Source organism: Lepisma saccharinum, chromosome 25 (assembly GCF_977018435.1).
Source record: "Lepisma saccharinum chromosome 25, izLepSacc3.1, whole genome shotgun sequence".
NCBI classification, from domain to species: Eukaryota; Metazoa; Arthropoda; class Insecta; order Zygentoma; family Lepismatidae; genus Lepisma; species Lepisma saccharinum.
Window position 1 is genome coordinate 8,445,265 of NC_139253.1, and position 288,358 is coordinate 8,733,622.

The 288,358-nt window shown below is 38.3% G+C and overlaps 3 protein-coding genes across 7 annotated transcripts; 2 read left to right on the plus strand and 1 right to left on the minus strand.

Moving 5' to 3' along the window:
- Window positions 1–8,980: 8,980 nt before the first annotated feature.
- On the minus strand, window positions 8,981–83,131 carry Gcn5 (Gcn5 acetyltransferase). 3 transcript variants are annotated; one of them, XM_083111132.1, is made up of 16 exons: window positions 83,014–83,131; window positions 79,598–79,784; window positions 78,232–78,355; window positions 75,325–75,470; window positions 74,655–74,792; window positions 72,798–72,931; window positions 70,334–70,525; window positions 64,531–64,640; window positions 60,205–60,325; window positions 31,701–31,845; window positions 22,023–22,228; window positions 20,772–20,992; window positions 20,093–20,253; window positions 18,798–19,022; window positions 13,062–13,152; window positions 8,981–10,848 (listed from the first exon to the last, which is right to left on the minus strand). In XM_083111132.1, the coding sequence occupies exons 2-16, from the start codon at window positions 79,769–79,771 to the stop codon at window positions 10,655–10,657; spliced, it is 2,382 nt and encodes a 793-aa protein (XP_082967258.1). In that variant the 5' UTR covers window positions 79,772–79,784; window positions 83,014–83,131; the 3' UTR covers window positions 8,981–10,654. The 3 variants fall into 3 exon arrangements, with proteins under 3 accessions (XP_082967258.1, XP_082967260.1, XP_082967259.1); XM_083111134.1 differs by lacking the exon at window positions 83,014–83,131 and adding an exon at window positions 82,964–82,985; XM_083111133.1 differs by lacking the exon at window positions 83,014–83,131 and adding an exon at window positions 82,715–82,816.
- A 210-nt stretch (window positions 83,132–83,341) lies between these two features.
- On the plus strand, window positions 83,342–106,600 carry IntS11 (integrator complex subunit 11). Its single transcript, XM_083111981.1, has 13 exons — window positions 83,342–83,479; window positions 85,995–86,092; window positions 89,919–90,104; window positions 90,906–91,121; window positions 92,858–92,979; window positions 94,141–94,312; window positions 95,465–95,683; window positions 96,325–96,438; window positions 98,085–98,216; window positions 101,802–101,984; window positions 103,170–103,312; window positions 103,851–103,980; window positions 106,470–106,600. Exons 1-13 carry the CDS (start codon window positions 83,452–83,454, stop codon window positions 106,521–106,523), a joined length of 1,797 nt encoding a protein of 598 aa, XP_082968107.1. The 5' UTR covers window positions 83,342–83,451; the 3' UTR covers window positions 106,524–106,600.
- An 11,536-nt stretch (window positions 106,601–118,136) lies between these two features.
- On the plus strand, window positions 118,137–235,510 carry LOC145978603 (endothelin-converting enzyme homolog). 3 transcript variants are annotated; one of them, XM_083111321.1, is made up of 20 exons: window positions 118,137–118,189; window positions 141,933–142,021; window positions 144,913–145,019; window positions 154,599–154,676; window positions 166,784–166,945; window positions 169,895–169,978; window positions 171,079–171,281; window positions 172,798–173,034; window positions 173,624–173,734; window positions 175,342–175,486; window positions 181,039–181,156; window positions 183,586–183,682; window positions 184,300–184,476; window positions 191,344–191,447; window positions 192,291–192,352; window positions 195,852–195,900; window positions 197,991–198,058; window positions 213,615–213,739; window positions 217,053–217,217; window positions 234,974–235,510. In XM_083111321.1, the coding sequence occupies exons 2-20, from the start codon at window positions 141,960–141,962 to the stop codon at window positions 235,148–235,150; spliced, it is 2,331 nt and encodes a 776-aa protein (XP_082967447.1). In that variant the 5' UTR covers window positions 118,137–118,189; window positions 141,933–141,959; the 3' UTR covers window positions 235,151–235,510. The 3 variants fall into 3 exon arrangements, with proteins under 3 accessions (XP_082967447.1, XP_082967446.1, XP_082967448.1); XM_083111320.1 differs by lacking the exon at window positions 118,137–118,189 and adding an exon at window positions 126,861–127,105; XM_083111322.1 differs by lacking the exon at window positions 118,137–118,189 and adding an exon at window positions 133,079–133,118.
- Window positions 235,511–288,358: the final 52,848 nt, after the last annotated feature.

Sequence of the window (288,358 nt, forward strand, 5' to 3'; positions counted from 1 at the left end):
CTATGCTACTGGCGAGGCGAATAGGGACGGGTTTGTCGGTTCGGTATTTAGTTGGAAGTTAAGGGGCAAGTTTGGGGAAACAGGTAGGGGTTCCTTATCGCGTTGTAGAGTATTGGATAAACCCTCCACAGTTAGTTCGTCTCAATAAGATTATGAGACTCAGTGGCTGAGTGGCTACAGTTGTAACTTTACAAAAAAAAAAAAAAAAAAAAAAAAAAAAAAATTGAATTTTGATTTTTTTTATATATAATTTTCTTTGACTAGTAAAATGGGTACTGAGAAGGAACCAGTAACTCTTGAAGCCCTCTTTGCTCTAGTTATGCAGAGCAAGAAAGAGACTCAAGAGAACTTTGAAAAATCAAACGAATCGCTCAGGTCTGAGTTACAAGCGAGTCATGAAAAGACTACAGAGCTACTCAGATCTGACCTGGCTCAAATGCAAAGAGATACCGCGGATCATATTTCAAAGCTGAAATCTGTAACTGAAGAACTTCGGCGTTGCGTATCCCAGTATCGTGTGGAGTGTATGACCAGGGCAGAGGCGGTAGAGAAAAAATATGATGCATTATCTAGCAGACTAGATGATGAGGTACAGGGTGTTCATGAAGTTTTGGATCGAATGAAAGTAGGGCAGATGGAACAGTTTGAGGTCTTGAAGGGTCAGATAGATGAGAAGATCAGAGATAGAGTACAGGATAGTAAAGGGGAAATGGTACAGGTGGCACTGCGAACGCGGGAAGAGGTTGAAAGGCTAGTAGATCGCGTGAAGTCTGAGAAGGTTGAATCTTCTTCATCTCAATTGCTTGTTCAGGAAGCTGCAACCCAGTGTGGGGTGAAAAGTAATCTGGGTAGTGACATGGTGTCAACAGAAATACTTTCTACCCTCAAATCATTAGATATGTCGATGGGAAAATTCAATCACATGATCACTTGTTTAGAAGATAGACGTTCTTTGGGGACGAATCATGATACAGTGGTAAATGAAAAGTATCTTTTGAAAGGGGGTTTGATCTCCCGGAAACGTGGGGTTGATAAGGCAACTTCGACGGAGGATTCGGATGCTGAGGTTAACCATGTTATGTTCAAACTTGGCTCTCACCAAGCGAGGGGGGCAACAAGTAGAGATTCTTCGAGTAGTAACGTGGAAATAGGGGAAGGGGCTTCTTCTAGTAGTAAAAGGAGATCCATGAAATCCCGCTACAGAAAATCTTTGAAGCATAAGGATAAGGTAGACCTAGGAGAGGGTGGTGATCAGGATAATTCAGGTGTTCGAGAGGTTCGTCGTTCGTCACCCAGGAATGTAGTTCAGGTTAAACCGCAGGACTTACTGAAGTTTCCTAAATTCAATGGTATTATCACAGATGTCACTCCAACCGAGTTCTTAGAAAAGGTCGAGGAACTTTTGAGTTTGTACAATTTAGACGAAAATGAGTATCTTAATTATGTCCCAAAATTATTGCTAGATAGTGCTAAAGTATGGTACAATCGAAGAAAGGCTGACCTTCTTTCATACAAGCACTTTAAGGAGGAGTTTATTGGCCATTATGAAAGTTCGAGATGGCGTAGCTCTTGCCTAGCTAAGATCTTGAATTCCCCTTATGTTCGTTCTTCAGAGGAGAGTGTCTTGCAATTCTTCTCTAAGAACTATAAATTACTTAGATCAATTCAACCTAATGCAGAAGAGACACAAATCATTGCTCAGCTCAGTACGTTATTACCGTACAAATTGAGAGAACACTTTGTAATGGCTGACCTTTCTTCATTCTCTGATGCGATCCATGCAATCGAGAATTTCGAATCCTTAAAAGAGGTAATTTTGAAAAGGGAGCCGAATCCTTTCTCCAAGCCAAAGAGCAACAAGGTAGGGGTAAATAAGGTGTCTATAAATTCTCAGGATGCTGATGCTTCTCTTAAGTGTGAATCTCAAATTCAGAAAAGGTCACCGTTGGCGGTCAGGAAAGATGGGCGGACTAGTCCAAAGTCAAGAATGTTTCGATCTAGTACTACCTTCATTCCTGAGAACTCGTGGCAGGGAAACGAAGCAGATCTCACATCGTAGGGGGTGATGTGGGTGATCATAAAAGTAAACCTCCTGTAAATACCAGCTCGTCCGTAAATAGGGGTGCGAGGGGTTCTGGGATTGACTTGTCTGGACCCATGTTGGAAGACAAACAGTTCATTGGTGACAGCATGTTTGTCAGATTAGCACAAAAGTTTGGTGACCATCAAGTCAGTATTGATGAGGACGGTAACCATCGAATCGGTTTGTCAGTGAGTGGTCAAACTTCCGAACAATTAAAAGCACGTATAAGGTCCGCTCCTAGATTGGCTGATTCTGTTGTGGTCATGGTAGGCACAAATGATATTTTAAAATTTAGGCCTGGTGATGAAATTAAAAGAAATTTAAAGGAGATTGTTGATCTTTTAAAGGAAAGAGTTAAGGATATTACACTTCTTTGTCTTCCACCCATTCCGAAAGTTATGAAATCCAAAGATAGTATTGTCTGGCGGAAATGGCACGAAATTAACGAGTTCATTCGCTCTCTTAAGGAGGGTGATGTTGTCAAGGTACATGACCTGAGTCCGTTGTTTCTGATAGATAATGCTAATATTCGTGAGGAGCTGTTTGAAAGTTTCTTAGGTAATCCTTCTCATAGGAGAATAGATAAAGTGCACTGGAACCGATATGGCATGTTACAAGCGCTGGAGTATTTGAGACAAGTAGGGGTCTTACAGAATTTAGGTAGGAGTCAACCTAATCGTGAAGATCAACGCGTAGTGGAGTCAGGGGTCCAGCATGAGGGTGTGCAATCCCGGGAGTCAGTTGTTAGTAGAGGTTCGGAAAACATCAGGGGAACTTTCGTCCATGCGCAGGGGGCGGGAGTACAGTAACCATTCCTGCCATTCGATTTGTAAATATGTACAATAGTGATTCTGATTCAGATTTTTGTGATCAAATTAGTTCTAAAATACCGATTAATGTAGATTTTCATAATAAAGGTTCTGCCCTGATAAAAGTAAAAATTCTTGATAGGGAATTTAACGCGCTCTGTGATAGTGGGGCTGAACTGAGCTTGCTGTCCTATGATGCGTGGAAAGAATTGTCTTCCATTATTTCTAGGCCAAGATTGGAGCCTGCTTCACACATCAGGCTGTTTGATTATACTGGAACTAAATCAAAAGCAGTAGATGGAATCACTAAGTTAATGATTAGTTTAGGTGGGCATGACGTATTTGTTCAATTAGTGGTGGTAAGGAGTTTAAGTGTACCTTTGTTGTTGGGTTTAGATGTTATCTACAAAATTCACGGTGAGCTAAATTTTGATTTAAATGCATTTTTTTATAATACACCCAATGGTAAGGTTTTCCTGAGGTTTACTCCACTAGAACAGATCGATCCAAGTCCTCAAGATTTAAGTATAAGAGAAGTTTGTTGTTCACAAGACTCCTCGAGCAAATGTTTTTCTGAATTCGGCGACCAAATTAAACGATCCTTAGTTATAGACGAATCTCATTCTTCGCAATTAATAGCAATGTTACAAGAGTTTCAAGACATGTTTACCGAAGTACCGGGTTTATGCAAGGAAAATGTGCATAGGATGGAGCTAGACACGAACGAACCCATTGTACGAAAAAACTATCCCATTCCATATGCGTATCGTGCAAAGGTAAAGGAACAACTGAATCAGATGCTTGAATGGAACGTAATAGAACTTTCTGATTCAGAATACCATTCACCTTTGCTGGTTGTTCCAAAACCCGATGGTGCTATCAGGTTATGTGTTGATCTAAAAAAGATCAATCAGCATGTCAAACTCAAGCAACTTGCACCGCTGAAGATTAATGAGTTACTTACATCATTCCAGGGATGCAAATACTTCACATCCCTTGATTTGGGGAATGCCTATTGGCAAGTTCCTCTCGATCCAGACAGTAGAAAATTTACGGCCTTTTCGTTTGATGGGATATTATACCAGTTCAAGAGAGTGGTATTTGGGTCAGTTAATGGTACTTCAGTGTTTGTCGATGTGATGAACCGTGTTCTTGGATCCTTTAGCGACTTCACTGTTGTATATGTCGATGACATAATCATTAAATCCCAAGATTTCGAGTCCCATCTTGAACATGTAAGGTTAGTGCTGTCCAGATTGAAACGTGCAGGATTTACATTGAAAGTGGAAAAGTGCAAATTTGTGGTACAAGAGTTAAAGTTTCTTGGCCATGTCATATCCACTCAAGGCTATCATAAAGATCCAGCCTATGTTGTAAGCATAGAACAATTACCAAAGCCGGAGAACCTAAAACAATTACAGAGGGTTCTGGGTTGCTTCAATTGGTTGAGCAAGTATATTCGTAACTATTCAATGTTGGCACACCCCCTTTATGAACTTCTCAAACAGAAAAGTAAGTGGAAATGGAGTGTTGAAGCAGATGTTGCTTTTAAAGACTTAAAAGAGGTAGTCAAAAGGGAGGTTACTTTGTTTTATCCGGACTTTGAGAAAAAGTTTTACATTCAGACCGATGCGTCTTTGGTGGGCATAGGCGGTTTCTGCTATCAGATGGTAGATGAACATATCAGACCCCTGGGGTTTGTAAGCAGGTTGTTGAAATCGTACGAAAAATCTTATACTTCGACTGAGATAGAAGTTTTGGCCATACTCTTTACGATATCAAAATTCTCCTCCTTTCTCAAAGGAAGGCAGTTTATAGTAATCACTGACCACAAGGCACTTACCTGGCTCGAGACCGCTCATACCTGGAACGCCAGACTCACCCGATGGTTTATACAGATACAAGAATATTCTTTTGTGGTGCAGTACTGTAAGGGATCAGAAAACGTTGTGGCTGATACTCTTAGTCGTAGTTTTCCTGGTGTGACCCTCTCAGAGTTTAACGTTAATTGTTCAGGTGCTCAGTCCTTAGGTAGCTTAAACTTAACCAAGGAGGAATTGGTTTCGGCGCAAAGGGAAGATCCCTACCTGAAAGAAATTATCTGTCACGTATTGGGAGAGGTACAATCCAGTGTGTCTCGCTCAAGGTCTTGGGGCCAAACTTATGTTGTAGAGGACGAAATTTTATATATCAAGGATTTTCATGATCCGAGTAAATTGAGGATTTGTGTACCAATAAATTTGATCGGTAGGATTTTAATACATTGTCATGATAACTCGGGACATTTCGGCGTAGCTAAAACTCTCGCTCTGATTTTCAAAAGTTTTCATTGGAAGAACATGAAGAATGACATCAAAGATTTTGTCAGGGACTGTGATGTTTGCGAAAGAACGAAACCCAATAAGCATCCGTCAAAATTTGTTTCAAGGTCTCATATAATTGATAGACCAGGTGGAACTTTGTTTTTGGACTTACAAGGACCGTTCGCGTCGGGGCCTAAAAAGGAAAGATTCTTGTTCACGGTTTTGGATGCCGCATCCAGATACTTAGTTGCTTATCCAGTTGTAAATAGTAATGCTCAAACTGTCCTCGCGAAATTGATAAAAATTTATTTTGTTCATCTTAGCATACCTATGCAGGTGTTTACAGATAACGGACCACAATTTAGGTCAAAGTTGTTTCAGGAGGCGATGGAGAAGCGGGGAGTAAAGGTTGCATATACTCCAACATATCATCCTTCCTCAAATATGGTGGAACGTTACCATAGTGAACTAAATAGGCTTATGAGGGTCTTATGTTTCGATAATCATGCGAAATGGCCTGAGAGAATTGAGCAAGCTCTCTTCCTTTTGAATAATTCAGTATCGTCGCAAACAGGTTTCACTCCTGCTGAACTGAGACTGAATGTGAGTAGAAAACTTGTAGACTTTCATTCTATACTTAACGATGTTGGGAATGGCACTTGGGATTCAAAATTGCTGATGGCAAGTTGGTCGAGTTCTTCTAAAAGACGAAATAAGCTGAATCAAATCAATAAGAGAAGATTCAACAGACCAGCTATTATAATGGGGAATTTAGTCTTTGTTAAAAACCATCAACTTGGCAACTTGAGTGACAAGGTTATAAAAAAGTATTGTGAACTTTACTTAGGACCGTACTTATGTATAAAAAATACCAATGATTCTACGTTGAATTTGGTAGATTGCATAACTGGAGATATATTGGAAAATCATTCCATTGAAAATTGTAAAGTGTGGAGTTGCACTCAGGAGAAATTAAAATATTGGTTGCAGAAGGTTATGGCTATGGGATTGGATATTATTACAGATATTAAGCCTAATCTTTTAGACTTGTGCAAAACTGATCATTCTAATAAAGATGTAGTTCAGTTGTAAGGGTTAGGAGTAAAGGAACTTATATCCGTTACTTGGGCCAAGTATAGGTAAACCAGCGGCGGGCACTTTTGTCAAGTGGGTGCAACCTTACAGCGGGCTAGCTTGTAAATGGATGTCCTACTCCTGAGTCAGTATGCACAGAGTATGCATGGATGAAATGACCAGTGTGAACTGAGAATTCCCACTCTCTGAGAAGATCTCAAATGAATAGACTGTGCAGAATGAGTAATGTTGGTGTAAATAAGGTAACTTAATCATTATGTTTTGTATATGCCGTTGTTCTATATTAGAGTGCTCTGTTCATTTATATTGTGTGAGGTGTTTTGTATGGGTTCTGCCCTTGTTGGGCGCCATTTATAACGAATATGGTTATAAACACTATTTAAAATGCAGACTGTATTTATTATTTTAAAATTCATGTCAAAAGTGTAGGTAATTTTCATATGACTCGATGTGAATAGTTTACGTATTGCATGAATATTAAATTGAGTTAACTTTTATCTCGTCCAGCAAGGAAAATATTTCGAATTGAAGAGATTTCACGAACGTAGCTAGTAATTCATTATCGAGTTCGACAATTTCTCACGAGATGTCCTTCACATGATCTTGTGAGCAAAGAACCTCATTTATTTAGAAAAGCCGTATTGGTAGTAAAACTTACCTTTTTAACAGAAAAGAAACATTGTTATCTGTTTTTAGCATTGTCGTTGCGAAACAATAGTTGTTACATATGGTAATTAGTGAACAGCGACAATATCCAAATTTGTTAGTACGTATTTGCAGTTGGGATATTTCTGCCTAAATCTCGGTCATGGACGTGTTCATAAAACACATTCGTTTAATCTGGTAAGACGTCAGTGGGTTATTTACGTTTCATTTATTAATTGTTGCTTGGCATCAGTTCAAAGCAAGAAAAAGAGAAGTATACATAGTAGTAGTTCCTTAACACACCATTCATTGTTAAAGGTTTCAGTTTTTCTTATTGTGTGTTTGCGAGTGGACAATTCGGCGGAAGTGCCGAATGGTTGGACAAAGGAACAGGGGAGCAGGACCGGAAGGGAAACAATCGAGATGGAGGAATGTGTGGGATGATGGAACTCGAGGAAAAATGCATAAGGATTGTGCACGAACGATGTTATCGTGAGGAATAACATGAAGAATCTTTGCAATTAGCACAGATGTACGCTTCCGTACTATGCTATAAAGGATCACAAGACATCGAAGAGCAGTTGTTGGTAAAATTACCGGGAACTCAACGTCAGGTAATAATGATATGCTTGAAAAATGAACGGAACGACAGCATGTCTTTCCTTCCTCGCTTCAGGAGCTCGTAAGTAGAACGACATTCTTTAAAGTGACTTTTCGTATACCGGTATCTGAGCTTGTATCTAAGTGCGTATAAGGTAGATCTACCGTAGTGACACGTACTTCAAATGCTAGCATTTTGTACTCCGTGATGAAAGCTATTGTCGTTATGCATGTGCACGAGACCTCATGGTTTTAGGATTATGGCTAACGACGCCATTTGCTAAATAATTGCCAGTCTTATAGTCGGCTGATGCTATGTGTACTGAACCGGCATGGTTGTTTTCGAATAAGTGGCTTGATACCGAAAGTTTGTTTCTTTCTTTTGTTGTCTGTTAAGTGACAACTGGATGGTTGTTGAAGAAGCTTTGAAACATAACGTTTCAGTGATTGAAGCATGCATGCATTGTGTTATGGCCATTATATGTGAACTTCTTGAGTCACGAACCTAGGAAAATAACAAAGGATGTGGCTTCGTCATATTGAAAACAATTTGATTACGGGAATTTGCTGAACGATAATATTTGCAAGGGATATGAATATGGACCTATAATGAGAATAAAATTAACATTTCATATTTGTTAATTGTAAAAGTAAATTGTTATGATTGTCACTCCAGGTCATGTGACCTTTTCTAAAACATGAGTAACCTATAGTTGAAGTGTGGAATCTACCACCGCTGTTATCAGCTTTTATGTGTTAAACAAGCTGTTTGAAGACATGTTTTCATAAATTAGTTAAACTTGAAATCTATCCATTTTTTTTTTATTTTGTTTAATTTTCATATTGCAAAGGAAATCATATCTGAAAGTAATCATTATTTTTATTACTTGCTATGTTAATAAATATGCATTTCGAAACCGTGGTGTTACACATTCACCTAAATAATTTATCAGTGTAAAGAGATATAATAATTTGTGTGCTAATAACTGTCTTCTCTTCCAGGAGGGGGGGAATTCAGGTTCACACTGATCATAATTAATTATCCTCTTTAGAAATATACAGAAATCTTCATAGACTATCAATTTTAGAGTGATTTGCAAAAAATCGTTGGTATTGACAAGTTAATTAAAGAATAATTAAGGAATTGCACACGTGTGAGATATATATATAGGGTGTCCCAGATAGTAATGATAGATTAAAGTTAAGGTTCGGGTGGATTGGCAGGTTGTGTAAATTTCGCAATTAATACTTTAAATTTTGGAAAATATTCAGCGGTAGCTCACTTGTCATAGCTACCTATGCTACTGGCGAGGCGAATAGGGACGGGTTTGTCGGTTCGGTATTTAGTTGGAAGTTAAGGGGCAAGTTTGGGGAAACAGGTAGGGGTTCCTTATCGCGTTGTAGAGTATTGGATAAACCCTCCACAGTTAGTTCGTCTCAACATCTGCATCACACTCCCAGTAATGTTTTATTAGGTAAGACATTTATCGAACACACAACAGCTCGTGATTTTTTTACAGGGCAAATTATATGGATACCAAATGCAACCAATGAAAGCCTCTTTTTTGTGAATGCTCTGTTTGCAGTACTGATGCCAAAAAAATCTCAGGAAGGGGTTAGTGGGGGAGGGGGTTCTGAGTGGCAGGTTGAGATTACACAAAAATTCTCATAAGTTAATAAATATGTCTTTGCATATCAATAAGTTAAATGTTTTGTTTAAAGTTGGGGACTTTTCTGCCCCACCCTGGTGCCTCCTTATCATTGTCACTGTGTGCTTGAGGTGAAGTGTTCATAAAACAATATATATTGTGTGGTCCACATGATAAAAAAAAATCTTTGTTAAAACACACATGTACCTGACAGATTACATTTTCAATCTTTTTACAATCTGTCCATTGGCAGTTATGTGACAGACAACAAATACACCTCTTCCTGCATCCTTTTTAAAAATCTGTTCCATTTCTAGCCTGGTTTTTGATGAGCATGCAACTTCTTTTCCAAACTGGGTGGAGCAGGCAGGTAGGTAATTTCCAAAAAATTGACGATACATTTAGTGAGGCACATGTCTGTTTTATTGTGTGTTGTATGCTGAAATGTTGAAAAATAAATTTTGGTCGCTACAGCATGGTGGTTCCATTAATATTAATAGTGAATGTGTGAATTACTGACAACAGCAAAATAACATGTATTTTTTAAAATATTTAAAAAACACAAAAAGTTGGTACTTACGTTTTGTAAGTATGTTATTTACGAAACAATGTTTCGAGAATCTATTGTTCTCTTCTTCTCTCTTCTACCCGTAGCGAAATGACACGGGCCGGTTTTAACTGTTTTTAATTGTTCAATGTTGAAATATGTATTTTAGATTAAAAGGGTCTTTTAACTTCAGGGACTTTTAATATGTAACAGAATATTGAGGCAACATCAGTTTTAGGCATAGTTTCTAAATCCCAGTTTAACCCGTATCAAACCTACATCCTTATTCCTGGTTTATAAAATATCCTGACGTGGCTATGGAAAGTTTTTCGTAGTCGAAGTTTTAGGCCTGAAGAAGAGAACAGTAGATTCTCGAAACGTTGTTTTGTAAATAACATACTCACAAAACGTAAGTACCAACTTTTTTGTGTTTCTTAAATATTTTTAAAAATACATGTTACAATATTAATAGTTTTAATTCACAATTTGTATTTATGAAACTCGCAGAAGTATATTCTCATTCAAAGAAATACGGCAGAACTTTGATTTTATGTTTCGGGGGATCAATGTGAGAAAAACTTCAAATGGATGAACGTATAAAATACAGGAAAAGTTTATAGTTTTTGCACTATTGGAACCATAAATATATAATGCAGGTAAATGTAAACCCTGGAAACGCAAAATCAGAGTTCCACCGTAATGAGTATTTAGATGGGACCGGCTTTCTCAAACCCAATTCTCCTGCTTCTATTCTTCTTCCTCAATATCAACGTTCACATCACTAATCCCCTTCCCTCCCCCTTCTTTGCCTAGTTACCCTGTTTCTAGTTGCTTTCCAAGAGATCCACAACACTCAGGAGACTATCGGAGAGTTCGGTTCCTGATGAAGATGGCAGTGAGGTAGACTCAACGTTCCACAAAGATCACTTATCCCACAGACCCAGCTCCCTCATCCGCGACTGGAAATACTTCTCGAGGGCATTGGCACAGCGGTAGTACTCTGTATCGGGGCTATTGTACAGGCGGCAATTGGTGTAGATCCTCGTCATGTCGGCAATGAACAAGTGTTTGGTTATGTAGTAACGGCTTTTCAAGCGATCGCTCATTGTCTTGAGATCTGCAAAAAGTGACATAAAATACAGAAGGTAACTTCAGCTGTTAACCTATATCTGCCCACTGTCGACAAATGAAGACACGAAATTTGATGATTTTTTCCTTGTGTATCTTGAGGTATTAATTCACCATGATAATTTTGATGTGTGACTTGACAACTACTGCAGCGATCACCGCAACGTGACCTTGAGATTTGCTCCACATCGTTATTGTTCCCACTTCCTTGAATCATGTGCTATGGCTGCGGAGAAAAAGGTTGTATTTTCCTATTATTTATGGAACTTAATTATGCTATTTCCTTGTATGCTTACGTAACACATATTGGGTATACATACTGGGTGTATTGTTTTCTAGCATAGTCTGTAATGTCATTCATGTAAGCCTTCAAAATTCTGTGCCAACGTATGTCGACAGTGAGCATGACGGTGTTTTCATTCTCATCTGTGATACAATAGCTTTTTGCATACATTACTTGAGATTGACTGTAGAACAGGTTGCGACATATTGGAAGACACAGCCGACTTCCTGGATGCAATCATCTTTATTGAGCTGCCTGAGAATGTTGTTCTGAGTGAGGGTAACAGTGAAGATATAAACAAACTTCCGACAGGTGCTGCTTCAAATTATGGAAGATGGAATAGTTCAGTTGAGACAACATGGTGAACCAGATGATCCTAGAAGTGATGTTAGTGCTGTATCTATATCAGTTCCTGATGCAACTTAATTTGAAATTGGAATTTCTTAATGGAAACGACCGAAGCCCATATCAATAAGCTCAAATTCCAGAATGGGTATTGACAACAGTAACATAAACATTCAAAGCAAGACTGAAGTAAAAGTTACGCCACCAGGTCAAACAAAAAACTTCAAGTAATAGCAGAAGAATCTTGGATTCTTGTCTTAAGTCATGATGTGGCGAAAGCTTGAGTAAAAATAGCACATGCCAAAACTGGACCTGTATAATTCCTGCTACTCAGTGAAATGATGGCATCTCATTTAAGTTACACTTTATCTGCAAACACTTAATTTGTCAATGGAAAAAATGTGATTGAAAATAAGCTGATTTTCTTCAGCATGATTTTACACTAGTTTAATTATTTGAAATGTCTTTGGGTGATGAAGTCCTTGAATTTAAATTCAATCAACAATTCAGTATACTGTAGAAAAGAAACAAAAAATGTACTTACTGAAACTTTTATTTGAAACAATATTCCTTTCTGGATACACTGTACTTCCTAGAGCCAGAATGGTGAAGCTGAACAAGCTGAAGATATGCATCACCAAGGTGTTTCAAAAGCAATGTCAAGGAATGGCTAAGAAAAAATTATCCGAAACATACTGTGATAATTCAAAACTTGACAGCTTTGGAAGAATATGACCAGATTGGTCCGTGATAAATGAGCACTAGCTTCAGTTTTCTCCAGGTGATACATATATTTCGATTGATGAGTCAACTGTGCCATATCTTGGTAGACATAGTGCCAAGCATGGGAAACCCATTGGTTTTGGGTACAAATATGGGAATTATCAACGAATGCATCTGGGATATCTTGTTTAAGGAGAGCTTTATCAAGGTGCATTGACTGGAAATACAATGCCAGAACTGGGAGTAGAGGGCTATGTAGTCACCTTTCAGAAACTCCAAATACAAGCATCACAATGTTGTACTTTTACACTTCATGTCTCCGTTAACAAATCTACAGACATTTTTCTGGCATCTCAATGCCATATTCTATTGGCATTTTCTGGCATCTCAACATTTCTACACTCACAGCAACAAACCAATTTAACCAATGAAAGAACTTTCTCAGAAATACGGATCACTGCTCTTTCAACTAAGTTTTGTTGTTTTATTGTTATTTCTTACTGTACACGTTAAAGGAGTCGACGAAAAATATTAACCAGGAATATGATTATATATGATGAATACATATTTAAAGTATGCCATATTGAAATGACATATACACATGGACGTTATTATTTAGATTTAACATTCAATGGCTTCGGGGGCAAGCACAGTCAGTGGTTAATTCACAATCTCATCAGCAAAAGTTCTGGGTTTGTTGCCTCTTTGTCAATTTCACCTAATCATCATTCATCCTCATTGTTATGATTGGCCAAATGTGGCAGAAAGCAACATAAAATAACAAAAATACAAACCGAACTTAACATTCATATTAATGTGGATGAAAAGTGATATTTAATAGTTGTACTTACCCATTGGATACTTGATATGGTCATAGTAATCAGGCACTTCATTTTTATCCACTGGTTTTAAGAAAGGCCATGCTGCATTGTGAATCTTAACCTAAAACGAAAAGAACAAAACAGGGCCAGATTAAGGTGGGTGGTATTGATGCTGCAGCATTAGGCCCATTCCTGAAACAGGCCCAGATGAAAACAGACGACAATTTTCTGAAAGGTGAACAGTTTTCTTTTGCTACATTAACCTGAAAATAAATCGTAGAATGAAATTTGGAGCCCCAATTTCAGATGCCTAGACACAGCATTACTTATTATACAGTTACTATTATTCTTTGCGCTGTGACGTAACTATAACGTCGTTGTGTTTATTGTTCACCAAAGATTCCAAGTTAATGCTATCAATTTTACGTTAAACAGTTTACTTAGTAATTTAGCTGTGTTTTTTGCAATATCTTGGCGATTGTTGCCACTTCATTATTGTTCGGTAAGTGTAACGTAGTAAATTTTTCACCTTGAAAGTTAGTTGTACAGAAAAAATTGACGGTATTTCATTGTTAGGTTTTTACGTGACCTCACATTCTGATATTGGTCGTACTGTTTCGGGCATGCTCATTATGGCGTCTCAACTCAGTGGGTGGGATAAAGAGAAAAAGAAAAGGAAACAAGCAGCAGAACAAGAAAAGCTTTTGGCAAAAATTCCAAAATTGAGTTCATACTTCGGAGTACGAACATCTTCGTCTCGATCGACTGCGTCGGATGCAATTGCGAGTTCGAGTGCTCCTGAAGGCCAGGCCAAGCAAGATTGACCTGTTGAGGCAAGAGAGAATAAAGAGCGGGAAGGTTCAGGGGAGAGAGAAAAGGTGAAAGGAGATGCTATCGCTGAAGCACTAGCACCGACACTGGAGGATTTCACCAATGATTTGGGACCGTGGGATGAAATGAACAATGACACTCGAGAATATTGGGCCAAGAAAGGTCCAAAAGACTGCCAACACACTGAATCGAAGTTTGAAGAAAGTGCCAGACGATACCCAGGAGAGTCGTTCTAACGTCGATGCACAAAGACTTTCTTCGTGCGTACGCATCCACCCAATGGCTAAAAATCCTATAGACAATGGTTGTGATACTCGCCTTCGACAGGGAAGATGTTCTGTTTTGCATACAAATTGTTCGGCGGCAGTGCTGTTCAAGCGACCAAGTTGGTTTCTGGCAGTTTTGACAACTGGAGGGCAGGCGAATCCAGAATAAAAATGCATGAAAGCAGCGATTGTCATCGCGAGGCTATGTTGTCCTGTGACCCAACAGAGGGAAGCCGGTTGTGCTGACTACCTAGCCGCCAAACAGGTCGCGGAAGAGCGGTGTTACTGGCGCCAGATTGTGAAGTGGCTCATCGACACACTGATATTCCTAGCGGAGCATGGTCTTGCTATAAGGAGCATGGATGAGATCATAGGTTCCGCTCATAATGGTAACTACCTTGGCATCATTGAGCTGATGGCGAAGTATGATACTCTGCTGGCTAGCCATATTAGAAACTATGCCAACCACGGGAAAGGTCACGTTTCCTATTTGTCATCCACAATATGCGATGAATTGGTGAAGCTCATGGGACGAAAGGTGTAGGACACCATCCTGAAAGAAGCCAAGGAGGCGAAGAATTTCTCTGTCTCCATGGACTCGACACCTGACGTATCATACCTCGATCAGCTAACAATTGTTATCCGGTACGTTGTGCCCCATGGTCCAGTTGAACGGTTCTTGACATTCATGCCTATGATGAGACACATGGCGAAGCAGATGGCTAGCATACTTCTGAACTTTCTGAAGGAAAAAGGCTTGGATATTACTAACTGCAGAGGCCAGTCGTATGACAATGTGTCAAACATGTCAGGATGGTACAAAGGTGTACAGTCAATTGTGAAGCGAGATTGTAAATACACCGCTTTTATTCCATGCTTCAACCACAGCCTAAACCTGGTAGGATATCAGGCTGTTGAAAGCTGCAGTGGCTGTACCCAGTTTTTTTATTTTGTCAATGGACTATATGTTTTCCTGTCTGACTCAACATATCGCTGGCAGCAAGTAAAGAATCGCTGCAGGCTGACGCTCAAGGGTTTGCTTGGAACACGATGGTGTGAATGTGCAGATGCTGTCAAAGTGCTGATAGAAGCATTCAGGAAGTCCTGAAAGAGCTTTTACCAGATAAGGAGCAGAAGGCAGATACGAGACACAAGAGCGTGGGATTTTCAAGCAGGATGATCGAACTTGAGACAGCAGTTATGGCGACTGCCTGGAACGATATCCTTGGCCGTCTCAACAGTACGAGCATTAGCCTCCAAGATCCTACAGTCAGAATGAATACGGCAACTGGCTTGATGGCATCACTGGTCGACATGGTTCAGTTTGCACGGGATAGATTTGACGTGTATGAGCAGATGGCGACCGAGAAGGTTCAACACGGTAAATACAAAGATGAGCGGCGTCAAGGCCGTAAGCAAAAGCGAATGCCTGATGAAGGAGCTGCAAACGTAGCAGATCTCAGCCAAAGGGAAATGTTCAAAACTCAGACATATCTGGTCATGATCGACAGTCTGTTAGCTGAACTGGAAAAGTGGATGAAGGCATATGACAATATTTGTAAAACACTCGGATTTCTCTCGGAGCTAACGTCATTGAGCATTGAGCAGATCGAGGACAAAGCAAAGAATCTCGTTTCCTCGTATCCAGATGACTTGGAAGACACACTGGCGGCTGAGCTGGTACAGTTTGCTGCATTTATGCGCACTTAGAAACCGGTGACTGTGAATGAATCAGCAGAGCGTACCATGTACAGGCTTCTGTCATCGTTGATCTTTCTCAGACATTTCCAAACGTCGAGATTGCGTTGCACATCTATCTGTGCATGATGGTGTCCAATGCCTCTGGCGAACGGAGCTTCTCAAAGTTGGGAATAGTCAAAGGAGAGCTGCGGTTTTCAATGGGGCAGGAAAGGCTAAGCATGCTGGTGCTTATGAGCATTGAGCATGAGTTGCTGCACAGCCTTGACTTTACTGAAATGATCGAAAAACTTGCGCTTGCTAAGGCTTGAAAAACAGCAATATAAGTAAGCAGCACTAGCGCACCTCTCATTGTGAGGTGTGCTATTGTAATGTTGGCCTTTCAAAGTGAACGATGAACACACACTACAACTAAGGTCACCTTGGTACCAACATGAAATTAAAGTTATTCCTAACTTGCTTGGTACATGTCATTACTAGACTGAGCAACTCCAAGACAATGTGTGTTATATAAAGTTACCTCAAACCAGGGTGGATAAAAAAACTCAGTTTAACATGATTTGTATTTTGTATATTTTTATACACAAAATGTTTGCTATTGCCTATAAAAATTATTGAATTTTCAATGAACAGAAATGTAAGTGTGTTTACAGTGTACAGTACATATTACATTTCATTTTGTATGAGCTTCACACCATCACTACATATAGTTTGTTTGCTTTCCTTTTTTTTCCTTAGAGCCTAATAAACATCATTAATGTACATTCATCAAAAGTGATTCTGCTATCTACAAAACCCTTATTTACTGTACATTATTCTATAAAATTATTAATTTAAATAATTTAAATCAACCTGATTTAAATGAATCCACCTTGCCTCAAACTCATAAGCACAATTAGCTTACTGAAAAAAGTTTACCCTTTTGATTAGCTTACTCCAGTCAAGAACATTGAAACTTCAGAAAAATCTCAGGGCTTTCCGGATATAACTTTATTAACTCAACAGAGAAATATTTGTTTAATAATAATAATAACATATTATGCCACGCAGAGCATTATTACATTACTTTAGTATCATCTCATATACAAGTCCACTGCACACTGTTCACAGATTCTTATAAAGCACTATTCACTGAAATCCCTATATAAATCCAGTTTCATAACAACTTTTCTCTATAGTTTCTAGTTTCTAGTACATACGGTTATTTACATGTTAAAAATTTAATAAGAATTCAATGATCAGAATTGAATAAATGAATAATATTTAATAATATGACTATGTGTTTCTTAGACTGTAATGAATACTATAGACATAGTAAGGTAGATCTTTTTGTGCTTACCCTAGAACAGCCATGTCAAACTCAAATCGTACGAAGGGCCACATAATGATAATGTCAAAACTCTCCGGGCCACACATCTCGAACCCCAACCCCTGAAGTCCAAAACTACGATGTTCCAATGATTTCTCTTGCAGCATTGGTATACTGTATTATATGAATAAAATTCAGAGTCCTCCCTCTAAGTAATAAAAATGATGCAAAAACTAGAGAGAGGAATTCCCCTTCATTCCCCTTTACAGAACACCCTGTTTAGAATGAAATGATTACGAGATTTTATGTGTGTTGTGATGAAAAATAACTTAATTATAATCCTAAAAAGTTTTATTTTTATTGATATAAAATAAAACAAATATTTTTTCTTAGATAGTGGTACATTTGTTTCACATGTAAATTAGTTACAATTGTGCAAATGTTTTGGAAAAAAATCATTTATGTATAATTATACATTTTCTTTTCTCAGAGATGATTTTTTTAAATTTTATTTTTGGAACAAGCTTCGCAATGAACTCTTAATGCAGACAACAAATGCTTGTCAGTCATTCTTTGATCATTGGGCTGTTTTACTAATCTTCATACTGGAGAATAGTCGTTCGCTAAAATTCTAGCAGCAAAGTGGCTTATTCCAGGATACTGCAGTGAGAGATAAGTGGAAAATCTAGGAACAATCACCTCGTGATATTTTGCTTTCAATACTGAGTCGCATTGTAATCCAGTAAGTTATATTTGAAGGTTGGGACTTGCACACACACAGAATCAAAAGAAACGATAGCAATAAAAAAAAAAAAATATTGACCTTCACATTTTTCGTACTCGCACAGGGCTTAGGCAGCAAAAGGATTGTCTGAAAATTTCCCAGTCTTGTTCTTCAAGGTAAATTCTTCATCTATCAAGAAACTAACTCATTGGTGACAGAAAGTATGCACACTCCCCTCCCTCAGCTAGTAAGATATTTTTGTACCTCGGAACTAAGATGCCAATCAACTTGCTTACTCGACAACACACCTATCCTTAATGGAGTGCAAGTAGGGAAAATAAGTGAATCTGGTTAAGTTCCGGTGAGTCGAGGCTCTTTCACGAGAATAGAAAAAATGGAGAAAATTACACACGTATAACTCTTGCACTGCGATGAACACACTATACTGGTTATGTAGGTAATTTTGCAAAATACTGTATGGAATGGTAATTTTTTTAATGGTCAAAACATATATTTGACACCCCTCATACAAATAGGAACATCTTGATTAGTGAAGGACTTCTTCTTACAATGCCAAAAATGTTTTACATCAATTATTTATCATATTAAGTTTCATAGGAGTAATATTCTATGCTGAATATGAAAGAGTGACTCTCTACTTAATGCGAACTTTTGTCATCTTTTTCAACATCATTATTTGAAAAATTCATATATTTTAAATATTACGAATTTAATACTGAGTAGAAAAAAAATCCTTAATGACAGCTGTATGCAATCAATTGTTGACACTCATACCCTGAACCGAAGGGCCCGTGTTGGCTGTATCACCACCACTGGAAGCAAGTATATGTAATTGTTTACCACAAATTATATGTACTTTGTCTGAACACCTGTTGAATTCCACTGAAACAAAGGGGTAAAAAAAACTTGGGACTCACTTGGTTGAGAACTGTCTTGAGCATTCCATGCAGAACATCTGGGTCGGATGCCTCTTCAGTGTTCCTTGTTACTCGAGTGGTTCGAGCTGGAGGTCTCCATCCAGTCTCTCGAATTCCAGGTATGCTCTCTATTGGGATCACCCTCAGTCCTTCTCGGAAACACGTAAGACCTGCGTGGACTTTTTGGACCTCATTCTGCCTTTGCTCTATCAATTTCTTCAAGATCTATGAATATTCATACATACAAATTCAATTTTGTCCAATAAATAGAGAGAGAAACCCACTCATCCACATACAGGCTCAAAACATTGGGTAAGAGAATTCTAGTTTTTCTTTCTGCTAGCCTAGCACAAACAGAGTGGAACCCCAAAGTTATGTTTTTCAGGTTCCTGTGGCTCAAGAACTTAAAATGAAGGAAAATGTCAACTTCGGGAAAGAATTCCAACAGTTTATTGTATGAAAAAAAAGGTAAAAAGGTAAAGTGCTCCCCTGTGCTTAGCACCACGCCATGAAGGCGTATAGGGGGTGTGGGGGTAACGCCCCACACTTTCTTGATCCGGTCGTGAGTGGGGGTGATGTGATCAGCATCACGCCCCTGACCGCCTTTACCCCCCAGGGTTTCCCCCAGGTACCCATGTTATTCGACGCTGGGTGGGCGCCGGGGCCGCTTCCATCGTTAGAAAAGTTCCCGGATTTGAACCGGCCGGGGATCGAACCCGGGACCTTGAGCATGGTAGTCAGACGCGTTACCGACTGAGCCACCGCGGCCAACCACTGAGCCACACTGGAAAATTTAAGTGCAAAATAGGGGAAAATATAGAAGATACAGAAAAATAGGGTTTTACTGTACTCACAATGAACAAGCAGCAATGCAATGGAACTGCAATGATTATAAATATTTAGTAATTTGAACTGTTTTATAGGTTTCTGATTGTGTGACAATTTACAGTAACTATTTAACACAGTACTGCCTGAAGATGTTATACTTTATACTGTATCCAGTTCAAATTACTGACTGTACGAAACATGCTCATATCTGTAAACCTTGTTGTGGTTAGTCAAAAATGGCAGAAAAGCGATGCTAAATAACAAAAATCACATCAAAATCAAAAAAGTCAAAGTCATATCTGTAAACCACTACCCTACGTATATTTTTTCTTCTAATTTATGGTTGTGACAAGCAAGTTTTTTCTTTTTCTTTAATGTTATGAGCTTCACCAGATATTATTTGTAATTTGATCAATAGTGAGCAGCACTAATGCCAACTGTTTGAATGAATCGAAGATAATACCTACCTCCTTCTGCTTCCGCACCACTGCAGTGAACTCTGTGTACACAATGCGTGGGTTTAACTCACAATGCATTAGTGTTGCACCTTCATAGTCTTTGATGTAGCCAGAATACGCAGTCTTGGATAATTTAATATCTTTGCTAAAACCTTGCTTCTTGAAATATCCTGTAAAGAAGCGATGCATACATTAGGGATGGAACAGATTAATATCCTCTAGCAGTACGGATTCATGTAGACATATCGGTAGGAACTGAAGTTAAAGAAAGCAGGCTTGGCCAGGACTTGAACTCAGGGTTCCTGACATACCAGGTTTGAGTCCTAGTTGATGCTAGTTGAGCCGGAGCCCAAAGCATAACATCTTAATCCGCATGGCCACAGTGTGGAATCCTTTTTTTTAATTATAAACAATTCAAATTATTGAGTTTATAAATACATGAAAATTCTGAGTTTGCACATTTTTGTATATTTTTTATGAAAATCTCTGGATTTGCAGGTAAGTGGGAAACTTGTATTCTGTCACTTATGGATAAGTTCCATTAATTTGACACTACAATTGTGTGGTAAAATGTATTTAAAAATTCTCATTATTGCATTCATGGTGCTACATGTGACATGTACTCTTCAATCTAACTGCAAATGGTACGTGAAAAATTGATTTGAATACATTTCACAAATAAACTTACCTATCGCAAATTTATCAGCAAATGTTAGAAAGTGGAGTATATTGTGGCGTATGTGATAGTCTTTCAAGTGATTCATCAGGTGAGTTCCGTAGCCTTTCACTTGCTCGTTTGAAGTCACAGCACAGAATACAATTTCTGTAAATCCCTGAGTAAGAAACATCCGGAAGCAAATGCCACCTATTGGTTGTCCATCTTTAGTAAGAGCAAGCGTTTTATGTTTTCTGAAAACAGACAGAATAGCAGAATGGAAGTAACTAAAAAAAGGTTTCAATGCCATGATCCAAATAATACAAAGAATGCAATGTATTAATTAGTATTAATGCATAGTTCATATTAACAACCACAGATTTGAGCATGCAATGTTGACATTATCTATTGTCTAGTCTTTCTTTTACTTATACCTATTCTAATGTCACATTTCAGGAGAGCACCTCTTCTCCCATCTTCACATGAACAATTGGGTGGTGGTGATCAAATCTATGACATATCCTGTACACTAAGCAACTACTCCATGGTGCCACATAGGAATTTTATACTACCTTTAGCTCCATTTAAGTTACTATTTCCATTTTCCAAGGAGGGTGGACCCTATTCACTTGAATTCTACATTAGGATGTTATCAGGTGTCGGGCCATTGTTATGAAGGTTGCTGCTTTGATTTTCCACTTAGATGTTTGCCGACACCTGAATGCTAACATACAGGGACATTGGATTGAGCATACCGAAAACAACAATCTGAAAAATGCTGCTCTGGCCTCCACAATCACGAGATTTAACAATCTGCAACTTCTTTTCTTGGAGGTACATCAAGGATGAAGTGTATCTGCCCCATGCCGGTGCATTTGGACGAGCTGAAATAATTCATTTCCGAGGCTGTGAAGTCTATATTCGAGGATATGCTGGGATGCAGCTGGGCAAAAATGGACTACCGTTTGACATCTGCCACTTCTCCAATGGCATCCACATTGAACACTTGTAATGTACAGGTCAACTTGGATATTCAATGTGTCTTTTCTAGTAATTACAGTGGAGTTAGGTTTGGTCAGGCTTTACTTTTGCACCATCCATTTGTGAATCACCCTGTATTATTGCTGAAAAATTAAGCTGTGCAGTGTACTACAAGTTTTCCTTCCATGATGCAGTCTATCAAAAGTAAATTGTAGCCATTATAAATGAGTGGAAGAATTACAAAGCACAAAGTAAAACATTCTAAGACTTTTACTGTAAAACATATTAAAACACACAACTTACGGATCGAACACAAGACGTGTAATATACTCCTTTGGCATCCGAGGCAACTGATGGGAAAATACATTTTGAAGTTCAATAAGCCACAGCATTGTCTGCTTGCTTACAACCTGAGTTAAAGAATTTCCTACGACATGGAACTCAATCACGCCTCGGAGTTCTTCCTGCTTGGCAGCTTCATCTCTGGGTGCGTTTTCTGGGAAAATTGCCTGGAAGATACAAGAAAAAGCTAATCAAAAAGTGATACATGGAACAATATTTCTCATGAACCAAATTACAAAAATAAAATAATGAAGATTTTTGTTGCCACTGCATGTATTGTTTCTGCCCCCTTTAATTAATCAGGATAAAGATGAAATGGATGAAGGGACATTCACAGATATCACCAATGCCAGGACATAAACGTGGAATCTTTGGCGGGGAGAATAAAATCAACCACTTAACATGTTCAGGAACTAAGATCAACATTTAAGTTTCAGCCTTCAGTAAGAAAGAAATTAAACTGAATGAATGAATTAATTTTTTTTGGTGCATCACACATACAGTCATTTTGCACCCTTCAATGCATATATATATATATATATATATATATATATATATATATACCCTTATCTAAAATCCTTACCTAACAGTTAAAAAAGGGTTTAAAGGCCACTTGAGAAAGGTTAAAAGAGCAAGGCTGTAAAGGGACAAACACAACATATTAAAAAGGAAGGATACACTAAAAATTTCCTCAGACACAGTGGAAGAGACCCGCTCTTCTGAAAAAGCTAAACACATTGTTAAAACTGTCATCATCTACCAAAAGGGATGATAAACATTTGGGAATATTAAAAGTCTGACTGAGGAAAGTAAAATAGACACATTCAATAAGAATATGCTGAACTTTTAAAATGGCCTGAACAAAACATTGAGCAGTAACGCTGACATGAGGATTCCAAGTTCCAAACAAAAGATATTATATCCACACTTAACATTAAAAACCTGACAATTTCAATTAATCACTTCCAAAGGAAGTGATATAACCTTGAAAATAGCAGGGAACGGATTTATATGTAAATACATATTTATGTATGAAGCTGAAATCAGTTATATTTTGTGTGATCTTTGTGCATCATGGAATGTAGACTCGAAAAATTCAGTTTTTATTTTCTATATTTTAACACTTATTACGTTTTACATGTTTTACATATTTTAGTTATCTTTACACATTATTTCCATATTTCAGAACATTTCTCAACATGTACTCCATATTCGCGCAATAACTACATGTTCCTGTGTGACCGAAAGAGTTTCTTGCGAATAACTAACACACTTGAAATACTCCCTCATTATTTCTTCCGATATTGAACGCAGTTTCAGTCAATATAAATCCATCTTAAGAGACAACAGAAGGAATTTGATGTTCGAACAGATATAACAAAATGTTGTTACTCATTGTTTTTGGCCAGGGTAGCTCATGGAAAACCTGCATTTGAATGCTGGGCAGGTGATCTGAACCTGGATTTTTTCAGCCATGTTCCCTGTTTCTGCACAGCTCTGAGGTACACCCACCCACCCTCATGTCAATGGCTACCTTGGAGAAGGGAAGGGGGTTAAAGGTGGCCGGACATGATGCTGATCACATCATCCCAACTATGGCTGAAATCAAGAATATGTGGAGCTCTATCTCCACATCACCCCATATGCCTTCATGGCATATGTGTGTACCTTTACCTTTCTACCTATTGTCTTGGAAACAGAAAATGAAAAAACACATTTTGTGATGTTGTACAATTAATGTCAATGACTTACTTACTTGACTTAATTCCTTTTGCTCCATCAGGAGCATAGGGCTTCAGTGAAACGCCTCCATTTGGCTCTGTGACGTGCCAACTCCTTGACCTCTCTCCATGTTTTCCTTTCTCGGCTGCTTCTTCTTCTTCTGTTCTCTTCCATGTCTTCTTCGGACGTCCTATTTTCCGGGCTCCTTGGGGGTTCCAGTCTAAGGCTGCTTTCTCTATTGCTCCAGTTGGTTTTCGTAAGGTGTGTCCTAACCAACGACATTTTCTTCTTTTTATTTGAGTTGCAATTGGCTGTTGTTTAGTTTCTCTCCATAATTCTTCATTTGATATTATTTCTGGCCATTTTATATTGAGGATACGCCTGAGACAGCAATTAATAAAGGTTTGTATCCTTTTCGTGTTAGCTTGTGTGGTTTTCCATGTTTTGCAAGCATACAGTAAAACTGATTTTACATTTCTATTGTAATTCCTTATTTTTGTCTTTCTAGAAACATTGCAGATTTTCCAAATGGGATACAGTTGTATAAATGCCACATTGGCTTTCTTGATGCTATTTTGTATGTCTTCATCTGAACCACTTCCTTTTGTTATGACACTTCCTAAATACGTAAATGACTCTACTTGTTCAACCAGCTCATGACAAACATTCAATTCTTCTTTTCCTCTTGCATTGACTCTCATTTCTTTAGTCTTGTTTACATTAATAGTGAGTCCTGCTATCTTTGCTTCCTCCTGTAGTCTTTTTAGTTTCTCCTTCATGTCGCTAAGTCTTTGAGCTAATAAGCAGATATCATCCACAAAATCTAAATCTTCTAGTCTATCTTTGAGTCCCCATTGTATTCCTCTTTCCCTGCAACCCATCGATTTTTTCATAACTGCATCTAGTATTAGCAGAAATATTGTCGGAGATTAAATGCAGCCCTGTCTCACTCCATTTTTAACATCTATGTATTCTGTAAGCTGTCCTTCATGTATGATTTTGCACCTGAAACCTTCATACATATCTTTCATTAGGTTTAATCAGTGGCGTATGCTGGTTCTAACGAGTGGGCAATCTCCGACCCTTGATCCTCAAACTCCAAACATTTCCGTGCAATTTATGTCAGGATCCATATTGGATTTAGGAATATTGTGTCGGAATGTTTGTCTTATTGCTACGACCACAATCAATTAATTCTCGTTATTGCAGTTTAATATAAGTGTAGAATTTCAAATAATAAAACAAGACAGTATTATAAAGCTATAAAAAAACAACCTGTGAAATATAAAATGAAAGATGTGCACTAGTGAAATAAAAACCCGCAATATTAATTTAAGTGCAAAATTCAACTTACTCCAGGACCCGATTACTTGTGCTGTAGCACATCCATAGCACACTGTTTGTCCAGTTGCACGTCAATACGTGTCTGTGCGAAAGATTGCAGCTCAACAAAGGAAGTTATGTGACTTTTGGATTTTTCATGTTTGGCACAAGTGTTGCAAAGATTACAGTATCCGCCACGCGTCCATACATTCTTTTCAGCCCTGAAAAGTAAGCTGGGCCAACAAAAAAGCAAAGCTCATTAACACTTATACTTCCTGTCAACCATGGTGTTTTGTCATAATTTGCTTGCGGAAATGCCTCACATATTCCCGATTTTTGTCTTTGTGTGTAGAAATAAGTTCAAGCGATGACACTGGCCTACCTGTATTAACAATTTGCAACTTCTCCTGAAAAGATCTTGTTCCAAAAGGTTTCACCAGCAAATCTTGTATCACATCCATTACCCTTTAACACAGCACTATCACGACAAACACTAACACCTAAATAAATAATAAACACGAAGCACAGCACGAAGCCAAAGACTACACGCATTCAGTTTCACGTGCCAAACTTCTGTTGTTGTGTTCCTGGCTCAGAATGAAATTCCCTATGAATGATAAAAAAAAAAAATCCCTTTCCGAGCTCGAAATGACAGGTTTTAAAAGTTCGAATCATTGCAGGCCAGAGCCAGAATTTTATTTAGGGATGGGGATCATCCCTTATTAGCAGCTGCCACATAAAGTTGAAACAGTGGGGTTAGAAGGCCTGAAGATTAATCTCAGATTATTACAACGTATTATGCAAGGTGTTTAATCCTGCTAATGAAGTAAAATTAATTACCACTATACACTTTTTAAATTTGATATTTGTAGGATTTCGGGGAGGGTGGGTTTCAGCCCCCCCCCCCCCCCCGAGTCCTCCACCTGGCTACGTGCCTGATTGTTTTTTCGTTTTATGTTTAATTCGTTCATTTTCATCACTATTAATCTAAAGAGGCGGAATATATCAACTTAAATTAACTAATATATACATAATTTATTTTTGATATCTTTCCCTTTAAAAAATATTCAGTTCCTTAAAAGACGTACTCTCGCTGCTTTTGAAGATTAGAGAGAAGAAACAATCACTATTTTTGTAAATACAAGGATGGGGGGAGTCAGCATATAGGTGCTTTAATTGCTTAAGCTTTGAATTTTAATTTAGTTTGCTTCATCTTCAATATTTAAGCTTTTTCCTTTTGATAAATTTATGTTCAAGTAACAGAAATCAGCAAGACAGAAGCAAATGTAAAGTGAAAATTAGCGTAGAATTGGTTTGCCCATGTTATTCAATTTTCCTGTTCTTCACAGTCTACCAGGTATGTTTTCCCTAGTTCAACGGAGGGAACGGAAAAGGCTCTGAAGGTTGAGAGTGCGACCGGTGGACTCTCACAAGAAGGAGGTTCCCTGGGCATTGAATCACCACGCCTGAGAAGCAGTGTTTCCTTCCCCTCTTTCCTCCCTCCTCACCAAGGGTTGTAAGGGAAGCGGGAGGAATGACGTCAGGGTGAGATTCCCTGAAGTCATTCCACCGGCTGGAGAAAGGTTCCCGGACATTCAGCGGCAAACGGTTGGAAGCATTCGCGTGCTGGAAGCAAAGAAATGTATGCATCGAAATTGGTTTGGAAGAATATTGCGAAGAAATGTGTATATATATATTTTTTTTTAAAAAAAGAAATACAGCTGGGTCATCTGCGATTACCTAGATGACCCAGAGTATACGCCGCTGGGTTTAATATCTTCGTTGGAATACCATAGTCTACTAACATCTGCCACATGACTCTTCTATTTAGTGAGTCAAAAGCCTTTTCAAAATCGATGAATGTAAGATATAAGGTGGCTTGCCATTCACTGTTTTGTTCCAGAATTATTCTTAGAGTATTTATTAAATCGACACAACTACGTTGTCTGCGGAAACAAGCTTGTTCTTTCCTCAATCTTGATTCTATAACATCCTTCACTCTATTTAAGATTATTCTCAATAGTATCTTGCTTGGTATACTTAGCAAAGTAATTCCCCTCCAGTTTTTACAGTTAGTTGTATCTCCCTTTTTTGGCAGCTTTACTATTAAACCTTCTCTTCATTCTAATGGAACTTTTTCTTCATTCCATATTTTCTCTAACATCGGTTGTAATAGGTCAATGGAAGTTTCCACATTAGCTTTAATTAGTTCCGGATTGATGTTATCCATTCCAGGAGCCTTGTCATTCTTAATTTGCTTTATTGCTAGTCTAACTTCTGCTCTAGTTGGGGGCCCTAATCAGTGATCAGAACGCTACATTTTAAAAGTAGCTTCACTACAGCTACCGCTACTCATCTAAAAATGTAGCTTCGATACAGCTACAACTACATTTACCAAATAGTAGTTTGCTACGCTACTCATGTGCGCTACTCGCTACTTCGCTACTTTTACGCTACTTTTGCATATACAAAAAAAAAAATTAAAAATGAAACAACCACATGGATATTCAAAAGAAGCCCCTAGTATGATAGTTGTACTTACTGGAAAATAGATCATTATTTATTATATGAGCGTAATTTGTTAGATGTTTGCTCTAACTTTGCGGATAGCTGAGGGATGCTTTACATAAGTTTCCTGTTGGGACACACAGTGGAAATTTTGTCACCTTGTATTCAAATGGGCCCCAGGTTCGATACCTGGCGGTGGTGACACTACTGGTTCGGACCATACATACATACGTTTTACAATATTATAAAATATATTGAGGAAACTAATGCGTAAACTCGAGTGATCTGAACGTATTGCAATTTTAAAATTTCTGAACAAATATTATGACGAAAATAATTGTAATTCCAGAAAGTGTATGGGTATCATTCTTGTAACTATAATTTCTTGCTGGTGAGATCCTATAGGTATACTGACAATGATCAATGCTGAACTATTGATTGCTGGTGGCACTTTTGCTTTGTCATTGTAGTGGAGAATGGATCGCTCCTTTTTGCACTGCAAGATGTATTTTACACAGCAATTAATGACATTTACCTCTATCTTACACGTGGGGTGGCGCAAATGAGGCTTTTTTTTCCAGGGTGGCCGCAAACGAGGCATTTTCTCCCCAAAATAGCGATGCAGCTCAATAAATGTAGCTGTTAGCCAGAATATATTCATATATGTCAGTTCAGTTTAGTTTTCTGGATATTAGATTTATTCTATATTAATGAAATAAATTACGCAGATATCTATAATCTGTGATAACAAGATATTTATAATCTAGATTATCTGTATTTCCACGTAATAGACTGTCTATATGAACCTCCTGCAAAAGAGCGTTTTTGCCGATTTTTTTGACGCTGTGGTCACATTCAAAAATTTCCTCAAAATGAAGAGATGAAATGTAGCTGTAGCGAAGTTTTCGCTACACTACAGGAATTTTGTAGCTTCGGTACAGCTACAGCTACAATTTTCAAAATGTAGCGCCGCTACAACTACCTCTACAATTTTTGTAGCTAGCTACAGTAGCGACGCTACTTCCGACCACTGGCCCTAATTTAATTTTGGTATTTTTTTCTATTTCCTTCTGTTCTTATTCGGTTACACGTTTCTTCTTCTCTTTTCCCATCTCTATTCAATATGTCTGAAAAATATTCTCTCCATCTTTTCATTTGTTGTTCTTGGCTTAGCAATAGATTACCATTTCTATATCTCACCAGTTTACTCTTCCTGAATGTTTGCCTGGATAATTTCTTAGTTATGTCATATAACTGTTTTAAGTCACCTCTCTTCTCTGCCTCTTCTGCATTTTGTGCTAAGTCCTCTACCCATTTCCTCTTATCTCTCCTCACACATTTCTTCACCTTTTTATCTATTTCCGAGTACTCTGTTTGGGCTGCTGCTTTCTGTAATCTTGTTCTGCTTTGGTTTATTTTTTGTTTTTCTTGTTTCCTATTTCTTATTACTTCCCAAGTGTCTTCAGATATCCAGTCTTTTTGTAGTTGATTTCTAATTCCAAGTACCTTCTCTCCAGTTTCTAAGTAAATTCTCTTCACATTTTCCCAATTTGCTTCAATATCTGGCTCATGCTGTGTACTTTCCGAGAGAGCTTGGAATCTATTATTTATTTCTAATTTAAATTCCTTTTGTTTTTCTTTCTGTCAATCTTTGAACATTAATTTTCTTTTTTCTTCCTTCAAACATCTTGGATGTTGACATTATTTTTAGCTTAAATTTGGCTACCACAAGATGATGGTCGCTGGCTACATCTGCTCCTCTTTTATTTCTTACATTTATTAGCTATCTCCAAAACTTCCTGCTTATTGTTATATGGGCTATATGATTTTCTGTAATGCTATCTGGTGAAACCCAAGCTACTTTGTGACAGTTTTTATGAGGGAAGATTGTTCCAATTGTGACCAATTCGTGATATGCACATAGGTTTACCAATCTTTCTCCATTATCGTTTATGTCTCCCAAACCACGTTTCCCCATTATATGTTCCAATCCTTCATTTTGTGAGTCTACCTTGGCATTCATGCCACCCATGAGGAACAAAATATCTCTCTTCTTCACATTTTTTATTGCATCATTTAGTTGTTGGTAAAGTTCATCTTTCCTCTCAATGTCTGTCGTCTCTGTGGGAGCATAACATTGTATTATAGTTATATTTCTAAAGCGGGTTCTAAACCTAGCTGTAATAATTCTGTCGGAGATAGGTTTCCATTCTATTAGGCTCTTCTTTGCCAGTCTGTTTAGGAGTATCCCTACGCCATTCCTGTGTTCTGCATTATCTCCTATTTGTCCTGAGTACAAAATTGTATTTCCTTCTTGTGTTGTTATTTCACCAAAGTCTATCCATCTCACCTCACTCAACCCAAGAATTTCTAGTTTGTATGTTTTCATTTCTCTTTCCCCTTGTTTTAGTTTTGAACTTTCCTTCACGTAAAAAAGGTAAAGTGCTCCCCTGTGCATAGCACCATGCCATGAAGGCATATAGGGGTGTGGGGTAACGCCCCACACTTTCTTGATCCGGTCGTGAGTGGGGGTGATGTGATCAGCATCACACCCCTGACCGCCTTTACCCCCCAGGGTTTCCCCCAGGTACCCATGTTATTCGATGCTGGGTGGGTGCCGGGGCCGCTTTCCTTCAGAGTTCTGATATTCCAACATCCTATATTCGTTTTCCTTTTAACATCAAAGGTTGTCATCAAAGCATCCATCCGGTTTCGTTTCACTTCAGTTTCTTTAATAAAGCAATTTAAGGTGTGCAGGTTATTGGCCTACAGCACCCGAGCTTGGTGGTGGGGCTGCCACCTGAAGCATCCAAGCATGCTGTTTTCTGTCAGGGTTGTCTCCCTTAGCCTTCGAAGATCTCTCTTCGCCACAAGGCAGTGGTTCCCTTTTTATTCAACCCCAGAAGGAAGAGTTGCCTCTTTCGCCTTCTGCACCGTAACAAAGAACTCCTTCTCCGCAACATCAGCCGTTGAGGTCTTCGCCGTAACCCTGGCAAGGAGTCCTTACAAGGTGCTACCATCCGGAGCCAGATGGACCAAGGTTTCTTAGAGGTATTACTCCTCTTGGTTTTCTGCCTCCTCCGCCGTTGAGATGATCATTCATCTTCTTCCACCTTTGGAGCAGTTAGGTTGCTTCTTAGTCTGGCTCTTCCTTGCCAGCCTTCCCGGCATGGGTGACCGGTTTAGCCTGACAAAGCATTAGAGCATGCAAGCCCCACCACCAACTACAAGGTCATGCAACCACTAGTTGGGGAATGTCAATGTAAGCGTACCGAAATTTATGTAGCTCGTGTAGTGTCTTATTTATCAAAAAGATATTTTTTTTTCCAATTTTAAGTCCGTATTTAACTCCATATTTTGGTGAAAATAACTATATATATATTTACATATTCAGCACATATTTACTATTACTACATATAAATCCGTTCCCTGCTCATGACTAAGAGGCAGATTTATGGGTACTAAAATCTTGCAGGCAAATAAGCACCAAAAATGATTAAAACAGGCACCTAAAAAAGGCAGTGCATATGAACCTGCTGCTAATTTTATTCATCCGTTGTACACATATCGACTTAAGCTATTGTATTTTTCTAATTTTATTCACTTTTCTGTTACATCTGGCAATCGTAACAAAGGTAACGAATGTTGGTTAGACAAAATTGATGAAGAAGCACGACAAAACAAGGGATTACCTTCTACAGCATACTGTGGTGAGAACAAAGTACTGAATGAAAGCAGAAATCAGAAAAAAAAAACAGCCAAAAAAGGCATTTTAGGTAAGATTATGCAAAAATAGACATTTGTAGACAGAATAAAACTGCATTACCCAGTTCGAAACAATATGAAACTAATTTAAAACATTAAAAGCCCATATTTAATACTTATTCTAAAATTAATTTCTCCCACAGTACTCAAGTTATCTGAATTATTCGCTTGCACATACTCTTTCCATTGTTACTTACCAACTGCTGTTGTCAAGAAGCAAAAGTGATCTCTAACACTAGTATTTGATAGTATTCCTCCAACATATTACCCACGTCAACAATATGAAAAAATTACACTATTCATATGCCAGAAAGTACTTACTTCAGGCCCCGCCATATTCTGAGGATTGTTAATTGTAGCAATAATTTCAGCCACTGTGTCTTCTGCAACATCTTCCACCTCTTCAATTTTTCTACGTTTCGCATCAACAGAACGTGAAAGTAAATCACCAGATCTCTTATCGCCTCTGAAAATAACAATTGGTTTATCTTAATATTTCCATATATGAAGGTTTTATTATTATAAAATAACTCTGGTCTGTACAGGGGTTGGTAGGTAGGTCTTGTGAAGAAAAATATCAATTCTAAATATTTGTTGAGTATAAGTATTGCCATGTATTTCATCAATATAATAGTCTATTCTAAACAAAGCTTTAAAATAATCACATCATGAAAATTTTAGTAAATGTATAAAATTCTCAATTTAAAGTTTGTATTTGGTGTCAGATATTCATATATACATTTTATTGTATTGGAAAGATTTATGGAATAATTAAAATATGCAACAAAAATATTTTTGTAGTTGAAGTTTGATACTGGGGGTTCTGTCTAGACAGGAATGTAAACATGGGAGAGGCACACAAAATTACACATGACCAACAGTGTTTCCACCTCGGAACAAAATTATATTGTTTAAATAGGACATCTATAGTTTCATTACATTTCAACTATATATAAAACTGAGCAAACTGGTACCAGTGTTGTACACTTTACAAGTTGTGAAGATGTAAATTTTGTCACCAAATTACAAGTATCACCCAAAGAGCAATGTAGAGCAAGCAGACTTGCATAGGAGAACATATTGATGCAATAAATACTGTACTACCTACCATAATTAAATGTAGTCAGTAGAAATAGGTATTAAATGTGAGTATTGTAATTAATGTTAATAACAAATATTCCTTGCCTCCCATATCCTGTTAGTGTTTGAAATTTTGTACAAATAGGCTAATCGAGACTAGACGTACAGTTTAAAAGTGAGATTCAAAACACCATATGCCAACATTGGGTATCGAACCTGGAACCCCTTGATTACAAGGAGATGGCATTACAACAATACCTTTGGGAGTTCCCTCTCCTATCCAGTGTATTAGTTCACATAAAAAGATGCAATAAAATGAGCAACTTGCATTTCGCCTGTGCTCTGTTGTGTTTCAATCCGTAAGCTCCTATGTATACTAGGCTACACAAGGATTGAGGACTGGGCATGCTCATGCGGTGTATACTCAAGTTCTACCACTCAAGATTGAAGCACAAAAACTACTATGATTCCACAGAAGGGCCTCCGTAACACTGATAATTGCAATATGCAGATAACAACAATACACTTCCTTAGCGAGAGCCACAGTGGTCTATTCGGTAGGGTGTGTGACTGCCATGTGGAAGACCAGGCTTGATTATCAGGGTGATCTAAGGTCGGAATTTTTCCGGCCTTGTCCCCGCATAAAGTGGCTCTGGGGTTCACCCACCCTCAAATCAATGGGTGCCTGGGGGCAACCCTGGAGGGTAAAGTTGGCCGGAGCACGGTGCTATATGCATTGGGAACTTTATCTTTACCTTAGTGGCAGACTAATGTCTTAGTGCAATGGTTAGGTATGCTCTTGTGTGTGTGATCTCTGTTGGTCTTGTTCTTGGTATATCTCAATTTATAAACACTTTTCTTGAAATATGTAGTACAGAGTGTTTCAAAAGTTCTGCAATACTAAATTCTACCACTTTCAACATGAAACTGGAAGCAGTGGCATAGCAACATATCACGAGGCCCTGGGCGAGATCAGAATACAAGGCCCCCATCCATTCTTTAAATTTGAAATACTGACGAAAATGATACTTCATAATATGCGACTGAGAAATTTACACTTGGCAGAAGTATATTCTTGTAACACAATACTGGAATTTTCTTTAAGCAAAGTAGTTTAAAGATGTTCTTCAGGCAGTAAGACATAACTGAAATATTCTTAAATATGGGCAATTCCATAGTTACGGATGTAACAATTTGAAAGTTTGAGGTGGTGTATTTTCTAAACAAATCAAATAAAAGCTTTGATTTTTTCACAAATATTTAATATTGACACACAGTTTACACTGCCATATTTATGAAATTCAAGTTGTAATTATTCTTTGCACACAGATAAAAAACATACTGTTACTGACGTAACTCAGAAAATAATAGAAAGTACACCTTCATTTGTAATTGTAATATTTCTGTGAGATTAGAAATTGAATATAGAAACTTCTCACATACAAACAATGATTAAAGATTGAACTTTTATGAAGTTAATGGTAAAAGTACTCAATTGTTGTAAATTTGTTATTACAGTACCATTAAAATGTTTCGGACGTAACACTTATGTGTTACAGATGTAACTTTTCTGTTTATATCACAAAAATAGGAAAAAATAAACAAACATGAGTGAGTAAAATGGTTTTATACCAACACTTTTGGAATAATTAAAGTGTCCATCTAGACCTTGTTTATGTTTCAGTTCAGTTACAAATCCAAGTTGATTTGGTTGATTATGTACTGCATTGGAGTTGTTGTACTTCTCTAATCACTTTACAACAATATTTATGCGATAACATTAAAACACATAAAATCAACACTATGACTTTTCTCATGCAAAATATCATGTGGCCTAAAAAAGTATAGATATTAACCTACATTTTCATATGTGATGCGACTAACTTAGACACATTTGGAAATTTGACATATTGGTTTCAAGTTTCATGGAATTGCCCATAGCTAAACTTTTTCTTTTAATAAACTTTTTTCTTTAATCAGAAATGCAAGTAGAGTGAGAGAAGGGTGCGCTAAAAATGACCCTGCCAAAATATCTAGTTACGAGGCTGGTTCTTCGACACAATCAGTTTCAATATCAACAAATCTTAAATGTCTCGCACCTTGCTCTGTGGCAGTTATACGTGCTTTACTGTTAAAATATTAAAATTGGAAGTGCAAGATCAAGAAAAATAAGAAAAGAAAAGACAAGACAAAGCACTTTTCATTCAAGAAAAGAATAAATGGATAGATATGTCCAAGCACCTGCATGTTACGGCTCTGATTTGACGTATTCATTCAAATTATAACGTTAAAAAAAAAGAAAATTAATTAAAGTCCTCCCCTGTGCTTTGCCCCATGCCATGAAGGCGTATAGGGGGTGTGGACTTAGGGCCCCACACTTTCTTGATCACGGCCAAAGATGGGGGTGATATGATCAGCACCATGCCTCTGGCTGCCTTTACACCCCCCCCCCCCCGGTTTCCTCCAGGTACCCACTTTATACCACTCTGGGTGAGTGCTGGAGCCGCTTGAACAGGTGGACAAAATCCCGGTTCTCCGCCACCGGGGTCGAACCCAGGTCTCTCGCATGGTAGTCAGATGCCCTAATGTTAAACTACAATTTAAAGCCAAATATAAAAAGAGAATATTTTAATTTTATTGCCCACAAAAGTTAGCCTTTTCCATGTATTTTTCTCAATTCTGCTTATTACATGTTTCATATAAACCCCATGGGACACGAGGCTCCATCAGGCGTGAGGCACCGGGAGGTCGCCCACTTCGCCCACCCCTTGCTACGCCACTGAGTGGAAGGAATATTCACACCAGGTTTCTTGTATTATGAAGTTTTGTTGATAGAATTATTTTTTAATGTCTTCGATTAAAATACCTGATTATATTGAAATTATTATTATTGATACTGGGGTTAATCCAGGCACTAATACGCATAAATAGGTGCCTGGAGCATGGTGCTGATCACGTCACCTCCACAAATAGCCGAGATTATGAATGTAAGGGGCCCTATCTATGCCTTCACGATATGCTGCAATGCGCAAGAGATAGCTTTACCTTATACCACTGATACATAACAGCAGGCGCGGTTGGCCCTATAGCGCACAGGATCAGTGAACCCCCAGTAATATACGATAATCACCTCGAGAATGAACAATGTCTTTAAATTTTCACATTATTTCGCTAAAAATTCTACACAATAAGTCATGTATTTGTGCCCGTAACACGGCGAACTCTCTTGCTGAGAAGAAGAAACCGCGAATCGGCCGCCCTGATACAGACCCTCAGTTGAACCCCCACAGGACAGCTCGTGCCATTGTGAAAGCTTCGTGCCGGAGCAGAAGCGCGAGGAGGGTATAGGACAAAATACATGGGAGATGAGATTCCAGAACCTATGTCTCTACCCAACGGTCATGCGCAGTTCGTTCTCTCGCAGAAGCCGCGGGACAAGGCTCCTTTCTCGCTGCTTCCTCCCTTCCAGTGTTGCTGTGTGCGGTTCAAGTTTGAAGCGCACGCATTACATATTCAATCTTCTCTTGTATCATTTTTGCACCGAACTTCTTGGAATAAATGCAAGATTGTGTCAGAGATGGATGAGTGGAAACAAATAGAAGCTGGAATTAGATGCGATGAATTAAAATAAAGGAGATACATTACCAAAATACCTTGTGCATGCATTCAGAGGTTTTTCCTTAAAGGTGGAAACACTTCGGGTTCGCGAAAGAGAAAGAATGGCGCGAAGACGTGACTTGCTGTCGCTCGGTGTCAAAGTCTCAAGTTTTTTAGTTTTTGAAGTGCTTGGATACTTGTTGGAAAGTATTAAGTGATGCTGCGAGTGAAACGAGGGATGGACTTTACCTAGGTTATGTCATTTGATGCAGTGTAGGCGTTGCTGTCCGCGCAGGTAAGAAATGACCGATAGAAATGCACATAATTAACGTAAACAAACTTCCTTGTCCACTGAAAAAAAGCGTGTGCTGGTCGACCAGCCCCAAATTTGAACAAACCTGTCGCGTATAAATGAAAGGGTCTCAGGTTCGATTTCTAGTATGCGCATGCCATTAGTTGCCATTTCCCTTTAAAAAATGTAGGACCAGTTCTGATTAGTCAGCATGGACGTCCGGAAGGGGAAAAGGGGGCCGACCCCCCATGGAAATTGAATGTAAACCAAAAATTATATATTACATGCATATAATTTAATTTCAGTCACAGTAATTTTTGGTAATTATTATAAAAGCGTTGCAGTAACTTCAGACTGAAGGAGTGTTTTTTGCTCCTCGTGGGGAAAAAATATATTACTTGCCCCTACTTGAGGACGTCCATGATATTCCAACAAAACTCAACTTTTTTCATAAAGGCATAATTTATTGTAGTTTCAGCCCTAAATTTATTCGCACACCCCTACAACAAAACCTTATACTCCCAGATAAAAAGAATTCTTGACAAAGCTTTTAAACCCTCCCCCATCCTTTTGTTGGGCGAAGGAAGTATATTTTGCGGAAAGTGAATATATGTCACATCACTTCAGTGAACCCCCGGGTAAATAATGCACGAGCCGCGCCTGCATAACAGTGAGGCAATTTGCACAGTTCTCAGATCCTCTTAGACTTCTTTCATTTCCTCTTATATTAAATGAACACAGCGTGACTTTTGCGATTTACATAAAACTGAGCAAGATGACTTGCTGTTCCTGAACAACTACTTAACGATGTAGATGCAAGCATAATGGATAGTCATGTGCAACAGCTAGAGGCGAGTGTCAAATCAGTGGTTGCGATAACAACCACCCCACTGCCGACAGTGATGTAGAAGAAGAATTAAACTATGTCCTGACTTAGCGGTTGACTCTGTAATTAACCAAACTTAAAACAAAAAACTTCAAGTAATTGTTATTTGCTTGTTTGTTATCTTCTGCAAATAATTCCTAACATCAAAATTTCATAAGAAATGGTTGTGTTGTAGTATACTATTGAAACGAAAGGTGGTTTTATTTTGAAACATTGTTAAATGTAAATAAAAACAATTTTCTCTCTTCAAAAAGCGTAAATTTCTTTATTTTGCCTTTAGTACTAAAAAGCCAGATCGCCATTTTGAAATCCGTTTCTGGGAGGCTTTCCGTTGTCCGATTTTGGATATGTTATTTAGCAATAATTCCTGAGCTAGGAATTGTTTAAAAAGCTTCTGAAGCAATTTTGCCCAGGTCTAAATGCAAATAGACTGCACTACAACTAATAGTTTAAAACATTATGCAGATAGTACAGTCACCGTCGTAAGTGCTTCTAATACACGAGGTTGCAAACACTGCAAGGATATGGATTCCGATTAAGCATGCAATGTCGTTCTATTGTGTTCTTAACATTCTTTTTAAAGTTTTCTTAATAGGCTCTAATTATCACGAATTCCCCCACATCAGGCAATTTATCACTCCTAATAAAAATAAGGATTCTAAATTGTTTAGAATGTTATGATGCACTTTGCAGAGTAAATGGTTTTTAATCGTTGAGGCCCGGTTGGACCTTTGGCCGGCGCCAGCGAAGACTTTTCCGATTTTTCATCTCCGTTCGAAAAACCACTATAAAATCTGTAAAATTACATCTGCTTAGAATTTCATCTAGAGCATTCACGTGAATGTTTGTGTGGTTTGCTTTCGGTGTTGTCTCGATATTTGGAAGAGTTTAATAGACTTACGTAGCCACGGAAAATTGATACAAATTAGTTCCGATGGAAGACTACAACAAACAAATTGAGAGGGGAATCCAGAAGTGCATATACCATCAAGATGGTAAATTCCTTTTACTTCTTGTACGTTCAATGGATAACTGGGGGCAATTTCAGAGGGCAAAGGAGGCCGAAGCTTGGTGCTGATCACGTCACATACACTACGAATTTTATTACCGATACTTTTCCTTCAAATTATGCAAAATTCGAAGTTTCCATTTATTTTGCACCAATATTGCGTGCGATTAAACCCGTTCAGAAAAGATGACGAGTAAGCGAAGAAAAGCGTAGCACGCCTGATCGTGTAAGTTGGCTGTTTTGGCGCCATCGTCGGCTTAATAAGGTCTGTCAATCGTCAATATGTTTGGGCCCCCGAGTAGCCTAAAGGTTAGCGGTTTCGGGGTCGATTCCTGGTGGGAGCTTAAATCGTCTGTGTAGACCTAGCATCGGGAGGAAAACCCGTACTACTTGAAAAGAAGTAGCGGACTCGAGTCTGGACAAGGGATGTTGCTCCATCAGTTTAGTTTCAGTTTTCAGTATTATTAACGAATTACTTTCAAGAAGATACAGTAAAACCTCGTTGATCTGGACCCCGATAAGCCGGACAGGCCAAAAAAAAAAAAAAAACAGAATGCAAGGTTTTAAATGTGGCTAGAAGTCAACAAGAGAACTTCCCAAAGAAAAGGCAGTCAACCGCTGATGAAATTCTGTTTTCCGCAGACTTTGTACTGTACTGTAGCTATAGTGTATTTAGGCCTATGCCCTTTAAATACACCATAATGCACGTCTTTTGTTGCTATAAACGGAGTCCTGATGCACTTTCCTACTGTTCTTTCAGGTTTTTCAGTTAATCTAGACTTTAGTTAAACCGGTCAACGTATCTCCGCCATTAGTCCGCATTAACGTGGTTTTACTGTATGTTCAGATTTACCACTCGCCCTCTTTTCCTCGGGGATGTTCTCTTTCTATAGATAATAAAAAGGGCACCTGGACGGATTTTGTTTTCACAGAAAAAAATGTCCGTTTTTAAACAATAAATCCATAAATAAACAAACAAAACAAAAACGTTAAAATCAAGTAACAATATGCTCGCTAGATGTCACGTTAGTTCGAATGCGAAAGCGATCATCCCTAACATCGATACTCAAACACTGTCGATAGTGACCTGTAGGTAGATATCGTAAATCTACACCAGCTATCACTCACGTTCCATAATCTCGGGCTCTTAACTCGAATCCAGTGGCACCATTTGGTCTTGTATTTAAAAAAATCAAAGGCAGGAAAAAATATCGACAATAAGGGCTGATTACTAAAAAAAAAAAAGTATCCGTAGCCCCTCTCTTTCGGAAAATCCTTGGCACGCCACTGGTCGTTTCGTGATCGTGTAGGGTCCTGGCGACGATTGGGTTCCAAAACCGGGAAGGCAAGGTGCCAAAACTGGGGGGCAAAGACAGTATATTTCCCTTTGTAGATAAAGTTTAGCATAGTGCGGTGACAAAAGTGGCGAAAAGTGTATCGGGGGGGGGGGGGCAATTGCCCCACTCGCCGCCACTGGGTTTAGCGGATTTAGCTTGATTTGTTATGCTTTTACAGTTACAGAAGAAAATAGAAATGTCAAGACGAACTTGCAAGTTTAAAGACGACGTTTAAAAAAGTAATGCTGTATTTGGCTAAATATGATCGGGCGTAAAACTGAGTGATTAGGCAAAAAAAAAGGTAAAGTGTTCCCCTGTGCATAGCACCGCGCCATGAAGGCGTATAGGGGGTGTGGGGGTAACGCCCCACACTTTCTTGATCCGGTCGTGAGTGGGGTTGATGTGATCAGCATCACGCCCCTGACCGCCTTTACCCCCCAGGGTTTCCCCCAGGTACCCATGTTATTCGACGCTGGGTGGGCGCCGGGGCCGTTTCAATCGTTAGAAAAGTTCCCGGATTTGAACCGGCCGGGGATCGAACCCGGGACCTTTAGTATGGTAGTCAGACGCGTTACCGACTGAGCCACCGCGGCACTTGTCTTAAATTGGACACAATTTTAATATATCTTTTTTGTGAGAAGTTTCATTAAACTGTCAGAAGAAACTGTAAAGATAACCTATTTCAACGACGGAACAAAGCATAAACAAACATGCTGATGTAGATGTTAATTCATTTAATTTCTTGCTGAAAATTAAAAGATGCCCCTTTTTTTTACTTCACAAAATACGGTAACGTGAATGTGTACCAAATTTTATATCTTTAGAAATTTGCCCGCTACTTTGTCTAACACGCCCTTACTACAATAAAAGTAAAATGCAAGAAACTGGAGTTAAGCCCGCTGCAGACGAAAAGCATTTTCCATAACATTTACGCTATGATCGAATTGTGACGTGTAAAGTGAAAAAATGTTATAGAATTCTGATGCCATAGAATATTCCACTGACAGAATCGGCCCTAATTTCCTTAGCATTTCGCGTAGCATAACCAATCAGAAGTGTAATATATGTCACGAGTGCAGATGGAATGGCGACCGAGTGATATGTAAACAATGTGACCAAGTGATATGTAAACAATGCATCACTTCACATTTTTAAAGGCCGATAACCATTCGACCGATAGGAATAAAGTTTCTTACATGAAGGTTTTAGGTACAAATCAGTGGCGCTACTTAAATACATACTTTATAGCGCATACAGTATACGTATGTCAGAGTAAATTAGTTGTTTCAGTTGTACACACCGGGCACTGGCTTATGGACAGAAATATCTACGTAATAGGTATATAGGCAGTAGCGTACGCAGGATTTCATCAAGGGGGGTGTTATTTCTAAAACTTTTTTTCCAAATTCACATACCATTGTTTTATTATACTTTAATTAAATAATAATAATCACAATTAACTAATAATACTTATAATTAATTAATTAGCTGAATTAATACTAATAATATTACTAATACCACTACTAATACTATTAAGTAGTAGAGATCTACATAAATATGGTATTTATGAAAACAATAGAACGAAATTACTTTCTAGTCATTCGATTTTTATCAAATCCTTGGAGCATTTTTTTGTTTCTTTGTCTGGTCAACGAGGTGAGACATTTCAAGGGTGAAGAAGATCAATAAATACAAGAAAATATATTAAAATAAGTTGAAATAATCAAAGTATGGAACTCATCCAAGGAGCTGCGGTGATCTGGTCGGTAGAGCGTCTGACAAGTGAAAATCACGCGGGAGATCCGGATTTGATTCCCGAAATTGGTGGAATTTTCCCGGCTTTTTTCCCGCATAAATGTCCCCGATAATTCACATCCTGCGTACGCCAGTGTGTTGAACATTGTTACAACTGAGAAAAAAAAACTTTTTTCTCTTTTAAATCATAGTTACCCTAACCTAACCTCATAAACTCGTGTTTATTTTCAAGGCATCACTCTGAAAGACGCGTGTGTTTGGAGTGTTGTGCTTTTCTCCATGCTGCATGGAAACAATAATTCAAATTTTATTATTATTATTATTATTATTAGTAGTAGTAGTAGTAGAAATAGTAATAGTAATACTATTGTCCCAGATCTTTGACTGTGAAAAATTGCCCATTTAATTTTTTTCCACAAGCTCAAGGGGGGGGTTTAAACCCCGTAACACCCCCCTTGCGTACGCCACTGTATATAGGTGAGTTACTTAACGGTACAAATAAATGCGTAGAGTTTGTTTACACGATATCTTTTTAATTCCTCTTTTAAATTACATCCTTTCCTCTTTAAATTAATTAGTTATTAAATGAAAAACGTGTAACTCGTATGCTCTTTGTTATCTAACGTTCTCTGCACGTGCACGCTTCGCATCGAAATCGCAAATACTTCCCGGAATGATACGTGAAATGCTTCCGTGAAAAGCATTGATTGCTATAAACAATGCTACAAGCTTTCAGAAACGTTTATGCTAGAAAGGAAACGCTTCCGTTTAAATCATGGGCGATATTACAAACAACTACTTTTATAATCAAAACCCTAGCTGAACTAAAATTTTTACACGAAAACTAGGTTCCGCCTTGAAAACTCTCCATAACTGGTACTTCACAAGCTGCTTTTTTATTTCAGATGGCCAAGATTAGCTTCGTTGAAAATTCACACCCTCATATACAATCGTCTACACATATTCGCTCGCACTGCTCGTCCACACTACTTGTCCAAATACCCAACCGATACAAGCACACAATAAAGAGATTTATGCACAAAGTACCCTTAAAAACAACAATAAATAATAATAAAAGAGACACACCTTGCGAGTTCCAGCTTCTTGTAACGCTGCGCCATTCCTGCTCGATCACTCAACGACAATGCATCAGCGTCGGTTTTGTTAGTAAAACTAAGGCCATAACAACCATTCACTACCTCTTAATTCTCGATTGCAACGATCACGTGACATTGCAAGGGAAAAAAAAGAATGCATTCTTTCCATGCGAAGAATAAGCGATAAAGGTTTGGGATATGCGTCGACATTGATAACGCCGGTTTTATTTTGGTTTCCAATTGCCGTGGCATTCCCATACGATTTCCAAACACAGAACTTGCGAATAGGGACAATGCAATATCTCGTTCGAATGCAAGTGAAGAATAGGTGTGATGGACGTTAACGGTGATCTAACCAGGAACTTCCTGATAAATATTATAACTCTATCATTAGTTAATGACAGTCTTACCATTACGAGCTACGTTACAAAAAGGAATCCGCAAAATCCCAGGACATGTATAAGTTTAATTTCCTACGAAAAAGATAGGAATCCCGCAAATTCGCAGGACATGTACAAGTTCAACTTTCTACGAAAGAAGAGAGATATCCCACAAAACTCTAGAACATGTACCACCACTTCAATTTTAGAAAAAGAGAGAGAAACTAAAACCCTATGACATGCAGAAGATCAATTTTCTACGAAAAAGGGGAGAAATCCCGCAAAATCCAAGGATATGTGCAAGTTCAATTTTCTCCACTTTAATGCACATTATTCATTAAAAAATGCACTCCGTGACATAACTGAGAGCAAACTCCTGCCTTCTAACGTGTGATTAACATCCCCGATGTTAACTGGCTTTCGTTCTGTCCATTACAGTTATTGTGCGTCGTTTCTTCTCCCTAACGTAGAAGCAAATATTCTTCATGATGGATACGAATTAGCCATTCCATTAGAACTGATCGAAATTTATTACGGCACGCCCTTGGCAACATGCCAAATAACGAATGACCACATATTTGTAACAGTCAACGTTCCAAACAAAAGAAAAGGATTCACTTACAAATTATACGAGGTGGTTCCAGTATAAATCGCGACGATACGGATGAAATGGTAAGCTCCTGAGATTGAAGATGGGGCAAACACAGAGTTCGAACTTGAGACATGTAACTACAGAGCATTCCCTGACATTCGCTACGAGACTCGGCGGCAAGCGGTCCCGCATCAGCGCTTGTCTTTCCCGGTGAACGGATCCGCGACAGTCGTTAGTGTCGGCTATTAAAATTACAGTTTTCATATTGTGTACTTACCTTGACTACTGAAGGTGTTGTCCCTCTGCTGCAACACACTCCTGGCATCTCCGAAGGAAATTGACATTTACACGTGCAAGTTCGTCTACTGTAATTCTCCCGATTTCTCGTACAATACTCTCTTTTAACTCACGGGTGGTGTGCGGATTGTCTTTGTATACTTAATTTTTAGATTTCCCCATTTTTCTTTCCACTTTTATTCAGAACTGACCCCGTTACTCGAAACTTTTTTTTTTTACGAGGTTTAATATAGTGGTCCTATGTGGAACGAGAACACCATGAAATTTCGTTGCAAAACGTCGTCGCACTTCTCCACAATTCCTCTTTCCGAAGTAACACTCTACAAGATAAATCCTTTGTTGTAATGTAAACTTTTGTGGTGCCATATTAAGCCACAATCTTCAACACACGGACACGACACAACACAACACAACTTCCGAGGGAGGATTATACTGGCGTCAGTCTGCCACGTCAACAGAAAGGGAAAGAGAGCGAAGGCAGGGAGAGCGAAAAAAAAAAAACAGACTGTAGCGTGCGACTGTCGCGGACCCCGTTCACCGGGAAAGACAATCTCTGACGCCGGGCAGCTTGCCGCCGAATCTCGTAGCGAATGTCAGGGAATGCTAGATAACACAGGTGACTTCCTGCTTCGCCTATTTCAGTTTAAGGGGGAATATTTTTAAATGCAGGAAATTGAGGTAATTGTTACAACTTCTTTTTTTATATCAACATAATTGTTAAATTATTTTGATTGATTGACTGATCTTATTATTTACGTCGCTTTTCTGTAACTTGTGGCTAATCGCGACGATAAGAATGAGTGATGATGAAATTGATGAAGGAACACTCACAAAAAGAACACCTCCGCCACGTAGGTCGGCATTAAATGTATGTCTGCGACATATAGAAATGTATGAAGATCGCAAGTTTTATGGCAGTCAAATAGAACAATATTTTCCACCACGTACTCGCATTTACACACTTTTCTAGCAGTTTTTTAAAATAATGCAATTCATGTTACTAAGTTTCCTTATTGAAAAATAGCCGCGTAGGAGACAAATATGTCGTGTGTAGCAAATGTAACATTGTTTTGAAACACTGTGTGATTTTTATGTACTTGCGCGGTCATCTAAACAAAAATTGTGGATGGTATCGAGGAGAGACGAGACATGGCAGTAGTGACGGCGCTAGCCTGATATTAGTGGGGGCTACAGATTTCCATTTCAAATTCTTGGGGGGAGGGGCTAACATGGGCGTAACTTCGGACCTAACTTTGGTGGGGGGGGCACAATCACAAATTGCTCCATCCCATAAATATAGTAATCAGGACTATTTTGCTAATTACTGTTACATTTGAAAGATTAGATAGAACACTCAATAGGTAACACTTGATTTGCCGCAGACTAGAAAAATATTCTTTCACATCCAGCTGTTAATGGGGTATACACATTGCAATAACACAATGCTTATAAAGTTCGTGAAAGACAATATTTAACGTTTCAACCATTCCGAGCAGCTGCTGAAGGGTTCTTATTTTGTGTTTCTTTTATGTCCCATAGCGTGCCATAACTTTAGGCATCAGCTTTAATGCGGACTCTAAACTGTCTATATCACAACAATAGTGGACGGCGAAAGATTGTAGCTTTTCGTATTTAAGAAAATCGGCACTTTCTGAATCGAAACGGCTAACTCCAATTAACACATCACTGTCCTTAGTAGACCTTTCCTTTAATTTAGAAATTAGGTGATCAAGAACTGGAAAATAGATTCCAATTTTAATATACTCTTCAGTAGCTCTTTTGCTTTCACATACTATGACAGTACTGCAGAAATTATTTTCTAACGTCAGAAGTCATAATTAATTAATATGTACGCCTATGCCTACGAGCATTAAAATTGCCCAAGCGTGCTGATTTTTGTAGCGTATTGCAGTATTTAGTTGGTTGGATTCAAAGCCGTCCGCAGAATTTTTGTGAGGGATGGGGGCAGCAGTGCTTAAAATGGAGGAAATGTTGGCTGATGCTTTCTCCCCAGTTAAGATAATTCGCATAAAGCATCACGAGCACTAGGATAATTTGCATAGGCACATAATTTGATGTCTTTCATGGCACCCCTCGTCCATGTTTTCGAGCTACAATTCAAAATTGAATTAGCTATATGAAGTCTTTGTACATATATCAGGGGGGAGGTGTCACTCTTGCCCCCCCCCCGCTGCCGGCGCCCTTGGTTGGATTTGTATTAAAGTCCAACTATATTCACAGAGGCTAATCGGGACGAGACCCTACAGCTTATAGTGGAATTTGAACCACTTAATAAATGTACCTTTACCAGGGATGGAACCCGGGACCACTTGGTTACAAGGCAGCAGTCTTACAGCTAAACCACCGAGGTGGAGAGCTCAATTTTAATATTTCTAATTCTTATCATTTAAGAAATAGGTAGTTTGTCCACTCCTTGATTCCTTAACGTCGTATTTCTCCGTCTCGAATATTTTCAACGCGATAAGTATAATAATTATGACATGAATGTGAAAACATTGCTGCCTCCTTAAAAAAAACAACTATTTTTTGCACCTGTTTCTAGAAATTGTGATTCTTCGTTTAGTGGCGGTGATTAGGGAAGGCAGTTGCCCCCCCCCCCAACTTTTGCCCCCTCACTATGCTAAACCTTATCTAAAAAGGTACATATACTGTTTTTGCTCCCCCAGTTTTGACACCTTGCCCCCCCGGTTTTAGAACCCAATCGCCGACACTGTGTCCCTGTTTGAACCTCCAAACAATGAACAATCTCACAATCGCTGAATACATCCACCTACCAGGCGGACAGCAGAGTATCATGCCAATTTAGTAGGATGTTTTATAATGTAAAATATTCAGTAAGTTTTCTCATTTTCGTCTACCGTACTATCAAAATCTGGGGAGGGCTACATGGGAGGGGGGGGCCGGGATCAGTTTTGGGGGGCTCCAGCTCCCTATCCCCCCTGTAGCGCCGTCCCTGCATGGCAGTGTTTCGTCTCCTGTTGCAAATGCCTGTTTCGTTCATCGTCTCTCGTTTCGAAATATACAGCATATAATACAACATGTCAAAGCACAGACCTTCACAGCGTATAGAGTTCATACTGTACAAGCAAACAACTTTTCCGGATGAAGTAAGCCCTCCCCCCCTTTGACGCCTTCTGTATCCTGGAAATATATACAACCACGCAGCACAGGTTAACAAGGTTGGCTATGTAAGTAATTAAGTAAAGTAGTTCCCGTGCTTAGAGCATCGTGCCATGAAGGCACATTTAGGAGATGTTAGGGTAGGGCCAGGCGCGTGCCCAGGATTTTCGTAAGGGGGGGGGGGGTTATGAATCCAATACATTTTCCAGTTCACAGGTCAAATTTCTTGTAATAAATTAGATAATTAATATACTTGGATTTTACCCCAATGAATGCAATCAATGTATTTGCTATGGATGCTTCATGTTTTTATTGTATCATATAAAAGCACCTGCTTGAATATTTCCAAATTATTAATATTTTATATTTAATTGCTCAAATATAATTTTTAAACAAAAAATATGTACACTCAACATTGTAACAACATTAAAGAGATTAAGACTACTTGATGTCTTAAAGACAGTAATAAATAAGGTACCACAGTTCAACAATTTAAATTCTGAAATTTAGGCACCGAGATTTCTGTGCGAGTTCTGACAATATGTCGTCACAAGTAACTTTTATATCCAGGTGAATGTTCAGAGCAGCTAACCCATTTAATCTTTCTTCGCAAATGGTATGTCGAAGATAGGTCTTCAACCGCCTCAAAGTTGAGAATGATTTATCATTTGATGTTGTTGTTACCGGGATTGTACATAATATGCGCAAACGTGTGTTTACCCAGGGAAATATTACTTCACTGCACATATCAATTGCTTCAAGAGCATTTACTGGACGTCTTTGCATTGCTGCAAGATGACGATACCACAGTTTCATTTCAGTGTGAGCGTCGTCGCCTTGTAATCAAGGTGTTCCGGGTTCAATACCCGGTGGAGGCTAATAGTGGTTCGGATCTCACTTTAAACTTTAGGCCCAGTCCAGATTGGCCTTACTGTGGATTTAAAACATCAATTCAATCAACATTGTACTTGTTGTGGAGATGATTTTGCTAAATATTGTGTACATTTTTGGCATTGTATTATTATATTATTGGTGAAAACATTTGTTTGACAGTCGACAAACAAATACGAACCCCTTCAGTAATTAACATTTTCTACTACAGTGTCATTAATGTGTCATATTCATTTTCATATTAGGTCTATGGAGAGGAATTTTGTATAATGTTAACGTTATGGAACTGCGAAACCAACTGTTGAAGGGGCCAGTCCCCCCTTCCCCTCCGAAGCCCAGTACTGCACCACAGGATCTGTCACTGAGCCCGACAAAATCTTGCCACACAGTGCTCGAAATAGAAATTCGTAGCCGAAAAGGGAGGGGATATTTGATCGATTTTGGAGATACGAGGGGGTACATCCTTGTATGGATCAACATGGAGACAATACAGTAGGTGGAGGATGCTCAATATGAAAATTATTCTAATTGGGGGTATGATTTGTGAAACTTTCTTAACTGGAGGCAGCATCCCCTACTTCGACCACTGATGCCAGAAAAGATGCTTTCAGAAAATGCATTTATTACTGCACACGTATATTACTTATTGTATTTGTTGCGTTTGTACAAGAGAAATATTCAGAAGATTTGTAAGGAATATTTACAGTTAATAGGATGCCTATCTAGTCTATCCCGTGTCGTAATACAAATTTTATCCCTTTCCTACAAAATAATAAAACTGTCCATGGTAACCGTGATTTTATAATGTGGTTGCATACATATACACTGTATAGTAGCACCAAGCTTTCTGGGACCTCGGAAAATACGTGCCACTGCTCCGACGCCAGGGTTTCAAATGCCTTGGTGGATCTATAAGATAGGTAATATCGTTTTTCGAGGGTTCGTGAACAAAACAAAAAGTAAATGATTGTAAAGTCCATTTTATATTCAGATATGTTAATCGGGACTGGACTTAAAGTTTAAATCGGGATACGTACCACTGTGCAATGCACCTTCACAGGGGATTACACCACCATCGGTGAGGCCCCTGAAATCATTGAGGGAACTTGTTCATCTTCATGTTCTCTTGCCCTGCGAAAGTTTATTGGTGATATAGGGTGACATCCTACACACGTCTTCCAGACATACACACGCGGGCACCCCCCTCCCCTGCACACACACGATTGTATGCTTACATCACATGCTGTGCCCTCCCAGAAAAACAATTCTAAATCCGTCTATGAATATATCTGCTATCAAATAATGAACGTCACTTACCTCGACAGTTCCTTGACATAATGTTGCAACAAGGTTTGCAATATCTTCTGTTATGCCTTCTTGTTGAATATCAAGAGTCTGAAAGTTCGCACGTTTCACTCTCGCAATTCGGATGGAATTCCTCTGAACTTAAATCGACCATTTCTGACGTTCTATTTGTGGAAGGTGAAGCTTCAACTTCCATTTTTTGTTTCTTTTGGAAATAATCTAAAACGTATTTCTCCTCTTTTCTCTATCCATCTTTAGTTCCACGTCAAAAATCTATTACACACGCAGAAACGTAACACACAACACGACACTTCGACTTGCTACCTTGCAGACTGCAACTCGCTACAACCCCAGTGAACACCAGGACTTGGGACAAAGATACCGGGCGGTCGAATGTCTGAACCATGCATCCAGCTTGGTCCAGCTCAAATTACGTCACCAGTGTTGACAGCAACCAGTAGTGTCAGTGTCAGTAGTGTTGGCAACTGCTAAATTATTTACGCACAAATTCAAGTGAGATCTTTCACACATGTTACAAGAAAATTCAATAAACTGAAGGCTGGAAATTGGTTGAGAAAAAAATATCTAATTTGTAAAGAGCACAAGAGTAAAACGTATAATATTTTGGCATATTAATTGCTTTTATTTTGTTTATGAACTGACTGGGCCAGTTGGGCTATATAACGCATCCTTCACCCCTCCCTTCCTCCCGGCATGCTATTGTACAAAACATCGCTTGCCTCCTTCGTAAAACCATGCTTCGCTACTGCCTGCAACAATTATTATTATTATTATTATTATTATAATTATTGATATTTTGAAATAAATATGCATCCAGGTGCGAAATAAGATTTCGACTTACTTTGCCTACTAATTGTAGTGATTCAAATCTCACAGAACTTTGCTCTGCTGGCATAAATGGTATAAGAAGGGGAAAGAAAGAAAAGGGAAGTTAGCAGCACTGTCGTAACAGGAAAGGGAGGGTCATTCTCCTAAGAGGTTCATCGTGGGTGAAAGAAAGGGGAGGAGGGATTCCTTCAGTTCGCATTCCAAGGGTTACGGCTCTTTTCTTGACCATACTGAGAAGGAAATTCTCCTTCCTTTTCAGTGACTAAGGAATGAATGAATGCTTGTGCATTGCTGTAATTCAACTCCAATATTATCAAAAGTAATTGAAGAAGCAAATACATTTCTCATTGCCAAATGTAAACATTTTACAATATTGGCGATTTATGAAATAAAATGTATTTCTGTTTTGAATTTTTTTAAATGACGAAACCAATGGGGGGGTTTAACCCCCACCAACCCCCCCCTGGGCACGCCACTGGGTAGGGCCCCACACATTCGCAATCTCGGGCATTTTGGAGGTGATCAGCATCACGCTCCGGCCACCTTTATCCCCTACGTAATTACCATAAACAAAATAGATTAGTTAAATATTGATATTCAGCTAGATATATGTTTCACATGTCTGAAAAAGTCGGATAGTAAATTTCGATTAGGTATTTTTTTCAAGATCACACTAAAATCTCGAACGAGGCCGACTGGAGGCAATTGGGTGCCAAAACTGGAGGATGGGAGGCAAGGACAGTTTACTTAGTCTTGGTAGATAAACTTAGCATTAAGAGGCCATAGTGCGGGAGCAAAAACTAACAAAAAGTGTGGGGCAACTGCCACCCACGAACCCCTAATCACTGGAATGCCTTTATTTTTCATATAAGTAATTTTTGTTTGGATATGCTATCGAATGCCTGTTTAAAATCCACAAATAGCACATGTAGATCTCGCATACACTCATGGAATTTTTCCATTGCCTGTCGTATAACAAATATTTGGTCTGAAGTTCTAAATCCACTAAATTCATCTATTATTTCTTCAGCATAAACATTCAGTCTTGCAAGAAGAATATTAGACAATATTTTGTAGTCTGTAAAAGGATATTCCACGATAGTTGGCACAGGTTACTTTGTCTCCCCTTTTTATAGATAGGGCATATTATGCCTACCTTCCACTCTTCAGGTATTGCTTCTCTTTCCCACATCAGTTTAATTAATTTGTGTATCTCTTCATGTAATTTCTTTCCTCCACTTTTTATTAATTCACTGACTATTTCGTCCTTGCCAGGTGCTTTCTCATTCCTAAGTCTGCTTATAGCTTCCTTTACTTATTCAATTGTTGGTTCTTCGATCTATGGTTCTGCAATTATATAGGGTAGGTGTTCTTCATTTGTATCTTCTAGAATTTCATTATTTAGTAATTCTTCAAAATATTGTGTCCATCTTTCAACTATTTCATCTCCTATTATATTTCCAGTCTTGTTTCTACATCCATTGAGTCTTGGTTGATATGCCTTTCTAAACCATTCTATTTCTTTATAAAACTTCTTGACCTCATTTTGTGTATTTCTTGTCTCTATATTTTTAATCTTCTTTTTCATCATTTCTTTCTTTTTGTTGGTACACAGTTGTTTTTTTTACTTTCTCTTCTTAGTTGTTCATATCTTTCAGTTCTCTGTCTAGTTTGTCTTTGCATCATTTTCTTTCTAGCTTCATTCTTTATCTTAAAGCTTCTAGCTTCTAGACATTCTTCGTCAAACCAAATCTTCATTTATTTTTCAGTGGGACAATTATCTTATGTTACATTCTTTATTGTTGTCTTAATCTTTACCCATTTTCATTCAATATTCTTTCTTCTTTTCCTATTTCTAGTGTTCTCTATTTCATCTTGATACTGTTTAAGACATTCTTCATTCTATATCTTCTCTATATGTTTGATCATGGTTCTCACAAGAAAATGATCACTGTCGCAGTTTGGCCCCCAATATGCTCTTACATCAATGATCGATGATGAATATCTCGATGATATTAACACATGATCTATCTGGTTTACTGTAGTTTCCTGGTAGTTTCCATGTTCCTTTATGTATAGTTTTATGGTCGAATAAGGTACTTTTTATTATCGTTCTTTCTGAAGCTGCAAACTGTATGAGTAATTTCCCATTTTCATTTGTTTCATGATACAAAGAGTATTTTCTAGCTACTATTTTTACAAAATCTTCTTGTCCTATTTTTGCATTGAAGTCGCCTAATATGATTTTTAGATCAAAGTTTGGCACTTTCTCTAGGTGTCTTGAGAGTGTATCATAAAACTGTTCTTTTTCATTAACCTTCCTATCTTCAGTAGGTGCATGAATTGAAAAAAATGCCATATTCTTAAATTTACCTTTTAATCGTATTTTTCATATACGATCTGAAATTGGTTCAAAAGAGATAATGCTATTTCTTGTTTTCTTTGTGACAGTAAATCCTGTTCCTAGCTGCTCTGTTCTCTTATCTGGTCCACTATATAGTATGCTGTAGTCTTTTTTATCAATTCTGCCCTGGCCATTCCATCTAATTTCCTGTACAGCTACTATATCATAACCATACTTCAGTATATCACTAGATATTTCATTCATCTCATCAGGCTGTAACATAGTTCTCCCATTCCATGTTGCTGCTATTATATCCATTTTCCTAATCCTTTTTCTATTAACGTGCTTTTGTCTACTTCCAATTGATCCATCCTGCTTTCTATGTTCTTGGGGTTTCTGAACAATGCTTTTTTCCCAAGGTAGGGTCAGCAGCCCTATGCTCAACCTCTAACTGGAGGATGGGAACTCTTTCTGTCGGGGGTCCTGCCCCAGGAGAGTTGCCTTCACCTAGGCTAAAGAGTCCCTCCTACCCTTTCGCAGTGTCCGATCTAACTACACACATGGATGCTGCTGATGACCATAAGTGATATGGTTCTTCTGCCACCATTCCTTGATGAAAGTCCTGCTGCCAGCTTCATCATCTTGACAGACCTAATCTCAAGTTACCCTCGAGTAACTCTGCCAAGACCCAATTCTCTCGTCTGTTTGTCGACCCATTTCTCCGAAGGGATTGGTTACCACAACCTCAGAATGGGTTATTCGACTTAACAGGGCTCACGGCGTGTACGTGAGAGTGGAAACATGAGTCAGAAGTGGGACATATTTTCAATGTGCTTGATAACACTGAGCACCTTCTTTTGTTTGTTGTAGGTAGTATGGACTGTGCACTGACAGTAGAGTGAGGCAGTGTGATAGTAGACATTGTGCAGGTGTGGTGAGTGACCAGTATGCAAATTGTTGGTGCCCATCTCGCTGGATCATCTGTGAGCAAAACAGTGACGTTATGCGGTGTAACACAAGGCCTGGTCTCGAAAGTCATGACTGCATACACAGTGCACGGTAAAACAGGGACTGCTAAGCACAATAGTGGTCGAAAGACGAAGCTGCAGAAGAGGGACCACCGGGCCTTGAAGCATATTGTGATGTCGCATAAGAAAACAACGGCCGCCAAAGTGACTACAGAACTTAATCAGCACCTAAACACCCCATGCAAAACAGTTAGGCGGGCACTGCATCAAATGGGTATCCATGGGCATGTTGCTATTGCCAAGCCCCTAATAACTGACACGAATTCTCGAAGGCGATGTGCTGGTGAAATGAAATGACCACAAAACTTGGACGTTGGAGGACTGGAAATGTGTCACTTGGTCAGACGAGTCCACCTTTACCCTCTTCCCCACCAGTGGATGCATGTTTGTATGGCGAACACCCTCAGCAGCATACGATGTGGACTGTCTCCACCCGACTGTCAAACATGGTGGCGGCTCTAATATGGTCTGGGGTGCTATATCATGGTATCCGGCAGCCCCCTTTGTCACATTACACAGTCAGGTCACAGCAGCAGTGTATAGAGAACTCTTGGGTAACCAGGTCCACCCAATGGTGCAAACCTTATTTCCAGATGGGAATGCTATCTTCCAGAGTGGTTTCCAGAGCATGCTGATGAGGTCCAACATCTTCCCTGGCCGGCCCAGTCCCCAGACCTGAATATCATCGAGCCTCTGTGGGCTGTTTTGGAAACCAGGGTTCGGCTTCGATTTCCACCTCCTTCGTCTCTACCTTGGCTGGAGGCTGTGCTGCATGAAGAATAGCTTCAAATTTCACTCACCACCATTCAGGACTTGTATCGGTCTATTCCGCGCCGAATTCAAGCTATAACATGCTCCAAATGAATGCACCAACCCCCTCAAAACACCAAAGTCACTGCTTGCAGTGACAGCCCTCAGTTTCCACGGTTTAACGGATATTGTGGTAGTGACTGAACGTGCGGTGTTGCCATGTTCGACACATGTCTTTACTCCATTAAATAAAAATCTGTATAAAATCGGTTTCGCAATGTGAATTGACAATAGTAATGGGTTTTAAAAACAGCTGCAAAGAGCTTCAAAACAAGACCAAGATCGTATTTGTAGGACTATTGATAAGAGCCTTTCCTTGGTCAAATAAAAAAAATTGAAAATTAAGAATTGTGTTTAAAACCTTTCTACCTGCACTGTATTTAAATTTCATCACGATCAGACCACAGTTTTTTTATTTGTAGAATTTCAAAAATTATAGGCATACTTCAAAAAACCTCTGCTTAACGCAGAATTGAATAAGCTAAATTTTGATGTAACTCGTTTTTTATGTAGGTCTACTGCTTAACTTTTAATTAGACTACTGCTTATCTTTTAATTAGGGTCCAAACTCGGGTATCCATAAACCGAAGCGTGCAGAAAGAGTAAAAACTTGCAGCGAACCCTAGACCTACTATTTTATACTATTTCTTGTGCAAAAAATTTCGATGTTACGGCTCACGGGTTACGGCTCCACCATAATGCGACACTTAGTTCGGTAGCCCAAAACGTTTCTCACGCAAGAAATACCGATGCTGCAGATCGTGAGGATAAGTGTGCAGTCTATCTCTGCCGGAAACGCACCACTTTGCTTGAGTAGGACAGTCGCACACCGGATCAGAGTTATTCTTGTCATAAACCGTCTCAGCAGAGGTTGGGCGGGACAAACCTAGGGTCATCTTCTGAAACCCCCCCCCCAACCTCAAGAACATCTTGGTCCATAATACACCCACCGCTCCCATCCCACCACCACCAGCCCACAAGTGCAACAAACCCAGGTGCAAACCTGCCCCATACTCATCACCTCCCCTACCCTCCAGATCCCGACAGCAGCTGGTGAATTCACCCTTCACCCAAAGGGCACTTGCCACTCCTCCAACCTCATATACACCCTCATCTGTCAAATCTGTGGTTACTTCTACCTGGGTGAAACCTCTACCCGCCCCCTCCCTGAACCTCTGCATCAATAACCACAGAGCCTCTACCCAAAACTCAGACTTCACCATTGCCACCCACACCAACAGCCACAACAGCACCTTCAACAACTGTTTCCATAATACATCTATTACCCCCAGCACAGTGACACCTCCATTCGCAGGCGATGGGAAAGGGCCTATATCAGGCAACCTAGCCACCAAATAAGTATTTTTCCATTCCCTCCCAAACCGCAACCCACCCACCATCCACCTTGCAGTAAACACTGGTGAAAGGATCTGCTCGTAAAACCCGTGTTCTATCACTTGTTTCTAGCACCACTGTGTGGACGCTGGCGTCAGTATTCTGTGTTATGAATACAGAGCATGCAATTAGTGGACGTGAAGTATAACAACAACAACAGTCAGCAGGGCCCGAAGTTTATAACCCCCCTGTACACAAGTGACGTGATGGACGAGGAGTTGGAGCAGAGAGGAAACATGGAACATGATACTGAAAGCCTATGGTCACTAGGTATTATAAAGATGCTGTGTGTTTGAATGGCACAAGAGGTTTTAGTAGGAAATTGTTTCAGTGGAAGATGATCCATGATCAGGTCCGCTTTCAACAGCACATATCGCTGGAAGTGTGGAACATGACGGGAGGGACAGATGGAAAGCAGAACAATTGCAATTGAACTGTTGGAAAAGGCCAGAAATTATCCAACATTTGTGTTCAATATTATTACCAAGGATAAAAGTTGCTGCTTCAAAGTTGACCCTCCAACGAAGCAGCAAAGTACAGAATGGTAAAGTCATGGTTCACCAGCCCTCAAGAATGTGAAGCAGCAACAATCAAATACAAAGATAATGTTGACTTCGTTTATTGGCACAGGACGTATGGTGCACCATGAATTTCTGCCTCAAGGACAGATGATGAACTTTTACACTGAGGTACTGAAACATTTGTGCGAAGTAATTCAGCACTGCCGCTTGGCTTATGGGTATCTGGGCAATGGTTTCTCTTGCATGATAATGCAAGGTATCATCTATACTGCTGTACCAGTACTCCTGTACCAATATCTGGACAACCATAATATGCCTGCTCTTCAACATCCTCTATATTTGCCCAATTTGTCACCAAGTGATTTTTTTGATTTTCCACATGGACATGCCACTGAAAGGGAAGCAACATTCCAGTAATGCAGAAGGCTGTGACAGATGTGTTGAGGAGCATCCCAGAAGAGGCTTTCTCTGCTTGCTTCCGAGACCTCCAGCTACAAGGTGGTATCAAAAAGGTTCGAGACTAGCTCTGTTTACAAGAAAGTACTTTATTTATCTACATTTACACACGATCACCTTCAAAATAGTCACCTTGTACAGCAATACAGCGCTCCCAGCATCTTCTGCGATTCACGCTGGATCTCTGCAATGGTGTCAAAACGGCAACCTTTGAGCTGGATCTTGAGCTTCGGGAAGACTGCGAAGTCTGCAGGAGCCAAATCTGGCAAGTAGGGTGGGTGCAGAAGTGCGATCATCTTGTTTCTGGTGAGAAACTCACGTGTGAGGAGAGCACGGTGACAGGGTGAATTGTCGTCGTGCATCAGCCAGTTTTTCGCATGTCACAGATTCGGTCTCTTTTGCCGAATGTCCTCCCTCAGATGCCTTAAAACCTGGCAGTAGAACTCGCTATTGACGGTCTGGCCCGTGGGGACAAATTCGTATTGCACAATGCCGCGAATGTCGAAAAAGACTATGAGCATGCACTTGGTCGAGCTTAGGACCTGTCTCGCCTTTTTCAGTCGTGGAGATGATGGGCTCTTCCACTGTGAAGACTGTTGTTTTGTCTCAGGGTTGTACCCGTATACCCAAGTTTCGTCACCAGTAATGATCCTCGACATGAATGACGGGTCAACCACGGCATGCTGACGGAGTTCTTGGCAGACTTGGGCATGGTGTTCCTTCTGCTCCTAGGTCTGCAGCCTGGGGATGAACTTGCCAACAACACGGCATAAGTTCAAATCACACGTGAGGATTGCCTGCACTGTTCCGTATGACACACCGACAATGGCAGCAATGTTGTGGATTGTTCTCCGACGATCCTCATGCACAAGTTGCCGAATGGTTTCGACATTTTCGGGTGTTGTGCTCGTTGAAGGTCATCCTGATCTTTCATCATCTTCCAGTGATGTTCTTCCACTCTTGAAGCATGCGTGCCACTCAAAACACCTCGCACGACTCATTGCAGCATCGATGTACACTTGCAGAATTATGTCAAGCGTCTCTGTGGTGGATTTGCCCAGTTTCACACAGAATTTCACGTTCGCTCGTTGTTCTAACTTGCTGTCCATGATAAAATCGCAGACGTGGTAACGCATGTGGTCAGAAGAGCACCAGCTGCACAGCTCACGATGTACACAGGACGTTGTCTCTTAGCAAACTGACTTATGAAGGTTGGTGCTCTCTGTGCCTGTGCGTGCAGCCTTGCGCTGTCATGTGTTGGCATGTTACAGAACTAGTCTCGAAACTTTTTGATACCACCTCGTATGTATAGATAGTGGAGGGGACTACTGTGACAGGACCAAAGATCATTAGTTGGCAAGTTCAATATATTATTTTTTACATCAGTCCTGGAACTTCTCTGACAATGGATATATTATGTTGGTAGGTAGGTAAAGTTCCCCGATTATATTGAGGATGTTGGGGTAGTGCCCCGCGAATTCTCAATCTTAGCCATTTTGGAGGTGATGTGCTCAGCACAATGCTCTGGCTGCCTTTATCCCATATAACCATGACTCAGGATACACACTTTTGAGTTAGCGGCAGTAATATTTCTCTATTTTAAATTTTGTTCTTCCATCACTTCATCGACTGATCATATTTAGTGCTGGCCTCAAGATATTGCCACCAGTGGCCTCAGGTTTAAGTGCAGGTGTGTGGTATGGGTGTTCCTCTGTAAGTGGTGCATGCACAACCAACTTCATCTATTATCATTCATCTTTATATGCTCTTACATGGTATTTGAGCTCATGATCCCCGTTTTGAAATCATGCTATGGTCAGGGTGTCTACCAAAATAACAAATCGCAAATTCTTGACCTTTTTTTTCCCATTTTCTTAACATTTATGTAATAACCCACTACTTAGGTATAATTGGAAATTAAGAAAAAATATATATTTTTATTCAATGAAAGACCCCTACCACAAGGGGTTAAGATGAAAACTGAAGCTCTACTTAACAAGAGGTTTAGACTTGCTTTAATTATTAAAGCATGTAAAAATTAAAGCTTCAGACTTCATCCTGGATGGGGAATGACCACATTATTTAATATCTTTAGAAAAATTCACGCATGCAAGAATGTAATTCTAAAGAAACAAATGGAACAAATCTTAACCACAACTCAATACTGTTTTAGATTTCCAAATGTTCAATTTTATGAAATCCCAGTATACGTATATAACAATGTAAATTCACTATACTGGAAAAAATAGTAAAAATTATTGACCAGAAGCATAATTTGTTGACTTTTTCTTGATTTCTCCTGTTCTATCTGTTCATTTCTTGACATTCTTGACTGGTAGTCCTCCACCCTGTGCACAACTATAAAAAAATATCTTTGTAAGATGCCGCAAGGGTATAGCTGGTTGGATTTTACTTTTGTTATTTAGAATCATTTTTCTGCCCCTTTTGGCTGATTGCGATGAGGATAAGTGATGATATGATGAAATGGTGAAGGGACATTCACAAACACTATCCATACCCAGGCCAGGATTCAAACTTGGGGCACTTGGTATGGTATCATGCTGTGATAACCACTATGCAAGAGAGGTCGGCTGTTGCTGTTGTTGAAAATGGTCAAAATGACTTCTGAAGAAGATAAGGAGGCATGGTCGATTTTCCTTGTTAATGTCTTCAGAGGAATCCATATTTGATGTATAACGTCACACAGTCAATGTACCACAATACTAGGCATGAGCAAAGCATCACAGGCAGTAATTTTTTTGCCCTTCATATGCCGGAATGTCAAGAAAAGTGTAAAATATTGCTTAGAATCCTTGCAGAAAAGGGTACGGAATTCTTTCACTGGATATATCTCCATAACAGTGCAAGATATGAAAAAAAAACAAAAAAAACTGTAAGAATATTTTCGTTCATGGTATCCTGTAGCTCCACTTAATTTGTATCCTCCAGAACAACTGAGACCAAACTGAGATAAAGGAAGTCTGAAATCACTATAACTGAAACTCGCTCAATATAGAGATCTATTTAACCAAGGAAAACAAAGGACTGTAGAAAGAAGGCACACGTTTGCTCATTCATCTTGTCTAACTTCGGTCACTCTGTAGGGATGCTAGAGGTACTCAGTCCATGGATGCTAGAGGTACTCAGTCCATAAGTTGCTGTCCTGTACCAGAATCACACCTACTCGATGTTCAAAGCAATTGTTCATGTGCTTATATACCAGGAAGGTGCGGTGTGACTTCCTTGTTGAGCTGGATGTTGGATGTAGAACTTATGTGGGTGTTGGGCAAAGTCCACGTGCATTGCTTGCACCCTGCAGTCTACAACATACACAAAAGACCTCACATTCCTACACTCTCCATGTTGGTTACAAACAAGTCAAGATTTTCTTGGTACCAACAGAATCTATATGTAGCTCAAATATATTCTATCTCTATCACCAATACAGTGGAACCTTGATTTTACGTTTCTCCGGGGACCAAGCTGAAAAAACTTAAAATGTGGGAAAATGTAAAATCCGTGAACGTAAAATTGGGGTTCCACAGTTCTTCTTCTTCAGTTACCAGTTGCCACTGAAAATCTAACCAGATTTTGGGTGAAAAATAACTTTATAAAATTAACCATACGGAACAGAAATTCCAGTTGCTATAATGAAGTCATAACATAAATCAAGGTTATTCCTCTCTGATAAAATTTCTGAACGAATTCTGCCCTTTCTGGAATCCATAGCCTACTACAATGCAGAAAATAGTGTAACACTTACACAGATGGGTCCCCCTTAAGATGTTTCCTTCCAACTCCTGGAGTCAATGTAACTGTTGTGTAGCTATCCTTGTCATTAGGAGTGACATTTAACTTCTCAAATTCCCCTCTCCTTGGTGGCCCTGGAATTATAAAATACAAATGCAGATGTATCACACTGGAAGCTCCATAAAATGTACGAGGGTCAGAAAAAAAGGAAGTTTTGGTATAAAACACAAACAACAAATGATGTGTGCACAACATTTATAGTACAAAAACTACATACCTTACACTACTTTCCCACATATTTGCCATACACATTCAAGCACTTATCAGAGCGTGATACCAGTTTGTTTATACCATCATTGTACTCGGTTGCCACCAATGTATTCAACCATGTAGTGACAGTATCTTTGAGTTTTTTAACTGTGGTAAAGTGCTTTCTGAAAATTTCTTGATTGATGATATGATGAGTATGGTCATAATTTGTTAAATGTTTGTCAATTTTGAGAAAGTCATTATAAATTCGATTCAATGTTAGAATTTCACAATATATATTTACGGGTTGAAAGTGATTGGTTCATTTAATTGAAAGAATTCATGCTTGGTGGCTGGTAACTTCGGTTTGGTGCGATCTCCACCCTAAATACAAGAATGTCATTGCTAGCTGTTTCTTTAATTATGTTCCAAATTTCAGTTATATAATTTCTTCAATTACTAAATTTTAATCGACTTATTTGATTGTCTAACTCCATATTTACGTTTGTTAATAAGTGTGTTGTAAATCGTGTTATATATAGCCTTTTAGCATATTTATGATGCTTCTATTTAACGCACTGGTTCCAGACTAAGGGAGATTTCATTTCGCGTGGAGCGTGAGTTCAAGATTTCATATGAGAAAACACACAGTTTAGGAATGTTAAAATTTGATTAAATCTTTAATGAATAACTATGGATGTGGGGAGATCATGCTATAGACACCAAACATAGATATAAGATCCTTGTCACACCCTACATGTACGAGGGTCACTATTTATATTTTGAGCTTAACAATGAAAAAACAGGAATTTGGCATTGAAAACTGCTTTATTGTTTTTCAAAGTATTCTCCTTTATGGTCAATACACTTTTGCATTCGTTCGAACCATTTGTCAAAGCAGTTTTTCCAATCTTCTTGAGACACCTCCATAATATGGTTTTTGAACGCATCAACGGCATCTTCTGCCGACGAAAATCGTTGTCCATGCAATTTATTCTTGACATTCGGGAACAAGAAGAAGTCATTGGGTGTCAAATCAGGACTGTATGGCGGATGACCCATCAATTCGATTTTTTGACTGTTCATAAAGTCGGTTGTTAGACGAGATGTGTGACAGCTGGCATTGTCTTGATGAAGAATGATCCGACGGCGTTTGTTTGTTTTCCGTATTTGACCGAAGACCTCTGGCAAACAAATTGTTGTGTACCATTCAGAGTTGACCGTTCTACGTTCCTCTAAAGGCACAGTTGCCACATGACCAGTTTTCCCGAAAAAACAGGTGACCATTTGTTTCGATGTGCTTCGAGCACGAACAACTTTTGTTGGATTGGGTTCATCTTGAAACACCCATACAGTCGACTGCTGTTTACATTCCGGCTCATATGCATATATCCATGATTCATCACCTGTTACAATCTTATATACGTCTTTTGAAGCACCACGATTGTATTTATTGAGCATTTGTTTGCACCAATTGACGCGAGCATCTTTTTGAGTTTTTGTCAAATTATGTGGGATCCAACGAGAACATACCTTTCTCACAGCTAAATGATCATGTAATATTTTATATATGCTGGTGGAACTAATGCCTATGGTTGCCTCAATCTCACAGTATGTCACATGACGATCTTGCAGTATTAGGTTTTGCACAGCATCAATGTTTTCTTGAACAACAACTGATTTTGGACGACCTCGTATATCCAGAAAAAATAAGCATTCATAAGAAAAAAATAAATCTTCAAAACAATTGGCAGTACAGTTACTGGCCCTCTCCCATGGAGGTCACACAGGGATGGGAGGATTGCAAATTGTGTTTGCATATGAGCCAGTCTCCTGCAAAAAATTATGCTTCCAAAATAGGACTGAGGGCAAAAAATGATTTTAGATGTGTGGCAAAAAGATCACAGCTAGACCACGACAATCAGCAAAAAAAATTCATCATCAAACAAAGAATAAGAGTGCAGATGTACATGGCATGCTGATTTGTAGATGACACACAGTCAAAACAAAACCTCGTCTCTGCTGTTTCATTCTTCATCTACCATGCAGTTTTGCCGAAAGGAAGCTCAATGTGTGTTTGTGTTTCCGTCAAAACATAAATATGTATGACATTAATTTTGTCTGCAGCAAAATTACCATAAGATGATTCAAACTAATATATATATATATATATATATACAGGGTGTTTCTAAAGGTCGTTTACAACGCTTGGGAGGTGATTCCCCCCACGAAAACAAGCAAAAAGTGTGAGTTCCATTTTTACGACTGAGGCTTCGTTTCCGAGATAGGAGCCTCGCAAAAGGTGACAAAGTGAACGTCCCACCTAACTGGGACGAATACTATCACAGATAGAGAGGCGGTTCCAAGGGAATCATAAAGGAATCGTATGTGCTCAGTCCGGAAGTCACTATGAAAAGTTCACTGCACGCATGCGCAATGGAGTCCTCAAAGGAATTTTGGATTTCCAGCAAGAACAATGCATGGAAAGGGTATGTAACGCAGCAAGAGGGACCGTGACAATGAGAAATGCGTTAAAGACAACACATCCCGACCTCAAATATCAAAACATGAGCACGGAACACAAAATCCGAAAAGTTGAGCACGGTTGCATACCCCAGTTACACGCGAGGAATAAACGGATCATGTCATGTGGCATACGAGAGACACATTACTCCACCAGGAGGAGGGAAAGAAAAACACATTATCAGATGATTGTGACAACGTGTATTTTTACACGCGACAACTACGTAATATCCCCTCCCTGACGCTGTTTCACGCAGTCGACTGTCCACTACCTGAAAGAAGGCGTGAGACGGCAAACGTCTATGTGGAAAGCGTTCTCCATAAAGATGCCTTGCCTCACGGTTATTACCACGTGCCTCCCCATACATGAGATGTATGTCTGCTAGATGCTGGGTGGTATACGCAGCCATCTGTGTCATAAGGAGGTGGAACTGCAAAGTATCGTTCGTGTTTAACACTGGCACACTGCACAAATTGGCCGTATCACCGTACGAACACCACAGACCAATTGTTGCGATACTTGACTTGCCCACTCCACCATGTCAACTTCTTTCAATACAACATACTAGTACTCTTCAATGCGTATGACAACCTAGAGCGAACTGCTCATCATATCCCAGAACCTGCAACACGACTGGGATGACTGCCGGAGAGAACCAACCATTCGAGCTCCTCTCGCGGGTACAGCAGTCAAACGTAGACTACGAGAGCCAGACTTGCCTGCGCAGAGCTTCCAAAACTGGTCTCTTTTACGTCACAGTGATCGCGTGCTAACACTCTTGGTATTGCTCCCCACCCCCTTTGTGTGGTGAAAGTGACACCTTCAGTTGGTGTACAGTGACACGCACTGTCTGTGCGTAAGAGATTGTAGCATTTGTTGCTTGTTGTGTGGGGGAGGGGATATTGCGTAGTTGTCGCGTGTAAAAATACACGTTGTCGCAATCATCTGATATTGTGTTTTTCTTTCGTTAATCCTGGTGGAGTAATGTGTCTCTCGTATGCCACATGACATGATTCGTTTATTCCTCGCGTGTAACTGGGGTATGCAACCGTGCTCAACTTTTCGGATTTTGTGTTCCGTGCTCATGGTTTGATGTTTGAGGTCGGGATGTGTTGTCTTTAACGCATTTCTCATTGTCACGGTCCCTCTTGCTGCGTTACATACCCTTTCCATGCATTGTTCTTGCTGGAAATCCAAAATTCCTTTGAGGACTCCATTGCGCATGCGTGCAGTGAACTTTTCATAGTGACTTCCGGACTGAGCACATACGATTCCTTTATGATTCCCTTGGAACCGCCTCTCTATCTGTGATAGTATTCGTCCCAGTTAGGTGTGATGTTCACTTTGTCACCTTTTGCGAGGCTCCTATCTCGGAAACGAAGCCTCAGTCGTAAAAATGGAACTCACACTTTTTGCTTGTTTTCGTGAGGGGAATCACCTCCCAAGCGTTGTAAACGACCTTTAGAAACACCCTGTATATATATATATATATATATATATATATATATATATATATATATATATATATATATATATATATGACAGTAATTTATATATAAATCTTACCTTTGCCTTCCAGAGCATTTTGTAAATGGCTGGGAGGAACTTGCTTAAACTCAGGGTCCCATATGGGCGAGCTATTGCCATAGATTTCTTCCTCCAACAAACCCAAAAACCTAAAACAAAACAATGAACAAAATTAAATGGGTTGTACTTCAGGAAATATAAGTAATGAAGATTTATGTATGCTAAATTAGTTTGGCAATTTCATAAATTCTAATAATTAAAAACAAATTTCTGACATTCACCAACTAGCACAGAAAAACACTGCTTCCAAACAATGTTTCACAAACTTCTTGTGCATCCTCAGGGACTGAAGGAATCACATCAGGTGATCTAATCTATTTCACGGAAACTAATCATGAGATGAGATGAGATACATTTATATTACATAAATGTAATGGTCTTCATTCAAATATACACTGTGTCCCAAAAGATACTTTACAACTTTGATGTCATGCAGTAGAACTTGTACTTGACATAGAGGAATATACTTTGTTGTAGGTAATTCACCAATGCCTAAAGTTTTTTTTTGTCAGGTATTAAATAACATGGTGCACCACCAACCTGGGGCTTCGACGTGGGAGATGTCCTGGACAGAACATTTCCAGCACGTTGGATTGGAAGAGATGGCCAAATTGTCTGGCTTTCTAAAACCCCTATGTCAAACACAGTGTACAGTCATGGAGGAAGTATTTCTTACCATGACTGTACAGCACTCCTGTCATTGATCTTGATGATTTGAGGGCCAGAATAAGGCTACCATTACCACAGTTAGCAGGGATGTGCTAGAGAGGGCATAGACAGAGTTTGAATTTTGATTAGATGTTGTACGCGGCACTCGAGGTGCGCATGTTGAAGTGGACTAACACACAATAAAACTCCGTGTGTTGGTAAATCAAATGGGGCATGGTATGTTTCTTTACGCCAATTGCAAGTTGTGCTGCATGACATCAAAGTTTTAAAGTACCTTTAGGGACAACCTGCACTTTATAAATACGAATATATTTATATCCAATCAAGAAGCAGAAACTGTTTGCCCTCTGCAGTCTTGGTATTCAAGCTCTATTATTTGCAAACTGGGCATGACTTCAGTTTCAACTATGTGCACAATGAGTCAGCATCACTCAATGAAAAGCAGCTTAGAAGGGTTTGGCCTTCAAAATGGTCTTGAAACATGCAGTTGAACTAAAACACCAAGAAAGCTTTGCTGGTTTCTGATTATGTTGAAAAACATGCTTTCCCAACATTGCAAGTTCCAAGGTTAGACAGTTGTTGGTGGTCCAAATGAGTTATGAATATCTAGTCGATAAAGTCATCTTGAAAGAATATGGTAATTTGGATATACATTGTACAGAGAAAAGAATTAGCATGTTATTAATTGATGTGTCCCTACAGATATGTGTAGACTTCACGAGTGTTGAGATATTTCACTAAGTAGCAGATGTCCAGTTCAGGCACGTACTTATTTATTTTAGTTACTCAAGCTTTCGCCATGTTTCACCTTCAGGAGTTAAGACAACAATAGTCCAAGTTTAAAACATGTGAAGTTAAGTTGGGTTAAAAAAGTTAAAATAGAAGGTAAAAGACAGTGTCTTCTGTCATTGCTTCCTACTCCAGCATCATCATTCGTCAGCCTAACATGTAGCTGGAAGTAGTGGCAGGGCATTTTGCATTGCATTTTACCTTCTATTTTAACCTTTTTTCAGTTACAGTGCGAGCCTCGGCTACTGGACAGGTCACAGGTGGTGGATTATGAAACCTCCCTCAGATACGAGGGGAAGCTGCAAATAAAGGGAAACCCAAATAAGCAGTCCTGGACTGAGGCGGCAAGGATATTAGGGTGTGGAGGGTGTCCAGTGGCAAGGACATACTAAGCAAATACCACAGATACTCATCGATAACCTTGTGTCATGGCGAATCAACACCACCATAAGTGTTTGGCCCCACTGCCTTGTGGACCTGGAGGGATACAGAAAGGTAAGGGGTTGGAACCCCGACAGATAAACAAGGGTAAACCAGAGAACCCACAGGTGGCAGTCCCACCACCCAGGTGTAGGCTGTCACAGGCCCGGTTAGCCGACAGCCGAAAACATAAAAAATCGAGAAAAGAAAGAAGCAAGCCAGACTGGAAATTGGAGACAACACAGGCTATGAATAGGGACATTGAATATTGGAACACTGACAGGAAGGACTGAAGAAATTGTGGATCTAATGGAGAGAAGAGGGATCGACATCTTTGGAATGAGCGAAACTAAATGGAAAGGAAGAGGAGAAATGAAATTGAGGAAACTGTACTGGGCAGGGACTGAAGAGGGCAGGAGAAGTGGGGTTGAATTTGTAGTCAAAAGTGGAATAAGTGAGGAAGTAGAAAGAATAAATGACTGAATAATAAAACTAAAAATGAATGTAAGAGGGGAAAGTAATAGAAATAATTCAAGTGTATGCCCCACAAATATATGTACAAGGGAGGAGAAAGAAGAATTTGACGAAGACTTGGAAGAACGTGTAGGAAAGAAATAGTAAAATGCGATGGGTGATTTTATTGCACAAGTGGGAACAGACAGCAAAGGGTATACAGATATACTTGGAGCAGAGGAATGAAGAGGGAAGGAGGACACTGGACTTTTGTAAGAGAAACAGACTGTTAGTAGGTAATAGCTGGTTTAAGAAGAAATATGACAGCCATAAAGTTGCAAGATACAGTTGGAATAATGAACAAAAGTCTGGAATAGATTATATATTGGTAAACAAGGAAGTAAAGAAGATAATGAACAACATTAAAGTAATTCCCAGTGAGAACTTAAGACACTGGCTACAGGCCACTAGTAGGAGATGTGAGGAGATGGAAAATAAAAGATAGAAAGGAGGAACAAGAGAGAAGGATAAGAGTGTGGAAACTGAAGGATAAGATGATAAAAGAGAAATATCAAGAAACATTGTAAACTAAAGTGTCAAGAGATGAACCCAAAGGGGTGGAAACAGAATGGATAAGATTTAACACAGAATTAGTAGAGGCAGCCATAAAGGTATGTGGAAGGACAAGCAAGAAAAGAAAGAACAAAGAAATACCATGGTGGAATGAAAGAACTAGAGGCACAGTGAAAAACAAAAATGATGCATTTAGAAAATGGTGTAAATTTAAATTCAAATCACAAAATGCACGAAAAGAGTATGTGGAAAAGAAGAAAGAGGCAAGAACAGTAGTAAAGGAGGAAAGAAGAAAGTGGATGGAAGAATGGGCCAAAGTGCTAGAAGATGATGTAGATGGGAACAAGGAAGTATTGGATGGATTAGCGAAACAAAGGAGAAGAGAAAGAGGTGACAGCTGTATGCTAAGGGATGAAAGGAGGAATGTTGTAGAAGAGGATGAAGAAATAAGGAGAATGAGGAGAAATCATTTCGAGAAATTGCTGAACGTGAAAAAAGGAAATGAACATGAAAAAGTAAAGGAAAAAGAAAACAGGAAGGAAAAAGTGACTCTCACATGGAAAAAAGTGGAGGAAGCACTGAAGAGAAGTAGAGCACCTGGAGTAAATGAAGTGCTAGTGGAAATGATACTAGGAGCAGGAGTGATTGGTGTGCAGTGGATGTACAGAGTTTTGAAAACAGTGTGGCAAGAGATTGGACAAAGGGACTAATAGTTCCCCTATTCAAGAAGGGTGACAGAAATGAATGTAAAAACTACAGAGGAATAACACTTATGTGCCACTCAGCACAGGTGTATGAGAAAATATTAGAGAAAAGAATAAGGGTAGTAACAGAGCTGAACATGAGAGAGGGACAGTATGGATTTAGAAGAGGCAGATCAACAGTAGATCTGATATTCACCATAAGGCAATTACAAGAAAGGCACTACGAGTATGGAAATGCAGTAAAACCTCGTTAATCCGGACTTTCCTTAATCCAGACAGGTAAAAGGCAAAAAAAAAAAAAAAAAATCAGAATGCAAGGTTTTAATTTGATTTTGATTTGATTTGATTTAGTTTATTTTACTTCGCATTTTGTGCCTCTTGGCTCATTTGCGAAGATGGGGACGAGTGATGAAATTGATGAATGGACATTCACAAACAACCAAGCCTGACCAGGATTCGAACCTGGGACCCTTGACGTCGCAGCGCGATGTGCTAACCACTCGGCCACAGGGTAGGGCTGCAAGGTTTTAAATGTGGCTAGAAGTCAACAAGAGAACTTCCCAAAGAAAAGGCAGTCAACCACTGATGAAATTCTGTTTCCTGCAGACTTTGTACTGTACTGTATACAGGTCTATGACCTTTAAATACACCATAATAAAAGTGTTTTGTTGCTATAAACGAAGTTTTAATGCACTTTCTACTGTTCTTTTAGGTTATTTCAGTTAATCTGGACTTTTGTTAAACCGGTCAACTTATCCCCTCCTATTAGTCTGGATTAACGAGGTTTTACTGTGATTTGATTATGGTATTCCTAGATGTAGAAAAGGCATACGATAGCATGGACAGAACAAAGATTTGGAAGGCTCTAAGAGAGAAAGTGGTCGAGGAAGAGATAGTGTATAGAGTGCAGAGCACATACAAGGCCAACTAGAGCTGTGTGAAGACACCAGTGGGAAGAACAGAGTGGTTCAGTATATGTAATGGACTAAAACAGGGAAGTGCTCTTTCCCCACTATTCTTCATAATTACAATGGGAATTAATGAAGAGGTGGGGAAGAAGATAGGAGAGGAAGAGATGAAGGCCCTGTTGTTTGCTGATGACTTAGTAATTTGGGGAAACAGGGAAGAAGAAGTACAGGGACAGCTTGATAGTTGGAATGAGGAAATCAGAAGAGCAACAATGGAATTCAGTGCAGAAGAGAGCGAGGTGCTAATAACAACAAGAAACAGAGCCAGAAATGAACAAAGAATAAAGATGGACACGGAAAAGTTGAGGGTAGGGGAGAGCTTCAAATATCTATGAAGCATAATTGAGAGAAGTGGAAGAATAGATGAGGAGGTAAACAGTAGAGGACAAATGGGCGGTTGACTATATTAAAGCTTTCGAAGATTAATATGGAACAGGGATGTACCAATGAAATGCAAGAAGGTAATATATAACACATATTATGTGCCAATAATTACGTACGGAGCAGAGACTTGGGCAATGACAGAGAGAGACAAAAGAAAGATGCAGGCAGTGAAGATGAATTTTTTAAGGAGTATATTGAGGAAGACTAGAAGGGATAGAATAAGGAGTGAGGAGATCCGACAGACAGTGGGGGTGATGAAGATCCAGGACACATGAGGTGGTTTGGACACAAGAGGAGGATGGATGCAATTAAGACTACTAGTAAGAGCTTACAATGCACAAGGAGTGGGAACAAGACCAAGGGGGAGACCAAGATGTTTGCGGAAAGAGCAGAGAGTGTTAGGAGAAGAGAACATCGTGGAAAGAGAGGAGTGGTGGAAGACCAGGAAAAAATGGAGAGGTTTGACTTCTATGCCGACCCAGCCAGAGGCAGGAAATGGTGAAGGACGATGATGATTCAACCTTTTTTAACCCAACTTATATGTTCCAAACGTTGACTATTCTTGTCTTAACTCTTGAAGAAGCCACATGATGTGGTGAAAGCTTCCGTAACTAAAACAAGTAAGCATATGCTTAAACTGGACTTCAGCTACTTACTGAAATGATGGCATGTGGTGTAAGTTATGCCTTACATCGAGACATTTGTTTCAAATATCTTCAAGAGACAACTGCACTAAACTCTCATTTATCAAAATCTGAGGGGGGCTTTGTTGGATTTGTTAAACACAATTTCTGGTACTGAGTATTAATCTTTGATACTTACCGAGGAAAGTGCGTGAGTACTAGGATTCTCTTCTCTGGTGGCATCCTGTCTCTTTCGCTGTGGCATTTATCCATTAGTTGCCTACACACTGAACGGAATACTGCTTGCAGCAATTTTCGACCAAACACTAAGGTAGTTTCAAAATGAGGCAAAGAATCGCAGAAAGCTGGTACATGGCAGAATACCAACCACCTTGAAAAAAAAAACAATGATTTTTATCATTACACAAATATTATAAATAGTGAACGTAATGTTACATTTTAAACCAATTCAAAAAACAAGCTATAAGAAAACTGAAGGGAAAAAGAAAGGCGGACGAGGATGAAAATTCTGTTGAAAAGAAATTAGTTTGTATTTCATTCCACAAAGGATTCTCACATAAAATTGCAAAAATTTTTAGAAGATTTAATTTCAAAATTGTTTTTAGAACACCATGAAGTTTGGAATGTACATTTAATGAATACAAAATGAGAAAATCTGTACTGGATGTGGAAACCACAGGAATATACTGTATGATATAAGTTGTTCATGTTCAAAGTATTATGTAGGACAAACAGCAAGGAAAATGGCAATAAGATGGCACGATTTGGACATTATAAATCTAAACCCAAGAACAGGTTTGTCAGCTCACATCATCGACAAGAAGCATATGATTAAAAAGAGAAGTGTTTTAAAAAGAATGACGGGAAACATAGATTTGAATGTCTGGGAAGCTTTGTTCATTGCAGAAGAACACTGTAATATTTTAAATAATGAAAATGGTAACATAGAACCACTATGGAGTTTTCTTTTAGGTGTAGGCCACCATCTTTAAAATTTAATGTATCGGAAAACATCAAGAATCTCTGTAAAAGCAATGATGATTTTGAATTGCCTGATGATATTTGGGATTTACAATTTTTAAAGATTCTAAAATAATAATAAAACAGACTGCTTGTTTCACAGTTAAGTTGCTACATTACAACAATGTAACATTGAAAAGATCCATTGTATAACTGATTCTCTTTTGTTAAAATTTTTTAACCATTGTTATAACTGTATCTTTAATCATACTAAAAATAAATGTCTGATGAAGGAAGCATGTGTTCTCCTGAAACGTTACAACAAGAACTGTGTTTTTATGCTTGTAACAAGCATAGACTATAAGAGAAATAATATTATTACATCTAACATAATATTAACAAATATCATACAAATCTTGAACTCGATATTTAACTAAAGCTAGCCACCCGGGAACAATCAAAGCGGTGACACAGTACCATCTCCTCTCCAGACACCGTACCCTTAGTGAATGAAGGCAGAGGCTCTTCAAAATGAATAGGATTTAACCTTAAATTGTGCAACGTGGAAATACAAAGTTTCAAAATTTCACTTAAGTAATTTTAAACTGTGTTTACCGCATCCATCATGAATAAAGCTAGCTGGCTGTACACAATTCAACTGTCACTGAAACAATGTATTCAAGACCCAATGTTAATTAAAAGAAATAACATTTAATTCTACACATGGCATTTACTTCAGTGTTGGGAACCAAATATATGCTTAACATAAGTATAATATATGGACTAATGTCTTTCAAAATTGCTACTGAAGATTGAAAACAACATACCTGACTACCATGCTCAAGGTCCCGGGTTCGATCCCCGGCCGGTTCAAATCTGGGAACTTTTCTAACGGTTGGAAGCGGCCCCGGCGCCCACCCAGCGTCGAATAACATGGGTACCTGGGGGAAACCCTGGGGGGTAAAGGCGGTCAGGGGCGTGGTGCTGATCACATCACCCCTACTCACGACCGGATCAAGAAAGTGTGGGGCATTACCCCCACACCCCCTATACGCCTTCATGGCGTGGTGCTAAGCACAGGGGAACACTTTACCTTTACCTTTACCATGATGGTGTTGGTTGAGATACTGTATTTGCCGGCGTACAAGACAAACCTCCTGTTCTGTACACATTTTTGAGGAAAAAGCTTTATCACCGAATATTATAATTAATTTTTCCGTATTTCAAATAAAAAGTAATATGTAGATCTACTTTCAACAAATAACTTACTTATGCTAACTGGAAAAGAATACATTTTAATCTTGTTAGTTTAAAACCATACAGACATCTTTAGAGCTAAATGAAGAGTCACTTGAAACCTCTTCTAAATCAGAATCTGAGTCCTCATACAGACACAGCTGTGATATTCGTTAACACTGCTTGAGCATCCATGCATATGAACTCTACATGACTGGAATGCTCTCACCCACCACAAGGAAGCAAGAAAGAAATCGCCTAACTCAAAACAGAGAAAATTTCCAGAAATGATTGCAATCAAAAGCTGAGTATCAGCATACAAGACAAAAACACACCGTTCATCAGATCTATTTTTAAAGACAAAAAGTGTGTCTTATATGCCAACAAATACAGTATATGGTTAGCTGCTACATTCCCCATTCTGACGATATTCTCTGCCAACCTACCTTGTGTAATTTACTTTATAGGCCGACACATCCTCAGGTGAGACCGTCTGACGGCGTGCGCTGGGAGTTTCGAAATTCCAGTGGTTTAAGCAGTGCAGAAACATTTTGGCCAAGTCATACATGGTCTGCCATTCCTGTAACATGAATATACATTACAAGTGTAAGAAATTGGTGAAAATATTAAAGCTCAAAAATAGTCTGTGCTCTATTTGTAACAGCTGAAATAGGCATATTGCAGTACAAGTAAAATTACCAAAATATTTACTGATTTGATATTTCAATAAATAGTATTTAACGTAGTTGCATCAATTCTGAAACGTTCTTATAATTTAATGTGAACATAAAGGTAAAATTCATATACTATGGTTTTGTACAGTAAATGTCGAAATATCCAGTCCATCTTTCTAAGGCAAACCCCATTACAATCACATCAATTAAGGAGGTGAATAAACATTTGCAACCTTACATCAGATTAGTAGTCTCATCTCTAATACACGGGATGTCACTATACAATACCAACAAACCTTCAAAGCTCATAGAGTAAATTAATTGATTGATTTTGTTTATTTTACTTTGCTTTTCTGCCACTTTTGGCTAATCCCGAAGATGAGGATGAGTGATGATATGATGAAATTGATGAAAGTACTCACAAAGATCACCCTTGTCCATGCCAGAATTCAAGCCTGGGACCTCTGGGTAGAGTATACCAAGACAATCAACTTTTCTTTGTAATCTTTTGCTTGTTAAAACCTCATTTCGATGCTACAAACCTTTGAAAAACAGAATTTTCTATCCTGAATGTATTCAGCCATGCATTATACTTTTCAGTTAGAAAACAACATTTTTTTTTTAGTTCACTATCGACATGTTTTTTGACAAATCGAGGTACAACGTCTGGAGTATGAAGACATCAGACAAAATCTAGGAAGTCCTTCTTCAATGCAAAAGCAGAGATATGCAGGATATGGTATACGTATGGTGATACATGATTGATTTAAAACAAGAGAGGTTAAAACCAGAAAAATAACTGTCAGTGGCAACCATGAATTCTGTGCCATGTGGCTCCATACATACAGGGTAGAAAATGCAGTTTTTGTATATGTATGCTGCCTTTTTTAATATATGGATTTTCCCAATTTTCAGTTCTCGTTTGACTAAATTTCATGCCTGTAACACTGAACACATGGTTGAATTTTGAAGAAAAGCACTCACAAAAAATGCCCCTATGTCCAACATCTCAAGATACAATGAATATGCTGAAAGAATAACCCAGTAACATAAAGACAGTTACTTCGAAAAAGATCTATATTTTGGTTGATTGATTGATTTAGTTTATTTTACTTCGCGTTTTGTGCCTCTTGGCTAATTTGCGAAGATGGGGATGAGTGATGAAATTGATAAATGGACATTCACAAACAACCAAGCCCGACCGGGATTCGAACCCGGGACCCTTGCGATCTATATTTTGGCAATTCATATTTTCACATATTTCTTGCTAAGGCATCTTACATGCACAATACCTTAGAGCATCTTTCCCATCCTACCTCATGTCATTCACACAAGGACATTCACAGGGCGTCTCATCAATGACACAAAATTTCCAAATGTATAGAGAACATTTACATTAACTTTTCCTTACCCATACTTTTCGAGTTTTATTAAAATGAAAGTATATTTTTTGAAATTACATTTTTTACAATTAAGAGCCTTTCCACACTATTCAATTTGGTAAATGCAACCACTTGATGTGTAATTAAGCACTGGTGTGAAATGACATTCATTGGTCCTTATCCCAGGCAGTGCAGCTGGGAGATAAGCATAGAGAGACATACAGAAAAAGAATATAACAATTATTACCCTTTGTGCTAAGTGGCCAAATTTGTACACCACAAAATTCATAATTGCCTTCGCTATGCTTGGTCTTTCGAAAGGTGGCTGTCCAAGTGGTCCTTCAATCATCGGGCGAGTCATACTCAATATGCACTTTCTTAGTAACTGAAACAGTAAACAGACATGCAATTATGTACATTTTATTAGGTATAGACTGACAAAATAATTTTGTGGAGGCAGGCAGGGCTAGCCTCATGGCTGACCAATAAATATAAAATAATTTTGGTGCGGAACTATTATTAATGTTATAATATGTCGCCACACACATACATAAATATAACCCAATACATCCACTGTTCCGTTTTCATTTGATCCACCCTCATATTTTGTTATTAAATTCTACACTTCGTTCAAGAGAAAACTTTGGAAGTTAGCAGGAACTTTTAGTCATTACTTTCACATAATTTCTGGAATTTTGAAACCGATTGAACCATTATTATTTGGATACAAAAACATGGAGTTCTGACCTGGCTCTTGTATTTGGAGCTAAATTATTTGAGCTAAAACATTTTTTGTTTTGGATATTCTGCTAGAATGTTAATTAACTTAACTCATTTTTGTAATTGACTACCGACATAATAAGTTGATCTTTTGTAATTTAAAATTAATAATCAATTACCTCTAAAATTTATATTACCTTGAATAAGTAATAATACACTCGTTTGGTATCAGAATCATCTTCTCGATGCATACTCATGAAGATATTCTCAACATCCACAACCATTCCCAATAACCGATTTATTTCATCTTCAGAATGACTTTCCAAATGTCGGACATGTGATTCTGAAAAAAAGAACACATACATAAAACGAATCCATGCAAAGAAAGAAAGTGATATTTCACACCATGTGTTGTCAGCATATTGAAAACAACAGAGGGAAAGCTAAAACAAGTACAAATGTTAGTGTTCCTAATTTTTGGTGTGACCTTGATGCTTCTCCAGGGATGGAAGGAAAGCATAAGATGTGAAAATAGGTTAAAAAATAGTTAAAGATTAAAAGGTATAGAAACTTGATCCCATAATCATGTTGATGGAATGGCTTGGAAGGTCAACTGCTACAAGTTGTCATTTTCACAGTGTTTCAACTTTTACATTTGTGGCTTCATTTGTGCCAAATTTCAGATTTTTCATGAGAACCCACCTGAGATATTCAACTCCAAAAGAACTGTCAAAAATGAAATGTTTGGGTGAATCTTGAAAAAATGCAGTTACCGTATTTACTCATGTATAATGTGCACTTTTTCCAAAATTTTTGCACCCAAAACTGTGGTGCGTATTATGCATGGAATAATTTTTTCATGTTTACGGAACCCTATCATGTTATATATCGCTGTAATGTTTGAATTCTGGAGTTTCTAAATATGGCAACAGTATTACATTCAAGATGGTCACTAATGTGCAATGCAGTTGAAATAAGCTCATCACAAAACGAAGGAACGTTCTGATTTTTGTGGTACTTTGGATGAAAGAAAAGTTAGGGAGAAAGAAAATAATAATTAAAATGTATTACTGGCCAAATAATATGACATATGTATATGGAGTGTGTAAATGCCTTAATGAAAGAAATCTTCTTCTGCTAACTGCTAGTTTGAGGGTCCTGAATGGGCCTCTTATAAATGTTACATTAGTCATGGAAAAAGTACGAGGGATGATCGGAAAAAAAGGTTACAAAGCATATAACTTTTGTTTTATTCACTGTAACGTAACGAAAATTTATGTGTAAATTAATAACATGTTTGTATTGTTGCGGGTTTGAGGACTTCGGATTCTGACCATGTATACCCGAGAAGCGGACATTTAAAATGGTGACTCGTCTAGAAAATTGGTCAAGAGTAGAAGTGAGGGCAGTAGTGCGGTTCCTGTGGGCCAAAAACACTACACCTGCTGACATTCATAGGCAGATTGTGGAGGTGTATGGGGAGAGGCAATTTCAAGGCAACATGTAGCGAAGTACTGTCGTGCCTTCAAAGAATGACGGACCAGTATTGTTAATGACAACCCTGGACACAGCGGTAGACCCATTACCTCAACCACTGACGTAAACTGAGCTCTTGTGGATGAGTATTCGTGTGGACAGAAGAAGAACATTACGCTCAATATCAGCTGAGCTGGGACTACCATTTGGTTGGCTGGCCACCATTATCTGACATGTGATGATGTCAAAAGAGCTGCCTCACGGTGGCTATGAGAGCTTGACGCGGATATATGTGCAACCGGTATGGAAAACCTCATGTACCGTTGTGACAAGTGCTTGAACAAAAAAGGTGATTACATCGAGGACTAGTGTTGAGTGCCCTCCATCCTCAGGTGTGTTGATCTTCCAGCTATGTCTAACGCATACGCCATAATAGGCTTTGTAACCTTTTTTTTTTTTTTTTTTCGATCATCCCTCGTATATATTTTGAAGTGTTCTTTTTTTAGAAAGAGAAAATGAGCAAAACCATGCATAAAAGTTTAAAGGCCATTTTCCACGATTTTTCACTTTGTAATGTAATGTTGTTAAACACAAGAAAAGCAGTGCTGTTCTGACAGAATTCGAGCATCCACCTCCCATCACATGGGATGTGTATCAGCAGCATTTGTTGGGCGAGAAATAACAGAAAATAACTTCCTGAGCACTGCAAATTCATAATGTAATTTTGATCTCCCTTTCTACTATTACAGAATAAATATAATGGTTAAAGAGTGAAAGCTTTGGGATGCTAAACACGGTGGAGGGAGAGGGGGGAGGTGGCATGGGTTGGAGACATTGTTTACACAAAAGGATATTCTCCTCTTCGTCCACATAGCAACAGGTGACTCACTGAATAGGTATGATGTCAAAACTCTTGATTGGCATAGTAACAGCTTTACGACCTACAACTTAGAAAGCCTTCCTTGAACCTGGATTATACTGTGCATCACACATGAGATAAAATTTTAGTCACTTTCTCCATCAAAAATCAGGGTGTGCAATATACATGAGTAAATATTGTATCCAGCAGGCACATATTTTACAATATTTCTCTAAACCCCTTCATTAGAAAAATCTGGCTTAAAAATTCAATTTTTGACAATCATTACCCAATTTGGCACACAAATTTTAATAGTAAAGAAGTGTTTTTGAGAAAAAAATTCCTAAAGTATCTTTATAAGGTATACTACAATAGCTGCAAAATGAACTTTATTTCAGGTTTCTAGCTCTAATGGTTTTTATGATATTAGGTTTCTGTAAAGAGCTACATGAGCAAAAACTGCCATCCACCAAGTTGTAAAATGAGCATCACAGGAGAACTAAGTGCAGAAAAAAAATTAACATTGGTTCTGGTACCCAAAACCATGTATAAAGCTACGAACTATATTCAATTTTTTTTCTAAAATGACCTGAAACCAATTATTTTTTCAGGGTGTACTATGTGGAAATGAGGTTGACGCCACTGAATTAAAATACTTTAAAATTTGTAAATGGGAATTCATTGTATCAACATTTTCGCACAAAACTAAATCGTAGCAGAAAATAATGAAGCAATGAGAACTATCAGTAAAAAGTAAGGCACAACTTACCCAACAAATGAGAACAACTCCTGCAGGGATCTGTGAAACTTGCTAGTGGTTGTGTTATGTCTACCCGAGGAGGCTTTGAGGGTGGTGTAGGAGTTTTCCAGCCATTGCATTTACAATCATCATCCTAAAAAACAAAGACCACATATTGAATTTGAATTTAAAATTTTGGGTGTGTCAGCACTAAGGCTATTTTGCACCCATCATATTATACAGAGTCCAGCCCCTTATCGTTACACATAACGACTCTAATGTTTCATAACTAAAAATCATAAAACATTCTGACTTTCGTTAAAAGCTGAGGCTGTAAAGGAGCACTCAGCACAAATAAGGACAAAACACAGGACAACGCAAACAAATTTATACTGGCCATGGGGCCAGTCGCCAGAGCCTTGTTAGTCTGCAGTCCAGGGTGTACTATGTGGAAGTGAGGTTGACTATTGGGTGCACTATGTGGAAGGAGCACCCCTTACACCCTAAAGAAGACATATTGTAGCGAAACTGGGGTAAGAGGTGGGGAGTGAGATGAAAAATAGTACTTTCCATCACATATTTTATTACAAAAAGCTGGACAACAAAACACTGTGAGGGCAAAAATGAAAGATATGAACAAATCCATGCATCACATGAATGAAGTTTTACCTGCTCAACTTAGACAACCACCCTCCTCCATCCATTAACAAGGTCTACAAACTCGGATCCTGTGTTTGAGACTGGATGATGACAGTTAACATTTGACTCCTAACACATTAAACCTGGTCACCAATTTATACTTCAATTAAAAGGGAAAATAACAATATACGTAATTCATATTTTTTACTTTTCACTTTACTAGTGAAAAAAAATATAGTAAATAAAATTAATAGCATTTGCAGTTTATTACAAAAACCTTGCAGTTAGGTCACAAAAACTGTCTCAAATTTGAAGTTCTTAAAAATGAGCAACACAATGTATTTCTTTGACAAAAAAATGTGGATATATGTATATTTTAATCATAGTCACAACTATTTGTATTCATTCGGTGTTTTGCAAGTACAATTTGATGTTTAAAAATAGGTAAGATGCAAGTGGCAATTTCCAACAAATAATACCCCCAATGGAAGTGACATATTTCAGGCATTTTACCATACTTTTCTGCATACAAGTACTTATGTACACATTTTGACAGTAGAAAAATACTTAATTTTGCAACGTATACCAGTAGCAGGTAAACAAACAGAAATATGTGCATAGTAAACTACGAATAACGATGTCTCAATATATGAACCACATCATCTGCATAGTATCTTTCAAGGTTGCTGCATCATTGGGAGTTATCGTATTATACAACTTGAAAGGCCTAAAAAAACGTATGGAAATTCCATTGTACCTGGCATGCTGAGTATATTCCTAACTTAAGCAGTTTCTTATTCCGGGGCCAACTATAAACTTGTTGTTTTCTTTGTTGAATCCTTTGAAGGTTGTTCTGACGTGATGATTCTGGTGGACGTGATGCCTCATCTTGAACACTGCTACTCCCAGGTTGTGCCGACATTTCTACCATTTATATGCAAAATCTGAAATGTATGGAAGTGCAAATAGAATTATACAAATGGGTCTATTAATTTTCAAAGTTTGGAAAATGTTATATGAAGGAAATTAAGGCAAACATGGTAATTATTTTAATGAAACAAACAAAAATGTCAATATTCACACTCCCAGTAACCAAAAGTATGTTCCTGCAATTTCATAGTGCAGGGTGTATCTTCCGATGTCATAGTGGTAATGTTGTTGCCTTGTAATTAAGGAGTATCAGGTTTGGTAGCAGGTGGAGGCGCATTTTTAAACTGTCGGTACATTCCCAATTAGCCTTTCTGTACATAAAGTGTACTATAAAAATATGTTATGATGAACAATATAAAATTACTTATGATTGCATTCCATACAATTTTAAGGAAAACTGTTTCAAAGCAACATTCTAAATTTAGGTCATTATTTGACAATGGTGACCAATGGCAGACATACACCAAATTAATGTTCATTAACCCAAACCTTTCCTTTCCCAATATGCATCTTCATTACCACCTGAGTGCTCCTGAAAAATTCTTGAATGCATGAAATCCGAAGTTAACAAAGTGTGAAAGGAATGTGAGAAGAGGGTGCTACTTTGCATTTGCTAACAGAAGTCCTGAAACTTATATAAAAAGGTAAGATTTCGATCATGCATGAAATGTCTGATATTTTGAGATAATACTATTGGTGGGTTTGATTGAACTGCACTGTTTAATGGATCATGAATGTATAATTTACATTTTGCCAAACATTTGTTTGTCCAAGTTTGTTTCAAGCTCATCTATGCTGAGAATGACTAATAGGGACTGGACCTACCATTTAAAGTGAGATTCCCTACAATGTCCCTACACCAAGAATCACACCTGGTGCCTCTTGATTACTAGCAGGCAACTAACAACTACATCGGGGAGACTGCTTAAATTTTCTAGCCCTGCTGCCCATGAAGAACAGTAAACATTGTACTAGTCACACTGTTGCTGTTGAATTTTGGAGCGATTTGTGAAATTGCTTTCATTTCTTGCAGGAGAGTAGCTAAGGAAGTGTGGCAAAGTTACCTCATATGCAGCCACCCTGGATTTCTCAGCTAAATCCTGTTCATTGGTGGCAATATGGTCCCCACACACTGTGATGCAGGCATGAGAGAGGTAAATGTGGAAAAGTCAGAATTGTTACAAACATGTTACATGAATTTCATGTCCCTTTTGAAAAAAAATACACTGCACTCTTCATGTAGGCTTCTATTAGTACAGTGTGTCCGTAAAATAATGGTGGGGTTTTAAACAGTCATAGTTTTGGAACAAAGCATGGTAGAGAGATGCACGATATGTCAAAGCAAAGAGAAACTCTCCAAGTTTATGTATGCAAAAGCTTACGCGCTGTCCCTACAGGCACGAAGGGTAGCGCATACGAATTGTGTTTCAAGGACACGCAAACTGCACGAGCTCCTAAGTCAGAGTTATTTGCTGAGCAAACAATAACGGGAGCCACCGTCCTGGATATGTTACAAAGGTATGCATTGCCACAAATACTGGAGAATTTCATTTTCCAGTTAGATGGTGCTTCTCCACATTTTTCCACAATTGTGCAGGATTTTCTTAACGAAACATTTCCTCAGCGATGGGTCAAATGAAGAGAGTGGATTACCTGGCTCCCACGGTCTCCAGAACTTACACCCATGGATTTATATTTGTGGGGTTAAGTCAAAACACAAGTGTTTTCCTGTCAAGTTCGAAATCTGGACCATTTATAAGCAAGAATCACTGAAGCTGTTTCGTCTATCATGCCAGATGTTCTCTTCCGTGTATGGGAAGAGACTGAATATCGTCTTGACATCTGCAGGGCAATTAAGGGTTCACACATCGAAGTCTATTGAACAGGTAAGTGTAACAGTTTCATACATTGGAGACACATTTATTCAATTTTACACAAGAAACTACTTACGGAAATGAGTTTCTCCAAGGTTTACAACATTCGTTGAGTTATTTTCTTTCATCGTGGAATATATTTGACCGGGAAATCATGTATTTTTCAAGAGAAATATCCCACCGATGCACAATTGCCATTGCTTTCATTTGCTTGCCGTATGACAACCGGATGCTGCATACGTTTGATGACGTAAGCCCCTGTCAGTGTTTCAACCCCCCCTTTTTTTTACTATGCTTGCCTAACATAACCAAACCTAACCTAACCTTATCGGAAATGGTTCATGGGGCTATCCTTGTATGGTTCGTGGGGCTATCTGTCAGCTACCCGTGCATAATGTATAATTTGCACCGGTGACGAACACGATAGTAGGTATTTTTCAGTGAAAAAGGTTGAAACACTGCATACCCATAATGTGTCAAGATGTGCCCACCATAACGTGTGTTACGGAAGCAAAGAAAGGAATAAAAAAAGCACTCAGAATGTGAAAAATTGCATTTCTTTTCGTGTAAAAATCATAATGGCACCTTGAACTATGTTCCGCAATACACAATTGGTAAGTACAAACCATGCGAAACACAAAATATCCGATTTGAATGTGTCTCCGATCTATGAAACTGGTACCCAGGTAAGAACCTTGGAGAGTTTCTCTTTGCTTTGACGTATCGTTCATCTCTCTACCATGCTTTGTTCCAAAACTATGACTGTTTAAAACCCCACCATTATTTTACGGACGCACTGTATGTTGCTACATAGCAACTACCGACGATTGCATTCAGTTTCCTTAAAACTTCACTTCATTAAACAATAGTTAACAAGTACACAAAGATACACTAATCCTTGCACTTGAAGATATAATGCATAACATGTCAAGGAGTTACCCATCCGTTTGGCAGGTGTTCGTAGATGACAGTAAAACATTAATGATAAAACTTTGTAAGTGATTATGCACTGTAACATGAAACCAACACACTCAACAAGATAAGTGATTAAAGTAGCAGATGTATATTACAGAAAAAAACAGATCCTCCTGTCACTAGACACTAGTGTTGGGATATACCACTTTCAAAGAAAGCTACAAACGGTACATTCCCTATCCTTATTTCTGTTTCCATATTTCCTCGTCACGGTTAACCTTAAGCTACCAAATAAGCGACGTTAATTGTCAAACCAAAATAGCATATTAGATGGCTTGTTCGTATTTATTTTTACGAGTAAGATTAATCTAATATTTCTCCTACAGATTGTATTATATTCACACCTTGCGTGTTCATAACAAAAATTGGATAATATATTGTCAAAAATTATCACCTGTTGTGAAAACACAAGCCGACTTAACTACTAAAACGATAATATCGATACGGAGAGACGCATAAAAATTATAATATACATCGTGGTCGTTCTGATATTAGTTGCAGCAAAAGTGTTAGTGAAAATAATCTACAAGATACAATAATTCAATAAATAACTAATTCTAAGCTAATCGTTAAATTTAGTATGGAGTTCAATTTCATTTAGAATCGCAGTCTGGGTTCTAACATTGTATACAAATTCTGTTGTGCTGTATACAATAGCTTCTCAATGTTCGAGAATTGAATTGAAACGACACCGTAATCGATATTGAATTCGATATATACAAGAAGAAACGCCGGTAAACTGGTAAAGAGCTGAAGGCAAAAATAAATAAAAATATAGGTTAAAATAATATGTTAATTGTGAAAATACAAAAATACTGAGTGAAAAGCGAAAATGCCAGATATTAAAATAACTCCTTTGGGTAAGTGGCTGTATTTGTACTTAGGGTTTCAGTTAGGAAAGTCAAGAGATAAGTTTTGTAAAAATATAGGGTATATAGTTATTAGAAACAAGTAATAAAGATGTATATTTAAGATAAAATGCACATCAGATGCCTTGTGTCAGTTTCTGTATTAATTGCACGTTTCATTCTCTTCGACTTACTTTATCTTATATAAAGTACTAATTCCATTAATGTACGATACATGATTGTCCTCCCCTCTAATTTAACAAATTTTCTCCCCCTGTGCCGATTTGGTGGTTTTAACTCGACATTGAAGGTTAGTAGGGCACGGAAATACTTCTTTACACAACAACTTTGTTTAAATATGCGGTAATTATGCGATATCACCCGAACACCTCTCACTCATTTATTACATTAATTTTAACATTGATTACCTATTCTGCATTGCGGAAGATTCTTTAAGGTGAAGTTATGCCTTTTTCCATAAAATAGTGTCAACTTTTCATATTACGAGTCATTATTTGTCTTGCTTGTTATGCTTGGGTAACAGACAATGTGGCGTGCAGTTGTGCTTGTGTTTTGTCGATTTGGAGTGGGTATGCAGTGTTTCAACCTTCTTAACCGAAGAATACCTACTTTCGTGTTTATTATGTCATCATAAACCATTGACGGATAGCCCCCAAAACCATTGACGGATAGCCCCAAAAACCATTCACGATAGCCCCAAAAACCATTCACGATAGCCCCAGAAACCATTCACGATAGCCCCAAAACCATCCACGATAGCCCCAAAAACCATTCATGATAGCCCCACGGACCATTTCCGGCAAGGTTAGGTTAGATAAGCATAGTTAAAAAAAAAATAAAAAAATTCTCGTAAAAAAAAAAAGGCACGTTTGGAAACACTGCCGAGACCGCGTGACTTTCGACGCTCGCGCCATCTGAACATACATAATGGAAACAACAGCCTAATGTTACAGAAGATGCAAGTTCCCTACGTAAAAACTGATTATTTATTGTTCTGCAGCATTCTATGGTGAAGTTTTTAGTTTCCACGAAATGATACAGAAAGTGATTTCAGTAAGTAGTTTCTCCTGTAAATTTGAAGAAATCCGTTCGGGCGATATCAGACAGTTACCGAAGTTTTCAGTTTCCGCGAAAGAAAATACCTCGAAGAACTTCGACAATCCTACAGAAACTGATTTCAATAAGTAGTTTCTCCTGTAAATTTGAAGAAATCCATTCAGGCGATATCGCATATTTACCAAATATGCTCCATGGTGTAACAATTTCAGTGTTAGTCTTTGACCTTTGAAGATATTGGGCACGAGTCTCACATTATTAATTTGGAGCAATTTTACAATACCGGACCATTCCCCAATTTCGTTCATATTTTGCATACTTAATGATTTTGGGCTCCTAATCACGAATCTGCAGTTAATATTTGGGGGTCACGTGTAGAAATTCGAAAAAAAGGGGGTTCGGGATCGCAACCGACAATGCACGATTGCTCATTATTCACCGGAAGATTTATGTTTCCCATACCTAAGAAATGAAATTGCAACCCCAAATTTTAACTGTGTTTGCCTAACCTGAGCTAACCTAACAACCTTACCGCGAATGGTGTGTGTGGCCTGTGATCGCAACCGACAATGCACGGTTGTTCATTATTTACCGGAAGATTTCAACAAAGATGGTCAAATAACAAAATCAACACGTCACCCCCACATGCTAACCAAGGATACTTCATCGGGATTACATATTTTGTGAGTATAAGAAGTAGGATAGAAATTACAGCTGTGTCCGGTATTGTAAAATCTTACCATTTATTTATTTATTTATTTACCCTATGTCCATCTACTTTATGACTCCATGTATCACTCACGTGGCATGAACTCCAGGCCAGAAGGTTTGTCATTTCACCGTCCCAATGCTGAGTGATCTGTCTCCTGTAACCAATTCTTGTCAATGGTTCCTACTCAGACATGTAGTTTTCACAGATTTTCAAGTGAAATTTGAAGGGGGGATTCATGCTCGAGACCAGATATTACATGATCAGGTGTTGGGAACAATTTAGGACATTATTTTAATGCAAATAGCCCTAAACCTGACCCATCGATCTAGCTTAATAATGAATCCGTTTAAGGAATTAATACCCCTTCACACCTCGCATCACATGATGTAGCAGCAGCCATTCATATACGACATTCCAAAATGACAGTATACGAATGGCTGCTAGCAAGGAAATAATCACAGAATTATAAAGTAGTGAAAAACCATTCTCCTGAAAACACACAGTAAGTAATCACTAAATCTGAAGCATGTGTTAACAGACATAAATAAGAATCGAACCGTGTTAAAATTGTATGTGTTCCATGATTCATCTTGAATTGAGGAGTTATTTCCTTCCCACAGCATTATAAAAATGCATGAATTGTTTCTTTAGATATTTGTTAAGTTAAACCAGTTTTCTGTGAAACTCATTTGACTGGATATTTATTGGAATTTATTTTTTATGTATATATTTTTGTAGGTGCTGGACAGGATGTGGGTCGCAGCTGTATTCTTTTGTCCCTGGGTGGCAAGAATATCATGCTAGATTGTGGTATGCACATGGGATATAATGATGAGGTAATGCAACATTATAATATATTACACAATTACCAGTGTTAAAATTTCAGTAACAACTTTAAAACAGGTTTGTTTTATTGAGGTTTTTTATCCAATCATTTGATTACATTAGTTGTGATACAATGGGATACAAGAGTTGTGTTGTATCCAAGAACTCTTGAAGATTCTTCATTTTCTTTATATCAGAAAAGCACCGCAAGCAGAGAACACTATGCCATTTGAATGAAATAACTTAAAGTGACGTTACAAGCAAAACATTACTTGTTAAGTATCCCGTGCCAAAGCATCAGTAGGGGCATTCCAGTATTGCATGTGTTACATTTCACACATAAAATGGAAGGTTCTAGACATCACATTGAATTAAAATATTCATAATGAACTGATTTCATAGAATTATGAAGTATTTGGTGCTAACAAATGTAGAAAACTTGAGCATGATGACATGGCCTGAATGCATGAAAAGCATTAACAAAAAATGTGTTACATGTGTGATGCTTTAAAAATGCAGCAAAGTTTGACTTCATTTGTCTGTGAAGAATATAGGCTACAGATGTTAGTAGTTTTTGTTGGTGAAATATACAAATTACGTGCATTCACAAACATCTAAACCTTAATACAGTTAAAAACAATAATTTTCAGATTGATTCAGTTTGTTATTTACATGTATGCCCCAGTAGCAGAATATGATATTCTAGGCATTCAATCTCTTTTTGGACAGGTCTTGCAATAATGGTGCAAAATTATAAACATTTCAAATTTTGCATAATTTGCCAGGATAATTAGGCTCAGTGAAGGTACAAGGGTCACTGTTTATATTTTGAGCCTAACAATGATAAAACAGGAATTTGGCATTGAAAACTGCTTTATTGTTTTTCGAAGTATTCTCCTTTATGGTCAATACACTTTTGCATTCGTTCGAACCATTTGTCACAGCAGTTTTTCCAATCTTCTTGAGACACCTCCATAATATGGTTTTTGAACGCATCAAAATCGTTGTCCACGCAATTTATTCTTGACATTCGGGAACAAGAAGAAGTCATTGGGTGCCAAATCAGGACTGTACGGCAGATGACCCATCAATTCTATTTTTTGACTGTTCATAAAGTCGGTTGTTAGATGAGATGTGTGACAGCTGGCATTGTCTTGATGAAGAATGATCCGACGGCGTTTGTTTGTTTTCCGTATTTTACCGAAGACCTCTGGCAAACAAATTGTTGTGTACCATTCAGAGTTGACCGTTCTACGTTCCTCTAAAGGCACAGTTGCCACATGACCAGTTTTCCCGAAAAAACAGGTGACCATTTGTTTCGATGTGCTTCGAGCGCAAACAACTTTTGTTGGATTGGGTTCATCTTGAAACACCCATACAGTCGACTGCTGTTTACATTCCGGCTCATATGCATATATCCATGATTCGTCACCTGTTACAATCTTATATACGTCTTTTGAAGCACCACGATTGTATTTATTGAGCATTTGTTTGCACCAATTGACGCGAGCGTCTTTTTGAGTTTTTGTCAAATTATGTGGGATCCAACGAGAACATACCTTTCTCACAGCTAAATGATCATGTAATATTTTATATATGCTGGTGGAACTAATGCCTACGGTTGCCTCAATCTCACAGTATGTCACATGACGATCTTGCAGTATTAGGTTTTGCACAGCATCAATGTTTTCTTGAACAACAACTGATTTTGGACGACCTTCGCGAATCTCGTCGGTGAGCGAATGGCGGCCACGATTAAATTCGTTATACCAACGTTTCACAGTGGCAAAGAATGGGGCTTCATCGCCAAATGTGGGAGTAAGTTGATCGATGCACTCTTGTCTTGATAATCCATGTCGAAAATCGTAAAAAATCATCGCACGAAAATGTTCACGAGTTAATTCCATTTTATTGTTGTCGCGCAATCTCCAAGGCAACATAAACAACACAAATGAAGCTATTGACAAAACATTTGACGTACGTTATAAAGTAAAGTAAAGTGTTCCCCTGTGCTTAGCACCAAGCCATGAAGGCGTATAGTTTGAAGTACGTTATGGTCAATAATGCCAGACGATTCCGTGCAAACGTTAAATCGTGCCTAACTTCAATCAGTGTTGCCAAGGCTCAAAATATAAATAGTGGCCCTCGTAACTTTTTATGCACACCCTGCAAAATACCCAGACTTGGGGAAATTATCGACTGGCATCTGGGGTTAAATTTGAATCGGTGCTTTCTGATAATGATACCAACTCATCAGGATTGGGATCTTAGGGTTGTAAATTATAAAAAAAGTCAAGCTTGCATAAATTTATAGGACATTCTTTAATAATAGTCCTGCACCATGGCCATGCAGTCTAAGGTGTCATGCTTTGGGCTCCGGCTACAGGACACGCACAGGTTTGAGTCTCCTGGGGGAACAACTTTTCTTCTGAGATTTCGGCCTGTGTATGGGACTGGTAGCCAACCACCATCGTGAGGAAATTGGGGAGCTGCGAATGAGTATCATAACCCGGTCATGGGTACATACAACGACGACTGTGGGTTTGTCGTGCTGACCATACTTCACCCTGCAACTGGTTGGTTGATCCCTCACCTCTGGTGGGAGTGAGGTCGGCAGTTGGTAGGTTGGCCCTGACCCTCACGGGCTGTTGCACCACAGGTTGTTGTTGTTATTATTGTTTAACACATTCGGGTCTGGCCTCATAATACAGCATTGTTACCTCTGGTCTGCGGTTTTTGGTTGTTTTTCAAAAAATCATAAATAAAATATTTTTAATTTGTTTTTATTTACCACATATTTCTTAAATCTACAAAACTTCCTCTTTTCAATGAACAAAAATTTGTTAAATTTTCTTTTCATTTTCAGACATTTTTTAATATTTTTTTCAGCAATGTTTTGTGAAGAAAAAAGTACAACATTGTAACTAATGTTAATATAGAGATATTTTTAGTTCGTAATCTGGAAATTTCAATAATTAACTACATAAACTATCAATACAGCTTTTGAATCTAGCATAAGAATACTTCTTATGTGCACATAACAAAAAATAATTACAAATTACAAGTGATTATCTTTTGTATGAAAAAGTGTCTGCAGAACAGGACCAGACGATGCATCAGTAGGTTCTGCGTCATCTGTAAAAATTAAACAAATAAATAAATAAATAAAATAAATTTTCATTTGACATACACTATACAAAATAATAAATGGAAAAACTAAAAATACATCAGTGCATGTACTAGGAGAATCAAGTAAAAGGCAAGATGAATAGACCCCAAAAAATTACCTCTTCTCACTTCATTCATAAAATACTAGAGTTTGCAACACTGTTTATATTGTCGACAATAATTATTACGAATATAACCTACCTTCCAAATCTTCAAATTGATCTGCATCATCAAAATCGTCTCTAACTTCAAACTCTGAGGTGGAAACCTCTATGCAATCTGGATCTAATTACGCCATTCTAAACAATGCACAGTACATCAACGCGACAACAAACAGTCGCAGGTACGAGATAAAAATAGCACATGAGTCACCTAGGGGTCGGAATTTCAACAGAGGGGCTTGAATGAACATGCGCATGAGACGAAGTACGAGCATAGCCCGTCGTTCAATCAGCAAAGCGATTGCATACCGCAGGACGGGCTATGCCCATCGTTCGTCCACATTGACTTTAAGTGCACTGCGGGCTATGCCCGTTGTGAGACCCCAATGTGTTAATAATTGTTAGGTCATCAACTCTTCCAAACTCTAGTTATAACATCCTACATGTGACATAAGCTGTTTCACATATCTAGCTCAGTTGAATGTATTTATGTATTAATATTTTGCAGAGGAAATTTCCCGACTTCACTTTCATTGCACCAGAAGGACCTGTGACCAGCTACTTGGATTGTGTCATCATTTCCCACTTTCACTTGGATCACTGTGGGGCTTTGCCATTCCTTACTGAAATGTTTGGCTACGCAGGTCCAATTTACATGACACACCCAACAAAAGCAATAGTGCCAATTCTTCTTGTAAGTATTGATTTGTTTTGCACTATTTAATTTCTAAACAGGGCATTCATTGTTTATATAACAGTTAATGTTTCACAAACTTCTTGTTTGCATCATCAGGGCCATTGGAGTTGGAAAAACACTTGTATTGTGTTACTACATACTATGTTGAATCAGTTCCAAGATGGTTAATTGTGTGTTATTCACAGAACACAGCACAAGATCTCTAGTTGCCGATTTGTTTTTCTTTTCTTGTATGTACACATTACTTGCATTGTAGAATTATTTCTCTTGTAGTTTACGGTTCTTACAAACACGCAGAAACATCATTTTTTATTACGCGGCCATGTAAAGAAATGTAACTATTTTATCTGAATAATCAATATAATAAAGAAATGTAAAATAAAGCAATAGAATTATAAAAGTAAGAGTTGATTTAACTGATAATGAATATGGACAACTTTATTTCACATCAATAGTGGAAGTCACATAATATACAATCTAGACAGTAACATCTAGCAATAAATGTTGAAAGTACAACACAAAAACAAAGAAATTGCCACAAAAACACAATTTTTAATGTAAGATTTCAGGACAACACACACTCCCTTCATCAAACATTTATTCTTTAGTTTGAGTAATGCCAAACAACATTATGAAAGGCCATGTATTATAACGGAATTAAGCATCCAGACCACAATAGAAATTCACATGTACTGCATTTTTAATCTCCTTTTGATTATGCGTTTATCACGCTTTTATTACACACTTCCCTGTTTTTCCACATGTGAATGAAAAAAACAACATATTTTGTTCTTCCAGGAGGACATGAGGAAAATTATGGTGGAGAAGAAAGGTGAGAGTAATTTCTTCACTTCTCAAATGATCAAGGATTGCATGAAGAAGGTCATTGCAGTAACTCTTCACCAGACTGTCATGGTAGACAATGAGCTTGAAATCAAAGCTTACTATGCAGGGCATGTGTTGGGAGCTGCTATGTTTAGGATTTCCGTTGGTTCTCAGTCTGTTGTGTACACGGTAAGTGTGGTGACTATGGATCCTAAATTAGTGCTGAAATTTTTATTTTCAGTAATGGTCTGATGCCTGACGTCAATTATTATTATTATTATTATTTAATTTCGTACCTTAATTCTAGGTTTGTATTCGTAAGTGTAGTTCGGTGTTCCCACTGACTTGGGAGTCCTGAAAACCATGGAAAAGTTTGGGAAATTCATGAAAATTTTTGAAAACCTGGAAAAGTTAGAGAATATAAATAATATTAAGCATTTTGGTGAATCCTGTGGAAGTTCGATTTCATGTTTTTCAGGGACCCTTAAATAAAAAATATAAAGAAGGGAAAAGCATTGGGAAGTGATGGAACTGAAGTGCACAATTGGCTTTTTTTGGGTATATAATGTATTAAAAAGGAGTTAACAAAAGGAAAAAAGTAGTATTATACATTCCTAAGATAAAAGCAAGATATGCAGTGAAAATATATGTCAGATTAATAACCTTCTCTTCTGGTATGGATGGGAGATTTGAATTTAGACATCTGATTGGGTAGGGTATCCATTTACTATGTTAATTTGCACTATGTTGTTAGTTTTAGAAGTCTAAGTTGTAAAACTTCGATACGGTCCCAATGGATTTCTTCATTTTTACACAAGAAACTACTTACTGAAATGAGTTTCTGTAGGAATTAGAAGTTCGTGGGGGTATTTTCTTTCATCGTGGAATCTATTTCACCGGGAAATCATGTATTTTTGAACAGAAATATCTGCGATGCATAATTGTCATACCTTTCATTTCCTTGCACTACGTGAACCAAATGTTGCGAATGTTTGATGATGTAACTCCCTGTCAGTGTTTCCAACCATGCCATTTTTTTGCAAGAAGATGACAATTTTAACTATGTTTGCCTAACGTAACCTAACCTAACCTTGCCATGCATGGTTTGTGGGGCTAAGCGTGTATGGTTCGTGGGGATTTTTCGGTTTCTGGGGCTATTCGTGCATGATTTGTGGGGCTATTCATGAATTGGGGCTATCTGTGCATGGTTCATGGGGATTTTTCGGTTGACAAGGTTAGAAACCCGGCATACCCAATGATGATGTACCACGCTAGTCAAGCTGTCTCGCCATATTGTGTCTTACGAAAGCGAAATAAGGAACAGCAATAATTACTCCTCTTGTCACAAATTGAATTTATTTTCGTGAAAAAAGTAAAATACCACCTTGAAGAATTTTTCGTAATGCAGAATACGTAAGTATGAATGTTAAAAATGACGAAAGAAACAAGTGAGAGGCGTTGGGACCATACCGAAGTTTTACCATCTAAGGTAAGGAGGTGGTGTTTTATTGTTAGAGATCAAGGGACAAAGAGTTCTGGGTTCGTTTCATAGTGGAGACACACAAAGAATGGTTCAGATTCCACTTTAAACCTTGTATCTAGTCCCAATTAACCCACCAGAATAAAGTGTACTCAAATTAAACTTTATCAAAGTTGCATATATTTAGATATCAAAACCACTGTTTTCTCTTACTTTGTGTCAATTTATTGTTAAATTTACAAATCTTGGGAGGGGAAGGAACCATTGACACAAAATTACACATTGGAATTCATTAAAGAATATGTTTCACATCTCACAGGATACCCAGGTCCAGAATGGTATCTGTCAGAAGTGACTAAATGCAAATCTGTAGGATTAATCGTAAGTGAATTGTAATGAACATTTTTCATTGTCAGATATAATGAAAGAGATCTTTTCTTTGCAGGGAGATTACAACATGACTCCAGATCGCCACCTTGGTGCTGCCTGGGTGGATAAATGTAGGCCTGACTTACTAATTTCTGAATCTACGTATGCTACCACGATAAGAGATTCAAAGCGTTGCAGGTATGAAACAATCAGCATGTGTTTACTTGTAGTAACAAAGCATCTGTTCATGAAGGTAGCAGCTGTAGGTACACCCAGACCAGGATTGAAAAGTTTTGTAGATTTCAGGCAGATTAATAATTAAAAATCAGTATTTCTGAAGAAATTCATTTGGTGGATGTATGTGAAAATTATAACAATTCAAAGTAGTTCACAGTAATTTTAATTTCAATACATAAGTTTTCCATGTACCAGGGTTTTGCATTAAAATATTCATAATTTCACATAGATCATTTAATTACAAACTCCATATCTGCCCACAATTTTGTTGCAAAAGTAAAGAAAATTATGCATTTTATATAATTTCTAGGATATTTAGACATTTTTGCAGATTCTATGAGACACCCAGAAGCTGGAAAAGTATTGGCCAGTATCAGTGATGAAAAATTTCAACTGATCAGCTCAACTCTAACATACATATATATCAATGCATATGGCATGTAGAGTAGAATCTGATTATTTGGGTTTCAAGGGACTGTGTAAATAACTTATAATGTAGAAAATGCATAATATACAAAAAAAAATTATCTTATTGCTTCATTGGAATCAGAAAAGTAAAATGTATAGAATAGGAAAATGTAAAATCTAGATTCTATTATATATCTTCCAGATCTCACATAAAATCAATGCTTATTTATGCTGAACATGCATATTACTGGTTTTTCTTATTAGCAAGAAGTCATATTGGTGTACAGCTTCTTTTCAGTATATTATTCTAATTGTTTAACAGGTTTTTTTAGAAATATCACCTTTGTCTTTATCAATAAACATTTACTGTATGATGTTTCAAGTATATTATTACTGAATGCAACTTCAAGACTGAAATTTTACTTGTCTAAATTTTGACCAAAGTTGTGTTTGACAACAAGTAGATGCCTAGCTGAAGCATCATGAGAAATTTATTGAACTCTTGGGTACTTTTTCACCAATCTGTTGCGTCAGTGTATATCAAGTTATTGATAGAATTTTAACTTCTACTGAGTAGAATAATGCAAATTTCAAATGTATCTCACATTACAATAATTACATTTGTTAAATGAAACTTTGTTTCGGATAGCAACTTCTGTTCTTGTTAAGTAATATGCTTGAGGATTTTAAAATCATGTCCTCATTTTGTTTCAGAGAAAGGGACTTTTTGAAGAAAGTGCACGATTGCGTGGATCGTGGTGGAAAAGTCCTTATTCCTGTTTTTGCTCTTGGGAGAGCTCAAGAACTGTGCATTCTTCTGGAGACCTATTGGGAGAGGATGAATTTGAAAGTGCCCATATATTTTGCAGTGGGTCTTACAGAGAAGGTAAGTTATTTGGAACATTAACCACTCAAGGAGTTACCTGGGAAAGGCATTCCGATGCCAGCCTCTCTTCTATGCTGTACTCTCTGGAAACTGTGTTCTTTCACCCACAGCCAGTGCAATCAATCCTCTATGAGGTTGGGTGTTGCATCTTGTTCACATGTGTGCTGAATATCAGTCTCGGCTTTTATCATTGGCATAGCACGTTTAATTCTTAGGTGTGTGTTTTACTTTGTTTTTGATAAGTCAGCCAGTCAGTTTGTTGGTCTACATACCGGTACTTTATTAGAACAATACTGTAATAAATTACTGCTATCTTTGACCTTTCCAACAACTAATGGACGCTTTACTTGAAGTAAATTATTGGCCAGCTTCATGGTTTCCAAGTTCTTCAACACACAAAAATAACTTTATGTTTAAATGCTGCATCATATGATTGATGGTTCTGTTTCTCCATTTTTAATATCTGTTAATTGGCAACTTTACAAAAGTAGACTCACCGACCAACTCTTTACTGCAAATAACCCATTTTTCTTTGTTCCCCTTCATACTTCACTGCTAAAAATAAACTGACTTCTTGTGAAATGTGTGGTTCTTGTCAACGCAACAAATTTAAAGGGAAGAAAATTTCATTGTGGGTGATTTTTCTTACTGGTATTTCAATAAAACATCGAAAAAAAATGTTAATTATTGAAATTAGCAAATTCTCCCTTCTATATTACACTAATACCATGGTATATTTATACGTATATATACTCGGATCCAAGGTGCACCTAAATTTTCATCATCGAAAACAAGAAATAAGAGGTGCATCTTGGATTCAAAAGAATATAGTAATTAATGTTATATTCAGTGCATGTTAATATTGTTTGTCAGGCTGGTACTTTTAAACCAGATGAGGCAAGTATTGGAATTTGTAAGGTCTGCATTCCAAACCAACGAGAACACCCTGCCTTTGTAATATACTTTTCTTACATCAGCTTTCTAATTTTTACTAGTAATTCAACAATATAGCATTTTTTTTCTGCTCCTTTCTCATCATCTCCTTGATATCATTCATTTAGGGTTGCAGGTTTTTATTGTTATTATTATTATTTTGTTTATATGATGGTTGTTTGTAGGAAATTTATAAAGATCTTTCTAATTGTTTAACAGGCTAACAACTACTACAAAATGTTTATTACCTGGACAAATCAAAAGATAAGGAAAACATTTGTGCAAAGGAATATGTTTGATTTCAAGCACATCAAGCCATTTGACAAAGCATACATTGATAATCCTGGTGCCATGGTTGTCTTTGCTACACCAGGAATGCTTCATGCTGGTCTCTCTCTTCAAATCTTCAAGAAGTGGGCACCAAACGAGAATAACATGGTAAGCTTATATTCCTCTGTTGGGAATAACTCTTGGCGCACATAAAAATTACTGACTTAAAAGTTTAAATTGAAATTGAAGATTTCATTAATTCCATTCAGTAATAATACATTACGCTGAATTGTGATCACTGTGCTAAATTAATTTTGGTAGAGAATCTTGTTCTCCAGGCAACAACATATGAATGGATTAAAGTATGGAATTTTTTTGTATTATGTACAGTACTTAGTATTTGCATTATTGAACTTCTTGACGTCGAACTATGTTTTTTTTTAATATTATTTTTGTAGGGTTGCAACAGATTAAACAGTATTTCATTATTAATTTAGACATGTTGATGAATTGGTAAAATTACCTATAATGTTACTAATTTGGTATTTCTATGAATGGCCTACAATTGAATGGAAAATGTTATTTTTTAATGAACTTAAAAATGGATGGAATGTAACTATTGGATTTGCTAAATTTTATATTTTTACTGGATGAGTATCAGAAAAAAATTGTATTTGTTCATAGCTATTGTAAATTATCTAGAAATTTTGTACAGGTGTTATTCAATTATACCCAGTATGAGAATAGTAGAATGCTGAAGTTATCAGGAGACATGTGACAGGTAGAAAATGTGTACTTCTATTTTCCAGGTGATCATGCCTGGCTACTGTGTAGTTGGAACCGTAGGACACAAAATTCTGAATGGGGCCAAAGTGGTGGAAATGGAGAACAAGCAGATAGTTGATGTCAAGTTATCTGTACAGGTAGTTATTTTAATTCTTTATGGAAGTAACCATGTATTGTTAATGTTGGAGCATAATTGGAAAACCATAATTGGAAACTTAGAAGAAATGGGGGGGGGGGGGATGCTTCCTATCATAACAGGTTCCCCTGATTAGAGAAATGTAGCAACCCAGAAGCAATAACCTCCTTCGTCGGCCATTACTCTCTCAACATTCAAAGAATGCTAGGTCAGTATTAAATCAATCCTCCTGGTTGATTGGAATTATGTTGCTGATCAACTGGTATTAGGGAGCAATAACCAGGGGGTAAGAAAAAAGGATAAGTGACAGAGTAGCAGGCGACGTGGGGTCTTTTTGCTTTGGATCGAGGAACGAGAAACATCGGGGAGCTTGAGCGAGCCTACATAGTGCAATTCTAGGAGTCTTCTCCGAGGAACTATTCATCACCGAATAGACAGGTAACCTCCTTCTCTAACCATGTTGACCTAAACTACAGGGTGTCCCACGAACGGCGCAACTGGGAATTAAGAGTGGCGTTACTTTGTAACCGAAACCTGTACATACATAAGTCATACACCAAATGTTAGCCCTGTCCAAGTAGATATTTTTAAACATAGAAACAACAAACGGGGTGCAGTGTTGCCAAATGTAAGTGAAAGTGTAAATTTATTTTTCCACAAAGCATGGAAAATTTCATGTCAAACATTCGTACGGAAATTTGGACGTCAATTTCTACCTTGGTTAGGTGGACTATTTCACCATCTATAGTTCAGAGAAGAAAACCGATCGTTTTCGCGTATAGCCAATCCTGAAATTTCTCGTAAAGGTGTACCGGTCCAAATGGGAGTTTTAAAAAAATTATGAGGTACAGTGGCAACACTGTTGATGTTTGAAGGCAACAAAAGGTGTGTTTAGTGATGGTCTATGACATGGAAATACTGGAAACAGGAAAAAAAGAAAATTTTCATTTCTTTTTTTGCTGTTTCCAGTATTTCCATGTCATAGACCATCACTAAATTTCGCCACTCTTAATTCCCAGTTGCGCCGTTCGTGGGACACCCTGTAGAAGATATAAACCCAAGTTCTTAGTGTTGTGCCATTTCCATGTGTGAAAAGTAACCTCTCGCCCATTACCATCAAGTTATCTGCCAAGGGTGAGTGCTTACCAGTGAGGATGAATGAATGACAAAACTACATCACCCAAGCATAATGGTTAAGATTCTTGGTTTGATCCCACGAACCTCACAGTTCATTACGCTATGAGACTTTGAAATCAAGAGACCTATCAAATGAGCAAATACTTGATCTCTTTTACTATTTAAATTTTTTATGCACACCATACATATGGTCATACCACCTACTTTCAATAGACTACCTTTTCACTCTCCTTGGTGAATTTTCATGAAGTTTCATTATTAATTTAATTTTATTATGTTCTTAGCTTGCTACAAACTCATAGACTGACATTGTATAGCAGTAAATGCTGTTCAGATCTTCTATCCATTTTTAATCTGGAAAGAAACAATAATGTGAAGTAGCCGTACTTGTGGTAATTTGACCTTATATAGAACACTGATATTTAACTTATTAAATATCCCCCCTTGTAAATAATGATAGCAATTGCTACAGTAGAACATTGTGAAAGTACAATTATTAATTTGTTGCAGTACATGTCATTTTCTGCTCATGCTGATGCAAAAGGAATTATGCAGCTGATTCAGTACTGTGAACCAAAGAATGTGATGCTTGTTCATGGAGAAGGTGCAAAGATGGAATTCTTGAAAGAAAAAATCCAACAGGTGAGTGAATCCTCTTCCAGTTCTTCTTCAGGGTCAGCAAATAAATAAATAAAATAAAACAGAAACTCTATGGCTTTCCATTGGTTGACACATGGTTAATGTGCTGAATCCCATCACCGCTGTTGTGCGACTTTCAAGACTGGATCACACTACTACTGATTTTCAAGTAGCTATCCAGTGCCCTCATGAGGCTGGGACAGCACTGAAATTTTGGGTGCTCCCACCGGGAATCAAACCCAGGACTGTTTTGCACTAAATATGAGAGTGTCAAACATTTGGGTATGCAAGAACCCTAAAAGAAAATTAAAGCAGTATTGTGATGGTAAACATCTTATGACAGAATCTGTACACAAGTCCCAAGAATTGTGTGTTCACAACACCACTAGGGTCAGAGCATCAAGTCCCTCCTGATTGGCAAATCCTATGTACGAGGTGCATCCAGAAAGTAAGTTTCCCTATTTTTTTTAAAAAAAAACCAACACAGTTTCAGGAAACCATTTATTGGCAACAGGTACAGCAAAGGTTCAGCTATTTTTCAACATAGCAACCACCAGAATTGAGACACTTGTCGTATCGTGGTATCAACTTTTGGATCCCACTGTCGTAGAACTCTGCCGCGTGTGACAGACATCTTCAGCTCTTTGTCGTTGCCAAAACGCTCACCGAAGGACAGGAATTTCTTGAGGTGCAAGAAAACGTGAAAATCGCTGGGAGCTAGATCAGGACTGTAAGGTAGATGATCAAACAACTCCCAGCCAAATTCCGTCAAAACAGCTGCTGTGCGCCGAGCCGTATGTGGACGAGCATTGTCATGGAGGAGCACAACACCTGCAGTAATCATGCCACGCCTCTTGTTTTGAATGGCACGTCGCAATTTCCTTAGTGTTTCACAGTAATGGTCAGCGTTCACCGTTTCACCTCTGGGGAGGAAGTCAATGAGCAAAATGCCCTTCCTGTCCCAAAACACGGTGCACATCACTTTCTGTAGCGACAGCGTCTGTTTGAATTTCTTCTTGACCGGAGATCCACTATGCCGCCAATGCATTGACTGCTGCTTGGTTTCCGGGGTGAAGTGCGAAATCCACGTCTCATTGCCCGTGACGATCCTGTCAAGGAAATCATCGTTGTCATCATGGTACCGTTGCAGGAATGTCACTGCTGCTCCTGAACGTTTCATTTTGTGTTCGGGTGTCAGGTTTTTCGGCACCCACCTGGCCCACATTTTTTTGAACAGCAGGCGCTGCGTGACAATCTCATGCAACACAGATTGCGATATCTGCGGAAAAAGGCTACTCAACTCCGTAATCGTGAAGCGACGGTTCTCTACGATGCGCTGCCGCACCAGCTCAACCAGATCATCAGTGATGAGGGACGGACGCCCACTGCGCTCTTCATCATGGACACTTTGACGACCTTCCGAAAACTGCCGACACCAGCGACGCACCATCTGCTTACTCATAATGTTTGGCCCATAGACCTCACAGAGCTGACGATGAATGTCAATTGGCGCAATGCTTTGTGCATTCAGGAACTTTATCACCGACCGAACCTCGCATGCGGCGGGAGAAGGAATACGAGCTTCCATTTCGGACCACTGCTGCCTCGTTACTGGCATGCGGCGGGAGAAGGAATATGAGCTTCCACTTCGGACCACTGCTGCCGGGCGGGATCTGTCCGCCTGGCATATGATTGATACGTCTTAGCTCTGCTGCGCATGCACAATTTACACGGCTCATTATGTTTACTTTCACGGGAAAAAATAGGGGAACTTACTTTCTGGATGCGCGTCGTACATCAGGGACATGAAGAATGAACTGTGCTGAAACTTGACGACTGAAAGCAGTACATTCTTAAGATATTATAATGTGCATCATTCACATGGTTACACTGCATACACAAAATTAGTGCTTAATATTGTACACAAAGGCATACTTTTTTTTGGTCATACATGTCTCAACAAAATCAAGTAATATGTGTGTCACTCACACAAAGTAATCTCTCCCATCCTGTATTTTAAGATTATTATTTTATCTGCCTCACTCTTTGTACTTTTAACAATGTTAGTCAGTATAATTCAAACTCAGTATCAGCGCAATAGGTAGCTATGGTGCTATATTGAAAAGGAAATTTAAATTTACATATACTGATGAATAGTGTTTATGTTCAAACAATAATAAATACCTTTATAAGTATTAAATTGATAAAAAAAACTAGAAACAACAAAAATTACAAGAGCATCAAATTATGCATTTGTTTACAAGAACATTTATAACATATCAATGCTATACATAAGAAGAAAATATATCTTTGTTATCTCCTTCCAGGATAAAGCAAGTCTTTGTATCTACAATTCTGAGCTTCAGTTTTCAAAATTCATCATCTGACCAAACCACATCCAAACGTAGAACATATAAGTGTCACTCTATGCAACCTTCCTCCAAGCACTCATTTGAGGAACTGTACCATTTACAAGCCTGCCCATTAAGGAAGATGAAAACAGATACCTATTCACTGCTTCAAAATCAACATGGCATCTTTTATACATATCAGTGTCATTCCACAACTTTCGAATCTTTATCAGATTATATCATGATCAAAGTTCATTCAAGTCATAAAAGGCTTCTATATAACTTAAACATCCAAGTTATTATAACATTGCCAAGTTTAATGCTTTAAAAGCAACAATTATTGTAGAAATATATAACCATCCCATATTGCTCTATCTGTCCTTATCCTTGTTCCATCTTCAGCTGCTCTTTTTTTCTCAAGTCACAGACAACTAGTATCAGAGCAACTAGTTCAAGCCAAATTTTTTAGTATGTGCAATCTTCAATTGTTTTTGTTTTATATTTTTGTCCATAAGTGCTTAACAGCTTGAATGCTTGTGTAGTAAATATACATATTTGCTCTGTTACAGCTATTTTTCTATGTATATCACAATATACTTATCTAATGATTACAATTACCATTTTTTGAATGTTGATACAAAATACCAAGTATGACATCATATTATACATTGAACAATTTTAAAGAGTTGACCTTTGTATATAAACCTTGATGCCAATGCAAATGTACACAATTTCAATAAATTTAATTATAAATTTGAAAGTATCATATCTTTCTTGTCTGAAAGAACACATATGATTGAAGATATTTGATTTTCATATTGCCAGTCAAAAGTAACTGTTATGACTAAATTAATATAAATATTGCACAAATGTGGAACTTTGAACTTAGCCTAACCATTTTCAAATGTTGTTATGACAATGTATTATTTTTATTGTCATATACTGTATATTGTATTTGTGTATGCTCTGTTAACATGCCATTTATTTAGTGTATTTGGAATGGACATAAAACTTACACAGAGATAGAAGTTATTGAAATTATGAGGGTGTCAGTGTACTTCGTTGGCATGGAGTGATAATGTCCCAGGCTCAATCTCTGATCATTGACTTTTGAAGAAGTTTTTATATATCCGTACATTAAAAACTATTATAATAACTATTTCATTTACACTTGTTTTAATATTGTATGAGAGGATTATTTGATAAAGCATTACTAACCACAACAATTATATTTTAGGAATTTGGAATCTCCTGCTACATGCCAGCTAATGGTGAAACGTGTCTTATCTCTACCACCCCAGACATTCCACTGGATGTGTCCCTCCCTCTCTTGAAGAAAGAAGCAGCCGAATATGATGCTCTTCCTCCAGATCCCAAACGACCCCGGCTGATGCATGGGGTCTTGGTAATAAAAGACAATGTAAGTACTGAAGTTTGCAAGTTACAATGTTGACTCCGAGTGAAAAAGGTCATAATTTCTTAACTTTGCGTTCAGTGTTTGAAACTTAACTGACGTCACCAAATCTTGTTTCCAAACTTGATATGTAGTTTATTTTATGATTTCTTCCTGCCACTTTTGTCTGATCATGGTTGAGTAATTAAACTGAAAATGTAGTCACCAAAATATACTTCAGTTTGTAAAGACCATGAAACAATTTTTTTCACTAGCATCATTATCAGAAAGTATCAGTTAAATTTTATTTGAGAGGAGTGTCTAGAATATTTGGGGGCAGGGGGTTGTGGTGTATGGATAAATCACTGATCCCACTGGCCTGGAAATTCTGTAAAAGTCTAGAGTAATCCTATTAGTGAAAAGTCAGGGAATTCTGAAAATATATATCCAAAACCCTAAGAAAGATGTTAAAATTGTTTTTGGCACTTGTCAGGATTTGGGAGTGAAATGAAATTCCAGTTTTTCTGAATCAGCTTGTTGATGGGAAATATTCTGTGGTTTATTTTTATTCATTTATTTTGAACAGTGTTGAATAAATATTATTTCGTTGAATAGCAAGTACATTTTATCACTTAAAAACTTGTTTGCTAACATAAAGCACCACAAAATGGTCTAGAAAGTTATTTTAGAATTTGCTTGGAAAACGTGCACAATAGTTTTTCTTGTATGTACGCATTGCTTGCATTGTAGAATTATTTTCCTGTAGTTTACGGTTATTACAAGCATAAGAAAACAGTTTTTCGTTGTTACGTTTCAGGAGAACACACGCTCCCTTCATCAGACATTTATTTTCATTTTGACTAAAGATACAGTTATAACAATGGTTAGCAATTTTTTAAACAAAAATAATCCGTTACATAATGGATGTTGTGAATGTTACATTGTTGTAATATAGCAACTTAACTGAAAAGAAGCAGTCTGAAACGTTACAACGAAAAACTGTTTTCTTATGCTTGTAATAACCGTAAACTACAGCAAAATAAACCTGCACAAGTAAGGGATATTTATTTTTTGGTGGGGAAAGGGTTAAAATGAATGGGAGTACGTTCTTAACATATGACTTGTAATTACATTTAAATGTGGCATGATTTATTGTTGAAATGAAAACTCTCAGTTGAACTTGAAATAACATATATTAACATTTGTTTGCAGTCTATGTGCCTGATGGATGTTGACCAGGCATGCCAGGAAGCAGGCATCTCAAAGCATCAAGTACGTTACACATCCACTCTTGCAATGGTAGATCCTGGGCCACCTACTAAAACAGCTGAAAAACTGTTCCACCTTGTTAAAAGGTATGTGCTTCCATCACTTAATATTTTCACCAGAAACATGTGTGGAGAAATATAGTAAAATATAGAAATACCATGCAAACTGTGTTAATCCAATTTGAGATAATATGAAAAAAAAACATTAAGGCTTGGGTCAATTTCAGTGAAGCCATTTTCGAAATTTGCTCTCCTTTCGAAAATCCACTGTGATATTCCAAAATTGAAAAAATACTCATGCTTAGAATTTCTTTTAGAACATTCACATGTTTTCATGTAGCTTGTCACAGTAGTTTAATAGGGTTACGTAGCCATGAAAGTAAATACTAAATCATATTAAATAACGAAAATGATTTCATAAGGAAAGAAACAATTTTTGTCACAAGTTTGACTCTGTAACTCATCAAGTAGAAGACAGAGAGCTACAGTTTTTTTTACGAATTACATGTTTCTTTAGTGCCCACGTACTTGCTAAATTTCATGAAGGTGTCTAATTCATATTTTATTCTTCAAGTCTTATCAACTCGAACAACTATTAATAATGTACAATTTCTTCCTTATATAGCCGCATGAAAGATTGGAATATCCAACTAACAGATGGTAGCATCTCAATTGATTCCGTCTTGATTAAAGTTGAAGTTCCTGAAGGGGAAACAGGAGACCAGAAGGATATCTTCGTTTCTTGGACCAGTCAGGTAATCCTTCATGATTAAACAACTCCTCAAGTCACTTTTAGCCCAACTAGTGGAATCCTAAGTGCATTTCCATACGTAATAGCTAGAGGCATGCATATTTCGTTTTTGACGAAAACATGAAATGTGAAATAACACATTTTAATGTTAATTTTTCAGGTTTCTGAAAGGTGTGAGGTTCATTTTCCTACCCTATTTTGTCACGAAATGATGCGAAATGAACTGCAAAATACGAAATAGACTCTTAAACACGAAATTTACCATTTATGTACCGACGCGACACTTTCTGAAGTCTGAAGTATCCTGTGAGTTATGCAATTCACGGAAAATTCATTAATTTTGCTGTACATATTTGAGAAGCAAAAATGGACTCCTTTATACAAGAATAAACTTAATATTCTGGTAATGACTTAATGTGCTATTACAAGGGATATGTTTATTTTGTGTAATAGTGCAGTTTTTATATGAAATTTGGGATGATATTCACATTTTTTTAAAACCAAAATGTCATTTTATATGGTGCTTTTTCACTGCTATAACAGCGAAATTTCATTTTATTTACCGCTTTTGAACCCGAAATTCACTCTGTTTTTGTACCAAAATTTGCTTTCTTATTTACCAAAAATGTGTGCCTCTAGTAATAGCAAGACTGCAGGGTGTAAGACCCTTTTTGCAAACACCCAAATGTCAACCTCACTTCTGTGTAGTACACCCCGGACTGCATTTTGCAGACTAGGGGAGCTCTGGCATTTGGACTCACAGCCAGTATAATCCTCTGTAGGGGGTCTGTTTTGCGTGTTGTCCATCTTTCTTTGTGATTGTCCGTTCATCTACTTCATCTTTTCACTATTTCTCCACGTCTTCCCAATTAGCCAAAAGTGGCAGAAATGGCAAGTAAAGTAAATCATTCATGCAAAAACTGCATTTGTGCTTATTTTGTATTCAGATTCATCATTGATGTCAGCTGGTTTCCGTGAATTAACATTTATTGTTGAATGCGAGGGACATTAAATAAATAAATGAACGCACACAGAGAGAGAAAGAGATGTGTGTGCCTGTACTGTATTTTTGTTCTTTATATCACTTTTCTGCCACTTTTGGTTAATTATGATGATGAAGATGAGTGATGGTTTGATGAAATTGATTAAAGGACATTGACATTGAACACCCATACTCAGATTGGTACTCGAACTCAGAAATTTCAGTGGTGAGGTCGAAGGTCTACCCAGGGGCGTAGACTTGCCAAAATTATTGGGGGGGGCCTCTGATCACTGAAATAAATTAATGAATGACTCGCTCTCCCTTATTTAAGTTTTGGCTTCAGTGTTCGGAATCTCATAAAAGCCCATGAATTCCTAATAAATATCAAAATTTTTATTCACAGTTGGAATGCAGAATATTAATTGTCCACGGATGGATATGTCACAAGTTCCGTCAACCATAATAGCAAAATATTCCCTACTTTTAATATCTGCTACCACGGAGCGCAAAACAGATCTCCCTAATATATCAATGATCTCGTTCTGAATGTCATGTGAGAGCCATTTTTTGTAGCCCAAACTACCCTAGTTCATGGATATCGTGTTTTGAAATTCTTTTTAGTAAAAATTTTAACAATACTCATAATTACATACCTAGTATATAGTAATAAGTCATGTGTTTTGCTGTCTCTGGTCATAGCCCCCCCCCCCCCCCCAAGTTGATGGTCTATAACATTTCAAATGTGTATTTATAGTTAAGTTCATGTGGCACAATTCAGTAAACGTTACAAGAGAAGCAAAAGAATACATTTGATCATCTTAAGCAAAATTATTTGGAGGGCTCTGCCCCACACATCATTAACTTTGGGGGTCTCGAGCGCCCCCAAGCCCCATGGAGTCGGCGCCTATCGGTCTACCACATGTGTGCATGCATTCATTGAACTGACACTTTGCGATAACAATAATTTGGTATCATCATCAGATCATCCCTAATAATAGCCAAATAATTCTGCGTAATAGGTATTAAACTTCAATATTTTTCTAGCATGACTTGTTCTCTTTAATCCCATGGGGGAGTGGAGGACTACAACAAAGGATCTCCAGCTATTTATTGTGGTTTCAGTAATAATAAAGTTTAAGGTGGTAGGGCTGTCACATATGACATCAGACTGTCTGTCGCTTGTATATTTAGTGGAGACAAGAATTCCCCATGTAAGATGTTTCCACTTTTAAATTCATCATGCCACCATCTCTTGTTGAAGTTGCACTCACCTTTCGCCTAATTGTCCACAACTGCTTATTTCGTAGCCAAGCTGACTTATCTGCAGCTACCCTCCATATCTGATTGTGCTCCATCATCCATAAGCTGGTGGGTGTTCCTGTTAGCTGTCAACTTTTGGTTTTTAAGTTGTTGGAGATCATATTTATATTCTTGGTATAAACATTTAATTATTTAAATAATGTATGTAATTCTATTTACACGTGTGCATGCAATTTATTTATTTTTTGCAGGATGAAGGCATTGGTAGCCACATATTATCCATACTGCAAGCAAGTGGAACGTAAATGTTCACGATGTGATATTTTGATGTGAATGTACACATGTATATATTAATTTGCAATAAACGATACTTTTCATTACATGCCTTTATTTTTTTTCTCATGGATGAAATGTTACTACTCAGTAAGTTGGATGAAAGTTTCATGTATTCCTCAGGCTTAGAAAATAATGTTGAAAAACTTTTGGATGCATGAAAAACTAGTTTTGAATGTATTGGTGCACGCATAAAAATGCTAAATTTTATTAATTATTAATATAAACCTCCACGATCAGTATAGCCTAAATAAAATATTTAAGACAACCAACAACCTTGATTTCTTGCAAATGCTTACGTACCACAGTGAGTGATTCTTTTCTGCACTGGGGCACATTGCAATGTCTATGTTAATGTCTTTTGATTTGGTTCGTGTTCAATCATTTATTGGGATTGTGTAAATTAATCAGTGCATGTTAATATCTGCCAACATAGACATATTAATGCAGTACTTATTACTGATAATTTTGCCAATCTAATATTTGTGTAGGAAGCCTCTAATGTAGTGCAAAATTCCTATTTTGTTATTACTTTCATGAATAGACCATGGAATTTGTGAAAACCTTACAAAGATGAGTACTATTTACATAAAAATAACTTGTGTCCATATCTGCTGCCGTACAGAATTTCTGGGAAATATTTTAACCACATATGTTCACACGTAGTAAGACCAGAGGGCCTTTGGTGTAAGCAGTCCTAATTATGCTGATTTATTTTTTCGAAACCATGGTACAATTAGGACATTTGAAAATGTTGAACCCCACCTCCAAAATGGACTTATGATGACAGTGTTGCCTTGTGATTCATAACAGAAAATGCTTCCACTGCACATTGAATGTCTGCTGTCATGTCATACACACCGAAACAAAAGTAAATGAGCTCCTGTTAGGGAGAATTCACATCAAAGGAACATGCGACATGCTGCAAGAGACACTTGTCGCTTGAAAGCGAACACTTGGTAATCAATTGAACCTTTCGAACCGACGAAACACAGCAAGCTGCACATGTCACATGTTGCTTACGTGCCTCTCGGACTGTGCCATTTTCTCAATATCGTGCATCGTGTCGCCTCAGTTTGTTGTTCGCGAATGTGCAGCGAATACGTCACCCCCAACGAGCTATTTTCAGAGAGCCCAACTGGAGGCTTTTAACATATTTGAACCTCCAATTTGTTGATATAATAAAGTATCGATATGTACAATGTTTTAAGATTTAAACACAACATTCTTTTCGCTTTATCAAGTTTTTTGATGCAGTTATCGGCTGTAATTTGCCTTCAACATCGTGCAAAGAGGACGTGTTTTCGCCATTTAGGGCATGACTGCTTTTATTTTAAAAAGCCAACACATGGAGACACTTTAGTCCAAAATAGATCAGTCAACGTGGTAAAGTACTCTAGTGAATTATTTCTCAACTACCAGGCCATCGTATCAACTATACTGAGCTGCGAAAGGTTCTTATGAAATTGGTTGACAAATAACACAATCCTAATATCATATTTGAGTTGTGAGTCTTCTTTTTTTAAGACCATTTGATGCAGAAATAGACTAATCACGACTGGACCTACAGTCTAAAGTGCAACCCGCGCCACTATATGCCTCCACTGGGTATCGAACCTGGGATCACTTAATTACAAAGAGACGACGTTACCCGCTTCGTCATTCATATTTTTATATTTGTCAACAATCCTACACATAATCTAATTACGTATTATTAACTCTTTTTGATCATGCCAGAATTTATTTATCAATATTTAATATCATGGGTACATGTCAATTCATGCATAAAATCTTAAATACTGGAAATGTATTTACAAGGAAAATTCTTGGGCTAAGGGCATTGAATTAAAAAGATAAAATAAAAAGTTTAGGTCTTCGCTTTATCCAGGCTGGAAAGTATAGCGTATTCAGTTTGAGGTCAGTGCATATTATTTCTGTTTCTCATGCACAACATGCATCTCCCGAGTTTCAATAACTTGCACAAATTTTAAAATGCGATTTACATGTAACAATGTCTCTTGTTACATTTTTTCAGGTGACTAATAAACTGATTAATGCAATAAATTATATCAGTACCATCATGCGAATGGAGCAAAGAAACAAGTGTCGCGTGCACCTTGTCTCTTCAGTGTGAAACACTTGTGTCGCATGTCATGTGCCTCTTCGGTGTGAATTCTCCCGACAGTGAAAGTTCCACGACAAGTCAATGACATTAAGAAACACTAATTTTAAAAGCTATAGATTTGCGTACTCAGAATACTACTAACTTTTCATTTACAAAGGAACAAAACTGTCCATTGCGTCGCCACAGCTTCAAGAACCACTCAAAACAAGAAAGAGCACACAGATACAATAAACCACTCGACACCCAGACATGAACGTCTGCAGGATTTTTTCCAGGGAGGGTCAAGCAAGGTATTTTTTTCAGGGAGGGGGCAAGGGAATCATACTTTCCCCATATGTCAGTCTGAAATTATCATGTTTCATAAACGAATTTATAATAATTAACACAAATTACTGTGACTGTAATGAAATTATGTGTGAAATATATAATTTTTAGGTTGACATTAATTTTCCAGGGTGACCACCCCCCCCCCCCCTTTCCGGATGTCCATGCACGCAGATAAGACCAATGATGAACTTTTGCCTGGACATTCCCTGTCCCTTCACAGCACCTGTTTGCAGCAAGTGGCAATTAATAGTGGGCTGTTATTTATAGACCCCAAATCGCAGAAAGCACAATGAAGGAATAGGTTTTTGTAAGATAATCTTGATTGTATGAGGAATGTTAGAAAATGATAACTGTACATCCCTCACTAGGTGCATATTCATTTTTTCCTCTTCAAATATTAACGACTTTTTCTTATGACAAAAACACTGTTGTTTTGGGGGGAGGTGATCTCAAATGCAATAGTTTATTACACAAATAAATGGGAAGTGGACATATTGTATTCTGTTTAGCTTTATTTAAAATACACATTGTAATCTGCACATTAATAATGTGGTAATTTTAGAGGCAGTGCTAAACATTTTTAAAATATCCTAATTTGAAACAAGAAGACATTATATTCAAAGTCCTCCCTTCTGACACCAATCCAGCAAGAAATTTTACCTTGGTAAGAATTTTTCTTTCTCGTATGTGTGGTGCTGCTTGCCTTGTTATTTCATTGGATCTGTGGTCACCCTTATTGAAATATGGGCCGAAACTTGAAAATTTCTATTGTGAGCTTAGAATTTGAGTTGTTGTTTTAAGTCCACTTTATGCACATAGGCTAATCGGGATTGGACCTATAGTTTAAAGTGGGATCCGAACCACTTTTAAGCTTGGAGTTGGAGTTATTAAGGGATACCGCTCAGGGTGCATTTCACGAGCCTACGTTATGATTGTAAGTCCACTTTATGCACATACTGTAGGTTAATCGGAACTAGTACAGTTTAAAGTGAGATCTATGTGCCTCCACCGGGTGCAAGCATATGTTATTTTAGATTCTAAGGTATGTGTCTTGGGTTTGAATCCCAGCCTGGGCATAGGTGGTGTTTGTGAGTGTTCATACATCGATTTCATCATATTATCACTCATCCTCATCGCTGCGATTAGCCAAAAGTTGCAGAAAAAGTGACGCTGAATTTTTTAAAAAATGGAAGAGAGCCCCTTTACGCAGGGTGGTGGATTCACCAAGTAGGACAATGAAATAACATATACAGTGTGAAAACCTTTAATTGTTGTTTTAGTTTTATATATATATATATATAGGTAGGTTTGTATACCGTATCACATATTGGTACCGAATTGTTAGCGGTTTAAAATGTAAATATTATGTATGTTACCCGTGTCAAAAACATAGCCCCTTTTCTTGAGTTCAGTAAAAGTTCTTCATTCCAATATTTGAATAAATCCACACAACACAACACAATTATACTCTATCCCAGGAATCTGTGGAGCAAGACTGCACATAGCAGCAGACAAGGGGGGTGTAGTGGGCAGAGCGAAGCAGTACACGCTGCTGCGAAGGCTGGTAACTGTAGTCCCCCTCCATGCAATCCCGTTCCCTCTCGTTCATTGGTGGAGCCGTCTTGCATCACTACTTGCGCAGAGACTTGTTTTCTTTCGCTTCCTCCAAAAGCCGGGACAAGGTATACCGCTGGTGTACAATTTTCAAATCTTCAAAGCGAAAGTTGTTATGCAACCCACCAAGCTTTGGAGCTCTGCCAAATTGCATAACTGTCAGGTTGCTCGAGAAGAGAGAAATATTTATCTGCTTGCGATGTTCTCATGATTTGGATACATGTCGTCGCCCTTCTACCTCATGTAGCGTAATCGCAAGTAGAATCTATCGGACAATTAAATGTAGAGGTAAAAGGTAAAGTGCTCCCCTGTGGTTTGCACCACGCCATGAAGCTGTATAGGGGGTGTGGAGTTAGGCCTCACACTTCCTTGATCACGGCCGTAGGTGGGGGTGATGTGATCAGCACCACGCCCCTGGCCGCCTTTTCCCCCTGAGTTTCCTCCAGGTAACCACTTTATACGACGCTGGGTGGGCGATCCTCGCCGGAGATCGAACTCGGGTCTATCGCATGGTAGTCAGACGCCATAACGACTGAGCTGCCGCGGCTTCTTAAATGTAGAGGTTCTATATTTAGTAGTCTTAAATCCGAACATTGATTAGTTTCATAAAATTAGTTGTACGTACGTATTTACGAAGAAATTTTCTTGATCTTCATGGCTTAACCATTATCTTCTTCATATCGCTGAGTTAAAGTAGGGACTTGTTATCAAATATTAAGAAACAGGTTCAAGGGTAAGAACAGGGAGAGGGAGGAGAGAGGTACAACAGGAAACTACACAGCACCTCGTGAAAATGTTGCCACCCTATTCAATTAACATTGTTTTCGATGCGCAAAAAATAGATTTAGTACGAGGGGAAGTCAATATATAAGTCGCAAAATTAAATATCTTCGAATTGCTGCAATGTGAAATTGTTTTATGAATATCAGTCATTGCAATGATCCTTTCCACAAGTATCGGTGTAGGTGGCAGCACCACCGTGTTTATGCGGTGCTAGTAGTCACGTTGTTGTGTGGCGGTGAGTCATTCGAGTGTCAAGTGGGTAAGATGGCAGGTGTGTTAGCAGAGTGTACGCGTGGTGAGCAACGGGCAGTAATTCGATTTCTGTGGGCGCGGGGCAAATCTGCTGAGCAAGTGCACAAGGAAATGTTACCTGTTTACGAACAAATGTTTATCCAGGAAAGCCGTTTACAACTGGGTGGAACATTTCAATTGTGGTCGAACCAGCATCAGTGATACCATTCGTCCAGAGATGGAGTTCTTCGGTTGGGTGACAACAGTGCCAATACAACAGTGGCTCATATACGGTTCCTAGGTTGGGAACGACTGGAACATTCAGCCTACAGTCCGGATTTGGCACCATCCGAATTTCATCTCTTCGGCCCACTGAAGAATCACCTGGTTGGTCACCAGTTCCAGGATATGGAAGAGGTCCATCGGAAGGTTACCAGCTGGCTACGAAACCAACCAGAAACCTTCTTCGCTGCTGGCTTTGAGGGACTCGTGAAACGCTGGGACAAGTGCCCAAATGTTCATTGAGATAAGGTTGAAAAATAAACATTTTATCAGGTAACTAGTTCAACTTCTCTTTCTATTTCATTTTGCGACTTATATATTTACTTACCCTCGTATAACTTTTCTTTCTCCGCTGGCAGTACGAACTTAAGTAAAAGAGTGTCATCAAGTTTTCATTTTTTACTTAAATGGTTAATGCATAAGATTTTGTATTTGTCACATGATATATGCAGACAAATATAATATGTGCAGGGCGTTGGGAAAATCGGAAATGTCAAAATCTTTCTTGTTGAAGATATTTTATGTCGCTTTTCTAATTCTTGGATTAATCGTGACCATGTGGATGAATGATGAACTCATTAAATACCTGATGAGATAAACACAATGATACATCCATGCCTTAACGGAGGTTCGAACCTGAAACATCTGGAATCGTAGTGGTTTAAAACTGGTCACTCCCCCACGGAGCCTGGTGGTCAAAAACTGAAACACGTGGTCAATGTTTTGATGAAATGATATGGAGCTGCTTTACGAAACACGGAGATCTTTTGAGCTGTGCGGTCAGCTGGTATTTATTACAGTTGTCAACATAGTGGAAGTGAAAATAAAGATAAAGTATCATACATACATACTAAAGATATGAAGTTTTGGGCAGGTGTTTTTTGTTTCCCGCTGCCCCTCTTTCGAAGGGACCGTCCGTCAGTGGCGTTAGGTACGGCATGTCAAACAAGTCTACCTGTAAAATATTTTTAATAAAATTATCCTAAATAATATTCACGAAAATATTAAATATCATTTATACCACGTCCGACAGTGCAGTGGGCGACCATCAACATCAAGGACCGATGTCAACACAGAACACCGTGAGAGCGAGGAAACTTGCATGATTTCATCGAAAATTAGGTGAGGGAATGATTGAGGAAGAAATTAACATGGATAAAAAAAGTTCTCGGAAATAAGTTCCTCGTGTTTCTCCAAACATTGGTGAGAACTGGGTTCTCCATCACGATAATGCGCCATCTCATGCTGTACTTCAGTGCAGCTACAGCCTCCTTATTCGCCTGATCTAACCCTGCTAAAGAACACTTTTGATGTCTGCTGCAACAGAAGACATCAAAAGGATCGTAGCACACACCTTGAACAGCATAACGGATGACGAGTTTCAGATACGTCACCAGCGGCAGAAGCAGTCACTAGAACGGACTACTTCGCTACATTATAGTTTCTTAGAAATGTAATTGAAGTATTGATGGTATAATTAAAAATGTCAGCAGGAAATTTAGTGTTCATTAGGGCTCGGAAGTTGAAGACCTATAAATTGCCAAAAAAAGACCTATAAAAAGACCTAAACATATCAAAAAAAGGACGTATAAATGTAATCCAAATTAATTAACAACTTCAGTTTTAGCCTCGCCACCCACTCCTTCTGCGCGGCACCTCCTTATCTGACTTGAGATCTTTGCAGGCGCGTGCTGTCTGGTCGTATCCACCGCGTTGAAAGCTTCAAAACAAGAGAAAGTTGCCACTTACAGTGCGATCTTCCAGACAAGTTACGGTTAAATGACCTTGTACCGTACCTGCTTCAGTCGTCCAAAAATGTTTTTCTCTCGTTTCAGGGATGGTTCAAATATATTTCTATCTTTCTTTTTTTATTTCTTTACTACAGAAAGGATGTTTAAGAGGTGATGAACTGATGACGATTCGAATTGAGAATGGGCAGTAAAAAAAGTAGTCGAAAGAAGGTGAAGTTGCAAAAGAAAGCCGTTAAGACCTAAAAAAGGCTAAAAAAGGACCAATAAGCCCAAAAAAAAAGCGCCGAAAGAGGCAAAAAAGGACAAACAAAACCCACCTTTTTCTGGCCTACAATGACCCAAAATGAACATATATTATGTTGGGACTCGTCTTCGGACACAAGGAAAAAAAAGGATTTTTCCTCAACTTCCGGGCCCTAGTGATCATAAACCAGAGTTCAGTGGGTCGATGCAAGGGCAATGACAGTCATTTTTATCACATGTTAGATACAGCTGTTGTTGGAAACCGTATCGATTAACCGAGAACTCGGGCAATACTGTTACCATGGTATTACGTACGTTGTTCTAACTCGCGTTATGTTGCCGTGGCTGGAGCTGTGAGGGAAATTAGCATGTTCGCTTGTACCTTAATAGCTGCAGTTACAACTACCTTAAAAGTAAACAGTAATAACCCGTAACAGCCCTTGAGGGCCAGGGCCTGCCTACCGACTGCCAGCCTCATTCCCACTTGCATCCAACCAGTTACGGGTTGACGTGTGGTCAGCACGACGAATCCTCAGTCGTTGTAGGTTTTCCATATCCGGGTTACGCTAACCATTCGTAGCTTCCCAATTTTCTCACGATGGTGGGTGGCCGGCCACCGGTCCCACATACTGGGCGGGATCTCAGGAGGAAAGTTGTTACGCTTCCCCCAGGAGACTCGAGGCAGTGTGCGTCCCGTAGCCCGAGTCCAAAGCGTGACGCCTTAGGCTGCACGGCGTGGATCACCTTAAAAGCAACTACAAGTTATTTGAACAGTTGTAGTCTCAAGTCTGGAGACCGACCATCTCCCTGATGAATATCATCCACTTCAGACGAATGATGGAAGGGTGCTTTGGACGAACGTTACAGTCATTTCTTTCTTTTCTTCTTGTCAATTTCTTTTCATAATTTCTTTCCCGGGTTCAATACCCGATGGAAGTACATATTGCAGCACAGTAGTTCGGATCCCACTTTAAACTGTATGTCCAGTCCCGATTAGTCTTTCAGTGCATAAAGTGGACTTTAAAAAATCAAGTCCACCAAAACCATTCAGTACTTTCTTCATCATATCTTAATGGATAATAGGTGCATGGGCGTCCGGAAGGGGGGGCAAGGGGGGTCGTGCCCCCCCTGAAATATGAAAGTCAACCTAAAATTATATATATTTCACATATAATTTCATTTTAGCTGCAATAATGTGTGTTAATGATACATTCAAATTTAAGCAATGTATTTTGAGGGAACAACACTATTATTCGAGAAAATGTGCCTTGTTTGCCCCCCCCCCGAAGAAAAAATACCTTCCTTGCCTCTCCCTGGAAAAAATCCTGCGGACGTCCATGAATAGGTGATAAAATTTAAATCAGTAAACCAACCAACTATCCTTCTTATTTGTGTACTTACTTCTAAAGTTACTTATGACGTAAGGGGGTGACCTTTCCCAAAAGCACTCAAATGTCAATCTCCCTTCTACGTAGAACACACTGGACTACATTTTGCTGACTGGCGAGCCCCTGGCGTCTGGATTCACAGCCACTATAATCCTCTGTTGGACTCGCATTTCGTGTTTGTGATTGTCCCTTCATCCATCTCATTGCCATTCATCCTCATCTTCCCGATTAGCCTAAGGTGGCAGAAAAGCGAAGTAAAATAAATAAATCAATTCTAAACTTACTTATCGCAGCTCACTTACTTGCAACTTTAACGTCAGGCAGACGCCTGATCCAAATTACATTCAAGCTATAATATCAACATTTATTTAACAAAGCGAAATTGCATCTGCCTGCCAAGTTATTGTCAAGAACATATTGTGCACCTCTAAACTTTGCTTTCTGCCGACTCCCCCTCCCCTTTCTGTTGTTCGGATCAATCAATAAAACTTATTTCAGTAACGAATAATTGCTGCCAACTTCCAAGTGAACGATACCTGGAAAACATACTTTAATGAAATAGCAAGACCCTGAAATTATACATTACAAATAAAATGTAAATAAACTTGAGTACCGTTACGTCTACTAACCACTCCACCACGGAGCATTTATATTATTAATTCAAATTTTAATCAAGAAATACATTTAGTGGATCACGACATTTAAAGTGTTCTCACAATTATAAGGAACTGGAGTAGACCAGAACATTTAAAGTATCCATAGAGGGAAACTGGGTGGATCAAAACATACAAATTTCAGTTGGAAACTGAAGGAATTAGAATATTTTGAATATTCACACTATTTTAGAAGGAAATTGGAGTTGATCAGATGGATGATGTACACTTTTGGTAAGAAATTGAGTAGAACAAAACATAACCTGTGTGTGATATGACTATTTTTTACAATAGAAATTGCGTGAATTCTGACGGTAAAGAAAACATGTTGATGATATCAGAGGCGCAACCACGAATTTTTGTCATGGAGGGGGGGGGGCAAGTACCAGAATAAACGTACCAATAATAATAATTTTAATAATAATAATGTTAATAATAACCATGTTATTATTATAACATTATTGTTATTGTTATTGATTTACTTTAATTTACTTCGCTTTTGTGCCACTTTTGACTAATTTGCGTAGATGGGGAGGATATGATAAAATTGATAAATGGACACTCACAAACATCCATGCCCAAACCGGGATTCGAACCCGGAACCAACATAATAATAATAATAATTAGTAGTAGTAGTAGTATCAAAGACCCTCGTACCCTTGTAAATTATGAAAAAAGGGGGTAGAAGTTGATGCTAAAGCATTTGTGTTTGAACAAACGATTTGAATTATTTTTCTAATATGTTCAATTTGACATTAATAATGTAAAACAAGCACACAAACTATTTTTGAAAGACAGAAAATGCTTGATAAATGAATTCCAAATATAATTCTATTTTACATTAACATGTATAACTTTCATGCACGATATATCACACATATGCAACATGGAGCGACGTGGACAGTAAATTGTGTGCGTATTCAAAGTTTCTCTAATGCATATTATATACAACATACATTATTTAAATGCATTACACAACCAATTCATCCATCTCCCAATAAACCAACAGCATAAATTACATAAATTGTCTCTCAAATGTGCACGCTCCCTTTCCTCAAAACAATTATTCAAGCATTTAAGACAAAATCAATCAAAACAAGTCTTACTTCTCTGTCTGAGAATTTAAAATGCATTACAGAGAACAATGATAATGATAATTTTTGGATCCAATTTTTTTTCTAGACTGAAATTATTATTGATTTAATAGGGCGCAAATAATTTCACGGGACGCCAATGCATTCTCTCTTTTACAACTTTTGTGCCTCCCCGATGGGGTAGTGGTAACATTGTCACCTTGTGATCAAGGGGTCCCGGGTTCGATACCCGGTGGAGGCACATGGCACAGTGGTTCTGATCCCACTTTAAACTGTAGGTCCAGTCTCGATTAGCCTTTCTGTGCGTAAAGTGGACTTAAAACCACAAATTAATGAATCAATTTTACAGCTTATTTTCATTTAGATCGTTCGGCGCCCAGGGCCGACTCCCGCCGCCCCTAACTACGATCCTGAACCTGATAAGGTCAAGAAAAGGAGGTATTGCGAGCAAATCGAGCAAGAAAATTTTACGAATAGTGTTTTTATTTGCATAAAATTTGAAGTTGTGGGCGGTAATTGCTACCTGCAGGTATACTTGGGCGTCAATGTTTGCCACCCTTAGAACCCATTTCCAAGGTGGGGGTGAGGGTCCCTCCCCCTGTGGTTGCACCACTGGATGATATTGAAATGTGTCCTATACCGTTGCACATAAAAATAGAGAATTAGAAATAGATATCACGTCACCTATGAACACGGGATGAACCATGACATTTACCATGGTTGATTTATATAGTTCGTATACGATCCAAATCTACCTGTCTACCTCTCTGTGTAAACAAACGCTACCCTTGTCACGGTGCCAGTCGAAACAGGTTATTATCCTCTGGTTGCTGATAGTAAAAACGATTGCGTTCTTACACAGCGGTCATATTTTTGGAGGGGAGGGAGGAAGGTGCTAGGAAATATCTATTTATCGCCAGCTTTCAACTCTAGAGTTTCCTGATTTTATCTGGAGCACCGGCACATGGTAATGGAAGGCGTAGCTGCAAATAACCGGAAGTTCGGAGTACCTTCGCGTATGACGTGCGTGATGATGAAACACCCGCACGCACGTTAGATGAAAGCCATGCTTCCTCAGTCATTTGGAGTGTGTTCACCTGGTTGCATAACTTTCTGGAGATTTCTGCCTCAGTCCTAACCCCAAGCGGTGAGTCTCGAATTTTGCTATTATTTCAGATTTATTGATTGGTTTGGTTTATTTTATTTCCCTTTTCCGCAACTCTTGGCTAATTGCTAAGATGAGGATGAATAATGGTATGATGAAATTGATGGGACATTCACAAAAGACACCTATTCCCAGGCCGACATACGAACCCGGAATCACTCCGCCACACAGGTCTCGGAAACAGGTGCCACTCAGTGAAAAGCTGATTTGTAGGCCAAGTCCCTCTAACTAACTAACTCTCTAGTCTTCTTAAACCCGAAGGTTCATGGCTGCAGCAACACAGGCCTTCCATCTGTCCCTATCTTGAGCAAGATCTAACAGTTGGGCTGAAAAGTTCGTAGGCTGACTCATAGATGGCGTTACTATAATTAAATCCATGTGATTTTTACTTAGTACGAACCTTCAAAGATACGTGTATAAATTTCACAGCTGCCGGATAATTAGTTCGTGAGATATAGCATTGTGAGTGAAGCAGCTTTTGTTATTGTGAAAAAATGGATAAAAAAGAATTTCGTGTGTTAATGAAGCATTGCTTTTTGGCGAAAAAAAATTCTGTTGAAGCCAAGGCTTGGCTTGATAAACATTATTCGGACTCTGCACCAGGAAAATCAACCGTTGAGAAGTGGTTTGCTAAATTTAAACGAGGCGAAATGAGCATCGAAGACGATGCACGCAGTGGACGCCCCAAAGAGGCTGTTACCGATGAAAACATCAAAAAAGTCCACAAAATAATTTTAAATGATCGTAAAGTGAAGTTGATCGAGATAGCTGAGATTATTACATAGCGTTGTTGGAGCGTTTAAAGGATGAAATCACGAAAAAACGGCCCCATTTGAAGAAGAAAAAAGTGCTGTTTCATCAAGACAATGCACCGTGTCACAAATCAATGAAAACGATGGCAAAATTATATGAATTAGACTACGAATTGCTTCCCCATCCACCATATTCTCCAGATCTGGCCCCCAGTGACTTTTTCCTGTTTGCAGACCTTAAAAGAATGCTCGCTGGAAAGAAATTTAGCACTGATGAAGAGGTAATCGCCGAAACTGAGGCCTATTTTGAGGCTAGAGAGAAATCGTACTATAAAAATGGCATCGAAAAATTGTATGACCGCTATAATCGTTGTATCGCCCTCAAAGGCAACTATATTGAATAATAAAATCGAATTTTGTCAAAAAAATATTTTTTACTATGTTAGCCTACGAACTTTTCAGCCCAACTGTTATATACTCTTTTCCATCTCTACCGATTTCCTTTAGGTCCATCGACGTTGGCCCTCCATCTTCGTCTTGGCCTTCCTATAGGTCTCTTACCATCATGTTTCCCAACAAGAATCCTGTGAACTTCTCTTTCCTCTCCCATTCGTGCCACATGGCCTGCCCACCTAAGTCTTCTTGATTTAATTATTCTAATAATATCTGGACATGAATACAAATTATGTAGTTCTAAATTATGTAACCTTCTCCACTCACCTGTCTCCTCATCCCTTTTAGGTCCAAAGATTTTCCTAAGGATCTTATTTTCAAATACTCTCAATTTATGTTCCTCTTTCAATGTAAGGGACCAAGTTTCACACCCATATAATACTACAGGCAAAATTACTGTTTTGTATATTTTAACTTTTAGTTTCTTAGATATTAAACGAGAAGACAATAGTTTATGAAGGGAAAAGTAACATGCATTTCCTGAATTAAGCCTGCTTTTTATTTCCTCTTTAATATAATTTTCATTTGTTAATATTACTCCTAAGTATTTGAATTTGGAAACTGGTTCAAACGAGTTGTTATCAATAATTAGATTTTGATTATTACCTAACACTTGGTTTTGGTCTGTAAGCAAATATTTAGTTTTAACCACAGAGGTTAGATTAAAACAGAACGCTTTACTTTTGTTAACATGGTGTTATATTTTTAGCTCTGATTGCTACACCGACGAGATTAACGACTAATGAAATAATGCGCTGTATTAAGATTAATAATAATTAATATTAAAATATTTACATCAAAAACATGCCGCACAATTGATTTGATTTTCATTTAGGATGTCAAGCCCACCTTATACCGTTACGTTAATGAGGGGAAACATAAAAGACGAAGCTATGAAAGAAAAAGAATGACCACAATAAGAGAACCCGAATCTCTGTCAGAGATCCACAGGACACGATAAATAATATGAATCAAACCAGTGGCGAAGCGTGACATTTTTACGTAGTCATCGCAAGATTTGCCAAACGTCAGGGTTGATCTTTCAACGGAGGGGGAGGGGGCACAATACTATTTCTCTGCGATAAACGCTAAGGTCACTGTCAATTCAATGTAAAAGCTCCTACCACAGACCTTACGACTACAAGAGACACATAAATCTATCCAATACGACGATGCAACGTCCCCCGGTTGTACACCAGTCATCACAAAGTTAGTCCGCTACTCCTTTAGTCGGGAACATGAGAATGTGCAAATCATCAGGGCTTACTGGGTAGAAAAGAAACACAACACTGTTCTCAAAGTTAAAACGCAGTTTTATAATCGCGTATATTTCATAATCACTTACCAGTAAAACACTAGAACATTCAATACTAACGTTGGGCAATTCCCTCACATATAGCGAAAGTCAAAGAACATAATTAATTGCTTACTTTCAACTTATCGGCAAGAAGAAAACTCGGAAACCCAAAATCTATACTTGAATTCCCTCCGTTTCCAAGTTCTTATTATTCTTCACCTTCGCCTGTTTTTCAATCTCAGTCTGTCGTCAGGTGAGAAACATTCAGGTTGGTTCACTTCCTCTGCTGAGATGAGAAAGTGACGTCAACACGAACAGATTTTGACGTATTTATAAACATATATAAAAGTTCCAACTACAACTGTATCAATCTAACTATAATTGTCTGTGACAACTTGCACATTATTTGAAGTACCAAACATTTAAAAAATCTTAACTTCTTACAAATATAAAACCTTAAACTCTCAGGTTCGTTACAACGAGAATTATTAAATATGATGGAAACTGAAATGCAATCACCTCAATTGTCGCGTTTAAAGGTAAGAAGAACCTTTATGGTTCGCCGTCAATTGTTGTTTTGATAATGAAAAGCATATTCATATCGTTCAATGTGTGCTTTTCCTCTTAACAAATGGAAATAGCAGACATTCGAGTGGTGTGCCCAGGATTTTCGAAGGGGTTACGTGTACTTTTTAGTAGTCATTCCGGAAGTCCTATTTTTGCCATCTTTTCCTGCTTTTTTTTTCAAGGAATATTGAGCCTAAGCAGAATTATGATCCTCACCACCCCTCCTTGAGCACGCCACTGGACACTCGGAAGAATCTTGATGACTCCAGACAAACCCTGCCGTGGCTGTAAACATGGGGATGCGGGCTGAAAAAAGGGCCTGTTATGACCCAGACCTTCAAGAGTGGGGGTCTGCCTGTTCGGAAGCGTTCGGTTGTTCTCGGCACCGGCCGAGACCAGAGAGATTCGCACCATTCTGCGATGAACTGGGACGACGAACACCATTGCTTTCAATAGGAAACTTGGCGGGAGGGTTCGGCGCGAGGGATAGTACTGGGGCCTCATTTCGATGCGCTAAGATTAACGAATCTCTTGCGTATTTCGAGCTGTTTCATGCTGTCGCTTGACTTATTTCGCACAAATATGCGAGTATTCTGAATTATTATTTTTACTGCTTCTCTAAAATCAACCAAATAAAAAGGTAAAAACGAGAACCACAAGGCGAAGGCAACATACATCTAAGCACCTCGCGGAAACAACGCATCTCCATGTAGCTTATATGAATGCTATATGTATTATTAAAGAGTATTAACAATTTAGTTCACACTGAAAAGGAAAATGTGGTGAAATATATACAAAATTAAACGAACCGGAATGGTCCGTTGCCACTTGTGACGAGACGGAACGGGAAGGTTCAGGAAAATCACGAACCGGAACGCCTTTCCGGTCCTTTCCAGTCCATTTCGAGCCCTGCATTAATGGCTTTCAAAAATTCGGATATCAAAACTAACTTGGTAAATGAGAGCAACTTAAGCTGCGTTTTAGCTATATTTTGTGGCAAGCATTCACAGGGGTGCCCAAGGCCATGTCATAATGCCCATAAAGTACTATTTAATTACAACAGCGTTTCCACTACTATCCTATTACTGAACTTCACTTTTTTTTAGTTATACTGAATACTTCCCTTGCTCTGTCTCCTTTAAATTCTCCCTTTTCTTCATCTAACGGTTTAAATATGGTGCACCTAGTATCAAAAGTGGCTTGGAACCAGCTAAAGTAAATTGATAACTAAGGTTTGATTTAATTTGTTATTTAGCGTCGCTTTTCTTCAACTTTTGGCTAATCGCGACGATGAGAATGAGTGATGATATAATGAAATTGATGAAGGAACACTCACAAAGAACACCCATGTCCAGGCCGGGATTCGAAGCCTGGTCCCCTTGCATGTTCCCAAGGTATCAACTTTTTTTTTACATATATTTTAGAAAAATATATGCAAATGGAATTTCATATTTTTTCATATTTCAAAACTTTGATGGCGCGGTTCGCACCATTACCTCACCTGTGAGGCACCCCTGAGTATTCATGAAACATTGATTGGAACAACACAAGCCGTCAAGCCTTGTAACGTGTCTTTCCAAATGCGTGTTCCTCGAGCAGTTTATGAGAATAACACTCAAGTATGCAATTGATTAAAATAAACGACTGAGTCGTTCATGATTCTTTTGTGTCATACAACAAAAGTACCACTTGCCTCTTTCATTTCTAGGCTATAATGGAATCGCATGCAGACGCACACACGCTAGTTTCTTCGAAGCAATGTGGGAACAACTTCCGCATACAAACTATTTCTAAATTGCAACTACTGTTTATGACTAAACTATATGCAATTATCAAATAAACTAAGTTTCTTTCTGACGCATTCATTGACAACAAGGTTGCCATATTTTGGAAGTGAAAAAAAGAACATCTTACTTGTTTTAACTTTCAGCAAAAATATAAATGAATTAACACATATCTTTCATTTCCATATCAATATGTTAGCTTGTGCTTTGTTACAACTTTGAAATAGATCATATTTAGGTATCTTTGATAAAATTTCTCACAAAAAGTTCTTAAAACACGATTTAGGACAGTGTCTAATCGCTTAGTATTTCGAAAACAGCTCTACTTGTAAGTTAATCTGTGAACATATGTTTGGTTAAAGCAAACTTTGACAACATTTTTGTTCGATACTGATTAACAGGATCCATTATTCAGCGTGCCAACGTTTTCTGAATTCTGGCTCCTTCAGGAAAAAGTGCAAAATATTACCAAACGTTAGATGGGCCTCATTTGACAGACACACATTATTTATCTTGGATTGATTTGGCTCTGCTCTGACCATGCTGTGACCCAGATCTCATTACTTGAGTTCACCATATTGAACCCAATAACATTGACATTTCGTAACCTCTACGTTTTTCTAGTTTCCAAGGAATGCAAATCAATAAAGTACCCATTATTGGAGTTTTCTTTAATGACCTGAACATTCATGTCGTCTTTTATGTAAATAATTGATATCGATGGGTAACAAAGATTGCAGGTTGGAACTGGTTTATCACAGCGACGACGCCAAACAAGGGGAGTCCACCTCCGCTCCAAAGGATAAGAATTACTATTTGGTAACCAAAGTTTCGCTGCGGAGAAACCAGACATGAATTACCGTAATTGTTTAATAATAGGACACCAGTGCTTGAGATTCAGAAACTTAGCCTGATTTTTCCAAACTTTCCCGGACCTCATGAACCCATGTCAACAGTTTTGTTGGTTTTAACCATTAATATAAAATGAATTATAGGAATTTGAAATTTGAATTTAAAATTTTGGGTGCGTCACCACTTAGGCTATTTTGCACCCGTCACTTTGTACGGGGTCCAGCCCCTTACCGTAACTAAAATAACATAACTGTAATGTCGTGTCGTAACTAAAATATTAAAATAATAAAATTTTCTGACCGATTAAAAGCTGAGGCTGTTAAGAGGCACTCAGCACACACAAGGACAAAGCACAGGACAACACACAGAGTTATACTGGCCATAAAGCCAGTCGCCAGAGCCTCGTTCGTCTGCAAAATGCAGTCCAGGGTGTACTACGTGGAAGTGATGTTGACATTTGGTGTACTACGTGGAAGGTCACCCCTTACACCCCATGAATTATAGGAGTTTTCACTAACTAAATCAATATTAGCATTGAAGAGTGACTAGTTCATGCTACTTACGAAGAGTTAATATGATAGGCACTAACATTTTGGGAGTAACGAATTTTCTGCCCCCCACCCACCAGATATTCCTGTGAATAGTGTGTTAGTGTTAGAAGACCTAAATACTCGTACACATTGACAGTAGTTAGGTATGAAAATAAATATGAACAAGGAATGGTTATTGAGGAGAAACAAGGGAATTATCGAGAGAATTCGAGGTCAAAGTATTGAACAAGTTTACAGATTCAGATAACTTCATATACATGAGCAAGAAGAAGTGTTTTGTGGACCTTTGAATAAAGGACTAAGGAAGAGAAATGTAGCGTTGCATGGTGCAGAAAACTCGACGCTAAGAAGACGTTAGGAAAAGCGGCAGCAGTTTCTAATATGTGGCTTTGGAGAAGAATGGAGCGATTGAAATGGACAGACAAATTAAGAAACGAAACTGTGTTGAAAAGGATTGAATGCTGAAAGCGATCAAGAAGGGAAAAATAAACTGGTTGGAACATTGGCTAAGAAGGAAATGTCTGTTAAAAGTTGGAATGGTTGATGGGGAAATAGTCGATAGAGAAAGATATCGGCCGATAGACGATATCAAACTAAATGGTCCTACGCTGACATGAAACGTAAAGCTCAACATAAAGCCTGGATGTTGAAGTGAAAACCAATCAAGGCAGAGAACGGTGAATAATAAATATAGTTTTCTAACATAGTAACATCTCCAACAAGCCCAGACATTCGAACTGTAAGTCTCGGTCCCGTATCTAATTTACAGACGTCTGTCTCGTCTCAACAAGGCTGGAAAGATTTGGTCTCGGTAAACACATTAATTGTAGCAATTTTCATTATCCTCAAAAATGCTACGGTAGCATCGGGAACATACTAACTAACTAACTAATTAGGAAGCAGACAGTAATTAAAGAGTTCAAATGCTACACCACGACTGTAATTGGAGGTAGATGGCTGAGCGTCGTATTGATCGTACCACAACTACTGTTCAGCAGTGATTGTTCCTTTTACAACGTAACATACACAAAGTAGTGCATTGTCTGCCTTTTTGTGGGTAAGTAAAGCTATCGACCACTTAGGATTCATGGTATCTGTGACCCAGTGTAGAGAATGAAGCTTTACTTACCTCTTAACATACAGCTACAATTGCCTCAAATTTGCTTAGAGCTTGGACTCAACATATATCAAGGTTACTTCAACCAATACGCATACAAAATTCATATTCCGAATTGACCTTCAAATCTTCAATTGATTTTTCTAGAATAAGACAATACGCAAAATTTTGATTCACTTAATGTACAAAGTATCAACAATGCAATATATAATGTTTATAAAGGAATGGTTTTGAGCCTCAAAACATGAGAGAATTTTATTGCTCCTCTTTATTCTAATCGTGACGATGAGGATGAATAGAGAGTAGATGAGAACACCCACATGAAGAGAAGAAACTCGAACCCGGAGCTTAAAGGGGTCGAGATTTTGAGTGGACACCGAGATCAAGAGCTTTATTGTAATTTAGTTTATTTTACTTTGGGCTAACCGCGTAGATGAGGATGAATGATGCAATTGATGAAGAAAAACTCACAAAGAACACCTATTCCCAGGCCGGGATTCAAATTCGGGACACCTGGCGTCATAGGGCGCTGTGCTAGCCCCTCCGCCACGAAAGTGAGACCAAACGACTCGAAATGTTCGCGACCAAGAAAATTATTATGCTTATCCAAGAAGGAGATTCAAAGGAGCTAGGAATGACAAAATATACATAAAATGCTTAGATTTTTCGAAACGGGAATTAGGCGAAAGTTAATATGGAAAGGCGAAATTCCCGTTTTGTCTAAAATGGCGGACAGCTGTCAAATTTGATAATCACGTGCCGATAAGCCATTGCAGGTGGAACGGGATTCGGAGAAACATGAGGGATAATAAACCATTATAACTTCCAACGAGCCTATCTACAGTGGAAAGTGGAAGAAATTTCGATTTTATCACTAACTAAAGAAAGGGAATATTAATGTTGTTTCTGTACAACAATGGCGTGTGACGTTTATTAACAAAGAGACACAATGTTCCAGTGTCATTAAGCTTCATTTGTGAGTTCCAAGTTAAAGTACATGAACGGAAGTTCCACTTCTGTAGAGATTTCAATTACTCGATCCAAGCTGACGGATTGCCTTGTAACGATGCACATTAACCTACAAAGTGCGCCAGCACGTGTCCTTGTGGCATAATGGACACAAAATGTCGAACATAAAATGGGGCATATTTATCGAAAATGTGGTTTGAGAGGGGGAGGGGAAGAAACACATGTGGCAATTCGTTATTGATCTGTGAACGACTTGGTTTTCTTTTTCCCTGTAAGGTAGTTGGTACACAAACTGACGCACAACTGTGGTTGTTAGAATTGAGCGAGTGGGCGACAGTGTTCATTCCGGTATGACGTACGAAGGAGAATGCAGATGTCTGTGACTGCCCCTCCGCGGGTATGTTTTGCTTTCCGGTTTCGGGAATCGATGCCGTGTTCTCCGGTTTCGTTAGATCTCGCGGTTTCTCGTCAAGAATGTCATCTGATTGCGGGGTCTGAAGGAAAATCCGCGTGAGGAAATAACCCAGTTCTTCAGTGCTTCGACACTCGGAATATGGTATGCAATTGTTTATAAGTTTTTGCATGTTTTTGCCCTCTCTTTCTCTAACTGTGTCTACACGTAATCAGTTTCCAATTTATAAGTTTCAATAGATTAATGTATACAGATTTATTACCACGAGTGAAAATCAAACTCATGGATCAATGGAACAAATGGTGCAAGGAACAATTTAAGGTTGCGGGTAATAAATATACATAGCAGACTTTACTACAAAAGACCCATGATTCATTTTATAAACACTCACACGGCAGGTCGTCCGTACACCAGCTCATCTAGCAAAGATACATATCAAAACCCAAGAAAATTGCAAATATGATAATGGAAATCCTGATGCACAACATTTATTTCTTGAATGTCCCATTTTTTCAAATCAACAAATCACACTCTATAAAGGTTTTCAACGTTTAAAAATGTCATTTCCTATATCTCTCTTCTCTTCTTTCAGAATTATATCCTCCATTAATATGGCTTCTCTATGCATATGCTCGAAAATGTAAGCTTGAATTATGACTTTTATATAACGGCATATGTTACTGGTGAACTAGAGTGACTAATTTCAGAAGGAAAACATTAATACAAATTCAATAGCAGAAACGATGTCCAAAGTCGACAGTTTTTTTTGTAGACAGGGTCATGATAAAGAAGAAGAAGAAGAATTACAATTTTTAAGGTCCATTGTCTTGTTCCGTTTGGACAATAGACACTCAGGCCGAATTTCCCAATGGGCCGCATAGGCACGGGCGTAGAGCGGCACTTTGGTAGGGGCGAAACGATTGTTTGTTTTAAATTTATAAGGAATACCTAATTCTCGGATTGCCTCTCTCTGGACACACAAATGGAATGACTTAATGTAGTTGTATTGTAAATATAAGTTAACGAAGAATATTTCTTAAGAGAGAAAGGCTAGCAAGGCTCGGAACTAGTTTACTAATTTGTTGTTTTAATTATCGACGTTGTTGTTTTTTGTTGTTCAGTATTGTGCTGAGCCGGGTCGGTGATTGCGGCAAGAACGTGGAGCCTGCCGCTTGCTTTTGAAAGACAACACCGACTTGGGTGCGTTCCATGGCTGCCGGCATTAGCAGCATATCAAAAGCACGTGATTAGCGTTGAATTGTTCAGAATTAAACTGTCGGCGCAAGCATTATTAAAGGGGTTTCGCATTGTACTATTCTACTGTTAGTTGCTCGCGTCTCGCGTGTGTCAGTGTCCGACGTTCGTTTGTTGGGGTAAGTTTAAAACGTCATTACGCTCATTATGAGTGATCAAAGAGTAAGACTCAGTGGGTCACAATACAAAAAGAGAAAAGCGGAGAAAGATGAAAAGCACAGGAAGCATTTCTGAAGAAGGTTCCGAAAATGAATTATTTTTTATACAGAAATGTAATCAGGTAAAAAATTAGGAAAGTGCCGTTGATGAGCCCAGTGTGTGTTCTGTCCTATCACTTAAATGAAGTAGGAGGCGTATTTTTAAAGTAAGAACCGTTTTGAAATTCCGCCGCTGCAGCGCTGCGGTCGGTGTCCCGTGCATGCGCACTGTGTACCTACATCTGTTGGCAAGCCACAGACGCCATTGCGGCAACAATCGATCGTGTATATATTTGCTTTTGCGTATTTAAAATGCCTCCGCCGATTGAGAATCCCGCCGACTGTGAAATACGCGCTGTTATTCGTTTTCTTAGTGCTAAAGGCGTGAAAGCAGTTGAAATTCACCGTCAGATTTGTGAAGTGTAAGGACAAAACATTATGAGTGATGGAATGGTACGCAAATGGCTAAGAGCTTTCAAAGATGGCCGAAAGAATGTTCATGACGAGGAACGGAGTGGGCGACCCTCAGTGATCACTGCCGATTTGCTGCAGAAAGTCGACGAAAAAGTGAAAGACAACAGACGCTTCACGATTTCTTCGTTATCAGAGGAGTTCCCTGAAGTTTCAAGAAGTTTTATCTACGAAATTGTTACCGAACGCTTGAACTGTCGAAAATTGTGCTCACGATGGGTACGAAAAATGTTAACTGAGGCGCACAAAAGCAAACGTTTAGGTAGCGCCTTGACTTTTCTTGTCAAGATCTCATCGCATCATTTGGCTCGGAACAATTTCAACATCCTCCATACAGCCCCGATCTAGCGCCCAGTGACTACCACGTGTTTCTGCAACTCAAGAAGCATCTCTGAGGTCAGCGCCACGATGACGACGATAGCCTCAAAACGGCCGTGTTGCAGTGGCTGTCAACTCAGGCGGCAAACTTCTATGACGACGGAATACAAAAGCTTGTTGTTCGATATGATAAGTGCCTTAATATTGGTGACAATTATGTGGAAAAGTAGATAAAAGTGTGGTCTTTCATGTAACAGTAACATTGTTACAAAAAGTTTACTTGTTTTTTGTACATATCAAAACGGTACTTACTTAAAAAATACGCCTCGTAAAAATGAAAGTCTTCTCTGAAAAACAAGGTAAATGTTAAAATGAAATTGATATAATTTATGTCATATCGCTTTGTTACGTTTTTTGTATGTAACTATCATTTAATTAATATTGCATGCCGTTAATAGTAAAAATAGTAATACAGAAAATAATTATTTTTTTCATTCTTGATAAATGGTATGGGGGCGGCAGAGCTTGTTTGGCCTAGGGGCGGCAAAGAGGTAAATCCGGTCCTGCGGACACATTTAAAGTGGGATACGAACCACTGAAATGGTGCCATCGCCGCAGATCAAACCTGGAAACCCTTGATTACAAGGCAACAGCATTACCACTACGTCAACGGACACACTCAAACACATGAAGGGTAGATTATTGACTGTCTCTGGGGAATGGGTGGATTAAAAGGCCAGGGTCGGGAGGAGATTGAAACTTAATGATAATTTGTCAATTCTAGGCTGTTCTGGAAAAAGGATTTATATATGTTTATTCTTTTAATAGCAAACATTACAGACTTGATATACACATTGGGTGATTTAGGGTTTGGATAGTTATGCACTAAAAGAAATCAAAATATGCATGCAAATATGCACTAAAAAGGTGTAAAATATGCACTTTAAAAGCCAGTTTAATTTATAAATGCTGTATATTACAAACTATGAAAGATTACATGCCTGGCAATGAATATGCATTATTCTGAATGCTCATTCGCTACACAGTTTTTTTTCTATTAATATGGTTCTGCGTTAAATGAAATACAATACATTACAGACCAAGATCATGATTGCATTTGATAACAACATGATGTCCGAAATCTTCGAACTTGAAACTCCTGTTTTCAGCTAGAATAGTCTTATATTCAGAAAACACACATTCCACTTCGCAAGATACAAGTGGACTTTGTTAGGGCAACAAAATCAGACACATGAAATTCCAGATCATCCACACGCTGTCCATTTGTATGCAGAATTTTGCAAACTTTCACCATTGTTGCATACCCACTGTTATTTGTCAATACTGCATCCAATTTCTGTACACACACAGGATCTTCAACCTGGGCAAGGGCCTCCTTAACGTCTTCTATAATTTTGATGCTTGTTTGAAGTTGTTGAAAGAAGAAAGACAGAGAAAAGATAAAGAGAAGAGAAGAGAAGAGAAGCGAGAATAAAAATAAATACAGTATATGCTCGGTGTTGGTCGTGGGTACAAAAATATGCACAACATCAACTTATTTTCATAAAATATGCACCTGCATATGAAATATGAATTTTTAGTTAAAAATCCTTAAATATGCATTTTGCATATGCAATATACAGGTGTGAGGTGCCTGTCTCCCTCTTTTTTAAACTGTTAACTGAAATATTAATAGACAAGAGGAAAGGACAAATGCCCTTGCAACACGAGCATGGCTGTACTTGTCCCAGGGCAAGAGAGTAATTTGCGCTCTGTGCCTCAACCTGTGATGATATTTTGGACTCCCTTTAACCATACAAGACAAGGGAATACCGAATGGAGAACTTTGACTATTGTTGTGAAAGTTAATACAAAGTAGCTACCATGCCATAAACAGTGCTGTTGCTACTATTAAAGCATCATAGCTTAGAAAATTTCTGAAGCAGTGGCTCTCAAACTGTGGTACGCATACCCCCAAGGGGACATGAATTACTTGAAGGGGGTAGGCGATCAGCTCGGAAGAGAAATGTCGAGAATACCCACACGACAACATTTTTGCTGCAGGTGTGTAGACCAGATTTCATTGTTTCAGACTTCATAACTTTAAAATTAAAACTCAACAGGAAAATAGGGCTGAATTTGTCCCTGACACTCTTATCCTTGCCTATGTCTTGAAATAAAATACTCGTTCGAAATCTATAATAGATTTGGAACCGAACCTCCGCTTCGAAGTTTCAAGCATAACCAGACATCAAGAAACTGAGTCAGGCTATGGGTCTATGTAGGCACATCCTTCTCATTACACCCTGTCCCAGGTATCTTTGGAGCAGTCGAACGAAAACAAGTCTCTGCGCAAGTAGTGACGCGAGACGGCTCCACGAATGAACAAGTGAGAGGAAACAAGATTGCGTTGAGTGGAGCAAAGCGTGTACTGCTTCGCTCTGACCACTCGATTTCCTCCCCTTCTCTGACGCTATGCGCGGCCTTTCTCCAGAGATAGTTGGAACAGGGTATAGAAACTCTTAGGATTTACAATAAAAACTCCAAAATTGTGCTTGACAGTTTGTTTACAAACTTATTTTTGTTATTTACTCTTTATTCAGTAACTGAAAAATATATGGAAATTGTAATTTTCATATATTTCCTAGCATACATGCGTTTCACATTCTTATTTTTGTAACTAATCATGAAGATTTTAAACGTAAGAACACCCAATGAAATAATAAACGTAGGATTCTAATGTGAATTTGTTTACCATCTTTCCTCATACAGCCCGAATGCGATATTGCTCTGTACTATTGTATATTGGTGCTCTATACTCTATACTCTACTATACTATACTCCTCCAACATATCAAAAACACCACACCAATCAGGTAGTCAAAAAAATCCCCAAAACCTACTATTCGGAGAATAGAATGGTGGGGGTACATTTGACGTTTAGTTAATACTAAAGGGTACAATGAGAAAAAAAGTTGAGAACCTCTGTTCTAAAGAATGAAAGTTTCGAAATTGTACATGAGATTAACCTGCGTACATATAATCTGCATGTAAGTAACATTGGTTTACTATAGTATACTGTAGTCTACGCAGACAATGTTTTTCAATAATGTGTGTCCATTAAAACAATGCGTCGATTCGCAGGAGGGACAATGGATCTATCGCTCCATCCTAATGCAGTGATATTGCTGAAAACGTGCTCCACACTTTCAGAGAAGGACAGAGAGAGAGAGAGAGAGACAGAGAAGAAAGGCAGGAAAAAAGAACAATAAGAGAATGAACCAAGAAAGAAAGTAATATGGGGAGAGAGTATGAAAAAATGTATGTAGGGGAAAAGACACAGGGAGAGAGTGAATGTGGATGGGGAAACGGAAACAGTATCAACATCTTCACTGGGCGCAAATTTGGATCCTGAACTACTTCTACTTAACCTACTTAACACTGTAGGTTCGATTTCTGAGCATAAAAAGATAAAAAAACATGGTTTTTTAAGTCATTACGAAGTCCCATTAACCATTCTAGCGCAAGACGGGCTGCACCATGCACATTTCTCCCGCTTCTTTATTTTGTTTTCATTGAATCGGCTTACTTTACTTCGCTTTTCCTCCACTTTTGCCTAATCGCGAAGATGAGGATGACATGAAATAGATGAAGGTACACTCACAAAGAACACCCTTGCCCAGGCTGAGATTCCGACCCGGAACCTTTTGCGTCGTAGAACGGTACGCTAACCACTCCGCCACGGAGGTCGGTTCTTTTGTTTTGTTAACATTGCGTGTTCTACGTCACCCAGAATTATCGCACGCTTGCTCTTCGATTTCTGTACGATGTCAACGTCCCAGACAAAACCAGGAAGCGAGGCATGTGAGTAAAGTAATTCGGCTTTCAGCCATGTGGTTATCCTAGAATGGTGCTTCGGTGAGCATTCGTTTCTGTTGAGTTTATTATAGGAATGAAATGTGCTTTTGTCGCTTAATTCCTTGCGCGCTTGTCATCTCTTTCATATTAAAAAGTGGGTGAAGTTAAGTTTGTGTTGTATCGTGTTTACATTAAATATAAGGCTGAAATCATTTTACTTCTGCAAAACAATGCAATTGATTAGTGTGCTGCTGATAATTACCATACGCTAATTGATAAAATAAGGTATATTATAATAGATAAGGCATCTTTAGAATATGAAACGCGTATATTAATGATTGCACTTGAACGTAAGGGATACAGTACAGCATATTATTTATTGTATTTTATTTTATTGTTGATTTTTTAAACTTGTAAGTTTGTGTGTAGCCTACTGTTAATAGCTTTAATAATGCTGGTAAAAAATGGGAAGGCCGCATTGCTTACAATGAGAAATAAGGTTGTTCTTCGGGAGTTGTTTCTACGTCCAAAGTGTCTATTTTGATACGTCACCATACTTGTCACATGAACGTTTTGCACAAACTCTAGAATTAGCGGCATTTGGAGCGAGGTGGTTTTGCAACCATTTCTTCATTCACTTACTCGTATTTCTCAGCTTTAAACTGATTAACTGGTGTACTTTCTTGACATTATGTTTCCGATCTCGTGAAACCAGAAATATTTGACCGTAATAAGCTCACTGGAGTAATCACCAAATTACATAAATAAATACATATAAACGTTACAAAAGTAGAAGGTATCCGCTAATGAGTAAGAGTTACGTAGCACTAGTAGTCAAATTTTGACATCCTTCGGGTAGTGAACCTACCATTAATTGTGTCTCTGTGTGTGTGTGTGTATTGTATATGTACAGGGTGTTGCTGTACAACACCTACAATCTTTCACAGTGTGTAGATTACATCAAGGCGAGCAACTTTTATTCATAATCTTGTCTCGAAGTCTCCTAATTGTCTCGCTTCAATGCAAATACATGGAATAGCATATGCAACATTTGTATACGTATACATGCTTGATGATAAGGGTTGAGGTCACTGCGGTATACACAGACATAATTAGTGAGTAGTGTTGTTCACGGGACGGGACGTGTCCCGTCTCGTTTTCGAGACGAGACACGAGACGGGACAAGCATTTTGAAATTCGAGACGGGACGAGACGGAATGCCTTTCTCGTCTCGTTTTCGAGACGAGACACGAGACGGGACGGGACGGCTTTTGAAAAGTCTCGTCTCGTCTCGAATGTCTCGAAAAAATAAAAGCAAAATTTTTAATGAGTTGCAAATACTTGTTTGCTTGGAATAAAATATTTCAATTAGAAACGTTGATAAGCGTGTATTAAGTCAAAAGAAGGCTATTCTAGAGAGAGTAATGAATGAAAACCTAAACTTATTTTCTATACTCTTTCAAAACACAGCATTACTCCCCATTTTTGTTTTTCAATTTATTCCAGGTTAATAACTTTATGTTACGATAGTACTCCAGATACTAATACAATTCTGAATAACATCAAGTAAAAGGGCAGGTAGAGAAGGAGGAAGGAGGGGCCAAAAATCGTGGAATGTCTGCGTCCGAGGTTTATCTTGTAAAAATAGTCTCAGCTCTATAGGTTGGAAAGATAAACGGACCGACGGATATGGTTTATTTTTATTTTTTATTTTTTACATCAAAGGGTGTACAGAAGTGATTGTTATTAGGAAGTAGGAAAAACATTGTGGGAAACATGGCAGTACAAATTGATAAGGAGTTGTTGGGAAAGTTATTAAGGAGTCCAAGATATTAGGAAGACTAAGAGAAGGAGATAATTAGGGACAAATAATCTTGCATTATTCCACTCCGAACAGCTGAGAGCTAAAAGAGGAGCAGAAAATACGGGAAATATGGAAAGAAGTAATATGGTGATTTTAGTGTTTACAGGGAACCACGACAAGATTTTACCACATGATTATTTGCACGGGTTGCGAAATTATTAGAATGTTATGGAAATTTCGGATATGTCTCTGTTGAGAAAATTCTTGTTGTTTCCTTTCAGGCATTCTACAGGTGGTTGGATTGGATTTTTTTACGTCAGTTTGAAGATTATTTCCAATCCTTTTTTTTTATTATTTCTTTCTTTCTTATTTAAGGAGAATACTATTCCTTGGATTGGAATAACGAAATACTGAGGCTGATATAGAATAATTTCAAATGAAGGAAGGGCACTAAGTTCTGTATAATCTTCGTAGGAGGAAACTTTGTTCTATAAGGGTACTCTTCGATGGTACAGAGGTAGCGTCGTCGCCTTGTAATCAAGGGGTGCCGGGTTCGATACCTGGTGAAGGCACATTGTGATTTGAATCCCACTTTAAACTGTCGGTCCAGTCCCGATTAGCCTTTCTGTAAATCAGATGAAGGAATGTTTTTTGCTGTTCTTTTTATTATGTAAATTTAGCCTTCAAGTTTATGAGAAAAAAATGTAGTGTCTACTGTCTACATTTTCACTTGTTACTAAACACATTTCACAAAGTAGTTTTATCGAACTTCAAAGGGAAGCTGACAGCAATGTCAGTGTGGCGAGAGCTTGTTTACGACCAGGGTGTATTCCGAGACTATTTTTCGCCCTTCCCCAATGACAGAGGTTTCGCTTTGAACAATAGACACCGTTGCTTCAGGGGGCAAACACCAAACATAGGGCGAGGTTGACCTGCAGTAGCGGGTACGTGTCATAAATCCAGGCCTAAAGTAGGAATGAAAGTTGATGCAAGGGAGGGGCAATAAAAATTCTGTAATTTGGTTTGGTTGCTGACAGGAAGTTTTGCAGGAAAAGCTGAAAAGGAAAACGGCAGACTTTGAATGAAAGAGGGACAGTGAACACAAGTTCTTTGTATTATTCGCCGACACACAAGCTTCCATTTCGAAGGTGAGGCTATCAGCAGCGAAGTTATTAGAGGGTTGGACGACGCCAGAGGGGGGCAGGGGGCCGCCCCATGTCAGACACTTCGCCCCCCACCCGGGCCCCCCCAACTGAAGTTAATTAAATATCGAATAATAAGAGAGTTCATTTATAAGAGTATGACGATTTTCACCTTTTCAAAGTGGTGTATTCTGCATGATATCACTTTCCTGCTTATAATACCAACTTGATTAACAAATATTAATTTGTTTCGTCCAAGATTCGAGTGCCGACCTGGGCATAGGTGATTTCTCATTCATTTATGTCCTGTAATAGCCGAGATTAACCTAAGTTTTAACCAGTCTTAAGAACTGGGAAAAAGTGTTGAATGTGGATGGTTTTAAAACATCACGAATATTTTGAGGACCACAAGACATCATATGTAGTACGGGCAAATTATTCTAATCGTGGTCGTTAGTGACAACGCTAATTATTAAAAGACATTCAAAGTTGATTCAAGATTTGGTTGGTTGGTTGATTTGGCGTTTGAAGTCCACTTGTCCACTTTATGCACAGTAAGGCTAATCGGGACTGGACCTACAGTTTAAAGTGCCTCCACTGGGTATCGAACCCAGGACCAAGAGTGATCCACTCCATGTCAGTTGTTGTGGATTCATCGCGGTTTCTTACTATTCAGGGAATTGAATTTCGAGATGATGAGTCTGAGGAAACCTTAACAAAGGGAATTTCTTCGATACTCTTGAAGCTAATGAGGAGATATTATTTGGAAATGTATTGAACATGAACATTAAATGCAAATTACACTTAAAATTCGATTCAAAACATATCGCGGGCAGGTAAAAGAACGCTTATTAGGATTTGTCCTCTTCAATTATTAGGATGCAGATTCGCTCTTTCTCGTACATATCAAAATCGAAGAACTTCTTCCCACGAACTCCATAGGTGCCTGTAATTGGGTAGCACAGACATAGGTTAGAGTGGTAGAGTAAGAGCAAGTAATGCCAGGGTCCGAATATTTCTTGAATTATGAGATAACTGTAACCTTTGATTTTTTATCCTCTGATAACATTTCCCTGAAATGTGAAACACAAATTTTGCCCAAAACTCTTCAGCGTTACGAAGATGGTTGTCCTTAAAATCTTTGAAAAGGCTTGCTCGAAACAGGATGCTGGATGCAAACTGCCTCATTTGGCTGTTCTTACCATTGAGAAGAAATGTCAAGTCCTGGACGTACCAAAGGTGGGCAATGTGTTCTCCAAAGCACACAGAGCAGAATTCTCCTACAGGAGAATTGCACTTCACTAAGTGCCTCACATTGTTTCTAATAATTAAGAAGATTCATTTCTTCAAACGTCACGTTTATTTTGCAAGAAAATTAAACTCTTCATCATTTATATTATTATCTTATAACTTAAATATTTATATCAGTAGTTTCATCTCAAGAAAGACGATGAATTATAAAATTATGAATGTCTTTCAATACTGAAATAGGCCACTAGAGACCACGCAACTTACCAATAAAAAAGAATTAATGTCTTTATTAAAACGAATCATGTGGAGATAAACTCGTAATCAAGAAGTACATTTAGGCAGTAAACGTCCACTCTAAATAAAATACAAACACAAAACACCATACATGAATATAATAATAATAATAATAATAATAATAATAATAATAATTATTATTATTATTATTATTATTATTATAAGTGTTTTCGGGCGTTTTAATGTGACTGCCCCCTTACAATATTTTGTTGCCAGCCTTCCCCCCCCCCCAAACAGTCATATTTCCCTGGCGCCGTCACTGGTTGGAAGTAAATTTATTAGGACGAGGAAAGTAACATTAGCTGTTGACAGTGTTGCACCAAAGGACGTGATATGTGCTACTGTTTGTATAAATGATAGGAAATTTAAGCAAAAATTTATAATTGTTGAGACTTGAGAGTTGTTTCCTTCATTTGATCGTAGGAAGAGGTTTTCTGAGACAGAGTGGGATTATTTTACACATACATGGGAAAGGGTGGTTGTTTAAAGATAGAGACGTATTTTGCACATTTTTTAAAAGTTCAGATAAAACGAGAATTTAGCCTTACTGTTATGAAAAGAAATAACGCAGTACAAGAAAATAATAACTTCACATTTCTCGCACCTGGTGGGATGCAACACAAGAGTATTGCATGAAGTCTATGAACGAGGATAAAGAGGGATATGTGAAATTTGACTTACCTGCGGGTGAATTAGTGGATTCTAATATTCTTAAGGTTGATATTGTTTTTTTCTAGTTTTTCTTAAGTCCACTTGATTCACAAATAGGCTAAATCGCGAACCGACCTACAGTTTAAAGTGCGACCCGATCCATTTTGTGCCTCCATTGGGTATCGCACGGGAGGGACCCTTGATTACAAGACCTCGACGTTATTACTACGACATCGGGGAGGCACCCAATTTACACAAATATGTTGATTCCAATAACACGTTATATGCATAATCTGATAATGATGCACTTTTGGTGCATCTAAACATATTTTTTTCAACTATAGCATGTCTAAAAGAATCATTGAAGTTGGGATTTTTATAACTTCAGGAGGCACGACTCTGTAAACGTGCGATATAAAATAAATGCAGGTTTGCCTTCCATACGTGGTGGTTTTGTCACGGTTCTTCGCTTCGTAAAACATACACTTTTGCAGGAACGGCTTCTTGCATCCTCCTGGGGCCTTGCTCTAGCTAAACAAAAAATATATTTGTTTAGCATAATCGAGGGTTACATATTCCTGCCGAACTTACTAGAAAACAAAGATTCTATTGGGATCATACTACTTTGAATGAAGATTTATGTACGCTACTACTTATAATAATGAGCATAAAATATTAATCAGGAACTTTATTTTTCGTCAACTGGATGGAACATATTTTTTTGTTATTCAGCAAATATTCAATTCATCACCTTTTTTGACATTAATTTTCTTGCCAGGACAGCTGTTTTTATGCAGATTTTGACGATCTTAACTACACGTAAGCTAGATATTAGCTAATATTCGTGCTGTTATATTACTATTCTTTTACCATCTTTGTAACATTTCATGCAATAACAATAATAGAATTGATTAATTTACATATTCAAGTGAATAGACCTATGAATTGTATTAATGTATTAATTTAAACATTTGCTTAATTGTTGTTGTTAATGTTATTATTATAATTTTTTCTGAAACACTTGGCTCGGACACCCTCCCCCGACATATATTTCTAGATGCGTGCCTGCCGAAGGATAAATTAGATCAAGCGGTGGTGGTACCGGACTTAGAGGCTAAAGGGAAAACAAAGAAGTATGTGCGTCATAAGCTGAGCATAAGAAACAGCACAATATAACAAAGAAACACTTTTTGAAACTTATGTCATAGAAGATGTTTATCAATATTAAGAACAATAAATGCTTTCTATTTGTAATATACTAAATATTGAAATTTTAAATAGTCTTTTGTGTTCGTACTACATATTTAAAAACTTTTTGTTGCTCCCCAGCGCCAAGCTTAGAATTTAAAGAAAAATGTACATTTTCATAGTGCACGGAAGTTCGACATTCAGAAAGAAAGATGGTCTATTGGAAAACATTTCAAGACTTCCAAAAGGTATAGCAGTAATGAAAAAGAGCACTCACTTATACCGTGTTTGTTACAACCTGTCCCGCTTCCCGCGCTAGCTGATTGCTGGCTTTTCTAGCATAAACCAAGCGGTGTCCATGCTGAAGACCGCCTTAAATCCGTGCTGGGGAAAGCCAAAGCCAGGCAGCAAATTAAAATACGCAACGTGACAACAGCGTCTACGTAAGCTCCTCTCTTCTGGTTTCCATTCGCTCCTCGCTGCTCAGCAGACGACTTTTTTCTCGTTTCTCATTGGCACCAAAACTGTCGAGCGATCGCTAGCGCGGGAAACGGGAAAAGTTCTAACAAACTCGGTATAAATGTACGATGGATAGACAGTTGTATGAAGCGAGAAAAAACACAACGTAGATTTCATAAGATACCTAACAATCAGTAACCAACAAACTGCATTTTTAATATTAATGTCCTCATGATTAACGAACCTTATTTATTCTCACCACGCAATGGGTAAAATATTTGGAGCCTTATCCCATTTTCCGGAAAAATATTTCGTGTTTCTGCTACTTTTGACTTTTGTTGGTATGATATCCCGGATCACTTTTACGAGACGAGACGAGACAAAACGAGACGGGACGAGACGAGACGAGACAGAACCCTTCGAGACGGGACACGAGACGGGACAAACGAATATTTTCGAGACGAGACACGAGACGAGACAGCATTTTCACGAGACGGGACGGGACAGACCAAAGTCTCGTCTCGTCTCGTCTCGTGGGCAACACTATTAGTGAGGTTCAACATACAGCAGCCCAAGGATGATACAAATTCCATTGTTAAAATTTAATTATATTTACTTACTATGAATAATAACCTAAAAATTATAACCAGTAAGATTTTCGATAAACACCTTGGATGCAAATGTTGACTTGATGTACATCAGGGACACTTCAGGATTGTCAATAGAATCATTTCATCCCAGAAGTGTCCGTGACTGTACATTCATTATAATTATATTAACTCTCACACCAAGGACGTATTTAGGGGTCCAGGGGAATGGGATCCAGACCCCCTCGAAAGATTTATCAAGTACTAAAATTAAATAATGAAAATATATATTATTTTAGCCTTTGTTTATTTAATTTCCTCTGAACTTATTGGAAGACAAGGATTATATTGGGATGATACGGCTTTGAAGGACAGGAAGGACATATTTAGAAGGGACCAGGGGTGCGGATCCCCCTCCCAAAAGACTTACGAAGTACTAAAATTAAATAATGAAAATATTAACATTTGTTGCATAAACAATGATTATTAATATCCTTTGAACTTTCTAGAAGGCAAGGATTATATTGGGATCATACGGCTTTGAAGGACATTACAAAGAAGATTTATGTGCACTACTACTAATTAAAATAATATACCTACATAAAATATTAATCAGAAACTTACTTTTCTCCAACTACATGGAACATCATTTTTGTTACTCGATAAATATTCAATTACTCTTCTATTTGACATTATATGTAAGTTATTCCGATCTTAACTACAGGTAAGCTACGTAATTAATATGCGCTGTTATATCTCTATTCTTATACAGTATTTTTACCTATTCGTGTAATAATAATATAATATTAATTTATGTATTGTATTTAGTATTAATTTTATTTAATAAAATTATTTTAATTTAAACATTATTATTATTATTATTATTCCTGAGACACTTGGTTCGGACCCCCCCCCCACGAAACATATTTCTAGATACGTGCCTGTCTCACAATATTACGTATATTTACATTAGGATTGGGCTTTTAGTTTTAACGCTTACTTTGTGTGTGATATTTAAAACTAAAAACCGTTTCAACCAGTTATGACCAATTTTTAGATTTGTTTATTTGATTATACAATTTGTTTACTTGATTATACAATTTTTCATTTGGTTATGCAATTAGTGCAAAATGCTTACTAAAAGAATGGAAGGGTTTGGACCCAGCGTTTATACTAGCATGATTATGTTTTCGTAGCGTGCTCTCTATGTTACTATGTTCTCCGTCTGGAAAATGTAGATATACCAGTCGCAACAGTCAATCAATGCCACACGGCTGCACACTGTACAAGATAGAAAAGTTTTTTCGAGGGCTCGTAGCGTCGAAACGAGATTACCAGGAAAAGTTGTTCACGTCTCGAAATACTGTGAAAGTAGTTTGTGTTGTATGGCGATACCTACCTGTACATTACACATGCGGCCGTGCTTAGAATTATGAAAATATGAATAGTCGGATTAGTTGCTTGGCATTGTCTGAAAGGCGTGCTTGTCTTCTTGCAGGGGGAGGAGAGGCAAGACAACGGGAGCATGCGGGTGGCGGTCACTTCGAGCAGCGAACATATGGTCGAGGTTTCTACGAGGAGTGCGCAGTGAGTACTCACATTCGTAATACATACGCTGTAGCAGTGATGGAGTAGTATGCCACGCCCCTAGCAGGAACGAGTAAAGACAAATTTTTCGCCCGAGCAAGATGGATTTTTGTTCGCCCTGCAAATCCCCTCTTTCTATTCTTGTATCTCTATTGTCCACCTTCCTCCAACACTAACATGAACCAGTTACATATTTACGGTTTTAATGACAAAACAATTGCCTTATTTTTACATAGTTTTTAATATTCCTGTTATAGAACACGTTTATTGTTAATACCTACATAATGACATCAAAATAAGGGTATAATCTCTTAGCTTTTGGCGCCCCGAGCAGTGGGTGGGCGAGTATGGTGGGTTTAAGTGATGGACTGACTGATAAAAGAGATATAGAACAAACTCGATGATAAAGCATGCTCTACCCACGGTTCCAACGTCGGATATCTGGCGATGACCACTCCATCGCGGAGGCTGTATATGAAGATATTTTGAAAAGCATTAGAAGATATTTCCAGCTTATTCTGGTATAAACTACATTATGATTCTGTTGTTGGCCACATTTAGAGCTCTTGAAGAAAATTTGTTTTAATTGCAAACGAGTAAGTACTGTGTAAATTTTGACATCTGAAGATTAAATAAAAATACTTTTAGTTACGTTTACAGCCTCCCCTAATTGTTTCTTTCCAGGAAAAAATTGCAACCATAGAAGGAAGGTGGCGGAATCCCACCAAAATCCTTTTCAAATAACCCCATGATTAAAGCATTTCGTATGAAAATTAATTTCTACGGCAACGAATAATGATAGACTACGTTTTCTCAGATCAGGGATACGTTTTCGAATGCCTGATAAGATGAACCATCAATATCTGAGGCTGCACAACGTAAACTTTTCCAGCAAGGTTTATCTCCAAATCTAGGTCGTTGGAGATGGTACAGATGCGAGCGTAAACACTGAGATCTGACGTCATTCATGCTTCATTAGGCACGAAAACGACCTTCTAATCAATACAGTAAGGAAGTGAGATGTAACCAAATGACAACGAAGACGTGGACTAGACGCTAATGAAGGCCTATTAAGCAGTGCATGACGGTACACATTGACACTAGAATTGACACTGAAATAATCATTCAGTCTATTGTCATCAAGTAATGTATGCCGGTGTTAGGTTGTTTCAGTTGCTGTTTAATAGAAAAACAAATATCTCATCAGTTTCTGCTACTTACAACCGACAGAATAAGTCATAATTTAATAAACACACTACATAAATGGCATAAACAATTCCTCTCGGATATGAAATTATGTTCCTCGTATGTATGACACCAGAAATACAAAAAATATAAGTTCCATCATTATCACCAGAAAATCGTAAAAGCACACAAGCAAACAAAACGATATGTAGCACACTCTACCAATGTGTGGCGTACCCATATGGGGGAAGTTTTGATCCAGTTATCCGTTGAAAAGGGAACTACTTTTTCTCTTTTAACTCATAAAGCCTCTGATAAATTCCTGACCACGCCGTGCTGCTACTCACGCCTCGAATATGTTTTCTTCTAATAAAACTTTCCTTGAAAACATACCGCATAAAAATATAAACTAGTCTGCGTCTGTAGTAGTTATGAAAACAATATATCTTATTACACATAATCAATTGCCACTACAAATTTGTCATCTTTCTTCGAATTCAGAACAAAGTATGCGTTTGTTTAAGATACTGTGCTTGCATTACTTCTCACTGATAACGGGAGAAATTATAGGATCTGGTTTTATGTAATAATAAGCACACAAATATTTCTCATTTATCTCTGTCGAGTAACGTATCTATCCAGAAAAATTATTTACAGTATTTTCAAAGAGTTTTTCACGATGTCACTTTTCTTTTTTTCCTTCTATAAATTTAGATTTAGAAACTTACTTTACTCACCGTAGCGTGGGAATTGTTATTCCGATAGTACGGGCCTAGTCTAATATATTTATCTATTACACGTGTTATTAATTAAATTTCATTAAACGACGATTAATACTAGAAAACTGAAATTTTGGGTCTTACGGTAGTTAGGATCGCAAATTTTCAATCCTGCCCGGAAATCGAACTTCGCATGCAGTGAGACGCCTTTTCGAGGGCCTCACCTTTCATGCGGGAAAGTAATTTCAGGGACAATATACATACAACATGAGGCCGGCCTCACGGTGCTTCCTATAATCTCCTGTACCCTGCCCCTGGAATCTCTGGAGCGAGCGAAAGCAAGTCACTGCGCAAACTCGAAAGGGCTCGACAAATGAATACGTGTGAGGGAACGGGATTGCGTGGAGGGGAAAAGCCACTGCAGTTACCAGTGCCGTATACTGTTTCGCTCTACTCACTCGCTTTCTCCCCTTCTCTACCGTTATGCATTACTCCACAGATTCCCGGAATAGAGTATAGGTCGAATATAAATTCTGCAACGTTCATTTCGAGACAGGGATGGAAACTCATTGCGAAATATCACAAACGCTGTTAAGGTCTTAAGATTTTACTCAAGGGATATTACCGTGTTGCGGAATATTCTTGTTACTACAATGTGACTGATATTTTGTAGCATTTCCCCCGTAACCAGGAACATAGAGAGATTGGAGATTTTACTGATGTGCATTACTCATTCGGGTCTTGTGAGTTATCTTCAACTGCAGTAACATAAGGCCTCAGAACACGTTTGGGCAGGTGGTTGTTTTTTTTTCGGGGGGGGGGGGGGTTAAATAAAATGCAATGCTTCTTAAAGCCACCGGGTAAAGCAGGTTCTGACTCGTACCTATGGCACATATACCGGGACAATAAACGCAGCTCCAACGTATTTGAAATAATTACATGATACATGTTTTAATTTGTTAAATATATTGTTGTTTTACATTGTAGATTGAAGAAGAGAACACCTTTGGAGAAGAAAATATTTATCGTCAGCATTGTATTATTCATCATCTGCGTAATATTCTTCATCATCATCATAGTACTAAGTAGCTTGTGTAAGTAAATGTTTTGTATATTAATTACTTACTGTAATTGCACATTGTGGGAAAAGTTGATACCCATGTACCTTTAATACCTGTAGACAATGCAGAAGAATAGGCATCACAAACGGTTGAGTGTCATAAACAGTCTGAGGGTTTATACACATGCATATTTTTAATGATAAGACAAATCTAAAAAAATAATTGCTTCCTTATACATTTTGACAAATTGTAAGAAAATCTAACCATATTGATGTTGCCATAAATACATAATGTTCTATTTTGCGCACATAAATTGCACATATATTATTAGAATTTTCAGGGTTAATACTTCCATTAACAAAATGTAAGTTTTTTCTTTTTCATGGAAAATAGTTTTTGTAACAATTCAAATACCAATCTCCTCAATTTTCTCAATTAAGCAGTTCGATACATGGTGGACGCACATAGTGGTTCGGATCGCACTTTACACTGTAGGTTCCGTCCAAATCAGCCTATCTGTGCATAAATGTGGACTTAAACAAAACTCAAAACTCAGTTAAGCAGCAGCAATAAACCACTGTGGGTAACTTATTGCGTTTTAACTGCATAGCAATTTTTACTTTTACTTCATTTCTAAGTCCATTTTATGTTGAGATATGTTAACTGGGACTGGAACTACAGGTTAAAGTAAAATGCAAACCATTCTGGGTATCAAACCTGGAACCCTTTCATTACAAGACAACCGTTTTACCATCACGCCATCGGAGATAACAACTTTTCTTTCTATTCTGTAGGATAGCAGTATAATCTTTCGTAATTACTTTTCATGTTCATTTTTATTTTACATAATGTAGGGCACAGGTCCGTACCCAGGATTTTTTGAACGGTGGGCCAGATATATATACTTGTACACCATTATATACTTGTACCTTTATAATCTACACACATACACACATTTTATATATAATCATGTACAAAACTCGCAAGAAAAATTCATTTTCAATGCAATATTTACACAAGAAATCGTATTTGCAATAAACAATGAGTACATTGTGAACATTTCTTTTAATTTTCATTGTTATTACATCAATTATAACACCATTAAGCCTTGTTTCCATGATATGAAAAAACTAAATATGCTGACCAAGGCAGAAATTTATTTTATTATAAAACATAAACTAAACGTAACGTTTCAACCTTCTAGCAAGGTCTTCTTCAGACTCTGCACCAAGTACAAATGTAACAAGGCAGGCACGTATCGAGGAATTCCTTTCGGGAGGGGCTCAACACCATTTTTTTAAGGGGTATAGTAAGAACCTCACAATTGTATGTGTAAGACCAGTGGTGGCAATTTGGATCCAAAACGGGAAGGGGAGGGGGGGCGGAGGGCGGTGCAAGGAAAGTTTACTTTCTCTTGGTAGACAAGGCTTAACATTAAGAGGCCATAATGTTGAGGCAAAAAAATGGGGAGCAACTATCCCTTAAATCGTCGCCACTGTAAGGCTGTCATTTTAATCTTAACGTGAAATCGGAATATTTTTTAATACTCCACTGCTCTGTTTCCATGCATTAACATTGTGTGTCGGAACCATCTCAACATGTGTGTTTGTCCATTTCTTCTCAGGCATAAAAACATCTATGGTGTCTTTAAGTGTTTTTACGAAACTGTTACACATGCATGGGATGGACAATTCACTCGACAACGCGAGATTCACATTATGGGCTGCGAACTGGACGCAGACAGCTCTCGAATATGTATCTCTGATTCGAGCCTGAACACTACTAATGTGTCTTGTCCTCCCATGTTTGCAGTTCTTATAAAAGCCGAAACCCACCAAATTGTTCAGATTCAGGCCTTAGCACTCACAAATGTTCAAAAATGCCTGTCACAGCTTCCGCTGTCTTGTCATATATCGGCACGAAACAAAGGAAGTCTTCTCGAATACAGCTGGATCACGAAACAATTAATGCACAATGAAAACCCTTCCGTTCCCAACACATCTAATGTTTCGTCTCCCAGTATGATCAAATGCCTACTCATTTATCTCCAGGGAGGGTTGGTGAGGTCATAACCCCATTTGACCCAGTATACCTTTTTTTTAAAAGAAAGAACGTCAAAGACAGGAAAAAAATGACAAAATCAGGACTGAACACCAAAAATAGTATCCGTAACCCCTCTACCTTTCGAAAATCCTGGGCACGCCACTCTTTATCTCGGACACATTTTTTAAAATCAACTCACCAGAAGTTCTTATCATTCCGTATTGGAGATTAAAGTAAGACGCGTTCTTCCTGCAGGTTTGGATATGATCCTTTAGTTGCTGTCGTCTGCCTGCCTTCACACCTAACCTTAACAAGGCCCTAATTTTCCATCCTTGTGACGTGGATTTTCAAAACTTAGGAAGGTTTCAGACCGAAGGGACACGCGATACATGTCGATTGGAATGGGCCAATCAACAACAACGTTTCACACCGTAGCGACACAAAAGGCCGCACAAACCAAATTTCGACTTGTGAAATCCTCAGGTGACACGGTGTGAAATCTCCCTTATTAGGCCACTGTCATTGTCACCTCGAAGTAGTAGCTCTTGTTGACCACAGAAGAAAAAAATTATCCTCAACTGGTGGGAATGCTCCTCAGTTTTCTTCACTCTCCTATATTTTCTGTGCTTGTTCACTATACAGGCAACACCTTACGATTTGATATACACAGGACATGTACTATGTAGACATTTTAACGAAAAATCTATTGAAGTCAAGGCTCAGTTGGTAGAGCCCTGATTCGGGTCCTGGTAGAGCCTGCAATTTCCGCCTAAAATGTCTCCATATGCAACAACTTCTTGCTTTCTCTTCTCGACATTCCTAAAATTTTAGGCTGTCTCTTTATGGTAGTTAAGTGTTTGAATGTATTTTGAACCCAGTAGGCTTAAACAAAAGTATTTTTTTATGCCATGAAATTCTCGGACTGCATATACGAAATTTAATTCTGGTAAAACTAAATCATCACTCAAAACTTTGATTTTCAGTTGATATATGCAGCTTATTTCTGTTTTAATAAACCACTCCAATATCCGGTACTGCTGAAATATTCACTTTAGAGAGAGAGAGAGAGAGAGAGAGAGAGAGAGAGAGAGAGAGAGAGAGAGAGAGAGAGAGACACCTTGATATCTTCAACCCTCGACCCGAACTAGCACTACATTGAGGCCCCGGAAGTTATACTGTCCTTAATGTCTTCATTTTCGAATCACTATATCTTATAAAGCAACCAGAGGACGCTGACTGATCACTAATCGACTGTATGAATTGTCACACTTACCTTTGAAATCTCATTAACCGATTCTTTGTGGAGATGAACCGAAAAATTGAATCCGCGTATTTATATCCTCATTATATTCTAGAACGTTCCACAGATAAAACGATTCGTTAATACTGCCAGTAGCTGACTCCTTCTCTCATTCAAGAACGTACCCTCTCCCGCCTTCCAAAGATTAGAAATTACAACGAATCGTCCTACGTGTGGCGCTACCTTTGTTGTGCAGCTTCAAAATGCTGACAAGTCTCTACATAGTGCTCAAGTGCGCTGCGACAACACCGAAAGCCCAAGAAAAGTTTACGTGCAATATTATCAACAACAGGGTTATAGAATATTCTTCATCTTGCCTCGATAATTGTCTATCTCCTTAAATCATCGTCACATTATTAAAAAAGCCAAAAAACTAATTTAGTCTAGTGAAAAATAAAAATTTCCTGGGGCGGGGCCTCGAGCCACCTCAACCCCACTTTAGATACGTGCTATTAACAATAACAGGGTTATAGAACATTCTCCGTCTTGTCTCGATAATTATTTCTCCCAAAATTATCATCACATTATTCAAAAAGCCAAAATCCTAATTTTATCTAGTGTAAACAGAAACATTTCCTGAAGGGGGGCTCGAGCCTCCTGATTCCCACCTTGGATACGTGCTATTGACAATAATAGGGTTATAGAACACTGTCCGTCTTGTCTCGATAATTATTTCTCTGATTTATAAATTTATTATGTTCACATTATTCAAGACTCCAAAAATCTAATTTTATCTAGTGTAAATTTTTAAAAAATCCTGAGGGGGGGGGGTGCTCGAGCCACCTCATCCCCACCTTGGATATGTGCTATTAACAATAACAGGGGCATAAAACATTCTCCGTCTTGCCTCGATAATTATTTCTCTCCTTAAATTATTGTCACATTATTTTATTTCACACCACAAGAAACCAAAAACCTCATTTTATCTAGTGTAAACCTAAAACTTTCGGGGGGGCTCGAGCCCCCTAAGCCCCCCTCTGGATACGTGCCTGTAACAAGGGAAAGCCAGGGGGTGCTCGTTGCTATGTGAAGTACGTATGCATTACGTCATCTGGGTGGATCGGGTTTGACGGTGCTCATTGCTATGTGCAGTAAGTTTGGTGCGGGGTACATTTAGCTACTAACACGTCGCAAAAATCGGAACAAGCAGGTTGTTGATTTTGTAGCGTTCCATTTATTTTTATTGTATTTTTGTACTTCTAGACTGCAATCATGTCTAATTGTGCTGTAGCAAGCTATGAAAACTATAACCAGAAAACTAAAGGAACTGACATAAAATATCATAATTTCCAGTCGATAATTGCGTAAGTAAACAGTGGATTCATGCTTGTAGACGAAATGTAAAAAATGCAAGTGTGCAGTGCCAATTATTGTGAAGAAGACTATGTGCGAGATCTAAAAGCAGAATTTCTGTATTTTCCACCAAAGAACGTGCTGAAGCCAACTGCAGTGCCATCGCTAAAATTACATCCAATTACTTTAGTACCAAATAATCGAGGAAATGGTGTAGTTCTCCTAAACACTTATATTCACAATATGATTCGCTTGTAGGACGTGCTGATAAGGTTTGCAGAGCTGTACGCTACGAAAGATATGCAATAAGGAGACGTGCCCTAAAGAAGCTAAAGACTATGCTGCCAGAAAAGAGAAAAATATATAGACGAAGGTATATGCACAAACTGCAAGCAATGTTTCGTTGTTGGAAAACATATTCGATGGTTTACAAAGGAGAAACACACGTCTGCATAACGAAGCAAATAAATTAAAGATTACAAACAACCTCTATCAACCTGCTTTAACTGAATAAAGAAGTCCAAAATCTACAACGTAACCTAACCGACAGTAGCACAAGAAAAGTCATCAATATCTTGAAAATGTGTTCAACTAGTGCGAAGTACGTAGTGAGCCTAACTGATTTGTTATGTACATTTTATGTAAGTCGGTTTCATAATTATTAACAAATTCATTTAACACAGACCGATGTTGATTGTGATTCGTATGTTCACATTATCGTGAAGAACGTTGTCGGAAATATGCATTTCGAAGATCGCGTACTAACTTCCAAGCTATTGGAAATTAAATTCACTTAGTACATCTTCAATTCGAGTTACATAGAGTTGTATGCACGATGGTAAATATTGCATGAGTGAATATTACACCCATCATTAAAATGTTTCAACTTTGTTCAATTTTGGTATTTCACAAATATATTGTGAATAATTTTGTACCCTTGTACTCAATATAAACCAATGGATGTTACATTATTTCTTTGAAGTACATTTCTGTCAAAAAGAGCAAGATCTAAGATTAGTGTAATGCAAGTTACATCGTTAATGTACAAATGTGTGTCGCATATCAGCCTTGGAGTATATTTTCGGGTTATACAACTCAGACACACATGGGAATGGAAATGGAAAATCTGCGGACAAAGTCCTTTAACGAATAATAATTCGTACACTTGCACGGTCAATCATTGCGAGTTCATGTAACTTTTCTCCTTTATTGTTTAATTAAACTAAGATATTTTCATCGATTTTCTCAAAGCGTTTCATTTACCGTGTGATCAAAAATCTATTTCTATAGGCTCGAATTAGTAGGTTAAGACATTTAAGTTTGATGTTCCTAGTACTCATCAAGTATTTCGAGTAGGTTAACTTAGTTAAATTAGTACTTGTACACTTTGACTCATCTTCAGCACGCGTTTGTATGTAAAGTTCTAAATACGAAAAAATACTTTTTAGAACTATGACAACGATAACTTGCAGCCAAATTTGAACCAGAGAAATTACAAATATCTGCAAATTACAAACTGGAATCTGTTTTCAAAGTCTGAAACTACTATCTTACAAACTATTTCATCATTCTTCCTCCACATAAAACTTTTCAAAAAATTTTTGCATGTGGAACTTTGATCCGTACGTAAATTATTGTACAGTAAATAAATATATGAAGAAGGTTGGGAATTCTTTCGAATTTAGAGTAAGTATCAAATGCAGAGTAAAAATTTATCTAGATTGTATGTTGCTTCTTTCACTTGATAACTTCAAAAATAAAGTTACATTATGGTGAATGGTAAAGATTGGATTTTAAGTATATCAGTATAATTTTAATACTTTCTGATGTTATGTAAAATTTGAAATGTTCCTGGAAATGATTGCAACGTTCTGAATGAATAAGAAGGAACTATTTAGTCAGAAAACTAAATATTAGGCATTTGTACTGCGATGTGTTAAATGTTGTAAATAGATTATACCGGGCTACTATCGCATTAGAAATTACGGTTATTCAAGTTTGGACTCCAATTAAAAGTTAATCAGTAGAACCACATAAAAACGAGTTACATCAAAATTCAGCTTATTCAATTCTGTGTCAATCTATAGTTACCAATTTATTTTTGATTATGCCTTCTATTTTTATTATCGTGAGAACAAGATAGGATTATTTTTTAGTTTGGCAAACTATCGCTCTCTTTGAGATTCTATAAATAAAGAACGGGTGTTTTTTTATTTATAGATTATATATTATATAATTTATTTATTTATTATCCAAACTCTAATATCCATAATTTATAATCCGATAGTACTCCTGTGACTTTCTGTGAGCCCGTAGTACCTCGGAGGCCTCTGTCGATCTCCTTGGCGTAGTGCTTAGCACATCGCGCTTCGACGCCAGGGGTCCCGGATTCGAATCCAATCGGGCAAGATATTGATTTGTCCTTAATGGGAAAATTGAGAATTTAGTAAATGTGATAGTATATGTGAAAACAAATATTGATTGATTGATTTGCTTCATTTTACTTCGCTTCTTGTGCCACTTTTGGCTAATTTGCGAAGATAGGGATGAGTGATGAAATGATGAATGAACACTCACAAACATCCATGCCCAAGCCAGGATTCGAACCCAAACCTCTGGCGTTGAAGTGCGATGTGCTAACCACTACGCCAAGGAGGCCGGTTTGTGGAAACAAAGAAAGAGATAGAAAGGGGGGGACTATCTCTTATGGGTTTTCCTTTCATATTTAAAAAACACAGAAAAGCAAAAATAAACCAAATCTGACAAATCAGTTCTTTCTTTGTAACTCTTTCACTATGCAATTCTTCTTTAGCATGCAACGTTTCTTATTAAAATCATAATACGATTTATGAAATGATGAAATCTGAAATTCTAATTAGAACACGGACAACCTTCTTTGTAATATATCGATGATGTTTCAGAAAAATGAATTTTTACAATACTTTTGCATGTGTAATTTTCCCCTCTTTTAAAAGTAGCATGTTTTAATTATGTTACTAATCATTAAAGGAATACCTCAATACCATCCCGAAGTATGATAATTAATATTTACCCCTCAAAGTAATGAAACACTTTCCCTCTCTGAAACTCGCATAGAAATGATAGCGGCCGTTTGCTTCTGCCAAGCCCCGAACGAACATAACCGAAGGGGCACCGAGCATAACCGATCCTCCCACATGACGTCACGCGTTCGTGCATGATCGGCAATTTTCGGATGGCGCTACCTTATAGTATATTAAGTTACCTTGGGGAAAGCCACCTGCTAGAATGTTCCAGAACAACTTTCTAATAGTCTGGAGGGGAGTAATGTTTGTGTATATATATCGTCCTGTTTTGTACCTTGTTGCATTTGTACTTGGTGCAGAGTCTGAAGAAGACCTTGCTAGAAGGTTGAAACGTTACGTTTAGTTTATGTTTTATAATAAAATAAATTTCTGCCTTGGTCAGCATATTTAGTTTTTTCATGTTATTACATGTAAACGTAAAACAAATAAACAATGAACGGTGGTTGAAAAGGAATGCCCATTCATATATTACATTTTAAATAACTTTGCATATTACATCTTGAAAAAAAATGACATTTTAAAAATTTGTTTGTAAAAAATAGTAACAATAAATATGTTGTTTTGCCATTCCAATATGCCATACCTTCATATGTACATAAATTAACAACTAAGACAGAACTGAAATATCATCATTATTTTTTCGAGAAATAACGTGTTAATTGCTGCCACGGGATGCTGGTTTCGTTTGAAACTAGCCGTCCCGAAGAACATAACTTTTTTTAAAAATTCTTGCCGAATTGTTATTATAGGTGTAACTCTAGTTATATGTACTTTCCGAAGATATTTTATGTTTTGCAAGAAGTTATATGCTTTAACAGATGGATATAATGATTCACACCCCACACATCTAAGAATGGTTACTTGAAAACTACGTTCACAAGTTGTTAAAATGAAGGTACAGTAAAACCTCTTTAATTCGGATCCCGATAAGCCGGACTTCGCTTAATCAGGACAGGCAAAAGGCCAAAAAAAAAAAAAAAAAAAAAGAATACAAGATTTTAGATGTGGCTAGAAGTCAACAAGAGAACTTCCCAAAGAATAGGCAGTCAACCACTGATGAAATTCTGTTTCCCGCAGACTTTGTACTATACTGTATACTGTATTTAGGCCTATGCCCTTTAAATACACCGTAATAAACGTTTTGTTTTGTTGCTATAAACGGAATTTTAATGCACTTCCTACTGTTCTTTTAGGATATTTCAGTTAATCCGGACTTTCGTTAAACCGGTCAACTTATCCCCCCCATTAGTCCGGATTAACGAGGTTTTACTGTATATCATTAATCTGATAGTGATGGCTAATTGGTACAGTGGGATCCATGAGTATTACCGTGTAAATTGTCCACCACCGTGTTTGTGCACTTTATTTGTCCCAATAAGAGCTTCAAGAATTAAACGAAAACTCAAAACAAGCTGTTGACAACTTCTGCACCAACATACATAAGAATCCATCGCTTAAAAACACATAGGATGTAAGAGAAAAATTAATGAAAATAGCCATGGACAATTTGCACGGTAATTCTCATGGATCCCACTGTACGTCAACCTCGTAAATGTAACTTCCTCTTTTTGAGGACTCTGGAATTTTCCTGTGATGCAGGTTGGATGCCCTCACAAATTAGCACGAAACGACAGTTGTAGAGAGTTTTTGTTTTTATAATTAAAGCTTTACAAGCATGAATTAACATACTTTTATGCATATTTAATAAATAAATGATAGAATTAAAATTTTATTGGTCTTATGCTTCAGAATATGGATATGACAGCCAGATCTTCACACGTTAAACGGTGATCCAGTTTGTTTGTTATTATGTTATATTTATATTAGCCTTTGCCAACAAGTTAATAACATTAATAGAAGCACGATTAATGATGTGACAAGCATTCATTATTTGCTTTTTTCTTCTTACAGACAATTCCACCCACAGGAAAGCCGAGAAGTGGAAAAGAAAAGCAAATACATGTGAGATTAGTGAGTGTATTGATTCAGGTAAGTTAAACCTAAAATATACTGAACTTCTTATAGCTAGGAATGAATCAATGAATGAATTAAATTTTTTGGGTGCTGGACACTAATGGCCGTTTTACACCCTTCATTGTACATGGGGAAATATCCCTTTATCTAAATCCCTTACCTGAGAGTGAAAAAGAGAGAAAGATTAAAAGTGCAAGGTTGCGAATGGACCTGCACCGGACAAACGTGAAACGAGGTGAGGATACAATAAAGAACTTCCTAGGAGAGAGTCGAAAAGGCAGCTCTTCTCAATAAGCTGAAAGCAGTACTTAAAACAATGTCATCGTCTTCCAACATGAATGATAAATCGTTGGGACCGGGATCGTTAAAAGTGTGTCTTAGGAAATTAAGATCGACACATTCGAGAATGATGTGCCGAACAACTTTGCAGACACGCAGGGTCAAGCCCGTGCAGCAAATGACCCTGTTCGATACGAAGTCGAGTTAAAATCTGTCCACCGCGTGTGTCGCCCCAGTCGAATCTGGTCATGTTTACATTTGAAAATAGGGAGTTCAACATCTGCGCATGCATAAATTATCTATGACTTGCACAAGATTAGAATGTTCGGGAATTAATCTGCATTTCTTAAAATGTAAACGTTTTTGGCATTGAAAAAATATATTAGAAAGGTACGTTATTTACAACTTTAATTATTTTATGTAAATATTGTAAAAATCTAAATTGCATGAGGTAACTATGTAAATCCATAGATACGTGTAAATATCGACCAAGTTTCCTTGGTATTTTGTAAACAACAATTTAGTATAAAAAGGAACCAGAATTCTGTATATTTCGGCTATCTTACCAGATTGCTGGTATCACAAGTCTACCTCGTAAGGAGAACTGCCCGGTCCTTTCTGGACGCTGCAATTTGCTTGGGTTAGTTTCTCATAAACCTGTTGCTTTGGCTCTGGGTTCTTGCGATACAAAAAGCAACCGTGAATACCGTTACAGATTTGCACTCAGATCTGCATAAGTTAACTTGAATCCAAGATTGCCAGTGGATAAGTGTTATTGTATACTGTGCATAAACGATAATAAACCAGACTTTATTGGAAGAAAGTGCCATACCCTTTCATTTCTAACTTAAGAAAGGTATAAAATCCAACACCAGTGACCAAGTCTGGGCCTGAAATCCAGTTACCCTAATAGCTAACTAAGAAGTCCGATCCAGGGTATCTTAGTAATCCATCCTAGGCCCTAGAGGACCATTGTAGGTGCGTGTCACGCGTTCAATTTGCTTCAGGCGGCGAAACGCATCAGCCACTCTGGAACTTCTACCTCGTTAAAACAAAGGCAGAAAGGTACACATTGGCTCTGTCCGAAAGGTACAAAGTACAGACTTGAAGCAGAGCGTATAGAAGAGAAAGTGTGTGCACTTTGTTTTCTTCCCGTAAGCCAAGTGAATAGAGCGGTGCCCCACCGAAACACTGGCAGCACCTTCGCTTGCGAGCGTCTTCTGCTTGCAGTACGGCCGCGCTTTACGTAGAGCGTTGTGTTTTGTTGTGCTAGAATAACATTGTGTACTTTTATTAATGACAACGTTGTTACGTTATTGAGTTTAGTGTCGTTAGATTTGTGATTGATACGTTGTGACTAGTTTGTGTTGTGTTCAACGCATTATTATTGTGCTTGAGACAGCAGCGAGCGAAAACTACAAGATGCCTACGTGTTTCGTACCCGGCTGTAGATCTGGATATGACCGCTGTTCTTCAGGCAGTAGACATTTTTTTAGGCCACCTAAAGACAGTAATGGTCACTCAAAATGGGAGAGTGCCATCCCTAGAAAAGATAAAAAACTAAGTCATAATTGCTATGTGTGTGATATTCATTTTTCCACTGACCTTTTAGTGAAAGTGGATTCGTTCATAGTGGATGGCGATACAGTAGAAATTCCACGACAAAGGTGGAAATTAAAACCAGAAGCAGTTCCTCATATATTTCCTAATCTGTCCAAATACCTCTCTAAGACAGTTAAGAAGCGAAAATCTCCCATGAAAAGGCAATCCTTGCGGACAGATGATAATAAAGTAAGTACTCGTCGCAATGTATCATTAAGCTTATCAGTAGAGGATAATTTGCTTCACACTGCGGATGCTAGCAATACAATAGCATTGCTAAAGAAAAAACTTAAGAATCAGAAACGCAATTTAATTAGAACGCAGAATAAACTAAAGGTCGCACAGGCTAAAATAAATTTGCTTGAAAAAGGCGTTAAATATGCTAAATTAAAGACAACGGTCACACAGTCAAAACAGTTTGCGTCTCTTAGCAAAAATCAAAAAATTGTAATTGATACAATCTTAAAGAAATGCCAACTGAAAAGTAAGACAGGAATGAGATACAGTTCTGAGTTTATACTGGATTCTCTTCTATTAAAAATTAAGTCCCCCAAGGGGTATAGACACTGTTTGCATCACGATTTGCTACCTTTGCCTTCTGAAGCTCACTTGAGAAAATTGGTGAAGGGTCTTAAATGTCCTTACGGCGTAAATTCCCATGCCATCGACGCTATAACACATTTTTTTAGTGAAAAGAATGAGAATGAGCGTAGCGGAATGCTGATTTTTGATGAAGTTAAACGTAGGGAAACAATTCAGTTTAACTCGAATTCCTTAAAAATAGACGGCTTTGTTGATTTGGGAAATCTTACTCCAGACGAAAGCAAGAATCAATTAGCAAATCATGCTCTAGTTTTTATGTTTGTTCCTTTTCTGTATAATTGGATTCAACCCATAGCAGTATATGCTAGCAGGAATGCCACCCCTGGTGACATTCTCACAAAAATACTTATCCAGGTAATCATACATTTGGAAAAAGCAGGGGTGAGAATTATTGGTTTTACATCTGACGGTAGCCAATCTAACAAAATGTTATGGAAATGCTTAGGAATTTCCGGAAACAGAAACAATCTTAAGTGCTCTATATCCAATCCAGCTGACCCTAGTAGAAAGCTTTGGGCATTTTCAGACGCGCCACATATATTTAAATGCATAAGGAATAACTTCCATGATAAAGTGCAGGTGTACTATAATGGTGATATTGTTGATTATTCATTTTACAGAAAAGTGTATGAACATGATTCATCTACTGAACTTTCCGGTATGAAAGGTTGCTACAAAGTGACCTCTGCTCATTTGATCCTAATTCATTCCAACGAATGAATGTAAGACTCGCAATGCAGCTGTTCAGCAGATCTGTGGCTAATGGAATAAAATTTTATCGGAGTATTAATGCAGAGGGGTTAGAAGGCAGTGAAACAACAGAAAATTTCACAAGGGACCTAAACTGCCTGGTTGACGCATTAAATTCATTCACTCCTGCACAGGCACTATATAAAGGATCAGAAGCACATACAACTTTAATAAAATGGAATGCTGTCCTTAGAGATAATCGAAATTCCTTCGCTTCAGAAAAAACTCTAGAGTCCTTAAGAGTGACTCTAGAAAGTTCTTTAGAAGTGTCCGAATATTTGTGGAAGAACAATTACAAGTACGTTTTGACAGGAAAATTTAATCAAGATCCCCTAGAACGCCATTTTGGTATATTGCGGTCGTTCACTTGCGATGATCATCCCTCCACTGTGGATTTTCTGCACTTACATATGCTGCAATCAATTTACGTACCAGCAAAACTTGCTTTATTTGCGGGCGGAAACTGTGAATACAGGACTGAATCTCCTCTGACGTCTTTTGTTAATCAAATGCGAACTCTGGCAAGATCAACCGAAAATAAAAATATTTCTGTGAAGAAGCAAGCTGAAAATAAAATAAGGGAAAAAATTTCCATTGTTGAAGATGAAATTCAAATACCGGACTGGGAAAACAACATACCGAACTTAAATGAACAAAGTGTTGGTAAAGAATACTTGGTCCTATCATTTGGCAGGATACATAGTGCGGTATATTTCCAAAGTGACGGATTGTAAACTGTGTACAACTTTTCTGCACGGGGAACCAACTAATGTACCTGCCTCACTTACGTTAATCCAAGACTATGGTTCGAGCGACGGCTGTAAATACCTTACCTATGCATCGAAAAGTGTTTATGATGTGCTCTTACTAGTGGAAGAATTTGTTGCAGAAAAAATATCATGTGCTAATAGTTTATGGGGTGATATATTTTTTGAGTGTTTGGACAATTTAAACATAATTGCTGTAAAAACTTCGCAATTAGGATGCTGGGAAGATCATGTGCTGCGTACGCTACCTAAACTCGTATTTCACTATCTGAAATGTCGATTTTTCTTACGCACCAAGCAGATAAGAAAGGAATTAAGTGCCTCGAAGACAGCAAAATCATCTCGGAAATTCTCCAAACTATCCAGCTGCTGAGCTTTTCTCCAAACGTAAGTAACATGCATTTTTGTTTATTATGTAGTTAGTTATGTAAGCAACGCGAGCATCTTCCGCGCCGTCTCAAACGTCACCACTGCCATCTAGGCGGTGGACCACGGCAACTCAGGGAGTGCGCACACTATTTCTTCTATACGCTCTGCTTGAAGTATGGTCTTGGCGGAAATGACGTCACCTAGTACAATTCGAAAGCGCCAAGAACAGAAGTACACAAGTGCACCGCTCACAGTACAGATGGTTGGTGACTAGGGCCGCGTCCGAATCGGCAGCAGATGTCACCTAGAGCACCGTTCCATCCGGGGAGTCAGCCAACCTCCGTTGTCCGAATTCGCGGCAGACGTGGAGTCGGAGGGGAGAGCAGAGAGGCGCGAGAGATGCACGCTTGAACTCGCTGTGACCCTGCGCTTGGCAGCCATATTCTAACTTTCACTTTGTACAGACAACATTTACTGATTAGACGATGTAAAACTCAGTGATACTTTAACATTTTATCGATAATACTGAATGTAGAAAAATTATAAATGATGAAATAGCATGTTACATTTTTAATATGAGTAGTAAATAGGTGGAAATCATTGTGATGTTTGTTTGGCGTCTGCCTTCTGCTTCCGTGCGGTGCGCCTGCGCCCCAGAGCGCGGTGGGTGAAGTTCGGGTTGACACCTGGCGGGAAAAGTGACAACCATACTACAAGGGGACATGCAGATTCGGACGACTTGGACGTGACTTCTACGGCACGCGAGAACAACGGGAGAGAACGGTACGGAGCGCTTGCCAATCCGGACACGGCCTAGGTCAGTGGTTTCCGCACTCGTTGTTCATTTGTTTAAAATCACGGAGGTAGAAAACCGGCAACACAGGTAGATATACGTTATGGGCCAGCAAGTTGTTGGTTGTAGTTCTTCTAATGTGTGAAAATGTATGTGTACGAACATTTGAAAATGTTATGTGATTTCTATGGTGAAAAACAAGTGTTTAAAACGAGAGGAAAACAACGAGTACTCAGTTTTATCTACTGATCGTATTTGGCGCTGCAGTCGAAGTGCAATTCGAAAGACACTTCCAGTCCACGACTTGAAGACCGAACTCCAAGACCATACTCGGAGGATGCTCGCTTCAAGTACGGTCTTGTACCTTTTGGACACGGCTTCACTACAGTAGTGCAGTTCGCAGTTCGCTCCTTTATACAGCATTGTTGTCCAAAGTGCGGATCAACCGACACTATTAGATTGTTTCTAAGTAGAATTTTCTATTACTTCGTGTAATCAGCCTTTAGCTTCTCTTAGTGAAAGTTAAAACTTTTCTAATAACTTTTACAAAACTTTAAAATTACTGTATCAAAATTGTGCTGTGTAAATTCTACTAAATTCGTTGATCGTACACGTGGTTGAACTTCAAAGTTTTGCCACGCATTAGTATAGTTCTTTCCTAAGACGTAGGCATAATATAATTTTCTTTCAGTCAGCTTACAGTTTCAGGAGGAAGTTACCGCATGTCACACAGCAACATTCAGACCGTGATATATTGGATAATGAAAGCTTACGTGTTTAAAGTCGGGGGAGGTGGGATTGAGCCATAACCATATGCATTTCACCTTGGAAAAATTGAGTCATTTTCATAAGTATTATTGACAAAGGTACCGTCAAGGGAAAATATTATATTTCTGTGAGTCGGGACTGCATTGATCACCGTCGAGTTTTACGAAACAGGGCGATTCAAAAGTGTTGTAGCATCGTTGACCGAGGGATTGAGTAGTCAAGTCATGGAAAATTTCAGATTTATACTCTAACCCGGGCATGAGTGTGTCCTTTACAAGTGTGCCTTTGTGCATTACATATAATCATTCACTCCGATGGCCAGCATAAACCTAGATGAAAATGTCAGTGAGGAGAGACATATGAGTTGTTCAAAGTGACGCTTAAAATTAGATGAGCATTATACATACGCACACACACACATCCACTCCCCACATGCACATCTTTTCCTCTCTCTTCCTAGAGAAAGGCAAAGAAAGAGAGGTAAGAAAGGAATATAGCCGCCCCCCAACACACGACCCCCCCACAAAAACTTTTATTAAGGGAAAGCAAAAAGAAAAGAAAGAGAAGGGGAGAGAGTAAGAAAGATTTCTCTCTCTCTTTTCTTCTTCTTCTATTCGTTTCTCTCTCTCTCTTTTCTTCTTCTTCTATTCGTTTCTCTCTCTCTCTCTCTCTCTCTCCCCCTTTGCCCCTTCCCTTAGTTCCTTCCTTTTTCTTTCGGGGGGGGGCAGAAAGAAAAGAAAAAGGTAAGGAAACAGAGGAAGGAAGAGGCGAGAGAGAGAGATTATTTCACTTTTCCCCCTTTGTCCTTCCTTTTCTTTCATGAGAGAGAGAAAAATGTTTCCTCCTCTCTCTCTCTCTCTCTCTCTTTTCTCTCTCTAAGAAAATAAAAATATCTCTCTCTTTCTCTCTCTCTTCAGGTAGAGGGGGATAGAGAGATAGAGAGAGAAAGAAAGAGGAGGAGAGAGACAGAGAGAGAGAGAGAGAGAGAGAGAAAGACAGAGATAGAGACAAGATGAAAAGAAGAAGAAGAAAAGAAAAACATCTCCACACCCCTGGCCCTACACTACCTAGAGAGAGAAATAGAAAATGTATAAGAAACAGAAATGCTTCCATTTTTCCTACTTCCTTCTTCCTTTCTTAAGGAAGAAAATAGGAGAGACATAAAGAAAAGTAGGATAGAAAGAGGAAGATGTAAGAGAGAAAGAAACATTACTTTAACTTGTCTTATTTCTTCCTTCTTTCTTCTTTCATCTTCTTCAGAAAAACAAGAAAGAATAGTTTCCTCTCCTTTCAAAAAAACAAGAGAGAAAGAGAGAGAACATGGAACCCCTTCTCTCCTTTTCTCTCTCTCGAAAAGAGAAGAAGAAAAAGAATGAGGGAAGTAGGAAGAAAGAGAGGCAGAGAGCAAACCTAAAAAAATGATCGGATAGAGAGCGTCACTCTTTTTTTTTCGAAGAAAGAAAGAGAGGAGAGGAAAGAAGACTTCGGGGGGGGGAGAGAGAGAGAGAGAGAGAAAGAAAGATAGAACAAGAAGAGAGAAAGAAAAAAATTCTTCTCTTCCCTTCATCCTTCTTTCACCTTTCTAGGAAAGAAGAAGAAAAATAAATTTAAAGAGAAAGAGAGACAGGGAGAAATCTTCGCCTCTCCTTCCAAAGATTTTTTTTTGGAGAGAGAGGAATGGAGAGATGAAGAGACGCTTCTTTTTCCTCATCTCTTTCTCTTCTCCCCCACCATCTCTCTCTCTACGAGAGAGAAGGAAACAGGAGGGAAACGTTCTCCTTTCTCAAAGGGGGTCGAATCCCTTTCTCTCTCTCTCTCTTTCTTTCTTTCCCGGGGGATGGGCACCCTGTGAGAGAGAGATAGGAAAAATAAAGATGGTTCTTTCTTTATCCTTTATTTTTCTGCCTTCTCTCTCTCTCTCATATATATATATATATATATATATATATATATATATATATATATATAATTTATTTACTTATTTATTAATCAGTCGCCTATAACAGAGCGAATGCTCCAATTACAATAGGCATTACAATTTGATATATACAATATAATTTACATAAATATATAATACATGATACAAACACATAGTAATTATTACACAAATCCTTAGATAAATACGAATACAAAAAGTTATACAAATACAAAAGTTATACAATTACAAAAAAATACATACATATATTACAAATTTTGAACAGAGGAGAAAACTAAAGGACAGAAGAAACAAAACATAAACAAGTAAAAAACTATAAATGCTTGAGAATAATAAAGAAATTATACGAATACCACTATTTAAATAAGAAACAGGAATAATCAATATAAAGCAAAAGTTCAAATTTGAATTCGTTTATATGTATACAAAATTTAAAAAGCTATAAATTGTATTTGAGACTATAAATATATAACTATATATATATATATGCCTCTCCCAATGGCGTAGTGGTAACGTCATCGCTTTGTAATCAAGGGGTATTTGATTCGATACCTGGAAGAGGTTCATAGTGGTTCGGATCCCAGTTTACACTGTAGGTTCAGTCCCTATTAGCCTATCTTTGCATAAAGTGAACAGATAATGAAGAACATGTCTGAATGTGAGTTAACCGAAAGAAACACAGGACATTTTCAATTCATGACTGCAGTCGAAAAAAATATAGACGGGGGTTAAAATTAGCGGACCGTCGTGACTAAATAGGGACGTCTGGTAGCCTTGTATCAATGATTTATGAACCTAAAAGTCCCAAGTATTGGAGTCTACAAACTTCTGGAGCCCGCCTCTCTTCACAAAGGAGGTCAAAATCAAAATTCTTGCTAAATCTGAAACATCACAACGTTATTCTCGCGAATTTGTGTACGTTCACATTAAAATATTCAATAGTTCGAAGGGGGCATGGCCCATTTGGCACCCACCTTGGGTACGGGCCTGGTCACGTGGTTTTGTGGGTGGAGAATAATGTAATGTATTTTCTTATAGATATAACAGCCAGCACGTAAAGATGCTGCCGCTTTATAGATCTAAAATGTTATGCAATATTATATATGTTCATGAACAACACAGTGCAGTAATGTAAACGCAGGTTGTGAATAAGACAGGCTATTTTTAAGCCTGGGAGGAAATGACAGCAAATGACATAAGTCACGGTCGAGAAAAATGACCGGAAAACTTCTAAGTATGGTGTTTGAAAGATGAATAATTTAAGTAAATTACCCTTTGAATTCCACCAAGGCACAAGGGCATAATAGAGTAACGCATAAGCAACGAGAACGCCATGGAAACGAAACGTAACTCTGCAGTGGCTCTGTGAACAGTCCACATTGGGGTTTATAAAGGATCCATTGGTAACGATTTTGTTTCGCTGAGGTGTATGTCAATAAAATAGGTTCAGAGATTTCAAGGAGCTCTGGTGTCTGCATCAAGATTAACTTGCGATGTTATATTTGAATTAATTGCTGAGGGCGTGTAAATTGATTTAAAATTCTTCAACTTATATTCTGCTGCACTCCAGTTTTTTATGGATATAAATAAATCAATTAGTAATTGCTTTCTGAATATGATACTGACGCCGTTATTTTTCTGGAGCACGACGCGACCTCCTGAAACCTGATATGGAAACCAGACTTCCAAACTTCCTGCAACATCACCCCCATTTAAACCCTCACTCCTCCCAACCCTGCCTTTTTAAACCACTCAAACCATTAACTGTTGAGGATTCCTACCTATTTATAACATACTCAAAATAACAAAAGTTAGATAACTAAAACTGGCCATAAACTAAAATAAAACTAACTCAACATTAAACTACACTACTAATAGTTGAACTAATGACTCAATAAACTAAAATGCTTACATATATGAACAATACTTAGCAAAATACCTGTTCCGGTCACCAGAACGTGTCAAAACAATACGTAATATAAACCAATGTATGCATGTATAGAATACTCTCCTTTATAATTTTATTTTCTTATTGCATTTATGTATGTAAATTGAAAATAAGGATGAAAAGAAAGATAATAAAAAGGCGGGGTAACCGTTAAATTGAGAGAAACTGACGCCCTGGGTTATTTGAAGGTATCAGGACATTAAGCGCAAACCCTCAAATGTATGCGGGTGGAGGCGGGCGTACTTCGGACCCCCATTTTTCTAATCGCCTTTTTTTCCTATTGGATTTATCTATGTTGGCTACGAAATGTTTGCAAATGTTTGGTTCTCAGGAAATTGTTTCCAGGATTTCCAGGAAACCAAATAATTTGGAAGCATTATACAGAAACCCGTAGTTCCTCACAACAAGGAGGACATGGTTAAATTTAGCTCTGATCAAGACCCTACGACCATAGGTGGTTACTCTGGAAAATATAATCAGTTGAATCGCTTAAAGAACAGAGTTGGTCTCGCAACTTGAGACGTTATGTTGACTACTGCAATGAATTACCTATGCATAGGAATTTGTGGGGTATATTGATAGCGTGCATATAGTAGGATTTCTTCGTAAAAGTGAAGATTTCGTATTTTATATGCACGAAGGTAATTTATTTCTATCACTTTAGTTTCAAGATTATGTTGCATTGTGTGTGTGCGTATGTGTGAAAGAGAGGGGGGAGAGAGATGTTTCACCTACTCTTCTCCTGCGGCGTTGTTTAGGCACATCTTACAATTATTCCAACACTGTAAACAGCAACATAATTAGTGCTTCCCCGATGGCGTAGTCTTAACGTCGTTGCCTTGTAACCAAGGGGTACGATACCCGGTGGAGCCACATAGTGGTTCGGATCTCACTTTAAACTGTAGGCCCAGTCTCGATTACCCTACCTGTGCATAAAGTAAACTTAAAACAGCAACATAATTACTGTATTTTTCTTTGTATTATATTATATTCTAAACGCATCATATTTAGTAAAGATGGTTATTGTAATGGAAATATAAGTGAACAAAAATACATGGTTGATTGCAATCCAACACCGTAGCAAAGTTATAATTTCGTCACAAAACATGCACTGGAATTGGAAAGTGGATACATAGTACATAGCTGCGTTTCGGGACGGGTTACATAATAAAATATTTCGTAATTTTAATTACCATTTTAACCTTAAAAGTTGTTCAAACACCAAAATAGAAATCGCAGGTCAAATTTAAGGGAGGGTTCGGTACCACTTTGGTTTCCTACCCCAGTCCTTTACTGCTTTCATTTGAAAAGTTTGATTTCTCAAAATTAAGGGAAGACCTGTAGCGCCATCAGCTCCCTCCTGCGTACGCCAATGTATTGTGTTAGCTAATGGCTATGTTTGAGACAAAGCTATCTCGTGACAAAAAGTTTGAAAAGTGTATTAGGCATTACTTCTGGGTTCTTTTGGATAATTTGTAATACATTACTACGTAGTATATTATTTATTATTCATTGTACATAAAAACGCTAAAATAATAAAACCATATTGTAATAATAATGCATGTGCTTTAAATATAATTGAAAGACCCAACGGTGTGTTAATTTATCGAATCCTGGCCTGGACATGGATGTTTGTGAGTGTCCATTCAGCAATTTCATCATATCATCACTCATCCCCATCTTCGCAAATTAACCAAAAGTGGCACAAAAGGCGAAGTAAAATGAAGCAAATCAAATAATTAAGTCTATTAATTAATATTAAACGTCTCCTCAACATAGATTTTGACCGTCTCATATTTTCACGTCTGTGAATGTACCTTTCAGAATTGTAAAGGGGGCATGAAATCAGTCATACTTCTAATACATGCATAGTTGCATACTTATAATTCATCCCCCTCTGCTATAAATTCCTGTAACATTTTCAAACGTGTTATGTTGCCGTTTCAACTTGAGTCCTCTTCATTTAAACTAATTTTACTAATAATATTAGGAAATGAGTGCATAAGAATCAGTTACTCTCTTCTAGGTCCAAAAATACTTTATATATTTTTTTCAAAACACATAACTCAAACAGTTCTTGTAATATTATTGCACATTTCACTATATTAAGTGGAAAAATATTAATTCAAAACTTTAAAAAGTGTGTGTTGCATTTCTTATTTGAAAGTGAATGTCTGTCTCCCTTTCCCCACCTGACTCACTGGCTATACGAAGTATAGTACACCACATGTCATAATGTCAGTAAATGTAAAGGTGTTTATGTGAAATTTAATTGCTTTTCTATGGCCTTTTTGTATGTGTTCCCAGCCGGCAGATTGTTGAATTCCATGAACAAGAGCGTCGACCCGTGCCAAAACTTCTACGATTTCGCATGTGGGAATTGGAGGAAGGCGCATCCAACCCCGGATCTTCACGGGAGGCACTCGTGGTTCGACAATTTAGATTCACGCCTTAAACTACGGATAAGGGGTAAGAAAGTTTAATAGTTAAAGTTGTGAAGACTTGGGTATCATAATCGGTTTATTCTCTCATATGTGTACTTGCAAATATTTTTTACATGCAACCATCTAATCGTCGCCTCCATCATAGGGTGCGGGGCATATAACCAAAGTTATACGACGCACGCTTTTAGAAGCGATATCGGGTGGGGCCACGCAGAGGGTGTGCGTGGCGATCAACCAATGGCAGGAGTGCAACGTTGTACAGTTAGGAGACTGCGGCGCGGAAGTTAAAAGCCGTGTTCTGTATTTTTCTTGCGCGCAAGAAGTTTTCATAAAACTCGCCACTTTAAGGTTCATCATAAGATGGGAAAAGACATTTTGAACCTGACTGTCCAAAGCCCATGAATTTCCGTCGCCTACAGCCGGAGTTATCGTTCCTTGAAGAAACAAGGGAAACACCTTTCATTTCCTTCGGCCTGTTTTTTTTTCATTGCCACTGTGTTGATGCAGCTGAGTTGTTGTGTCTAGGGAAAACTGTGGGTGTTACATTCGCCTCGATATAAACAATGACCCTTCATTGTTCTGGGCGTTCTCGAACGTTGAAAGCCTGGGTCAGTTTGAGTTCAGCGTTTTCCTAGCAAGGCCGGTGTAAAATTATTCGCTTATCGTTCACTCGTGCGCCACAAAGAACAGTTTGTGAAAAGATTAAATACAGCCCTTTCGTGCGATAGTGTGTATTCCGTGTGTTCTTTTTATTTTAAATAATGTCACTCTCAAAACTTAGAACCAGTAGTACAGGCACCAAGGGTGCAAAATCTAATCATTATCCTCCAGGAGAGTGATTCGGAAATGAGTGAAATCAGTGACACGGAGACCCATGGGTGTCCGGGAGGGGGAGAAGGGGGGCCGTGGTCCCCCTGGAAAATGAAAGTCAACCAAAAAAATATATTTTTCACATATAACTTCATTACAGCCACAATAATATGTGTTAATTATTGCATGAATATGTTATTCAAATTTAAGCAATGTTTTTGAGGAAACAACACTATTATGGAGGAAAATGTGCCTTGTTTGCCCCCCTGGAAAAAATCCTGCGGAGACCGAGGAAGACGACGAGAGCGGTGATGAATAAATAAATACCTTCAAGCTTCTTTCAGGTATTGGTTTTTTCGTATTTGCTACAGTGATATGATATTATAATCCTGTGTAGAAATATTCACTATATTATTTCACTGTACTCATATATACCGTCCATGCATTATCAAAAATAATGGACACATCGCGAATTTTCTGTCCTTCCCTTGCGCTAGCAGTTAGTTTGACAACAGCGCAGTAGCACTGGCTGGGTATTGGCCGAACTCATGTTCCTTCTAAAAGCGTGCGCCGTATAGGCCTCCCCGATGGTGCAGTGGTAGCGTCGTCGCCTTGTAATCAAGGGGTCCCGGGTTCGATACCCGGTGGAGGCACATACTGGTTCGGATTCCACTTTAAATTGTAGGTCCAGTCCCGATTAGCCTTACTGTGCATAAAGTGGACTTAAAACACAAAACCAACAACAAAATCAACTATAACCAAAGTTTTCAGAGGTCGGAAATAATCAGACATTATTGTTCTTTACTCTGAAGTTCAGGTGTTCTATATAATCACAACATAAACGTTATTACAATTAATAAAAATCATGTGTTACGGATACGAAGGGCGAACTCAACAAACGTACATTGTGAGGGGAATGCATCTCAAGTTGTCAGGCACGGTGCGAACTCCACAAAAAACTTTGGAAATCACGCATCAAAAAATTCCGATCTCCTGTTAATAAGTTTTGTGTGGAGCTGGAACTGTGCCTGACAACTTGAAACGCATTTCCCTCACAATGTACGTTTGTTGAGTTCGCCCTTCGTATCCTCAACGCCTCATATGTATATATTTCGTATTATTACCTAAGAGCAAGAAGCAGAACGTGTTGAAGGTAAAACCCAAGAACTATGGGAGGGTAATAAAAGATCCTATATTAGTCTCCTTTTCTCATTTCCGATGTGTCACTGGTACGATGTTCATATATTTAAATAGAAAACCGGATATGTTAAGTATCAAGCTAACAAACTGGCAATTTTTTAATCAAATCCAATAATGTTCTCTATCATAATTCTCTTTGTTTACTTTTCATTGAATTTTGTCGATGTAGTGAATTTACATGGTTCACGTACAATATTTTCACTTCATAATTTCATTCTGTAATGAAGCGAATAGTGGATTTTTGATTGAAATATTCGAACACGATTTTTATGTAGTACTTTGTTTAGAATATGATTTCAGGGATTTTTGATATTTTAAGTGTGTTAAAACAATCCATGAAGTCAGGAAAATTCAGATTAGTTGCTTAATTGAAAGCACCAGCGTCCAATAAACTCACAATAAACCGTACACAAATAATTATTTTTATCTGGGGGGGGCTCTCTGAAGCGCGGAGCCCTTGGGCAAATGCACACTCACTTTATTCTACACACTCGGCTAGTTAGCAGACTCATAGCTGTTATTGTACTAATTGCATGTACTTTTAATGTTTTCGGGTTATTATTTAGAATACCGAGAACAAAACCATGTTTTGGAGGAAGTAAGATAATGAATCATGCCGTGAGCAGACGGGAAGTGTGGAAGTAGGGCTCTACACATTCTCGACCTCGTCTCTGGTAGAGATGGCGGCAATAGATTATGCTCGTCTTTTTCCCTTCCCTCCCCTGACCACCCATAGAGCAGAGAAATTGAGTTTTGTTTTAAGTCCACTTTAAGCACATAGGCTAATCAGGAATGGACCTACAGTTTAAAGTAAATTAGCAATTTAACTTCTACATTCTACACGGTTTTGGTTCCAACCAGCATGGTAATAATTACTAATATAATTAATTTTAATAAAATTAAAATATATATATAGTCCTTTATCTTAACAATATGATTAACTGTTTCTTTGTTTATCACATAGATATTCTACTTGAGAAGAACAAAGCCAGCGATCCGTTGCCTGTTAAACAAGCAAGGATGTTGTTCAAGTCATGTATGGACACAGGTGAGTCTGTTTAGTTTAGGATATGTTACACACGCCCGTCACCATTCTTCTAGCTTAGTGTCATATTTTCAGTAACTCTACGTCTGTTGAATTTAACCCAAAATTGCTTTTCACCCAGCGAAGAACTTCCTTCCAATGACTGAAGGTCAATGGTGATTTGCTGGTATAACTTGCACCACCAGAAAAATATGTAAATGACGTGTACATTTCAGAAGTATTTCTAACATTCTGCTATAAATGTGCGCTAGCAGAAAAATGTTCAAATAGTTTGTAGATTCCAGAAGAAAATTCTGACATTTTGATATTATTGTGTGCTTTGAATTAACACTATATATCTGCTACTGAAAATAACTTTAGGGCGGAAGGGAATTTTACATTTCAATGGGAGATGTTTCGCCTATTTCTGAGTCATTCTAAGTCTTCAAATTATTTTAAATCCAACACTTTAAACTAAGGGGAAATAGAATTAATTGCGCACTAATTCTTCTAAAGAGAAAGGTAACAGCCCGAATGCGTGCTGCCGAAAAGAAAGTTCCCGATTAAATTTTGAAAATGTTATGAAGACGGAAAAACGTTATTCTTAGCTTTGAGAATATGGTATTAATTGTATTTTTATAGACTGTGAAACTTCCGAGAAGACAATATGGGTGCTTGTTGAGTTGATTCTACGAAATTTTGCGTGACGCCTTCAATTCTGCAATGTTAATGAGGTCCAGGAAAATATATGATGTAATCGTAATGCACACTTTGTAGTGAAAAACATACGTAGATGTCTAAGGCTAGTATTTTTTCATAGAGTGAAATGCACCACGCGGGTTCGATTCTCTGGGTAAGTGATTTAAGGTGAGAACGGCTTTGTGGTTTACCCAGCCTCTAATGAATGGGTACCTGGCAGCAACCCTATAGAGAGAGGGTAAAGTGGACAGAGCGGGGTGCTGATCACACCACTAACACCACTAAATGGCTCAGATTGTGATTCCTTGCTTACATATTCCTTCCTAAGTACTTTTCTTTGCCATTCTTTCAATGTTTCTATCCTTGACAAGTTTTGTAATTCTTTTATACACACAACACAACTCATTCGGCGGTTTCCATTCCAGACAGGCTGGAGGAACTTGGCGTGCACCCCATACTGGACACTCTGGAAAAGATGGAACTTCCCGAGAAGATACCAATGAATAGCACCACCGAGAATTTTAACCTTGCAAGATCTCTTGCACTGGCTCAGCGAGTGTTAAGCAAGGACATCATGATTGGATTTGGTGTCATCAACAACGAAAGGACAAACAAATCAATTATATACGTAAGTATTTGAGAAGATCACAGAACTCAAGATGAAAGCACTTTTGCCATAGCTAGTAACTAATGTCACAAACGACTTGCTTTGAAAAATATAGTAATAACGCATAGCATAACACATGCGTATGTCTAAATTCCTTCGAAATCCGGAATGCATTCTCAATATCTATTTTTTTAAGAGCCAAGTAAGATATTTCCTATCAAGCAATAACTCATCAATTTAAATCTGATATGCATATCAACTGCAGAAAATGACACTGAAATCCGTCAGACATTTTACATGACACTCTAAACTGCAATATTTATCTGAATATATCCGCGTGTATGTATGTGTATGTCTTTGTCTAGATTAGATATTTTGTGTTTAGTTTTCTTTTCCCCATTTATGAAATTACTTTGTAGTATATTGTGTGGAATGTCTTGTAGTAATGTTTTTATTGTGCATATATGATTATTTCAATGCAAACCTATAGATATAACCATCGTAAGTGGTAGAGAAGGGCCCAGCCATAACTTCGCCAGGAAAATGAGGCGAAATAAAAAAAATAAAAAAATAAGAGATGAGTAGAATCCTTAAAAGTAGCTCATACTGTCTGCGAAAGAACAGGTAACAGTCATTCCTATTACCAATCGATATTGCAATATTCGGTTAAACCGCAGAGATCAATTATCGATATTCATTTATTGCCGATACGTGTAATAGACCTACACTGCAAGAGACTAAATGAAAATGGTATCTCTAAGGTATCGATTTACAATTTATAACATTAAATTGTCAGGTTTGCTTAGATGTGTCAGTGACAATGTGTACCTGGACCAACAGAACACAGACTAACATTGTAGAATTGGATTTTTTCTTAGACTGCAGAAGATGTGGACCTTCAATTGCTGGACCAACTGTGTTTCATATGCTATCCGGTATTTGTAAATACATGTGCATTTAATTCGTAAACATGTGTGTAGTGAAAGTTAAGAACAGCTACGAATTTGGTTTGCGTCATCAGTAAGTATGAGTTCCATTTTCGTAAATATACGAAAGAATGGGACTTTCGAGCGCAGGACCCAGTCTATACTCTGTCTCGGCAATCTCTGGAGCGAGCAAACGAAAGCAAGTCTCTGCGCAAGTAGTGACTCGATAGGGCTCGACTAATGCACACATTAGAGGGAATGGGATTGCGTGGAGGGGCGAAAAGCTACTGCAGCTACCAGCTGTTTGCAGGAGCGTGTACAACTTCCCTCCTCTCACTTGCTTTCTCCCGTTCTCTACCGTTATGCGCAGCCTTCCTCCAGAGATTTCAAGGATAGAGTATAGATACGCCTCTGTTTTTTTAAGCACCAAATACAGAGTTTGTATAATACTGAGATGGAATGTTGTTTTCCTTTCACTGACAGAATTTTCAAGATTTTATGCCCGCCATCCTTCTCTCTAATCAGTGTGCACATGCCTATGCCAAATAATGAATGTAAGATATTAAAAACTTATTTAGAAATAGCATATAAAGTTCATATTTTCTTTCCAGCTTACGTATCCAACTGCACAGTCCGTTCTTCCGCTGCATGGAGATTATGATGAACTGGTGAGCGAATCTGTCCCGACACTGGGTCATGTAGATCCGTATAAGCTACTTAGGGCCCAAGTGAAATACGTGTCCGGCGTGCTGGTTGGCTTCGACTATTTCAACGACGAGAAACTGACAACCCAGGACTATCTCAAGGTGGCTTACGAGATATTACTCTTTAATTCAGATCTGAGTGATGTAAGTACACCCTTCCACTTTAGTTTATCATGAACTTCTATCCGTCTAACCACAGATCAGGATTTTTTTTCGAATGGTTGATTGATTGATTTTTAAAAAAAAATTAATGCACAGTAAGGCTAATCGGGACTGGACCTACAGTTTAAAATGGGATCCGAACCACTTGTGCCTCCACCGGGTATCGAACCCGGGACCCCTTGATTACAAGACGACGACGCTACCATTGCTCCATCGGGGAGGCCCTGCTTTCATTTGAAAATTTTGATTTCCTAAAAATTTCGGGAGGCGCTGTAGCCCAATTACCCCTCCTCCCCCCTTCCTTCTCTATGTAAATTAGCAGACGTTTATTGGCTAGTACAGCCATATAATTCATCTCAATTCGCTGGTTCATTCAAGAATCAATGAATTATCGTCGTGTGAGTTTCTCATTAGCATCCACTGTTGCGCATTAAACAAAAAAGAACTCACTTATTTGGCTAATACATCATGCATGTGTAATTTAGGTATCTAACGTGTAATAAACAAATTTCTTGTGCGTTTATTTGAAAACTATGCTACTTATTCCTTTCTACTTCTATCTTTAATTTAGTTAAAGGCCACAACCGCTAAATCAAAACGAGGTAATTTTGAGAGGACAACATTCGCAACACTGCAGAAAGAAATGGACAAGCAAATGGAATCAAGCGATTATCTTCACAGGGTAAGTTATGCGAGATATTTTAAAACTCTGCTTATGAAGTTACTGCATAGTGTAAGATGATACACATCTAAAAATGAACTTGATGAATGAATGAAAAATGACGCGCACGCGTACATGAATGGGTTATTTGCACCAATCACATTATATGGTGCTAAGCCTCTTATAATAACCGAAATCAACAACTGTCTCAGACTAAAATCTCCTTACTTCGATTATTGTGATGTGGTGTACGGCACGAATTTACAACGTAAAATATCGAACAGAATACAAAAAATACAGAATTCTTGCATTCGTTACGTTCTCTCGATCAGGAGAAACCAGCACATCCTACCCTTGCTCAATACATACAAAATCCTGAACATGTCTAGGCGACGTCTTCTGCATCAGTGTTCTACAATATATAAGGAATTAAAATTGCAAACACCTAGCTATCTCCACGAGAAACTGGCATTTAGAAATTCCATACATCCATACAATACTAGAGGTCGGCGAAAAATAGACATTCCCCGCCACTCTGCTGTCAGTTTCGAAGGCTCCTTCTCCCTCTGGTCTGCAAAGGTTTGGAATGCTCTTCCCGATTATGTTTCTTTTGCAACAACACCCAATAACTTCAAAGAACAAGTCGTATTATTTTTATTGCAAAGACAACAATTGAGCATTAGCTCGTACGGCTAAGCAGCAGGAATCAAGTAAAGTAAAACCATGTATTTTGCAAACACTTATCTGACACAACGAATATTTCAACCTGTGTGCATGCTATTTTAGTATCGATTTGGAAATTGCGTATGTACACGTGTGTATATATGTGTGTGTGTGTGTTAATGTATCTGTCATTGTATTCTCTTATAATTTTATTATTTTTCATTTATGTCATATTCATTGATGTTATGTTATTTGATTTCAGTATTATTCAGTATTATAAATGTATGTATTGTAACTTTTATTCACCAGAGTTAGGTGGTAGAGCAGCCCAAGGATGAATCTCGCTCTGTAGTAAATAAAAAGACTTTTCAATTCAATTCCTATTCAATTCAAAAGCTGAGGCTGTAAATGGAGGCTCAGCACATGTATGGACTAAACACAGGACAACACACAACTTTACAGAAGATTATACTGCCTATACCCAGACGCCAGAGCCTCATTGGTCTGCAACTTTGCAGTTACTGGTGCGTGCTACGTGGTTAGATTGACTTTTGGGTGTCCTCACAAAGGGCCACCCCTTACACCCCCCTAAATATATATGTAATGTACAGTACCATATGGTGTTGTCAAAATGTTGATACGATAATAATCATAAAAAATCATTATGGTAGCTACAAGAGATTAATACGTATTTGTGTAATGAAATCGAATACTGAGCCTACTACGCTGTTCAGTTCCTTGAAAATCTCTAACCAAGAAACTAAGAATATTTCGATGTTCTAAAACAAATTGCACTTGTATGCTAAACGTAGCTCCAATTTGTTCATTATTAGTCAATGAGTCCGATGCATTACATTATATTATTCTATACACAGGATAGTTTCTTTGAGAACAGAGATATTCATAAAATTTCATAGCTTTTACATATCATTTTTTATTACCAAAATGTGTATTTCATTTTGCAGATAGACTGGAAAGAATATTTGGATGTGATGTTCGATGGAACAAACAAGAAAATCAACATGACTCACGACATGGTCTACGTTATGGATATCAACTACGTTCTGCAACTTCCAAAGATGCTTAGTAACCACAGTATTGTCACTATACGTTAGTATACAAGCAACTTGATCTAATTTCTTTTAAAATTTAGTGTAAATTGTTTTAATTGTCATGACATTATAAGAAATGCTTAACGAAATAAGTTGTGGCACATTTTGCAATAAGTTGGACCCCAGCTGCCATGTAAGAGTGTGACAATCAATTTTTTTATAGAATGTTATTTATTATCTGAGGTGTGAAGGTATAATTAAGAACATATTTGAATAAAAGTTAGAAGAGAAAAATTATTTGTATGATCAAGGTAGCTAAAAAATGACCAAGGTTGTATGTAAATTCTTGCTTTTGCCAGAGGAAGCAAAATATGAAAGTCCTTCAAGAGAGAAAAGAAAGACAGAAAAATGGGAATTGTTTGGGGAAAATGATCATTACTGGGTTGATTGATTAGAAGAATTATAAGAACTGTAAGAAAGCCGTTGGGGGGAAACTAGCCTTAGAATTTCCAACTTCGAAGCCAGGGACGTAGCTAGGTTGATCAGTTTCGGGGGGCCAAAATGTAAGATTTTTTCTATCAAACTATTATAAATTAACAAACTATTTATACACCATATAGACCTATACTGTATACATACATTATACCGGGTGGTCCAAAAGTCCCGGAACAATCACATATCGTGAGAAATACACATCGAATCGGAAAACGAAAAAATACATGTTGAATAAGTGAAAGAAAGCTATTCAATGATATCACACTTGATTCCCCACCCCCGCCCCCTGGGGGTGGGGCGGGGGCCACTGTGAAATTTTAAATGAAAACCCCCATTTTGTATTGTAGAATCGGAAAGAGGACTTCATTCCGAGTCCAACGAGCTATCAACCATCCTCCTAGCTCAATTAGAAACGGAGATATGGCGATTTTATATTAAAAAAATCATAAAACCCAAACATTTTTAAAAGGGAAGCTGTGCTCCTAATTGAGCTAGAATGAAAGCGATTGCAGATTCCGAACCTCCTCGGTGGCGCATGGTAGCTTCGTCGCCTTGTAATCAAGGGGTTCCGGGTTCGATACCCGGCGGATGCTCATAGTGGTTCGGATCCCACTTTACACTGTAGGACCAGTCCCGATTAGCCTTACTGTGTATAAAGTGGACTTAAAACACCAACTCAATCAATCAATAAATTGGAAAGGAACAGCATTTTCTTCTGTAGCCTCCAACAGTCTACGGATGTAGAGGGACTCACGAAAACCACAGCCATTATTCGAGAAACTACCGTAAATGCAGAATGAACTCATTAACTTAATGGCTGATACACCAAGAACAATGTCATTAGTCTTTAGATTTGTAAATTTGCTCGAAGAAAATTGAGAAGTAGATATAACCCCTTTCCGTGGTTTTAGATATAAAGTACTGGAACCAGGTATAAAAGTATTGACAACAGTGCAAATATGAAATGAGTTCAAGCTAGGCATCTCATATATACAGTTTATACCGGAATCGAATCCGATATCTCTTAGTTCAAGGCGACCGAGTTAAGCACTATTCTATAGGGTGGGCCCGAGTCTTCTATGGCATCTGATTGTTCACTTGGAGAATGATGACGATAAGATATTTTATGCACACGTCTAATTTCTTAAAATTAATGTTATTTGTGTGTGGCAAACTGAATATATGATGGCACTGGATAAAACAAAGTTCCCACACGCTCAAATTATTACGCTCTCTTCTTTGATTCGGCAGGTTCAACAAGGGGTCCCGGGTTCGATTCCCGATGGAGGCACATAGTGGTTCGGATCCCACTTCAAACTGTAGGTAAAGTCCCGATTAGCCTTACTGTGCATAAAGTGGACTTAAAACACCAGTTCATTTAATCAATCAATTTAAAGGTTCAAGGTTCGATGCCTGGTGGTCAGGCCAGTAGCCAGAATTTGATTTCGGAAGGGGCTTATCCTTTATCTGCAGCCACCATCTAAAGGCGAAAAGGTTGGGGGAAGGGTAAATGCGCTGAAATATGAATTTTTCGGTATATTTCAATGTTTAATCCTGTTAATGAAGTAAATTTAATTACTACTACAAAAAAAAAAGGTAAAGTGTTCCCCTGTGCATAGCACCACGCCATGAAGGCGTATAGGGGGTGTGGGGGTAACGCCCCACACTTTCTTGATCCGGTCGTGAGTGGGGGTGATGTGATCAGCATCACGCCCCTGACCGCCTTTACCCCCCAGGGTTTCCCCCAGGTACCCATGTTATTCGACGCTGGGTAGGCGCCGGGGCCGCTTCCACCGTTAGAAAAGTTCCCGGATTTGAACCGTTAATTACTACTACACATTATTTAAATCAGATATTTGTAGGATTTCGGGAAAGGACTGCAGCCCCCTAGCCCCTTCCCTGGGTACGTGCCTGCTTGTATTAGTTCCAAATTTTCTGTGCTGTTCCAACATTGAGGACAATTTGGGAAATACTTGAAAGCGATATGGAAGCAAATTCTGCTCTCGAAACTATGGGACTCGATGTGATGACCACGCGCAACCGAATGAAAGAACTCTTCCCAGGCCTTGTCCCTCAATATTAATTTTACTGACTAATTGTAAGTTTTTCTGGGCCTCCTCGATGACGAAGTGGTAGCGTCGCCGCCTTGAAATCAAGGGGTCCCGGGTTGATACCCGTGGAGGCACATAGTGGTTCGGATCCCACTTTAAACTGTAGGTCCAGTCCCCATTAGCCTTACTGTGCATAAGGTGACTTAAAATACGAACTCGATAATTGTAAGGTTTTAGAAGAAGTAAACATGGCTTTTTATGCATCGTACCATTTTGCATCTTTTCACCCTACTTTTACAGTTTTTCTTCCTAAGAATTCCACTGAGTATAACACGCTACGAAACCAGAGGTCCAAGATTCGGACCTTGGACAGGTATGGTTGTATCATGTCTGTCCCATAGCCATTCCTTCGGCTCATCATTCATCCTCATCGTCACATTTAACCCAAGAGGTAGGGAAGCGGCGTAATATAGAAATATATAAATGATTTTTTTGGTTTGTTTTACTTCGCATTTCTGACACATTTTGGCTAATCGTGAAGATGAATATGACAATGAGTGATGTGAAATTGATGAGAGGACCATCGTAAAGAACACACACGGCTAGTCCGGGATTCGAACTCAGGACCCCTGGCATCGTAGTGCACCTTGTTAACCACTGCACAACAAATAGAAACAGAAATGCTGGATAAGTTATTTGCTTCTGAATAACTCATGATTATATTATAAGTATTATTCGCTGTATGACTAGGCATTAATATATTTGTATGTCTAGTCAACCTTGCCACCTAAGCAGTAACAGCTTCCGCATTTGCAGGTGGAGGCTAAAGAAGAAAAATCACAGAAAGTCAGAAAGATATGCAAATTTTGAAACATAATTCTTATAAAGCATGCAGACGGCTGTAAGAAAAAATGCTACATACCTAGTTTTCTTCCTTAATTGAAACGTGGTTTATTCTTCATTATACATTAGATCAACCACCCTAGGAGTCGAACCCAGGATCTTGTGTGGTAGTCAGACTCTCTTTTAGAACGTCAATATGTTGGACATTTGGTCGATCAATCGATCCTGTTCCATTGCTTCCACAGGAGGACAATCTGGCAGCTTCTCATTCGACATTTTACTCAGAGTTCCGACATTTCCGACACCGTCATTTGCGACACTAAGGCAAAAACTGGATTTTTCCCGTCATAAGCGACACTGCTTGGATTTTCCCCTACGATTTCTAACTTGTTTACCAGAATTAGTGACATTTGCGTACGTGCAGCAGCAATAGCGTCTCTGAAGACAGTATTTCCCGAGGCTCAGATCAGTGATTGTAATTATCACTTTACCCAATGTTTGTGGCGAAAGGTGCAGGCAGGAGTTGGGACTGACAAACGATTACAAAACAGATCCAGACGTGCGGCTGTGTATAAGAATGTGTTCAGCTCTGGCTTACCTCCCTGTGGCTGACGTCGATGATGGATGGTTGTGTGCGATGGAAGATGCGCCAAACCACGACATATTGAGAAAATTTTTGGATTATTTCGTTGAACAGTGGATGAACAACTCTGTTTTCGACATTTCCATGTGGAACTGCTCGCAACAGCAGCACAGCACTAACAATGCAGTCCTAACAATGCTTTTGAGGAGAATGGCGTACGTTCAGAAATTAGAATGAAAATAGTAAAATGTTGGTTCAACTACAAGAGAAACGACACATTCTACATTTCTACATTGACAAGGGATTGCAGTCTGCTCCTATACTGACAAGGGATCTAAAAAATCCGTCATTGACAAAGGATAAATACATCCAGCTTTTAAACACCCAGCTTCCATGATGCCAGTGTGAAGGAAAACTAATAAAGGTTTTAAAAAACACACCATCTTCCATGATGCTGCCAGTCCTAAGCCTGGATAAAGTGTGATGGGAAGCTATTTACACTTTGTGTCGCAGATGACGGAAGCTATTTACACTTTGTGTCGCAGATGACGGTGTCGCAACTGTCATGGAATATATTTTCCATACAGTGTCGCATATGACGGCAGAAATGCTAGTGTCGCATACGACGGTGTCGCAAAAGTCGTGGATTCGTTTTACTCACGATGTAGGAAAACGAGATCACAAACACTTCGTGATTCTATCTTCTCGTGTTTACAGAAGGTAACCACCGCTCGGGCCACAAACACTACTTCAAACTATCTGACAGACATCAATTGTCAACCAAATCAACAGATGAACCGACCGCTTCGACGTTTTTTTTTCCGAATTTTCAGAAAGTGGCCTTTCCCTTTTTTGCAGAGCAGGTCATTGGCAGGAGGGTTGAATGCAAGTGAGAACTGCTATGTCATTCATTCCCGTGCCGAAAAAGGGGCAAGCAATAGAATTCTGTTCTTGGAATTTGAAACGCATGGGGATATCTTTTCTGAGCCATAAAATAATTAACCCAGAAAGTTCTAGCCACCCGCAGCTAAATCTTCCTGTTTGTGTCGTCCTTTCGGCGCCCATGGTGCCAGTGCAGGGCCAGATGAAGAGAAAGTGCGGGTTGTGGGGGATTCTGGATCTGATGTGCAGCAGGGAAGAAAAGTGCATTTTCAATAGGTCTCCGACTTCCTTGACCGGGGCGGACCATAAAACCATTAACTGCATCCTCTGCCAATACATCTGTTTTTGTTCAACAAGCAAGAAAGAGGGAAATAAGAAAGAAATGCCTCGCTTAGGTTCGTGCTACTGAAAATTGAAGAAGTGTTTCAAACTGCAAGCAAAATTTATTGAAGAATTATTTTGCAACATTTGTCATCAAACAAAGTAAAATTTCCAGCAAATACAGAACAGTTTTCCGGGGCCACGTGGACGTTTGTCGGGGCCAGTGCCTCCCCTCCGTGCCCCCCTAACGACGTCCCTGTTCGAAGCAAGAAGCAACTTTGACGAGCACTTGACGAGTTTGAACTGTGGTAGATATATTTAAAATATTAAAACGCTCAATAAATAACATTAGTATTTCAGCAAAATAACTTTGTGGATACATGCTTATGATGGTTTCCACTTCAGCTTTTTTCAAACTCCACGGTTGTCTTTCAGAGCGGCATTTGTGGTGGATGGTAGTGAAGGAGTTAGCGTCGCATACAACAAAGTACATGAGAAACCTCAAGAGACAATTAATAGAGGAATTCATACCATCTAGTGGAGGGTCCTCGAGGTGAGTCTACAAATATTTGTTTACATTTTATGGTGTAATCGGCATTTAAAGAAAGATTGGTTTCAGCAACAGTAACAACATAGAACCAATGCTTTATGAATGGAATAAATAATAATAAAGGTAACATGTACATAATAGATCAAGACAATGGCATAATGGCTATCAAAACTAGCCTAAGACCTTATGTATGGTTTCTGTGTATGATTATGTTTCTTTTGAGGTATGTAAGAGAGAGCCCTGAAAAATCAACCTCCCCCACCCAATACACTTAAAGATCGGCCAAGATAAGTGACCTGCTGGTGCCGCGTTCATTATGATGAAACTTGCGGTCAAACAACCAATTAGTCATACAGCTGCCCCCTGTGTGGGCAGTAAGCAGCAACCTTAGAATCCATCCTCCCCGAAGCGGGCACCAGAAAAAGGATTTTATCAAAATAACCGTTCTGAGCTGTGAATGGGGGGCCGGGAGATAGCGTGGCCAGGATATAATAACAATTCCATTTCATATTCAAATAAACATTTTTTAGATTCATGAACGAGATCATCTACATATGGCAGAATATAAACCACATTTCCATCAATTCCTTTTGTATGTAAGCGTGGATCGACCATCCTCTCCTGAAATCATTATCAATCAAAAATTGATGGATCTTTCAGTTCTATAATCTTACAGGCACAGCTTGATTTAGTCCGTAGCCTATATGCATGGGCGTCCGGAAGGGGGGGCAAGGGGAGGGCATGGCCACCCCCTGGAAAATGAAAGTCAGTTAAAAATTATGTATTTCACGCATATAATTTCATTTTAGCCACAATAATATGTGTTAATTATTGCATGAACACCATAAATTCAAATTTAAGCAATGTTTTTTTTAGGAAACAACACACTTTTTGGAGAAAATGTGACTTGTTTGCCCCCCCCTTGGAAAAAAATACCTTCCTTGCCCCTCCCTGGAAAAAATCCTGCGGACGTCCATGCCTATATGCTCTTCAATTTGCGCCCATATTCTTCTTTTCCAGGTTGATTATATCCCTCGGGTTGTTTCATGTGTATTTATTCATCTAAATCACCGTATAAAAATGCAGCCTTTATGCCAAAATGTTTCACCGAAATGTTCTTGCATCCTTCTGCTATTAGAAGAATTCTGAATGTTTCTTGTTCTCCAACTGGCGCAAACACTTGATCATAATAATCGCTATACTGGCTCTTTCTCTTCTGCCTTTCTTCTTCCATTCCTCGTCTGGTGTCTTTGGCTACACATCTATCACTACATCCAGCAATTCTGCTTTCAGAAGTAGTAGGTCCAAAGTACTCCCATATTTGATAGTTCCTGTTATGTCTTTCTTGGATGGATTAATACACTATATTTTCAGCAATCAGATTTCAAACAGGCACAACAGCATTTCTCAACCAGATTCACATATCCTTTCCTCGCCACGCCCCTCCCTTCATATTGCTACTAACTACAACTGCAGACTGTAACTACACTGGACGTGCCCTAGGCTCAGAAGCATGTCACATAGTACTACTAACCATGAGCGTAACTTGGGACTTAATTTTGCAGGGGCAGAATCAAAAAAGTTTGCTATCCCATAAAAATAGCGTCCATAACTATTTGGCTTAACTGTTACGTTCTCTTCTTGAGAAATAAAAGAAAATCATTACTTTTCTCCTGAGGTCCCAGGATGTTAGCAAAAGCAAAAGTATCTTTAACTTGTGAATTTTAATAAACTTGACAATTTTGGGGGGCAGATCTCCCCTTGCTCCCGCCAAGTTACGCCTGTGCTACTAACCATTCAGTATTTCAACTCTTGAAATTCAAAATACGCTTTAGACTATCCAAAATTATCGATGTCCCTCCCATTACATCCCATGCATATTAACATTCTCCACTTCACTGCCTCTCCAATGACGTAGTGGTAACGTCACTGCCTTGTAATCAAGGTGTCCCAGGTTCGCTACCCGGTGGCGGCACACAGTGCTTCGGATCTCACACTGAAATGTAGGTCCAGTCCTAATTAGCCTTTCTGTGCATAAAGTAAACTTAAAAACGAACTCAAATGAAGGGCTCGAGTGTAAAACATGGTAAGTAACACTTTGTTGATGTCTGAGTTCATTAAGGAAAAAGATTATTAGAAGTGTAGATAAATTGTTTTCGTGTTGCGTTTACTGTTTTCAGAAGGCTTCACTGAGTCCAATGCAATTGTATGACGTGGCAATTTCACTCGAAAATTGAAGGATGGCACATTTTACTTTGTAACTCAAAAATAACCAAAATGTCACTTACCGTGTTTTATCCGAGCCCTTCAAATGGGCTTCACTTTTCACAAAATTAACTTCATTGATCATTAGTTTGCTAATTCTGCCACTTGGCGTTGCCACCTAAGATCTAGGTCATCATAACAACGTAAACGATTTCTCGTTATTCCAGAAGCTCAACTTGTATCCGAATTGCCAACAAGCTGATGCCAATGGCCGTGAGCTTCGCCTATGGTGATGAGTCCTACGTCAATGAGACCAGGAAAAAGGTAGGAACAAGCTATTCACCATAAAGAGTATAGTTTCTTGACAGCGTAGAACAGAACAATATGATTTGAAAATGCGTTTACAGTAAATAACGGAGCTATGATCCATCCAGAAACAACCTTAGAGACATAACTATTCAAATAAATTCAAAAGAGGTAACCTAGTCTACTATGTAATAATGTTAAATAGTGTCGAAAAGTTAATATAAATCTTCTTAAAAATATTGTACGAAATTCCATATTGTCTGATATCATTATCATATTTTATTTTTCGACTTAGATTTTGGAGTGATATATTGTTTTGCACATAAACTCGTATTATCATATTTTATTATTATTATATGAACAAATGAACTATTTTTATTAATTCTGTCATAAAATGTCGTTTTCATGTTAACAACACGTGTGGGTTGTGTGCAACTGTACACTTCTCCAAGATATTTCCAAGTCCAGAAATCATTAACATGGCAACGTAGCTCTTAAGCACCAATATAAGATTTGAGTTAAGCTTTGACTGTAAACATATACTTAGATTTCTGAGTTACAGATCCATATATCTTTAATACAACGCTGTATATTTACTTTTAAAAAAATAATGTTATGTGATGCTTTCTTTCTAGGTTGGAGAAATTTTAACAGACATACAAGCTGCGTTTAAAGATCTTGTGTTCGATCTAAAATGGATGAACTGGAACACCAAAGTGCTGACATTGGAAAAGGCTGACTACGTGCGAACTCACATAGGAGTTCCCGAATGGCTGCATACGCCAGGGAAACTTGAAAAACTATACCATGGTGTAAGTTTGTTATCTTGTTCCCAATCACCTTCTTAAGTGCTCAATAGTTTGGTTTGCTCAAGTTCTTTCTTCTGCTTAAAAATTTACTCCCCCTACACTCCACCGTTATTTCCCTTCTTACTTCATATTCCTACATAACGGGCCCTAGTGTGCGAAATAAGCTTTTTGCTTTGGGGAGATGCCCACTCAGTGTCGTATTTGTGATTTCCTTTCCGGGGAGGGGGGGGGTAGGTTTTTTAGGTATGCAAATTTGTAATTTGTGTTAGGTCTGCAAATTTGTGTATGTTACCAGTTAGTAAACTCTACTATTGCCTTCCAGTTCTAAGTACTTAAGACATTAAATCTTATGATACCATTTAGATGTAATTTAGAAACAGTATATTTACATTCTAAGAAAACCCAAACACATACACAAGAAGAGCTATTTAACTAGTAACACCAAGAAAACTTGACCAAATATCTATTGCGCGTTCAGCCGCACCCTGTGGCGGAGTATAGTGGAACCACAAGGAAAGAAACCTGCGCAGACCCCATCGCGATGGCGGGTGGGGGAGAAAGACAGGAGGAAGAAGCCTTCAGAGTCGCCAACGTCAGTGTTGCCAGACCTATTGATTTCTCGGTAGGATTCCATAATAAACTATTGCTATGGCACCTCCGACGGCCAGCTCAAAAACACGTTTCCTGCTCATCTTTACTTGAACATGGAGGGGAGATGTGGAGTGGAACTCCACTCAGCCCTGAAAAGTGCTGTTTGAACTGTGAAATTATGTCAAACGCTACTCAATTGTGCTAGGACATTATTTTATTACTTTTACTACATTACTATTTTTAGATGGCTGTATTTTATCCCACCCTAAACTCTATTTCTATTTTAGTTATTTTACGTCGCTTTTGTGCCTCTACGGGTAAGTACGACAATATGGATGAATGAAAAACTGATGAAATGGATGAAGTGACACAAACACAGTGAAACGTCCTTGCCTTACGAGGTAGAAACACTGACTTCGTAGCGTGGGCAAATTATGTTATACATGTATGTGTTTGTGGGTGTGTGTGTGTGTATTTCTAGCAGATGGGGAGGATGGGTGGCACCCTAGCATAAGCGTTGCTATCTTGAATTATTGAGGAAGACATGCTGTCTAATTCACCAAATATATTTCACATACGTAATGCATTTTTCATTATGGTGCAGGACGCGTGCCCACCCCTATCGATAGCTGCACACGAACACCATCAGAAGGCAAATTGATTTGTTATTGTTAGCATTCGACATGAAAGATTGTGGAAAATCGCTGACAACGAAAGGCGGCACGTTAGCTTCATCTGTGAACACAACTTTCTACCATTTCCTGTCATAAAAATTCCTCGCGATAATAGAGGCATCCCAACCCCTTGTGTCGATGCTGAGAAAGGGCAAATTTGAGGGTGTTTTCCACGCACCCTCTAACTGGAAAATGCGGAAGAGATGAAAGATGTTGGTCGGTTCCTTCGGGCGGTTTACTTTCTTTTGTTTGAAACATGTCCACTCCTGAAATGGAGATCTTCGGTATATTTTCGCCAAACACAGGGTGCTGGGTTTAGCACCATTGTTACAAAAGTATCTGTGACGTTTACACCGTAAACAATGCGCGCCACTCCCCCTTGCCCCCCCCCCCCCAGTGCGCACAACTATGCCGCCCTTTTCCCCCAAGAACGTCGTTCATCCTCTTCTATTAGATCATCGGATTTTGTAGCAGAACTTCTGGTTTCCAAGGAACAATCTCCCGAATTTTTCAAATCGGACCTGGCAACACTGCCCCGAACACCGATAACGGCAGGGAAGTTGCGCGAACGCTTTGGACGGAAGGTTTTTTCCTTGTGGTCGAGCTATAGTTAGCACATCGCTCTACTACTCCAGGAGTTCCGGGTTCGAATCCTGGCCTGGGCATGGATTTTTGTAAGTGTCCATTCATCAATTTTCTCATATCGTCACTCATCTCCATCTTCGTAAATTAGCCAAAAGTGGAACAAGAAGAAAAGTAAAATAAAGCAAATCAACTCAATGATGCATGCGGCGAGAAATATGATCCACGTTCCTCAAACCTTCGCTGACGAAATCAACTCTTCTTTTTTGACGGTAGGCTTTTGTACTTTATTTGCCAATGGACAGACAACTCAGGAGATCTACGTCGAGTAGCAAGAGAGCAGGGACGGCGACAGGGGTGGGCACGGGTGGGCAAGCGCCCACCCAAAAATTCCTGTGCCCACCCGATTGCCCACCCAATCAAATTCAATAAGTACATATACTCGGGGATATATGAATGATTAAATATTTAAGTGTAACCTGATGTTCATAACATGTATATTTTACTTGCGAATATTATCTATGCTGGAAATGTTCACATATTATCAACCCATAAAAAGCCACTTTTGTCAATGTTGAAACAAAAACTGTGATCAAATTAATACTTCCATGTTTAAAAGCAGCTAGTAGGCTTAGGAGGCTCAAAATTTTGCAGGGTATGATCACGATTAAATCAGAATTGAGGGTGAACTTGAGGGCTCCACTACATATATATATTCCGGCCTGGCTATGGTTAAAATAATCTCCAAATAAACAAATCTAAACATCTTAGCGTTACTTCCACCAGCAACACAATAAATTATTTCGACTTTTTAATTAATATTAGAATAATGTAATCAAGAAGACTTAGTTAGATGGGCAGGCCATGTGACACAAATGGCAGAGGAAATAATAATTTACAGGATTCTTGTTGGGAAACCTGATGGTAAGGGACCAGTAGGAAGGCTAAGACGAGGATGGAGGGATAACGTTGAGATGGACCTAAATAAATCGTTAGGGATGGGAAAGATTGGATTGATCTTGCCCAGGATAGGGACAGATGGAAGGCTTGTGTTGCTGCAGCCATAAACCTTCGAGTTTAAGTATGCTATAGAGCAGGCAATGTCCAACGCGATGATCGCGATTGACCGGTCGATCGCGGGGTGTTTGCTGGTCGATCGCAGTTATCTATTGTAATTATACGAATATACGTTATTTGAATTCAACTTCTATAATGTATAATGGGTGAGTAGGTACAGATGTTTGCAAAGATTAACGATTAATCGTAGCTCACTGCCTGTTGTGACAATAAAAAGTAGAAGTTGAACATGCCTGCTATAGAGTATAATATAATTTTAATTAGCTCTGCATTGAAATTCCAGAAGTGTCCCCCTTTTTTTCAGTACAATTTTTATGTACCTGTCATCTACAAATATCAATATGGTATACGAAATATCAACTTTATATTCGTTCTACTAATAAGAAGGAATCACAATAATCACTACAATACCGAAGTGAATAAATTTTAATAAATCAGTTATATATGGAAAAAGCTACAGAATTATTCAATTGCTAATGAGTGGCTTATTCTATTTAGAAATTCTCAAATGACACTCAAAATACAAACCCTCATAAATTATTACTTTGACAGTCTTCGAAATAGTCACGCCATACAACCCAATGAAAAATAGATGAAGTATTACTGGTACGATGATCAACTTCGATGAATTCCTTGTGTCCTAAATCATTTTGTTACCTCAAAAAATGTGTTCATGTAACCATACGTGTATTGCTTCTCGCATTAATAATATGACAGTTCTTCAGGAAACGAAGAGCAACTTAACTAAAATCTCTTAAATTCTGAACAGATTTCTCAATCTTACTTGTTTATTACTTATGACGAGTGATATTTTGTCAAAATAGCCTTTCATTAGCCTAGGGAAACTTAATGGACAATGAACAAATAATTTGTTTTCCGTGTGTGTTTTAAATCATTCCTAATAAGACGTTCATTTTAATCCAAACATTCAGTGGCGGCGATTAGGAGGAGCGGGAAGTGGGGGATGCAGTTCCCCAGCCACATTTTGCCACTTTTTGCCCCCGCACGATGGCCTCTTTATGCTAAACCTTTTCTACCAAGAAAACGTATATTCAGGGGTGCCCACAGGGGGGATTATGGTGCAGGCTGCGCCATCGAGATTCTTTGTTTTTTTTTCCCTTCAAATAATGTAAAATTTAACATTTATATATTTTTCCAAAATACAGGTAAACATTTTTCACCTTAAATTCACCATATTTAATCCATTAAATGAAGAAAAGAAAGCGTTTAAGGTCATTATTGAAGGTGCGAGGGGGGATAAATATCCAACTCTTATATATTAGGCCTTAATTGACACGTGGGTTCTTGGGGGGAATTCTGAATTAAACGTTGGCGGGGACAGTATTCAACTGTAAGTCTTAGATTATGGCGGGTATTTTTGTTAAAGGGGCATTGAGCATTCAGGTATCCAATTCTTGTGTATTACTATTGTCTTAGAATGTTGCAGAAATTCTGGTGTGGAGACTGAGAATTAATTTTTTGGAGGAGGCAATATAAACTCTTCAATATCAACAGTAAGTCTATAATTGCTATGGAAGTTTTGATGGTAGGATTAAGTATTAAATTTAGGGGGAAGAGATAGGAAGCTCTTGATAAAGTTTTAAATCTTAGATTGTCAAGGGATTTCTGTAGTGAAGAGAGAGTTTGAACATTAAATTTTGGAGACCATATTTAGCGATATGGTACCCACACGTTTTCGACCCCGAACGTGCCAAAAGATAAGCTGGAAAAGACTAAATATCCCGGGATCCTAAGAAAGTATTGACACCCCGTTAAATTAATATTCTTGAGAGCCTGCAAAGAAATGGATCTAAAAATGTTTTTGCTTGCTTCGCTCGCAATAATGTGTTTGTTACAACAATGCATGTTTGGCGCTTTACTGAGGTGGATGTAAATTTTTATGCTATAGCTGCATTACAAGACATGAGAGATATTCTCGATATTCACGAGTAACATCAGGTCTTAAAAATATATTTGAATTTGAATTTGAATTTAAAATTTTGGGTGCGTCAGCACTAAGGCTATTTTGCACCCGTCACATTATACGGGGTCCAGCCCCTTATCGTTGCAAATCACAACTCTAACGTTGCAGAACTAAAATCATAAAATATTAAAATGTTCTGACTTTCGTTAAAAGCTGAGGCTGTAAAGGGGCACTCAGCACACATAAGGACAAAAGAACAGGACAATACAAACAAAATTATACTGGCCATGGGGCCAGTCGCCAGAGCCTCGTTAGTCTTCAGTCCAGGGTGTACTAACGTGGAAGTGAGGTTGACATTTGGGTGTACTACGTGGAAGGAGCACCCCTTACACCCCCTTAAAAATATAGTGCTTATTTCTTGGTATACTGCTTATTTTAAAGCAGGTGCATCATTTGGAACAAAAAGCTAAGAAAAAAGTTACTTTCGGTGTAGGGATTACGATATAGTTTCAGGGAGCAAATGATATGATTTGTGTGTGTGTGGGGGCGGAGGATGACATGGACATGATTTTTGTGGGGATGCGCCATTGGCCTTGGGGGAGATGGGCACCCCTGTGTATATTGTCCTTTCCCCTCAAATGTTGGCACCCAATCGCTGCTACTACAAACATTCAGACAGATTTGTCAGTTGTATAAACCTTGTAAGCTAAGAAAAGTAACCCCAAGGAGTAAGAAAACTCTTTCAGTCAAAAACTTATACGATTAAAATACTATGCTCAGGAACATGCATTTAAATTACGAGAAACTTCAAGATTGTCTACCATCGCACTTTCTATCATTGTCGCCGAATACATAAAATCAAGTATGTCCTTTGTATTTGCAACACAAGCTTATACCTAATTCACATTTATTTCACTGTATTAACATGCATGAAAGAATGTGATTTAGAATGTATGACTGGGGTATGGCTGGGCATGGGTAAACACTTCCTTGAAATAATTGTGTCCATCAGAGACAAAGCGACAGGAATTGGAACAACATGCGAGAATAGATTAGAAAAGAATAAAGAGGAAAACAAGGAAAGGGAAAAGAAGTAAGAAGAAAATCGGGAGTGTAAGAGAGAGGGGGATACATACGTCTTACGTACATACATGGTCTTACATTTATACTGCCCATCCTAATCTATCACTATGGAGCTTCTGCCCACCCGGTCGAAAATTTCTGGCGCCGCCCCTGCAAGAGAGTGACATCTGCCGGAGAACGCGTCAACTGCAGCGCCGCCAGAAGCCCTGGGGTCCAAGCCAGGGTCTGTCCAGAGTCAAGAACGGCCCAGCCGACCCTTCCAGCGTCGATGCTCGGTCCAAGAACCCGAGATAAGTACCTGCCCCATTAGAATACTCATCCCTTCACCCCTAATCACCTCTCCACAGATTGAACGAAAGCGAGGTGCTCCTATATTGCTAACAAGAATAAACATGTTCAATTGGTAATTGTGTACGTAAAATTGTTCTACCTCTGTCTCGCCGCCCGCTGGTCAACGGGATCTGTCCTCCAGGATAGAGGGTTACATTTGAGTCTGTTGGGAACCGCCCTCGGTTACACTGGAACGATAACTTGATATTCCCGAAGAAATCATGTTGTGTTTCCCGTTGCCTTCCATATCACAATATTTCAGTAGATGGGTATTACGGCCTCCTTCCAAGCGCAACTATTATACAAGTTAGTCTCACAGCAACTCGCAGTGTGAATGGGCTATGAGTTCTGTTTTTAGTAGTATGAGAGAGTACTAATAGGGAGAAGCTGAACAAAGTACACTTATGTCTGTCTCTCTGTTCATCATATCAACTACTGACGGACAAACGGGGCAGGCGAACACATGGCGTAAAAGACGCGATTCGCGTTCAACGTTTCTTTTCCAACATCCAGTTCATTCTAAATTGTTTTCTCAAATTACAGTCTACTATAACTTACTGTTTAGTTCATTTTGATATTTGTATTCTCATATTACTTCATTCTTCACAGATAGATATAAAGAACGATACGTACGTTGGGAATTTAGTTGAACTTATTGCTAAAGAAGTTAGAGACATCCTGGGCCAGTATGGTGAATTTGGAAACAGGGAAAGGTAAAAGGAGCTGGTGTTCTCTGTTAGTTGCTGGTGTGTCCACAGAAGCACGTGTGTTGATTGGAGTGTTTCAGCACGTTGTTGGTGAGCACGCATGCCTTATATTCTAGTTGTAAGCATATTATTATGCGATGTTCGAAAGGTAACATAGGCCTACAATAGATTTTTCACGTATTGGGAAGCATCTATAGGGTCAAGACTGGTTTCCATTAGCCACAGCTTTCTATATTTCCAAGCCATTCAGTTGTGTATCCAAACACACGCAAATTATACTCAAGGTATCGAGTTTACTTCAAAATTACAAGCACCATAGTCGAAGGGTCCTCTCTTTGTAATTGGGAAGAAATTGAGTTTCGTTTAGACATTCTCGTTGCAACAAATGGCGCACATGTTGAACATCATGAATAAAACTACAAACTTGTGATTTTGGGGAACATTTCGAAATCAACATGTCTGTGCTTACAAAACTTTTTCAGTTTTGGTGCAATTTCCAAAAAAAAACCATGTCTCTACCTAGGGTACTTTTTGTGTAATAATGGTTTCAAACCAGGGAAAGACTTTATATAATATACTACTGAAGAACGCTGGCACACACACATAACCTACACATCAATTCCCTACAACCAGTAATTCTTTAAAACTATGTAAATGAAAGTGAAAGATGATACAAAATTTTACAATATAATGTTTTTATTCTTTCATTAATGAAACAATAAATTATTCCAACGCCAATTAAATAAATTATTACCTTCATATTCGTAGATTGTAGGAAGTATTACAGCACTTTCTCTTTATTTCATGTCTAATCACATAGTATAACTGACAGAATTGTATTCCTTGCAGTCCGTGGGCAACGGAGCCTCTGGTAGTCAATGCCTACTACAGTAGGAGTGAAAATGCCATCAGTAAGTAGATATCTTGACTATTTATATTTTTACACACCAGGTGTCTCTTTGCTCACTGCATGTCAGTAGTGTGTCCAGAAATTTAGTAAAGCGAAGTACGTATATGAATAAGCGATCAACGGGGTGAGGATAAGACTTCTTGCAGTAGACACTACTTTATTATCTTTATTTGACATTTTCTTTACGAAAACTGGAAGAAAGAAATAATTATAACCAAGGGGAATGTTACCTACAAAACGTAAAACGTTATAAATTAGTTTGTTCTTACAAATATTGCTTTATTATGTTGTTATAAAAGTGTAAAAGGTAAAGTAACTTGTAACTTACTAACACAAGTCACTTTATCATACAATACAGACAGAAAAAAATGTCAACTATATACACAGATAACCTACACATCAATCCCCTCCTCCTCCTATTCCTCCGACACACATATGTGTATGTTCAAATCATTGCCATTCACAATTCTATGATAAATAGCACTTGTAGTTGCAGCAGAGGCAACTAGAATTGTGAGAAGTCAGGATTTGTTCTCGTGAATAAATTGACCAGTTAGAGTGTGACAGTCAGATTTACCGTCGACCTGCCTCGTTATTATTATTATTCTAACCATTAGCCGTAAAAAATGTGTTTAATCAAGGTGTTGAGTGTCTTTATTTGTATGTATATATATTTGATATGCCAAGCCAACGGGAGGAAGGAGAAAGTCGCGAGTCTGACGGGCGAGCTCCTGAAAGGTCACGTTATGCGTCTAAAGCTTAGGAAATTCGACCTTAACGACAACCATTTAAATATCTCGGGTTCCAGCGGTCATATTTATGTGAAATTTTTACCAGCGCAGCAACAGGTATACAAGGACGGATGTGTGGAGTTTCGTCGCGATCAAGCAAGAATTACGGATGCCAGATCGAGTTGGTTATAATCGATCGGTTTATGGGCACAGATTGCAGTTGAGCTCTGGACGCCAGCGAGACGGGAGCTTAATCCGTAGGAACCAAACCTCAAGCACGACCCTGTCCAGCCTGGGAGACAATGAAGCGAAGTGGAATGACCTCTCCGGAAGCGTCCCTTCAACGACCGCCGAGCGTCCTTTTTCGAAACCCGGATAAAACGAAGGACATGCTTTTTCGACACACAGTTTTACCGCGATTCTTGTAGCGAGAGCACCTCCGTGCCACCTCTCCGTATACAGTGGACTTTCTTTTGTTTCGCGAACATCAGTGTGTGATAGGCAATAAGTCGAAACGAGTGCGCTTACCTCAACGGCTGGAGAAAGTTGAAGCGAGACTGTGTTTCCGTTATAATCTTGCGCCGTTTATAGTTTTTGTGAAACAAGGAACATCAAAAATTATGGCGGGCTAACGGAATTGAGAAGAGGAGAGGGGTTACCCCCGGCTCGCCCGATGCCAGACGAGACACTGACCATTGCCTACAACATGCCAAGAAACCCGATCTACTTCGCCTGATGCCTACCAGCCGCCACAGAGAGAGAGAGAGAGAGATGTCGAACGCCGCCATGTTGACGTCCCGACGCTTGAGATCGTCCGACGGTGATGGAGAAGACGCCGACGAGCCAAGAACGACCGCCCACCTCCCAGATGCGGACGTCCGAATCGCGCCAGACCATGGAGATGTTCACCGATCCCGAGAGGAAGAGACGCCGAGGAACCAGATGCATGAACGCTCTTCGCATCTTCGTCGTCGCGACCGAGGAAGAATAGGAAAACCTTTCGTGTGCATACTAAGTGATTTCAATCGCTCATGAAGACGCCAGGATGCACCTTGGAACCTGAGAGGTGGTAATGTATTCATCTGTATGAATGTCGACACGTACCGGCTCGATTGATATTTTAGAGAACGCCCTAGAAATTCATCAACATTTTGAAAACGCCCACACAACTCGAAACTTCATACCAAACTCCCATTGCGCTTATCATTTGTAATTTATTTGTCTCATGTCAATTTTACTTATTTCTTGTGATTTTTTCTTAATGATCTTAAATTCGCTGTTGTTTTGTGCTCCTTTTGTATTTGTTTAAAGTGCGTACTACTAGAGTAAAGCGCCGCCCGCTTAATTGTTTAATCTATTTGAGGTTTGTTCATTTTTATGTGTCAGAGCTGTGTCGCTGCTAGCTACGTCAGGTCGCGTATGTGATTATTCGTTAAAGTATTTGCCTGGTAATATGAATTGTTCGTCGCGGCAAAGTGTTGAAGTTCCGCCTGCTAGAGAGTATATGTTTGCGTCACTCAACGGAGGTTATTGTTAGGTTTGGAACCACGTGAGATCAAGTAAAAGGAAAATGTCCGCCCACGTGAGCGTAATTGCTGTTGAGACGCTTTTGTTTATGCTGGACAAATAATGTATTGTCACCGCACCGACCTATATTTTTTTAAAGATGAACTTAAGTAAGGGCTGGCTAGTGATTTGAGTAGCACTGGAGCAAAATTCGCAAATGACCTGATTAGACAAAAGTTAATGTAAAAATAAATGCGAATGCAATAATTAGGGCTCGTCGTCAAAAACCTGTACATTGTATGTATCTTTTTGTTGATGTGCCCCAAAAAGATTGATTCTGTGAGTGAATGTATGAGCGAAAGAGGGGCAGATGTACCAAATTGATTTTTGTTGTGTTATGAATAGAATATACTTTTATTTTTCATGTTAATTTTGGGCAATATCATTTCGTACGCATGTCGCTACCCGTGATTTTCAGGTGTGCAACTAGCCGCTTTCCGGCTACAGGTAAAAGAGGTGGTAATGGAAAGTATATGTTATGTTTGATATGGCTAATCGCTATGCACTGTTGGTCACCGGTCCCTATACACGAACTCAACCTGGACCGTTACGCTATTTCACTTGTCCGAGGGAGATTTTGCCGCCTCTATCTAGGTAGTGGTAGCATTTTGTTTTCCCGGGCAAGGAAGGGCGTTTCGCAAGAGACTTTCATAATGTTTTATTTCAATCACAATCTCATTATAATATACTTTCTACAGAGAAATAAAAATTGTCTGAAAGAATAGTAATATTATAATATGTGTAAAACATGGTGACATTTTGGTAATTTCTGAGTTCATTAGGAAAAAAGGTTATTAGAAGCTATACTGTATATAAATTGTTTTCGTGTTGTGTTTACCAGTTTCAGAAGGCTTCACTGAGTCCAATGCAAATTGTATGACGTGGCAATTTCACTCGAAAATTGAAGGATGGCACATTTTACTTCGTAACTCAAAAATAACCAAAATGTCACTTACCATGTTTTAAACCCGACCCCTTCATATAATTAATTTTTATTAAAAAAAAAAATTCCTATGATAATTGATTAATAGTCTTAATGTTTGCAATGACTAGAAATATAAACATAAGTCGATTCAATCTCTTATTTTGGACCTAACAGCTTTTAAGTCTTTTTTGTCCATGAGTTCTTTCTAGAAAATATAATCATAAAACTGAAAGAAATACTAGAATAATTTTAATAATTTCTATGATTTTGTATTCCAGCAATTCCAATAGGAATTCTTAACTATCCATTTTACGGTTTGGGTCTCCAGTAAGTAATTTTCTGATAGCTCTTGTAATTGTCAAATTTCAATAAATACGAGTGAAGTTCATAAAGTTCGTGTTTTGGATAGAATGATAATTTTACGTGCAACTAAGTCCTGGGTCCAACTAATCACTTGATTGGGGGAATAATTCTAACATTGCATGACTTAAAAGCGGAGAATTTCATGTTGGGAACTTCACATTGTTTCGGCTAGAAAATGAATATACAGCGTGTAACAAAAGTCCGGGAACACTTTAAAACAATTATTGTAGCCAAAAGAGTAGCATTTCAAAGTGACAAATTACATCATTTCAAAGAGTAAGTTGTAAGTTTTTTTTTCTCATTGCAGGTGTTACATGTAGTTCCATATATCGTCGCTAGGTGGCGTCATAATCAAGATGACGCTTTCTGAAGCTGAGAAGGCTTTCTGCGTGCTAGAATTTGACAAAACAAAGAGGGCAACGAATGTCCAACGAAAATTTAGGATGAAGTACGGGAAAGCATCACCAACCAGGAAGGCAATCTACAATTGGCATGTAAAGTTTGTTGAAACTGGGTGTTTGTGTGTCAAGAAGAGAAGTGGTCGGCCAGGTGTGAGTGAAAATGACATTCAGCGAGTGAAAGAAACTTTCACAAGGAGTCCGAGAAAATCTATACGCAGAGCTTCACGTGAGTTGGAAATGTCAACAATGACTGTGTGGCGGGTTTTGAGGAAAAAATTAAACATGAAACCGTACAGACTACAGTTAGTACAAAAGTTATATCCTAAAGACAAAGACCAGCGATTCCAGTTTTGCTGTGCATTGGAGGTCAAAGATGATGCTTTGGTGGAATTTGATATTTTTTTCGGACGAGGCAACATTTCATACAAATGGGAAAGTAAACAGGCACAATTGTAGATTGCCTTCCTGGTTGGTGCTGCTTTCCCGTACTTCATTCTAAATTTTCGTTGGACATCCGTTGCACTCTTTGTTTTGTCAAATTCTAGCACGCAGAAAGCCTTCTCAGCTTCAGGAAGCGCCATCTTGACTATGACGCCACCTAGCGACGATATATGGAACTACACGTAACACCTGCAATGAGAAAAAAAACTTACAACTTTACTCTTTGAAATGATGTACTTTGTCACTTTGAAATGCTACTCTTTTGGCTACAATAATTTTTTTAAAGTGTTCCCGGACTTTTGTTACACGCTGTATATTCATTTTCCAGCCGAAACAATCTGAAGTTCCCAACATGAAATTCTCCGCTTTTAAGTCATGCAATGTTAGAATTTTTCTCAGCCTAGTGCGAGAGACTGAAGCTTGACCTTGAAACGTTTTAGTTGAATATAGCAACACGAATTATTGTAAATTGTTTTCATATAAGGTTTTCAGTAAAAATTGATAACTTCACATATTGTGTTACAGAATTACTTCTTCGTCTTATTCTATAGGATATTTGTAGAATTGTTTTCATAATCGCCATCATGTTAATTTTTATTTTCCATATTTTAGTGCATACTTTACGGCATATCTGCATGTATATTTTTGCTAGTTTTAGTGCACATAAATTCTCAGTGTAGTTCTCTACTTTCTGAACTCTCTCCTTACTTACTACATGTAGTTAGTGAGTTTTTGTAAACTGTCTTCAGCTTTTATTTATAGATTTTGTTATTTATACTTTAAGATAGTGGAACAGAGTTGAAACGATCAAATTATACTGTAGAAAGCTAGATGGGAACCGAATTTGCTTTACGGATAGATGTGAGAAAATGTTAATTTTTAAAATTAAATTTAAGTTCATGTCTGATTTTACGTTTCATCTTTTCCTGAAGCCTCGGTATGATTAATTTATTAACCAGTGGGTAAGCACGCTTCGTGTCATACTGAATATGATAATGTTCCTCTTTAGTTTATGGAGATTTTCGTCTCAATTTTCAACTCCTTCTTAACAATTCTCATCTATTAAGTATTTCCATTGAATAAAGTTTAGAACGAAGGTTCGTTGATGACCGGTTCAAAATATACTATGTGAGTAAGGGAACTTACCCTGAGATACTGAACATGATGTTTGAAGTGAGATATCATAATTGAAGTCTTTGTCATTTATTTCAGAGCACTTAACTATGGAGTCATTGGGTCCATCTTGGGACATGAACTTACTCACGGATTCGACAACGAAGGTAGGTCAAGCTACGACTTTGAAAAATACAAGAGCTCTACGTTATTTCAATACACTGATATCGAATTGTTATTATCGTTGTTATTATTAATATTAAAGTAATGATTTTGGCATGGGAACGAGGCTTCTGTTTCCCAAGTACCGACTATAGAATATGAAGATTATTCTAGCTAATTGTGTAATGTTTCAATTCACACAAACTTCCGTAACAAATAATTATGCACTGGAACCAGTGCCTTCATTTGGCTCGAACGCATGCCTATGTAGCGGCCAACGTATTTTACACGTTATCAACGCATTTACATTTTTGTACGTATTTCGTGCTACAGTCCTCCACCGTAGCCGTGAGGTTTAACGTGTCATGCTTTGGGCTCCAGCTACGGGACGGAGGTTCGGGTCTCCTGGGAGAAACGTAGCAACTGTTCTCCTGAGATTTCGGCCAGGGTATGGGACCGGTGGCCACCACCATTGTGAGGAAACTGGGGAGCTAGGAACGAGTAGTGTAACCCGGTCAAGAAAACCTACAAGAACGACTTCGTCGTGCTGACCACATATCATCCCTTAACTGGTTGGATGATCTTGCACCACCACAGGTTATCATGTATTATTACTGTTATTTTACACGATAAATAGAAAGACTTTCTTTGCGATTTATTTCTCAACTCTGATTACACGCCATATCTTTAAATGATTGTAAGAGTTCACATACCAAGTCTCGGTACTTCAAATGTTTATATTTCCCACTGAAATTTGCCTAACACCTTTAAATGACCTTCATACTGATTTTTGAACTCTGTTTAACAGATCAAATTGTTCATAAACTAACGACTTCTCCATTTTGCTAAAGGACAGTCTTCAAAGTAGTTTTGGAATCGTCAAAGAACAACCTCCAAGTACTGTAATACAGTTGGGGAAAATACATTGAAAAACCTCTAGAGATAGAAGACAAAATTATTAATTTCTATGCATCGTGTCGTGGCATATAGATGTAAAAAAAAGCTTCGTCACAGGATATTGAAACCGTGGATTGTGAAAAAATTCCGACTGGATATTTAAATTCAGCGAGGAAAATTCTATTTGACAGAGCTCCTCTGGCATTTTTCTTTCCTAAAAAGCAGTGTTTGTAAGTAACTAAAAGCACGGCCATGAAAATAGGCGCCTGGGCAGAATTGCGCTGGTGCCACATATGGGAAAAGCAAAGCGAGGGCGGGACAAAAGGAGCTAGTTCCCGCGCACTGTGTGGCAACGTCAACCGGGCTGCGTTGCCCAGTTCGTACGTCATACCGACCTCTCTCCGGGGAATACAGATGTTATCCCTGACCTTTCGAGCAAATACTATCAGTTTGTATCACATGGATTACAAAGAACAACTCTACAACGAGATATTTCATTCTCTTCAACCTCCGAACACACGGGGTTGTGCTCCGACGTGGCAACAGCGCGAAATTCGGCCACCCGCCTAATTTCATGGCCGTGCCTTTAGTTAGTTGTAACACAGTTACAAGCGACTATTTTGAAGAATTGTAACTTCAACTAGCTACTTTTAGAAGTAAGAAGCTGTAACTGTAATAGGGTTACTTCTTTGCAATATAAGTAACGTTATTAACAATTACCTTTACAGTTACTTTACGACACTTAAATTGTTAACTTGAAAAGTTGTAACGTGAGGAAAGAGCTGAACTTGGCAAGTCTGTTTCTAATTATGTGTAGACCCTGGATGCTAGGGTAAAAGGGATTTCGTGGCGCCGCCTAAGGCAAGGATGCTAGGCGTTGTTGCATGCTAAATTTAGAATATCCACGTTTAATTGCAATGAGAACGATATTTCGAATTAAAATCACTCAAGCAAAGCGGACTCCTTGATAGTCCGTCCTTTTTTATTTGGTGTAATAATATAAATATATGGAGATTGGTATTAGGTACCAGAAACACATGTTACTTCTTAAAATAACTAATTCAACTCATATATTTTTAAACCAAGTAACTGTAAGTCAGTGAGTTTTAAGACGCAACTTTGCGAACACTGCTTAAAAGTGTCCGAATGGCACTGGTACTTGTAACTAAGTGTGCCCTGCAGCCCTGCCCTCTCCTAGCAGTCTTTATAAGTTATCGAGTAGTGGGAAAGGCCATATTATAAACTCGAGAAATGAGGAGGTGTTTTGACTGAATAGAAATATTTAAAACTAAGGCAAAATGTCTATAAAATTTTATTGTTACTGTGTAAAACCTATGATTTTTTTTTAAAAAAAAGCTTCCGAGAAAAGAGGACCCTCTCAAATTGATGTAACTAAACTTGAATTTGCCAAAATTATTGTTTATAAATTTGTTAAAAATATGGCTTTTCTCGATATTGCTTTAACCACACTTAAAACTAAGCTAAGATGCTCACACACTGCCACACCTACATACACCCACGCATACCCACCTACACACACCTACACATACCCACACATACACATACCTATCTACACATATACCCATATTTATATATATTTATTTCTGGTTTATTTCTAATTATTTCTAGTTTAAGTTTAAAGTATTAATATGATAACTTGAATATTTTAATTGGATACCAGGTCCAACTTGTTTATCTAATACTAAGACAATATAATATGCAAAAGTCTTCTAGAATTGCTCTGTGACTCTTTCATTTCTTACATCATAAACATATGATTTTTCACCTATAAGAATAACACTACATATGGTATCATCAGGAAGTGTTTCATGGAATTCACAGATAATTTTAATGTTTGTCCTGTCATTAACCACAACTTGTTTTCTTTTTGAGGTGTTGATAACAAACATGGGTCTCTGTGTTTTAAATTCATCTGGTGAGTAATACATGTCAGTATTCCCAATTGTAACCCTTTTGTAAGCTGAAAATGCCTCATATAATTTAAGGAAATCATCCTTGGACATGTCTAAATTATAACTTTCTCTGGGGAACACCTCATTTCTGCCATTTTTAAGATATATGTTTTTGATGTTGCAGTTATCAAATCTACTTGAATTTTTTTCCTGATTATTGTGTCTTCCAGTCTGAAACAGTACCACCACAAAATCTGGCATGTCATATTGTATACTGGAGAATGAATTTGTAGCATCAAACTCATAATAGGTACCAGTGGCGGGCTTCTGTACACATTGATATGTATAAAATTGTAAAGGAACCTGTGGATTTTTTAGAATATCTGCTTTGTATTTAAGATAATAACTGGCCTCATATTCAACTACTGGAATTCTTAGCTCCATAGTCTGAATAAGGCATTTGCCTTCATCAGGTAAGGTATTGGGCAACGCTGCCTCATCAAAGCATTATTATCATTGGCAGATCTTCTAAATGTAATTCTTAAACCACCCTTCCACATAATATCTTTGTAATCTGAGAAAAATCCAGGCAACAAGCGCATAGGAAACAGTACTGTGTGACTCTTAGATATTATTTTATCACCAGCTTCAAATCCACCTATTTTGTAGTATGAGGCCTCGGTCTTGGATAATTTTAGTGTGGCCAATGCTGTGGAAGTAATACCAGGATAATCTACTCTGTTTATAACAACACCATTCTTTCTAATCTCAATTTCAGAGAACAAATGTGGCACAAAATTGTCTACCAATCTTATATTTGAGTTAGCCGGATAATCTGTACCATCGAGTTTTACAACATCAAATTTAATATATAGGTCTGCTCTGTGAGGGTGTATAAATCCATCTCCTACATCAAGGTCAACCTCAATCTCTGTGTTGGGTTGATTTAAATTTGCAAAGGTCCTCCGGTTTGGAGGGAATGATTGTAACTCATAACTCTCAATATTTTCCATTTTATTTATTTATTTATTTATTTATTTTTTGTATGTATTTTTATTTAAATATTAATTTCTATGATAGCGGTTGTTGTGGCTCCAGCAAAGTCAACTAATTCTTCTTTTTCATTAGTGACCATCAACTCAATGTAGTCGATTCTATTATGGCACACAGGAAAATATAATGTTGGTGATGGAGTATAGATGATCGGTTCCATGAATTCAGAGTTAGGTTTAAATGTTGCAATGATGCCAGTTTGTTTGTGAGTGCCAATACCATTTGATTTGGTGATCATACCCTCGGCCACATTACAGTGAATATTTAGAGTTTCTATGGCTAAGAATTTAGGTATATTAATAGCAGTGTGTTTAATGGCTGGTTCAAGTGTTGTGTTGTTTTCGAATCCCAATAGTTCTCCTATAGTACCCAGATCTACTTTTTCTGTAGCAGACACAATTTCTACTCTGTGAGTGACAGAATTTTGAGTTAACAATATACCTCTGGGTAACTGAGCATTTAAAGTAGGCAAATTATACTGCCCTGGAGTGATGACATTTTTTTGGTCACCAACTGCAATTTTGTTGTTGTGGTGTGTAATATTAGGGATCAAATACATGCCATAGAATGCTCTGAGAGCTATTGTTTTGGGATATACTATATCATCATGTAGTTTGAGTTTCAATATTGAATTTTGGCTGGTAAGATGGAATACCCCCATGATGTTTTAGATACCACAAGGCTTTTTGAAAATTTTCAATTGATGGTTTATTTATTTGAGATAGATATTTAAGAACAGATAAACACAAATGTCCACAATTAATATCTTTGAAATTTTGAATACGGGTATTATTATAATAAAGATTAGTTGATTTTAGATATTTTACTAAATTCTCAGGTGGAACACCTCCAAATGAATCAAACACAAATGCCTCATTGTTTAAATATTTAAGATAACAAATCCAGTGAGTGCCCTGATTTTTGAACTTATCCAAATTAACTATGCCACACTCTTTTTTGAGTGGTTGTTCTGGTAAAAAATCGGACATGTATACTCCTCTAAAATTTTTGATGCCCAGTGGTTTGATTAAAGTTTCAATATCTTGGTTGGTAAGCGGCTCTTGTTTTTTTTTAACTTATTCATAACTTTCTTAACACCTTTGCCTTGTTTTTCCATAGCCAAATTATGGCGCTTTTGTTCATCTAATTCTGCCTTATTTTTCTTGGCATCTATTACTGTTTTTGCTATGGCAGCCGATCCCCCAGCCAAGCTCCCCACGGCCCCCAATGCTGCTAAAATAGCTGGGATACTAAATATAAATCCACCTATATGTGATTTTTTTCTAGATTGCTGTAATTTTTTTAATTGTGGGGTACTAAGTAATAATTTCATACCATGTCCCTTGGCAAGACAAGAACTTTTCTTCTTGCGCTGTTTTTTGGTTAGAAGACTATCAATAGTTTTAAGAGATTTAAGACCTGCATAAGGTATCTGATACATAACACCTTTGGCCTTCATTTTTTGGGTTTATTATATACATATTCTGGGATTAACTACCTCAATTAAATTGTAGCTAATTTACTTAATATATTACAACCCCCACCCCAGTTTTTGTTTAGTGTTCATAGCTATGGTAGTCCCCAATGCTGCTATTCTCTCACCCAAAGAAGCATTTTTGCTTACAAATCTACCAAATGCAGCATCTTCTAATTTTTTGTCTGCCACATGTCGCTTGTCAAGATCGGTATGTGTGTTGTATGCTATGTCATGGTCTCTGCAAGCAGCATCTAGAGGATTAACACCAGGGTCAACTCTGTTTAATCGATGATCTAGTTTGGTACCGGGGCCACAATATTGATAGCCTGGTATGTGTAGTTAAAATGGCAACTTGTTTATAATGTCATTAACTAGCCCCCGACCCTCGGAGATATTCCAAAATTTAGGTGGTAAAGTATTAATAATTTTTATAAGATATCCAATGCCCTTAGTGTCATTAACTATAAAATTAGACAATTTGGTGCTTATCATGTCCATAATTCCAACCTTTTCATTGTAAAAATTGTGATTACCAGCATTTTCTTCCCCAGCTATGACTAGCAATCTATCTACAAGTTTCCTGACATCATCAACCCACACAAATTCTTTAGGCAAGGTGTTGTACTGTTTGATCCCACTACCTGTCTTGATCTGTGACCATATGGGTTTGATTAAATTGTTGTATTTTGCTCCACTGCTAGATTTGACTCTTTTTTGTGTGGGATCATTGTTCTGGTATAGTGCATCTGATTTTATTAATATTTCTTTGTAATGCTCATAATCTTGATCTGTATAGTTGCCAGGTCTCTTCCGAGTCATCAATTCCCATAATCCAGGTGTGCCGGGATATTTAACAAAACCACCTTTTTCTCCAAGATGAGATTCTGAATATACTATTAGATCATCTCCCATAAATGTTACCCTAAAATTGCCAATTCTATGTATGATGCTACCATCACGCTCTGTGTCAGCATATAAGCCAAAGACCTCATCTTTGTTGTCTTTAGGTGTGCTTAAATATTTTTGAGCAAGAAGACCCAATTCAATAGGATCCAGAGTAGCTTCAATTCTTCGAGGAGCAATAGGACTAGGAGTATGAATACTAGAAAGTGGGGTGATTGGATAATCTAATATGTTCCTAGCAGCTACAGGTACAAGTTCTGTGATCAAATTTTGATTTTGTTCTGTAACAGTTTTGATATTTTTACCTAATTCACTAATAGCATCAATAATCGGTTGTTCTGTGCGCTTGTGTTGTTCATAGATACCTCGGTTTTCTACTTTCCATCCCTTAAATCTTTTTACAAGATAATCTCTTAATTTAAGATCATCAATAATTGGTCGTTTCATGGTTATTTTTATATGTTTCAATGTCTAGAAAATTGTTTATTTTATTTCTATATTTACCACTATTAGGTTTTCTTGTCATATCAATTGTGACAAACCCATAACTGTCCTGGTTCCAGCACCTACTGCAAAACTTAGAAAAATTATTGTGGCTCAAGTCGCCACCTACATATTCATCATGTATGTGTTTGAGGTTGGTATGGTCTTGATGAAATACACATATAAAATTGCTGTTGTCTCTTATCAATTGTTTTGGTATTTTAGAAAAAGTCTGTGCCAGGTAGAAGCAATCTATGTTTTTGTGTCGGCCCTGTGTAAAAAAATTTCTAACCTTGTTTTGGTTTTCTAATATAATATCATCAAATACAACAACAGAGTTATCGAGACATTCATGGAGTGGTTTAACATCTGATTCAAAAGTGGCTATATCCAATCCATCATATATCTTCATCAACTGCTGGTATTTTAATTGTTCTAAACTCTTAGAAAAGACATACAAGTGCCTGTTTTTCCAGTCTAACCAGTTGGGTGCCAATAAAAAATTATCAATCATTAGTGTAGTTTTACCACAGGCCGATGGCCCAACAATAAGACATCTAATATTATCAGGCAGCAGCTGGCCATTTCTCTTATTCTCCTGTTCAGGATCTGGTAGTCTTTTTATAACATCCCAGGTGTTCATAATATCACTTTGTCTGCCTCGATCCAACTGTGTTCTGGGAGACCTAGCCATTTGACCAGTATTTTGTTGCCTTTTTTGCGAATGACTTTTTCTATGAGATATGTGTCTGGCTGTTTAGTTTTGTTAAGTTCTTCTTCATAAAACCTGCCTTTGAGAATTTCACCTCGGTGATCTTTTATTATATATGTATTACGAGCCCCAGGTTTAACTTGAACCACTGTAAATAATTCGGTACTCCAGTTTCTTGTAAAACCTCTTTTGAATAAGTGCTTATATTTGCTAATTCTTACTTGATCACCAATTTTGTATTTAGGTTTTTTTGTTGTTGGTTGGTATCTAGGATAGTAAAACAGTACTGATCAATTTCTGCTCATCAGATGAAGTTACCTCAGAGGGTCTCATGTTAATTGTAGTGTGAACTGAATTATTATATTTATCTAGAAGTTCTGGTAGAATAGTAATCCATTTATAATTACCTTGAAGGGTAAATTGTTTATACATATGATTTTTTAGAGTTCTGTTAAATCTTTCTACAATAGAGGCCTTGAGATCACTGTAACTCGAGTAATGTTTTATTGACCGGCTTTTAATAAATTGTTGGAACATCAAATTATAGAATTCTTTGCCATTATCTGTTTGTAGATAGCGGGGTGATCTTCCACTCTGATTAATAATTGTCCTGAAGGCTTCTGTAACACATTTTCCAGTCTTAGATTTGAGCGGCAATGCCCAGGCAAATTTTGAAAATGTATCTATTACAGTAAGTATATACTTGTATCCTTTGTTGACCTTGTCTAAGTTTTTCAGCTGTCCACTTGCTATTTCCACCAAGTCACACTGCCATAAATCATCTATGCCTTTTGTAACCACTGGCAGTCGCTTATAGTTACGTCTAGCTGGTTTGTGTAATTCATCAACAATAATTTGTCTAGACATGGTATGTAAATAAGAATATTGCAACTATAGAGTGTTCAGCAGCAGATACTACAGGATTTTCTAAATATAATTTGTCTCCTATTTGTATTTTAAATTCCAGAGATCCATCATCTTCGGCATAAGATGTTTCTAATGTATTGGGATCTGTAAAATCTTCTAACTCTATTTTAGTGATTTTTGGTTTGTTCTCAGCAATTGTTATTGACAAGGTAGGGTAGTGATGTGCCTGTGGTTGTAACCAATATTTAATTTTGATTGGTCTAAGTGTGCCTCCAACAAAAAACTGGTAATAAAATTGTGCAGGGGATAGTTTATACAGTTTCCCACCTGGTGTAAATGGTGAATCATATTCATTATTAGGGATACTGTTTAATTCAAGAATTACTGTATGCTTAGGATTCTCGATTAGGCCAGTTATTTCTCTTTCTGCTGTAAGCAATCTACTTGTTACAGATTCAAGATGCTCGTTGATAGTCCTAACAATCTCATCGTGGCCTGGTTTTATTCTTATGTCTACAGCAAGTTTTTTGTATTGTTGCACAATTTCTTGAAGCTGGGTGGCAAAAACAGACAGAGTATTTGCTTGGTTGGATTCCATGGTCCCTAGCTGTTGCTTAATATTAGCTACAATTTGCTGTAAATTTTCAACAACTGCCAATTTAGAATTTTGGGCAGTAAGATCATGGACTTGTCTTCTGATATCCTCAAATAAAGCATGCAGTTCATTAATATGTTGATTAGTTGGAAGAGTGGCCACTGTATGAGTAAGTTGTTTGATCTCTGTCTGGATATTCTTGATATCTTCTGATTTTAGTATGCGATTTATTGATCTTTTAATATTTTTAAGTTCCTGAGATGTAGGCAGATTTGCTACAGTATTCTGCAAAGATTCAAGTGCTAATTTAACACTATTTAATTCACCAGCGTCAGCCACACTACGCATAGCATCTTGGAGCAAGGATATGTCTGCCTGAGTAGGTGTCGATTGTTGTAAAATTTCAAGTTTTGTTTGGATATCATCGATCAAGTGATGAAAATGAGATAGCTCAGATTCGGTGTTGAGGTTTTCAAGTTTAGTGATCTGTTGCTGGACACTAACAAGAGTGTCTACAATACCAGGCAAGCGGGATTCTAGAGTTTCTTGTACATTTGTCAGATCACTTTGTACTGCTGCTATGGTACCTTCAAGGTGGGTTATGGTACTCTGAATTTTTCCAAAATCTTCATATGTCTCAAGTTGCAGTTTGATGTTAGCTACACTACGAGTTATAGCACTTAGAGCATCAGAAGATGGTAAGTTGTTCATAAAAGTTTCAAGTGTCTCAATTTTTTCTTTAACCTCGGATATGGCATTGTTCAAGGTGTCCAGATTAGGTATCTGTAGTGATTGAATTTGTTCTTTTAGAGTGGAAATTACTAGATCAAAATCTTCTTGTGATTTTATGCTTTTGACAATTGTTTGGAGTTGTGCCTGGACACTACCAATTTGCTCTTCTAGTTGCTTTTTTAATTGTTCAGAGTTGGTATTCTGAGTTTTTAATTTGGTTTGAAGAGTCGCTACAGCCTCCTCTAAATTTTGAAAATTATCCAATGTTGCCAAATCAGTATATTTTTGAAGCAATAATTTAAGTTCTGAATCAATTTTAAGAAGAGGGTCCATGCATTGTGATTGTAAATTTGTAATTTCTAGTTGAAGACTGGCATTGAGTGTGCTTTGTAAAACTTGTAAATCACTTCTTAATTTTTTCACTCTGACATCAAGCATCAAAATCTCATCACTGTGATCTTCGCGCCTTGTATGGCCAAATATATCATTAGGCATATTTATTTTTATTTTATTTTAGGGGTTATTTATTATTGAATATCTAATTCTTAATTCTATAAAAAAAAGGTATAAGTTTGTCATAATATCCCGGGACCTCAATATATAAACAATCACCGGCAGAGACGGTATATACAGTACCATAAACCATGTTTGAGTGCTTAATTCTATAAATATTTCTCCCTACTGAAATTTTAACATCACCCTCGGGAGTTGTAATAAATTGTAATTGACCACCTATAGGTAATTGGTAATGGTTTAAATTATTGTTAAATATGTATAATGTTTTACCTGTTTTATCATCAACATCTGTAAGTATGCTATTGAGATGAATAATTAGCAAACCAGTTAGTTTAGATATTATATCAGGAGAGGGTGCTGGTGTCGGCAGGTCCATAATATCTTGTTTTTTAAAACGAAATAAGTTCATTGGCATGTTTTATTTATTTCAAATCATGCTCTGTAATTGGGCATTGATTACCACTTCTCAAGTTATAATGCCCCCATGGTAGAGTATGTACGCCACATGATAAAATACATCTCTTATCGTCATGTGGGTCCAGAGCCACTTTTCTTACAATATTTGTGGTCAACAAATGATCCACACTCTGGATTCTACATTCGGATGTTCTAATTAACCTATCTGATTTAAGACAATCTTCATCATCTTTAAATTCAAGTTCTTTATCTACAATTACTCTACCAACGCCCTTGGCTTTTTTAGTAACACCACCACTACATGTTTTAAAACTATACATCTTGGCCCTTAACCCAGCAAATCCTACAATAACATCACCAAGTGTCTCATCTTTTAACTTGCCAGGCACCTTTTTGTTGTGGGGTTGAATTTTTGAATGTTCACTGGTATCAAAATATTTAATTAATTCAGGATGTGATATATCTTTATAAACATCTTCTGTTTGAATATCAAGAATAAAACTATCTGTATCCATATACATTAATTTTATACTATTACCATAAAAAGGTTTCAACACATCATAATAAAGTTTTAACATATGTAATTTTGCCAATTCTAATATCACCGCCCCTACATAAATAGGTTTATCAAACTTAATTTTTGTTTTCTTCATATTAAAAAGTGCCATATTCTCATCATAAATTCTTCTATAATTAAAATTCGGCTTTGCCACTAATTGTTTGCTCCGGCTGGGGTCGGTAACTAATTTAACATCACTATGCTTTCTAACATTTTCTATTGTTTTGCCATATACTGAATTTACCATTAATTTAAACAAAGTTTTATCAAATTGGCTTACTGCAGATGTTCGAAGCTCGGTGTTCGTATCAATATATGGTTTTAACCATCTTGAGTGCCTGAACCTCAAAACTTTCCCAACCTTAATTACTTTAACACCATGATGCATCAAAAACTGAAGGTTTTTGTAATATATTACATAATCCTGTTTTGATTCCAAAGTCATCATCAATTTCTTTTGTTTAGAATTAGGTGAACACTTAACCTCAGGAATTGGGGGCAGATCAGAAAACTTATTGTGTAAATTTTCAGGAATTATCAGATCAACTTCTAAGAATAGACCATAGTGACTGTCATCAAAATCCTGAAGATCCCCAATATTAAAATTTTCAACCCACTCAAGTCCTGCATATGGCAATTTATCCATCATAGCGTGACCATAGAAATTATTGGCATCCACATAAAGTATATAATTTGATGGCAATTCTGGATCATAATTAGAAATATATTTGTTATTAGCCCTGGCATATCTCTGAGAGCATTGCACCATCCCTCCTCTTATACACTGTTCCATAAATAGATACATATCTTGATCTTGGATTAAATTTAATTGCATTTTAGTTTTAAAAAAACATTGCAGACCATGCTAGACCTGGGGCACTACAAAAATAAATTGGATCTAGTTTATAATTTTTCATGGAAGATTTTCTAAATGCCTGAAGTATATCGGCTAAAAGAGTGACATCAAGTTTTAAATATGCTTTATGATAATCACCAAATGTCTGGCATTTTAAGTTGTCCCACATCAACTTGGCAGGGTGATAATCTTCATCAGTAATTTCGGATGCCCTGAGTTTACTATAAAATGCTTTTTGTGGTGGCAGAGAACACTCATCAAATTTAGAAAAATCAGTAACATAATCATATGGGTATACACCTTTTCGCCTAATTAATTTCAAGTCCTGATTTGGAAACATATCACAAGTAATTTTAAATTGATCATCTGATAATTGACTGGCCAGAGTAGCCAAGCTAGCCGACAAAATTCTATATGAATCAAGAAATCTTAAGTGAATGGAAACACTATTAACTTTAATTATCTTGCTAATAGATATATATTTCTCATCATTTTCTGCTAAAATATTTAAATTCTGCTTGTCAAACCCCTCGTACCTGATCAAGTGATGAAAATCATAATTAGATGCACCATGGCAAAATATCGGGACAAATTTTGGTCTCTGGATCTTAATATTACAATTATTACACAGTGCCATTAAAAATTTACCACTTGTATGGGAATGGTGTTTCACCTTGATATTTGTATTTGAAAATTTAAAATCACATATCGGGCATTTTTCTGCATTATTGAAATTTTCAATTTGTTCTTCTGTTAAAGGCATCATAGGTCTTGATTTTAATAAAATATTAGATGCTATGTCATGGCACTCATTTTCTATTCTATGTGCAAATTCTTTGATAGCATTTGATCCCATGTATAATTGTGGTTCACTAGCAACACCATCCCGTATAATTATATAACAAAAACTAGAAGGTTCATGTAATTGATATGATGTAATTGAAGATTCATCAGGATCTGCACTGCAGAATGCAAGAGGTTTGAGGTTTGACTTAAAATCACAAACTATATATGCTGGGTGTTCCAACAAGGCTTCAAATTTTTTAAAATTGGCATTTTCACTTGGCATAGGCATTACCATATGAACTGGTTTATGATTCCCACAATATCTTAAATGTTCAACTAACTTGTTTTTAGCAATTTCTGTGTTACGTTCACGAACCCCATTTACTAATTTTTTACCATCAAATACAGTTAAACATCTTCGGCACAACTTAAATATTGTATTAGATTTATTTACTTGTTTTCTTACTAAAGCTTCAAGATTATGTATCAAAGTGTAATGATATGTGCCATCCCCCTCAATTAAGAGTAAATCAATCGGAATAGCAGATTCATCATCAAGTGTACTAATTCTGAGAGGTTCTATCAGGCAATTGCCACGACCAGTAGAACAAATAAATACATTAATAGATAATGGTCTACCATTGATATCTCTGGCCTTTTTTTCAAATTTATCAATATTCTGAACATACATTGGATATTCTAAGCCCTCCATTGCGTTATCAAAATCGTGTTCATATTTTTTATAATAACTTATTCTTTGTGGATTCCTTAAAACTGGATACAAAGCAGCTAAAATACACCACAAAAATCATTTCTGATCATTATTTTCCATGTTAACCACGGCTCTTTTATTTTTAATATTGGCAGGTAATGGCACATATGTCAAACCTTGTAGTGGGTTAAATTTAGAAATATTAATATATAACTTGTGTGGACTTCCACATAAACTCCATCCAGATTATTTTGCCGCAAATTCAGAGTGTTTAATAATTAATTGCTCTATCAAACTACTTATTATTTTGTTTAAATTGGTATTTGAATATATAACTACAGTTTCTGTTATGTGGGGGTGTGTAAATTTTGTTCCATTTGCTTTCTTATATTGTGTAAATAATTTGAAAGATAATTTATAAGAGTTATTTTGCTTATTTAGAATATCCTGCACATCAGAATTTATATTATTCAAAAAATTCTCAATATCACATTTTGGCTCTGATATAAAACGGTAATCACTTAGTTCACCATTAAAACTACTATGAATAGGTGCATAGCGTGCCTGCTTTGCTGGTTTATAATTAATAGGGGTTTCAAGTTTTCTTTTTAGACCAGATGAAGATGTAGATGGATGTGATAAAGTAGGAAACTGTGCAGAACAATTATTTTTATGTTTATATAAGAAATATTCCAGACTATATTTTCTATGGCATTTTGGACACATTTTTGTGGGAGTTCTATATTTGCCTGGATCACAATTCTTTTGGTGTCTAGTCCAATTATGGCTAGATATATTTTTATTGCATTGATTACAATATTTTTGATTTGGCATTTTTGTTATTAGTTATAAAATTTCTTGGGGTTCAAATTAAATCTCTATATTTAATATATAATATGAATTGGGTTCAGGAGTGTACTTTATATAATTATTGTATATATTTAATATGTTAATATTATTAATTTTTATCCTCGGTTTATTATATCAAATTTCTCGGGTTTCAAATCAAAATTTTATACTTAATAAAACTAAGACAAATTGTAATGCCAATATAGCTTACATGCACGAAGGTGGAATAAGTATGGATCGACAGAAAAGCAGCGACCTACTGAAACACTAACCTTTCTCAATTGCATGCACAAACATGCATGTCGGTGGCAGTGACCTAATGCGTATTGATCTTATATAACACACAGAAACAGATTGCAACAGCAGCAGGTCAAAACTCTAAATATAAACTAATTACAACTAGATGTAACAAATATCAGACTCTTTTATATAAAATATAAGATCCTTGTTCAATATATAAGATATATGTTTAATATAAATAATAAGAAATTCAGTATATCAAACCAAACAGAACTATAATATGAGGAGCACTGGAACAACACGTCTGTACTCTTCAACAATTCTCACAATATTAACTATTATAGTTAGATCCAGCTTTTTATAGATGTAGCTAAACTCGGTCTGAGAAGAAAAGAAAAACGGGAAATTCCCGAGAATTTTGTTTTTACGGGAAATTCCCGTGGAATTATACTTTTTACGGGAATTTCCCGAGGAGTTATACTTTTTACGGGAAATTCCCGAGGAGTTATACTTTTTACGGGAAATCTTGAGTTAGACACTATAATCAAAAAACTCATAAGAGCATCTTAGCTTAGTTTTAAGTGTGGTTAAAACAATATCGAGAAAAGCCATATTTTTAACAAATTTATAAACAATAATTTTGGCAAATTCAAGTTTAGCCACATCAATTTGAGAGGGTCCTCTTTTCTCGGAAGCTTTTTTTAAAAAAATCATAGGTTTTACACAGTAACAATAAAATTTTATAGACATTTTGCCTTAGTTTTAAATATTTCTATTCAGTCAAAACACCTCCTCATTTCTCGAGTTTATAATATGGCCTTTCCCACTACTTTATCGAAAATATGAATGATCCATATTAACCTACTAGTCTTATTTCCTGCCAGTACCTGGTATCCATTCTTCCATTAAAGTTAGCATTTTCTGAATACGATATTAGAAACCTATTCTAATGTACCAATTTCTATAACTACGTGTATTTTACTTCTCTTTGCAGGCAGGAAATATGACAAAAATGGCAAAGAGAGAGATTGGTGGAACAAAACTACAGTCAACGAATACGTAGAGAGAGCGAATTGTTTTGTACAGCAATATGCTAAGTTCAAAATAGGGAACGACCACGTAAGTATATTCAATATAAATCTAAAGCAATCATCACTCACTGCTTAATTCCTAATTGTTCATTTACATCATGACAGACACTTCCTATTGAACAACAACATCAGCACTTTTCTACATTGCTAATGGAACAATGACAGAGTCACGGTACATAATGAAGGTATCAAGTCACTATGTGAAATTGGGTTTTATTATTATTATTATTGTCTTTTGTATTTGCATTTAAACAGTTTGTGTATTCATTTAATTTTGTGTTACCAGTATTATTTTACATGCAGCTTACTGTTCCATACGCAGTTCATTACACATGTAGTATTACATTGAAAGGATTAGGTGGCAGAGCATTCCTGGGCTGAATCTATGGCCCATTCTTTTTAGTCACTCAGAATTTAGGCGTAGGACGAAAGGGTGTATGGTTTCCAGGACTTTTGAGCAATACTCGTGGTAATGATGAAACCACCAATTGCAATTGTGTTTTGTTTTTACTAAGTTAAGTTTTCAAATTTGCCGCAAGTGTTTACTAGTGTTTTAAATCATCTGCCCTAATTCAGCTTACGAGCTCTGAGTTTACAGCACCAGAAAGACCAGTCACTCGCAAGCAGGACCGGATTTACCTCTTTGCCGCCCCTACGCCAAACAAGCTCTGCCCCCCCCCCCCATACCGTTTATCAAGAACGAAGAAAAAAATCATTATTTTATGTATTACTATTTTTACTATTAACGGCATGCAGTATTAATTATATGATAGTTACATACAAAATATGTAACAAAGTGATATGACATAAAAGATTTATATCTACATTTTAACATTTATCTTGTTTTCCAGAGTTTTAGTTTTACTTCATTTAAGTGATAGGACAGAACACACACTGGGCTCATCAACGGCACTTTCCTCGCTTTTTCATGATTACATTTCTGTATAAAAAAAGAACTGATTTTCGGAACCTTCTTCAGAAATGCTTCCTGCTTTTCATCTTTCTCCGCTTTTCTCTTTTTGTATTGTGACCCACTGAGTCTTACTCTTTGATCACTCATAATGAGCGTAATGACGTTTTAAACTTACACCAACAAACGCACGTCGGACACTGACACACGCGAGACGCGACACACCAACTACTTCTTGAATAATATTCTCCAGCAACTAACAGTAGAATAGTACAATGCGAAACCCCTTTAATAATGCTTGCGCCGACAGTTTAATTCTCAACAATTCAACGCGAATCACGTGCTTTTGATATGCTGCTAATGCCGGCAGCCATGGAACGCAGCCAATCCGGTGTTGTCTTTCAAAAGCAAGCGGCAGCCTCCACGTTCTTGCCGGAATCGCCGACCCGGCTCAGCACAATACTGTACATTCGAAGCAACAACGTCGGTAATTAAAACAACAAATTAGTAAACTAGTTCCGAGCCCTGCTAGCCTATCTCTCTTAAGAACTATTACTCGTTAACTTATATTTACAATACAACTACATTAAGTCATTCCATTCGTGTGTCCGGAGAAGAAAAGAGGCAATCCGAGAATTAGGTATTTCTTATAAATTTAAAACAATCGTGCCGCCCCTACCAAAGTGCCGCTCTAGGCCCGTGCCTATGAGGCCTATTGGGAAATCCGGGCCTGCTCGCAAGTCTTAAGCCTGGTTTACATTGGTCGAGTAGACGGGAGAGTAGCTGGAGCTAGTAGGGTAAAGCGAGCTGCTCTCCCCGTGTAAACAACTGGGGAGTGCGCTGGAGCCAGTACTCGCTCCAGTAGTCAGGACAGTCGAGTGGCTGTCCACGGAGGACAGCGACTCGATCGAGTAAACGCTTTCTGAGGACAGTATAGAGTCTGTGTTGTGTTGTGTCTGTGGAATTTGTGTCGATTGTACGAACAAACAAACAAACAAAATAAACTACGGGTGTATGAAGTTGAAGAGATGAGACTTGTGGTATTTTGCGTAGGAGAAATAAAATTAAAGATACGGAATTTACGTTTAACCAAGAATGATCGAAAATAGAAAAATCAAAGAATTTTTTTTTCCAGACATGTCCTTGTGCATTAATTTCTCGTGAAAAAATAGTGTGTAAACCGTTTCAGAACTTTTTTATATAAATCGACAACGACGTCGATGGGTTCATTCTGTGAAAAGAGCACCAAACAGCTGCAGAATGGTCGAGTCGAGAAGACAGGCCAGAAACTCGTCCCAGTAACTCACCCGCTCACTCGACCAATGTAAACCAGCCTTTAAGTTAGTTAATAAACAATAGACTGAACAAATTAGTAGACACAATGTAGAAACAACAAATAAAGAGAACTGATACCTGTTTCTTTTACTCTTATATTTAAAAACAAATCATCTTATTCACCTTTACAAAAGATCTTGATCGTCGAGGGTGGTCTTTGCACTTTTTCAACTTTCTTTTTTTTACGCTGTTCTTCTTTATATCTCTGAGAGAGTGCTGGTTGCTGGTACAGTAAATGGCGATCACCTCGAAAACCAACTTTACATAACTTGGTGGTACTTGTACGTACTTCCACTCGCGATGCCAGGACGAACTTTCGTCAACCGCGGGAATCAACCGACACGAGTGTTACTTCTCAATGTCTGCTGAAGATGGACTGTACGTACACGTTCTTTTCCATCACTAACGCCATTACAACACAAAGACTGCAATTGGTTTAAAACAAGCACGCCATGCTACTCGTATATCCACCAATGACACTCAGTCCCTTACAAGCCTAGCAGCACCACCATTGATACACATACGAGGATTTTAGTGTTACCTTAGAGGAAGGAGTTATTTAAGCTTGACAGTGATTCATTTTTGTTTCTAGCAAAACTTCATATTTCGTGTCCGTATGCAGCATGTGTGCTGTCCATATGTTATAATTTGACAAAATATAACATAGAAAAATGACAATTGAGATATTTTGTAATTACATGTAGTTAAGAAACAAAATTATGTCAAACTAGTATCATTGAAATTGAAGATGAAGATTACGAATTACAAAAAATCCAATTGTTATCCCCAGGATACTTGTTCGTGAAGCCTCTATGTATTGTTTAAATGTATTACCAGTACCTGAAAATGATGAACGTTTGTAACATTGAAAAGTCGAGCATATAACGAAGCTATACCACAGAAAATAATACATTGATTTTCTATACAAATTCAAATTCACAACAATCGTTAATTGTAACTAACAAGGAGAAAATCTGTATTACTATGATCTCTAGATCAAACTCTATTTTTACTGCACCAAATTACGTACGCGAAACGCATCTATATATTGTTAAACATTTCATTTAGTGTAAATGTTTTGTTATATATCTAACAGGTGAATGGACAAAGAACCTTGGGAGAAAACATAGCGGACAATGGAGGTCTTAGGGAAGCCCTAAGGGCTTACTGGAAGTACATAGAAAGGAACGGGCCAGAGCCAAGACTTCCTGGGTTGGAGGAATACGACCACGATCAGCTGTTGTTCCTAGGCTTTGCTAATGTAAGTTCTGCAGGCAGAAGTACTGTGCATGTGCTTGCGTGTTGACTGAGAGTAGACTAATGCAAGAAGGGTATGATAATTGAATTTGAAAATTATTAAAATATTTGTAACTTCTCTTTGATAAATGTAAGCCTAACCAGGGATAAAGTTTTTCAATTATTTAATTGTACAGTTTTACAAATAAATACTTATCTCGCTTTACACGTATACACAGTGGCGGTGCCAGACACTAGCGTACGCAAGTTATTTTTCGAATGAGGCTGCGTTCTAGAGCAGTGTTCCTCAACCGCCGGGCCGCACTGACGTCAATTATACCAGCCCGCGAGAGGTTCTCCTGAAGTTTGCAACTTGCAGCCCGAGCTGGCAACCACTTGGAAAGATAGCCTTTCGTTCGACATTCACTAGATATAAGAGGAAATACTTTCTCACCAATGCTGGTCAGGAATCAAAGCCACTGAGAGGAAACTGTTGCACATGCCGAACCCAAATTTGAATTTTAACGGTTAGGGTTTTTATATTTTTTTATTTAGAGCGGGAAGGGTGAAGCGACTTGCAGCCCGAGCTCGCAACCACCTGGAAATATGACCTCTCGTTCGATAACAGAAAATCCTATCACGACAGTGACCATGAGCGATCAAACGATCTAACCAGGCAAGACATTGCTTTCCGCCTCCAAATTTTGAGGTTGACGGACGGACACCACTGTCAATTTAGTTTGCGCAGCAACTTTCATTAACAAATATATCGATTGGAATTTTTCGGTAACCGAAGTGAAACATTCAAATGAAAATCAGTACTTATCAAATTAAAATAATGATATTAGCTAGAGGAAACTAAAAGATTCCAGACGTCAACTAATTTAAACCAAATTTTATATTTGTCAACAAGCCTACACATAATCGAACTAATACTCGTTATATGATTATGCCATAATTTATTTATTAATATTAATTAACGTGTAAACTTTAAAAATATAGTAAGCTATTTACGAGCAAAGTTGTTTAGATCGGGTCTTCGACTTTTATAAAATGAATTTACCTGGCCGCTAGCTCGCGAAGGTTAAGAACCACTGTTCTAGAGGGAGCGGGATCCACAATAAAATACAATTACTATTTTTAACCCTAATTTTGAAAGTTCTTCAAATACAAAAATTGTAATTGGTGATCATTTGAGGGGAATTACATTTTCCAGTTTCGCTTTTCCCGACTTCATGTGAAAATTTTGATTTTCTCATAATTTCGTAGGAGGCTATAGCCCCATCGAATTTAGGACAATTGCGATGGCGGACAATTCCAATGAAGCTCAAATCACGGACAATTGCAATGAATTTGTCGGTGAAGGTCAATTTACAAAATAATGGTAGGACAATTGCGACGATCAGGATGACTAACCCACAGGTGCAACTAACCTAACCTAACCTAACCTAAAAGTGATTGTAATGCAAGTACGTTTACAAGCTACCTTGCCAGTCTCAAGCCTGGAGCAAGTGTGAGAGGAATCAGTGTTCTTTTCGAAAGTATCAATATTTCACATAATTCTCTTGTAAGAGGTATTGTTTGATTTGCCTCATTTTACTTCGCTTCTTGTGTCACTTTTGGCTAATTTGTGAAGATGTGGATGAATGATGATATGATGAAATTGATGAATGGACACTCGCAAACATCCATACCCAAACCTGGATTCGAACCTAGGACCCCTGGCATCGTAGCGCGATGTGCTAACCACTCCGCCACGGGGGGTCGGCTGTAAGAAGTATTGTACGGAGTGTTAAGTCACCCTTCAATACAATATGAGTAGTGGTATTTATGATAGGGACAGCGCCGGAAAGGAAGAGCTCCTCTCAAGCAGATTTGCTATACTTAAAACAAGCTCAACATGGCCATATGAGCTTTTTGCTCTAGTGTGGAACCCTACCTAATCCAAGATTTTTGTGAAAATGCCCTTCAGAAAGGAAGAGCTCCCCTCAGATTGATTTGTCTATACTTAAAATTATGGCAAGTTCTCTTATTATCTTATTGTTTATAGTATGTTTTTCTGTCAAAATCCCAGGAATCTTGAATTGATATTTATTGGGTTCTGAGACCCAGTGGAGTGTGGTGCATGGTTTTTATTGCCTTGTAATCAGGAGGGTTTTGGGTTTGAGTCCTCATAAAATCTGATGGCAAAATGTTAATATTGTTGTTTTGTAATCAGGAGGCTTTTGGGTTTGAGTCCTGAGAGATGTGGCATTCCATATGTGAGATTTTGAGAATAATTATTGCTAGTTGATAGCCCCCAGATCTTAAACCTAGTAAAAAATGTTGTACAACAAAACAAAATTATTCTCTATTGGGAATCACCAACTCAACAATACGGGCAAAATTGCCTGATCAATACAATAGAAGCGAACAAACATAATTAATTATTTCCATTTTCTTTCCAATCTTTTGATCAGTCCCATGTTTCGGCCAACAATTAATCATGCTTGCCTGGGAAATTATATTTCTTGTATGCTAGCAGATATAATCTATATTGTGTCCTTTCAGAGAGAAATAACATATTATTCATCATCAAAGAGTAATTGTCTTCTTTCTGTATGCCTGGGAGATTATATCTATTGGCATAAGCTGCACTGTGCCTTTTCCGAGGGAAATTACATGTCATTTATCATGGGACTCAAAGAGAAATTCTTATCTATACTGTGCCCCCTTTCAGGGACCATCCATCATATTGAGGAAATTCCTGGATATTGTCATGCAAACTGAATTGCATTTAGGCTTGGTCTTGTCGTACACAAGTCTGTAACTTACAGAATAATTATTGCAATATTTCTGTATTTAAGCTTTTGGCTGTGTTATTTGGGTAGGTAATATATATAATAGCTTTTCTGCCACGAGCAGAGGTGCTATAAAATTTGGGTAAGTAATATATTTTCTGACGGCAAAATATTGTTTTATAATCAAAGGGCTTCTGTGTTTGAATCGGATTTCTAGAATTGCTCCGTGACCCTCTCATTTCTTACATCATAAACATATGATTTTTCACCTATGAGAATAACACTACATATGGTGTCATCAGGTAATGCCTCATGGAATTCACAGATAATTTTAATGTTTGTCCTGTCATTCACCACAACTTGTTTTCTTTTTGAAGTGTTGATTACAAACATGGGTCTCCGTGCTTTGAATTCATCTGGTGTGTAATACATGTCAGTACTGCCAGTAGTGACACGTTTGAAGGAAGAAAATGCCTCATATAATTTGAGGAAATCATCCTTGGACATGTCTAAATTATAATTTTCTCTAGGAAATACCTCATTTCTGCCATTTTTAAGATATATGTTCTTGATGTTGCAGTTATCAAATTTACTTGAATTTTTTTCCTGATTGTTGTGTCTCCCAGTCTGAAACAGTACCACCACAAAATCAGGCATGTCGTATTGTATGCTGGAGAATGAATTTGTAGCATCAAACTCATAATATGTGCCAGTTGCGAGCTTCTGTACGCATTGATATGTATAAAATTGCAGAGGAATCTGTGGATTTTTTATTATATCAGCTTTGTGTTTAAGAGCATAACTGGCCTCATATTCAACAACTGGGATTCTTAGCTCCATAGTCTGAATAATGCATTTCCCTGCATCAGGTAGGGTATTAGGCAGAGCTTCTCCTGTAGAGTTTAATGTGCTGTACCTCATCAATGCATTATTATCATTTGCAGCTCTTCTAAATGTGATTCTTAACCCGCCCTTCCACATAATATCTTTGTAATCCGAGAAGAATCCTGGCAACAGGCGCATGGGGAACAGCACTGTGTGATTTTTAGATAATATCTTATCACCAGCCTCAAATCCACCGATTTGGTAGTATGAAGCCTCGGTTTTGGATAATTTTAGAGTGGCCAAAGCTGTGGAGGTAATACCGGGATAATCTACTCTGTTTATAACAACACCATGCTTTCTGATCTCAATTTCAGAGAACAGATGCGGCACAAAATTGTCCACCAATCTTATATTTGAATTTGCCGGATAATCTGTTCCATCGAGCTTTACAACATCAAATTTGATGTATAGATCTGCTCTGTGAGGGTGTATAAATCCATCCCCTACATCAAGATCAACCTCAATTTCTGTGTTGGGTTGATTTAAATTTGCAAATGTCCTCCTGTTTGGGGGGAATGATTGTAGCTCATAACTCTCAATATTTTCCATTGTATGTATTTTTATTTAAATATTAATCTCTATGATTGCAGTTGTTGTGGCTCCAGCAAAATCAACTAATTCTTCTTTTTCATTAGTGACCATCAATTCAATGTTATCTATTCTATTATGGCACACAGGAAAATATAATGTTGGGGATGGATTGTAGATGATGGGCTCCATGAATTCGGAATTAGGTTTGAATGTTGCAATGATGCCAGTTTGTTTGTGAGTGCCTATGCCATTTGATTTGGTGATCATACCCTCAGCCACATTACAGTGAATATTCAGAGTCTCTATGGCTAAGAATTTAGGTATATTCATAGCAGTGTGTTTGATGGCCGCTTCAAGTTTTGTGTTGTTCTCAAAGCCTAACAGCTCTCCTATAGTACCCAGATCCACTGTTTCTGTAGCAGACACAATCTCTACTCTGTGAGTGACAGAATTTTGAGTTAACACTATACCTCTGGGTAATTGAGCATTTAGAGTAGATAGATTATATTGCCCTGGAGTGATAACAATTTTTTGATCCCCTACTGCAATTTTGTTGTTGTGGTGTGTAATATTAGGGATTAGGTACATGCCGTAAAATGCTCTGAGAGCTATTGTTTTGGGATACACTATGTCATCATGCAATTTGAGTTTCAATATTGAATTTTGGCTGGTGAGATGGAATACCCCCATGATGTTTCAGATACCACAAGGCCTTTTGAAAATCTTCAATTGATGGTTTATTTATTTGAGACATATATCTAAGAACAGATAAACACAAATGTCCACAATTAACATCTTTGAAGTTTTGAACACGGGCATTATTGTAATAAAGATTAGGTGATTTTAGATATTTTACTAAATTTTCAGGTGGAACACCTCCAAATGAATCAAACACAAATGCCTCATTGTTTAAATATTTAAGATAACAGATCCAGTGAGTGCCCTGATTTTTGTACTTATCCAAATTAACAATGCCACACTCTTTGTTGAGTGGTTGTTCTGGTAAAGAATCAGACATGTACACACCCCTAAAATGTTTGATGCCCAGTGGCTTGATTAAAGCTTCAATATCTTGGTTTGTAAGCGGCTCTTGTTTTTTTTAAACTTATTCATGGCTCTCTTAACACCTTTGCCTTGTTTCTCCATGGCCAGGTCATGGCGCTTCAATTCATCTAATTCTACCCTATTCTTCTTTGCATCTATTACTGTTTTTGCTATGGCAGCTGATCCCCCAGCCAAGCTCCCAACAGCCCCGAGAGCAGCTAAGATGGCCGGGATGGTAAATATAAATCCCCCCACATGTGATTTTTTTCTAGATTGTTGTAATTTTTTTAATTGGGGGGTACTAAGCAACAATTTCATACCATGTCCCTTTGCAAGACAAGAGCTTTTTTTCTTCCGCTGCTTTTTGGTCAAGAGACTGTCAATAGTTTTAAGAGATTTGAGACCTGCATAAGGTATTTGATACATAACACCCTTGGCCTTCATCCTAGGTTTATTATATACATATTCACAACCCCCACCCCAGTTTTTGTTTGGTGCTCATAGCTATGGTGGTTCCCAATGCTGCTATTTTTTCACTTAAAGAAGCATCTTTGCTTACAAATCTACCAAATGCAGCCTCTTCTAATTTCTTGTCTGCAACATGTCTCTTGTCAAGATCAGTATGTGTGTTGTATGCTATGTCATGGTCTCTACAAGCAGCATCTAGGGGATTTACACCAGGATCCCCTCTGTTTAATCTATGATCCAGTTTTGTGCCTGGACCACAATACTGATAGCCTGGAATGTGTAGTTCAAATGGCAGCTTGTTTATAATGTCATTAACCAACCCCCGACCCTCAGAAATATTCCAAAATTTGGGGGGTAGAGTATTAATAATTTTTATGAGATATCCAATCCCCTTAGGGTCATTCACTATAAAATTAGACAATTTGGTGCTTATCATGTCCATAATTCCAACCTTTTCATTGTAAAAATTGTGGTTGCCAGCATTTTCCTCCCCAGCTATCACCAGCAACCTATCTACAAGTTTCCTGACATCATCAACCCACACAAATTCTTTAGGCAGGGTGTTGTATTGTTTGATTCCACTGCCAGTCTTGATCTGTGACCATATGGGCTTGATTAAATTATTGTATTTTGCCCCACTGCTAGACTTGACTCTTTTTTGTGTGGGATCATTGTTCTGGTATAGAGCATCTGATTTTATTAATATTTCTTTGTAATAATCATAATCTTGATCTGTATAGCTGCCAGGCCTTTTCCTAGTCATCAGTTCCCACAACCCAGGTGTTCCGGGGTACTTAACAAAAGCACCTTTTTCTCCGAGACGAGATTCTGAATATACAATCAGATCATCTCCCATAAATGTTACTCTGAAATTGCCAATTCTATGTATGATGCTGCCATCAAGCTCTGTGTCAGCATATAAGCCAAACACCTCATCTTTGTTGTCTTTAGGTGTGGTTAAATATTTTTGAGCAAGAAGACCCAATTCAATAGGATCCTGAGTAGCTTCAATTCTTCTAGGAGCAATAGGACTAGGTGTATGAATACTGGAAAGTGGGGTGAATGGATAATCTAATATGTTCCTAGCAGCTACAGGTACAAGCTCTGTGATCAAATTTTGATTTTGCTCTGTAACAGTTTTGATATTCTTACCTAATTCACTAATAGCATCAATGATAGGCTGTTCTGTTTGTTTGTGTTTTTCATAGATTCCTCGGTTCTCTGATTTCCATCCCTTAAATCTTTTTACAAGATAATCTCTTAACTTAACTTAACTTAAGATCATCAATTATTGGCCTTTTCATGTTTATTTATTTATTTTCAATGTCTAGAAAATTGTTGATTTTATTTCTGTATTTGCCACTATTGGGTGCTCTTGTCATATCAATTGTGACAAACCCATAACTGTCCTGGTTCCAGCACCTGCTGCAAATCTTGGAAAAATCATTGTAGCTCAAGTCCCCACCTACATATTCATCATGTATGTGTTTGAGGTTGGTATGATCTTGATGAAACACACATATAAAATTGCTGTTGTCTCGGATCAGTTGCTTGGGTATTTTAGAAAAAGTCTGTGCCAGGTAGAAGCAATCAATGTTTTTGTGCCGCCCCTGTGTAAAGAAATTTCTAACCTTGTTTTGATTATCCAGTATAATGTCATCAAACACAACAACAGAATTATCGAGACATTCATGGAGTGGCTTAACATCTGATTCAAAAGTGGCAATATCCAATCCATCATATAGCTTCATCAGCTGCTGATATTTTAATTGTTCCAAGCTCTTAGAGAAGATATACAAGTGCCTGTTTTTCCAGTCTAACCAGTTGGGTGCTAATAAAAAATTATCAACCATTAGTGTAGTTTTACCACAAGCAGATGGTCCAACAATAAGACACCTAATATTATCAGGCAGCAAGTTGCCATTTCTCTTATTCTGTTGTTCAGGTTCTGGCAGCCTTTTTATAACATCCCAGGTGCTCATATTATTATTTTGTTTGCATCGATCCAGCTGTGTTCTGGGAGTCCTAGCCATTTGACAAGTAACTTGTTGCCTTTTCTGCGGATGATTTTTTCTATGAGATATGTGTCAGGCTGTTTAGTTTTGCTGAGCTCTTGTTCATAGAACCTGCCTTTGAGAATTTCTCCTCGGTGATCTTTTATTATATATGTGTTAAGGGTCCCGGGTTTAACTTGAACCACTGTAAATAATTCAGTGCTCCAGTTTCTTGTAAAGCCTCTTTTGAATAAGTGCTTATATTTGCTGATTCTTACTTGATCACCCACCCTGTATTTGGCCTTTCTTGTTGTTGGCTGGTATCTAGGATAATAAACAGTCCTGATCAATTTTTGCTCATCAGATGAAGTTACTTCAGAGGGTTTCATGTTGATTGTGGAATGGACAGAATTGTTATATTTTTGTAGAAGTTCTGGAAGAATATTAATCCATTTATAATTACCTTGAAGTGTAAATTGTTTATACATAAGATTTTTTAAGGTTCTGTTGAATCTCTCTACAATTGAGGCTTTGAGATCACTGTAACTCGAGTAATGTTGTATTGCCTGGCTTTTAATAAATTGTTGGAACACTGAATTATAAAATTCTTTGCCATTATCTGTTTGCAAATAGCGCGGTGATCTTCCACTCTGATTGATGATTGTCCTGATAGCTTCTGTAACACATTTTCCAGTCTTGGATTTGAGTGGCACAGCCCAGGCAAATTTTGAAAATGTATCTATGATAATAAATAGATACTTGTAGCCCTTATTGATTTTATCTAAATTTTTCAACTGCCCACTTGCTATTTCAATCAAATCGCTCTGCCATAAATCATCTATGCCCTTTGTGACTACTGGGAGTCTCTTAAAATTATGTCTGGCTTGTCTGTGTAATTCGTCAACAATAATTTTTCTAGACATAATATGTAAACAAGAATATTGCAACTATGGGGTGTTCAGCAGCTGATACTGCAGGATTTTCTAAATATAATTTGTCCCCTATTTGTATTTTAAATTCCAGAGAGCCATCATCTTCAACATATGCTGTTTCTAATGTATTGGGGTCTGTAAAATCCTCTAACTATACACTGGTGATTTTCACTTTGTTCTCAGCATTTGTTATTGATAAGGTAGGGTAGTGGTGTGCCTGTGGTTGATGCCATTATTTGATCTTGATTGGTCTCAGTGTGCCCCCAACAAAAAACTGGTAATAAAATTGTGCAGGGGACAGCATATATATTTTGCCACCTGGTGTAAATGGTGAATCATATTCTTTGTTGGGGATGCTGTACAATTCAAGAATTACTGTATGTTTTGGATTCTCGATTATGCCTGTTATTTCTTTTTCTGCTGTAAGCAATCTACTTGTTACAGATTCAAGGTGCTCATTGATGGTCCTAACAACATCATCGTGGCCTGGCTTGATTTTTATGTCCACAATAAGTTTCTTGTATTGTTGCACAATTTCTTGAAGCTGGGTGGCAAAAACAGACAGAGCATTTGCTTGATTGGATTCCATGGTTCCTAGCTGTTGCTTGATATTAGCTACAATTTGTTGCAAATTTTCAAAAACTGCCAATTTTGAATTTTGAGCAGTAAGATCATGGACCTGTCTTCTGATATCCTCAAACAGGGCATGCAGTTCATTAATATGTTGATTGGTTGGTAGAGTGGCCACTGTCTGAGTGAGATGTTTGATCTCTGCTTGGATATTCTTGATATCTTCTGATTTCAATATCCTATTCACTGCCCTCTTAATATTTTTAAGTTCCTGTGATGTAGGAAGATTTGATACTGTATTTTGCAAAGATTCAAGTGCCAATTTCACATTATTTGATTCAGAAGCATCAGCCACATTTTGCATAGCATTTTGGAGCAGGGCTATATCTGCCTGAGTGGGTGTGGATTGTTGTAAAATTTCAAGTTTTGTTTGGATATCATCGATCAAGTGATGAAAATGAGATAGCTCAGATTCAGTGTTGAGGTTTTCAAGCTTTGTGATTTGGTGCTGGACACTGACAAGTGTGTCTACAATCCCAGGCAGGCGGGATTCTTGTATATTTGTCAAATCACTTTGCACTGCTGCTATTGTACCTTCAAGATGGGTTATGGTACTTTGAATTTTTCCAAAATCTTCATATGTTTCAAGTTGCAGCTTAATATTTGCTACACTCCGAGTTATTGCACTCAAAGCATCAGAAGATGGCAAATTGTTCATAAAATTTTCAAGTGTCTCAATTTTTTCTTTAACCTCGGCTATGGCATTGTTCAGAGGATCCAGGTTAGGTATTTGGAGTGACTGAATCTGTTCTCTTAGAGTGGAAATGACTAGATCAAAATCTTCCTGTGATTTTATGCTTTTGACAATTGTTTGGAGCTGTGCCTGGACATTATTTATTTGCTCTTCCAATTGCTGTTTCAATTGCTCAGAGTTAGTGGTCTGGGTCTTAAATTTGGCTTGAAGAGCTGCTACAGCTTCTTCTAAACTTTGAAAATTATCCAATGTTGCCAGATCAGTATATTTCTGAAGCAGCACTTTGAGTTCTGAGTCAATTTTAAGAAGAGGGTCCATGCATTGTGATTGCAAATTTGTAATTTCTAATTGAAGACTGGCATTCAGTGTAGTTTGCAAAGCTTGGAAATCACTTCTTAATTTCTTGACTCTGACATCAAGCATCAGAATCTCATCACTGTGATCTTCATGTCTTGTATGGCCAAATATATCATTAGGCATTTTTGTTTTAGTGGTTATTTATTATAGAGTATCTGATTCTTAATTCTATAAAAAAGGGTATAAGCTTGTCATATGATCCCGGGACCTCAATATATAAGCAGTCACCAGCAGAAACAGTATATACAGTGCCAGAAATCAGTTTGAGTGCTTAATTCTATAAATATTTCTCCCTACTGAAATCTTGACATTGCCCTCAGGGGTTGTAATAAATTGCAATTGCCCACCTACAGGTAATTGGTAATGATTTAAATTATTGTTAAATATGTACAATGTTTTGCCTGTTTCTTCATCAACATCTGTAAGTATGCTGTTCAGATGAATAATTAACAAGCCACTCAGTTTAGATATCATATCAGAAGAGGGTTGTGGTGTTGGCAGCTCCATAATAGCCTGTTTCTTGAACCCAAATAAGTTCATAGGCATGTTTATTTATTTCAAATCATGCTCTGGAATTGGGCATTGATTGCCATTTTTCAAATCACAATGACCCCAAGGTAGAGTATGTATGCCACATGATAAAATGCATCTCTTGTCATCATGTGGGTCCAGGGCCACTTTTCTTACAACATTTGAAGTCAACAAGTGATCCTCACTCTGAATTCTGGATTCTGATGTTTTGATTAAATTCTGGGATTTGAGGCAATTTTCATAATCCTCAAATTGGAGATCTTTGTCAACAGTCACTCTGCCAATGCCCTTGGCCTTTTTGGCAACAGCGCCACCACATGTTTTAAAAGTGTACATCTTGGCACTTAACCCAGCAAATTTCACAATAACATCACCAAGTGTCTCATCTTTTAACTTGCCAGGCACCTTTTTGTTGTGGGGTTGAATTCTTGTATGTTCACTGGTATCAAAGTATTGAAACAATTCAGGCTGTGACATATCTTGATAAACATCTTCTGTTTGAATATCAAGAATAAAACTATCCGTGTCCATGTACATCAATTTTACACGATCACCATAAAAAGGTTTCAACACATCATAAAACAATGTTAACATATGTAATTTGGACGATTCCAATATCGCAGCCCCTACATAAATAGGTTTATCAAACTTAATCTTTGTTTTCTTCATGTTGAAAAGTGCCATGTGCTCATCATAAATTCTTCTGTAATTGAAATTAGGCTTTGCAACCAATTTTTTGCTCAGGCTGGGGTCAGTAATTATTTTAACATCGGTATGTTTTCTGACATTTTCAATAGTTTTGCCATATACAGAATTCACCATCAATTTAAACAAGCCCTTATCAAATTGGCTCTTTGCAGATGTTCGAAGCTCTGTATTTGTATCAATATATGGTTTCAACCATTCTGAGTGCCTGAACCTTAAGACTTTTCCAACTTTGGTCACTTGAACACCATGTTTCATCAGGAACTGGAGGTTTTTGTAATATGTGACATATCCCTGTTTCGGCTCCAGAGTCATCATGAGCTTCTTCTGTTTAGAGCCAGGTGAGCACTGAACCTCGGGAATTGGGGGCAGATCAGAAAATTTATTGTGCAAATCTTCAGGAATTGTCAGATCAACCTCTATGAAGAGGCCATAGTCACTGTCATCAAAATTCTTAAGATCTTCAATATTGAAATCTTCGACCCACTCAAGCTCTGCATATGGCAGTTTTTGCATCATGGCATGACCATAGAGGCTGTTTGCATCTACATACACTATATGATTTGATGGCCGTGCTGGATCATAATCAGGCATATATTTGTTATTTGCTCTGGCATATCTCTGGGAACATTGCACCATCCCCCCTCTTATACATTTCTCCATAAACAGATACATATCTTGATCGTGGATCAGATCCAATTGCATTTTGGTGTTCAAAAACGTTGCGGCCCATGCTAGGCCCGGGGCACTGTAAAAATACATTGGATCCAGTCTATAATTTTGCATGGAAGATTTTCTGAATGCCTGCAATATATCAGCTAAGAGGGTGACATCAAGTTTCAAATATGCCATGTGATAATCACGAAATGTCTTGCATTTTAAATTGTTCCACATCAACTGAGCATGGTGATAATCTTCATCAGTGATTCCAGATCCTCTGATTTTGCTGTAAAACTCTTCTTGTGGTGGCAGAGAACACTCATCAAATTTAGAAAAATCTGTAACATAGTCATATGGATATACACCCTTCCGCCTAATTAATTTCAGGTCCTGATTTGGAAACAAGGCACTTGTGATTTTGAATTGTTCATCAGATAATTGATTTGCCAGTGTAGCCTGGCTAGCAGATAAAAATCTGTAAGAATCAAGAAATCTTATGTGAATAGGAACACCATTAACTTTAATTATCTTGCTAATAGATATATATTTCTCATCATTTTCAGCTAAAATATTTAAATTCTGCTTCTCAAACCCCTCATATCTGATCAGATGATGGAAATCATAATTGGATGCTCCATGGCAAAATATGGGGACAAATTTTGGTCTCTTGATCTGAATATTGCAGCTATTACACAGGGCCATTAAGAATTTACCATCTGTATGAGAATGGTGATGAACCTTGATATTTGTATCTGAAAATTCAGAATCACATACCGGGCATTTTTCTGCATTGTTGAAATCTTCAATCTGTTCCTCTGTTAAAGGCAACATAGGCTTTGATTTTAATAAGATGTTAGATGCTATGTCACGGCACTCATTTTCTATTCTATGTGCAAATATTTTGATGGCATTTGGTCCCAAGTATGAATCTTTTTTACTAACAACACCATCTTGTACAACCACATAACAAAAGCTGGAAGGTTCATGTAGCTGGTATGGTGTACTTGAAGATTCATCAGGATCTGGATTGCAGGATGCAAGAGGTTTGAGGTTCGATTCAAAATCACAGACAATATATGCTGGGTGTTCCAACAAGGCTTCAAACTTTTTGAATTTGCAATTTTCACTTGGATTCGGCATCACCATATGAACAGGTTTATGGTTGCCACAGTATTTCAGATGCTCAATTAACTTGTTTTTGGCAATTTCTATATTACATTCAGGAACCCTATTTACCATTTTTTGACCATCAAATACAGTTAAACATCTTCTGCACAACTTAAATATTCTATTAGATTTGTCTAGTTGTGTTCTGACTATAGCTTCAAGATTATGTATCAGAGTATAATGATATGTGCTATTCCCTTCAATTAAGAGCAGAGCAATCGGAATTGCAGATTGATCATCAAGTGTACTGATTCTGAGAGGTGCTATCGGGCAATTGCCAGTGGAACAAATAAATACATTAATAGATAATTGTTTGCCATTGATGTGCCTGGCCTTTTTTTCAAATTTATCAATATTCTGAACAGACATTGGATATTCTAAACCCTCCATTGCCTCGTCAAAATCATGTTCATGTTGCTTGTAATAAGTTATTCTCTGAGGATCCCTTGAAACTGGATACAAAGCAGCTAAAATACACCACAAAAAGCATTTCGCGTCATTATTTTTTATATTGACCACGGCTCTTTTGTTTTTGATATTGGCAGGTAATGGCACATATGTAGATCCTTGTAATGGGCTGAATTCAGAAATATTAACATATAACTTGTGCGGAGAGCCACATAGGCTCCATCCGGACTCTTTTGCCGCAAATTCAGAGTGTTTGATATTCAGTTGATCCATCAAATTGCCTATTATTTTGTCCGAATTTGCATTTGAATATACCGGTACAGTTTCTGTTATGTGGGGCTGTGTAAATTTTGTGCCATTTGGCTTCTTATATTGTGTAAACAATTTGAGGGAGAGCTTATAAGAGCCATTTTGTGCATTAAGAATTGCCTGCAGATCAGAATTTATACTGTTCAAGAAATTCTCAATGCCACATCTTGGCTCTGATACAAACCGGTGATCCCTTAATTGGCCGTTAAAACTGCTACGGATGGGTTCATAGCGTGGCTGTTTTGCTGCTCTGGCATTAAGAGGTACTTCGTGCCTTCTTTTCAGACCAGATGTGGATGGTTGTGTTGATGATTGTGCAGAGCAAGTATCTTTATGTGTATATGTGAAGTATTGCATGCTGTATTTTCTATTGCATTTGGGGCAAATTTTTGTGGGAGTTCTGTATTTGTCTGGGTTACAAATCTTTTGGTGTCTGGCCCAATTAGAGCTAAATATATTTTTATTGCACTGATTACAATATTTTTGATTCGGCATTTTTGCTGTTGTTTATTATATACAATTTCCTGGGTTTCAATTCAAAACTTTATACTGAATAAAAAATATCAGTTGGGTTCAGCACTGTGATTTGTATGTGTATGTATGTGTGTATGTGTGTATACACTTAATATTTTTGGCTTTGGTATTTATATAAAATTTCCTGGGTTTTAAATCTAATCTCTATGCTTATCTTATGACAGGTTGTAAAGCCAATAGCCCACAAGTGGAAAAAAGAATAAATATTCATTCACACTGACCCAGCACAAATACCTGCACGAACATGCATATCTTGAATGGCAATAACCTTGTTATGTATTAATTTTTGTATAACAGGCTGGGACAAATATAAGCTTGACTCTAAATATGAGTGGATTACAACAAATATCAGATTTTATATTGTTCAATATGAATATTTAAACCAAACAGGCATGTAAGTATGAGAAGCACTGTATCAACACATCTGTTCTCCTCAGTCACTCTCACAATACTGGCTGATGCAATACTCGGGAATTTCTGTAAGTACTGGCGCTGAGGAGAAACATGCGAAGCAAAAATCAATACTACCGTCTCGGGAATTACACACACTGACACAGAGGGGGAAACATGCAAACACAGAGCAATTCTAGAGGGGTTTTGCATATTGCATTGTTTTAATATTAGATAAGCAAATTGAATTTGGTATCTAATTAAATTTAAACCAGAAGTAAATATGTGTGTGTATGTATGGGTTTTTGCTTAATTTCTGGTGTGGCCAAAAATATATCAATTTTTGACAAGTTTATGGACAAAAATCTGGCTGATGCAATTTTTGTAAGTATAGACAAATCAATCTGAGGGGAGCTCTTCCTTTCTGAAGGGCATTTTCACAAAAATCTTGGATTAGGTAGGGTTCCACACTAGAGCAAAAAGCTCATATGGCCATGTTGAGCTTGTTTTAAGTGTAGCAAAGCTGCTTGAGGGGAGCTCTTCCTTTCCGGCGCTGTCCCTATCATAAATACCACTACTAATATGATAGAATATTTAAAATGCCATCGCAATTGTCCACCCGCCCTTTCACTTCTAACTGTGTTCATCGCAATTGTCCGTCATCGGAATTGTCCAGACCCATCAGCAGTGCCGGATCTACAACCCGCAAAACCCCGCAGTGCGGGAGGGCCCGGAGACAAGTAAGCCTTTAGGGGGCCCTCAGCCATTGGCAAAGTAGAGGGTTCTTATATGCGTATGTAAAAAATAAACGTAGTTACTCAGGGATACAGAAACGAATGCAATATATACAGGTAAAGGTAAAGTTCCCTTTGCATGCATGGCACCTGGCCATGGAGACACATTTAGGGTAGGGTCACACATATTTTCTAACGTCGACTATCTTGGAGGTGATGTGATCAGCACCACGCTGCGGTCTTCATGACCCCCTCCCCTGGGTACCATTTGATTTGAGGCTGGGTGGGCAACAGAGCCGCTTTATGCGGGGACAAACCGGGAAAAATTCTGACCTTAGATCACTCACCCCGGGTATCCCGCGTGGCAGTCAGATTAGAACCAAATCAGGCAAGGCTAGAATTTCACGAGAAATGCAGTGGTGAAGGTTTCTTCAACCAATCTTCAATGAGGAAAAAGTTATGACTGCATGATTGTAACAAATGTATAATTTTCCAGATGTGAGAAAACAGTATCATATGTACATATATCACATTACCCCCTTTCAATTTAAACTTTTTGAGTTGAAGTCAATATGGCGGCCGTCCGCTTGGAACACACCAACACAGTTCCCCCTAAACCTAACCTCTTTCTATCATGACCAATTGTACCCAGCCTAACTCCATTACATTTTATAGGCTTTGTTAAGGGACTTTTGAATCACCCTCTAGCCCCTTATATCTGACTTTGTCAACATGATGTCAATAATTACACACATACATTATGTATGTGTATGTATGTATGCATGTATGTATGTGTGTTTATATATATATATATATATATATATATATATATATATATATATATATAGGTATGTATGCGTGCGTGTGTGTGTGTGTAGAGGTAGGTAAGTAGAGCGGGTCCTTTGGTAATATTTTTCGTGTGGCCCAAGATTTGTGGATCCGACACTGCTCATCAGTCCCCTCTTGCAAACTCCAGCGGTGCCCGAAAAAAAGTAATGGGGAGGAAGATGGACGGGCGGGAATATTTTCTGGTGGGGTAGTCATATGTAATATCCTTTAGCGTACGGTAGCCTCTCCTGCCATGGACTGGAGGTTTCCAGGCGCGCGTTTTTTAAATGTGCAGTCAGCCAGTCATCTACGGAAAAAATCGTAGCAGGAGAACTACTTGCTGTAAAAAGGTGAGATCGGTTTCGTTTTCCTTCCCAATGACATCAAGACTTTCAATGGAGATAAAAGCCTCTCCCCAGAAAGTCTGACTACTGACTACCACACAAAATGCATATTTGAACAAAAGTAATATGCATTTTAGAGTTATTGTTTGCTGGGAGCGGTGGACATAGGCATAACTTGGAGGGGCAAGGGGAGTACTTACCCTAACCAAATTTTGAGGTTTATCAAAATTTACAAGGTAAGGTTTCTTTTGTTAACCTTCTGGGTCCTGAGGAGCAAAGTAATAAAGAGTACTTATTGTGATTCCACAGTTCTTTAGCAAATAATCCTTGAGCTATTTTTATGGAATGGGAAACTTTTCGATTCCTGCCCTCACCCCCCCCCCCCTCTTGTTACGCCCATGGCGGTGAAGGTGGGAGTCAACCTGGTAAACACGATGCTGATGTCACTGCACACACACACACACACACACACACACACACACATATCTCGATAAATGATCACCAAGTTTTGTCGCAACAAAATGGAGAGGGAGAGGAAGAGATAGATGGGGGGGAAGGAAGACACAGAGAGGGTGAGAGATAGGGAGGAAGGGAGAGAAGGGGACGCAGAGAAATCCATTTTAAGTTAGTTTATGTTGTTCCTAGAACGTTGTGTCAAGGGAGTAGATAGTCTTACGTTGACATCGCAACTGATATTGCTACCTGCTTCAGCACACACTTCCGGGAAGAAGGTTGTCAAATAGAAATAGTACTCAAGGTCAGACGGCAATAGGTGTGGGTCCAAACTATTATCAATGTGATTACACTATGTAGTTCATATTAGGATTTTGCTGTAATATATGCTTTAATTTTGCAGTTGTGGTGCGAGTATTCGGATCCGGACACATACAGCCGTCTACTCCTCGTGGACCCCCACAGTCCTAACAGGTTCAGAGTACTCGGGACCCTCGCCAACTCAAAGGAATTTTCCAGGGCATGGAAGTGTCCTTCTGGATCTCCCATGAACCCTGCCAAGAAGTGTCAAATTTGGTGACGAGAGAAGAGCTTAGATACGAGTATGGAATTACCTGGTGACATCCATGGACTATACAACTTACTGAGCCAGTGAAGAGGATTACTGTTTGAACCTTTCGCCACATTTTCCTGCAATAGGACAAAGACAGATGTGCATTTTTCAGTTAAAAAGTGGAGATAATTTTGCAGTTATGTTGTGTTTACACTTTATTCCGTTTAGTTTACTCACCCATCTATTTTGTTGTAACTCCAAGTAAACCAACAATTGCTTGCTTTCGCTAAGACAGTGGAAGCTCGGCACCTGGTAGATTTGGATTCAGCACACAAAAAATATCCCAGCAGAAAACATGAAGATTTAGTTTGATGGCAGATTCAGTCAACCTGGACTTGGGGTATTAAAAAAAAAAAAAAAAAAAAAAAAAAAAAAAAAAAAAAAAAAAACCCACTTCGTGTGTACTACAAGTCCAGGTTGACTGAATCCGTCATCAAACTAAATCTTCATGATTTCTTTCTCGCATTAACACATGTAAGGATTAATGCTCTTGCTTGAATTGTTGTTGTAAGTCCACTTTATGCACAGAAAGGCTAATCGGGAATGGCTCTACAGTTTAAAGTGGGATCTGAACCACTATGTGCTCCCACCTGGTATCGAACTCGGGACCCCTTGATTACAAGGCGACGACGCTACCACTGCGCCATCGGAAAGGCAGTAATGCTCTTTCAAATGTTGGTATGTGATTAGCTTTGGAATCCACTACTTAGAGCCATGAAGCGAAATTATATAGTTCTACGTACAGGAGATTAGGGATTGTGAAGTCGTAGGTCGCCAGACGAATTTACATTTCTTATCCTCATGAAATGACTTGCTCGCTTTACATGCTGTAGAAAAATTGAAAATACGAGGAACAGTCAAATTAAAGCCTTGATATGTTTTTGTTTTTCATAGTAGATTTCTGTATGTAGGATTTCACAAATTTGCTGATCTACGTATACTTTCAATTTCAAGTCTCAGTTACCCTAAGAAGAAAAATCTTTAGGATGCACCTGCCATGCCACCGAGAAAGTATTTCCAACCAAACTGAAGACATTGTTGAATTTCCTCCTCCATTTATAAGCCTGTGGGTGTGATAGGCATGCATAGAGATATTGAATTTTCATCTGCTGGAAAATTTCTATACGTTTCAGGCTTCCAGAAGGCAAGAAATCACTACTCTTCTCTAGCGCAAGTATGCAAAAAGGCCTTCTTGAAGCTCACTTGATCAGTGTTGTAGGCTTGAGTTCGTTTTGTAAATGGCAGTTGATACTTCAGGTAAATTTGATCCGTTTACTGTATGGGTTGACTATCCCTCGTAATAATGTCGTCACACTTAAAGTTTGTTACGATCCAAGAAATGAGAATGGCTTCTTGGTGTGAAGATTATGCTGCTAGCAAGGAATTTCACTCTACATCGATGGTAATCTCCTGCGAGATCAGTCTGTGTAAAGAATTGAGTGTAAAATAATATCGTACAGTATTTTTGAGTTTGCACGGCCGTGTTGAAAGTCGATCGGGTTGTTACATCACAGAAGTGTCAATGACTAATGGCTCTTTCAATGTTATTTGACTTAATTAATAAACTAAAGCCAATAGAGTACTCTTTTCAAATTAAGGTGCATTATTTCAAGACAAATACTGCAACGGCGCTGGGAAAAAAATAAGTGGAGAGTCAGAGAAGACTCCATTGTCCCTTAAATACCATACAATAAGGTGTCTCTTCTAAAAAGACATGTATTTATCTTATTTATTTTGTTCGTGGGGGACTCTGAATTACTGAAGGGGCTACCCCTTCTAGCGTCGTCACAGGCTACCAAAATAATAATAATAAAACAATTAGAAGTAGCAATCATATTGCATGTGTCAATTTTTTTTATTTGAAAAATAGCAAACTTCATAACTGTTAAATATCACATGCCATACGCGCAAATGCATTATGTGTAGGATAATAGAGTTATTGATTTATATTTTGGTTACTTCTGAAAGTAGCATCTTTGATGTATTTCGTACTTGTTACTAGAGTGCGCGTCAAATCTCCTGCATATGGCGATAGCCAATAGCAGCGCACTGCAGCGGTGCCATGTCGAAATCTCACACGGAAAAGAGACAGCGTGGTTGAGCGAAACGCCTTGTCACGGAACAAGGCAACGCCGCACGTCTGTGATTGGCTGGTGCTGTTCAGCCGTTGAAGGTCATATGCAGGAGATTTGACGCGCACTCTAGTGTATATTTTTCAATGCTGTCAATAAAAAGAAGCTGTGATCTAAGTAATACATTTTGTATAAAAGTATGTTGGCAATTGATTGTTCAAGGCCAACAACCAATTCTGTTTGGTATATTTTAAACTATATGTGTGGGTGCTGTTCTGTTTTAAAAACTGACCGGAATAAACGAGAATGTATTGATTGATTTCCTTTATTTTACTTCGCCTTTATGCCACTTTTTGATTAATTGCGAAGATGTGGATGAATGATGATGAAATGAAATGGATGAACGGACAATCACAAATACGAAGTGGACGACACACAGAAGCCCCACAGAAAATTAGTAACTGAGAGTCCAGATCCTAGAGTCTCGTTAGTCTGCAAATACAGTCCAGGGTATACCACGTCGAGGAAAGGTTGACAATTGGGTTTGTCGAAAGTCACCCCTTAAACCCCTAAATGAGAATGGAAACAATATATACAGGTAAAAAAAGGTAAAGTGTTCCCCTGTGCATAGCACCACGCTATGAAGGCGTATAGGGGGTGTGGGGGTAACGCCCCACACTTTCTTGATCCGGTCGTGAGTGGGGGTGATGTGATCAGCATCACGCCCCTGACCGCCTTTACCCCCCAGGGTTTCCCCCAGGTACCCATGTTATTCGACGCTGGGTAGGCGCCGGGGCCGCTTCCACCGTTAGAAAAGTTCCCGGATTTGAACCGGCCGGGGATCGAACCCGGGACCTTGAGCATGGTAGTCAGACGCGTTACCGACTTTTTTTTTTTTTTTTTTAACAAAATTTTATTTTATCAGCATATATACAAAATATGTCTGTTTTCTTACATGAATTCTGTTAAAGTATTGTATAGAATTTTTAACATAGTAAGTATTATAGTAAGAGTCCCATTTTGGCTATCTGATACAATATTTTTGGCTTAATCATGCATTTGTACCTGTAATATAAATATACATTTCTTCATATATTTAATACCTGTTTACACTTTCACACCACAAGTACAAAATTATTGTTTTCTAAACAACACTGAGGTAGTTTCCAAAATACTCATACATTTTTGGATATTGTAACATTTTCCATCTAGTTCTTTTTAAATACTGTGTGAACAAAATGCTATTGCTCTCATACTTTTTACAAAATACATAATATATTGTATTAGCTATTAACCAAATTACTGCATTGTTTTTCTTTTCTGGAAAATATTTGAAATCTGGTCTTGTACACATCGACGGTTGAAAGTATTGGGGTGATGTTCGACATATTTGTCCTAGATATGTCGTTAGGCATTTCCAAATTTCCTGTACTCCATTACATGTTACTATTCTATGCTCAGTGGTGTCTATCTCTCCACATATGTGGCATTTATTAGTTGTTTGTCTCTTGATATTATGTAAGCGTTCATTAGTTGGTATAATATCATGTATTACATTGTACCAAACACTATACACTGATGTATCCAAAAATTTCTTATTTAAATTTTTCCAAATATTTTGCCATCTGTTATTGGGAAAATGTTTTTCAATGCGGTGAGTCGGTATCTGCAACTGTTTGTGAAACAGTGTATATAAGTATTGAGAGAGTTTTACATCTTCACCTTTTGGCGGAAGCACCACATAACTGAATTCTTGCATCAAACTTCGTAGATATATCGGTCCGTTTTGCAATCTGCGTAGATCTGGCGGATTTTGGGGTGGAAATTCCTCCGTCCATAACTGTATCCATAATGATGTAATGGAATGTTCAATGCCATAGAGCGTATAGGATCTTGCCAGGAATAGTGATTTGCATTTGATCTCAATATTTGTGAGCTCCAATCCTCCTTTTAGTTTCATTTGCCATAGATTGGATAGTGGTATTCGAAAAAAATGGCCATACCACATAAACCAACCAATTGCTGAATTCATTATTCTGAGGTATTTTTGATTGATTGGGATCACTTGGGCCGTATAGTTTAATTTACTAAACATATATGTTTGCAAAAACCACACTCGTTGTATCATGTTCAACTGTCTGCTTCGCATTTTATAACATTGTATGCGAATGTCTCTCGCTATCTTTTGCCAATTGGATTCTAACATTTGTTCCTCGTCCCTGTGAAAAATTATTCCTAATATTTTAATTTCCTGTACATATGGGATCCCTATATCTGGATATTTTTGATCCCATGTGCCAAAGGGTAACGCCTTTGATTTTTCCATATTTATTTTGGCCCCACTAGCACGGCAGTATATATGTATCGCTGCCATCATTTTTTCCATTTGCTCGTTTGTGGTGATACAAGCGGATAAATCATCTGCAAAAGCAAACACTTGATTTTCCTTAAAGGCGTGTATCGCGTCGGGAGTAGTTTTCCTGATATATTGCAGCAAAGGATCCAGGGTTAAAGCAAACAAGAGCATACTTAGTGGACATCCTTGCCGAATTGATCTTGTTATATTTATTGGGGACGACAGGAATCCATTGACCATTATCCGAGATGTTGCCTGTTGATAGAAACCTTTCAAAATATTAATAAATTTATCACTGAATCTATATGCCTTTAGCACCTCAAACAGGTAGTCATGCGACACTAAATCAAACGCTTTTTTGAAATCAAAAGCAAGCACACATGCATCAAGTTTCTGCACCAGATAATAGGATATCAGATCGCGAATCCCTCCAACTGCACTGAATATGTTATGCTTTTTGCCAATGCATGTTTGTTTCTCGCTGAGTATCCGTGGTAAAATTAACTTTAACCTATTTGCTAAGATCTTTGCCATTATTTTATAGTCACAATTTAGTAATGTTATTGGTCTGTAGTCGTCTACTTGCTTTGCATGTGTTTTTTTCGGTATCAATATGATGATGCCTTCATTTTGTAAAACTTTTCCATTTTTAAAGGCATCTTGTATGATTTTGATAAGTTCATATTTTATGATCTCAAAAAACTGCAAATAAAACTTGTAACCAATACCATCTTTTCCTGGTGCTCTTTTAAGATTGCATGTTTGTAACGCTTCATATACTTCTTCTATTGTTACTTCAGTATCTAAAAGTTGTCTATCCTCTTCTTGCAAACTATTAGTTAAAGAATTCAGTATTGTCTCTCTTGCTTCTGATTCCCCCTCCCCGGTTTGATAAAGCTCCCCATAATAGTCATAAAATGTTTGCATGATTCCTGTCTGACTCACATGCGATTCTCCATCTGAATCCACAAGATTGTTTATCATGAGTGTTTTTTGTTGTTTTTGCATCTGTACATAGTGATACATCGAAGTTCTTTCATCTTGAATTAAATTCTTGGAATTTGTTCTTATTGTTATGCCTTCCATTTGTTGCCTCTGCAGTGTTAAGATTTTGGCTTTATACTGCTGTATGGCTTGGTAATTTTTGGTGACATCTCTCCCTTGACATGCCTCGTGTAAACACTGGTAATAAAAGTTGATCAATCCGTTTCTGTCTTTTGCATTTTCTTTTCCATACCAGCAGAAAAATGTTTTTAATTTTGGTTTTACATATCGAACCCACCAGTCATTATGATTACTGTAATACTTTTGTTGTTTACACCAGTCGGCCCATTTTTGTGCAAATATTTCATTGATATGTGGAAGCTCTAATAACTGTATATTTAGCTTCCAATATGAAGGACCCCTGACTAGTTTTGTTTCTTCCAGGTTAATTGCCATTTTTACTGCCATATGATCAGTAAAGGGCGCTGGCAATGCTTCTATGGATGTTATATTTTTTATTTGATCTGTATTTGTATATAACCTATCGATTCTCGATCCAGATTTATTATTAAAATATGTAAATATTATATCCTGTCTCTTCTGTAACCAAATATCTTTCAAATGCAATTCTTCAATTAATGTTGCAAGGGCTGGACTCTTTTGATAAGCTCCTAAACAATCGGTGGGATTTAATACCTGATTAAAATCACCCCCAAATATTATTTTAGATTCATTTAACGGTAGCAAATATAAAATGTCCTGATTATAAAATTGTTCACGTAACTGTCTATTTTGATTGCCTGATGGGGCATAAATATTCACAAAAGTATAGTTCTTACTTTGAAAGCTAATGCCTCTCCCATCTACTAACTTTTTTACATTAGTAATGGTTTGGCCGTTTCTAACAAGTGTTGCTGTCCCACGGCCATTGATACCAGTATTAACTATCGCTTCGTAACCATATATTGATGGAAAGTCACACATACAAACTTCCTGCAAAAACAATACGTCTATGGAGTGTACCCGTACAAATTCTTCTAACATTTTACATTTTACAGGCGAAAAGATTCCATTAATATTAATAGTACATATTCTAGTGGTATATACCATTAATAAATGAATAATATAGCACACAGTTAATAGTACTTTCCGATCGTCCCTCATAACGTTGAAAAAAGAAATGCAAACAACAAATGAAATATCAAATTAAATTTCCCTTTTTAGGGTTTACTTCTTCTGTTCATTACTCTATTCATACCTCCTACCTCTCTCACTGATCTCCTCTTCGCTACTGTGTTCTCGCTACCTTTCGAAGTATTTTTCGTCCGTTTTTTTGCACCCACCTGCTGAGATTTTTTCCACTTTGACACTGAAGTGACACTTTCGTCACTTTCTTCTTCTGTATTCAATTCACTTTCCAGCTCACAGTCTTTTGATGGTCCCTTGTCCTCCTCTTTTGGGACGTTGTCCTTTGCAGCTGGGATGGGAGGAAGATCAACTGAGTTTCCTTCGTCCTGCATCTGGTCATCCTGCATTTCTTCACTTCCTTTTTCCTCTTGTTTGTCTAGGTGGGAAGTTCCCGGTTGTTTTGTGTCCATCGATAAGATTTTCTGGTTGTGTTCTTCCTTTGTGGTCTCCGTATTTACCGGTGGGAACATTTCCACCGGGCGGTTGTCACTTGGCACATTCTTTATCCCCTTATCTTTCATTTGTTCTTTTATCACATTTTGTAGACCTTCCGACCTGTTTTGATTATTATCTGGTTGGAACTGATTTTTCACGTTCGAGGAACTCCCCCTTTCCACTACTATATCACTATAATTTCTCTCTCGGTTTTTATTCACACGAAGCGTTGTTATCTGACGACTATCACATTGCCAGCTATCGTGTCCTTCTTTTCCACACACCCTGCACGTTCTCGGCTGTCCGTCGTATATCACATGGCATTGATGAGATTTTACTGTAATGAACGACGGAATCGGTTTTTTCAGTTCCATTTTCACTATTCTCACCCCGTTGTAAACTTGATATTTAAAGTTTTCAGACCACGTTTCTTTGTCTATACATTCCACCTTCCCAAATTCCGTCATTTTTTCTTTCACACAGTCATCATCTAGTTCTAGTGGTAAGTTGAACACTCTTACCGCTTTTCTTTCCCTCCCCGCATCACTCAAAAGCACTTTTACAGTTTCACCATTATCATAACAAAAGTTTGTTTCCGGACCACATTTCTCTAATATTCGCGTCATTATAACTTCTCTGATACATTTTACGAAAACACATCGAAAATGCGTAGGTATTTGTATTCCCAAGATCTCATCTACGTGGAGTTGAAATTGTCCATGAATAAAGTCATGAATTTCTCGCGCCGACGGCCTCGGTGCCCCGAACGGAAAACGTATCTGGATGGTATTTTGTCTAATAATATTCATCTTTTTACTATTCTAAAGTACTTTTCCAATTCTACTTACTCGCCAGCCAACTGCACCAAACGCCACAAGCAACACGCACACGGCACTCCCGCTCGTTGTTTCCTGAAGGCAACTTTTCACTGACCTTCACGGAGCAACTAGTTTCCGCGTCCGCTCTCTCTGAAGGCTTCCACGGAACTCCACCGACTGAGCCACCGCGGGTGTACATAAAATAATATGTAGCAGTTTCAACATTTTTTTCTATTTCTCGTATTGACGTAGTACGAGAACAAATGTTACATTGGATGAAAGAAGAACTGTCCAAGTTTGGGCAACTTGCACTATAAGTGTTCAATGTACGATCCCTTGATGACACGATCAGTCGGAAGTCCATTCCCTGTCACACTCGTATCAGCATGTCTGATGTGATGGACTGAATGGCTGAAACTATCCGGTTTCTCAATTCAGGCAAATCGGTCGGTAGTGGCAGCACGCAAACATGGTCTTTCACAAATCCCCAAAGGAAGAACTCATATGAGGTGCGGTCGAGAGAACGTGGCGGCCATGTTGGATAAGCAGAATGCTTTCTGCTGGGGAGTCGCCATTTCTCGACAGTGGCGTCGACCGCGGCAGTAAGGGAAAGTACAGGTTCGCGGGTATGTTTAAAAATATATTTCTCAGTTCTTCTTCTTCCAAAATGTTCCTTTTGTTCTGCATGACCCTCGCATTTTTCCAAGGGCTCGTAGCTCCAAAATGACAACAAAACTAGAAAAAGTCACTAAGAAAAGTTGTCAGCCTTTTTGTCCGCTTCCTCTACACGCTGCCCAGTTTCAAATGTTTGATTAATTTGGTGATTTTACGACCATTTTCCGACCTCGTTGGTTAATCGTGACGATGAGGATGAATGGTGATAAATTGAAATTGATAATCACGAAGGAACATGGATAAGACAACCAGAAACCGACAGAGGATTATCCTGTAACAATGGTGTCCAAGCTGTAGGTACTACCTAAGTACCTTCTGAAAAGCCCACTCTTTGCACCACACATTGAAAATTTTATTGGTGCTGCGATACGGCGTGTTTGATTTGATTTTTATTATGTATCGTCGCTTTTCTGTCACTTTTGGCTAATCGCAAGGATGAGGATGAGGATGAGTGATGTTATGTTGAAATCGATGAAGGGATACTCACAAAGAACACCCATGCAGGAATTCGAACTCGGGACCCCTGGCGTCGTGGCGCGCTCTGCTAATCACATCTCCACAGAGGTCGGCAAGAAACCAGAACCCATCCCTTGTCAACACAACTAACGTTTGGCAAAATACAACACATGAAACGTAGCAGAACGAAAGTAATCTAGTTTCTAGAGTACTTACTAGAGAAATCTTCAATGCTCCATTCTTCAGACATATTGTTGAACTGTCGTCCAAAAGGTCCTTTGATTGCTCTTATCTTTACTTAGTATATTCCTTCTAATCATGAAGTCGTTACAAAGTTTCTAGGATCGGCAACCTTTCTAGAAATTCAAGAATAATACAACTTATATACAGGGTGTTCCGGGAGGAAGCGGCAATACTTTGGGAACTGGTAGTATGGGTGATTCTAAGCAAAAAAGTTCATATGAACATGGGTCCGATTTTGAACGATAACGGAGATATGGACAGAAATAAAAATAATGTAGGAGAACGTAAACAAAAACAGTAACAAGTAAAACATGGCAATGTAATGGTAATTGTGTAAGTAAATACGAGAAGAGACATGCTGATACTAATCGTTATTGCATGAATTTGTGGTGTAGCAGTAATTAGCACACGATAATTAAGTAATGAAGCAAGTAATAAATGTAGAAAAATAAAATGTTAACACCTGCTGGTCAGTACTCACATGAACGAATGTAAGGATGGGAAAAGGCCACAGAAATGTTACCAGGTCACAGCAGATTCTCAAAAATACCACCACCAACATCAATGCACTTCTGAGCGCGTCGGAGGACATCTTGTGTTGCACTACAAAGTTCCCGATGATGTTACCGGATTAACGCAGCAACATTCATAATGCGAATGTGCAGTTCATCCCTTGTATTCACCCTTTCCAGGTAAACCTCCTGTTTCATCCACCCCCATAAACAGAAATCAAGAGGGGTTATGTCGGGAGAACGAGGTGGCCACGGAACCAAACCACGACGACGACAACGACCAATCCATCGATTATGGTAGGTGGAATTCAGATGTTGAATGATCAACCGACTGGAATGAGCAGTTCTACATTTATTGCTTGCTTCATTACTTAATTATCGTGTACTAATTACTGCTACACCATAAATTCATGTAATAAAGATTAGTATCAGCATGTCCCGTCTCGTACTTACATACACAATTACCATTACATTGCCATGTTTTACTTGTTACTGTTTTTGTTTACGTTTTCCTACATCATTTTTATTTCTGTTCATATCTCCGTTATCGTTCAAAATCGGACCCATGTTCATATGAACTTTTTTGCTTAGAATCACCCATACTACCAGTTCCCAAAGTATTGCCGCTTCCTCTCGGAACACCCTGTATGTAAGCATACATGGATTATAAATAACATGATTAAAATAACAGTTTCATTATTATATCAAGATAGTTAAAATCAAACACACTTGTAGGTTGCAGACAGCATGATCTGTAACGAAGAAGGGGGAAAACTTTGCCACATTAACAACACACTTCACGAAGGATAAAAATTAACACACAAAAGAGTAAATTGAACAGCATAGGCCTCACCTTCATCATGCACTGTGAACTCACCTCTCATCTCTGTAATGTGAACTCATCATCCATTTATGAAATGTTCTCATAAACTGTGATGAAGATCGTCCTTTTTCGGCGCTGGCCTCTCTTCTAAACACAACATACGACACACACAGGTAGTTCTCAGTCTTCAATCTCCTCTTCATCTATTGAAGAAAATGCAATTAGAAAAGTTAAATGAAACGTTCTGCACCTACCTTTCTTTGCCTGGGGCGTTGATCATCCTTCATCCGAGTTATCTCTTGCTTCCTCTTCATCATTTTCCAACGACCGATCATGTCGTGAGGTCGCCCTCACCAACTCACGCGTCGCTGGCTACCTGGTGCCAGGTGAGGCAGACCAGATCCGTCACCAGCCACTCCCGAGCTCTTATTGCGAACTTAGTCAAACGGTTTAGGACAATCATCAAACTACGGTTCTTGTGCGAATACATTAGGATGAAACGCAGGCCTGCAAGAACACAGAACATTCACAGTGCAACATGGACTGGAATGTATTTGTACTTACCTTATCCTCTTACCTTATCTAGGTTGAGGGTCGTTGACTAACCTGCTATGTGGACTTCTGGAAGGGTGGGATCATAGATGGTGGGATCCTGAAAGGAAAGACGCCATAACACCATGATAACTCTCTGTCCATATAGGCTGAATACACCATTGACGATACTACAATGACAGAAGAAAGTAATTCATCAAGGTTCCGATATGATTTTCACCGCTTGTACATGAGGGAGGGGGGGGGGTTGATGAGGAATGCTTCCTGCTGACTGCAGCTCTACCACGAGCAACTGACAGTCCGGTCAACTTGACTTGGTGTTTTAAGTCCACTTTATGCACAGTAAAGCTAATCGAGACTGGACCTACAGTTTAAAGTGGGTTCCGAACCACTATGTGCCTCCACCGGGTATCGAACCAGGCGTCCGGTCAACTGTTAGAACCAACGCACCGGCAATATCGTAAGAGCATGTTTGATTCGATGATTGTTACTTAGCGTCTACTTTTCGCTAAAAGCAACGATGATAATGAGTAATGATATGATGGAATCGATGAAGAAACAGTCGAAAAGAATATCCATGCCGGGATTCGAACGCGGAATCCCCGGCGTCGTGGCGCTAACCGCTCCGCCACAGAGGGAAGCTTATGAACAGGAAAACAACCAAAACCCACACAAGCGCAAGTGTGTGTGTAACAATAAGTAATACAATACTAGACTTGACGAGCTGTATCTTTGCGGGTGAACCCTGCCCAAGCCTGGCTGCGCAGTAGCAAGGGGGAGGAGCTACCGGCTGCGCGTCATTATCCTTGCGTTCTGTCCTTGCTGTCAACCATCCAAAGGGCGAGTAGGTGGCAACTACATAAACGTATCTCTCTCACACTCTGCGCGGAGTAGCCAAGGCCACCCGCAAAGATACAGCTCGTCAACTCTAATAGCGATGTTGGTTTTGGAATAGAATTTGACTACACTGCGCAGGGTGTTAGAAGCGATATCGGGCGGGCAGAGGCGTGGCGTGCATGTAACCGGTGTTACCGCAGGTAACAGCAAAATGTAAAGAAATTAAAAAGTTTTTTTTCTCAATAAAATAACAACATTGTTAAATAAGTTAACCGACAGCGTTGCAGTTGAGTGTATATTGCAGAGGACATTTTTTCTGCAGCCAACAAAAGCGAAGAGACAGGCCGTTCCGCTACCCTCAAGAGGCAACAGGAGGAAAGGGCGCTTGCCGCTGCGGCCTACCGGATCAGCAAGTGTTGTCACATTGGATTTCCAGAAAAGAGCTAAATCCCGCCGAAAACGGGGATACTATTTCTCTGAAGCAACAAGAGCTAGACTGCAAAGCCAAAGCTGGATTTAACTACAACTGAGACCGTTTAGTAATAGACGAGAAGATAAGTACTTGATGCGATTCGTGATTTGGACAAACCTTGCTCCAAAAAACTAAGTTGGCAACAGTAGTACGTACATCAACGCAGAAACGTGAAACTGACCGGAATGTGTGGTTCTTCTTCCCCTTTCCACCTCTTTGCAAACAAACAGAGATGGTTGACAAGGCTCGACTACTATTCACTGGATTTTCGCGGTAACTCTCTCATGAGTGGTAGTTCTTTCTAAAGTCGTTTTCACGTTCAGAGGACACAATGGCGCTTATGGAGAAACCTCACAGTGTTGCCAATACAGCGCTAGCTCATGTCGCCGGGAAATGATGACCTTCCTTCACAATGAAGGTGTTACATATTTTGTATATATAATGATAATATGTAATTATTAATATTAATATTATACTGTGAACGTTACAGTTACCCTTTTTACAATGATCCATTGCGATCACTACACATGCGAGTGTAATGCACGAATATGACACTTCAGAAATCACTTAAAAAAGTAAAAATCACTGAGCGCTCAAACAACTGAAAACACTTTTTCGAGAGAGGGAAAAAGTCTAAACAGACCAAATCACTCACTCACTCAAGTAAGGGGAACCTGGCAAAGTGAACCTGGCACATGGGTTAGATTCAAGTTGCAAGCCAAACAAACAAATGAGTTATGGCCCACGTGAACTGATAAGACGTGAATGACTCAAGCAAGGCATGTCATATTTCTATCTTGAAGCCCCATATTTTGTCACGTGTTGCAAAGCCTTTCAAAGGTTAATATGATGTCTATGAATTTATGTGTAAGTTGGAAACTGAAAGGTGATCTTCATTTCAGTATTAATGTCGACAATAATGTAAACAAAAAGAACGTGTATTTGCGACAGCACTAATGTTGCTCACAACAGCAGCATTGGAAATAATTGTCAATTATTAAATTTAATGAATTTCAATTCTATTATAACAAACTGAATGAAGTTCATATTTTTACTGAATGGAAATAAAACAACAACTCGAAAACTTGGTGGTGATTAGCCGGAATGCTGCGGTGAGCCAGCTCAAGATGGCCAGACAACGTCTCCTTACTTCGCGCGCGGTTCGGGTTAAAAAGGAACTCCAAATGCATGGAAGTAATATTTCTGGGAACCTTTGAGTGGTTATATAAAATAATTTCAATATTTTCTCCACAACTTTGTCGCTGGAAGTTTTTACTTGGAATTACAGAACAAAAAGTGGCCAGCGACGACATTTTCTACCGCACGAATATAAAAAATCTCCACATACTTTATTTGAATATTTTTTAATGCGAATATGCTTTAAAGTATTGATAAATTCTGAGTACCACCGTCACCTATGACAATTAAAAAACAGTGTCAATTTTTTTAATAATGAATGCTTCAATTTTACGGCATGTTTCAACGTTAGGAATGAAATCAATGTAAAAATTGTGTTTTCACAGAAAATTTGCGTTTTTAATTTATCTAAAATTATGTAAGCAAGTTACCAGTTTTTTGTGTTTACCATCGTATTCTCTACAAAATTTCCTACAAAACTGCAGGTACCGATTTTACTTAAGCTAAATTTGTAAATCCAGAAATTTGACAACAGCGCGCTCGTATTTCCCATAAGAAAAGCATTGCCCATAAGAGCCCATTGTGTCTTCTGAACGTGAAAACGACTATAGGAGTGCTTGTAGCTAAATAAATCATTGAGCGTATTGAAAAATATATAAATAAATAAATAAACAAAGAGAACAAAAATCCAGATCCAAGACATGTTTTTTTTTGGGGGGGGGGCATAGGGTGGAGATGATAACGTCTGATGGTCGACAACACTTTTGAAAAAGTCACGCCACGCCACTGGGGCGGAGCTACGGAGAGCGTGTCCTTGGCGACCAGCCAATGGCAGGAGTGCAACGTTGTACAGTTAGGAAACTGCGGTGCGCAAGCTAAACGCCATGTTCTGTATTTTTATTGCGCGCAAGAAGTTTTCATAAAACTCGCCACTTTAAGAGCCCGTATCAGCGTCGCTCGGAATGACAGATGTCATTTATTCTTCCTAGTCTTACCAATATTGATTCCATTTCCCCCTTCGAAGGCAAATCCATTGCATGGGAGACCTATTCAGGGAAGGTTGCTCTGTCGAAAGAAGCAGACAACAAGGTTCCCTGTCCGCTACTCTTCCCCCGCTCAAGAGTCTGACCATAACATGTTTCCTGTTACAAGACAAAACTTTTTCCGAGTGTCTGAAAGAAGAAAAACACACATTGACGAACAGCGCAATACAACTGAGAGCCAAGGACTATTTAGGGGAGGCGGGGTGTCCAGGGAGTCCGAATCTTCCACGAGAGACTTACGAAGTACTAAAATTAAATAATGTAAATATGCTTGTTTTGTTTAGCATCTGTCGTATAATCGAGAGAGGTGTATTTCCGTCAAACGTATTCTAAGGGAAGGATTACATTGGGGTCAAACAACTTTGGATGACTGTATCAAATAAGATTTATGCACACCACTACTTAAGTAACATGATTAAATATTAAATTAAGAGCTTTTCATTTCGTCAAATGGATCTAACATCCTTTTTCGTTATTCAATAAATATTAAATTCCTTATCTGTTTCACAATCACCTTGCCAGGGCAGTTGTTTTGATACAAATTGAAGCGATCTGAACTATTCATGAGCTAGATAATGAATGTGCGGTCTTTTTCCCATTCATGTAATATTTTAATTATTAATTTAATATTACAGTTATTTTAATTTGTTTTTATTATTAGAAGAAGGTACCAACATCATAGGCGTGCGCAGACTCTCTGATAAGGGGGGAGGTGGGGCAAAAGCCGTGAAAATTCAGTCAGATCGGGAAAGAAAAACCTCATTTTATCGCACTGTTTTAGTTTTTTGCATTGATGTGATATATATATATATATGTGTGTTTGTTCGCGCGCGCGCTATTGTATATATATATATATATATACCTAGGTATTATCATATTATTTAAATACATTACGTAATCTATTCATCCGCCCCTTAACAAACCAACAGCAAAAATTATATAGATTGTCTCTGAAATGTGAGCGCTCGTTTTCCTCCAAACCAAACTGTTATAGCAGCAACTGTCTGCATTACTTATTTGTTCTTACTTTCTCTCTGGTAATTTACAATGTATTGGAGAAAAGAAACTGCGAGCAAAGCGAGCAAGAAAATTTTTCGATCCAAATTTTTGAAAGTTGAAAACAGTATTGATTTAATAGGGCGCAAAAAATTTCATGGGACGGCATGGCATTCTCTTTTACAATTTTTCTCAATCAGATTGTTCGGCGCCCAGAACCAACTCCCGCTACTTCCTAGCTACGGCTCGGAAGTTGACAAGACTGCAAGAAAAGCAGGTACCGCGAGCGAAGCGAGAAGAAACTTTTACGAAATGTATTTTTATTTGTATAAAATTTAAAGTCGAGGGGACCCCCTGCAAGTGAACATGACCGTCTAGAAGAAATAATGCAAGATAGACGTGAAAACTAATTCCGTCTTGAGTATCCTTTTGTCCTGCTACTAGTATAGATTCTGCTAGTCTTACTTTTTTTTACTTCAATGTATACCCCCCCCCATATAATTGATTTCCGTCCAAGGTTGGAAAAATGCATAAGGCAATGCCCCCCTGTCCCCTTGTGGTTGCGCCATTTCCTTTTAGAGTATAATATTGTTTAATAACAGCGACAATATTGCTCTCCACTAAATTTCTAGGTGAAAGTATAATAATATAGGGGCATGGAACGTCTCGAAGGGGGGCAAGGATTACCACACCTCGAAAACGAAGGTCAACCTAAAAGTATATATTTCACAAGTATAATTATATTTCAGTCATAGTAATTTACATTAATTATTATGTAATGGGGACGCAGGAGTGCGATAATTTCAAATTCAAGTGGTGTTTTTAGAGGGGACAGCACTAGTATCGGGGTAATATGCCCCATGAAAAAAAATACCTTTCTTGTCCCTTTGTGGAAAAATCTGCGAACGTCCGTGATTAGGGGCAATTCCCCCCCCCCCCGGCCCGTGAGCACGCCTATGACCAACATATATGGAATAGTTTATAACATCGAGTAGCAGGATATCTCTCCTGTATGGTGCTGTAAACTAGGGAAATAATGACGATGTTTTGTAGTAGTGCATAGCTATTCAGCCTGTTGCGACACATGTGCAGAACAGGCGGAAGACATTCTTTTGTGTTTTCTGCAGTTGGTGGATTATCCTAGGTGAGATGATTTTGATGTTCTTTCTTTTCTTAACGTTATAAAAACGTGTCTTCAAACCTAAGGCGTCGTGCTTTGTGCTCCGCCTGAGGATGAATTAATTATATGATGAAACTGATGAACGGACACTCACAAAGAGCATCCATGCCGGGATTCGAACTCCCGGATGTGCTAACCACTCCATCACGGAGGCCAGTGCTAATGCACATGAATATCACTCCAAGTTAGCCATTTGGAATCATTGGGAAAGTCGTGTAGTTAGTAAAATGTGTACTTTTAGCATTTTTGATACAATTAAAACTATTTACAGCCAATGCATATTACTCATATTGAACCGGAACGACGAATTTGTGAATTTACTACAGGACTTTTCAAACATCCGCAGATAAGGCTAATACAGTTTCTTGTTCATATCTATCATAGTTATCCTGAAATACACGTATGTCAGTTTTCACGCAGCTTACTAGTTTCCAGATATGCTTGATTCTGTTAACTGTACACTCCTATTATTCATAGTTGCGAACTATCTCTCCGGATCCGAGCATGCATGTGAAAAAGAACTGAATCACTCCGCTCCGGAGGGCTCCTTTAGTACCACCGCGACCTAGCTCCGAAACCCTGCCTGCTGGCAATCGTATAATTGTCAGCGATGTTCTCTCCATCCTTTCATCCTTGGGTTCGAGTCCTCGTTGAGCCTGCATTTTTCACTGAAAATTCTACGTAAGTTATGGTTGTAGCGAAATCCGGATTGTCTCCGAAATGGGGAGATTACCTCCGAAATCCGGATTCTCTCATTTTTCCATCGGATTCCCGAATAGTAAAAAAAAAATCTGGATTTGGCCATCCCTAGTTCACACGTCTTGCGCGAACACTGACCTGCTGATGTGTAAGTGGAATTATCAGTGTGATAATTCCTAGTAATTCAGACTTCATAACATTCTGGTAGAAAAATGTGCAGAACAAATTCTCGAGTTAGTAACCTCAAAGTTGTCTTTTCGACAGCATTTGCTCCTTTTTTTTTAACTTCGGACGGAAATGCATGGTAAAAAAATCAAAATTTTCAGTTTTCATGAGATAATTTGGAAATGTGTTTACAAGGCAATAATACATCATCATCACTGGCACTGAGATATGGATCTCACTGGCACTGAGATATGGATCTCATACAAAAATAATTTAAATACACGAATACAATAACAGGGGAAGAACACAGAAACGAGCACTGCCGGATCTACAAGCCGCAAGACCCCGCAGTGCGGGGGTGGGGGCAGAGACAAGTAGTTAAGTCTCTAGAAGGCCCTCAGTGATTGACATAGTACGGGGTTCGTATATGCGTATTTAAAAACTAAACTTAATTACTCAGGGGTTCAGAAACGAATACAAGATGTACAGGTAAAGGCAGTGGCGGCGAGGGGGACAGTCGGCCCCCACTTTTCGCCACTTTTGTCCCCGCACTATGCTAAACCGTACAGTATCTACAATGGGAAATATACTGCCCCCCCCCCTCGGTTTTGGAACCCAATCGCCGCCACTGGGTAAAGGTAAATTTAAAGTTCCCTGTGCATATAGCACCGTGCCATGACGTCCACTTGGAACACACCAATGTGTTTATATATGAGTTGTTGAGGGACTTTTGAATCACCCTCTAGGCTCTTACATGTGACTTTGTCAACATGAGATCAAGAACTTCACACACACACACATGCATTATAATATACATACAGACACACAAACACACAAACACACACACATATTATACGTGGGCAGATCGGAAAGTAACGCATAATATTTTTTTTCGCAAAGAGTTTAATATGTAACAAAAACCAAACAAATCACAAATGAACTGACATCTTTGACCTACTTTTCTACATAGTCACCAAGTTTCTCAACACATTTCTCCCATCGTGGTACCAGTTTCAATATGCCCTGTTCGTAGAAGTCCGTTTGGTTGGAGTTTAGCCATCTGCGGACTGCTGATTTCACTTCCGCATCTGTCGAAAAGTGTTGGACGGCCAGGAATTCCATCTTGGGACCAAACAGAGGAAAGTCCGATGGTGCCAGGCCCGGACTGAATGGTGGATGCTGGAGCACCTCCCACCCAAATTCGGTGAGTTTCTCACGAACATGAGCAGCAACATGGGGACGGACATTTTCACGAAGAAGTTTGACACCATCAGCATGAATGTTGCGGCGTTTGTCACGAAGGGCACGAAACTTAACCAAAGTTTTAATGTAGACTGCAGCATTCACAATGGTCCCGTGTTCAGCAAAGTTCACCAATAACACACAAAACATGTCCCAGAACACTGTCACAAGCACTTTCCTAGCAGATTGAGTCACTTTGATTTTTTTTCGTACTGGGGAACCAGCATGTTTCCACTCCATAGAGGCCTGCTTGGTTTCGGGCGTGTAGTGGTACGCCCACGACTCATCACCAGTGACGATTTCTTTCAGAAAGTCATGCCCTTCTGCGGCGTAACGCGTTAAGTGATCCATGCTTGTCATCATTCGCTGGCCCTTGTGGTGGTCTGTCAGGATCTTAGGCACCCAGCGAGCACTAACTTTACGGAATTTCAACGTGTCATGAACAATGTGGTACACCGCACCATAGGGAATGTTGAACGTATGCGATAAGGTTCGCAGGTGCACACGCCGGTCGTTCACAATTGCTGCCTCAATGGCGCGGATATTCTGCGGAGTTGAAGCTGTAACCGGCCGCCCGGAGCGTGGCGAATCTCTAAGGTTCACACGGCCCTCTTGAAAGAATGCACACCACCTGGAGACATTGCTACGGTCCAGACAGTCGTCCCCACGCATGTCCCTGTGAATTTCACTCGGTGTATGGTCTTTGGCTCACAAAAATCGAACCACACTTTGCTGCTCTTCACACGTGGACGACAGTAACATGCGCGCCATGTTTGTTTCGTAGTTCAGGCTTCTCTCGCTAGAGCTGCAGAGGGGAAAAAAATACCCTCTGTGGTGCAAACTTCAAACTCTCTCGTCGTACAATTTCAGCATTCCAGCTGCAATATCTGGGGAGAAAAAAAATATTGTGCGTTACTTTCCGATCTGCCTGGTATATAGAGCGTAGAGGGTATGTTTGTGTTTATGTTTGTGTGTGGTAGGTTGGTAGAGGGGAGCCTTTGGTCCGTTGTTGATCCATGCAGATCTGCAGATGCTACCTCCAACCACGATTTTACGTACACCACGTTGTAATAATCTTGCGATCTTATAAAAGCAGGAAATGTACTTGAACATTGCAATGGCCTTGCCCTAAGGGAAGTTTTATAATGTAAAATATTACGTAAGATAGCTTCTACTTCTTTAATTTTCGATCACAAGGCGTCTACCGTACTATAAAAATCTGGGGGCTACAGGGAGCTTAGATCTGTTGTTGGGGTTTCATCCCCCCTAACCTCCTTGTAGCGCCGTCCCTGGCTGTATGTATTTCGTCCAATCAGTACAAGCTAGCAAAACTGTGAATTTCAACAAGTTTGTAGATAATTCTGCAGCTGTTCATAAAAACAGACGTATTTTATTAGTTTCTTGCTGTGGTTCATTTTCCCATTTCAGCAAAAAAGTATTCACACTCTTTGCATACGGTGAGTAAATGGGGGGGAAGGGAGAAGTTGCCCCTTAATAGTCTCACTTAGAAATTTAGTGCAGAGGAATCTAATAACCGTTCTTAAACAACATTATGCTTTTATAGAAATAAAAGTAAATACTATTTTCAAACCTACGAAAGTTCCAAGTAACTACGTAAGGAAAGGGTAGTGAATTACTTCCTATATAATTGGACTCTCCCACTAGCAAATTTCTTATTAACACCTCCACATATTTTATTCTTTAGTTGTATTATCTGTATGTGTCTGTAGAATAAATTGCCCATATATTGCACATGAATAAATTATGTGTAGTTCTTTTGAATTTGCGGTACTAAACCACGTTTATACGTACAATAGTCTTTGAACAGCAGAGATGGAAAATAAAGCGCCAGCAGAGAACAATGGTGCCACTGAAGTTGAAATTCATCTAATAAAGTGATTTTAGGTGGGTCGGGACACACACGACCCTGTTTTGATCCCACCAATGTAATAAAAACAGTGAGATGGAATGAGGGCTTTATTTCGTCAGCTGAACTCATATCAAGGCCCTTGCTCCCCATAATCGGAGGATCTGAGCACGCCTAAAATTCCTTATACAGAAATAGTGTTATTTGTCGTATATCCAGAAAGTTGATTGATTTGCTTTATTTTACTTCGCTTTTTGTGCCACTTTTGGCCAATTTGCGAAGATGGGGATGAGTGATGATATGATGAAATTGATGAATGGACACTCACAAACATCCGTGGCCAAGCCGGAATTCGAACCCGGGACCCCTGGCGTCGTAGCGCGATGTGCTAACCACTCCCCCACGGTGGCCGGCCCCAGAAAGTTGAATGTGAATGAAATTTTTATGGTGTGTTTTGTTTGGCCATTATCAATAGTAAGTCTGTCATATTATTCCACTAAATAATGTCTTTGGAAAAGAAAAAACAACATATAATTAATGTATTTTATTTTACATAAGACCTATGCCTAAAAATATTTTTGTATATGATGACACAGAACTATCTTATGTTGTGATTTCTTTGGGTCTGACTGTAATATATATATATATATATATATATATATATATATTATATATATATATATACCGTGCGTCCATTTCGATCTGCAGCCGAGAAATCGGGAGAAGCGTGGCGGGCGGCACTGACGGAGATGCCGACATTTGCGGCCTGAAATGCCCGCTTATTTTTATGGACATATGCAGACATTTATATAAATATTGCAAAACGAGCACTAACCTGTGTTATAGGAGTATGGTTTTAATTTTAGTAGCTTAGTGACTGTATGTGCCGATGATTTTGACACGCCCACCTCTTGTGAAACACGGCGTAGAGGTTTCTTTGGAGAACGTTCTAACGCTGCACCAATATCATCGAGTTTTGCTTCGGTTAGAATCCGTCGTTTTTGCTTAGGTGTTTTAAAATTTAACGATACAGTTTCTCGTAATTTAAGGACAAGATGTCTAACCGTATCTCTGTGTGGAGTTGAAACGCATGGGAATTTCTGTACAAATTACCTACACACGTCTCGACACTAGTTTGTTTTCACGTAGGTACGTGTCATACATAAAAAAATCTTTGTTCTAACGTGAATCTTGCGGCTGGCATTCCAATCGTCTCACTGACACGTCACACATACACACTACAATAACACAAACAAGTAACTGCAAGTAACCAAGAATAACACTCTTGCGCACAGTACGAAATTAACACGCTCTTGGTTTACATTGCTTGCCACTATATTCACAACTCTGTCGCGAAGGAACAAAAAAGTCGAGCTCGGAAATATCGGATTGCAAGGAAGCTCACGAACACTATTGACTTTTAACGGTTTCTTCTACAGCGTAATCTTGATACAGTGTTGCCCATTCAAAACCTACAAACGATCCCCATCGGCACAAAACTCTTTCAAGGATATAAACTTAAGCAGGACGTTACTGGTCAAACCTATGATTAAAATGTTTTATTATCTGTGGCTCTTAACATCGTTTCTAAAGCGTATTTTCTTGTGTATATAAGAGCAGAACTTGGATGAATTACAGAAGAACTTTTGCGTGTTATAACACAGGTTAGTGATCGTTTTGCAATATTTATATAAACGTCTGCATATGTCTATAAAAATAAGCGGGCATTACAGGCCGCAAATGCCGGCATCTCCGTCAGCGCCGCCCGCCACGCTTCTCCCGATCTCTCGGCTGCAGATCGAAATGAACGCACGGTATATATATATATATATATATATATATATATATATATATATATATATATATATATATATATATATATATATATATATATATGTGTGTGTGTGTGTTGTGTGTGTGTGTGTGTGTGTGTGTGTGTGTGTGTGTGTGTGTGTGTGTGTGTGTGTAATTGGTGATAAAATAACGCAGTAAAGTATTAAGTAAATATATTTTATCCCCCTACTTACAAATCATGAAAGGAGTCAAATTCGAAATTAAATTGAACGGACGTTCAAAATGTTTAAAAATAGCACTATTTCCATATCAGATCATCAAGTATTTTTTACCATTGACCCTCAGAAATATCTCAAACTGACAATGAACGTTCATTGAACTTATTTATGATCGACAGCTAAAAAGTCATTCATTTTCACAATATTTACCTAAAAACTTTGGGTAAAGTCACCTTTCCCCTAAAAAAATCCCTTTCGTGTTCTCACAAAAAAAAGTTATAATTTGGCACAATTTTTCTTTTGCAGGCAAACCTTTTGTAAACGTGTACTTCTGTCTGTGCAACCAGCCCTTCCCATTTGCGAACAATATACTGGGGAAATCCCCCGTCCTTCACTGTTATCATTGCATTACAACCCCATCGTGATTTAGTATTAGGATATCGCATAGTCAGTGGCGTGCCCAAGGGGGGGTTGGTGGGGGTTATAACCCCCCCCTTTGACCCAGTATTTCTTAAAAGAAAGAACGTCAAATGTAGAAAAATATGGCAAAATGAGGGATGACTACCAAAAATAGTGTACGTAACCCCTCCCTTTCCAAAATCCTGGGCACGCCACTGCGCATAGTGAAGAACTGTTTACAAGCATCGCCCAAATCATTGATTCTCCCCCAAAACCTTTCCCTGCCTTCTTTTTTCTTTTCCTAGCTCTCAGCATGCGGTTTTCTTGGAAGACTGGCCGATTGTGAATGAAGAAAGGGACGGCGGGGGAGTGTGGAGGGGGGGCGGGGTTGAGCGCGAGCGGTACAGAGGGGGAAACGGCTAGCGCGACCAGCTTAGAAAAGTCGAAGTTAAAATTTACATACATTGCTCTGTACGTCGAAAAACTACAGACATTCTAAAGAAAATTATGTAAGATCAGTTTCATTTCTTTGCTGTAGAAGAACAGTTGAAGCTTTCTTGCGCTTTAAAATGTTGATTTAAGTTATTACATACAATTGGCGAGCAAGTGAATTTTACGAAATTGAGATAAGGAAAACTACGTAATAAATAATGTATTTAAAAATAGGATTCGCGACATAACTAATTTCATATTTGATCTTTAACTCGGTAAAATTTAAATGCCACACACTTGACTGTTCGAGCACAGAAAGTCGACGCAAGAACCTATTTTTTAGGTATCGTCACCAGCGGTGATACGGGCTCTTAAGGTTCATCATAAGATGGGTCACGACATTTTGAACCTGAGTACTGAGTGTCCAAGTCCCATGAATTTCCTTCGCCTACAGCCGTAGTTTTCGCTTCTTGAAGAAATACGGGTAACAGCACGTCTCAACACACATAATAACAATTTAATTTTCCTTCCGTCTGTTTTTTTTTTCATTGCCATCGTGTTGACCCCGCTGAGTTGTGTCTTCGTAAAGCTATGGGTGTTAATCTCGGCTGAATATGCACAATGACCCTTCATTGTCTTGGGCGTTCACGAACATTGTGAGTCAGTTAAGTCAGTTTGAGTTCAGCGTTTTCGTAACAAGGGCGGTGTAAGATAATTTTACTCGTAGGCCACGAAGAACAGTTGTGGGATGATTCAATACAGCCCTTATTTATTGATTTGATTTATTTTACTTCGATTTTCTGCCACTTATGGCTAATCGCGAAGATGAGGATGGGTGATGATATGATGAAATTGATGAAGGGACACTTACAAACACCTATACCCGGGCCGGGATTCGAACCCAGGACCCCTGGCGTCGTAGCGCGCTGTGCAATACAGCCCTTATGTCCGATAGTTGTGCAATAGTGTGTGTTCCGTGAGTGTTATTTAATAATGTCGCGCCGGCCCCTATGGTGGAGTGGTAAGCATAGCGCGCTCCGACGCTAGGGATTCCGGATTCGAATCCCGGCCTGGACATGGATGTTTATGAATGTCCATTCATCAATTTCATTATATCATCACTCATTCCCATATTCGCAATTAGCCAAAAGTGACAGAAAAGCGAAGTAAGATAAAGGAAATCAAATCAAATTAATAATGTCGCTCTCGAAACCTAGTACCAGTAGCACAGGCACCAAGGGTAAAATATTACGTTCACAAGACAGAAATCTTAGTTTTAAAGTGTATTCTTACTTAAGGAATTGGCGTCGGAAGAAGTGCGTGCTGAAACAGTGTTCTCTCATAGTCAAACTCTTACGGCTATAGCGTGTGGTGTATGTGTGCATACTGTGCTGCGTATTGAAAAACAGTGTAAAATATCTACAACGGAAATCGGCGAACCCTTATTCAAATCCCCTGGGAAACAAGCCAGAAAACAGCAACGAGAGCGATGATGATGGCCTTGCAGTTCCTCTATAATAAATACCTTCAAACTTCTTTCAGGTATGAGTTTCTCTTATATGAAGCAGTGATATAATATAATCCTGTGTAGAATTCTTCACTATATATTTCATTGTACTCAAATATCACGTGCATGCATTATATATAAAAAGTTGAATATAGGACACAACGAATTCTCTGTTTTTCCCTTCCGCTAGAAGTTGGTTTGGCAACAGCGCGACAGCACTGGCTGCGTATTGGCTGGACTCATGTTCCTTCTAAAAGCGTACGTTGTTGGATGTTGTTTGATTTCATTGATTGATTGATTTTGCTTTATTTTACTTCGCTTCTTGTGCCAGTTTTGGCTAATTTGCGAAGATGGGGTTGAGTGATGATATGATGAAATTGATGAATGGACACTCACAAACATCCATGCCCAGGCCGGGATTCGAACCCGGGACCCCTGGCGTCGTAGCGCGATGTGCTAACCATTCCGCCACAAGGGACGGCTAATGGATGTTGTCTGTTATTTCATTTTACGTAATATAAGGGCCTCGCTTTTCCTAATGGCGGAGCTGAGTGGAGTAATAAGGGAATATAACTCCAATAAACCGTCTGCTGGCCCAACCTTTAGTTGAAATTTGGTTTTAATTTAAACCAAAAAAAAATAAATGTCTTGTCGTAATTTGGTTTAATTTTGACCCATGCAGCTTTAGATAAAATTATCGAGGGTTTGCCACACTTATATTTTTATATGAATGGCCTGATGTTTTAGCTTTCAAATAAAACATATCTGAAGCAGATACAGCGAATAGTGTACGAGTTATAACAATTTCATGGGCGCTATGCAAATTACTATTTTCCACCTTTTTTTTATAAGAAAGCAGAGTTCCACATATTGCGTTATTTTCACTTTGTATGACAGCTAGAAACATGAAACAAGTTTTACTTGCCCATGGTTCATGCTATACAATGAACACTAAAGTTCGCGTCTTCTTCCCAAAATAGCTGGAGAAGAGGGGGCGAACTCTAGATTTTATTTTTTCTCATTGAAATTCGGGGGTCGCGTCCCTCGCCTGAACCCCCCCCCCTCGGTTGCGGGTTCTGAATTGTACACGGTTGCATGCCCTGATGTTTTAGCTGCATAACAAAAGTTATCCGAAGTTGATTGGTCCCATAGTGTCCGAGTTATAACAATTCTATGAGTAATATGCAAATTGGCTATTTTTTTTTTCTTTAAAAAAAAACAAGAGTTTTACATTTTGGCTCATAATTCAAATTGTATTGCACCCACAAACATGAAACAAGTTTCATTCTGTTGCGAAAGATCCATTCGTTGAAAAAAAAAAAAAAAAAAGGCAAAAGTTCGTGTGATCTTCCCAAAATAGCGAAGAAAGAGGGGGCAAACTTCACATTTTTAAGTTTTTCATTGACATTCGGGGGTTGCGGCCCCCGACCGTAATCCCCCACGGTTGGGGGTTCCAAATTGTACACGGCTCCATGCGCTGATGTTTTAGCTGCAAAACAAAAGTTATCCGAAGTAGATTGGTCCCATAGTGCCAGAGTTATTACGATTTTTCTCCAATAAGTATACAAATTTAAATTTCGCGCTCAAAAGCCTAGGCGACAATGGGCTTACTTTCGTCAGACGCGCGCCGGACTAAAGGCTTTAGGGTTGTTGGCCATGGCGTTTAATTTTAATTTTACACGTCCCTTATCTCCCCTATTCTTGATACGTCCGATTCAGCGATTTAGTCAGGACAGTGCGTTACTTTTAATCCTTGTCCAGACTTTTTCGAACTGCAGTCGTGATATGAAAATGTCTCATTGTTGATGAGACACCCCAGCTACTTTTTTATAGCGCCTTGGCTGACGTGAAGAGGATGTAATATTCTTATTCGGGAATCCTTTATTTTTGATTTCATACGATCATCGGTGGATTATTGAGATGGGTGATGTCGTCTGATACGGTGAAAACTAAGAATAAATTACCATCACTTTAAAGCTAACGGTAATAACAGCGCCCCCCACCCCCACTCATTTGACACCTAAAATTACCCTAGGAGGCACTTTATGCAGCCTTCGTTAATCTAGTTCCTTGAAAGTTTTTACTCCACTTACGGTGAAAGGTAGCTCAGGTTTGGCAACACTGTCAGGATGGCAGTAGGAGGCAAGGAGAAATGCATTTCCCTTATGGAAGTATTATTTGATTTGTTCTCTTGGGAATATCAAACTTCCGATGGCATAGAAAAATATATCAACGGAAAAAGGACAGACTGAAGTAACAATTGACAAGCGGAAAAGTCGAAACTTCCATTTGATTAGCCATAACTTGAAATTGAAGTTGATTCCCCATAAGGAATACATCGGTTTCTGAAAATTCTTAATTCATCATATTTTTCAAACATCGTATCTAGTTTAATAATGAACTTTGAAAAAACACTTTCACTTGCAACATGTGGAGCAATTCATACTATCTTCAACACTGGCGTTTCTTCATTAGCATTGCCCATTCGGGCGATATTCCCCTTCCGGCCATTCATACGGCTTACAGCCATCTTGCCGCCGGAGCTAGTCAAGGAAAAGTTGACTCGTTTTGTCTGCACAAGATCTTGCAAGATGACTTTTTAATTACTTAAATACAATTAAACGTATGACCAAAGAAGATATACCATATTTACCCTTTTCCGAGAATAGTACCTACTTTTTTCATTATTTCCTAAATGTATTTATTCTCCGTAATAAACCTCTCAATAATATTTTGAAGACTGACGATCGTGAAAAAATTGTAATTGCTTAAGTCGTGGGGAGAGAGAAATGGAAAGTTTAAACAGTTGCATGAAGAGCTGCACATAGGGTTGGTTACCTGACGTCCTATTTTACCCGGACGTGTCCTTTTTATCGAGGCCTATTTTTGAGGTACAGACAACTGCTTCAACTTCATGATTCGTAATATATAATTCACAACAAAAGAATTATAAGTTATTCTCTGCTATTCCGATTCCATTCGCGTTTAGGAACCTGACATGTCTACTATCACACAGTCCTGCTTACGTCGCAATTGATCAAGATCAAAACGTCGTAACAATTAGTGGAACTGAGCTAGAAAACTGCCAGATTCACACGCAAAAGTTGTGCCTACCGCCAGGGCCGGCGCTAGTCATTTTGCCGCCCTGGGCGCTGGGGCAGATGCCGCTCCCTTTCGAACGCCCCCTCCCTCCCGTCATTACGCAGCAACGGGAAATTGAAAATCAATATATTCCTAAGTAAAACATCAAACTATAAAATAAATTATGAAACTTTTTACGCTATTTCAATACTATTAAACAGAAAAGGATATCTCGCTCGACCACAGTTAAACTTTAAAAAATGCGACACTAATTTTATATTATTATTATATTTTATGAAAAACTCTCACTCTCTCTCTCTCTCTCTCTTAAACGTATCTTATTTGTAACAAGTATTAGCAAAGAAATGAAGGCTTGACTTAATATGTTTACCGTTGTAGGTCTGTGATATATGATTGGATTTTTAAAATGTAATAGACGGATCTCCCGCGTGGGTGATCTAAGGTTTAAATTCTTTCCTGCGTTGCTCCCGCATAAAACGGCTCTGGGGTTCACCCAGCCTCACATTAATGGGTACCTGAGGGCAACTCAGGAGGAAAAGGCGGCCGGAGAGTGGTTCTGATCACATCACATCTAAAATGACCGAGATCGAGAATGTGTGTGGGTGTAGCCCTACTGCCACATCCCCTAAATGTGCTTTCATGACATGCTGCTATGTGCACAGGGAATTTTACCTTTACCTTTGTATGTAAGCTTGCATAAAATGGAAACAAGCGTGTTTCAGACATGATTGACCGAAGATAGTATTTTTATTAACCTTAATTAAAAAAAAAAATCGCCACTTGCCATGGTTACCGACAAAGTTAATAATTTGGAAGTTCTACGCTCACATTAGGTGCAAATTAATGACCCTTTATCAGTTTAAGGCCTCCTTTGGTGTATTTGTTTTATTATACCGAAAGGAAATTTAGTTCATCTTTTAATTCAGTAGCCTTCATGTGTTAACATTCCGGCAGGTTTTCTACACTTTTCAGACAATAGATCAGATGTCATATCTTTATGCTTACCAATATCATAAAAGAAACTGAAAATTTACTATGATCTTTAAGCTGCTCAAATCTTTCTCTTACAGCTAAAATAATCGTCTAGGACTTGGTAATAAAAATCAACTTTTTCCCGTTGTGGATCTTCAACAGTTTCATCATACTGAAACTGCTTCATCTTTCGATTTCGGCCCTGTACAATGTTGCCTATCTTTGCATCATCTATATCTAAATTCGATGCCAATTGTCTCTCATCAACCGGGACTGACAGGTCGCCGCTCCCCGAGTGGAAGGAGGGAGACCCTGCCAGGCTGCCAAGTAGCACCTAAGAAACTTTGAAATTTTTCATCACTCCTGTTTTTTCAAAGCGTTGATATGTTTGCAAAAAATCATCTACCACATCGTAGATTAATGTTTTGAAGACATTTGCTCATTAATTACGTGGAGTAAAGAGTCATATCAGATAACTAGTGTTGTCCACGGGACGAGACGGGACAGGCTTTTAAAAATTCGAGACGAGACGAGATTGACCATGTGTCATGAGACAAACGAATATTTTCGAGACGAGACAGCATTTCCACGAGACTTCCACGAGACGAGACAGGCCAAAGTCTCGTCTCGTGGGTAACACTACAGATAACTAGTGAGCAAAGGATTGTAAAGCCACACAACTGGTTTGCAATACACTGAGCCTCATGTGCGACCATTGGGACAGTTTTATTGTCGCTAACTATTTGAATGAGCGCATCATAGACCTCTCCCCTTGATATCTCAACGGAGTTAAGGCATCGAACCTGCTTTCCCACCTTATGGCACGTTTAAAGTGAGACCACTGGTATGTATATTCCTTCAAAACTGTGGGTTGGCATATATTAACTTTCAAGTTATATATAATATAATATTGTAACTTTCAAGTTTTCAATAGGCTTATTTTTTTTTCTTCTCTTCAAATTTTGCCGCCCTGAAAATTTGTCGCTCTGGGCGGTGACACGGTTCGTCCCTCCCCCCCCCCCCCGTTTCCGCCGGCCCTGCCTACTGCTTTCTCACACTAGAAGACAAGACGGGCAAAACTTCTGCTTTTCAATATTAATAAAAGCGAAAACTGTAGAACAAACTAGGCAAGCCTGTTCGTACACATGTCATGATATAATTCAGTTAGATCTAAATTTATTTGCTATTATCAAGATGACGATTCCAAGATGGCGGCCGGGGTTCACATGTGTCCTTGGGTTGGCCCCACCCCCCAAACATCATATGTGGCCAAAGTGGACCTCCACCACACCAGCCTTTCCTATGACAATGCTGTCACCTGACTTTTGTCCCACCCTGTATATATATATATATATATATATATATACACACACACATACATATACGTATTTGTAAATAATTGTTTAGATTGCTTCCGTCTTAAAATTCAAAGTAAGGAAATAGAATACTACTATCTGTTGCAAGCGCAAACTGTCCAGCTTTTTTAGCAAAGACGAAACTTTTCTTCCAAGAAAGGAAACTTGTTGGACGTTTACGTCTCTCCTGTTGTCGCCGCCGCTCGGCGTGAGGTTTACACGTCAAAGTATTTGTGACATCTACCGCGGCTCGCGGTGAGCCGAAAGTTTCTTACAGTTATAGTTTAAGTGTAAGTTTAAGAATTAAAATTCTGAGAATAATGATACACAACACAAAAATTCAGTCTAATTTTTTAAAAATAATTATTGAAACACATAATGTTTAAATGAAAGGTGATGAAATACTACGTGCATAAATTTTAATTGGAAATTATACAATAGATGCTGACCTGAAACAGTGCATTAATATTTTCATAATCGGTAATGTAAATAAGAGTTTAGTAAAGTTGTGTTGCATAAATTATATTTTCTCGTGCCATTAAGAGAGTTGTCGAATAGTATAACGCTTCTGTAAAATCTTTTGTGATATCTAAAAATGTCCTCATCTTGTTATCTGGAAACCCTAGCTGCAGAAAACGAAAATACAAGGTATTGTTGCGTCAAAGTCTCGAAACCTCTTAGTTAACTCCACCCAGTTTTACTTTATTCTATAGATTTAGTTCGTAATGTGTTACAGTGAATTATGCTCTTCAGTGTTGGTGTTGTCATGGCCAGTTCGTAGTTGCAAGTAAAGAAAAGAAAAACGTCGTTGTTGCTAGATTGTTTTGATCAAGTTAATTCAATTTTGTGTTCACAGTAGCAAGACCACAAACAGACAAGCTGGTATTCAGGGCATTAGTCTACCAGAACATTTTAATCTAAAGAGAGTGTGAAGGCTATAAAGAAATCTCACGGATTCTTTTTGTTTAAAGTTGGCATCGACACACCAGGATGGGGCATAGGCGTACGCAGACCCTCCGATTAGGGGGGGGGGGCAAAAGCCTTGATGAAAGTCCAGTCAGGTAAAAAAATCTCATTTTATGTCACTCTTTTAGTTTTATGGCATTCATGGGTGTATATGTGTGTGTATAACATATTATTTAAATACATTACATAATCAATTCATCCGCTCCATAACAAACCAAATGTAAAAATGATATAAATTATCTTTGAAATGTGCGCGCTCCATTTCCCCCAAACCAAACTGTTATAGCAGCAACTGTCTGAAGCACTAGTCCTTGTCCCTGGTGCAATTCACAATGCATTACAAAAAAGAAAAAAATTGCGAGCGAAGCGAGCAAGAAAATTTTCGATCCAAATTTATATAAATTGAAAACAGTATTGATTTAATAGCACGCAAAAGATTTCATGGGATGCAATGGCATTCTCTTTTACAATTTTTCTCATTCGGCGTAGAGGGACAACTCTCGCAGCCCCCTAGCTACTACTGCTCTGAACTTCACAAGACTGTAAAGAAAGCAGACATTGCGAGCGAAGCGAGCAAGAAAATTGAACGAAATGATTTTTTTTTTTTTGGTATAAAATTTGAAGTCGAGTGGGCAATTGCCCCTCTGTGCCCCACTGCAGGTGCTCCTGGCCGTTTGGAAGAAATAATGCAAGAAAGACGTGAAAACTAATTCCATCTTCAGTGTACTTTTGTCCTGCTATTCTTAGATTCTGCTAGTCTTGCATTCTTTTATTTCAATGTTTGTCCCCCTAGAATTGATTTCCGTCCAAAGTTGGGAGAAGGCAGTGCCTCCCTGCCCCCTTGTGGTTACGCCACTGAACCTCCTTCCCCCGTAGTTGCTTCGAACTTCCATCGGCTTGAAAATACTTCATTTTCTTTAAGAGTATAATATCGTTTAATAACAGGAATAAGATTCCTCTACACTAAGTGAAAGTATAATAATATAGGGGTTTGGAACGTCTGGAAGGAGAGGCAAGGATGTCCACCCCTTCCCCTTCGAAAACGAATGTCAACCTAAAAGTATATAGGCTATTTTACACGTATAATTTGATTTCAGTCATAGTAATTTACATTAATTATTATGCGATAATTTCAAATTCAAGCGGTGTTTTGTGAGGGAGCAATACTATAATTGGGGTAATATGCCCCATGAAAAAATACCTTGCTTGTCCCTACGTGGAAAAAATCTGCGAACGTCCGCGATTAGGGGGGCAACTACCCCCACTTTATTGCCCCCCTGTGCGCACGCCTATGAGGACGGGGGTGTTGCGTGGCACAGTTTGAAAACCCCAAGCCCATGGTCGAACTAATGTCTCGAAATTTGAGTGTGAAAAGCACGTTAGAACATCAATATAAAAGCTTCCTTACTTTAGCAGTTGCTTGCTAAAAGAGATTGTTTGGGTTATAAGAACAGTCCCGCACTGTGTCACATGACACCACTGATGGCGGTTATTGCATTCCTTCCCTTCTGCATCTAACGACACACGGGAAAGGCATTGACAGAATGACGTCACACAAATGAGGTCTTCAGTAAGGCGATAGTTCGTTGCAGTGCAGAAGTGAAGAGGAAGTATTGTTGGAATAGGCAGGACAGGATAGGACTGCTCTCTGACAGGAGCGTTCCGTCAGTGCGAGGTAGCTAGCTCTACATTGAGTGTGCGGATGTTTTCTAACGCGTGTGATCTGCCAGTGAAACATTTTGGCTTATAGTGTTTTCTTTTGCGTCGATTTAATTGTCTTAGTGTGAAGAGAGTGTGTGTGATGTGAGAAATATTTAGTTTCAACCACGAAACCTTTCTTTTTTGTGCAATCACGTTTTATTAAAACAAACACGTTACTTTTGAATTGTCGGCTGTAATCAACCGTATTGTTTTAAAAGTGAAGAACAGTTATTGCGGCAACAGTGAAGAAGACAGTGTTCTCCAGAGGTTTGGTAAGTATCAGTTTACTTTTTTCGCAAGAATTAATAGAATATATATTACTTTTATCGCAAGAATTAGCAAATTAGGAACGAGCTTACAATACCGGACTATATTAAGCCGGCCTCCGTGGCGGAGGGGTTTGCACATCGCGCTAGAACACCAGGGGTCCCGGGTTCGAATCCCGGCCTGGTCATGGGTGTTTGTGTCCATTCATCACATCATTACTCATCCTCATCTACGCGATTAGCCAGAAGTGGCAGCAAATCGAAGTAAAATAAAGCAAATCAATCATTTAGCAAATTAAGGACAATTTTTTTGTACAGCTATGATAATCAATTGAACTTACAAAGTTATAGCAGTTCTGCTGACTATGCCACCCCCGGCGATCGAACCCAGGATCTGCGATTACGGTGGGGCGAGGGTGGGAGTTGCCTCCCCCCTTCACTTTTTGCAAACTTTTGCTCCCGCACTATGCTAAACCTTATATGCCAAGGGAAAGTCCCCAAGATTTGTCACTTTGCCCCAGTTTTGGAACTAAATCGCCGCCACTGCCGGTAATAGTTACACGGAATCCTCGAAAAGTATAGTATGCCTCAGCAGTGTCAAATTCTTGATTGATTAATTTGATCTATTTTACTTCGCCTTTCTGACACTTTTGGCCAATCGCGATAAAGAGGATGAAGTGACAAACACACATGGACGGCACAAAATTCCTAAACAATTCCTGCAGGTTCATGCGCCAGATCCTCGTTAGTTTGCAAAGTGCAGTCCAGGGTGTACGTGTAAGAGGGGTTGACATTTTTGGGTGCCTTCACGAGGGTTTGGTGCGAGGCATAACCAGCTGTTAAGACTTTGCTAAAATCGGTTTCTCAAATATTCTGATAGGCGCCCAATTCCTCAAGAAATATATGCATTATAGCCTACATAGGTATACATAAAAAAATATTGTTGTCAATCTTGTATTTATATGAAGTTGGTGCCCCTGGTCAGGAGGCCAGGTTTAGGGTTGTTGAGAACCCATTTTCGCGACGTCTTAGCAACTGGATGTGCCCGCGCGAAGTCGCCTGTAGACCCTCCCCCCCACGCCCGCGCGCTGGATACGCCCCTGCTTGAACTAAGAATTATTGTTATATTGCAAGAAAACCTTAAAAAATGAATGTCTTCATTGTTTCTGCAAAATTTGCAAGGGAGGTTACACTATACGAACTAATTGCAATATACCATATTCTATTACTAAGAATCATGCGTAATAATCTGATAATTACTTATAGAGTGAAACATCTCCTAACGTATATTTTTTACATTCCCGGCAGAAATGCATGGAATTATACGTAGATGTTTCTTCCTAACAATGGGCGTCAACATTGAAATCGATACCCAAGTCAGATAACAAACGTCTAAACAACTTGCAGCAAGAAAACAAAAACAGTGGTAGTGTTTGGAAATCGGAGGTATCATTGTTGATATAATGCGCAAAAGAGCTATTGTTGCGCAGTAGTTGGTGAACATTTGGAGTCAGCCAGATGTACTTCCGTATTTGTCGAGCTATTTTTATTTTATGAAGTGTGGTATACCCGCAGTGCTGCAGTCCGAAAACTGTAACAGGGTTTCGTAAATCATTAGGTGGATACCATTATTCCATCAACTTTGTATTATGTTTAAATGTGAGTATGAAATCAATTAACTTACACAAAAACAATGCCATTCATTGAAGGAGACATCTGAAACATATACATAAAGGCTACAGTACAGCATGTTATTGTGTTTTGTTTTCTTGTTAATATAGCTTTTGTGAATTATCAGTTTGTATCTACTGCTAATTTGTAGCTTAATAATACTGCAAATTAAACTAAAAATGAAAAACTTCGAAACATACTTGTATAAAAAAGCGCAAAAATGACAGGAAAAATCTCCTTTTTGTTCCCAACGTGCTTCAAGCTGAATTAAAGCACCACAATTGTCACGTTTAACGACAGGAGCCTTTATAAAGCGCCGCCCATTGTTACGGGAAAGAGAAACAAGAACATGGTTGAGGGTTTCCACATGTGGCTTACTCGATTCTTCGAAAACTGAAGTCGAACTTGTATATTAGTTGTTCTTTTCCTCTTTTTAAGAAAAGGCAGATCTCACATTACTGAAGGTATCCATAAAATATTCCAACCAAGCTAGGAAAAGTTCTGCTAAAGTTAGTTGTACACGTATCCAAGGGGGGGGGGCGCTTAGGGGGCTCGAGTCCCCCCTGAAAGTTTTCGGTTTACACTAGATAAAATGAGGTTTTTGATTTCTTGTGGTGTGAAAAAAATAGTGACGATAATTTAAGAAGAGAAATAATTGTCGAGGCAAGACGGAGAATGTTGTGTAACCTTGTTATTGATAATGGCACGTATCCAAGGTGGGGTTACAGGGGGCTCGACCCCCAGGATTTTTTTTTCAGTTTACACTAGATATAATTAGATTTTTGGCTTTTAGAATAATGTGACTAATTTAAGGAGAGAAATAATTATCGACGCAAGACGGAGAATGTTCTATAACCCTGTTATTGTTAATAGCGCATACCCAATGTGGGGATCAGAGTGCTCGATCCCCCCCCCCAAGGAATTTTTCATTTTATTAAGTTTTTGGCTTTTTGAATAATGTGACGATACTGTAAGGAGTTAAATAATTATAGAGGCAAGACGGAGAGCGTTCTGTAACCCTGTTGTTGATAATGGCACGTATCCAAGGTGGGGTACAGGGGGCTCGACCCCCGCCCAGGATTTTTTTTTCAGTTTACACTAGATATAATTAGATTTTTGGCTTTTTGAATAGTGTGACAATACTTTAAGGAGAGAAATAATTATCGACGCAAGACGGAGAATGTTCTATAACCCTGTTAATAGCGCATACCCAATGTAGGGATCAGAGTGCTCGAGCCCCCCCCCCCAGGAATTTTTCATTTTATTAAGTTTTTGGCTTCTTGAATAATGTGACGATAATTTAAGGAGAGAAATAATTATCAAGGCAAGACTGAGAATGTTCTATAACCCTGTTGTTCATAATATTGCACGTAAACTTGTCTTGCGCTTTCGGTGCTGTCGCAGCGAACTTGAGCACTGCGTAAAGACTTGTCAGAATTTGGAAGCTGCGCAACAAAGGTAGCGCCACAAGTAGAACGATTCGTTTGCAAATTTTAATATCTGAAAAACGCGAGACGAAACGTTCTTGAATAAGAGAAGTCGAATTTCTGGCAATATTAACAAATCGTTTTATCTGCAGAATGTTCTAGAATATAATGAGGATATACGGATTCAATTTCCCGGTTGATCTGTACAACAGAATCGGTTAATGAAACTTCAGAGGTAAGTGTGACAGTTCATATAGTTGATTAGTGATCAGTCAGTGCCCATTGGTAGGTTTATTATAAGATCTAGTGCTTCGAAAATGAAAAGGACTAAATACCGTAACGTAACGAAGTCTACTACTAGTTCCAGTTCGGGTCCAAAGCAGAAGACATTAACGACAGCGGAATTTCCGGAGACTGTAGTGCTAGTTCGAGTCGAGGGCCGAAGAGATCGAAGAGGCCTCTCTCTAAAGTGGATATTTCAGCAGTACCGAGTATTGGAGCGGTTTATTAAAAAAAGAAATAAGCTGCACAGATCAACTGAAAATCAAAGTTTTGAGTGATGATTTAGTTGTGCCCGGACCAAATTTCGTGTATGCAGTCCGAGAGTTTCATAGCATAAAGAAATATATTTTTTTAAGTCTACTGAATTCGACGCACACTCAAACACTTAACTACCATAAAGGGACAGCCAAACATTTTATGAATGGCGAGAAGAGAAAGCAAGATGATGTTCCATATGTAAACATTTTTTGGCAGAAATTGCAGGCTCTACCAGAACCAGAATCAGGGTTTTGGCACACCGTGTCATTGCTCTACCAACTGAGCCACCGAGCCAACCTTGACTTCGACTGATTTTTCGCTAAAATGTCTAAATAGTACATGTCCCGTGTATGTCAAATGGTAAGATATTACCTGTATAATGAACACATAAAATAAAGGAGAAAGAAGGAAACTGAGGGGCATTCCCACCGGTCGAGAAAACATTTTACTTTTGTAGTCAACACGAGCTGCCGCTTCGAGGTGACGATGACAGTGGCCTAATAAGGGAGATTTCACAAGTCGAACGTTGGTTTGGTCGGCCTTTTAAGTCGCTACGGTGAGAAAAAGTTTGCTGTTGATTGGCTCATTCCAAACGACATCGAGTGTCCCTTCGGTCTGAAACCTTCCTAACTTCTTGAAGATCCAAGTCACAAGGATAAGAAATTAGTGCTTTGTTACGGTTAGGTGTGAAGGCAGGCGACACCCAAAAGGATATCCAAACCTGCAGGAAGAACGCATCTTACTTCAGTCTCCAATACGAAATGATAAACATTTCTAGTGATTTGATTTTAAAAAAAAATTGTCCGAGATAAAGAGTGGCCTGTCCAGGATATTTGGAAGGGAGAGGGGTTATGCATACTATTTTTGGTGGTCGGTCCTCATTTTGCCGTCTTTTCCTGTCTTTGACGCTTTTTTTTTTAAGGAATACTTGGTCAAATGGGGTTATGACCCCACCAACCCTCCCTTGATCACGTCACTGGAGATAAATCAGTAAGCATTTCATTACATTGGGAGACGAAACATTCGATGTGTTGGGAACGGAAGGGTTTTCACTGTGCATTAATTGTTTCGCAATCCAGCTGTATTGGAGAAGACATCCTTTGTTTCGTGCCGATACATGACAAGACTGCTTAGACACAATTTTGAACACTTGTGAATGTTTAGGCCTGAATATGAACAATTTGGTGGGTTTCGGCTTTTATAAGAACTGTAAACATGGGAGGACAAGACACATTAGTGGTGTTCAGGCTCGAATCAGAGAGAAATATTCGAGAACTGTCTGCATCCAGTTCGCAGCCCTCAGTTTGAATCTCGGGTTGTCGAGTGGATTGTCCATCCCGTACGTGTGTAACAGCTTCGTAAAAACAGCTTCCTTGCACCTCCCCTCGTTTTGGAACCCAATCGCCACCACTGGCCTTAAACACAATTGTGAGGTTCTATCTATTTCTCTTAAAAGATGGTGTTCAGCCCCCCCCCCCCCCGAAAGGAATTCCTGGATACGTGCCTGCACATTACTGCTAAATTATTGTATAAAAATGCTGACGTGTATCGTGTATTCATATTAATATCCTCTCCCCTTCTTTCCTAATCACGTGAAATGAGATGCATTTGACCGTAATAAACTCACATGAGTAATGGCCAATTACATACGTCAATAATTGATTGAATTGTTTTCTTTAAGCCCACTTTATGCACAGTTTAAAGCATACGATTTTTCAGATTTTGCAAAAATTTGGATATTGCCCTTACATAAATGAATGCATGGTTTGTGAAGAGAGGCAGGCTTCAGAAGTCTGCGGTCTGCAATAGTTGGTAATTTTAGTATTATATACATTGATGCAAGGCTACCAGACGTCCCGATTTAGTCGGGACAGTCCGTTATTTTTAATCCCTGTATCGACTTTTTTCTAACTGCAGTCATGGTGCGAAAATGCCCGCCCTTCCCCCTTTTTTTTGTTAATTCACATTCAGACATGTTCTTCATTATAAGAATCATTCATAATACGTATTATTTAATGTATAGATCTCCCCGATGGCGCAGTGGTAGCGTCGTCGCCTTGTAATCAAGAAGTCCCGGGTTCGATACCCGGTGGAGGCATAGTGGTTCGGAACCCACTTTAAACTGTAAGTCCAGTTCCAATTAGCCTTACTGTGCATAAAGTGGACTTAAAATACCAACTCAATCATGTATTTAATCTATAAACACATTATTGTACAAATATATTATTTTCTAAATGTAAATATAGAATTGTCATGGCTGTTTAATGGTGCTGGTATAAGAAATTTGAAAACATTGTTTTAATTTGCGGAATACATTACTATTCGAATACTTCTGAGAATTAAATGCAATCATTTCAATAAGCACCAAGCTGTATAGCCCAACACATATATTTCTACCGTGCAATGCGCGACACAACTCAAGAAGCAGTATTGTTAATGGAGCAGATAGAAAAATCGCTGCAGTGCGCCGATGCACAGCTGTTACATACAACAAGAAAATTAGAGAATTCAGGTCCATCTAACGTTCAGTTTTAAACGTCATGCATTATACCAGGACTAAGATTAATATGTACTAACAAGTGGCTTTTGCATGTAGCTACATACACATTATAAAGGTCAAATCTTGAGTAAAAGGTAATTGATCTAATTGCTCGTTATTAAGAATTAATTACAATAGGTAATATTAAAATCCGTCGCGAATAAAGATGTCTAGTAAATGCTTAAGCCAAAGCGAGCTTGCTCAACCACCGTTTTTCGCCCGAATCCTGATTTTACATGCATTCATTTGGAGAATAACAGGAAAAGAGGAACTTCTAAACTACCGGACCGAATTGGATGAGATTTTAACCAGCAGAGAACCACACCAGAATTTCAGCATAATCAGAACCGAACTATGGGAGTAATAAATTATTAAAGATCCAACGCTGGATACAATGCAATGCAAAATCCCCGTTGAGAGAGGCCTCACTGGACGTGCGAGACACAATAGTGGACGAGTTAGCCTAATCTCTAGACGAGGGGCTGCTAGCAGAGGTCAAGGAACGACATTAGCACAGACCAGGATAGGAGGACAACTGTCAAAGCACCAAATAGAATAAATAGGCACCTAAACACAGAGGCTAGAGCGTCACCACGTTCAAATCTAGAACAAAAGAGATGTTTGGGGATAGCCAGAACACAGTTTTGCCAAGAATCGACACCGGAGTGTGAGCTACGCGCGACCTAGCTCCGAATCGCGATCAGACCCGCGGTCTGGACTTGTCTTTTTAACACGAGTGATTGTTTAAAGCCATGGAGTAGAGCAAAGTAGACTCAGGGGGTCGTTTCCCCTCGCCGTCAACGCATCCGTGTGCATACGTGTGGTTATGTGAGAATAACACCAGACACGTCCATCTGTGTCAATAGTCCGAAACAACGCCCTAAGTTAGTAGAAGTTAATGACAATTGATAGCAAAGTTAATACAGAAGTGCATAACAGTCAATACCAAAGTTAATAACATTTAATATCCATGTGTGTCCATGTGAAACCGCGAATGGCTCATTACGTATGTTCGTGTCAACGCCTAAGCCATGTATCTCTACGTACGAGTGACAGCGAAGGACTGACCTACAACTGCGCTAGTTGTCGTATGGAGTCGACAATGTACGAGTACCGTCATGGACGTGCCAACGAAGTGAACGTGTAAAGCCAGCCTCCGATGATCCTATATGGAACTGCCGAGTGATTCACTTTCGCCGACCAGGATAACCGCGAAGTACAACACCAAAGTGTAGACACCTTCTAAAACTGTAGGACCACTTTCACCCTACCCAGGTCAGAGGGAATGCAGCGAAGGTAAGACCCAACCATGTGTGTGTGTGAGAGAGATGACACCAATCTACCGCGAATTTGCGTAAATCATTGCATAACTTAACTCGGTGCTATGGCATAACTAGACATCCTTATTCCGGCGGACAAAATCAACGTTATAGAACAAAGTATATGTTAACAGCCAAACAATAGTTAATTGAAATATATTTGTACCTCCAGAAACGATAAAAGGGTTCGCACAAAGAACAATTAATCGCATTACACTTAAAACCCTAAACAGTAAATTATAAAAGGCAATGTAGCCAAGAAATCATATGAGCATTGTCAAAGTATTAATTAATTTAACATTTGTAATTGTAATATTGTCCCAATATGCCATGGAATGTGTGTATGAATGAACGATAGAGTGAAAGAGGGCATGATGTACTGTTTATTTATCTGTGTTTTAATATATGTGTATATTCTGAATCACCGTAGTACTATGTCACGTCATTTCAGGTGCTTGAAAACAAACCACTGCACCATCGGCGAGGACCAAAACATTGAACGAACAAAGCTTATAATTTTGAAATGAGGTAGCACTTTAGATATCAGTCACTTCTGTATGTGGGCAAGCCACATAGTTTCACCTGTGACGATCAACTTTTACAATAAATTTTCTCATGTATAAAACATTACAAAGGAGAATTGAGTACATTTTATTGAAATGTCGTGAAAGTAGAAAAAAGTTAACTGGTATAATTAAACCAAACACTTTTCAATGATTCATTTCTCAACATTTAGTATTTGCGCAAATGTTCTGTTTTCTTTCCAATGCCTTGCACTGAAACAGTGACCTCTCCCTCCCTCCATTTCAGTTGATTTATTGAACAACTTTTCTATGATTGAACGTAATGGGTTACTTGCCCATGTAAGATAAACGTTATTGTGCTTAGGAGTTCTATACCCAAGATGTCGACCACTCTCATAATCTACAACAATTTCTTTTTTTCCTTAAAAATAGGGGTGTGGGAATACTCAAGTAAATACAATGCATATGTATACTTTCATATTTTGACAATTTTTGACATGTTCAAACCTTTTTAGAGACTACAATTTCGAGCTTTGTGCATAAAACTTTCAGGAGCATTGTGACATTACCTGTACTGTAAATTCACAATAAAATTATCGAAACATAATGAACGATTTAGGAGGAGCATGGGTGGGGTGGATGGGCAACGAAAGACAAGTCATCTATTTAGTGACCATGATAACATGTTTCTGCAGCTACAAAACTTGACAGACTGCAATCGTATTACATGTGAGTGAAATTGAACAATGTGTTTCAAGATGGTGAATGAAAAACTGATTTTCCTCATGTTGCACGCACGCTCTATACCATGCTCTCTTTTCCCCCAAAGTATAAGGAATAAAATTCAGTCATTGTAGATAATTCGTCGGTCCGCAATTTTCCAGTAAAACTTTTAAAAAATATATTTTTGGTGTCATATTGTATTTGAGAAAAAAAAGGTCACCATGGTTAAAGATGATGGACGACAGACTGATTTAACATGCCTTGCGAGAGCTTTAAGTTATGCAAATATTTGAAGTTAGATTTTCGCAGATTAAGAAAAACCAAGTCTCAGCTACGTTAGGACATTTTTAATAAAAACTCTGTAATATAGTGTGTGTGGTTTAGGAAGGGTGGGGGAAGTCACAAATTTAAGACCAAGATATCTGTAGCAAATTTAGAGTTTTTAAGCTGAAATTCATGTCTCAAATAGATACACTCAGGGAATGATTTCATTTTGCTTTTGCATTTGTTGAAAGCATTTCAAGTTGGTGGATGAAAAATTGATTTTTCATATTCTGAGGTAGCTCCAAATTCTGATGCCACTTTCAAATATCTGCCTAAACTACATTTTTGACATGAAGAAAAGACTTAAATATTTTAGGGTATTTCTTAAGCTACGGCTTGAAAAATATTTTTTAACACAACATAGTGCATATTGTTGTTGTAAAGAATAGCATCTCACGGTGGATCTCTATTATGTACATAATTTATTTTACATACTTCCCCTACTCTGTATATACATCTTTACTTTACAATCCATTAACAACTGCTCTCGGTTGCCATTTGTCCCAAAACAGAGAAGGCCGTTGAGGGAAAACAACCGTTGGCTTCCCCGGCTACCGGGCAAAAAACAGCCTGGGACAGAGCAGAATTTACAAACATTCAAACTTTTATATATATATATATATATATATATATATATATATATATATATATATATATATATATATATATATATATATATATATATACATACATACATACATACATACAGGGTGTCGCAAAACTCTTTCAACAACGCTTGGGTGCTGGTAGATATCATAAAAACAAGTAACTTTTCCCTATAAAGTTTACCTCGAAAGCGCTTAGTTTCTGCGCTATAAGCGCTTAAAACCTATCCTGTACGTATGCAACCCAACACAGCAAACGCTTGCTCTGGCATAACTACCAGGGGCGCGTGTCAGGGTTGCCACTAGCGTTCCTCGTTAAGCCTCGGCTGGATGTTTCTCTCAACAGCTGAAAACTGCTTCTCCTTCTATTGACAAAATCTCCTAACATATGCTTCCAATTTCGATGATACTCTGCAAGGCTTTTCTAGAAGGATACACGGAGTGATGTAATGATAAAAAAATCAATTTGGGATTCTAGTTTGGCGCACAAAAAATTGGAAATTCAGCATTAATTGGATCTGAAAGCAGCTTTAAATGGGACGTTTGAAGAGTTTTAAACCATTTTAGCATTTAAGTTCAATATTGTGCATCTTAGTGTCGTGAATTTATATAGATAATTCCAAGCGTTTGCACAATATCTTCAACAGAAATTACATAATTTTATTAAAAAAAAGACAAGTATTTAGTTCCCACGCCTTCTGCAAGTTCGAGGATTTTCCGCTTATGGCGCTGTTGTCGTTTCTGGGCAAGCAACCCTCTGAATGTGTATGCTCCCATCTGCGGCACCGGTCATGTGCCGCTCGGGTCGGAGGGGGGGAGGGGGAGGGGGATGGTTTCACACCGCAATTTGTAAACTTATCTTGCTTTGACATCTGGTTTATGTTTTGTCCGCGCAAAGACCTTGGAAACTCAGGGAAGTGCATTCATTCCTTCAGTGGGTGGCTACTTTCAAAATACAAGACAGACAGTCTTGGAAGTCGAGGAAGTGAATCGCCTTCACTTAGTTTACACAAATTACGTCGGTTCGTACAAGTCTGATCCGAAACAAGAAAGCCAGTTACTTCGTTGACTTACTCTGTGATGCTCTCCGATTTTTTTTACATATCTAGGTTATATGCATCATAATGGGAATTGAAGAAAATGTAGGATGGAAGAGGGTGGTTCAGAGATTCCCATTTTCGCATTTTGACTTTTGTTTTTACCTAATACAATTATTATACTTATACTAAATCTTTTGCGCCGCGCTGAAACCCAAGAACTGACTTATTTTAATTTATTGAGGCTCAAATTAAATAATAAAATAAACATTTAAATTAACGTTCATCATCATCATATTATTATTATAAAACGTAAAGCGCAAAATTTAATAGGACGACAATGCTCTGTGTGAGTTTGGTGTGTAGTAACAAAATTTTAATAAATTTATTTTCAAACCATGAATTTCATCTGAAATTAATGATCTCCCCGATCGCATAGTGGTAACGTTATCACCTTGCAATCAAGGGTTCCCGGGTTAGGGTCCCACTTTAAACTGTAGGTCCAATCCCAATTAGCCTATCTGTGCATAACATAGGACTTAATACAAAAATTAATGTAAGATTATGTAAAAATTGACAATTTTGACTGACGTGGCGGCGTTAAATGAACCTAAAAATTAAAAGACAAATTACACAAAAATAACAGAAAATTTACGAAGGGGGAAAATTTATGTTACTGGTTGGAAGATGAGAGGCTGGGGAAAATGAGACAGGATACACTTACCTGGAATCCCCTTTAGTTTGAACAGTGTCTTGACATTGGTAACATTAACTAAGGAAGCATTCATTCATTAACTGACATTCGAGCCTATAGGACTTATGAACTTGGGGTGCATCACAGTCAGAAATCTGGTGAAATCTTAATATTTAGTTACAAGTGGGATCCAAACCACTCCTTCGGGAGAGACGTGCCTTCACCGGCTATTGAACCCGGGGCCCTCTGATTACAAGGTGTAACTTTTAAGCCACCTGGGAAGCCCTCCTTAGTAATGCATAATATTTGAATACAATTGAATTGTGTTCCTTTTCCAGCAGTTTAGCGAGTAAAATTTTAAAATTTCGCTTACACTCGAAACTAGGGCGACTTTTTTTCGCCTCATTTGAGCTGGAATGATACTTGGGAGAGTCTAGAACTTGTAATACAGAAAACTAACTTTTATTTATAACTCTTTTATCTCTGTGTGTGTAAAACCATAGTATCTTTTTCACGATTAGGTCTTGCTCCATTTTCCCTGCTGCGTTCTTTGCTCTCTCTCCCTGGATCTTCAGATATAGAGCTTTCTTCATTTCTTGCCCTTCTCTTTCTCTCTCTCCCTCCACTTGCTCGTTCTCTATTTCGCTTTCTACCTTTTGTTTCTGTTTCTCATTCTCTCTTTCTATAGTTTTTTCTGCATGCCTATCTTTTTGTTTCTCTTCCTTCCTTTATCTCTTTATCGTTCTGTATTGTTTCTTTTCTTTGTTCCTTTTCTCACTCCATCGTGAGAAATGTTTATCTTCATTTCTCTCAATCCACCCCTCACTCTGTTATTATAGTCTGTTTTGGTTGGTTTTCCTCTTCCTTTTCCTCTCTTTCAGTCTGTGTTGCCTCTTTATTTCCACTGGAGGCACATGGCACAGTGGTTCGGATCCCACTTGGAACTGTAGGTCCACTCCCGACTAGCCTTTCTGTGCATAAAGTGGACTTAAAACCACAAATCAATCAATCAATCTTTATTTTCACTTTCATTCTCTATCCTTTGGTTTTTAAGCATCACGGTCCAGCCTCCTTTAGCCTCCCCCGCCCCTTGGGGTGTCGTCCTTCAATGGTACCTGTTTATTTGAGAATGGGTGAACCCCAGAGCCGCTTTATGAAGAGAGAAGGCCGCAAAAATCCGACCTCACAAAACACGCCCAGGAACCTAATCTTAGTTTCCAGCAGGCCAGTGAGACGCCCAGCCGACTTTACAAAGGGAAAACTTCCCTGTTATTGTCCTTCAATACTTCTTCTACTTCTTCTTTTTTTTTTGGAAACCAACTTTAATCTCTATTTTTTCATTCCAAAAAGAATAGTTTCGGAGAATTAGAGATTATAAAAAGGAATTCACCTTGGCTTTTCTGTCACTTTTGAGCCGAGGACTATTTAGGGGAGGGAGATCCAGAGGGCATTGCCATACGCAGAGGGGGTGCTAAAGGAGCTACAGCCCCCCCCGAAATTTTTAGAAAATAAAAAATTCAAATGAAGGTAGTAATAAAATAGAAAAAACTCAAAATGACCCCCAATAACCATTTTTGTGTTTGAATTACTTTTAAAACGAAGGATTAAAATGGTAATTTGAGCTCATACCAAATGAAAATAAAACACCAACACTGAAATGGATTTACGGCAATGTATTCTATGATTCAACCAAATATTTAATCTGCCTCTGTTCAGTAAAGGTTAGATTCATGATACGGAACCCGCATTCACATTCAATTGTAGATATTGGTACAATTGCAATTGAATTCACATAATCCTTGACCTTGAGTGAGGTGAAAATGTGTCTTGGCTGACATGATTCCATAAATAACACGTTCTTAATCGTCTAAATACCATGTGTGTGTATTTAATAGGACCATATTCATATTCAATAAATATTCGATCCTTGATCTATTTGACATTCATTTCTCATTTCATTTTTTTGCGATATTAACTACACCTAAGCTAGATAAAGAATATGTGTTGTTATATCCCTTTTCTTACCTGTTCTTACACCGTCTTTTTGCCTATTCAAGTAATAATAATAATACATTATTAATTAATTTACATATTTAATTAATGTCATTAATCTAATGTGAATATTTTAATTTCATCATTTATATTATTATTATTTCTGAGACTTGGTTCGGACTCTGCCCCCCCGAAATATATTTCTTGATACGTGCCTGCTTTTGACTAATCTTGATTGATTGATTGATTTGTTGTTTGAAGTCCACTTTATGCACAGGAAGTCTAATCGGGACTGGACCTACAGTAGAAAGTGGGATCCGAACCACTGTGCTATTTGCCTCCACCGGGTATCGGACAGACTAATCTTGAGTAATAGAGGTCCCGAGTTCGGTGGTTATGTGCAGAATGGTATTTGAAAGGGAAGGGAAAGTCCTCCATCTGCTTGCTAATATTTGGTTATTGTGGGGAGACTATATATGTACAATTTATAATATATCGATCCTTCAAGAGTAGTTGCCGGAAATTTTGCAAATACCTCACTCTTTACGTGCATCTATCAATATCTCCAACTATTAGAACACAGCCAATTATGATTGTGAACTGATAGCAAAACGTTTGTTTGTTAAACTTGTTTTAAGACCAATTTATGCACAGAAAGGCAAATCGGGACTGGACGTATAGTTTAAAGTGGGATCCGAGCCACTCAGTGGGGTAGCGCAGATCTTTGCCCCCCCCCCCGCAAGTAAAATATCGAGGGGCCCCCTTAGTGTCAAAAAAAAATTATGATGCCAGAGTGGGACGGAGGTACAATAGTTACCTTCGTTGTACAAGAAATTAACTTTTGCCTCAAATATTATGCCTTCCCATTTTTTTGTTATCGACTTATATCACTGTAGTACCTTCTTGAAACTAAATTAGGATGGTCTGAATCTCTGAAAAATAACTGGAAGAAGAATCTGGAAATATTTTCTCTACTTCAACGCAGGGACACAGCCAGGAATCACTTTTGGAGGAGGGGGAAGCTTCCCGCTGCCATATATTTTGTTCCTGATGCTTTGTATTTTTGCTTGAAATATTTTTTTAATGAAGTTACATATATTATACAGATATTAAAAAATACTGTTTTGGTGGAATTGTAAAAAGATAGTAAACACTCCTCTTTTGGACTTTGAGGTGAATGTGCCTTCAGCCCGTAAGCCATCCCCTGGTTCCTCCAGGCCAAGATTCAACGTAAGAGTCGCTCATATTAGCCTTCTAATACTGAGTGAGTAGCCCTAATATACTCAAGCAACAAACTTATCCTTCAGTAATGGGGGTTGAACCGGACATCTAGATTGTCGATAGTAACCTATCACAAGGTACATTTCAATCTGCTACGAAGAAATAACTGCGGACTCTAGTCTTGAGTGATAGATAATAAAGCTGCGAAGGAACTCTATTCACTGAAAATTTGTCACTCCATGAAATGCAGCTTGGAAGGACTGAAACCTCCTCCCCCCCCCCAACAAAATAAAAGAAGGTTGCCACAGGTTAGTAGACCTCAACATCATTATTCATAATTTTAATGCTGCCATTCTTTTTTCGATAGACCAGTGATCATACTTTCTTAAATACTTTTTCATGAAACAAGAACCTTTTTATTAATAGACCGTCAGTGCTCGAATTTTCCTTTTTTCTATCCCCAACGCGAACAAGGAAATTTGCAGCGAGGAATTTTCCCTTCGAACACTGCAGATCAAAAAATCGTAACACATTGGAAAATAAGAACTAGTTCGACAGAAATGTCCACAAAATGCCAAATTGTAAGAAAAATGAACTTACAAAATTACACAAAATAATGGTCACATTTAACTCATACGTTGTATACCCTGCGTGGCAGAGGATGGGATAATGGTCTTTACAGCAAAGGGATAATTTACTATGGGTCCCACCTTTAACTGAGGTTTTCGTCCCCTTTGAAGTAAAACGTAACAAGTGTAGACAATATGGGAAATTCATTTCAGCTCTTATTTCAATATGAAAAGAATTGGGACCCCCTTGAAAATATTAGGTGGGAAGTCACATTTTAAATATCACGTGTAAAACTAAAAGGTTACGAATTAACAATTTTGATGTTTATTGTAAAATAAGGATAGACTGGTTGAGCAACTGAATATTTCTACTGGATTCATAACTGTAGACAATTGACACGCTACACTACGTTCACGACAAACTGCGTAGATACAAAGGTATGAGATGAGGGATATTTTCCTATCGATGGACATCTGCGAGCAAGTAAGTTAATTCTGCATTTCGGAGGGGGACCCATATGACAAGTTACTGGGGTCCCTCTGGCTGAGATAATACGTCACTGCTTGTTATCGCAGACGTCGTATATGATGTTACTGGGAACCAGATTTCTGTTTCGTAAATCGATTTTTTTATAAGCGACACTATATGTGGAATTTCTGCGATTATATACAATAAAAACTTCAAGAGCTCTTTGTGGGGCTCCTACACCTCGCCCCCCCCCGCGTTGCGGGGTTTGCGGGGGTGGCTGCTACGCCACTGGAGCCACTACGTCTCCACCGAGTATTGAATCCGGGGTCCCTTGATTACAAGGCGACGACGTCACCACTACGCCATCGGAGAGGCCCTGATAACACGAAGTGTGTAGCTTCTTGTACGAGTATAGGCGTAGTTAGAACTTTATATTTGTGTGTGCACAAAGAAAAAAAATGAGGTCTTGTACCTTTTTAATAGTATATTTTGCAACACAATCACTTGGCTCTTTAACTGCACTGATGTTTGTAAAGGAATATAAATTCACTAAAGGACAGTGTTGAAAATTTCTGAATATACGTAGTAGAGAAAATCAAATTGCATAGAAATTACGCACACAAAATGTTCATAAATGTTGCAAACAAATACCTCAAAATACACGTCATCTATAACAAGAGACGTCTGTCAAACGGTACAATGTTCTTAAACTCATCAATAACTTCATTTACATCAATCGACCAAGCTTTTTCCTGTTCCACAAATAGCAAGAGCAGGGCTTCCAATCTATCCTGCTTCTGAGTTGCTCTTAATTGAGTTTTAACTTGGGTAAGCTTGGAGAAAGCTCTCTCCCACGTGCAGCTTGTGACAGGTATAGAAGAAAAGCGCTGCAGTACAGAATAAAATGCAGTCAATATCTTCTTTCTCCAATGACATAAAAAAATCGAAAATCTATAGACACCCGTTTCATCAGCGATAATGCACACGTTTGTACCAAGTAATGACATTTTCAACTTCTTACAAACTGCCGCTTATTTTCTCTCTTATTGAAATATCTGTCTTTAATTCTCTTTGATAAAGCAGCCCATTAGGGTGAGCCTAGGCACACCCGGCACACCCGTAGCTACGCCTATGGAGAACAGTAACAACAGAATCCTGATTCCAAAGCTGAGAATTTATATTTTAGGTATTTTACTACATAATCTATGTTAGTTGGCCATTTTACTGTAACAAAATGAATGTACCGACGGAAACAAGAAGAAACATGCAGCTTCACAGTGCATAGGCTGGTAATCTCAAAGGACGATGTGTAAGGTTTTCTTCAACTAAGGAAAGGAAAACAGTTATTCTTCAGGGTTTCGGCACATCTGTCAATGGTCAATGGCCAGTGGGAACGACCATTCATTCTCCCCCTCTCCCTGCCAGATAGTAAAAGCAGCGAGGTCGGGTTGCTGAAACTGGGTAACGATGGTAAGAATATGGGAGATTTGTGACTGGGAAAAAGCAGAATTTCTTGAAAGCGACGTCAGCGCCTCCCTTGTGTTCCCTTGGTACTGTTGTTAGAACGGAACTAACGACACTCTCGAAATTTGGATTTCTTTCAACATCCAGCCGAGGCTTAAGAGAGACGACTTCAAAGCAACAACTTGGGAGTCTTGCCTGAGCAAAATCCAAAACATTAATGATACTTACGATGTTGTAAGAAGCAGTGACAGTATTTATAAACTGACCAAGACAAATAATGGGCACACTGAAATTCAAGATTACTCATTCCAAAATATCTCCATAATTGATTGATTTGGTTTATTTTAATTCACTTTTCTGCCACCTTTGGCTAATCGCGAAGATGAGGATGATATGATGAAATAATTGACATCAATGTCTAGGCCAGGATTTAAACCCGAGATACCGGCGCCGTAGCGAGCTGTGCTAACCACATCACCACGGAGTGTTTCTTCGTGTATCATGCGATATCAACAATTGCAAGGGACACGTGAGAGAGGGGAAATCCACGAACGAACAAATGTAAACATGATGTGTTTGCTGCCTCGTTTCGAACACGCACACTGTAATGTTATTACAATTTACTTGAAAATTATTCCTATCAGTGCTAGCGTTATTGCTAATCGTGTTCGTCTCATAAGGAAGTAATTGCAAAGTTATTTTAATTTAATGTTTGATTGATTGTTTTGATTTATTTTACTTCGCTTTTTGTGCCACTTTTGGCTAATTTGCGAATATGGGGATGGGTGATGATATGATGAAATTGATGAATGGACACTCACAAACATCCATGTCCAAGCCGGGAATAAAAACCCAAGACCACTGGCATCGTAGTGCGATGTTCTAACCACTCCGCCACGTGGGTCTGCTTTTAATTTAATGAAACATGTCGTTTAGAAATGAATAAATTCACACCTTAAAATTAGTGCTTATTAAAAGCTAAAGTCAAGAAATGCATACTTATATCAAGCGCTGAACTGTAAAGGTCACTCGTATTGCACAATGACAAAAAAAAACAATTTTGTGAACAGCAAAAGTCTATTGAGTCGCCTTGGTTATCGAGTATGTTTAGTGATCTACACATGATCTCCAACGAAGGATCCTGATAAGAGCTCCGGCCTTGAGAAATATGTCACTGGATCATTCGTCTTCGTAGTTCCGATTTTTCTGAAAAGGGAGCAGGTACTGCACCACTACACCTATTGGTCCATTGAACTTAACGTAAAAAGAACGCTGTAAGAAAACTGAATTTATAACGTCTGTTAGTTCTCTGCTCTTAACGAATTATTTTGACTCTTGGAATAATAGTAGCGTTAGAAAAATCAAGTACGAATATACTGTCAAGGAAAGTTCATTTCTGCAGTAAAGATATGTTTTGCTGCGAGTGTGATTGCAACCACGATGGTAGAGTCATTGTGTAATGTACTAGCAGCCAGCAGCTTTTGTTCGAATGTCAAATGTTCGAAACGAGGCAGAAAGCACATCATGTTTACATTTGTTCGTTCGTGGCTTTCCCCTCTCTCACGTGTCCCTTGCAATTATTGATATCGCATGATACACGAAGAAACACTCCGTGGTGATGTGGTTAGCACAGCTCGCTACGGCGCCGGTATCTCGGGTTTAAATCCTGGCCTAGACATTGGTGTCATTTGTTATTTCATCATATCATCCTCATCTTCGCGATTAGCCAAAGGTGGCAGAAAAGTGAATTAAAATAAACCAAATCAATCAATCAATCAATTATGGAGATATTTTGGAATGAGTAATCTTGAATTTCAGTGTGCCCATTATTTGTCTTGGTCAGTTTATAAATACAGTCAATGCTTCTTACAACATCGCAAGTATCATTAATGCTTTGGATTTTGTTCAGGCAAGACTCCCAAGTTGTTGTTTTGAAGTCGTCCCTCTTAACGAAGAACGCTAGTGGCAACCCTGCCACGCGCCCCTGGTAGTTATGTCAGAGCAAGCGTTTGCTGTGTTGGGTTGCATGCGTACAGGATAGGTTTTAAGCGCTTATAGCGCAGAAACTAAGCGCTTTCGAGGTAAACTTTATAGGGAAAAGTTACTTGTTTTTATGATATCTACCAGCACCCAAGCGTTGTTGAAAGAGTTTTGCGACACCCTGTATATATATATATACAGGGTGTTGCAAAATACCTGTTACAACGCTTGGGAGGTGATTCGACAAGTAAAAACAAGGAAAAAATGCCATGTGAAAAAATGTCGAAATCGGCACCGTTTTCGAGTGACAGGCGTGCGAAAATCGCCTCACACCATGTTTAAAACACAATAACTCAAGAAGGAAGAAAGATATCAATGTCGGAATAAAATAATACAAACAAAATCGTACATGGCGAATACAATGGTGCATCAATTGAGGCCCAGTGTAAATTGCGCAAGGGGACTCTCAAAGACAGTGGGGAATCCCCTGATGGAAAATACAAGAAATTTACTACTATCTTCTACATAATGTTGAGATCGGAATGTAGGCAGTAAAAAATGACGACGTATGTCCACATGTCCCACTACTGCTGGGACACCGTCCCACACCCGG

Coding starts and splice junctions, on each gene's coding strand:
- Gcn5 (XM_083111132.1), bottom strand. CDS start 79,771: ATGGTAGAAATGTCGGCACAACCTGGGAGTAGCAGTGTTCAAGATGAG. Junction 19,023..20,092: donor TGGTGCGGAAGCAGAAGGAG/GTAGGTATTATC, acceptor GAATATTCATAG/ATCTTGAAGAAATTGATAGA. Junction 10,849..13,061: donor CCATATCAAGTATCCAATGG/GTAAGTACAACT, acceptor CACTTTTTGCAG/ATCTCAAGACAATGAGCGAT.
- IntS11 (XM_083111981.1), top strand. CDS start 83,452: ATGCCAGATATTAAAATAACTCCTTTGG. Junction 92,980..94,140: donor AGAGATTCAAAGCGTTGCAG/GTATGAAACAAT, acceptor ATTTTGTTTCAG/AGAAAGGGACTTTTTGAAGA. Junction 103,981..106,469: donor TCGTTTCTTGGACCAGTCAG/GTAATCCTTCAT, acceptor TATTTTTTGCAG/GATGAAGGCATTGGTAGCCA.
- LOC145978603 (XM_083111320.1), top strand. Junction 181,157..183,585: donor TCTAGTGGAGGGTCCTCGAG/GTGAGTCTACAA, acceptor TCGTTATTCCAG/AAGCTCAACTTGTATCCGAA. Junction 191,448..192,290: donor GAATTTGGAAACAGGGAAAG/GTAAAAGGAGCT, acceptor TATTCCTTGCAG/TCCGTGGGCAACGGAGCCTC.